Raw genomic sequence first — 288358 nt, 5'->3', positions numbered from 1 at the left:
CAATCGGCAGTTACGCACTAATATCTCAGAGCAACCAGGCTGGTGTCATCAGCCTGGGCTTCCTTTGGCAGGCCTGACTGGTGCTCCAACGCCCAGCATATTGCAGTCTCAGCTCTCAGCCCTGCACCCACGGCTGGTTTCTCCAGCTTCCTTCACTATGGGCCAGACAGTCTCCCTGGAATCAGCGCAGCTGCCTGCAAAAGGAGATGCCATAAACATATCACGACTAGCAACACTCTCCCAGGCTAGTTATCCTCGCTCTGCGAATTCCCAGCAAGGTTACGACCAGTCACTTGGAGAACACCTGACTCTTGAAAGCTGCCCCAGGGTCCCCCTCATTCCAGCTTCCTTCTCCCCTTTTAATTAAGCGCTTTGTGGGAACCCACCAGCTAATGAGTTTCCAAAGAAACGTATCCGGGTTCCTCTGAATGGCCAGGAGCTGTTCCATAACCCACTCCAGCCCTTTCTGTGACTGTCCTGGGAAGGTTGCGTTCCTTGGGGCTAGGAGGAAAGGCTGATGTGCAGCCATCTCAGTCATACCCTTATCGCTCCAGTGACGAGCCATGTTCTCTGTCACAGGGATCCAGTGTTTAGATGGAAAATCAGGTTTAAGCTGTCCAGTGAGGCTCACAATTCGGTTTGGCCCATTACAAGTGAGACGGCAGGCTGCTGCAGCCCAGGGAGTCAGAGAGGGATGCATCAGATGTCACTTGTAGCTCACCACAGCACACTCCCTGTGTACCCCAAGAGCCCACATCTCCCATGGGTGGTGTGACTGCCCAGGTCGTGCAGGATTAAGAATCCAATGAGCAACCAGAAATCCACATAGTCAGAGGAAGAAACTGAGACACTCAGACACTCAGCTCCTTTTCCGTGAATAACACCCTTCCCCCCACCCCAAGGACATGGGAGGACATGTCATTTGAATGATCCCAAGGATTAAAACATAACTGCAAGCTCTTTGTGGCAGAAACAATCTCTCTGTGCGTACAGCACCTAGCACAATGGGGCCTTGCATCTGCCTGCAGCCTCTAAGCACTACGGCAACTCAAATGAAAAATGGCAGACCACATCCTCTGCAGAGGAAACTGGGCCCTCCTTCTCCTGGTAAGAAATGCCACAAGCAGAGGGGGTCTCATGCTATCACCTGGCCAGGTGATCAGGGCGGCTGTACCTCCCAGCCAGGATTCTCCGTGATGTCCATGAGCCGTAGCTGTTTCTGTAGAGAGCTGGAGCTGCTGGGATTCACCTGCCTGTACACACGGCGGGGTGAAGCAAAGGGAAGAGACGCCTGGATTCTCGGAGTTCGGGTCATTGAGCAGGGGAACTCCATGCTCACGACTCACAGGCCAAGCAATGACACAGGCTGTTCCACGACTCAGGGTCCCAGGGCACTGAGGACAGCTGCTGGACGTGTCATCATGGCACAGACAGGGACAGGGGAGAACGGCAGCCCCAGCCCAGAGCGCCGCACATCACTGTCTAACCTTGGCACCAAGGTAGGGAAGACAACAAAGGGCAACCTGAGGCTGTGTCTGCAACTTGCTGGCTGAGTGCTGCAGCACTGAACGCTCAGTCTCCGGGGACGTGTTTGTCAAGTGCTCAGCAGCCTGATTTTTAGAAGAGCTCAGCTCCCACGGTGCCTGGGCTGCCTCAGCGCCCACATACACCCAGCATACAGAGCTGCTGTGGAAATCAGGCCCCTCGTGGCCAGGCTGTGGCAGCATGTGTCTTGCACCTGACCAGAGCTCAGACCAGCCACTGGGAAACTGATTTGTCAGCAGCAGCTCTGCTAACTCCCCGTCTCAGCTGGACGTGGCTTTCTACCTCTTGTAAGTACCTCTCAGGTCACCAGTGCTGGAGTATCTGAGCACCCCACAACCTGTAATGTATTTATCCTCACACACCCCTGTGAGGAAGGGTAGTGCGGTTATTTCCACTGTACATAAGGGGAAACTGAGACACAGAAAGGCTAAGTGACTTACCCAGGGTCACACAGAAAGACTGTGGAGGAGAAGGGCATTGATTGAACCTAGGTAGCCCAAATCTCAGTTGAGCACGCGAACTCCTGGACCAGCCTTCCTCTCTCATGTGCCAAAGGCTGATCAGTGAGACCTGGGGCTGTGCAAACCAGTGGGAATGCAACATCACTAAAACTTAGCCCCAGGCAGACTCTCCTTACTGGTCTGAAACAGACTGGATCCTCTCTTTGTTCTCCTTTCCTGCCTCCCTGCACTTCCTGGATCCTACACAACTCGAGGGCTGACATTTATTCTCCCCAAATCCATGCAGCCCTCTTGCATAGCACAGCAATATGTCACTCTTGGCATCTGTTCAGACAATTCTCCAACAGGAACCAGAGTGAACTTCAGCAAGGAAATGTTTTGTTGCAAAGTGTTCAGACAGATGGATCGTGCGCCACAGTGTAGCTGTTTCTAATGATCCTTCAGCATTTGTGACAAGAAGAGACAGAGAAGAAAACAATTCACTATCCAACTTTCCTCCCACAACTGGGGGAGAAAGAGGGAGTTTCTCTGCATTGTTTGTTTCCTTTGAACCACCAGGGAAGCACTCTGATACCAAGATGCTGAGAGCCAACTCAGTAACTAGCCAGCGTTCGCTGCTCTTTGCTTGGTTAGGTCGGAGCAAGGATGATGGAAGCGTGGGCTGATTTCACGCAACACTCCCCAGGCCATAGCTCTGAGCATCTTTCCTAGAAAAAAGGGAGGAGAAGAGGGCACTGGCTCTGCTGAGAGTCAGTCCCTCCCACATGAACCCCCTCTGAAATCACAGCAGTTATAGTCATGCCAGGGAAAGCAGCTTACAGGCTCTTTGGGTTCACATTACTAGCACTTCTGCAACACGTCAACCCCAGCCTCAGCCGCTTGGCCAGGCTCAGATTCTTCCACGGATGAAGCAATTTCACTGTGAAATTGTGAGAAACTATGAAATTGACAAGCATGACAGCCAACAGCCCAGGTAAGAAATGCAGGGTCTATACTGAAACTGCGTCACCCTAACTACACCCACATAAACCCTGCACCTCTCGCTGAGGTGGTTTTATTATATCTGCAGAGCAGGGGAGTTACATCAGCTGGAGGAGCATTTCTTATGTACACCTCTACTACTCTGTAGCGTAGACCAGGCCCCTAGTGTCCCTTTGACAAACATCATTATGGTGGTGGCTTTAGGAAGAGAACCAGCCCCTTGCCCCTGCCTCCCCATCCTCGACTGCATATGCTTCCTCTGAATGAATTCCTTATGGTGACTCTGAGGGAAGGCGAAACATTGCCAAGGGGATTCAAAGCACCATGGTCCCCAGGCCAATGATTCTGCAGATGCAGAGGGGACCTCTTGTAATCCTCAGCCTCCCTGGGGAAGAGGAAACCCCATTGGAGCTGCAGAGGGGCTCCAGCTCTGCTGGACAGATGTGAGAGGGAAAGGCTGGAGACAGAAGGGCACTCACATTACAGAGCTGCTGCTGCTGCTGCCACCGCCAGGGAGGAGAATGGGCGAAAACGGGACACGGGCCCACAGACACCCCCCACCATGGAGCGCTGCCGACAGGGGGTGCCAATGTAAGTACGGCCCCCAGGCGCCGAAGACCCACAGTACACCACTGGTTTCTGGGGAGAGCAGCCTTATTTCTTCCACTGCGATAGGACACTTTCCCCCACCACTCTCTTATTAATTGTGCTGGCATCATCACAGAACACAGCATAGCAGCATAAGGGCCAGGCCTGTACCCAGATGCTTGCAGTAAATCCTCCCTTTCCGCCTCTGTTACCCTCAGGAGACTGATATCACTCATGGTCACCTAGAGAAGAAGGCATAAATTTGCAGTACCTGCTCCATACAACCATTTTTTTTTTTCCTCTGCCATGTGAGGTTTTTTGGGGTATGTAAACCACAAGTGCCATCTACCGCCCCCTTCCCCCCCACAGTTTGGGAACCCCATTGCAGCAAACCTGTCCACTATGTCCTCCACGTTTCCCAAAGTCACTACCCTTCTTAGCAGAAGTCTGTTAATGGCCCGGCACATTTGCATCACAGCTGCTCCCACGGTGGATTTACCAACTCCAAATTGATTCCCAACTGACCGGTAGCAGTCTGGCATTGCTAGCTTCCACAGAGAGATGGCCACTCGCTTCTCCACTGTCAAAGCTGGTCTCCAGTGAGTGTTCATGCGTTTCAGGGCTGGGGACAGCGCTGCGCAGAGTTCAATGAAAGTTGCCTTTCGCATACAAAATTCTGCAGCCACTGCTCATCATCCCACACCTTCATAACGATGCGGTCCCACCAGTCAGTGCTTGTTTCCCGGGACCAGAAGCAGCGCTCCACCAACTGCAGATGGTGCGTGACAGACTGCAGCAAACGGGAATTGCTTTGTTCTATGGCTTGTAGCAGGGTGTCTTAAGTAACATGACAAATTTCAGTGCTGCGACCCCTATCTTGCCCTTGAAAATACTGCAGGATAAGACGTGAAGTGTTTGTGATGCTCACAATGATGGTGCAGAGCTGAGTGGGCTTCATGTCTCTCTGGCAATGGCGTACGCGTGGCAGAGACTGAAGGATTTAGAAAAATGGCATGAAAAAGCCTTAGTCTGTTTGTTTGGGACAAGAAGGGAGGGGAAGGTAGGACATTGCATCATGGGAGGACAACAACCTTCCCAAAAGCCTCTGCTGCTAGTTGCTCTGTGGGATAGCTACCCACAGTGCACTGCTTTGATTGTCGACCCAAGAGCACTAGTAGGGACGCAATCCGCCGGTGCAATGAGCGTGGCGTGATCATGCTCCTGCGACTTCTAAAATTCGGCAGGTGAAGGTTGATTTAAAATAAATCGACTTCTTTCTGCAGTGCAGACATACCCTCAGTGGGTCAGCTTCAGAACTGAGTCTGAATCAACATAACATAACTTCTTCTGGCCTCCTCTGGGTGTATATTACACCATTTTAGACTCCCTGATAGTCTCACGGCACCAGTAAGCAAGTGTAAATAGGGCTAAAGCAGTGATTCTCAACCAGGATTACATGTACTGCTGGGAGTACGCAGAGGTCTTCCAGGGGGTACATCAATTCATCTAGATATTTGCCTAGTTTTACAACAGGCTATAGAAAAAGCACTAACAAAGTCAGCACACGCTAAAATTTCATACAGACAATGACTTGTTTATACTGCTCTGTATACTATACACTGAAATGTAAGTACAATATTTATATTCCATTTGATGTATTTTTTAATTATACGGTACAAAGGAGAAAGTAAACTATTTTCAGTAATAACGTGCTGTGACACTTTTGTATTTTTAGGTCTGGTTTTGTAAGCCAGTCGTTTTAAATGAGGTGCAACATGGGGTACGTAAGACAAATCAGGCTCCTGCAAGGGGCACAGAAGCTGGAAAGGTTGAGAGCCCCTGGCTAACGGGCTGTAACTGACATTACCCTGGGTTTGGCCCAGGTATCCTGCCTCAGAAGCACGAAGGGGTGAGCAGACCATGCCGGGATTTGTTATTTCCACAAAGTCCAGGTGCTTGTCATTAGTGCAGAAGGATGCAGAATGCAATGTATATGTTTAGATCAGGCCCTTTAAATAGCCTGTGATTTATGGGCGAAACGGAACTGTTTTGCCATCCCTGACAGGCAGGATGTCAGATCAATAAACTCCACTTTCTTCAACATTCTTTTCTCCTCCACAGTTAATGCCACAATATTGCCTTGTTTTAGTGAGTTTACAAAACTCTGGAATTCTTGGCTGGCTCCACTGTTACCCTAAATACACTTGCAAGCTGCAGAGCCGCTTAAACAGATGCTGAGCCAGATGTTCAGTTGAACATCTTGCCCTCCTTGAAGTTGCATTCCTGTTCTCCAACACCAGATCCTTCGGCCTGCTCTCTCGTTGTTATACCATTACAGACCCACTCCCAGCCACATGCCCACTGACATTAATGACAAAATTCCCATTGGCTCCCCTGGGACACAGGATTTGGGGCCTAGCGAGGATGTTCCTCTGGCTCAAAACCCTGCATCCAAACATGCCCAAGCTTGGGTCTTCAGATCTGGAGCCCATTGCTGTGCTTTGGGCTCAACTCTCCTTCAGATGCTCCCCTCCCCCCTACATAAATCACAGGATGTTTAAAGGGCCGGCCACAAATCTATACACTGCATTCTGGCTGTTTAAGACACAGATGAGCCAGCTTACTCGGGGCTGCTGTTTGCAGCTTATCAAGTCAGTAGTAATATTATGGACATGCCGGTCATGATTCCCTACATTCTTTGTAATTGAAAGTTTCTCCTTCATCAGAAGCCTTAACTCTGCCATGTAGTGGCACCTTGCACGAGTTTCTGATTCAGGTATTTTACTGTTTGTGATACCAGATTAGATTATACTGATTTCTAAAGGCATATTTGATTTTTCTTTTCTTTTTTCCTTTTGTGATGTAACTACAGGGCAGAGTTAAGGTCGTTTGGGTGCCCTACCTGTGCATTTAACGAGTTTGGATTTCTTCTAAATGTAACCTTAACTGGGTATTTCCTGGATTTATAACACCTGGTTTGGGGATAACTATAATTTAATTACCTCACCTGTCTGTCTATCATCATCTAGTCATAGCTCTCGCAATTTTATCATATGTCCCTCAACATCTGGTGTTTTTCTTAAAGCCCTAACATCTGGAGTAGAGAGATGGCATGAGACTCTCAGTTTTCAATTGGAAAAGAGTAAGATTCTAGCTCACATGGTTACCAAGAAAATCTTGAAAACATAAAATGAATGCACCATAAAGGCTCAGATACCAAAAGGCAAGTAAAAAGACTGCCAGTTTTATTATCTTCAAACAAAATCTCTTGATTTTTAAGCAAAATGATTTTGGAGCCTGACTCATGATTTCTGAGTGTTTGAGGCTGGCAATTCCATAATCACCTTTCCTATCTGTCAGTCACCTACTCACACTATCTATATAGGGACAGGAAGAGCGGAAGGGGAGGGAAAAGTGAAAGGCAGGGAAAGGGCAGAGGGGTGGGAGGGGGAAAGAAGGGAAGCATGCAAATATGCCCAGTGATACAAGCAACATGCAAACCAAGAATTAGCTCCAGAAAAGATTTGGTCAGTAGTTTTGAATATTGAATAAATTTTAGAAAAGTCACAATCTGTTTGTGGACAGAACATGGTGAAATGACTGGTTACAGAAGTTTTGCTCAGATGGAGATCTAATTTAAATCTTAGCTTTTTTTAAAGACCTGTTGATCCACTCCGAAATCATCCTTCTTCACTCGTCACCCCAGAATGCATCCATCTGGGTCAGCACTGGCGTAGTCAATCCCAGCCTGTCCCAAAGGCCTGGATCCTCAAAGGGATTTAGGCACCTCACCTATAGAAATCAATGGGAGTAGGTGCATGAAAACCTTTGAGGATTTGGGCCTAGAAAACTACAAAAACTACACATTGTGGGATTGATACTCCACCCTGTCACCCCAATTTTATACCAATGCAATTCCATTGACTGCAATGGAGTTACAGTGGTGTAATGGCATGGAGGATTCGGCCCTGACTGGTCTCTCTGTTAGTAAATTACTATTTATTGGCCTCTCGGAGTAACTAGTATTGTTATTCTTCTTCTATGTTCAATTAAGTTGTTGTTTCATTGCAAAATCTTTGGAGTTCTACATTGAACATAGTGTTGGAAGTAAAACAGGTTTTACTAGAGTTAGCTAAATAGTTGGGGGAAGCCAATTAGCCAATGTTAACTTCATCCATGGCTTCATATCATTGGGATAACAATGGAGTATTCATGACTGTTTCTTATATTTTAGCACCTTTACAGGGTGAAAATTCTGCACCCAAACTACAAAATGAAAACTACAAATAAATGCGTGCACCTACAAAAATTCAGGATCCACCCACCAATTGAAAAAGGGCAAAATTCACAAAAAGCATTATTTGCAGTGCATGTATCATATTAAAAAGCTAGTCTGGCCAGCTCATTGTGGCCCAGTGTAATCATTCAGGCCTAGACTCCAGACCCCTGCTCAAAGTGAACAGCATCTTACCTTACACATAGACCCACTGGAAGTCAGCGGCACTCTCACGGGGCATCGTTCCACTCCCTGTTGTAGTGCAAATGAATGGAGACATCTGTGAAAACTGGAGCTGCATGGACAAATTATGAAGTGGCTCAAAGACTGGATGAAGCAAGCACACAGTTTAGGGCAGCCACACTGAGTGTAGCAGAGGATAAGGGTCATTTCTAGGGCTTTGGGAACACACAGATTCTGTACTGCAATAATTATTTCAGACAGGAGTTCAACTGTTACCAGTACGCTTATACTGGTACAACCCTGGAGTGGATGCAGTTGAACTGGTATAGCTTATTCCCATTCCCCTACAGGAATAGGCTATACCAGCATACCTGCAACTGCACTCGAGGTGTTGTATATCAGGGGAGTTAAAGCCATACAACTTTCTAATTAGCCAAAGCCTTCATTGCCAGCAGTTACAGCTAACAGATGAAGGAGACTGCAGTGCAAATCTTAGACACTCTAGGATAACACTACTACCTGCTCAGTGTGAAATATGAGCGAGAATCCAACGCACCTGGTGAAAATAACATTGAAATCCCAAAGTATTTGCTGTACAATGGGGCTATGCCAGTGTGTAGGACGACGCGGTGGCAGTGGCCTTCCTCGGAGCCTGGGCCCGAGGACGGGTCACGACGCCCCTGGTGGGCTGAATCGGGCCCAGCAGGCCAAACTGCCCGGCAACATGGGGGCGGAGCTACCACAGGACGGGGAAGTACAAAAGGCCGGCCTAGCAGCTCAGTAGGGGGGAAGCTGCCGCCAGAGGCAGATGTGGCCTTCCGCCTGACCCCGACCAAGCAGCTGATCAGAGCAACCGCGCCTTGGAGTGGAGCCTCCAAAACCTGCCCGGCTTACCAGGCCCCGGTGACTGGACCGGGCCACCAAGCCCTGGCAGCTGGACCGAGCCACCCGAGCCCTGGGTGGGAAATACCCCCCGAGGCCGGCGCTGACCTGGAGGAGCTGCCTGACGCTGGGGAACCCCAGGAGCTGAGTGAGCCCTGCGAACCGGGGGAACCACGGGAACCCTGCAACCTGGAGGAGCTGCCCTCCGCCGAGGAGTTCCCGGACCTGCCGCCGATCGACGAGGAGGGACTGGTGGGCCTGCCACTTGCCCAGTACCCCAGCAACCCTGCGGAAATGGGGAGCACTCAGGTACCCGGGGACCAGGGGGAGGAAGTGGCCCAGGGACACCAGCTCGATAGTGGCTGAGCCAGGGATAACCCCAATCAGCGTGCTGCGGCTGGAGCCCCGCTGATTCAGTGGCAACGGCTGTGCCGTGAGAGGGCCCTGGGCAGGACGCAGTGGAGACGGGTGGGCCTGCGTCCCCCTCCCCTCTTCCCTACCCACCCCGGGAAGAAGCGCTATCCTGGAGGCAACAGACTGCTTACCTGCCTCGCCCTGCCTGAGGGCCGGGGGCCATAGACCGCTTGTCAGCCTGCCCGGCCAGGGGCCGGGGCTAAAGACGGGTGAACCGGCACTGATTGTTCCCCCTTTAAGGAGGCGCTGGGGCCTTCCTCGGAGCCTGGGCCTGAGGAAGGGTCGCGACGCCCCGGCCGGACCGTGCCACCGGCCTACACGGTGGCATTCTGTGAATCTGGGCAGGTCGGGTCTCTCTGCACTGTAATCGGGCGTGTGACGGCAGCTCAGGTAGACATGGTCTCGAAAACACGGCTGAAATAGCAGTGAAGACACAGCGCATGGAAGCCGGCCTGGTCTAGCAGCACAAGTACATAGCCAGGGCTCTGACTCCCTGCAGTCACCGCTCGGACTGAAATGCAGACATACCCTTACAGGTGAATGGAGAGTTTGGGTGAGCACAGGTGAGTGTAGTTTGGATGCAGTGTCAGTCAGATCTGGAACTCCCTCATACTGTTTGATCCCAGACTCCCGTAGCAGAGAACAAGCAACCAACTAACAGCTAGACACTAAAACCAATCAGAACCCGTCATACCAGGACACTCCTTGCCCTACAACACTACTGTCTGTGGCCTCTTTTTACAATCTTTTTCCTCCTCTCCAGCTCCAGTCGCCTTGAACTCACCTGTCACCTTCTTTTCTACTTCCCCTTACACCTGAAACACTGGCTCACAGCCTGTTTATCCAGCCACCTCCCTCTCTTCATTCAATTACTTACTGAAAACCTACCTGGATCCTACAGGCGCCGAGACAGGCACTCATTTAACTATAAGTGGTTCAAAAAAAAAAAAAAAAGTACATTTATTTTGGGGAACACTTACAAAGCAATGGGGTTTTTCTTTTGTTCAAAATGTTCCATGAAATGTTTTCCTTTTTTTAATGAAAATTTCAACAACAACAAAAAAAGTTGGATATTTTTTAGTTTTTTCAAAAAAAAAAAAAGATCAAACATTTGTTTCAGTGGTAAATTAAAAAACAAAAAACCCCATAGGGCCCTCTTTTTAAATGTTTTTTCCATGGGGGAGGCAAAGCAAAAGTGACATTTTCCCAAAACATTACAAAATACTTAAATATTTTCAATGGAAAACAGAAAAATCAGACAGAAAGGCAAAAAGTTTGCCCCAAAAAAATCATTTTGGTGAAGAGACATTTTCTGTTTTTTAAAAAAAAAGAAAGAAAAGGCTTAGAGAGACGAGTTCGCTGAGGTAATATCTTTTATTGGACCAACTTAGGTGGAACAGATGGTTTAGTATAAGTAGTTAGCACACGTTCTAAGGGCCCATTCAAGGTTAAGGGGCCCCTTCACACCCCTGGAATCGTAGGACTAAGGGGAGGTTGGTGGGTTACAGATTGTTGTAATGTTCCATTACTGAAGAGCTCTGTGTGGCTGGAAAGCATCTCTCACACCAACAGAAGTTGGTCCAATAAAAGCTATTTCAGGGGTGGCCAAACTGTGGCTCCGGAGCCGCATGTGGCTCTTTTACAGTTAAAGTGCGGCTCGCGGCGCCCCGTACACCCCTGCCCCATACTCCGCCTACCACTGGGGTGAGGAGTTCGGGGCTTCTGCCCTGCAGTGGGGAGTAAGGCTAGAGGCTTCTGCCGGGGCTCAGGGCTTTTGCCGCATGGGGCGCATTTGCTGTGGCTTCCTCCCTGTGGGAGGCGCCTGCTGGGGCTTGGGGCTTCAGCAGGCATTCCTCGTGGGGCAGAAGCCCCGAGCCCTGCCACAAGGCTGAAGCCCCGAGGCCCTGCAGGCGCACCTCGGCTCTCGAACTTCTGAAGATGGTTGTATGTGGCTCAGAGAATCACTGTTTGGCCACCCCTGAGCTATTACCTCTCCCACCTTGTCTCTCTAACACCCTGGGGCTTTCACACCTACCACCACACTGACTACATAAAAACAAAGTTGAGACAGAAAATGTTTGATCATCTGTGGATGTAGCTAAGATTTTAAAAGAACGTTACACACCAAGACATGTCTGTGAACTGAGTCACCGCACCGTACTTGTTCTCCAACCCTGTCCTCCTTCCTCAGGAGATGTCTACACTGCAGTTAAAAACCTGGGGCTGGCCTGTGCTAGCTGACTCAGGCAGTTTAATTATGGTGCAGACGTATGGGCTTGGGCTGGAGGTCCGGGCTCTAGGACCCTGCAATGTCAGGGGGTACCAGAGACAAAATGATGTTCCTCAAAGACTCTACAGGCAACAGGAATACTGTAAGTAAAGCAATTGGGTATACTCCACCTTTGTAGATTGAGCTCTTCAGCTTTTGTAAAGATTTGTAGATTTTCATGCAAGAACAGGCCATTAGAATTAGATGATGCAGTCTGACCTCCTGTATAACACAAGCTAGTACATTTCACCCAGTTCCCCCTGCATAAAGCCCAATAATATGTGTCTTTTAAAGCACACATTCCAAAAAGGCACCCAGCCTTGGGAGCGTGTTGCAATGGTTCATCTCCTCCCCATCAGTAATGTGTACCTTATTTCTAATTGGAATTTGCCTGGCTTGTGCTTTGCTCCATGGACACTCGGTACGCCTTACTCTGCAAACTCTAAATTAGTCTCATTATTCTTCAGCGGCGATTAAGGAACGCTTACCTGACTCTCAAACACAGAGCGTCTAAGGCTGGTGCTCACACTCTAGGATGTCTGTCTAACCTAGTGGATTCGATGCTTAACTACTCTGCATGAGCCCAGGGGTCTGGTGCTAGCACTGACCTGCTGTGTGACCTTTGGCAAGTTGCTTTATCTAGTTCCACTGTAAACTCATTGGTTCAGGGACTCTTTTTCACTCCGTGTTTGTGCAGCACCTGCTGTAATGGGGTCCTGACATCCCACGGGCCTCTGTGCTACTGTAACAAAAACTCTCCATGATAATCCCAGAGCTGGTTTCAGGCAGGTAAAACATATTAAGGAAAATGGTCGTTTCATGATTTCTTGTGGGTGCCTTTTGTGAGTAAATTTACTCATGTGCTTAAGCAAGCTCAGACTGCTAGATGGCTGAGTGCCATTTAACGTACATATAGCTGGAGATGGGAGTATACCACAGACACTGGGAGGGATGGTTTCGAGCACAGACTCTGGAGTCTATTCCCTGCTCTGCCACAGGCTGCCTGTGTGACCTTGGGCAAATCACTTAGCCTGTCTGTGCCTCAGTTTCTCTATCAGTGCAATGAGGTTAACTGCACTGGCCTGCTTCACACAGTGATGAAGTGAGGATAAATCCATTGTCTGAGAAAGGCTAGGCAGACAGACCCACATGACATGCTAGACAGACTCCCATGGGCGGATAGCTCAGCTTCTGGAATTGCAGAATACAGCCCTAGTACAAGGGGACTGGATTTCAGCCGAGCAGATTTGGGAAATTCAAGGGCCAGATTCTCTAGGGCACCGAGGCTGTTTGTCTCACACCATCAGCATAACTCAGATTCATAGACTTTAAGGTCAGAAGGGTCTGACCTCCTGCACCTCGCAGGCCACAGAACCTCACCCACTCCTGTAACAGACCTGTAATCTGTGGCTGATGGTTTAAAGACTTCAAGTTAGAAATCCACCATTTACACTAGTTTAAACCTGCAAGTGACCCATGCTGCAGAGGAAGACAAAATACCCCAGGGTTTCTGCCAATCTGACCTGGGGGGAAATTCCTTTCCGACCCCAAATCTGGCAATCAATTAGACCCTGAGCATGTGGGCAAGACCCACTGGCCAGACACCTGGGAAAGAATTCACTGTAGTAAGGCAGAGCCCTCCCTGTCTAGTGTCCCATCACCAGCTGTTGGATTTGCTGCTAGCAGTCGCCGATTGGCCACATGTCATTGTAGGCAGTCTCATCGTACCATCCCCTCCATAAACTTACCAAGGACAGTCTTGAAGCCAGTTAGGTTTTTTGCCCCCACTGCTCCCCATAGAACTGGCTTAGCAAGCCCATGGAGGATCTTCCAGAGCAACAGAGCCACTCACCCACACCATTGCCCTTGCAGCAGGGGGAAGGGGGCAGGGCTAGAGAAAAGGGGCGGGACCAACTCCACCTCACTGATAAAACATCTCTAGAGGAGCCATTTCCTTTTGAAGGACCAAGTACTAGGGCGAGAACGCCATGCCCTGGAGCAACAGACCTTCTGCAATATTCCTGGCTGGGTTAATTATAGGATTGAATCCAGGCCCTGGGCATAAACACACAAGCCTCTATGGCACGACCTGGTCTCCAATGTCACAGGCAGTATCAGAATCAAACTTCCATACATGGCGTAGCCATTAGTGAGCAGCAGAGAGCCACACTGTCAGCCTGGGCTTACATCCTTGACTGTCTTGGGATACCACGGTGCCTCAGACCAGCCCGGGTGGATGAGAGCAGACCACACCAAGGTGGGGCATGGACCCAGACGTGTTCCTGACCCATCAACTCCTGCTCTTGACACCAGACAGGGTTACAGCAAACCATTCCCCCGCCCCATTGTCTCACTGGCTCATCCGATGGAGCAAGGAGACTTGCATCCCTTGCAACCTAGACAGGAGGGGAGGGTTCTCCTCAGAGATGAGCAGCCAGTCGTTAACCCTCTGTCACAGCGAGGGCTTCAGCGTGCGGCTTCTGCCATCTCCTTCCCTTTGCCCACCTGAACCTAGGAACTGCACCTGCCTCTCTCTGGTGGTGGTACCGCTCCTGGCTCCAGTCATACCAAAGCCATCAGAAGGGGCAGCATCAGGACCACCTACCCCTTGGCTTGCTCTTATAGCATGCCTCTCTTGATGGCAGAAGCATGCCAGTTACTGGTAATAGGGTTATTAACAGGGACTTCTCCCTACTCCCAAAGTCACCCCGCTGATCTGGTCTGCTCATGCAGAGGGCTTGTATTTGGTGGATTGACACAAATCGTGAACGCCACAGTAAGGATGACCAGCACTCATTGAAAGCTGATGGGAACCAATGGGATCCGCCTGGGAATTCACATTCCAGCTGCCACTTTATCTAATGGAAACACAGAGGAAAACCTGAGCCATCGCTATTTTATTTTCAGCCGAGTAAAATCATGTTGGTTATATATATCTATATTAGCCCAGGAGCCCAAGGGAAATTAATTCATCCAACAACAGAAATTCTGTCATCATATGCATAAGACAGTCTGGATAATGCGGCACTCCAGGTTACTGCAAAGAACTGGGCGGGACTGGCCTAAAATAATGAGCAAGGGAGTCAGAAATTTTCTTCCCAACTGCAAATTTGTGTAAGTGCATTTAATAAAATCACAGCAGAGACGCAGGGCAGTTTTCCTCACACTCCTCCAGCCCAAGACAAGAATACTGTCAGTCACAGAATGGAGTTTGCACAAAACAGCATGATTGCGAGCCTGGGGCCGATCTTGTAAAATGCTGAGTACTTCATCCCTGGAGTGACAGGAGGGTGCTCAGCACTTTACAGGATTGACTCCCTGGTGCACCAGGTGCATGTTGTCCAATTGTTACGTTTCATCCATTCGGTGGAGTTGGCCACACCCCATTTCTCTAGCCCTGCCCCCTTTTCTCTGCTACAGCAATAGCGGGAGGAATGGCATAGCAACCCCTATGTCAGCTCCTTTGCTCTGGAAGATCATCCATCCATTGGAGTGATCCTCCCCAGATGGGCTAAACCAGTTGTATGAGCATATTATGCTTCCCCTCCCGGGGTCTCGGAATCCCTTCCCCCACTTGCCTATGTTGCCTGTTTGGACAGTAAGCTCATTTGGCCAAGGGCTGTCTCTGGGAATGTGTCTGTGCAGCACCAGGCAGTGTGTGTGGGTGCCACTGGAATATACAGAATCATCATCTGCTCAGTTCTGCTGCCCTCCATGGACGGAGCAGCCCTGCCTCCAGCTGGCAGCCTCCCCTGGGAGCAGGCGCAGACCGCTCTTCTCTTGGCCCACCTTGTCTGCTGAAGCCAAATGCCAAGACTGGCCCCCAAGAGCTGGAAGGTGGCAGCAAAGCACGTTGGCAGCATCCCCCATTGTCCTCCCATTAATGCAGCTCTAGGGCCTTTAATGATTGGTGCTGATGTGATCCACTGGCCAGTGTCTGTTCCGGGTCCAGAGAGGCTGAGTCTATTACGGCCCTTTCGTTCGAGTGTAGCTGCACCTGCTATTAGCTCTGGAGAGCCCCGGTGCACTCCCATGTGTTGGCTAAGACGCGGCTGGCATGGCCTCCTTTTGCTGTCCATCTGGTCCCGGGGCACGAGGGGGTTTCCTTGGCCTGCGGACTGACCGCAGAAGTCAGGTCCTGTTGAGCCAGCAGCTCCTTTGGGTGTGATTCACAAAGGTAACACCACCTCCAGCAAGCAGTGACCCCGAGTCGCAGCCTGCAATGCTCAGCACGCCCTCCAGCCAGGACATGCAGCAGCTAGCTCTCCGCCAGGCTGAAATGCCTTTGGAAGCCTCGAGAGCCCAATCCTGCAAGGTGCTGATTGCCCTCAATGCCCATGGAAGTCAGTAGGAGCGGTTGGTGCTCAGCACCACACAGGCTTGGGCCCTGGGATAATGTTGCATTAGATACACCCCACTGGGGCTGTGTTCCTCTAATGTCGTGCAGCAATCCGTGCCACACGCAGCTCTGCCCAGGCACCGCAAACCTGACCTGTAACACTCCGCGCTATTCCAGTCCACCCCGCCCGGCGGCTCTGCTAACAGCTCTCAGTCCTGACCTGCAGCACCCCACTTTGCTCAATGGCAGAGTGTGACAGGCTGAGGCATGCCAGATCACCCAGCACGCGCACCACCGGCCAAGGTTTCCTAGCAACCAGCATGAGACTTTGAAAAAGTCATGTGCCCTTTTGTGGTCTGGACCCTCACCTACCCAGGCCCCTGGCCAGAGCCCCACCTTGCTCCCGAGGCGTCCCGCGTTGTCCTGCGCTGCTGGAACGGAGCCTTTGGAAACGTGGCCCTCGCAGCTACAGCTCCGTTCCGCAGCTGTGTGTCTGCAGCTAGCTCACCTTCAGAGACGAGCGCACAGGAAATCGTCCACCCCCCCGATTTCATACCTAGCTAGGTGTCTCTGGTGAGACACAACATTTCCTTACTGTGCCTGTTTGTTGCGAAGCTCCTGGAGCAATGGAGGGTTCCCGTTCCCACCTGAGACAGGATGCTGGAGCCGGGGGAGCGGTGGGAAAGGTCACTGCAGACACGCTCACTGCAGCTAACTCACCATTCAGGTCAGCCAGGCACGTGTCGGTAAAAGGGGTGACATCACAGGTGTCCTTGTGACTGGGCGTGGCCCGGCGGCTCTTTCCTCCTCTAGCGCCCCCTGCTGAGCGCTGCAGTGGTCTGTCCTCTCGGCACGCGGCCCTCCAGCCAGGTCACTTGGATGTCTCTCCTCCTCTGGGGTGTCAGAGAGTCCAGCAGACATTTCCCAGTCCGTGTGTCAGGTCCCCAGGCCCTGAATGGGCCCAGCGATCCTTACGCCCTTCTCTCCAGGCTCTGAACTGTCCTTACCCCCTTACACCAGGGGCTTCACCCCACCTTCCCAGTGGCTGGCAGGGGAACCCAGGCCCTCCTGTTAGGGAAAATGTGTTTTTAAATGTTTTTAAGGTACCCTCCTTCGCATGTAAATAGTTGGTAACCAGGCCAAAAACTCCATTTTGGATTCTAGGATCCATGTTGGTGAAAGCAGGATGCTGATGCTGGCAAAGTGCCAAGAGCCGAAATCTGCCTAGTGACGGCAGGGAACAGGGTGGGAAGCCTGACGGACTAGTGCCGAGTGCACAGATTGGTGCTGTGTGCACAGGCAGGAGTGCCGAGTGCACAACCAAGCAGAGCGGGAGGAATCCTGGCCGTGGACTGGCTGGGGGCAGAGCAGACACGGTTATATTAGGCAGTAGGTGCCAAAGCACGCGGCTGCCCATCGGAGTGACAGTGTGGAGGGTGTGAGGGTGTCGGCGTATCTGCGCGGGCTTCAGGGCCAGGCCGAGAAGCAGACGGTGATATCGGAACAGCTCGCCCAACCCGTTGGGAATCGTGACCAACACTCCCTTGGCAGGGAGCGAAGAACAATTGTAAATATTATTGCGGATTGTGGGAAGCCAAGGGTTGTGTTCGTGGTAAGGGACCTGGGGTTCATCCCCATCGTTTATTCTCAATACCAGTGTTTTGTGGTAATATTTGATTGTTCCCCCAATAAACCTTAGTTGTGTTTCACTACTTATCAGTGGTCTGCTTTCAGTCAATCCCCCGGTGATAGATCCGGCAATCAGGGTAGACGAATCCTGGAGAATAATTTCTTAACACTCCCGCTGCTCTGGGTTCCAGTCCAGGGACCCTAGCACAAGCAGCCGAGATCTGCTCCATCGGACACCTTGCCACTGACTGCCTCGACTCTTTCCTACCATCTCCTCAGGCCCTTTCCCAGGCCCCTTCCTGGGCTCTTTGTAACAAGCAAGGCCTCCCAGGGCTTCTCCCCACAGGCCTGGTTCCTGCCCTTGTGTCCGGGTCAGCCAAGAAGCTTGCCCCACTCTCATGTCTTCCAGGTCTCTTCACTCTCTAGTGCCCAGGGAGTGACTGCAGAGTTCTTCCCTCTGCCTGCAGCCCCTCCAGCTCCTGTCCAAACATCCCTCAGGCTTTACCCTCCCCGCCTGCTGGGTTCACCGCCTCCGGCTCCTCCTGGCTCAGAGCAACCTGCCTCGGGTCCCAGGCCTCACTGACCCCAGCTTCTGGGGTGTCCTCCTGCCACAGCCCCTCTGCTTCCAGCTCCAGGCTTCTCTCTGCCTTTAGCCCATGAGAAGAAACTCCCAGCTCCCTCTCTCCTGGGTCTGCTCCCTGGCCTTTCCCCACTGCCCTGCGCACCTACTGCTGTGAAGACCCAGCTGCTCCCACACTGGGTGTGATCACCACTGTGCCTAACTCCCCTCCAGGTGCCACCCACAGGCCTAACTGGGCTCAGACTCTTGTTAACTCCTGGTTCACCAGTGTGGGGTTTATACACCCCCATCACAGTGTCTCTTCTGACTCACTTTTCATTTAGATGTAGATGAACTGACAAACATCTAGATGAAGCAAGAATCTTGGGGGAGGGTCTGTTATTCCAGTGGCTGCCTGGGATCCACATGCAAATGTATGTATTCATGAGACATTGTGCGTGTTCGAGTCCCTACAGTGCTGCATCGACAGAGAGGTGAGTCTGTTACAGCCCCAGGTGATGGGGCCTGACTCTTTAGCTCTGGAGGTCTCTGGAAGAGAGGAGGGGGACCAAGTGGGGGAAGGACCCTGGGATGGAGCAGGGGCGTGGCCTAGGACGGACTGGGGGTGGACGCTGGGCGGGGCCCTGGGCGGAAGGGCCGGGACGGGACTGTTCGGTGGGCCTGTCTCCAGGCAGGTTTCTTGGTAGTTCCTCCAAGTGGGCAACAGAAACACGATCATGTGACTTGACCAATCAAACAGACTGAAGCTTCATCTGCAAATTTTGCAGTGGGGCTCTCTGTGACAGGTCGCAGCTTCCGGCAATGTCCTGGACAAACCTTATCGCGTTACATTTAAGCATGGTAGGAGTTCACTGTATTAAAAATGCAAACGTTTCTGTATTATCGTGGGATTGTGTGGGACTTTCCCAGGAGAAAGACGGGATTAATGCAACCTCTGGAAAGCTTTGCACACTTCAGAAGACTGGGTTCAACAATGTAGCCGACAGGGCTGATGTTTTGGGACAATCCACATGAAGTGGGATGCCTAGGAAGTGCTCAGGAGGGGGGGTATTGCAAACTCCACCTATGCACTTAGCCTTGGAAGCGTTACCCAGAGGAAGGGACCTTTTGTCTCCCTTTACATGAGGACACTGCAAAGACAAACTGTATAAAGAAGCAAGTGACTGACTCAGGAAAGGAATGTTCACCAGCGAGAGCCTTCGCTGGAGCTGGGGTGGTCTCTGGTAAACTTACTAGTATGCACGTAGGTTCTTTTATTGTTTTCATATGTTTTCCCTGTCATGCTTTTACTGTCGAAATAAATGTGCTTGCTCAGAAAGGGCTGCGTGGGAACTCGTAACCGTGGCAATTGCTCCATGTCTGGGGGAAAAGCAGAACAGGCCAGTTTAGGTGCTGCAAGGTCCAATGCAACCTGCCTTGCAATAAACAGCTGGGCTAGGTCAACGTGACACACAGCTATGGATGCTGTCCCAGTCCAATCACTGCACACTGCCGGAGGGTATATTTGCTACCTTCAGACAGAGCCAGCATTCTCCTGTAGCTGCACAGCAGGATCATTCCTGCCCAGCCGGGCGAGAGTGAAGTTTGGGGCTGATTATAGGGACAGTCCTGGTTTTAACTGTGTGACAGACTGTGTTTTTACAGAGTCTTCCTCCCCAGAGAGCCTGGGGAGTATCCCTCCCCCGCCCAGCGAGGACCCTGTGCACGTGGCTCAGACATGCAAGCTCTTGTCTGGCAGCCCCTGCCTCTCGCCAGTAACAAGGATCAACAACTGCCCTCAGCCCAGCTCCCCATCAGAGGGGCTTTGAGAGGCACACGCAAGCTGAGTCCCGATCCTGCACGGGCACTCAGATACCGTGGTGATAGGTGTGGTAGGGAAACCTAGAGAACAAGCCCAGATGTTCAGATCCTACAGTTGTGGGTGGGACGTAAGAACCAAATACAAGAAATCTGCACAACTCCCGTCGGCTTCAGTGGGGCCAGCACTTCACCCCTGGACTTTGCTCGCCGACAAAGGCCAGCTGAAGCCAACGGTACTTGGCCCTGGAGAAATGGTCCAGATGTTCCCCTTTGATTCAGTGGCTCGATTTAGCAAGGAAAAAGGAGGAAGTTTCTGCAATCCTGGTGGAGTTCCTGATAGGACAGACCTGGGCACAGATTGGAGCGTTATTGCCCTGGCTCTTGAGCCGGCAGCTGCTGCTGCGTCAGTGCTTATTGCAGGCAACAGCTGAGCAACCCCAACAGGGAAATGCTTTAAAACACCATTATCAGAGAGTCAAAGGACCCACGGGGGGAGTGACCAGCAGATGGACCAAGCAGCTCCAGCTCTCGGCATTTCCAGCCATGTCATCAGCTTGGTCTGGCTCCCATTCCTGTCTCCTGTCTCACCGATGTTTGACATTCATGGAATATTTAGCCAAGCGGCTTCCCGTCTCCCACGGAGACCCGGTGGGTTTCCCTAGCAATGAGAATCCCAGCTCTGCAGTTGCCTAGCAATATCGGAGTGTTGCAGGAGGGGACACGCTGCTCTCCCGGTGAGCAGTGACCTTGACGAGGTGCTGCAGGGCTCTCCCCAGCTTCTGGAAATCATTACAGAAAGGTTTCACACTCCACTGCCCGGCGCTGCAGCTCAGTGGCTCTCTCGAGATGTATGTTCCCATGGAATCTCCGTCCCAGACTGTGCTCGCCCGCCAGGGGAAAAGACGGTTTCTTATCTGGTAACTGCTGTTCTTCAAGATGTGTTGCTCATGTCCATTCCATTGTAGGTGCATACATGCCTCATGCATGGTTACCGGAAAATTTTTCCCCTTAGCAGATCCCGTAGGGCCGGCTTCGGCAGCCCCTGGAGTCCCACACGCACGGCCGGCCCTGCGCCCCCTCGGTTCCTTCTTGCCCTCAACTCCGACAGCAAGGATGCGGGGCGGGTCATGGAATGGACATGAGCAACACATCTCAAAGAACAGCAGTTACAAGGTAAGTAACTGTCTTTTCTTCTTCGTGTGCTTGCTCATGTCCGTTCCACTGTAGGTGACGTGCAAGCAGTACCTGGGAGGCAGGCTCAGAGTTCATAGGTTGGTTGACTGCAACACCGCCCTACCCAGTCTGGCGTCATCCCTAGCCTGTTGCACAATCAGGCAGGCGTGGCGGAGCACATAGGTGCACGCTGCCATATAGCCCAGTAGCTGCAGGCAGACTCACGCCATTGCAAGGGGAAGGCCTGGAGGTTCCCGATCAGGCCAGACATGGCCTTGAACCGGGCCTGAGGCAGGACTGCCCCGATAAACTCTATCTTTTGTACCGGCACCAGAGTAGACTTTTGCTCGTTTACTAGCAGGCCCAGCCTGTGACAGGTGGCTCACACAAGGTCCAGACTGGCTTGGGCCTGAGACACGGGTAGATCTGTAGCCCTCGACGCCTGAGATATGCAGCCACCACTGCCATGCACTTTGTGAACACCCTCGGGGCTGATGATAGGCCGAACGGGAGGGTTGTAAACTGGTAGTGGGAACCCCCCACCACAATCCTGAGAAACCTGTGACCCGGAAAGATCAATATGTGAAAATATGCGTCCTTCAAATCAAGGGCAGCATACCAGTCTCCTGGATCCAGGGAAGGGAGAATAGAGGCCAGGAAAACCATGCAGAATTTTTGCTTTCTGATGTACCTGTTTAGGCCCCGCAGGTCCAGGATGGGTCTGAGGCCCACTTTGGCCTTCGGGATGAGGAAACATCGAGAGTAGAAACCTCGTCCTCTCATATCCAGCGGGACCTCCTCTACGGCTCCCAGTATGAGAAGATTGCGTACCTCTTGTAGGAGGAGTTGCTCGTGAGGGGGTCCTTGAAGAGGGATGGGGAGGGAAGGTGCAGGGAGGAGAAGAGGAAAATTGGAGGGTATAGCCCGTCCCAATGGTGCCCAGGACCCAGTGGTCCAATGTTATATGGGTCCAGGCCGGGAGGAAAGGAGCGAGACGGTTCAGGAAAGGTGGGGACGCAGGATCCAGGTGCGAGGCTGGAATGCTGTCCTCGTGCACACCATCAAAATGCGTGCCGCTGCCCGACTGAGTGTCTGGAGGTAGGTGGCTGCATGGTTGAGGAAGAAGGCAGGCCCTGCCTGCACTGCCTAATGTTCCTCTCTCTGCCTCTCCCCCTGTAGTTCCCGAAGCGCTGCGCCGGGAACCTGGGCTGCTGCTGCCGCCAGCTCTGCTGGGGCTGAAACTGCCTCCTGAAAGCTTGCAGCATGTACAGACCCAACGAGCGCAGAGCTGCCCATGAGTCCTTAAGCCCATGGATCTTCGCATCTGTCTGCTCCGAGAAGAGCGCAGCGCTGTCGAACGGTAGGTCCTGTATGGCCTGCTGCACCTCCTGGGAGAGCCCGGACGACTGGAGCCACAAGCAACAGCACATGGAGATCCCCGAGGCCATTGCCCTTGCAGCCAAGTTGGCCACGTCTGAAGCAGCCTGTAAGGCTGCTGTGGCCACTATTCTGCCCTCTTCCAAAACCGTGGAGAAGTCTTGGGCCTGATCTGGAGGTATGGCTTCCCCAAACCACTTGAGGGAGTCCCACAAGTTATAATTATACCCCCCTAACAATGCCTCTTGGTTGGCGACGCAGAACTGGAGACTGGCAGTAGAATACATTTTTTTCCCAAACAAGTCCAGTTTCTTGCTGTCCTTGTTTTTGGGGGTTGAGCCAGGTTGTCCCTGCCTGTCCCTCTCATTTGCCACCTCCATCACTAGGGAGCTCGGCGCAGGGTGGGTGAACAAGCATTCAAACCCTTCCGCGGGAATGAATACTTTTTCTCCGCCCTCTTTGAGGTCGGGGGCAGGGAGGATGGAGTTTGCCAGACACCAGTTTGCCAGCTGCGAGGACCATGTTTCCAAAGGCTCCGTTCCAGCAGCGCAGGACAATGTGGGACACCTTGGGAGCCAGGTGTGGCTCCAGCTAGTGGCCTGGGTAGGTGAGTGGCCTGGCTTCAAGACTGTCCTTGACAAGTTTATGGAGGGGATGGTACGATGAGACTGCCTGCAATGGCATGTGGCCAATCGGTGAATGTTAGCAGCAAATCCAATGGCTGGTGATGGGACACTAGACCCACCCTGCGCCAGTTCTGCGTCGCCAACCAAGAGGCGTTGTTAGGGGGGTATAATTATAACTTGTCATGTGGGTCTGTCTGCCTAGCCTTTCCCAGACAATTCCTCAAGGAATCCATTTTAAGGCACTTGGAAGAGAGGAAGGTGATCAGGAAAAGTCAACATGGATTCACCAAGGGAAAGTCATGCCTGACCAACCTGATTGCTTTCTGTGAAGAAGTGTCTGGCTCTGTGGATGTGGGGAAAGCGGTGGACGTGATATACCTTGACTTTAGCAAAGCTTTTGATACGGTCTCTCACAGTATTCTTATCAGCAAGTTAAAGAAGTATGGGTTGGATGAATGGACTATAAAATGAATAGAGAACTGGCTAGAGCATAGGGCTCAACGAGTAGTGATCAATGGCTCCATGTCTAACTGGCAGCCAGTCACAAGCAGAGTGCCCCAGGGGTCAGTCCTGGGGCTGGTTTTGTTCAACATCTTCATTAATGATCTGGAGGATGGGGTAGATTGCACCCTCAGCAAGTTTGCAGATGACACTAAGCTGGGGGGAGTGGTAGATACCCTGGAAGGCAGGGGTAGGATACAGAAGGACCTAAACAAACTGGAGGATTGGGCCAAAAGAAATCTGATGAGGTTCAACAAGGACAAGTGCAGAGTCCTGCACTTTGGACGGAAGAATCCCATACACACCTACACACTGGGGACCGATGAGCTAGGCAGCAGCTCTGCAGAAAAGGACCTGGGGATTACAGTGGATGAGAAGCTGGATATGAGTCAGCAGTGTGCTGGTTGCCAAGAAGGCTAATAGCATATTGGACTGCATTAGTAGGCGCGTTGCCAGCAGATCGAGGCAAGTGATCATTCCCCTCTATTCGACATTGGTGAGGCCACATTTGGAGTATTGTGTCCAGTTTTGGGCCCCCCACTACAAAAAGGATGTAGACAAGTTGGAGAGAGTCCAGTGGATGGCAACAAAAATGATGAGGGGACTGGAGCACAGGACTTATGAGGAGAGGCTGAGGGAACTAGTCTTGTTTAGTCTGCAGAAGAGAAGAATGAGGGAGGATTTGATAGCAGCCTTTAACTACCTGAAAGGGGTTCCAGGGAGGATGGAGCTAGGCTGTTCTCAGTGGTGGCAGATGACAGAACAAGGAGCAACGGTCTCAAGTTGCAGGGGGGGAGGTCTAGGTTGGACATTAGGAGAAAGTTTTTCACTAGGAGGGTGGTGAAGCACTGGAATGGGTTACCTAGGGAGGTGGTGGAATCTCCATCTTTAGAGGTTTTTAAGCTGTGGCTTGACAAAACCCTGGCTGGGATTATTTAGCTGAGGTTAGTCCTGTTCTGAGCAGGGCGTTGGACTAGATACCTCCTGAGATCCCTTCCAACTCTATGATTCTATGATTCTATGCACAGTAAGTAACAGCTACTTAAACAATTACTTCACGATTACTCATAAAAACACAGGCTACAGTTAAGAAGCACTCCCCGAAGCAAGCAAGAACGCAGTTCCAGTAACAGTCAGTGGCAGAGAGAAGGAACTGAGGGGGCGTAGGGCCGGCAGCGCCTCATATACCGCGCCATGCGCGCGGGACTCCAGAGGGTGCCGAAGCTGGCCCTCCACAATCTGCTAAGGGAAAAAAATTTCCGGTAATCATGCACGGGGCGCGCGTGCCCCTACGATGGAATGGACATGAGCAAGCACTTGAAGAAGAAATGAGACAGATCACATCAGCAGGCTCCCCGGAATAGAGAAGACATGAGGCAAATTATGAAAAGCGCCTAAGTCCTGTTGAAAGTCAAGGAGACTTAGGACCCTTAGTGGCTAAGGCCCAGATGCTCACAGGTATTTAGGCATCTAAATCCTATTGATTTCATTAGAAGCTAGGAGCCTAAACACCTTTGAGCATCTGAGATGATGTGGGGACCTCCATGCTGCCTTTCCATCCTTTCCACCTTTCTAGATGTTTTACTTTTACTTTACACTTGCCTGGCTTTGCAATGGTCCTCCTTTTTTAACCCTTGAGATGCTTTGAAGGGTTTTGCTTTGCTCTGGACCTAACAGATGTTTACAACCGTAACTTTGGCTTAATGGAGTTCTTGGTCTGGGATGATGCAGTTTTATCTGTCCAGTTCATAAGGTGATTCAATCCCCCGCAGATTTCATGAATAAAGTGCTGGTGGTTTCCCAGTGAGACACACCGTCCACCGAAAGGGGCTGAACGGGGCCGGCAGCGCAGCGTGTTTTATGGCTGAAGACCCCTAACCACGCAAGCCTTGTAGGGCAAAAACACTTCCCCACTCTGCACTGATAGCGACCTGCACCAAGGGAGGCTGAAGCTGGCAGATGCTGCAGCACAGAACAGGCCTTGGTTGGAAACAGAAATTAAAGCTTCACACAGCCAGTAAATAGAGAATCCAGGAGACCGAGGCCTGAACCGAGCTGCAGTGAGCTCCTGATCATCTCCAACAGATGATGTAATATGGGCTAGGATCTGGCTGGCCTGCCACATACCTAATTTTCCCATATAAGGCCAACAAGAGCAATGGGGTCTGGCAAGCAAATCAATAAAAACAGATGGTGGGTTCATAATCAGAGATTAGGCGCATACCGATCCAGGACAAATAGACCATAAATCAGACGGGAAGGGGGTATTTATAGTTGATATCATATTCCTTAATTAATTCAAAGTGGGCCAGAAAACAAAGTACAAAATTGCTCTTTTTCTGCTTTGCTCTGGCTTTGATTTAGCAAAGCTGCATTCTTTCTCTGGGGGAAGGGGATGGGGTAGCCACAGGAAATATGCTGGTGAGCCGATCCACATCTCACAGCTAGGAGAAGAAAGGGAGAGCTGGTCAGAGGAAAAAGAGGCATAAAGAAAATCATTCACATTCCAATGATGCAAAATTCATTGGATTCCAAAGTGCGTGTGTGGTGGAGTCATCTGTATCCCAGATGGTCCCCTCCCCCCCTCCACAACATCACCTTCCTTAAACCTTCTCACACACCATTACTGTTAGTGATCGTGTTTATTATGGCAATGCCGAAGGGCCATCCAAGAACTGGACCCCATTGTGCTGGGTGCAGCACAAACACAGAAGGGGGGGAGGGGTTGTCCCTGCCCTGAACAGTTTACAACCCACCTCTCAGGCCGTGCATCCAATAACAGGGGATGATGGGATGAAATCGATCAAAGAAAACTCAGGCTGAATATCGAGGGCCTGGGGGCATCTCCAAGAGGGGAGATCCATTCACTGGGGACATTTCACACAGCCTTGAACACTCTTCTGGAGAAAACATGGGCCATGATCCTTGCTGCTCTCTGCGGGGTGGGCTACTTATGGCCAAAGAGATCCGTCCCTGCATTCATTTCTATCATGCTTCTCTGGGGAAGTGGACAGCAGCCCCTCAACAAAGCGCCTATGGAATGCTTCACAACACCTGCAACACGCTGCACAAATGCCAGGGTAACCCGCCATGCCTCTGTGAGGCTGGGGAGCCAGGAGTCCCTGTATACAGGCTTGGAGTGCTTAAGTGAGGCCAGAGTCTCCCTGTGAGTCAGTGTCAGAGCAGATCTCAGGTGTTCCTCGCACTCGGGCTCAGGCCACCTCTTTAGCTATTGAGGACGTTTGCCCCCAGATAATAATTCCCGGACCTTCTATAGTGTGGTTCCAGAAGGTTCCAGAAGAGGTCTCTTTACCAAGGAGATCAGTACTGATTTTACAGACAGGGAAACTGAGGTACAGAGCTGTGAAGTGACTTTTCCAAGGGCATCAAGAGGTCAGGGGTGGAACCAGGAATGGAAGCCAGTTGCCTGAGGCCCAGTCTAGTGCTTTATCCCCTAGGCTGCACTGCAGAGGGGCCAGGTGCCCAGTGGCCCAGGACCGCTTACACGGTGGACATTTGGCCTTTCCTCCTAAACCAGGACAGGTAATCCTTCCGTATGACTGCATGCTTACACTGAATGCAGACCGATGGGGCTACGAGCCATGTGACTATGTGTGATGCAGTGAGAGCCCTGCGTATCTGATGGGGACTCTGCATAGATGGGACTTTTAAAACTAACCATCATCCTGACCCTGACCCGACAATCCCTTCATCCCATGAACAGTCCTTACTGCCCCGTTGAGCGCCAGCAGAGCTGTGGGTCTCAGTTCCTTTGACAATCAGGCCCAAAGGATCTCACGTTGGAAGCCCAAAAGCAGATGCCCGAGTTGGGAAATATGGGCCTGAACCTCTCTGTGCCTCATTTTACCGATCAATCAAAAGGGGATAACGATGCTCACAGGACACCTGACCCAAAATCCACAGAGCTCAATGGAAAGATTCCTGCTGATTTCAAGACTCTCGGAATCAGGAACCTGGCACAGGCGGTGGTGTGTGTTGTGTGACCTTCAGGGGAGCCACGTTGAGATAGTTTAAACAGGGCAAATATGCAAAGAATGGGGCAGGCAGACCCCTAAATACTGGTGGTTTTCAGAAGCAACAAGCAGCTTCTGATCCCCCCTCACTGGTTATTCAGAAGATAAAAACACTGTTCCCTTAAAGCCATCCAGCACTCTGGCTTCTACCCAGACAGCCAAATCAAATATGCTGGGGATTACTGAAAATCTTTATCCATCATGTGTAAAAAAGTTCTACCAATCCCAAAGGACCGGACACATTACCAAACAGGTCAACGAATAGTTCAGATCTTATCCACATACATGCTTAAAGCCAATGCTTATTAACTAAACTAATATTTATTAAAAAAAGAAAGAAAAGAGAATACTGGTTAAAAGATCATTGTGCATACAGAGGAGAATAAAATTCATAAGTCAGTTTCAGAGTAGAGATGATAACTGAGTGGCAAAGTACTCAATTTGCAAAGTCTCTGGAAATTACCCAAACAGTTTGGGGGTCATCAATCCTTGTTTAGGGCTTCCTTGTTAGAAGGGCAGTCCAGAGAAATGGAGCAGAAAATGAAGACTAAATAATCCATGTACAAAGTCTGTATAATTTCTTCCAGGAGAAATAGCAGGGTGGACCGGAACAAGTTAGGATCCCAATCTTGCCATCCAAACTTACCCTGTCAAAGCTTGGACAGGTGAGATAAAAAGGATTGGGTCCAAGGCTTCTTTTACAGTCTTTAGCAGGCTATGACAGTCACTTGACAGCAGACATCACAGCCAGTCATCCTTGGGTGCGCAATAGGCAATTACTTGGGGCTTTGAAGTAACATCTCCTGTTTTTTACACACACCGGTAACTAGTTACACTAGTACTCGGTAACTGGCAATTTACAACCATTCACAGGTAGGTTACTACTTAACTTCGCAAAGAAATAAAAACAACAGTGTTATTCCATTCAAGTTTCATTGAAATGTTAATGTCTTCTTTTGATTTCTGCTAGCAGGATGTAGTGACAGACAGGAACTATTTACTTACCTCGCTAATTGCTAACAAGATTACAGATCTACATAGCCGTTATTTACTTCCCAACTCTTGACAGTGCCAAGTCTGAGCTATTCACAATGCATGGCCGTAGGTACCATTTGTATTCCCTTTCAGTGTGTTCTCAGAGGTGTAGCTGGGTTGTTCAGCCTGCTAGCTTCACCCCAGTGTCACAAGGCCTGCCTGGTTAGGTAGCACGCACGCCGTGCCAGGTGCACAGAGGCATTATTGCCGTTTGGGAGAGGCTGAGGACACTTGACCTCAGGCTTCCTGCTGCCCTGAGGCCTGGGGCTTTGGCACATGGCACAGCTTGTCACGCTTTCCTGCTTACCTGCCAGGGCACAGACCCGCTCGCAAGGGGTGCAAGACAGACCCCACCGTTACCTCAGGGATTATAGCAAAGCATGTGAAGTTCAAGTGAATGACTGAGCACGGTTTTCAGATGGAAGTTACCCCATTAACATGAACCAGCCCTATCAAAATATAATAGGCTTGTCTCTCGAGGGGACCATTTGCAGAAGGGAAGTGCAGTGCGACAGAGAACAAGACCCAGGCAGGCTGATTAGACCTTAAGGTCTGAGATGAAGAAGTGGATGGACGCAGCCCACCCGCCGGTAACCTCAAGCCGGTGAAACCAGGGCACGACTTGCCTCGTTGAGCTGCATTGATGGCCCGGTGCCCACTGGCATTACAACGGGGTATTGTACTACGGGAAGGGCGAGCCCTGTCAATGACACAGTAAACACCAACAGTGCTTGGAATGTGGCTGGCTTTTCAAAGGGCCTAAGGGAGTTAGGTGCTGAAGAATATCAGTGGGAGTTGGGTGCCTAACTCTCATAGGTTCTGTTGAAATCCCAGCCTTTGTGCAGAAGACTAAACAGATGTGGGATACATTTTTCAAAAGCATCTAAGTGACAGAGAAGCCTGAGCCCCACTAAAAGTCACGCTGAGGAATGTCAGTGAGATTTAGGCTCCTGCGTCACTTAGGTGCTTCTGAGAATGTTTTCTCTCTGTCAGCATCAAACTCAGATTCAGGGGGAAGTGTCACTAAGTATCGCCGAGATCCTCAGACAAGGACGCGTTTTAACAGCACAGGGCTCATTTCCCCAGCTGTGCTGCATGTTTGCTGCACTTCGCTCACATTCCGGACCAGTTTTACCTCTCCCTCACACCAGTGTAAATCTGGGGTAACCCCATCAAGTTCAACAGATTTACCCGTGTCCCCCAGCCCAGAATTTGGCCCTGGTTCTCATGCATTATCAGAAGTCCTTCTGCTGTTCTAGAGAGCTTGTGCTAGCACTGCCCGTCATCAGTCAGCAAACCGAGGCCTCAGGGCCCCAGGTGGATAATACCAGCCGTGAGCAGCCAGCCCCTAGCAGGTTTGGGCCCTTAGGATATGTCTACACTGCACCAACACACCATGGCTGGCCTGGGCTGCGGGGCTCTTTAACTGTGGACGGTCAGGATGGGCTCTAGGACCCTGTGAACGGGGGAAGGTCCCAGAGCCCAGACTCCAGCTCGAGTCTGAACATCACTACAATACAATTTTACAGCCCCGTGAGCCCCAGTCAGCTGACTAGGGCCAGCACAGGTGTTTACCACAGTGTAGACATATCTTTAGAGAACAAGGGAGAAACAAGCATAACCCATCTCCCCCGTGTGGCACTGTCCCTCTCTAGTGGTGGTTTGGCTGCAAAGCCGCTACCTCACCAAACGTACCCGTTCCCTCATTGGCCATGCGTCAGTTCTGTACAATTATTTCACAGGGGCACCCAGACCAACCTCAGCACTGAACCCCTGAGGCTTTGTGGTGCCTGGATTCCATCCCAGCGCCAGATCCAGATCTCGCAGGTGACTCTGTCCACCCTAATGCAACACCAGCTTTCGCACTTGGCCATTCCCATTGCGTCTGGCGTGTCACCCCCAGGCTTAGCCTCGTGGAAGCAGCATGGTTCCGTTGAAAGGGTGCTGGACAGGGAAGTACAAGGCTCTGGTTCTGCACCTGGCTCTGCTACTGCCCAGCTGTGTGATGCTGGGCAAGTCTCTGTGCCTCTGTTTCCCCCCACGCACACTTTGTCTTGTCTGTTTTGTAAGCTCTTAGGGGCAGGGACTGTCGCTCACTATGCGTATGCCCCAATAGGGCTCTGATCTCAGCTGGGCTCTCTCGGTGCTAGCACAATGCAGACAATGCAATCAGAGTATCCCATCCCAGGATATCACAGCCATGTATTTGGAGCGGCCACAGCTGTCCTACAGAGAGTCCATCAACCTTTCAGTTTGACAGGAGCAAATGGGTCACATTTTCAAACGTGCCAGTGACAGAGGAGCCTAAGTTCCATTTTCAAAAGTGACTTAGCCCTTGTCCACACTGCAGAGTTTTGGCGACACAAGTCATGCCGGCGTGCAGCCACCGCTGTCATTGAACCGCTGCCGCACGTCCTCCCTACGCTCCTTGTGTCAGTGCCGTGCAGTCACACTACCAGCTCGTGCAGCGACACAGGGAGCAGTGCACTGTGGTAGCTATCCCACTGCACAGCTGCAGGCAGGGTGCGTTGGGAAGGGTTTGCAGTGCCTCGTGGGGCAGGCGCAGCGTCCCAGGATGCAGGTTCCCGAGTCCCACCAGTCCATGGGCATCGACTAGGCTGAGAGCCACGTTCCAACGGCCCTGCCAGCCACACTGGCCGTGCTGAACACACCCACAAGAAGCCCACAGACGTGGAGGGAGGGGGCAGGTGAGAGTGTGTGACAGGCAGTGAGTGTACGTGTGTGTGTGTCTGTGTGAGACAGTGTGTGTGTGTCTGTGTGTGAGAGAGAGAGAGACAGCGTGTGTGTTGGGGACAGTGAGTGTGTCCGCACGCTGTCTCTTTCAGTTCAGACAGCAGCCAGAAGCCACCAATCCTGAGGCAGAAGCTGGTGCACAGACAGCTGGTGTCCGCCTGTCCCCCCACCCCAGCTCAGGGGAGACCTGTACACCGGCGGGGGAGGGGACACCCCAACATCAGCCCCCACCTCCCTCCCCAGCTCCGCACAGCACATCAGGAGTCTCTCCCGCTCCGCCCCCAGCAGCAGCCGGCGCTGCCTGCAGGCCTGCCAGGGGAGAGCAGGATTGATTCCCTCCGAGCTCTGCCACAGCCTCGGCTCCCCGCACACCCAGGAGAATGATCCACTCCCGCCCCTGCAGGAGCCCATTTGCTGCCGGAGCCGGCATGCTCGGCTGGGCAGTGACTGTGTGAGCCCCGTCTCCAGGCAGAGCAATTTCAAAACTTCCTGGGGCTTTGAACGGGGAGGGGCACATGCCTGTGTAGCTGGTGTGCAGGGCAATGCAGCAGAGTTCAAACCAGTGAGCAGAGCGGTCAGGCCGGGCATTGTGGGATAGCGCCTGGAGCCCAGTTACAGCGCACAGCGTCTACACTGACACTTTGTCGCTCTAACTTTGCTGCAAAAAGCTCCACGCCTCTCGCCGAGGTGGTTTTATTGTGTCACCAAAGCAGGGGAGTTGTGTCGCCGGGGGAGCATTGCAGTGTGCGCACCACCACCGTTGTGTCGCCAAACGCTGACTGTGGTCAACAAAACCCTGTAGCATAGCCCAGCCCTAACTCTGTAGCATAGCCCAGCCCTAACTCTGTAGCATAGCCCAGGCCGTGGACACTTAGGAGCCTGAGTCTCATTGAAAGTCATTTTTGACTCCTAAGTCTCTTAGAGTCTGTCTACACTGCAGCTGACAGAGCCTCCCAGCCCAGGGAGACAGACTCTGAGGAGTGTGGCTTGGACTATGTGACTTAAAGAAGTATGGGTTGGATGAATGGACTATAAAATGGATAGGGAACTGGCTAGAGCATAGGGCTCAAAGAGCAGTGATCAGTGGCTCCATGTCTAGCTGGCAACCGGTCACAAGCGGAGTGCCCCAGGGGTCGGTCCTGAGGCCGGTTTTGTTCAACATCTTTATTAATGATCTGGAGGATGGGGTACATTGCACCCTCAGCACGTTTGCGGACGACACTAAGCTGTGGGGAGTGGTAGATACCCTGCAAGGTAGGGATAGGATACAGAGTGACCTAAACAAACTGGAGGATTGGGCCAAAAGAAATCTAATGAGGTTCAACAAAGAAAAGTGCAGAGTCCTCCACTTAGGAAGGAAGAAAGAATCCCATGCACAGCTATAGACTTTTCTGCAGAAAAGGACCTGGGGGTAACAGTGGATAGGAAGCTGGATACGAGTCAGCAGTGTGCCCTGGTTGCCAAGAAGGCTAATAGCATATTGGGCTGCATTAGGAGGGGCATTGACAGCAGGTCACGGGAAGTGATCATTCCCCTCTATTCGGCATTGGTGAAGCCGCATTTAGAATATTGTGTCCAGTTTTTGGCCCCCCACTACAAAAAGGATGTGGACAAGTTGGAGAGAGTCCAGCGGAGGGCAACAAAAATTATTAGGGGGCTGGAGCACAAAACTTATGAGGAGAGGCTGAGGGAACTGGGCTTGTTTAATCTGCAAAAGAGAAGAGTGAGGAGGGATTTGATAGCAGCCTTTAACTACCTGAAAGGGGGTTCCAGGGAGGATGGGGCTAGGCTGTTCTCGGTGGTGGCAGATGACAGAACAAGGAGCAATGGTCTCAAATTGCAGTGGGGGAGATCTAGGTTGGACATTAGGAAAAAGTTTTTCACTAGGAGGGTGGTGAAGCACTGGAATGGGTTACCTAGGGAGGTGGTGGAATCTCCATCTTTAGAGGTTTTTAAGCTGAGGCTTGACAAAGCCCTGGCTGGGATTATTTAGCTGAGGTTAGTCCTGCTTTGAGCAGGGGGTTGGACTAGATACCTCCTGAGATCCCTTCCAACTCTATGATTCTATGACTATTGACAGACAGGGTAATTATTCATGTATTAAACATGAAAATGTTTCTGTATTCTGGTGGAGTGGTATGTAACTTCTTTAAGCAAAAGGCACGGTTAATGTAAACCCTGGGGGTATGAACTTCAAAGGACTCTATGAAATATATACCCTTTGGCATTTTGGAAAGTTTTACCCCGATCTACAGCATAATGCTTGGATCTTAAAATGCTCCAGGAATAGATGAATTAGAAATTGCCTAAAACAGATCCTCCCAAGCATAATTTTTTCAGGCCCAGTACAAATTTGTAACACGCCTCTCCCTCTCCCCACCCCACATACCACAATCCCTCATCCCATACATACAATCTTATGAGCCATGAATTTTTTTCCTCATGGGAATGGGGGTTGCAGTCTGGGCCGGGCCCCCCAGGGCCTCAGGGCCCTGGTAAAGTGTACCCTGTCCTCCCCACCCCCCGGCCCCGGCCATGTGGGAGCCCTGCAGATCCTCGGCTTGGACCCGAGAACTAACAAGTGAGTTATGTGTCCCCAAGGCAACCTGTAGCTTAAGCACTAATTACCTTTATTAAAATAGTTCAAGGTATCTTTTGCTGTGTCTTTAAGTTCTATGGAAGCTGAGGGCAGCAGAATTAGACCCCTTGGAAAGAAGCATGTGCCAATAGTGATCAACATACAGGATTGGAATCAGGCCACTTGGTTCTATCCCTGACTCTGCCATAGATTCAGTGTGTGTAACTCCCTTGGGCAAGGCATGTCACTGCTCCGTGCCTCAGTTTCCTCATCTGCAAAAGGAAACTAATATCTAAGACAGAGTTTGGAGGATGATTCTGAGTCCCCATTTGTACACTTCTCTCTCCTGTATTGACCAATAAGAGACTCTGGAATGAAATACTCAGGGTAGATTTTATAGCGGTCTAGGGGTCACATCCTGAAATCTTTACTCATTTTTTACCCAGTCAAAAATCCTTCTGCCCTCAATCAGAGTTTGACTGAGTGAGGACTGGCTGTGATCTGGGTAAAGACCTTGGTTTTTCCTTACTGTGAATAAAAGTAAGGCCCAATTCTGCAAGGGGCCGAGCACCATCGATTCCCCATGCACACTGAGCCAAGGGCAGATGAGAGCATGCAACCCATTCCAGGCATGGAAACATAGCTAATAATCATATCTGGTGGGTCCCTAGAGATCAGCTCAAGGAAGGGAGGTCTCCTCCGAAGCCCCACCCCGCTGTGTCCCAGCCAGGAGAACAGAAAGGCAGGAGGGTCATAACTAAAAGAAAAGCCCTTTGAAGGTCCCGTTTGGCCTGCCTTTTGTGTTACCTGGAACACAGTCAATGAATGGGCTGTGGGAGAGATTCCTGGATTGAGTAGTTGCCAGTGTCTCTCTGCAAAGCGTAGGTTAGGAGACAGCCAACCAGAACCAGCCAGCCAACGGCACCATGGCTCTGACCCAGAGCCCCTTGAATGCCTTGTGTGCTGTGGATCAGACCCGGTGAGCAAGAAATCCTCCTCCTCCTCGCTCGCTGTCCTCAAGGCTGGGAATAGGCACACATCTGTCGTGGGAGTGGGAGTGGGGGAAGAAAGTGTGTGTGAGCCACCAAGGGCCCCTGCCCATTGGTTCCTCATCTTTCCACTTCTCCATGGAAAGCCCTGCCTATGTTCTTTAAGTGCATGAGCATTGCACCATCCTGCTGCTAGGAGCTGTTGGGGAGGAGCTGCCCCCACTAGCACGGTACCCCCACACTACTCATAGACCACTGATGATGAGGTGACTAGCTGCAGGGGGGACTGCCTACTGGCACCAGTCTAGTGAAGTGGAATCAGGTGCCTGGGGGGGGCTAGTGTGAGCAGGCTGTTACCCATACACTAGGGCAACCCACCTTTACCCCAATCCATTGGGCTCAAGGCATAACCCAGTTAAGGCACCCCCACCTTTCCTAATCCGTAGGGCTCCGGGCGACAGGCACCTACCCTTACCCAATTCACACTCTGGGGCTCAGGGTCACCCATTCCCAGTCCGCAGGGCTTCAACCGTAATCTGGTTAATTGAAGTACCCGCATCCTTTCCCAGTTTGTAGGGCTCTGGGAGTAGTTTTCTGTGGGCTTGCGGAGTCTTTTACCAGTGAAGGAGCCTTACACAGGAACATCCTTACTCCCTATTTATTAACAATTACCGCTAAGCATACAATGCTCAGCATCCCAATAAGGCAGACAAACTTCTTCTGGTGGCCATTCAGCATTAGATCATCTGCATGATCTCTCCAGCTGCACGGTATGGTTGGCAGGGTGTGGAGGTCTGGCAGCTCTGACTGTGTCCTGGAGTTAGGATCCAAAGAACTTCCTTTTGGACATCAGTTTATATAATTAAAACTTGGGTCCTGCTTAGCTGTACCTTAACCAATCAATTTAAACAAAAGAACTACAAAACACCAATCCTAGCCCATTACGAAAAAGTTCTTTAACCCATCATACCCGACCACCTTCATTGATTTAAATAGTGCACTCCTAGTAATGCAACAGACAGAAACAACCAAAGAACCAGACAGAAATCTTTCAGATAAACAATAGAGAATTGGGTACCATAAAGACAAACAATAAGAAGTGTAGATTTTACAACCACCACTGTTGATAAGTGATTCCTGGCCAGACAGAATGCTATCAAACAAAGTTTTCTTTAACCATCACTAATTTTGTACTGTGATGGGTCGGAAATGAATAACTGTATCCGATTCCATTTCAGAACATAAAGGGTTGGGTTTTTAAAAAGTTTTTAAAAGACAAAAACAGGGAAAGGGAATGATATTTACCTGGATATTTACCCAGAAAACTACAGTTACTTTTTTCACCGATTTTCACCTTTTTTTTTTTCAGTTTTGTAATAAAGGCTGATAAATCCCCAGGAAATTTTAAACACAATAAAAACTGCAAATGAAGGGCTTAGTTATGCTGTACCAGAGGTGGGATGGGACAAGGATGGGGGAAAACGAAAGCTCAGATCATTCTCCAGGAGATGGTAATTGCCTTGGCTCTGCTCTTCCTTCTCACTTAAGCGAGATTCACAGTTCACTGTACTCTATGGCCCTGATTCTCCGTGGAGCTCAGTGCAGTGAGGGGTGGGTCAGGGAGGACCAAGTTGCTTTGCACTGACTTTGTGGCTCACTAGATTCTGGAAACAACCAAGGACGATTTCGGACCTGAGCAGCCCCTTGTGCCCCCTGGCAGCAGCCCAGAATAGCTAGAACATAGCACCCATGGAGCGCACCTCCTCCCCCGGCCCCAGCCACAACACCAGCATGTGCACACTCCTATGTGGAAGCTGGCAAGGGACTCTCCAATGTATTTGCTGGAGCAACTGACTAAGAACACAAAATACACAAAATGTCCCTGCTGGACACAGCTAGGTGAAATTCTCCCTCAAAATGCTTTGTTGCTGGCAAATGGCTTTTGCTGAAAAAACCCTGGTTTTTATCAAAAGTTTTAGGGCTTTTGTCAACCCGCCCCCACCCAATTTCTTTTCATCTTTCAGCAGCTGAATTTTTTCAGTCCAAAACAGCACCACGTTCACTCTTTTAAAGAAAAAGATGATGAAAACGTAAAGTTTCTGTTGAAAATTTTCACTGGAGAAAAACCAAATCATGACCCGAGCAGCGCTGCAGCTAGCTTTGAACACGAAATCTGCATGAGTCTCACCAGGTGGGAGGGGACAGGGACGCTCAGGTGATTGCTGCTGGGACGCAGGGTCCTTCAGCTCACGGTCAGCAGTGATCAAAAGCCCTTTTCACCGTTATTATTGAGGCCTATTGTGCTAGGCGCTGTACGTACACATAGCAAGAAGACAGTCCCTGCCCTAAAGAGTCCTTGGTCCGTGCCCATTTTGCAATGAGGAGACCGAAGCATGGAGAGATTTGCACAGCATTACAGAGGGAAGCTGTGGTAGAACTGAGCACCGAACCAAGAGCTCCTGAGTCCCAGTGCAGAGTCTTACGCATATGGCAACCCTTCTCTCCAGCAGCTGTGCCGCGGCCAGTGTGAAATGACTGGATGATGGCCGGCCAGCCCTCAGCAGGCAGGTCCCTTCAATGGGCAAGAAACATAGCTCACAATCAGGGCTAACCGGCTCCTCCTTGGCACTCAGGCCATGGCCTGACCAGAGAGGAGGAATAAGCGACACCATCCCCCGAGAGGCAGTCACTCCAGGCCAGCGTGGGGGCACCGCATGGTGACGGGGGAAGCTAACACCTGCTGGGCCTGTGCTCTGCCAAGGAGTTCACTGCGCACTTTAAGGTGAAGAATCCTCTGCAGCTCTCTGAACTCCACACGTCACCTGCATACGGGACACAGCCGACAAATACAGAGTTAGCCTCTCCTGTGTGTCGGGGGACCCCAACCCCGTCAGTCTGGCTGTGGCCTCCCCCGATACATCACATCAGTCCCGCTTCGAGGCTGAAGTATTTGCTGCAGCCCCTGGGTGCTGTCTCTCGGTGCGGAGGGGGGAAATTTGCCTCCCTTGAAAGGTCTCCTGAGCAGGTTTTCATTCAGCAGGAATTTCTGCTCTCCAGTCTCAGCTCTTAGCAGCTGCCTCAGCTGCATGCTTCCCTCTGGGCCTGTCTGTCAAGGGAAGGTGAATGCAGGTCTCTGCCGTGATGATTTTTTGTAGGAGAGGGATGGCAGTTGCTGGGAATCTCAGACTGTGATGGGGCCCAGGAGTTCCACTGTCAGTGGCGAGAGAGACCGTCTGTGGGAGGAGTTCTGGGGTTGTAGAGAACCTGGGAGGGTACAAAGATGCCGACAGGCAGGCAGCTTCCCTTGAGGCTCAGTCAAGGTAAATGGCCATGGCTCCGTACAGCAGCATTCACACCCACACAACTCTCGCCCTCCTTCCTTTCCTTGCCAAGGACTGGGCTTATTTTAGCCCGTGGAACTTGCTCCACCAGAGCACAGCTGTGTCAACCTGAGCACACTGCGAAGCCTCGCTTTTATCCCTCCCTGCCCAGATAACCCAGCCCAGCCTCCTCTACCATCCACTCAGAAAGCCTCTGACTGGCTTTGGAGGTGCACTCAGGCTGAGTTCGCTGGCCTGGCTGCAGCGGGTGGGTTAGAGCCAACGTGACACTTTCACTTGGGCTGGACCCCAGGAACTTTGCAGTGAGGGCGCAGGCTGAATCACTCAAGTGCTGACCAGCCACTGATGCTTTCCCATAAGTCCCCCCAAAGGGCAGACAAGTTCTCATCCAAACCTGACTGGGAAAGAACCCTAGAGTGTCTCAGCACACACCAGCGTGAGATATGCCCCTGACACACACAGGCATGTGCAGAAGCGGTGAGGACACCGTAATTCAGGTAGAGCTTTGCTGGGGGATGCTCACACCCCGCGTAGGCTAACTCCAGTGCCTGGCCCAAGCACCAGTCACCCAGGCTAACTCTGCAGTGAGGACATGCCCTTGGCTAAGGCTGTAGAGGAGATAATTCGGGGCAGTGCTTATTTGCCAGCCCCCATGTTGGCCAACACCCGGGGGACTGACCGAGAGACCTCAAGAGCCAAAAGCATGAGCAATTTCAGCTTGAGCTAACACTCCCAGGCTGTGGCTCTAAGAGACTCAGAGCCTCTGCAGATGAGGCGTAGAGGAGGGCCTGTAACACACACACGCTTGATCTACACGTGTTATAATTTCACATCCGCGGGACAGATGCCCGGAGCACCAGTGCCTTGCTGTGTATTTGAAAAAATAAATGGTACTCCCACAGTTACCTACATGCCGCCTAGATCTGGTGCCCCGACTCTCACTAGTTATTCCATCAGAACATGGCATACTGTTCCTGGGGTCACAGACAGGTATTTCTGTGAAGGGAAGGAATCCCACAGCACTGGGAGTTTCCTGCATGAATAATTCACATTTGTCCCTTGTTCCAGGCCTTTGTCAAACCTTGTGCCTGTCTCTGGGCCCTGAGAGGTATGTTCAGAGCTGACCTACTGTAGCCATCCAGCGGCAGGAGGACTTGTGGGCTCTGAAGTTCCTCTCCTGCTGTTCTGAAGCTGAACAGGGAGGCTCCCATAACTCAATCCATCAGCGTCCACAGCTACAATCTGGCCACTTTCATCTGACATTAAATTACCCTAGGAACCCTCCTTTAGAAGCTTCCTGGGGTCCCAATAAAAAAGCTGTTTTCTCAGTAAACATGATAAACATCTTCCCTTCATCTGGATCCAAGGAGAAGCCAGTCAAAATATGTGCACAGGCCTCCTGAAACTCAGCTTACTGGTGCTTTTCTACCCATCCCAAAAGCAGTAATAAGCACAACTCCACACCCAGAAATATGAAACCACAGAGCCCCCTCGGGGCTGGGGAATGTCCACATTCCACACTCTGGCCACATTCTACGTTTGCATTGCATGTTACTGACCTGCTCTGCAAGGAATCACATTCGTTAAATGGCTGACAGCCTTTTGTAGCAGTGTGAGCCAGAGGGACGGGGAGATTTGTTTGTTTGATTGGGGTGTGAGCAAAGCACCCTAAAATCTTGTAGGTGACTTGAGCGTAGGAGCCGACCCCATTCATCTCCTTTATTCCTGACCTCGTTGCACAGCTCTGTACAGCACCTTGCACCAGGTAGCGTACTAGACAAATACCGAACAGGCAAGATTCCTCACAGCCTGAGTGTTAGATTGCAGCTTGTCCTGTAGGGGGAACAGAGCCCTTTCTCCAGCCCTGCAAGATCCAGGCAGAGCACTGACTCACGCAAGCACTATGGTGCATGAGGGGGTGATGTGGTAAGGCTCCCAGTGGCATATGAAACCCTCAAATGGGTGTGGCCAATCAGGATGTGGGTGTTGCCAAAGCACCACCCCACTGCTTCTCTAGCCTCTGGCAGAGGTGCTGGGGAGGAACAGCAGTCCCCACACCTGCAGGTGTAAGGAGAGCTACAAAACATGTGCTGTCTGCTGCAGCGCTTCCATGGCTCTCCTCACCACCACATGTGAACACAGCGTGCTCCCTAGTGGATGGTATCCTCACAACACTCCTGCGAGGAAGGAAGAATTAGCCCCATTTCTTAGCTAAGGAACAAGGTGAATTAAGTGACTTGCCCGAGGTCATATAGGAAGTCAGTGGCAGAGGCAAGTATTGCTCACAGGGCTCCTGAGTGCCTGCCCAGTGCCCAGACTTCCTATACTCAAGCTACTCCCTACGCCAGTGCTCCCTGTGTAGACAGAAGACTTCCGAGCGCCGCAGCAAGGAGCAAGAGCATAAGTAGGCCCATACTCTAGGCTGAGCCAAACACTCTTCAGAGCACTTTGCGAATGTCCGTCTGATCAGAGGGGCCCTCCTGCTCCCAAGCACCATTTCTTTCCCCTTCGACTGACGTTCACCCTAGGGACTATAAAACACTAGGCACACGGGCTTCACATTCCCATGCCCAGAGCTCCCAGAGACAGTCGAGCCTGAGGACCTGGCTGGGCAGCAGCCAGGATTCCTAGACAAAACACTTCCCTCTCCTTCCCAGTCCCGATGAAATCACCAAGCAAAGTGCTCTGGAAAGGCAGACAGCAGCACGCCCCATCACAAGCCAGACATCTGCTAGGAGGATGCATTAGCTGTTAAATCGAATACACATTAATGACCCAGCTGCGAGCGAGTCCCAGACCATCAAGTAAACATGTGTCCCCAGTTACTAGATGATAGATTTACCACCTGGGCAGAGAGCCGGGGGGGGGGGGGGGGGGAGTCTTGCTCTGCCTAGTTTTGAAGCCACTTGAAGTGGAATCTTAGCGGGGTCTGAAGGAGCCGAGCAGGGCGGGCAGGGAGAAATCCAACCGGAAACCAGGGTGCAAACGGAAGAAAGAGGGGCAGGGAGAAGAGCAGAGAAAAAGAAGCAGACGGAGGAGCATTAGTGCCAGTGGGCTGTGGTGGCGTGTGCCCTGCCTGTGATGGCCCCTGGGGGCTGGGACTGGGGTGGGTGTGGCTAGGGCATGCGCCTCTGGCAGGGATCCTATGAAGCCCCAAGTGGAACTTACAGCAGATCTTGCCCTTCCCCAGCGAACCTCCAAGGGGAGAGCTCGCTCAGATACAGTGCTCCCCCGCTGCCGACACCCCCCCCCCACCCGCCAACGCTGCAGGGACAAATCGGGGGCTGCAGTGGGGTATTGGCTGCACAAGGCGCTGTGCAGGGGAGGGCTGGGCCTCACGTGTCCTGACTCCCGCTGCTGCTACCACTGCAGGACACCATGTTCCCCCCACCCTCCGGGTCTCCCACACCCATCTCCTGCTCTGTGCTCGCGGCTGCTATCAGTGCTCCTACGGAAACAGAACAGACCCTAACGCTGACCCCCAGACATGGAGAGAGAACAGCAAGGTAGAGGAGAAAGCCGGGGTCCCCCCTTTCCGGAGTGCCTGGAGTTTCCCCCAGCGCGCCTGCCAGCCTTCTCACGCTAATGTCACTCATCAGCAGGGGGAGGCTCGAGCCCCAAGCCCCACCCTGCAAGGTGTGGTGCACACCCAAGGTTTCAGGTCAGGCCCATCACCACCTGTTATATAAAGTCCCTCTGTTTAAGGCAGGGTTTGAGCTACTGAAAGATGTTTGTCTGCTCCTTCTTCATAGCCACACAACTTAACAAGTTTGGACAATGCAGCTTCAAGTTTCCCCTCCAGGGGATTGAGGGGAAGCTGTGATTGGGCACATTCTGCGCGTGGCATCTCCAGAGGCCTAGCTAAGATCTTGGGCCGAGCGCCGGCCCCAAGAAGCATTACAAACTTACTTTCCCCTGTGGTTGTTTCGCTGAGCAGAATGTTGCTGTTTCCCCGCGGGGAAAAAGCCGTAACGCTAGGCTAGTATTTTGCCCTTTCATCCAAGAATCCCAAAGTTCTTTGTAGACATTCCTCACCCCTCAGAGGCTCAGAAATATTATAGCCATTTTATAGAGGGGGAAACCGAGTCACGGAGAAATGAAGGGACGTGTCCAAACGCACACCAGAATACAGTCTCAAGCACACAGTGCACCAAGAGCCATACTATGCAGGAATGGCTATGCAGGAGTGAACTCCCAGCCCAGGCAGACAGATTTGTGTTACCTGGGCTTGTACCAGCATGCTAAAAATAGCTGTGTGGATGTTGACGCACTAGCAGACACTTGGGCTAGCCCCTGACCCAAGTCCACCCCACCCCCTGGCTCTGCGCTCGCATGGCTAGCTCGAATCTCTGCCAGGTGTAGCAGAAAGTGAGACCCTAAGACACCAGGCCTGAACCTGAGGCCTGAGCTAAGGCAGCGGTTAAGCCCTGTTACTATGAAGCAAAGTGAGCAGAAATTAGAAATCACAGGAACTGGCAGGAACAGAGCTGGGATTGCAGAAATCCCCGTTCCTACAGAAATGCTAGGCACAACACACAAGCACATTTCAGAACATCCTAAAACCAGGAATGGTGCAAGGTCATTCCTTAAAAGTCAGAGGGACACATTGCCCCCCAAATGTTTTAATTAAACCCCTCTATGTGAAGAAGAGGATGGGATCTTGCCACGTCAGAGGGTGGCAACTACACACGTCAAAAAGGCAATATAAAACTTGCTTTTATCAGTGTATAAAAAAGGGTCTCAAAGGGAGTGTCTTTGTCTGGCCAAGTGAGGCCCAGAAAGTCCTGCTGTTTATTGAGCCAGTCCATTGTCAGAGGCATACATGTATTAAGTGGACTTGTAGCACGCATAGGGCGCTTTTTACCATGCCTCATTGGCAGTAAACCTGGCCTGGTGCTTTCTTTACTAAAACGGATCTCTGGTCTTATTAAGTAATTCAGTGGTAATTTGCTGTAACAGCTATATGCAGAAAGCTAAAACACACTGGGAGAACACACACACAGCCAACAACTGACAACACCAGGCTTTAAGATGTCTCAAATAGTGCACTCAAAAGCCACTTCTGAAGGGCTTGGTCACTGACTAACAGGGAACATCCTCATCTAACGTTGGGATTCAGACATTGGTGGCCTGCAACAGGAGCATCTGAAGCAATGCAAATCTCTAGGGACGACAAGGGAAGCTGAGACTTGCAGTGATTGAGTTTGCCACCGCATGAAACTGGAGTCAGTTTGGGATTGTTGATCCAAAGGACATGGATCATATAGTCCTTCATTACAAGGTGTGTCGCCCACAGGGCTGTTGTCTGACAGACACATAGGACGTGTCTAAGGGTCACGGCCAAGCACTGAGATGATGGAACAACCGTGGTATAACTGTACTGGGGGACGACTGTATTGTCCTTGGGTCCTTCAGTGTGATGTTTGCTGCAGGGCTGACAGACCCTAAGTGGGTCTCTGAGAAGAGATTGGAAGGACTGGAAAAAATGCCTTTTTGAGGCTCAAGGAGCTCGATCTATTTAGCTTAACCAAGAGAAGGGGTGACTCGATCACAGTCAATGTGTACCCACCTGGGGAGCAAAGATGTGATAATGAACTCGCCGTGTAGCAGACAGAGGTAGAACAAAGTCCAATTGCTGGAAGCTGAAGCTAGACAAATTCAGACTAGAAATAATGTGTAAATTTGTAACAGTGAGGGTAATGAACCACTGGAACAATTTGCCAAGGATTGTGGTGGATTCTCTATCACTGGCCAGGTTTAAATCAGGACTGGGTGCTTTTCTAACAGATATGCTCTTGTTCAAACAGGAATTATTTGGGGGAAGTTTTATGGCCTGTGTTATACAGAAGGAGAGACTCGATGATCACAGCGGTCCCTTCTGGCCTTAGAAGCTATGAAGAAAAGAGATCAAATGTCCGGCTAGTGTATGAACTCAAACCTTTAATCCCTAATTTCTTGGGCTAGGTTCCTGGTATGTGCCCATGCTTAGCAGAAAACTTCCATGACAAACATTCTTTTCCTTTTCCTCTTTTAATTATTGTAGATGCTCCTTGAGAATATCTAATGCAATATATTATACTACAAGAATATACATCTGGACATCATTAGCCATGGAGCATCTGGCTGACATGGCAAGAACAAAGCCTCCAGTGTGAGGAAACAACATTTACCAATCTCTTTGTGTTCTCAGCAAAGGAGCAGTGCTGAGTCCTGCCCATTGCAAACACATGAACGAGTGCATGATCTGGCCCAGCAGAGCAGCTCCAGGGGCAATTCTCAAGCACTGAGGTCTTTGAGAATGCCATGCTAGTACTGATGGAGTCTGTCTGGTGGATGAGGAAAAGTCATTTTTGTCCCTAACGCTTCCTAGTGCTGAAATATGAAGCCACTCTTCAAGTCCACTGTGCAAGATGGAAGACATAAATCCGCCGTACACAGAATCATAGAATCAGAGCTGGAAGGGACCTCAGGAGGTATCTAGTCCAACCCCCTGCTCAAAGCAGGACTAACCTCAGCTAAATAATCCTAGCGAGGGTTTTGTCAAGCTGGGCCTTAAAAACCTCTAAAGATGGAGATTCCACCACCTCCCTAGGTAACCCATTTCAGTGCTTCACCACCCTCCTAGTGACAAACTTTTTCCTAATGTCCAACCTAGACTTCCCCACCTGCAACTTTAGACCGTTGCTCCTTGTTTTGTCATCTGCCACCACTGAGAACAGCCTAGCTCCATCCTCCCTGGAACCCCCTTTCAGGTAGTTAAAGGCTGCTATCAAATCCCCCCTCATTCTTCTCTTCTGCAGGCTAAGCAAGCCTAGTTCCCTCAGCCTCTCCTCATAAGTCTTGTGCTCCAGCCCCCTAATCATTTTTGTTGCCCTCCGTTGGACTCTCTCCAACTTCTCCATATCCTTGTTGTAGTGGGGGGCCCAAAACTGGACATAATATTCTAAATGCAGCCTCACCAATGCCGAATAGAGGGGAATGATCACTTTCCGCGACCTGCTGGCAATGCTCCTACTAATGCAGCCCAATATGCCGTTAGCCTTTTTGGAAACCAGGGCACACTGCTGACTCATATCCAGCTTCTTATCCACTGTTACCCCCAGGTCCTTTTCTGCATGATGGGAGGGCCTAGGAAACAACCACTGGTTAGCAAAGCTGGTTGGGAAATGACCTTTTTCCTGGCGAATCATTTCGGATTTTCAGCAAAAATCCAAGAACCTGAATATTTTCATCCAAAACTAAATTTGCTTGTGAAAAATTTTGATTGTTGACAAAAAAAAAAATCTTTTAATGGAAAACATTTCTTCCAGCACTAGCTGTGCAGAGCTTGGAGACATTGTGCAATGCAAGGAGCATGCCTGACTCAGCAAATCCCAGCAACAGCTGTGTCATAGAGCAAGCTGAAATGAAGTAGGACTGGTATGCCCCACGCTTACACAACATGGGCCTCTGTCACCCTCTCGTGACTAGTCCATGTCTAGCAGTTTATGGATCTGCTACAACCCAGCTGCAAGTGCCCGGGTTCCTTAACTCAAGCAGTGAAGACGTATGCTTTTAAATCCAGAGGTTTGGGCTTCCTGCCAGAGTCGTCATACAAGCAACCAATTTCCAACAGACATGAGAGCAAGGGCTGGAGTTAGCCCTACACCTCACTGTGACAGGTCTTGAAGCCTGAAAGGGAAATCAGCAAAGTCACCTGGGGTTTACCTTCAGCATGGACCAAACTGTGGTTGGTGGATAGTCCTATGGCCGTAGAGGAGGCAGCACTGGGAAGGGAATGCTGTGTCTGCCCAGCACCCAGTGAGAACAAAGAATAAGAATGGGAGAGAGGGAGGCATTGGCAGACTGGAGCAGAGATGATCTGACCACTCATTGTGAAATGAGAACCAGCTGAAGTGCTGGGCCCTGCTGGATGGAATCTGCCTAGAGGGAGTTTAAAGCCAGGGGTCTGCACTAACCAGGATACCTCTATAGGGTGCTCATCTGAGAATCTGACCAACAGCTGAGGCATCTAGCCAGGTTGCTCCTAAACATGTGTGAGTGCCCAATGGAAGGGAAGGAGTCCCCACCCCAGGCTGGCCCCTGCTCAGGAGCCCAGCACAACCTTACACCTCACAGTCTGGAAAGCAAGGAAATGCGTGTGTGGTTAGTGCGAAAGATGGGGGCAACGCTGGGCATGGGGTGACGTACAGAGCCTCCAGGAGATGCCGTGGGTAGTTGGGTATTGCCAACTTCAAGCATTCAAAACTCCTGAGTCAGGCCCCCAAAAATCATGAGATGGTTAAAAATCATGAGTTTTTAATTAAAAAAATGAATGAATTGTGGGATCTATTTATTTGCCTTCTAGTTTCTGAGCATTTAGGTAGCACTCGGGTCTCTCTTCTCCACAACCAAGAAGACTAAGAACTTTACTTTGTGTAATAAAAGTTGAGAGTCTCCTGCATTTTCCTGTTTCCAGGAGCTGGGGCTTTTAGAAATACACCCCCAAAACTCACAAGCCAGAGATGCCAGCAATGACTAGCTGCTTATCCCTGCAGCACAGGCTCTAGTCACTGTACTGGTGCCGGAATAGCTTCATGGAAAGCTCTGCACACTCTATTGCGATGGGCCAGGTTTCTCCCTTGTGCGTAATGTCGCCTCCCAAAAGTGCACAGTGATGGGTTTTTTCCCTAATTTTAGGAAATTCTGCATCTAAATTTTCTTTGAGAAAATATTCTTCTGTGTCTGATTTGTAGAAAACAGCCACAGTTCTTTCCCTTCGTCTGAGAATGCTGGTCCCATTCTCATGGGGTGAGTCCTGCTCTAGTCATCTGCAGGGATTGAACCAGGCTCCTCCAGATCCAAAATGCACAAGCCTCTGTTGCTTGAGCAAAAAGACCAACCTTGCTAGTTCAGAGCCAGGACACTCATCAGCTGCTGGACACGTATTATTTACTAGCATGGAATAATGTGGGTTGCACATATATATGCTAAGTACAGGAAACCAGACGCTACCTGTGGCTGGATTCTGGTTTAGTAGCACTTAGGGCCCCACTGAACCTCAAGAAAGAACAGCATAGCCAATAACCCTATTGTAACCAGGCACCCCAGAGGTGGCTATATTTATACTAAAGATGTATGGGTTGGATGGATGGACTATAAGATGGATAGAAAGCTGACTAGAGCATCGGGCTCAACAGGTAGTGATCAATGGCTCGATGTCTAGTTGGCAGCCGGTAACAAGCAGAGTGCCCCAGAGGTCAGTGCTGGGGCTGGTTTTGTTCAACATCTTCATTAATGATCTAGAAGATGAGGTAGATTGCACCCTCAGCAAGTTTACAGATGACACTAAGCTGGGGGGAGTGATAGATAGGCTGGAGTGCAGGGATAGGATTCAGAGTGACCTAGACAAACTGAAGGATTGGGTCAAAAGAAATCTGATGAGGTTCAACAAGGACAAGTGCAGAGTCCTCCACTTAGGATGGAAGAATTCCATGGACTGCTGGGGACCGACGAGCTGGGCAGCAGTTCTGCAGAAAAGGACCTGGGGGTAACAGTGGATAAAAAGCTGGATATGAGTTAGCAGTATGCCCTGGTTGCCAAGAAGGCTAATGGCATATTGGGCTGCATTAGTAGGAGCATTGCTGGCAGATCGCGGGAAGTGATCATTCCCCTCTATTCGGCACTGGTGAGGCCGCATTTGGAGTATTGTGTGCAGTTTTGGGCCCCCCACTACAAAAAGGATGTGGACAAATTGGAAAGAGTCCAGCAAACGGCAACAAAAATTATTAAGGGGCTGGAGCACAAGACTTATGAGGAAAGGCTGGGCTTGTTTAGTCTGCAGAAGAGAAAAATGAGGGGGGATTTGATAGCAGCCTTTAACTACCTGAAAGGGGGTTCCAGGGAGGATGGAGCTAGGCTGTTCTCATTGATAGTAGATGACATAACTAGGAGCAACAGTCTCAAGTTGCAGTGGGGGAGGTCTAGGTTGGATATTAGGAAAAACGTTTTCACTAGGAGGGTGATGAAGCACTGGAATGGGTTACCTAGGGAGATGGTGGAATCTTCATCTTTAGAAGTTTTTAAGGCCCGGCTTGACAAAGCCCTGGCTGGGATGGTTTAGTTGGGGTTGGTCCTGCTTTGAACAGGGGGTTGGACTAGATACCCCCTGAGGTCCCTTCCAGCCCTAATCTTCTATGATTCTCTGATTTCTAGACAGGTGCTAAGTCACTCTGGGGCTCCAGTCCTGGTTTCCAGCACCAGGGCACACATTATTCTCTCTCTCTGCCCATTCTCCATCCCTTTCTGCCCAAAGGTGCTGCCAGTTGCCCAAAGCGGCTTTTCCCCTCATGTAGCTATTTATTGATTCTCTTTGCTGAAAGCAAGGCTGGGAAAGGCTTCCAAGAGTGTGTGCTGCTGAAGTGTGGGTCAATATTTGTCATTTCACATCACTTTGTAAGGGCAGCGATCAAGGATCCCTGTGAATGTGCAATGATCCCAGATCCCCATTCTGAGTAACCCCTGCCCTGGCCTCTAAAAGCTGGCCCCTTAACCCTTTCGGTGCTGCCTGGCGCTAGCTGAATGCTAGCGTCAGGCAGAAGGCAGGCAAGCGCTGACAGGGTTAACACTAGTGCACAAAGCAGACTGTCGCTGAGAATAAATGGTTAGTCAGTCACCATGCACAATGCACTGAAGCCAGCTTCCACACACGTCCAGGGCGTGTGTGTGTCAGGCAAGCAGCGATGCGTCAACTGGAAGACAGGGACGGTCCTTGGGCGAGGCCCCTCAGTACGAATCTCCCGTGGGTTCCCAGCGAGTGCGTGTAGGCTGCTGGGCTGTGTGCCCAGCCCAGCTAGGGTTGATACTGTGCCCAGAGCCTGTTTATTTAAACAGTTCAGCATAAACCCAACAGCTAAAGCAGGTCCTTCCCCCCAGCGCAGGGGCAGTTGTCCTGGCTGGAAGGCCCTCGCTGAAGGCAAGAAGCTGCTGTTTTGAAGCCCAGGGTTTGATTCTACACAACATCAGATCGCTCTTCCCGCAGCCGAGCGGGGCTTGGGCTGGGGCTTCGCAGCGGGTGAGGTTCTCTTCTTAGAGGCATAGACTCATAGCCTGTAAGGGACCATGATCATCGGGTCTGGCCTCTCTCACATGGCAGGCCACAGAACCTTACCATCCCCTCACGTACTAGACCCTGACCTTCCTGGGCCTGTCAGGCTTGAAGCAAACCAACCGGTGCTTGATTTTGTCATCATAAGTTGAGGCCATCAGTGCCCTTGGGCAGCTGCCCCAATGGTCCCCAGACTTGAGCAGCTCCTCGTAGTCAGAGCCGTGTCTTTATTTACACTGGGCACAGGAGCCCCGTTGACCTTAAACAGGGTGGTTCAAACCACACACAGTCACCTCCGGAGACCCCAGCTCAGTCCAGCCCCCTCTGGGTGAAGCGCTGGACATAGCAACTTCCTGGGTCAGACAGAGCCTATGGACGGTGCTGTGTATTCCCGAGCACCACCTACTGGCACCTTCTCCATCAACGGTTTATACGTGCCCCGGCCGGTCCTTTGTGGGGCACCTGGGACAGTCACAACTGCGCTGACTCCAAGGCACAGCTCCCGCCCAGCACATCAAGGCTACCCTGGTCCCTGGGCCCACCATGACACGGGCCCTACGCGGCCCCACCCGTGGGCTGTGATGCTGCTCCCACCTGGAGTGACAGCGGTAGATTCCCTGCCAGCAGAGGGGCAAGGGCAGTGGCACAAGACTCCCTTAAGCAGCAAGGGGGACCTCTCCAGTCTTTACCCCAGCAGCCAGGGTGTATCTGCCTGGGTGGGTATCTGGGCCCACTGCTCCTCCCCCTACCACACACGGAGTCCTCTGCTGGGCCCTGGGCTTGGAGTTGACATGCCATTCAGATGCATGGGGCGGTTGCCCCGCTCAGAGCTCTCTGCAGACTCAGGCAAATGTCGCTATGTCAGTCATATTTTCAACCTTTTATTCACAAGCACAAAAGTTAGAAATGCACTTTTTTTTTTTACTCCAGGAGCTGGGGTCCCAAGCATGGACTTGTAGTACCTATAAACTCTGCTCCTTCTGCCACTGTATGGTGGTCTCCAGCTACCTCTGCAGCTCTGTCCTCCCTTGAACATTAGCATCTTTAGAACATTCTGTTACAAGTGTTAGAAACCCAGGACATTTACAGTTAATGTTCAGCTTGAATGAAATCCAGACGTTAGGTATGGAGTTGGACATGTGCAGTCAGGGCATCCAAACAACCTTATCTCTGCCCTGTCACAGACTCTTCAAACTTCCCATAAAACTCACTGACATCTTGTGCAGAGGCTGCATTTGAATACATTGGTTTTCAAACTAAGGGTCATTTTTTCCCTGTTATTCTTCATAGCTGAAAGTTTCTCCTTCAACAGAAACCTGATCTCTGCCCTATAGAGACATCATGCGCTAACCCTTCAGTTATGATTCGGGCACTGTGGTGTTTGGGGAACCAGATCAGATTAAACCACTTTTTAAAGACACATTTGATTGTTTTCATTTGTCATCCCTCATGGTGTCACTACAGGGCAGAGGTGAGGTTGTTTACGTGCCCTAACTCTGCATTCTTAACATACTTGGATTTCTGTTAAGTTTAACTGTAACTCTGAGTTTCTTGGATTTATAACACTTGGTTTTAGCTTCATTTCAACATCGCTGAGTTACTCATACGTACTTTAAACCATAATGCCATCTTAGTGTAGTTATTGTGTATGTGCTTTACTGCTACCTTATGATTTTCAAAGCTGCCTAAAGAATTTGAACATCCAATTTCCCTTAAAATTAATTTCATGTCCCCATCCAAGGGAGCTTTGAAAATATCACCCTTAACCAGAATGCTTCCTCTCTCTGTCACACACGCACACAACAGCACTGCAGAATTCAGACTTGAAATGTGTCTAAGCAATCATCCATTCGCCCTCCAGGACTTCGAGTCTCACACATAGCTATCATCCTAGCAGCCGTTAGGATGCTGGCATGCTACACAGAAGAAACCTGAGCCTGCTGAGAATTTGTCATCAGATGAGCAATTATGCATTATTTACACATGTCTCGAGATGCCCACTGGGCTCCATTCCCCACACACTCCTGCAGGTTTCACACTGGGGAAACTTCGTTAACTTTGCTGGAGTAACTCCAATGGAGGCGCGAGAGGAGAATTTGGCTCAATTTGTCATGTGCTGTAGTGCAGCAGCACCAAAGTGCTTGTCATTAGCTTTTTGATGAGATTTGTTCAGCAAGTAGGAAGGGGATGATTGTTACAACTGTGGAGATCATATATGGATGGCGGATGAGAATAGGAAAGGGACATTTTTTCATTCATTAACATTGCCCTGTGGCCATGTGTGTATAGTTTGGAGTAAAGACTCTAACTGCACAGTGTTATCATTCAGTTGAAGGAAGATTAGAAATGTAACCAGGTTTTTTCATTATTCTTTCTGAATTCTCCCATTCCATGTGGAAAGCCCATTTTCTGTCAATAGTACCGGCAAGAAATCTCCTAAGTATTTTTAAACTGCTTAGCAGTACCACAACACTCTTCCTTTCTCAAAGAATAATAGTGGCCAGATTCTCAGCTGTGTAAATCAGCATAGCTCTCCCTTCTTCCATGGAACGACATTGATTCACAGCAAATAAGGATTGGGCATCATCTGTCACTTGAATTAATTCTGCTTTTTCTGGGTTATCATTAAATCAACATGCATGTGGGGGAAGGGAGGTAAAGCCAATCCGTGTGCATAAGAGTTCTCAGAATGCGAGTTCTTCTCTGGGTCTTTCACCACACAGTCCAGTGTCAGTCACAGGAAAGGCTCATCCGAAACCTTCAGAGCTATGTACAGTCTGGCCGCACAAATATGCTGGCAGCACAGAGGACATGGAGCCTCTGCCCCTGTGGTCATGAACTGGAAGACAAAACGCAGTCAGAAACAGCCATAATTCAATGGTTTCAATCTACTCCCACCACAAGCGGAAAGGGGGAGAGTCCTGCTCTGTTTGCTTTCGCTAAAGCCAAATGGTTCTTTATCGCTATTCGAGCACAAGAGGCCAAATCCTGGGTCTTGCTCACATCAGTGTAAACCAGAAGTAACTCTATTAATGTCAATGGAGTTCAATGACAAACCAGTGAAAGTGAGATGAGAATCACGCCCCAGATTTGCATTACTTGTTCCTGCTCCTCCTCCCTCCCTGTTTTAGCACGCTAAAGAGTTTTCCAGGCAGCGTCTGCAACAAAAGTACTTTGCCTTTAAGAGAACTACTGCAGCCAAACACCACATAGCAAGTTTGAAACAGCTGCTCCACTGGGTTGTAGCCCATTGTGTCTCTCTTGTTTTCAGCTCATTTTCTCCTTCCTGATGGTTCCAAACAGTTGTGCTTTAATTAACTGACACACAGTTAGATCAACAAAACCTATACTGTTTGCATTTGATTAGATAACAGTAGACTCCTCTCCTTTGGTACATCCTGATCTAAATTGAAACATGTCAAATAACTGATAATCCTAAGGATGACAGGCTCGTAGGAATATCTGGCAATGCTGGATATTCACGACAGGGTGTGCTCCCTCATGTAGAGACATTGTCCAATAGCATACAGCTGGTATAGCTCCTACTCCATCATTCCCGTCTGCCATAACAGGGCCTTGATTGGGACTGGTAGTCCCCAGCTGTCATTTCAGATCTTTGGCGCGGTTCATAGCAGATGTAATTTACAGCAGCCTCACATTGCATTGAGCACTGAGCTGTAGTTGAGGATCTGGGCCAAAGGTTGTAGCAGGTTTCAGGGTCAAAGGTAAACCATGACTGGGTCTTGTCAACACTACAAGGTGGAACAGTTTTTTTAATCATATTGAGGGATCAATGTGATTTAACTGGGTCCCCTGACGTGGTTGTTTTTGTAGGGCTTGCTTCTGGCTAACCATTAGGTTTTTTCCAGACTGGAAGGAATACCGTGACGGACCCAGCTAGAACTGGGTGAAGTTTTTCAGACACATAGTTTATTCGCTGAAAAATGCTTTTCTGGTTGAACTGTAACTATTTGTAAAAGTCACATGAATCGTTTCAGCCATTCACAATATGGCCAGAGGAAGTGGGAGGAGGAAGTGGGGCTAGTGGTGCCGCCATAACCTTTGGACCAGGGGTTAGGAAACTTACTTGAGATGTAGAAGACGCTAAATTCAAACCCTGGCTCTGAAACAGGTTAAAAATGGGCACTTTCAAGTCACCAAAAATTCTGAAACTCTTCAGATTTGGTTTGACTTGACCTGAAATTTCCTCTGATTTTTTCAGGACTGCCCCTGAACTGAAAAATCAGTTATTTGCCCAGCTCTAGACCCAATCTAATTACACATGGTTGTTGCTTGCAGAGTTCTGCTGGATTCCTTGACCATTCTGGGCTTGGAGTTGTCTGCCTGAGAACTATATTATAAACCCACCCTATAGACTTCCCAGGAAGAGCCAGAAGAGAATGACCTTGTTCAGAGAAATCATCTTAGAAACAGGCTAGCATCAGCAATAAGGTTGTAGCTAGCTCAGATTTGTTCCTAGTGCTATTATTATTTATTATTTCTATTATACTCTTGCCTACAGGCCCCGATCAGGGATCAGAGGCCCAATATTCTAGACACTGAACACATGATGAAAAAACCAGCCCCTGCCCCAAGGAGCTTACAGTCTATACACGTGAGGAGACGTAAGCAGTAAATGAGGGAGTGCAAGGTAAAGAGTGAAATGGTGTTGCCAACTCTAGCAATTTTACTGTGAGTCTCATGATGGCTGATGTGTTTGTAAAGCCCCGGCTCCTGGAGTGACATGATGACAAGAGATTCTCAGACCTCATTTTAAGAAAGGGTTTGTTTCTAGTCCTCGTGGCTGCAGAGAAAAGCTTGAAAACATGACCCCAGCGCACCCTAAAGATTAAAAAATCAGAAGGTAAATGCAAAGCATCCCCTCCCCCCCTTTTTTTTTTTTCTTTTTTGCTCTCATGACTTTTCCTCCTGATTCACGGTTTTTGACTATTTGGGGCTGGCAGGGCTGTGATTAGCATAGTAACTTGCAGGCTCAGCACACCAGCTGCCTAGCCCCTGGGCTACTGCCCTCGCTCAGAGAGAGGCTCAGAAATGAACCCGTGCCAAATCTAAGTGGCCAACTCTCAGCCTCTGCTGAGACTGACAGAAAGAGGAGAGCAGAGGCCAAATGGGATCATGTGACCTCCCTGCAGACCCCGGAGTAGCTGCTCTGTAGTTATCAAGGACATGGCTAGGAAACACCCACTCTGTGGGAAGCACCATTCCCCAGCAAGTCCTTGGGAGAACACCTGGAGGGGTTAATGCAGGCCTCTCTCTGCACTAGCGCACACCCCCTTGGGCTAAGGCCCAGACAGGAGAAGCAGAGAGCCAGCGGCAGCACAACTCACTGTGGGCCATGGTGGCTGCTCCATCACTGGCAGTTTTTAAATCAAGAATGGATGTTTTTCTTAAAGATCTGCTCTAGTTCAATCAGGAATTCATTCAGGAAATGCCGTGTACACAGGAGGTCAGACGCGATGATCACAATGGTCCCTGCTAGCCTAATAATCCATGAAGTCATTAGTCTTCCAAATCCATGAGTAAGCATCTCAGGTATTTTCCAAGGCACCCTATGTGAGTTAGGAGCACAAGTCCTGCTGAATGTTAATGTGCTCCTAAATCACTGGGGTGATCGTGAAAATTCCAACCCTATGGGAACTATGTTTAGCCTCCTGCTTTTGAAAATCTTTGTTCGAGTTCGGATTTGTAAATCCATTGTCTCCTGGCCGTTGGTGGAGGAAAACAGGACTTGTCAGTCTGTAACTGCAACCCGTTTCCATAAACACCCTTTCCAATGCACAACACTTTTCCTTTTTTCATTTTCATACTCTGGAGAAAAACCTTGTTTAAAGAGGGAGGGAGAGAGAGCCGTGAACGTGACTGATTTATCCCCTTGTAAGATGACTTAGAGTTGAGGCATTTTAACTATTGAAGCAAATAAATCAAGATATGCCTCCTGGGGTTTTAAATAGTGTCTTTGGCTAAAACAGACATCTAGGTAATTGCTCATCAGCCTCTTGCTATTTATAGATTACCTTGCTACTGTGGATTGCAATATTATTCTGAGCTTGTGTGTCTCACAGACATCCTGCAGTATCTTAACTTCTGTCAAGAGCTGCATTTTTGTAGCACACTGGGTCTGGCCAGCGGCCAGCGTCATTTTTAAACGTTACCAGAAGGGCTGGCAAAGATTCAGCACTAACTCATTATAAGTCCTGCATACATTCAGCTGGGGAAGGCAGTTGGCCTCGACTGAGATCCCGACAGAGAAAATAAATTAAAAGGAGGGGGAAAAACTCTGGAAAAATAAAATTCCTGACATGTATGTGTATATTAAAAAATGTCAGCCGTGTCTCCCAATACCGATCAATAGTGGTGCACTCTGCTGCACGGACCGCAGTGACTGAAAACATGTCTGGTGCCCGAAGGAGTCAGAGTGCTGCCACGTTGATGACATGTTTATCCTACACGTGTGCTCAAGTCCGAGATTTCACTGTGCGTGAAATTCCTCTCTCAGGCAATGCTGTTGGTCCCCGAGGCTAACACATTGAGCAACAGTAATAAGAATAATGCTATATCTTACAATATGTAATCTGATATAGCGCTTTTCTTCTGTAGCGCTCAAAGCGGTGAGGCGGCCCGTGTGCTCTCAGAACACAACAACTTGCAATGTGTGAAATTCAGATGCAACGACTGGGAGTCCCTTTCGGTGGTGAGTCTTCCTCTTTGCTTTCATGTGCATTAGGCCTTGAACCAAGTTGGGGAATCTCTTTAGACCCTGTTTAAACAAGGTCCCAACTAAATCAGTTTCTCACATGGCTGCGTATGCAAGGCCTGATACCAGTTTCACACCGGTTTTGCCCTGAAGTAATTCCATTGACCTCAGTGGAGTTGCTCCTGATTTACATGAATGTAAGTGACAGCAGAACCAAGTCCTCAGCTGCCATGTGTACGTGTCCTTAAGACAATGCTTCTCAGATGCGGCCACCAGTGGGGGTTTTTTTTTGCCATCACGACGGTCTCCAAAGCATAGGTGGAGATTGAGGGGGCAAAACAGTGGCCCTTCCTTGCAGCGCCGCCTTGGTGTTTGCGCTGGCACCACCAGCAGGGATCGGCACTCTGCACCGTGCAGACCCCTTGGGGCTCTGGGCAGCGCCTCTGGAGACACATGGGTTGGTGTGCACGGCGCCAGAGGCAGCTCTTGTCCGTGGGTGCCGGGTAATGTAGGCTGGGGAAGGCTTAGTCTTCCCAAAGAGCCAGGAGTGGCCCCACCCCCGCCTGCTGCCTCTGCAGCAGAAGCTTCCCGGGCGCTGTTGGGGCCGCGTGGGCGCCACTCCGGGTCGGCTGGGGCCACGTGCAGCTCAGGCCGCCTGGCTGGTGCTGGGGCTGCTGGCCAGGACTCTTGGGCCGCTGGGTGTGCCGGGGTGTCTCTGTTGGGACTCAGGACAGCCAGGCTCTGAGGTAGGGTGGGGTGGGGCTCCTCCGGCTGCAGTGGGGTAGGGGGATCCATGGTGATGAAGGAGGAGGCGGGAGGGGCGTGGCCTCAGGCGGAAGGGGAGGAGCCATAGGCTAGCCTCCCCAATGAGGGGTTCACCCGGCACCCATGCTCTTGTCAATGGAGGCAGTTGTGGCGTTCAGTCACCTGGGCGCTCCCCTGGGCAGCTCTCCCGCTCCCACATGGGCAGGGCATGAGGAGCCTGGCCACAGGTGGCTGATGTGTTCCCGACCCACCTTCACCGGGGCAGCTCTTGTTGAAGGGCCACAGGAGGCAGGGACAGTGAGACGGGTTTGCCAGAGCAGCCACCACCAAGAGTTGTGTTGGTGGCCGAGCTCTGAGGCCCCCCAAAAAATGTGTTGTGAGAACCCCTGCCCTAAGACATGTTGTCAGGGTTGCCAGTTTTGGCTGGACGTATTCCTGGAGGTTTCATCACATGACCTACTCTTTAATTAACGGTTGATCTTTAATTCCAAGAGACTCCAGGACAAGCCTGGAGGGTTGGCAGCCCTATTTTAATCATACTTCTAACACAGTTGGGCCCCATCCGCACTAGTTGGCTGAAAAAGTGTGAGAAACTGGTTTTGACAGAATTGGGTTATAGGGTCAGGCCATATGGGGCTTTTCTTGTTCCATTCCCTCTCTCCCCACTGCAGTGTAGCACTCTGGGCAGGGGCCGCAGCGTGACCCTTCAGGGTGACTTGCAAAAATCAGAATTTGGCCTTCTCCCTTTTCTGTTTCGGCGTATGGGACAGGGAAACGCTAATGTTTTTCATTTTCTGGGGGGGTTCCATCCCCCGCAGGCTGGAAGGGCTGGGAGCAAGCAGAAGTCAATCAGGGCCCAGCAACAGGATAAAAAGGGCAAGCTGCTTCATCCGGGGGCCAGTTTGGAGTGAAGCTGGGATGGGGAGAAAGTATCCCCCCATCTTAACCCAGTAGGCCACGCCTAGCCTGGCGTAGGTCTAATGCTAACTGCACCTTTTTGTCTGAGTCAATGAAAGGCTCTTTTGTGTCCTTTGTGGGATGCAAGGCGTAGGTGGGCCATCCTGAGTTGAATATTAATTTGCTGTAAGAGTAGGCGAGCTTCCTTTGCGAGATGCTCCACTGATGCAGGAGAGCCCATGTCATGGAGAAATAGTGAAGTGATCACTTGACAAGAAATGAAAACTTGTCAACTGGAAGAGAATAGGATTTTTAGTTGCTTTAAAATTCTGGTATGGTAACACACATTTAATTCCAATGCCTAATGAACATTTTGGAGAAATAAAGTCTTTATTAAATAGCCACCTCAATTCTTTCAATGAAGGGGTTAAACTTCACAGTATACATGTTACAAAGGGTAGTCTATACACAGAAATTGCATCAGTTTAACTAAATTGTTAAGTTTCCAAATTTTGTTGCAACAACCTTGTGTGGACACTGTAAAATAGGTTACGAAGCAGCTAAGCTAAATTGGATTTAGCTACTCTTAAACTGATTGAAGTTTCCACACAAGGAAGATGCCCTGATTTAACTAACAGTGAAGAAAAAACAACAAGAGTCCTGTAGCACCTTAAAGACTAACAAATTTCTGCAGGCAGAAGCTTTCGTGGGCTGCAACCCACTTCGTCAGATGCAGTTTGTTAGTCTTTAAGGTGCTACAGCACTCTCGTTGTTTTTGCTGTATCCAGACTAACACGGTTACCCCTCTGGAACTTTTCACCATAGTGAAGAAAATGACTTCACGTTAGTAAACCAGCCATCAGACTCTCAACATTTCCAGTAAAACCAAGGAAGATCAGAGTTGACAGTTATGATAATTCTTAGGTTAAAAAAAAGGCAAGCAAAATAAATAAATAAAACTCCTGCAGGGCTTCTTTATCCATCTTAAAGAAGCCAGAAAGGGCACAAGCCCAATGTTTTAAAAAATCCTTTGCCAGTCTCCTTTACCTTTCTAGGGCTGTAAGTAAAGGTCACAATTATAACACTTAGCACTTATATGGTGAGGCTCACTCCAGTAAGCGTGCTCAGAGCTTGCCCAATGCCACCCAGGGCAGGGGTCTGTACCCACCCACTCCCGTTACCATTGTTACACTTATCAAGCCTGTTTTAAATCATGACTGTGGGAGCTGCAAGTACACAGATACCTACTGTAGAGACAGCCTGACTGGGGGCTGAACTCACCTCCCATGCCGAGCAGCGGTGGTCCTCCATAGTCAAGGCTGAGGCAACTGGCAGGTCACTGCCGGGAAGTTTGTCCTATTCCACGTCACTTTGATGTGTAAACAGAGGCCTGTCAGTTGTAAATACTGGTACCTACCAAGATATTCTGATTTCACATGATCCTGAAGTTTTCTCCACAGAGGGAATCCATCTACGCAAAAAGCAGTGACTCTCAGCTGTTCCAGGCTGCTGGGCCTTTCAGGAGGCTAATTTCTCCTGCCTATCCCCAAATTTCACCTGATTAAGAACAACTTGCTTACACAAAAATACAAGTGTCACAGCACACTGTTCCTGAAAAATTGCTGATTTTCTCATTACCATATAATTATAAAATAAATCGATTGAAATATAAATGTTGTACTTCCATTTCAGTGTGTAGCATATAGAGCAGTATAAACAAGTCATTGTCTGTATGAAATTGTAGTTTGTACTGACTTCACTGGTGCTTTTTATGTAGCCTGTTGTAAACCTAGGCAAATGTTTAGATGAGTTGATGTACCCCTGGAAGACCTCTGTGTAACCCCAGGGATATGTGTACCCCCAGCTGAGAACCACTGATCTAAATTACTTATACAGACCCCATCACCACTGTATTTGAGCACCTCCTGTGAGGTAGGGAAGTGCTGTTCTCCCCACTTTACACATGGAGAGCTGAGACACCGAGAGAGGTGCTAAGTGATTTGACCCAGATCACACAGCAAGTCTGGGGCAGAGCAGGGAATGAAAGCTGGCTCCTCAGAGAACCAGGATAGCACCGTTAACACTGGCCCATTCTTCCTCCGGGCATGAAAGGTTCCCATTGACCAGCTATCTCCTCTCAGAGGGAGTCAGTGATATGTCGACTAGAGTCTTCCAGAGGCTGTTTCCAGTCAGCAGATTTGAATAATAACATTTTCCAATTCAATTTCATAACACAGATGTTTCATTTCATGGTCAGTCAGTGACAATGCCTGGGCCTGGTTTCAGTGCTGAGAGAGCTCAGTTGTGCAGTTCCCACTGACTACAGCAGGACCCTAGGACTACAGCTCACTTTCTCTGCCGTGGTTCAGACTGGCTGAGAACAGTCGGTTGCATGGAAGAAGAATTCTCTGTCCGGTTCTGGCAGGCTGCTCTAGCCCAGCCAAGCTGGGGTTAGCCAACGCACAGGACGCTCTGGCCACATCTCCTGCCTGCCCAACTCCATGCCCTGTGCGGAGGGCTGTGGGGCAGGGTGACAAAGAGACCAGCATGCCAGCTCACCATCCACTGGGGACTTGCCCATGGTGGGGGATCTTCAGGAGGAGAGAGAGGGCCAGTCTCAGGTGAAGGGGACAATGCAGGAGAAAAGGAGCTAGCCTGGAATATTTGCTTATATTTTAAACACCTGTTCTTCTAGTCACTCGCGGGGTCTGCTCCATGGAGAAAGCTGACGCAGTGCATTCTAAGCAGGGTACGGGGCTGACTATTTGCAGGACAATCTTTCCCAATTGGCTGGCCGCGGAAATAATGTGTCATTTGGCAGCTTTCCTCCTGTTGGGAAGCAAGGTTCATGGTGAAGAAAAATCAATGCACTGTCAGGCCAAACAAGGGCCAGATCCTGCTCTCATTGAGATCAGTGGGAATTCTGCCATCGGCTTTCACTGAAGAAGGACTAGGCCTCAAATGAATAAATACAGCCTGGCTGAGACATGAGGGAATCCCAAGCTCAACATCTAGCACCAGTCCAATGAAGGAGCCATTTTCCTGCCCCATTAATGAGGCTGCTTGGTCTCAGCTGCCTTTGAAGTCAGTAGGAGGCCCCAGTGGTGCCCAGCACCCTTGTGGAGTTGGCCCCCGTCTCTCTAAGGAACAGAGCCATGGCGACAGTCTGTGCAGAGATTACAATTCTTAAGCCTCGTTTTATTCATTCCTCAGGGCAGTAGGAGAAGTTGGATTCTAGCCAGGAGCCTGCCGTTCTCCTCTCTTTGACCCTGCGGAGCTGCTAGCACTTGATTTGAACCATTATGAAGTCAATGAAATGACTAATTGATAGTTGAATATTGGCTTTTTCATTATACTGGTAAGGTTCAATCCATAACTAAACTGAATTAAATTGTGGCTGCCAGCTAACATCCCTGACTGAAGGCAGCTCTCCCGCTGCCAGAATCTCGATCAACAACCTCTGAGCAGCATCGAAGGGATGAACCTCTGAGAGAATTCAGTGTGATGTCCTGGCTAACCAGGGAGCATCTTAAATGGAGGCACTGAGACTGGCAATGAGACGGACGACCGTCAGCCGTGCTGACCACTTCTGCATTGTATGAACATCCACTCAGCACTGACCCTTCGCCCAAAGTCCCGTCCCAGCATGCACTCAGTGCCCAACCTGGGATGGATTCTCAGGGCGGGGTAGGACGGGTGCTGGCTTCTCTTTCGGCTGTTCCAATGTCCTGCCAGGCGTCTGGAGGGCAGGCTCCCATGACATTACATATATGATACCTGACACTACTTATTGCCAACAGAAGATTAAATAATAATATAAAAGCAGTGCAGTGATGGAATTGAGGCTCTGAATATACTGAGGTAACCCATTCTCCCCGTCTTATGCTCCATAGTTCAAATATGCCTCATTTCAAGGGATGTCATTCATAATAGTCCCAAAGTTACATCTGTTCCACACAAATATGGTATCTTCTCATTCGTACTGTTAAACCTCTTTGACTGTAAAGAATCGTGAAATTGAGATAAGCTCTTTGAGGCAAGACCTGTCTTTTATTTCTGTGTTTGTGTAGTGCCTAGCACTGTGAAGCCCTGGTCCATACAATGGACTTCTAGGCACTACAGTAATACAAACAAATAACAGAAAGCACTAGTTACACTAGAGAAATGAACCCCACAGTCTTGTAAATTTCCTGCTTGATTAATATTTTGTATTCCCCCTCACAGAATCATAGAAATGTAGGGCTGGAAGGGACCTCAAGAGATCACCTTTTCCAACCCCCACGCTGAGGCAGGACCTCATAAACCTAGACCATCCTTGACAGGTGTTTGTCCAACCTAGTCTTTAAAATCTCCAGTGATGGAGAGTCCACAACCTCCCTTGGACATCTACTCCAGAACTTGAAGTTGGAAAGTTTTCCGAATATCATTCTAACCTATATGTCCCTTGCTGCCAATTAATCCCATTACTTCTTGTCTTATCTTCAGTGGACACGGAAAACAATTGATCTCTGTCTGCTTTATAACAGCTCGTAACATGTTTGAAGACTGTTATCAGTTCTCCCCTCAGTCTTCTTTTCTCATGTTGGGTCAGTCACACTCTGTGTCCCATACTTGGGCCTTGATTGGTTGATACATATGCTCTGCTCAGATATTCCCCTATAGACTGTGTTGACCCTCTGACAGAGTGGGATACATCTGAGTCAGATTGTAAACTGTGTTTTGTTTTGTGACCTCTATTTTGTAGGTACTCCATAGTACAGTTTATGGGGAACTCATGTTTAACACTGCCCAAGGCAAAGTTATGATGATGTGTTCCAGACAGTTACCCTGCCCAGGAAAAGTGCTTGAAGCCTAATTGAAGGACTATGACTGAAAAGCCAGCACAGAGCAATTTGGGACCATCATTTTGGATTGTCTCCTAACAGTTGGCCCAAAGCTAGGAAACAATGGCTTTTTCCATACAGGGGCCTCAGCATGGCTGGAGGATCTGCAGCTTCTCACCTGGCCAAAGGGAGAGAGACTGTTTAGCAGAAGGTGCTTCTCTGAGGAGGAAGGCTGTGTGTCACCACAGGCAACAACTGACTGGAGAGAGAGGAGTCAGGAGGGACTCAGCCAGGCCTGAAATGTTGACAAGGCCTCGGAGTCACAGAAGGTCTGAGATCACACATGGGAGGGGGGCATGTCAGGGTCTTGTTATTTTGCAAAGGTCTGTAACTCTCTTGCGCTTTTTAGGAGTAAAATGTCTGTGCTGAACAAATTCCTTTGCTAAGCTTGTGTTCCTTGTTCTTTTGACACGTTGTCCCCGAAGGAGTTAACTAGAAGCCAGCTACAGCCTAGGTGGGGCTGAGGGAGTGTGTGAAAGGGACTAGGGCTCGTGAGGCCTGAGACTTGGGTTTCTGGGGCTAAGGCAGCTGGACTGTGGAATCCCACGTCTCAAGGAAGGGCTCAGACAAGAGTTCTGAGCTGGAAGTGAGCCCTAAAATCCCAGAGATAGAAACAGTGACTACTTAGACCCAGTTGGCTTGGAAACATGTGGGACCCAGCATTTGGATCCACTCACAAGAGGCTGGTGCCTGTCCAGAATGGAACCAGATCGGTTGTAACAGACACAGATGGCAGAAATTATTTATCCCAACACTGAAGTTAAAATACTGTGCATGTTGGGCATCTATAGCATGTCACCTGGCAACAACTTATCTATAAAAAGTCTCTCAATTGACTTCCAAACTGGAGATTCAGTCACAAAAGCAATACTACAACTACCTGTTGTGCCAACTGCACTTTGCCTACAGCAATAAAAAGTAATAAATTAATTCCAATTAAAGACTCTGCAGAGATTCTAATAGGCGATACTAGCTAACACAGGGAAATTTCCCCTCTGCCTAATTCTGCACCAGGACAATCCCTGCAAACTGATACGTTTTCACGCATGCGAAAAATCCCAGTATTGCCAACCTCAAATGTGCAAAAATCATGAGATTGGCTTTAAAATCATGAGATTATGTACAAATAATAGATTTTTATTTGTCTTCTGCGTTTCTTTTTGAGCCTTTAGCGTGCGTTGGGGTCACATTTTGATGCTTTTTCCACAGCCACAAGGGCTAGAAACTTACTTTTTCTTTAAGAATGAAGGCTGAAATCATCACATATCCATTTGACTCCAGGAGCTGGGACTTTAAGGAAAACAATAATTATCATGAGACTCATGACAAAATCATAAGAGTTGGCAAGATTGTCACATAAAATTTATGTGACTAAACTTTGACAGACTGGGTCTTTAGCAACTCAACTTGCCTCTTAACTGTCCTGGGGTTTTATGTTTATGGCATATACCAAGAGAAGTTAGATAAAAACTAATGATACTTGCTGGAAGGTTGCAATGTGACACAACTTTATTTCTTAGAGTTCACAGTGATAACACACAAGAACCCAAAAACAGAGAGACAAAACAGGCTGCTCCCTAATACCCATGGCAAGAAAAATTCAAAGAAACAAGCATGATTTGTCTAAAAAAGCCACCCAAAGCAACGGGGAGTGGGTTAGAGAGCAACGTGGGGGCATAGGGCAGGATTTGGAACATCACGTTGTGTGTGGGGCTGGGGTTTACATCTTTGCGTTATGGGTATGGGGGCGGGGTTTGCGTCTTTGTGTCATCATGCTGGGCGTGGGGTCAGGGCATAGGCCAAGGGGGAATAAAAGGCTCAGAAAAAAAGAGGCCCCAGAGTTAAATGGAAAAACCCTGCAGGCCGAAAGCAGGTAAAAAACCTCACTCTGTCCTTAAAAGGTGAGCCCAAAAGTCATTTATGTTAAGCCACGTGGCAACCTAATCATCAAACACTGCCCTACAATGCTCCTTAGCCTGCAAGCTGGCCCAGGAAACCCCCTAGAAGTGTGAAGTGATAGTTCACAATTGTAGAGATGAGGTGGAGGCGGTAATATCTTTTATTGGACCAGCTGCTGCTGTTGGCGAAAGAGACAAACTTTTCAGCAAGAAGAGCTCTGTGTGGCTCGAAAAATCCACACACGCCCCCAAGCACAGTAGCCATGCTGACCTAACCACTGGTATAGACACAACTAGATCGAGAGAAGAATTTCTTCTGCCCACCACCTGGCTACAGTTTCTCAGTGAGGTGGTGTTCCTAAATCGACAGAGAAACCCTTTCTGTCGCTGCAGGCTGTGTCTACATTACAGGGTTATGCTGGCATAGCTACAGCACCTTAGCAATGCTGCTGTAGTCCCCGTAGTGTGGACATAGCCCTAGTCTCATTGAAAGACAATGGGACTTAGGTTCCTAAATGCCGAAGGCCTGGTCTACACCTAAAACGTAGGTGGACCTAGCTACGTCACCCAGGCGTGTGAAAAATTCACACCCCATGAGAGATGTAGTTAAGCCAATCCAAGCCCCGGCAGAGACAGAAGTATTCATCCCTCAGCCTAGCTACCACCTCTCGAAGGTTGGAAAAACCCCTTCTGTCGATGTAGCAGCTGTCGACGGTGCTGCTGCAGCACTTGTAGTGTAGTGTAGACACACGCTGAGTCTCTTTTGACAATGGGACTTAGGCACTTTTGAAAACTTCACCCTGGGCTGTAACTCTCACTTCCTCTTGTGGCCAGTTGGAGCCCATGTTGGCTGGGCTCCAGGGTGCTGGGCCTGGCTCTTTCTGGTGAACCTTTTGCGTGACTTCGGGCTAAGAGGCAGGAGTATTTTCATGTCTTAGGCACTAATGGGCGAGAGAGGAAGGATGGTCCAGTTTGTACAGTACTAACATGGGATGTGGGAGAACATTCCCTGCTCTGCCACAGCCTCTCTGTGTGACCGTGGCCAAGTCACTTAGCATCTCTGGGCCTCAGTTCCCCAGCCAAACAATGGAGATTGTAGCCCAGCCTTGCTTCAGAGGGATGTTGTGGGGCACACAGATGCTACGGTAAGGGGGGGCCAGATACATACCTCAGAAAGAAGGGTTAGGGGATGAGTATTATTTCCACCCAAAGTGGATGAAGCTAATTGTTTTGGTCCCCCTGCATGTGACATGTCCATAAGAACAGCTATACTTGGTCACAACAGTGGTCCATCTAACCCAGTATCCTGTCTTCCACCAGTGGCCGGTACCAGATGAACAGAACAGGGCATTTACTGAGTGATCCACCCCGTAATCCAGTCCCAGCTTCTGGCAGCCAGATGTTTAGGAATACCCGGAGCATGGAGTTCTGTCCCTAACCATCTTGGTTAATAGCCCTTGAGGGACCTGTCCTCCATGAACTTATCTCGTTCTCTTTTGAACCCTGTTATACTTTAGGTCTTCACAACATAGTTGGCAACAAGTTCTACGGGTTAACTGTGCAACTGTGCGTTGTGGGAAGACATACTTCCTTATGTTTGTTTTAAACCAGCTGCCTATTAATTTCATTGGGTGACCCGCAGTCTTGTGTTATGTGAAGGGATAAATAACAGTTTACAGTTATAATATGCAGTTTACAGGCATTTCACTCTTGTGACTGTTCCTTTTAATTTCCATTTAACCAGCCTCCTCATTTTTGTATAGTTCCTGTTTTTGAAGTTAAATACTACTGTGGTGGGTTTCTTTGGTATTTTCCTCCCATAAGGATATTCAATTTAATTAAATTATGGTCACTATTACCGAGCGGTTCTGTTAAATTCACCTCCTGGACCAAAGCCTGTGCGCCATTTAAGATTAAATCAAGAATTGCCTCTCCCCTTCTGGGTTCCAGGACTAGCTGCTCCAAGAAGCAGTCATTAGAAATTTTATCTCTGCATCCTGTCCTGAGTTGACATGTTCCCAGTCAATATGGGGCTAGTTGAAATCCCCCGTTATTATTGAGTTTTCTGGTTTTGTAGCCTCTAATTTTCCTGAGCATTTCACAATCACTGTCACCATCCTGATCAGGTGGTGGGTAGTATATTCCTGCTGCCTTACTCATATTATTCAAGCATGAAATTTCTGTCCATAAAGATTCTATGGGACAGTTTGATTCACTTAAGATTTTTACTATATTTGATTCTGTGCTTTCTTTCACATATGGTGCCACTCCCAGACCAGCATGACCTACTCTGTCATTCCTATATATTTTGAACCCTGGTTTTATCATGTCCCATTGATTATCATCATTTCACCAAGTTTCTGTGATGCCTGCTATATCAATATCCTCATTAAATACCAGGCACTCAAATTCACCCATCTGAGTATTTAGAATTCTTGCATATAGGCCACAGAGATGGGGCATGATATATTATTCTACAAATAAATCCTACATCTGAAATACACAGATGGGAATCTATCTAATCTATCTAGGTATTTATGATGTGCTCATAACCATGGCATCCAAGCACCTAATCTCACAGTTATGCTGAGTAAACTCAGATACTGGAAGAGGTACAGAAGGCATGGATTCACATTTAAACATTACCATTTTCCTTGGACCTAGAGACTTTCAAGGTACGTACTCCAGAAATAAGTTATTATGGCTCTTATACTAGCTAGTTAATGGGCTAAACTCTACTCTCCTTTATTAAGCCCAGTGTAAATCAGGATAAACTCTGTGGATTTCAGTGTAGTTACTCCAGATTTACGTTGGTGTAACTGTAATAAGAATCAGGTCCAATGAACTGCAACCTCTCAAACTGACGGAAATATAAGGACTGAGCCATTCACCTTGGCAAGTGGCGTTTCCTGAAATGATTTCCCATTTCTGGGGTGCAGTGGGTTAGGAAAGAGAGGAATGATTCTAGAGACTAGTTCCTTACTCTGAGTAGAAAGCGAGGTTCAGCCCTCTGGCCATCTCGAAGGGAAACATGTGAATCCTCCTCCTGTTTCCTTAAGGGAACTAAAACACATGCTAACTTCTTGGGCTGAGGGTACAAGGTATACTTCTGAAAACCCTGTGCCTTCCTGCTTCTGCTTCTTCCAAGGGTGAGCATCATATGCAAGAAAGGCGGAAGGGAAGAGAGACTGAGAAAACAATAGCCCCCTGAAGGAACAGATTAACTTGTTCCATGTATGGTTACCAAAATTATCTGACCTGCTTATTTCTCAGGTGCTCCGATTTCTGGACATTCATGTTCGAATCTGACAGCTGACACTCTGCAATGAGTAACTGCTTTCAGCACAACTGCTAGCAAATACTCACACCACTGTCAGATACGGACTCCAACGGAGTTCAAATCTCTAGCTCTGCTGCTCTGATCTGAACTCATTGGTTGAAGAGGTGGCTATTTTTGCTAATCTGACCTCAGTTTTACAGCAGCCTGTCCAATGAACTATTGTGTAATCCCCCTTTGTGAGTAAGAAGCTAACTTTCCATGCCTGATTTAGCTAACTTTTAAAGTATCCAGGACTAAAACATATGATTGGTGAGACAATATGGCCCCTTTTTGGTACTGATCCTTAAAAGGTACACTGGAGAACACTTCATATTTCAGACCTTTTCCTATTGACACATCAGATAATTAAATGGAACAGGACTGGAGGGCAGGATGATTCGGGAAATAAATTTAACCTCATCTTACTGCAATTTGTTACCTCTCTGAGGGCAATGAAATTAATTTATTAATCATGAAGCTTAAATAGGTCCATTTCTTTCAAGCCTTTTCCCTAGAAATGTTTACTATTAAGTCATTTTTAATTGATGAATATTTTCATTTTCTTCATTACCAATCCCTGATTTCAGATCCCAAAGCTTTTCGAACAAAACAAAGAAGCAAACAAAAAGCCCTGGTTTTTTCTGACATTAATAGTTCTTTGAATTTTTCCAGCACCTTCCCTCTGTGGTTCCCAAAGCAATTTGTACACATTCATGAACAGTGCCATTGAGAGAAATTCGGGGACCAGGTACCCCATGTTCGCTAGGTCCTCATCCCCTTCCATTTCGCCACCATTTCACCCCAGTTACAGATGTGTTGGGGCCCCCACTACAGTTGTCTCCCCTTTCATTCCCTCTCATCATCCCTGTTCATGAATCAAGCCTCATATCACCCCAGAGATGCAGTGTCGGTATAATACACATGTTTTTTGAGAGGGGTAAACTAAGGCACAGACAGAGAAATGAAGCAACTTGCCCAAGGTCACACAGTGAGTCACCGGTAGAGCCAGAAATTGAACCTAGAAGTTTTGACTCCACGTGTCCCCTTGTAACTATTAGACAAATCTGACCCATTCCTTTTTGAGTTAATAGAAATTCTTGCCCATTCACACATTTGGTTTTAAATTAAAGCACTAGGATGTTTCTTTTCACTCAGGGCTTGTCTACACTACAGGTTGTGTGAGTGTGAATAAGCCACTGCTCTGAGCAACGTAAGTTACACCAACCTAAGACCCAGTGTGGACAGCTTTCCTGCCCGCACAGCTACCATCTCTCGGGGAGGTGGTTTTATTATGGCAACGGGAGAGCTCTCTCCCACAGGCATAGTGTCTTCACCCAACACGGCTGTACCACTGTCATGCTTCTAGTGTAGACTAGCCCTCAGACTCGCTATTTCTCACAGGCAGGCAGGGGCTAGCTAAAGTTCTGGAGGACGGCTGGATCTGGAGCTCCGATGTGCTGCTGAGTGGAGTTTCTCAGATGAGTATGCAGAGTGCGTGAGAAGATGGGAGGGGATTGTCTGAAGCCCATGGTGGAGTAATCAGGGGTGAGGAGTTTTTGGCTTATAGGTGGAAGCTGGGTAGGGATATGGGACAAAATAAAGGAAGTTTGTGGGACCTTAATTACGAATTTTCTCACTTTTGGCTGTTTGTTTTTTACAGAGTTGCCCCGAGCTCTGCAGGGCTATTCAGCCACACATCTTCCATTACAGGAAATTAGACATTCATTGAAAATAAAAGCCTTCTAAATTAAAAATGAATGTAATATTTGTGCCTAAGTGCCCTACCCGGCTTTGGGAATGTCAAGTGCTGGTTTGAGATTCATTAATATTTATTTACAAACCTAGGTCCTGATTTTGCAAACACGTAAGCACATGAGTAGTCCTAATAATGACAGTCAGACTACTCAGAAACTCAAATGCATTAGTGTTCGCAGCGCCAGGCCTCGCTGCATATTCATGTCAAGTCAAAAATCTTTATCAAACACATTTATTTCTGTTCTTTCAATACTCCAGGGAAAGGTGAAAAATCAGATCTGCCTGTTCTACTTGGAGAGAGCCAGCAGTTCTGGAAAATTCCTTCTTGACTCCAATTTGGATTAAAATAATTGCATAACGAAATGAACAATTGTAATGAAAGCTCTTATAGCATGTGATTTGCAACGTGGGCCCTATCAGGTAAGGTGCAGAGCATTAAGTTCAAAGGGAACTAATGATGCTCATTACTTCTCAGCACCTTGTAGCAAGCGGAAGCTCATCTAGTTAACTCCTGGCTCACTGGGGACCAGGGAGTCCTTGCACCATGTCATATCTAGAGACATTACAACTAGGGCTGGTCGAAATGTTTCCGCTGAATCTCTTTTTTGACAAAAAATTGGGGTTTTGATCAAATTAAATTTTTCATGGAAAGTGTGCTTGCTGCATAAAATTCTGATTTCTCGTAAAAAGACTGTATGCCCCAAAACCGAAATAGTTCAATTTGTAAATGCTTCTGCAGTGCCTCATGGGAACCATAGATAGGTTACACACACCTGCCAACATTTCACATGGCTAACATGGGACTCAGCACTACTTAGGTTTGACTCATCTGCCTCTCTGTAGATAGAGACAGAGGGGCAGATGGGTCAGATTTGATGGATGTTGTGACCCCATGCGCTAGGTGACAATGCCACTTGATTTGGGGGTCAGGGGCCCAGGGTAAACCACCCCTTTTGTTTCCCTCATCCAGGGTGGCCATGAATGTGGGAAATGTTCCACTTCCGGAGTTTTGGGTGTCAAAGCAAAACTGTCCTGTGAAACCGGGACTGTTGGGAGGTCTGGTTGCCTCACGTCCCAGTGCTTTATGAGCTGGGTTCCTCTGATGTTTTACATTCCCATGATGCACCATGCCCAGGGGCACCCATGATGCACCATGTCTCCTCTCCAAAAGTGGGGAGCTTGGGGAGCTGCTGTCTGCTCAGCTGCAGTGCTGACGCCTGAAGGAGAGCAGTGGCTGGCTTCTGGACCTGGCTCCAGCAAGTAAGTATTGGCACCACCATCCGGGAGGGAGGGGAAGAGATCCTGTCCGCCCCCCCGGCTCTGCCCTGCTGAGCCCTGATTGCCACGGCCCTGGCCCCTTGCTCTGGGGACTGCCCCCCCACCCCCGCACCTCTGTGCCGCGATGGTCCCAGCCCCTCGCTCCGGGGACGAACCCCCCATCCCGCTATGCCCAGATTGTCCCCACCCTAGCCCCTGACACTGGGGACTGATCCCCCCTTGCCCCACCATGCTCTGATTGTCCCCACCTCTTGCTCCAGGGGCCACCCCCGGCCTCCTGCATTACCCTGATTGGGCAGGCAGGGCAGGCTCTGCATCAGCTCCTCCCAGACCAGCTCTGCAGGTGAACCCCAGGGGAGGGGAAAGGGAGAGTGAGCAATGGGCGGGGGGTGGAAAGCAAGCGATAGAGGAAGGGGGGAGAGGAGTGAGCAGGGGCAGGGCCTGGGGGGAGAGGCAGGGTGGAGGGGCGCAGGGATGTTCAGTTTTCAGCAATTAGAAAGTTGGACACCCTCTCACCACATTCAGTTTAACAAAACGCCTCCGCCGGCAGGCAGCTACCTCTGAATAGCTCCTGTTCCTTCCCAGCTGCAGCCATTCAACTGCTCCCCCGCTGGTTGCCTGCGGCATTGCATGGGAGGCAGGAGAGTAGCTCTGGCTACTCTGTTACTTGCTGCCCCACAGAGAGCAGGACAGGAGCATGGCTGGCTCTGCCAGAACCCAGAGAAGCACCTAGCACAGGACGGCTCCCACAGCCACCTCAGGCAGTCGAGGAGAGAGGAAAGGAGGGGGAAGTGTAAACCAATAAACAACTAGTTATGGCTCCCTGATTCCCTGCCCCAGCCCAGGTTACAGCAGCCTGGAGGCTGCTCTAATTTGTTCTAACTGGTTATTGCTCCACAGAGACTACACACCAGGGACAGCCAGAGCACACCAGCACTCCCTCTGCCTTCTCCCAGCACACTATGACACAGCCCCTGTGGGGCTCCTGTTGGGGCTGTGGGGAGGGATGTGTAGCAGTCAATTCTGGACCTGCAGATGATCCTCTTTATGGGGAGAATCCGCAGCAGTGGTTTCCACTGTCTTTGCAGCTGCTGAGTGGAGCAGAGTGGGCCAGAGCATCTGCCCCAAAGTATTGATTCTGGACCCTTGACTATTTTGAAATAATACATTTGGGCCCTGGATGAAAATGTTGGCCGTCACTGCCACAGTATGCAATGGACACAGGTACGAGAAACATTGTTCGAAAATAAAATGGCATAACCAGGTGCAATTGATTCCAGGCGGTGTGTCTCCTCTTTACTTCAGGAAACCCTGTTATCCCATAGAGTAGAGGCGCTTCCACTCTCACTGGAGTTATCCACTGACTTCTCTTAATGCAGAGAGTGATGGAAGCAGGCTCACAAGTCGGGAGTCCTCTAAAAACCTTCCCCAAACCAGAGCACAAGAAAGTGGAAAAAGAAGCCCCCTGCTTATTATATAAGTATTTTTCCTTTTAACAACTGTTTCTTTTCTGTCTCTTTCCTTTTTTAAAAAAAGCTTGAATTTCCCATCTGTCCTTCCTTTCAATTTTTTCATGTCCCAGGCCCCGATCCTTAACGTTAACAGGATGACTCAAAGGCTTAAAGTAAAGTACGCAAGTAACTGTTTGCAGGATCGGAGACTAAACATTAACAGCTCTATCCTGGGGCCATCATCAGGCAAATCTCTAAAAGATTTTGATGGGAGACGGAGTTTTGGTTGAGCAGAGTTGCAGTGCTGGCACCTTATGTTTCCTTCTGCTTTCCCTATTGTTCAGTATTTCCCCCTTTCTGTTTAAAAATAATTGCCTTGGTTTTAATTTCAGATTTGATCCTGTTCTTTTAAAAAGATTGAAAAATAAAAAGGCTGTTTATGTATCAGCTTTTCTCTTTCAGTCCCCCCCCCTTTCTTTTTTACACATCTCTCCTCTTCACATTTTTATTTCATGTAATTATTTATTTTCTAATACATGTACACACGCTTCTTTTATGTATTTCCCAACACTGGCTGGTATTGTATCCACTCAGCTGCAGAGATGAAGTAGCAGCAACTCTAGGTCAGTCATTGTTTTTTTACCTTTTAAAAATATATTAGGATGTTAAGTATATTAGAAACAACAAGAATCCTAAATATGGTATTGGTACATTGCTAGATGGAAATGGAAGAATTATCAATAATAATGCAGAAAAGGCAGAAATATTCAATAAATATTTCTGTTCTTTATTTGGGAATAAAACAGATGATGGACTTATCATATGATGGTGATAATGACACTCTTTGCATTCCACTAGTATCTCAGGAAGATGTTAAAGCTATTACTAAAGTTAGACATTTTTAAATTGGCAGGTCTGAATAACTTGCATTCAAGAGTTTTAAAAGAATTAGCTGTGGAACTCACTAATGTCAATTTTCAACAAGTCTCAGAACACTGGGGAAGTTCTAGAAGTCTGAAAGAAATCCAATACCGTGCCAGTATTTAAAAAGGGTAAACGGGATGACCAGGGTAATTATACATCTGTGAGTCGGACATCAATCATTGGCAAGATAATGGAGCAGCTGATATGGGACTCAATTAATAAAATATTAAAGGAGGGTAATATAATTAATGTCAATCAACATGGCTTTATGGAAAATAGATCTTGTCAAACTAATGATTTTTTTTATGATATTACAAGCTTAGTTGATAAAGGTTAGTATTGATGTAATATAATTAGACATCTGTAAGGCTTGGTACCACACAATATTTTAATTAAAAAACTAGAATGATACAAAATGAATATGACACACATTAAATGGATTAAAAGATGACTAACTGAAAGATCTCAAAATGTAATTTCAAACCAGGTATCTTCATCGAGCTGGTGTGTTTCTAGTGGGATCCTGCAGGGTTTGTGTTTTGGCCATGTGCTATTTAACATTTTTGTCAGTGACAATCACCACAGATAAAGTTTGCAGATGACACAAAAACTGGGGGGAGTAGTAAACCATGAAGAGGACTGGTCACTGATACAGAGTGATCTTGATCATTTGGTAAGCTTTGTGCAAGCAAGCAATATGTGTTTTAACTTTTAATACAGCTAGACGTATACATCCATGAACAAAAAAAGTAGGCCATACTTACGGGGTGGTGGGACTCTGTCTTGGGAAGCATTCACTGAAAAAGATTTTGGGGTTGTGGGGATAATTAGCTAAACATGAGCTCCAAGTGCAATGTTCTGGCTAAAAGAGCTAAAGCAATTCTTGGATACATAAACATGGGAATTTTGAATAGAAATAGATTATTATTTTATTGGTTATTGGTTTATTGATTATTTTATTCTGTGTTTGGTACCAGCGACAACTGCTGCTGCAGTACTGTGTCCGGTTCTGGTGTCCATAATTCAAGAAGGAAGTTATTGAAATGGAGACGATTCAGAGAAGAGCTGCAAGGATGAGTAAAGGATTAGAAAACATGCCTTACCGTGAGACTGAAGGAGCCTCATCTATTTCACTTAACTAAAAGAAGGTTAAGGGGTGACTTGATTACAGTCTATAAGCACCTCTATGTGGAACAAACATTTCAGAATGGGCTCTTCAGTCCAACAAAGTTATGACAGTCCAATGGCTGGACGATGATGCTAGACAAATTCAGATTGGAAATAAGGCATAAGTTGTTAACAGTGAGGGTAATTAACCATTGGAACAATTTACCAAGGGTCACGATGGATTCTCCATCACTGGCAATTTAAAGTCAATTATGGATCTTTTTTGAACTTTTTTGATCTTTTTTGTTGTAATTCAAAAGGAATTCCTTTGGGGGAAGTTCTCTGGCCTGTGTTATGCAGGAGGCCAGACTAGATGGTCACAACAGTGCTTTCTGGTCTTAGAATCTATTAATCTACTGCAATCTATTATTGAAGAAAAAAGGTGATATCACTCTGTAAAATAAATCTTTCCTCCCCAACCCAGATCTCCACTGCAGGAGGCCAAATGTACTCAGGCATAATATCTGACCAGCCACAGTGGAGGATGTGTGTTGAGTTGAAGAGTGTTGGAGAGGTACAAACATATACATGCACTGAGGTGGTGGAGGTTGCATACACCTTAATGGGGGAAGATGTCATGTTCTGAGATGCAATCGAGGCCAGCGAAGGGTTTTGCCACTGCCTGCCCTGGCACAGTGAGTGCCTCAAAATGCTCTGCTACTGCACATGTCCAGCCAGTGGACAAGCATACATGGAGTGTCTGTGTGTTAAGCAGATCTGACTCAGCAATTCTAATTCCAGCAACTTGCATGTCACACCTCTTCCACACTCTGGCCTCCACCAACCTTGATTACAGCTGGCAAGATGGCCCCATGTCCCCCAGTCCTGAATTTTCCCTTAAGCATCTGCTCTGCAATGTCCAGGCCTCTCCTGGACTATTCAGAGACATTAAATGGTTTGTTTGTTCTGTGACAGATATAGTATCCAGAATCTTGCCACATTAACTGAAGGTCACATTCACTTTAAATCAAACATAGCACTGGGCTGGTTTAGATTAAAAGTTAAATAAGTTTATTGGCAAAAGGAGATAGGCTTTTAAATGAGTTCAAGTATAAAAGATAGAGTTAAAACGAGTTGCAAGCAAATAAAAGCAAAAAAAAAAAAACTTTCTAGAGGCTGACTTAACAAAACAAGCTATAGCCTTTATTCAGGGTAGTTTCCTCATCAATTTACCTTCCATCAAGATAGTTGACCACCCTTCTGGTCCAGATCTCCCTCAAAGTCTAAAGTGCTGGGTTCCTTTGTCATCTTACGTGAAAAGCAACTTGGGGTTATTCACCCATCTCTTCTATAGTCCAGTGAACCTGTTAAATGAATTTTGTTGAAGGTTACCCCCCCTGAAGCAGAGTTCATTCAAGCTGTGAGGAAGGTGACTTGGTGTCTGGTGGTGAAGTAAGTTCCACGCTGGTTTCTTTCCTCACTGGCATTTGCTAAAATGCAAATTGATCTGTTTCCTGAAATCTGCACCCTGCCAAGGTACTCAGTGGTTACCTGCTCCCCTCTTACAAAGCTACAAGAGGGAGCCAGGAGCAGCAGGCCAGAGACCTCTTTCCTGGGCAGAGCATCGGCCACCATATTTTCTTTCCCCCTTACATAGAAGAAACTTCTTTTGTCTGTTTATAGTCTCCAGGACTATAATGTAAGAGTATTCTTAATTTTATCTACGGAGTTCTTACAAACATTTCACAGTGACAGTAATGACCAGTCTGTTATTAGATTCCAAATGATATATTACAAGTTGCCTTTTAAATAAATATCATGATACCAGTGTGTGAGCTGCAGTGAGTCTCTCAGACCTGACAAGAGTTTCTGACAGAGTTGTTAACCACAAATGGTCCTCAGTGGATTAAGTTGAATATATTTACATGAGAAGTCAGGGACATTGTGCTCACTTACCATGCTGGATGTGCATGTGAATGTATTAGTGCTGGTTGCATGTATGCAGTTCTATGCAGTGTGGGGGTGGGAGAATACAAGAAGGCGCTGCATTCAGTTTCCTGCAGGGGGTGTGGCTGGACGAGGGTGTTGCATGCAGTTCTCTGCAGGAGGGGGGAGATGGGGAGGAGCAGCATTCAGGTAGCTGAAGGGGGAGGGCATATGGGGTGTTGCATGTGGTTCCCTGCAGTGGGTGTTCCATGTAGTTCCCTGCAGGGGGCGGGGACGGGGGCGTTGCATGCCGTACCCTGCAGGGGGCGGGGATATGGGGCGTGGCATGCAATTCCCCGCAGTGAGTGACCGGCGGGGATGGGGATGGGGATAGAGAACATTGTTGAATGCAGTTTCCTGCAGTGGATGGGGGTGGGAGCGTTGCATGCAGCGCCAATTCACTGCAGGGGGCAGCGCCATGTCCCCAGGCAGACAGACAGACAGACACTGCTCAGCCCCTAGCCGCAGCCCCAGCCAGCAGGAGCAACCCCAGCCCCAGGCATTGCAGCTCCTCTCACGTGCCACCCCACGCTGCTCTCAAGCTTTAACCTGGGGACCACCAGGCGCCAGCGCATGAGCGCACACTACCCTGCTGGCGCGGCCTGGGCGGGATCTCTCCGCGGCCAGCGCGTGACAACAGCGAAGCCCTCCAAATCCAAGGTGTGTATAGTTTTGCTTTGATAGGCAGGTAGACGTAGCCAACGAGAACTGTTGGGCGGGGCAAGGGAGGAGGCGGGCTCTGGATGGTAGCTTGTGGAGGTTGCTATGGCCCTGGCAGGAGATGGGTTGCGAGGCGAGCCATTGGCCGTGCGCGATGGGTTTGATGGACATGAGCATCAGCCAATGGGTGATGCTGTAAAGCGGGTGGGCGGGAGCTGTTGGGGGCGGGGGCCTCGCGGGAGGGGGGTCGCGCGGTGGCGCTAAAGGAGCCCAGAGGAGGGGGCGGCGCGGAGCGAGTGCTCTCCTCTGCTCTGCTGCCGAGGAGCCGAGGCGGGCGGGATTGGACTGGACTCTGGAGGCGCCAGCTCCGTCCGGGGCACGGGGCGCTCGTAGGTGAGGGTCTCTGCCTCGCGGGGTCCGTCCGTCCGCGGGATCGCCTCAGCGGCGGGGCTTGGCGGGAGCGGCCCCGGGGGGTGTCGCTGGGTCCCCCCGTGTGGGAGGCGGGGTGCAGCCCCCGAGCTACGCGCGGTCTGGGGGCGTGCGGTGCAGCGCAGCCCCTGGCTCCGTGGGGCCCCCGAGCTGCGGGTCCCGCAGCGCGTTCCCGCCGGCGGGGTGGGCGTGTGACTGACTGACGGACTGACTGAGCCCGGGCGGGCCGGGCTCGCTGCGCTGCGAGGAGGGGGCGGCGGCGGGGCGAGGGACGCGGAGGGGCGGCGGCCCACGAGACAAAGACCCACCCTGCCCACTCGTCTCTGGCCGGGGGGCGCTGCCGCGGTTACAGCCTGCGCCTTCCGCAGCCCCGCTCCAGGGCCGGCCCCCGGTGCGTGTCTGTTCGCCCCCTCCGGAGCCCCCTCCGCCCGGGCTCCTGTCTATCGATCACACAAAGGTGGCCATTTTCTCCATCGCCCGTCTGCAGCCTCGACTGAGGGGCTTGCTGCCTGCCAGGGGCACGGGGGGGGGGGCCGCTGTGCACGGCGGGCTGGGCCCCCGTGTGTCGCTGAGGGGTGGGGGAGCCGGCCTGCGGGTGGGGGAGATGCGAGCTTTGTGATGCACCAGTGAGTCTGAGCGTGTCTTAGCTCCTGTTCCTCCCTCCTTTGGGGGAATGTGAATGGGGAGGGGAAGCGGCCAGTGTGCCTCAGTGCTCTTAAATGGGATCCCAGCACCGGGGATTGGCAAGATGCAGTGTAGGGTGGGTGGAGTGTTTTGTCCGCAACCCCAAAGAAAATGGGACACGTCTAGAGCTTGATCTTTTGTCCTTCAGTGTCAGGGCTAGTTTAAAAACGGCAGTCTGCAGCCCAATCACTTCGTCCTGCAGCCATTGTTTTATTAAGCTTACATCAGAAAAGTCGCTTGGACAGTGAAATTGACTCTTGCTGGCTTTAGCCATTATATTTATGAAAAATAATGTACCTGTCTGTAATGTACCTCTCAGTGGTGAATGATGGGTTTCTTACCCGCTCCTGCCTTTGGAAATGCCAAGGTTGCACTGCATGATGCCACTCCCCACCTCTTTTTGAAAAGCTCTCTTATTTTATTAACTTTTTGCTTAGAACTGTAATGTGTGGAGTTTTATACTAGTATCTTCACTGTGAGAGCTGGAGTTCTACATGGTGAAATGGTATAATTATGAATGTGGATTTTAATGTATCTTCCCCCTAAATAATACTGTCTTGTGAAAAGCCTTCATTAAGGCAAAGCACCATACATTTGGCTTTTGTAGGGGTGTCCTTGTTGTGACAACCTGGCATTGTCCTGAATAACTGGGTCACTTCTGTGCATTGAGGACAGAAAATGAAAAGTTCATTAATGTACTCCCTTAATATTAATATTAGATTAATAAAATTAATCTTGATATGAACTAGTTCATGTACTCTTTGGGAGTAAATCTAATGTTTCAATTTCTAGCCCTTAATTTTACTAATGAACAGTCTTTGTTATTTAGATTAATTTGATTAGGTAATAGAGTACCAAAACCACTTAAATTTTCACTAAAAACAAACATGGGAAACTGGGACTAGTTCAGATGATAAATGATAAATTTTTATGGAAGGCAATTTGCAAGTCAGACTTCTAGTTAAAACTTCTTGACCATGAGAGCGATTGCCTCACACTGGAGGGAAGCTAGGCTTTGTAGTATGAAGATATCTGCAGCATCAAGTCATAATCTAGAATTTCAAAGATGACTAGCTTTTTGGATTTGGGCAGAAGGTTCTGCCTAGCAGTCTGACTGGTTTAGTAACTTGTTATTCCTAGTTGAGGTAAAAAATCAGATGGAGCTCCTGCAGTCATTTGGGGTCACCTCTAACTCTTTATTCCTTTTCCATGGATTTTTCTCCCAGAAGAAGCTTCTTCCAATAAATTTAGCTGTTATTGCTGTAGTCCATTCTTGATCTGATGATGCAGAATTAAGCCATTCTGTAGTAAATGAAGCAGACTGCTTCACAGCCCTCTGGTGGATTGAATGACCTCATGCTTGCTTTGCATTAGTTATGTTGAGCAATTTATCAAACTGACATGCTGTAGATGTAGACATTAGTATTGTACTTAAATACTTAATTGAATTCCCACTTGAGGGTGTCTGAGTTGCAAGACTTCCCTCTCAAAGCATATTGTAGTATCAAAAATTGTGAATGCGTAGTTAGCCTCAAACACATGATTTTGCAAACTTTTAGATTGCCAAACTACAGATTTCTCAATGGATGCTTGAATAGAGTTCTAAATTTACTATAAAACCACTCTGATGAATAAAACAAGTTATATACTGACCCGAATTCTTAATATGTAGTGAGAATTTAGATTTCTCTTCTTTTTTAAAAGGATAGGGAAAAGCCCTTAGGTCCAACTTCCCTGGTCTCGAGTAGTTACAGATAACGAACTGTACATTTTGGGAGTTCTTAATCAAATAGATGCAACTCTCCTTGTGGCATGTTTACTCATCTAATTGATGAAAGGTGGGTACAAGTGAAATATTTGAGACCTTTTGGTATCTTGTCATCTCTCAGTTGTATGAGAATTAAGTATAAAATGTAATAAGATTGGAATCAATTTCTTAAGCACCTTGTTTCGTAAAACTGGTGTATGGGAAACATATAAAACATTACACTTACAACTAGAATTGATGGAAAGTAAAACCATAATAAACCTGATCTTCTTTCAGAAAGAAAAGAAGCAGTGATTATATGATGTGTAAAAACCCAAAACACAAAAAGTTCTTATCTCTCAAGGACAATCCTCTTTGTAATCAGTGTTTTTAGTCTGACTTATCTGATCTCACTGCTTTGCAGTTTTGTTTGGATTATTTAATGAGAACCAGCTATGTGCTGCACAGAACAAATAAAGTGGTGCTTACCTTTGACTACTATTTCAGGACTCATTACAGTACTTCCCGGCAAACCTGTATTAAATCTGGTGTTTTCTTTATACTCTTATTTTTGCATAACCATCTACATTATAGAGGTGTTGTGAAGACAAATACACTAAAGAATGTAAAGTGTTTTCAGATCTACTGATGAAAAGCATTATACAAGAGCTAGGTATTAATATTATCATCTTTGCTTTTCAGTCTTGGTATGTACAGTAGAAAGAGATCTCAGCACTATTCCCATCCTAAATAAATGAGTGTCCCCTACTACTTTATAGTTGTATGGGTTTTAACTTGTATACAGCAGTACCTTTTAGATGGGATGATCTTCTTTAAACTACCTACTTGATAAGAGGCACCTGGATTCTTTCTAGAGGTAGTATCTCTAGTAGGTATCCAACTTAATATAAAATGCTGATTGGCCATTTTTTATATCCACTTTTTATATGTTAAATGGTTTAACTGTGAAATGATCACAAACTGTTTACTAGTGACTGACATACCTTTTCTGCATCTAACAAGGTGGACGCTAGTGGACGCCTCTATTTACAATGGCGCAGAGGTCTGGACAGGAAGATCCAGAGAGGTATCTCTTTGTGGATAGGGCTGTAATCTACAACCCTGCCACCCAGGCTGACTGGACTGCTAAAAAACTGGTGTGGATTCCTTCAGAGCGCCATGGTTTTGAGGCAGCCAGCATCAAGGAGGAAAAAGGAGATGAAGTGTTGGTTGAACTGGCAGAGAATGGAAAGAAAGCGATGGTCAACAAAGATGATATTCAGAAGATGAATCCTCCCAAATTCTCTAAAGTGGAAGACATGGCGGAATTAACTTGCTTAAATGAAGCCTCTGTATTGCATAATTTGAAGGATCGATACTACTCTGGACTCATCTATGTAAGTATTGGCCATTAAGTTCTCCTGTATGGGAAATTAATATGATTGCTGATTTAGACAGATTTAATCGCTGACTACATTTGTTTAAAAAATGAAGAGGAAGTGGGTGTAACCTTTTGGATTGGGTTTGGACAACCTAAGCACAAATTTTTTCCTGTTGGAGTACGGAATGTTTGGGCCAGGGACTCTTAACTACATTGTATATCAAGTAGCATCCATTAAGTGCTACCATAGTATAAAGAAAAATCATTTTGTAGTAAAATACTGCTGCAAGCATTAACTAGCTCTTAGGGTCACTTAAAGCTAGAATGTCAAATGGCAGTCTCGGGTGTTTAGCTAATGCTATCTAGTTAAAGCCTTGCCTTGGACATCCTTAATTGACAGTGGACAGAAGCAACTGGCTAATTTTGAACTGACTAGAAAGATTATAAAATGAAACTTCAGCAAATTATTTAATACAGTGCGTGAATGAGCAGATACCTTTGCTTTAACTTGGCTAACTGTACATTAAAGAAGGTAATGAGAGGTTATCGTATCTTTAAATAATATAATTGGAAAGGAGTGAGAATGCATAACTTTTTTGGAATCTTGTATCAACTTAGTGTGCCAGGAAAGTATGTATTCTGTGTTTTAAATAAACAAATAAGATAAAGTTCTCTTCTCAATGGGTTGGAAATAGAAAATGAAACATCTAGCTTATCACCATCTTCCTCTGGAATTAGAAATTGCAAAGCTATTGACGCCTCTTGATGAACTAAAACAGCGTTGATGTTGAATGAAGGTATGTGGCAGTACAGTAAGAGTGGCTTCTTGCCATATTTCTTCTCTTGGCAAATCAATTGCATAGTCGCTTGCTGAGTCATAGTATCATCAACCTCTACAACTAGGTTCTTTGTCTTAAAAGAAATGGTAACATCTGCCTGAATATTTGACTCAGTATGGTAAACATTTGTTCTGAAGAATTAAACTCAATCTCTTCCATTTCTCTAGTGAACATTGAGTAGCCTAGCTGGGAGACAGAGGTTTACCCACTTAATGTGAATGCTTAAAGAGGAGGTTTTGTTTTCAGGCTAGCCATTGCTAATATTTCGATTTTATTGGCTCATTCACACTATTTACTTGTATTCGTTCCTAAACTATCTATACTGAAGACAAATGTTGTTTTAATGGAAGTTTTTCATGAAAGGAAGACCCTTAAGAAAAATAAGAGTTCAGTGAAACTTACTCTTGGAATGCCTCACCTTTAGTTTATAACTAAAATTAATTGGATTCTTAGGATTAGGATGAAATAATAACTGATTGTAGACAAGTTTGTGAGAACTGAATGATTAGTTTGTACATGGTCTGTCCCCAGTACCATTTAAATGTGAAAGCAAACTCCAGTGTGAGTAGTCAGACAGCATATATAGATATGAGCTGCTTATGAGGATAAAGCTCAGAACCCATCACTTTCCTGTTTAAGTAGATGTTGCAGTGATGTGAAACAGTGTAATTGTGCACTAAATTAAAAATAACACTTCCCTATGTAAGCCCAACTATTAAATGAAATCATATGTAACTTGTATGTAGTTGCTATATCTGTGCTTCATCTACATCCAAAAAAAGTGCTTTTTTGTCTTCGTTCTGTAATCTAATTTAACTATTAACTCTAATACTGATGTGACATTCCCCAGGATATAGTGTGGACTGTTGAACAATGGTGTCCACTTAACTTTAACCTGGGATGATTTTATTTTATTTTTTATTTTATTTTTTTACACTATTTTGCTATGAATAGCGACCACTCCTGGTCCTGCTCATTCACAGCCACTAACATGTAAAATCACTCCCAGCTGAATACATGAATTCTTGCTCAGTCACTCATGAATTACATACAGGGCAATACCTGCAAATTCTTAATCCCAGCCTTGACCCCAGAAATGTGCGTCATAGTAATTTGTCATTTCAACAAAAGAAAATGATTATGCACCAGCCTTCTTGTCTCAAGTGGAGTTTTCCTAAACTTCAGAACAAACGCACTGGATTAGATAAAACAATAAATTAAATTTATTAAATACAGAAAGATAGATTTTAAGCGAATACAGGTGATAAGGCATAAAAGTCAGAATTGGCTACAAAAGAAAGAAAAGGATAAAATCTTAAGCCAATTCCTAAATTTTAACAAACTAATAGGATTTAAAGCAAGTATCTTTCTCTCAACACAAGTTGTAATAGTTCTCAGGCTGGATTGCCTTTCAGCCAGGGACTCCTCCCCTAGTTTAGAGTTTTTCAGGTGTGCGTTGATGTCCTGAGCAGAGAGATGTGGGGAGGAGGAGAGATGAAGTCAAGTGTTTTCCTCCTCCCTTTGTAACTCAGTTTCTTGTGCTAAAACCATCCTTGCTGAGTCATGGTGACGTGTATTCCATTGTGGATCTGAGGTTTGAAATTTTCATGAGATGCAATGTAAATTTCTTGTTTACACCTTCCTGTTGCTAAAGAATGGCTGCTTAAGCAGGGTATCACACTGTTACCTGTTTGGGGTTCCTAGTGTGTCTTTGTCTCCAAAACTGGTTTAGACCTGCTTGTCTTAACTTTAGAACATGTATAACAATGATACATAGTAGAATCTAATAACTTCTCATACAGTGGTGATGCACACATTTTACCTGGACACCAATATTCATCAGATTAAATTTTCAAATGATATCTTGCAAGGAATACATTTTGTACAAAGTATGACCATCATAGTATGGACAGTCACAACTGGACTCTGCTATGAAGACCTTAGGTGCCCCATAATAATTCTAGAAAGATAGTTATACAATTACTTTTTTAATGTGGAGAGAGGAGTTTGGATCAAGATGCTACTGCAGTTTCATAGGGGTGGACTAAAGGTCTGAGTTAAGAAGGGAGCCTTGCTTGAGGGATGCTCTGCTTACACAAGAATAGTATTTCTGTATTAATCTGTTAGCCAAAATGGGTTGAGTCAAAAAACACAAGCAGTGAGTATTTACTAGAATATTGCCAGAAACAGTAGCAAATGCTAATGGTGGAGAGGAAAGGCTCAAGAATTGGACCCTGTAGAATGTATGGGGTACAGTTCTGGTGTAGAGGAAGAGCCAAAACCTGGTTGGTCAGATCAGCTGGATATCAAAGGTCAGAGGCATGCCAAGAAGACACAAGATACATTCATAGTTATGGAGAGAAGGGGCTACACTGTGAGCTCAAGATGAATGTTCTTTTTGTGGTGAAATTGACCAGTTTCAAAAACCAGACTTCCTGTCATACATTCAGATGAAGTATATGAGAAGTTGGTCATTTTAAACAAACTCCTTAGTGTGTATTGTAACAGGAAGTAAGGGATAAAGATATGTCAGTTGGAGTAGTACATATAATCATCTGTCCTCAGTTTATTTTGCTTCTTTCTAGGAAGTTGTACAAAGGATCTGGTCCTTTGCTAATAAGTAATAGTTTGACACTAGAAACTGCTTGGCGGAGCAGACATGCGTGATGAAAACTGGTAACACCAGCCAAGGTGGTGTGTGAAAGGCTGTGTCTAAGTTAGGTTAAGACTTTGAAAAGGGGCCACTAACCATTGTGAAAGGTTTTTCTGTTCCTTGGTGGGCCATCTCTTGGAAAATGGAGAACACAGTATGGGTTAATAGAGAGAGAAGCTATTTGTATCTTCTAAAAACTGATGTAAAAAGCATGCCTAGGAAGGGGGGATAGTGGTTGATCTCAAGAGAGCAAGAAATTCTAACAGTTTCACTTGGAGAGAGGATTGCTTTTAAGGATGTAAGCTGTGCTGCTTTTGTTCTCGAACTAAGGCCTGGCCTATGTTACAGAGTTATGCTAGCATAACTAAGTATGCTAGGAGTGTGGACAAAATTTGGGAGGCAGACCCCCCTCCCCCAAGCTAAGAATGGAACACCCAGATCAGAAGAAAGGAGCAGCGGGAGTTGGGGGTCTCTGGAACTGATTTGTTGACTGGCAGGCTCCTGCACTCTTCCCCCTCACCCTTGCTTTTAAAGAAATTGCTTGACTACAGATCTTCCCTTGGTATTCCATGCTTCCGCTTCAGAGGATAAACAAATTTGTCTTCTCCTCCCAGCCTTGATACCAGCTGCACAGCCTCTTCTGTGGCATTTGGTGAAAATGTGGGTGTAGCTGAAATGCTAACATAGCCCAGCAGTTGCTTTGAGGGCTAGATATGTTAACTATCTCCAACTCCTCAAGTGCTGGATTTCTATACTCAGACTTCCCTGTTCGTGAAAGTATCACTACTAGATCCTAGGAGTCAAATCCTCTTCTTTCACCTTATCCTATCTGGCAGTGAGTGCGGCCTTCTTGGAATCTGGGCAGCTGGTGTATCTCAGCTTTATCCTTGGGTAAGAACAGACTTTGGGCTCCCGCTCCATCCAATGTAAGCGCTTGGCCTTGGAAGACCAGGCCTCCCATTTTATAGTAACTTTTTTTTTCTATTTGATGGTATTAACGTTTTCCTCACCTGTACTTTGGTTTTGGATTTTTCCCACTTTCTCTGCTCTTCTAGGGTCTCTGCTGTATTTCCTCACCCCCAGAAGTGCTCTCATTTGTCTACCTCATTTGTCTGATGCTTAAGTGTGGTCTGCTATGTCACAGCATCATGGAGACCTCTCAAAGGCCCGTAGTCCCCTTTCAGTGCTTGCTAGCTACCTGGTTCTGTGGCTTTGTATCAAATGGGTTGCCAGTCACTCTTGCATCTCCCTTCTCTTTGGTGTAAATAGTTGATCTTGTGTGTATGCCTGTCCTACTTCTCAGTGGTTCTCTTGGACCTGTCCCAGTGGTTACCAGAAAGAGTATCCTTGGTGGCTACTGTACAGACAGGCTGAGGATAACTCTTCCAAAAGGATTTCTGATTTGAACAAGTTTCTTGTTTAGAACTCCTCCAGTCTCCAGAATATTGTCCTACCCTTAGGGTATGTCTTCCACACACACAAACTGAGGTGATTATTCTTTAGTCCTTAAACAGTGGTATGCCTCTCCGTTCCTGCATATCTCTTCAGGATATTGCCCTAAGAATGAAGCCTGCTTATCAGATATCTGATTGTCCTTCAGTCATAGCCTTTGGTAATCTGTAGCTTCTGACAAGAATTATGTTGAAGGTCTTCAAAATAGTGTTTCTCATGAATTTTGTGACTGTTCTGTGGTGGTGTGCTGTGTGCATTTTGTTTTGTTGTTTTTTAGTTATGTGAATATTTTCTTTGGGCCCAGGGTGGAGTTTGACATCTGAATTATAAAGTGAATGGTTACTCTTCAGAACATGTTTCTTACCATCCCTATGAAGTTAGACCTTGCCCTTATCTCAGAATGTTATGTAGTATCTTGGGTCATAAGTTGTTAGAATGAAAGTTATATTGAAAGTAGTGGAAATGTGAAAAGGATCTGACCAGTGTTTTGGAAGGATGGAGGAGAGGGAGGCAAAGGTGGCAGGTAACTTTAAGGATCTGAGTTGTATCAGAATCATCGGGGTAGATGAGGAAGGAGGAATCATCAGTGTTATGAAGCAGGGGAAGACATTTTGAATGAGCATGATTCTGATGTGGGAGGCAAAGCAGGTAATTCCTTCTAACAAGGAAAATACTGGAAAAGGGGCATTTAAATTTAATAACATGGCAGTGGGACTCATTCACTACTGGTAGTTTCTATCAAAGAAGAAACTAGGATCAGTAAACTGGAGTGGAATCCTCTGTAGTCTGATTCTTCCTGATGTTGGAGCGGATGTAGAGTGCGTAGTCGTACCTTTTTAGACATGTCCAGATATGTATGGAGTTGCGCAAGTGGCCTTTATACAGAGTGGGGGCTAACTGCAAGCCATATAGATATTGGTGCCCCATTCTGGTTAAAGGCAAAGAAACCCTCTGCACGTCACACAGAATATGTTTATGCAGAGATGGTCTCAAGTGAAGGAAGGATTGAGAGCAACTTGGGAGAGTTCAGTGCATCAAGCACTTCAGCAATAAGATGAGTTAAAACAGATCTTCAGACTGTGGGTTGTGCCCCTTTAGGAACAATGTTGGAGATGAAGGGTGCAGCAGGGCCCAGCCCTGCCCCGCCCCTATGGGGGGTGCGGAGGGAGCGCCACTCCACCCCACTCTGCCCTGAGCTCGCTTCCAGCCCCACCCCCAACCTGTGGCTTCATGCCACTGTGATTTCAGCTGTGAGCCCCACTCCAGGCCTCCATCGCCCTGCTTACAGTCCTTGCTGCTGTGGCCCTGGCCCCCGGCCGCTGTTCCTGACTCGATCCCCAGCTGCCACAGCCTCTGGCCCTGACTCTAGCCCCACTGGGGGAAATGGGGGGAGAAGAGGGGAGCATGGAACGGGATAAGCGGGGGTGTGAGCTAATAGTTTGGGGACCACTGGGTTAAAACAATAGTGTTCAGACACCCATAAGAAGTACCTAATGTTGCTGAGATGAGGACAGGCGAGGCTGTTTGTTCTTGATTAAACCAAGGGTTAGGACAATGGATGACATCAGACTGGAGAAGCTAGGCTTCAAAAATATCTACTAGACCCTGGCTTGTCTACATGAGAAAGTAATGCTCTTATAATGAGGCGTGAATTTAAACAGCTATAGTTAAATGAGTGTAAAAGGTTGTGTTGACATGTTAGTTTCAGTTTATCTTCAGGCAGTTAAGAACAGGATTAACTAAAATAACACAGCCACTTACTTTAGTTAACAATAAAAATAGAGTATCCACATACATAATTTCATTTTTAAACTGACAGTCTCTTGTGCTGGTTTAAGTTACACCAGTGTAATTTTCTAGTATTGACAAGCTCTTATTTTGTCTCTGGCGCTTGGTGTAGGTCTGTTTTGTAGATCACACTTGAAATGTACAAGATGTTGTAGTTTTTTTCCCTCCCCTTAACCTTTTGGCACAGAAGCTTGAAACTGGACATAGAGATGAAGACTTGTGATGCAAGAAATTAATTAACTTTTTTTAGAATCTTACTACTGTATCTGGTTTCAGTGGGTGCATTCATTTACTATATTTAACATCCCTGTCAGTGACCTTGCTTTAAATGGAAATATAGAAAATGTTATGTTGTAGCTATAATAAAAAGGACTTCTGTCAAGTGCTTTTTATAAATGATGCATGTAATATCCTAAGAACGGCCATACTGGGTCAGACCAGTGGTCCATCTAGCTCAGAATCCTGTCTTCCAACAATGGCCAGTGCCAAACGCTTCGGAGGGAGTGAACAGAACAGGGCAATTACTGAGTTCTCCGTCCCCTGTCCTCCACTCCCAGCTTCTGGCAGTCAGATGTTTAGGGACACTTGGAGTGTGGGTCACTGCGCATCTTAGCTAATAAATTAATGGAGGCTAGGTCCATCAATGCTTATCTAATTCTTTTTTTGAACCCTCTTACACTTTTGGCCTTCACAGTATCCCTTGGCAACGAGTTCCACTGATTGATTGCTTTGTGGGAAATAGTACTTCCTTGTGTATGCTTTTAAACTTGCTGACTCTCCATTTTATTGGGTGACCCCTGGTTTGTGTGTTATGTGAAGGGGTAAATAACACTCACTTTCTCCACACCATTTATGATTTTATAGACCTCTATCATAGCCCTCCTTAGTTGATTCTTTTCTGAGATGAATAGTCTGTCTTTTTAATCTCTCCACATATGGAAGCTGTTCTAAATCCATAATAACTTTTGTTGCCCTTCTCTGCACTTTTTCCTGTTCTAATGTATCTTTTTTTGAGATGGGGCGACCAGGAGTGCACACAGTATTCAAGGTGCAGGCATACCATGGATTTATATAGTGGCATTATGATGATATTGTTTTATTATCTCTCCCTTTCCTAATGGTACCTAACATTCTGTTCCCTTTTTTGGCTGCTTTTGCACATTGAGCAGGTGTTTTCAGAGAACTGTCCATGATGACTCCAAGATCATCTTGAGTGGTAATAGCTAATTTAGAGCCCATCATTTTGTGTGTGTATATATAGTTGGGATTATTGTTCTCCAATGTGCATTACTCTGCATTTATCAACATTTAATTTAAGCTGCCATTTTGTTACCCAGTTTTATGAGATCTTTTTGTAACTCTTCACAGTCAGCTTTAGACTTAACCGTCTTGAGTAATTTTGTATCCTCGGCAAATTTTGCCACCTCACTGTTCACCCCTCATTCCAGATCATTTATGAATATGTTGAACAGTCTGGATCCTAGTATAGATCCTTAGGGACCCTGCTATTTGCTTCTTTCTGCAGTGAAAACTGATTATATCCTTAATTTCCTGGCAACCACACACTTGCATCATCCTCATTTGGGTCTTTCCAACTTTGAAATAAACTGGTATGAAACTGCCTGCCATGGGAAATCCTGTTAAGTTAGGACAATTAGTACTTGAGCAGGCTGCTGTAAAATTCTATCTTAAGCTCCTCTGTTTTTGTTTGGTTGAAGCTAGAGTATAACATAGTCAATATACACCTTCTTTTTGCTTATTTAATTACCTCTATAGACTTTGATCATCCTGTTTGGGATATATATGATATAACTTCATTTATTTTGGTATAATTTGTAAATCATTACACACCAACAAAATATGACACACCCAGATGTACACAACTGATTTTGCTTGTCCAAAGGAATAGCTGAAAATACACTTTAAGATATGAACTAGTCCTATGTTTAGTACATAATGCTTTACTGAGGGAGAGCTTGACTGGTAAAATAGTCCTTGCACATCAGTCTTAAAATCTTCTATTGTTAGCTTCAGAAAAGCTTCATGGAGCCGGAAGTATAGTTGTAAATATCAGTGACTTCAGCGAAGACCTCCAACTTGGTTTTCCTAAAAATGTCAGGAAATTCCTGTTCAAGGCTATAGTAGAAAAACAATAAATTGGGGGTGGGGTGGAGGGGAAGAATAAATCATTCTTCCTTTTTCCTTTCACTAATTGGCAAAAATGTTTGAGAGGAGGATAGTTGGAGCTGGTCCTGTCAGGTGTCCTCCCTGCTTTTCTTGAAAATGGCAAATCAGCTTCCAGAAAGGATGGAAATGCTTGGAATTGGCTGTTCCCATTGGAATGGTCAGTTTCTGGGGGGTTCTGTACTAGCAGCACAGATAACTCTCACATGCTTAGAGCACAAGTAGGCTTGGTGGGGGCAAGACTGTACATGAGTCTTCTGGCACTTTCAGGCTTTTTGGCAATCCTACTCCAAGGCAGAATTTTTGAAGTGCTAGTGTAGTCTACTGATGTGGTGGTTTAAGGCAGGGGTGGCCAACTAGTCAGAGATGGAGTCAAAAAATAGATATAGAGGCCGCAAAGAGCCACATTTACTCTCCCCTGAAAATAAATTCGGGCTGATCCCTCAATTTCGGGGGCACCTGGTCAGTTTCACTTTTCTTATCCTCCCTGGCTGGTCAATTTCACTTCTCTTATCCTCTGCCTCTGCAAAGAGCCGCATGCGGCTCAGGAACCGTGGGGTTGGCCACCCCTGGTTTAAGGGGACTAGAAAAAAAAAATCTTTACAATAGTTATTGGGCTGAGGATCCCACTTGCTGGTGCAGAGAACTTGAACAATGTCTGAAAGTGAACATAAATATCTCTTGAAATTGAGCAGTTGGAAAACCTGTATGAAGTCTTCTAAAGTTCCTTCAGGCTGGAGCTCGTAAGATCAGCGAAAATCATGCCAATTCTCAAGGAAGAGCTTCTATAACCAAATGTGTATGATGGGAACCTGAAAGATAGCTATATAGTTATATTAACCATTGAAACTAGTGTAAGATGGGTGAAGAAGGGAAAACATAGGGGATAAGTTACAGTATTACTTCGAGAGGTGGCCTACCACTGCGTAGCAGTACATGGATCAACAGGCTATTTTCCTTTAACCACAGGAAAGCGTTTTATGCTTAAAAGGCAATTGCCAGGGCAATGTAAATGGCAGGGTGTGCTTCTGGACCAGATAAATTTACTTTACTTACTTGTTTGTATAGTAACTAGCAGAATAGAACTCCAGGCGCTACATCAATATAAAAAAGACAAATCAGAAACATCTCACACTTTGTCAAAGGGCACCCACTTCTGATCAGCATGGCTCTGCTGAGGCCTGCTCAGGTTTCCCCTTCCCTTAGGGTCCTTTAGAGCCCACACAGTCCTGATATTCAAAACATTCCCCTTCTGGGGTCCAATTAATCCTCTAGAGTCTCTCAAAACAGAACTCAAACCAGCAGTCTTCCTCTCAGTTTCAGCAGGGTCCAGCTTTCCTCCTGTCTTTCCTGGAGTTTAGCTATCTCCATAGGCTTTCCCTCTGCTGATTCAGGGCCTTGCAGGATCCTCCTTAATCCCTGCAGTGTCTGCAGACATCTGCCAACCCCTGCCTGTACCTCTCCCACTTCATAAGGTCCAGGTGCTTTCCCTTAAGTCCAGTTGGACTCCACTGGATCTCACTTTCTCTTAAAGGGGCCAGTCATTTGTGACACCCCTTATTGAAGAGTTGGCAGTGAAAACTTTCTGATTACCCAAGCCAGTTTGTTTAGCATACTATGAATATCCAAATTCAGCTAAGGCTCTTTCTAGCACTTTTTATAAAATGTCATTTAAAGTGTAAACTGGCTTGTGCATTGCAGCAAGAGGCAGCAGCCTGATTTCTGCCCTTTGTGTTAGAATGTACAAACCAGTTGACACTTTTTTAAGGAGTTCGGTTACTAATAATACATGCTAAAATCTTAAATCGTTTCTTGGTCTCTGGCTACATCTATGGTAGGGAATCTTACAAAAATATTTGCACTAGCTCACAGGACTGGGTTCTAGCATTTTTACAGCCATATTAATTAAACCTGTTGAATGTGAATTCTGATGTGGCTTTTGATAAAAGCTTGGCCACAGAAGCCTGCATTTGGGCTCCCACCAGAACCAGTGGAAATTTGTAAGAGTCTGCAGTTTAGATATTGCCAAAAGGGTAAAAAGTTGCACAGTCTCAGCTTTATATACTTGAGGACTACAGACAGTGAAGAGGAGGATTCTGTAAACTTCATATTTTGGGTTTTTTTTTTTTCCTTAACCCTATGGTATTAAATTAGTATTTTCTGTCACTGACAAGAAGTGCACTGTCAGAATATAAACTCTCCCACCATGGGATAATGATATAATGAACTCTGAATGTATTTGGTTGCAGATTGTTTGGATAGTACCTCTTTATTGGCAACCTTATTATTTGAAACGTAATGCAGTTTCCAACTAATTCTATGCCAGGAACCTGAGTGCTATAGTATTGGGTAGTTTATCATTTAGTAATTTGGATTTTGGAATACTGCTGGCTAGAGCCTTGTAAGCATCTGGAAGCATTCAGGCTCCACAATTAGTGTCCTGAAGGAGACTTTTGTATAACAAACCTCTGTCACAGCTCTGCTTTAATGTTTGTCTCTGAAGTATTGCCAAGAGAGTACATTCCAGCGTTCCTGATCTCCTTTGACTGATAGTGCCCACCATCCTTTTTTTTTTTTTTTTACCCCAGCAAACAATTTTGTACAACCCAAACAGCCGTGTTTTGAAATTGAAAATTTAATGTTTGTGAAAAGGTGAAAGATTTTTACTTTTTCAATATAACAGAATACATGCACATACTTCAAACTTATTTTAGCAGGAGCTGCAGCTCCTGCTAAAACTTAAAGATTTCATAATGGTTTTCATTATAACTTCTGTTCTCAATTGACTATAACTGGTTGAAATTTTCCATGCATGCTCTTTGTGCTACTGTGAGACTTCTGAAAGCTTGAACAGAAATGGTTTGTCTGTGGAGAACAAGAAGGGATAAAATGCTTCCCATTACAGAGGTGGAGAAGGCCCTGGGCTTAACAGTTTGTAGTCCATGAGTCTCCACAGATGAAACACCGTAACCCCAAGCTCTTGCTTGCCCATTCATTTTAGTGAGGTGTTCCTGTTGCAATCTAGTACAAAATGTTGATGTCAACATTAACACTGTCATGCCGATCACTTTTTTTTTTAAAACTCCATTTCATGTTTGGGTTTGCAATAAACTGCTTTTCACTTCTTCAATTTGGGTGCCATGACCTATTGCTGAAACCTCTTGCTTCTTCACACCCCCTTCCCCACAAGTTCTATAATGTAATTATTAGGGCTGTCAATTAATTGCAGTTAATGCCTGCAATTCACTGAACAAGATTAACATGTTAGTTTTTTAATGGCGTTATTTGCATACCTCTGGGCAGGGAGGGAGGAGGCAGGGGCTGTGGAGGGACCTTACTGCGCCTGGTCAGGTGCAGTAACCCAATCTGCCAGTGGAAGGCAGGGAGAAGAGGAAGTGGAAGGGGCTCCCATCCTGGTCCTGGCAGAAATGTAGGGATCCTGGCACTGCCATACTTCATTGCCCCCGGCCAGCCCCTCATTCTGGGGACCAACCTCACCTCTGCACTGTGCCACATTGCTCCTGACCAATCCCTTCCTCCGGGGACTGTCCTTCTCCCCCAGGGTCTTGCCCTGGTCAGTCCCTTGCTTGGGGGTGGAAGGGAGGTATCCCATAGAGAATAGGGTCTGGCGAACTCAGCCTCCCTGCACCGGCCTCTCCTTCACTGCCGCATGCCAAATCCCTAAGGTAAAAGCCACCCGTCCTTGCAAACAAGGGCTTGCTCAGCTGAGTGGAGCCTACCTAGCTCAGTAAAAGGAGTTTAACAGGAGTTTAATCGCACTGTTTATCAGCACAGTTAAGAGTGATTAATTTTTTTCATTGCTTGACAGCCCTAGTAACTAAATTTTCACTGCAATATTCTGCAGTAGTCTAAAAATGAAGCAATATAAAATTGAACTTGTAGTACAGTATCCCTGTGTATCATATGATCTCCCTCAGTCATATTTGGTTCAGTAAGAGCTGCTTAGGGGGAAAATGTCTACAGATCCTGCATTCTGTTGCATGAGAGGCCAGGTTAGCTAGATAGGGAAAAGTGTATTGAAAATACATGTTTACAAAGGCTGCTGCACGCTGTGGTTTGCAAGAAGAGTCCTGCTGTAGTTCACCATGGAAGCTTGTAATGCATTTTACCTTCATTACTGATATATTGTGTGTTTTAACTCAGTTTTAAACTTTTGTCTGGGTATTTCCTCCTTCAGTGGAAATGAAGATTGAACAAAAACTTGAACATCAATAATACAAAATGTGCAAACCCCATAAATTCACTTCTAAAAGTTTGCTAACCCAGAGTACTGTTCTCCTGAACACACTAGCCTCTGGACTTAGTCTGAGCTCTCTTCCTCAGACTCCTGAATTCAGATTACCTTGCTCTCACTCTTGCTGGATTTGGTCACAATCTCTAATATAGTACTGACACCTCTCCCTCAGTTTGTCCAGCTGATTTCCCAAAATGGTTGCTTTGCTTTAGCTTTTTTTTCTGGCCCATCTTCTAACCATGGATTAGGCACCCTCCACAAAGTTCAGATCTCTGGATGTGTGATGGATGCGAGTTACATGATTCATTAATATTAAGGGGTTTGGTTATATAAACAAAGTTGAAGTTAAATATTGGTATGTTTTGCTATGTGTATTGGAGGAAGCCAACATAAGCTGCCTGCACAAGACAGAAAAAAGAACAAAGGCCTTATAGCAACTCCATGTTAGTCTTTAAAGTGCCACAGAACTCTTGTTGTTTTTGCTGTATACAGACTAACATGGCTACCCCTCTGGAACTGAACTCCATGACTGACGCTTAAGGGATGATGCTAGAAGCATTCATGTGGATAACCCATCTCCAACTCCTTATGGAGCTGGACAAACTGGTATATGTAGGGGGAAGGATCCCAGCTTATAAACACAAGAAAACCAAAAACAAAAATTGAGGAACCTGAGACAAAGATCTGGAGGAGGGGTGGTGAGGGAATAAGTGTCATTCTCAAGGGAGGGGACAATAATTGTTGAGAGGTCTGATGAGAAGCTGTTCTCACAAACCCTGACTCCAGAGGTCAGGGGTTTTGCGTAAAGAGGGAACTGCCTAGGGTCTCTGCTAAGGGATGACAAGCCTCTGAATACGATAGACTTTAAAATTCTCTCTCTTATTTTATGCTTTGTTCCAATCGTGGTAAATATTTGGAGAAGGCTGTCTGGTCTCTGTAATTACCCTGCTTACCTGCAATTCTTCGCTTCGGTTGCTATATCTAACCCTGTCTGACCTGCTTAGAAATCACTGTTGGTATACAGGGTGCCATAGTCCAGGATCTGGTCTAGAGTGAGAGAATCATGTGACTTCACCCCAGGGAGGTAGACACAAGGCCTGGTACCTTGGAGGGGTGTCACACAGAGAGGCAGAGAAGGGGTTGGAGGTGCAGCAAGCCCTGGAATTGACCAGATAATCGTGAAAGAACCCTTTCAAGAGTTACACTTGCACAGAGGCCTATTTTGTGTTGAACAAACAGGACTGCAATAGCCTGGTGGGAGTGGAGCTTCAACCACTTAACTTTTAGAGAATCTATCTAGGTGATGAGGTCAGTCTAGACTAGTCTTCAAGCAGGGCCAATGAAACCCTTCCAGTAGAAAGGACTCTGAAACAGAGGCCCTGTGTCAGACGAGGCTGGAGCAGTTTTCAATGTCCCTTTCTTCCTGTTTGTTCCCTTCCTATGAGCATGCAGAGCAGTTAAGGATTACTACAGGTCTTTAACATTTATGCATCTGTAGCACTAGCAAGTAACATCGCTACAGTTATCTGAGGCAGGCAGTGTTGATCAGACTTGCTGTCCAAGGTCCAGCTGGGAACAGAGATCCGGCTTCCTTCTAGTTAACAGCTGGGCTGCTAAACAGAGCAGCTTTTCAGGTAAGTTATTCAGGCAGGGTTCTAGCTGCATCCATACCATTCACAAAAGAGCCTACTAGCAAGAGGGTTTGGCTAGGTTTAAAGTACTAGAATGCATGTTGTATGGGAGCTATGAGCAAAGCCCAGATTTCAGATTCGGTTCTTGTAAGGAAATCTGGACCTCTGAGCTAACTTATTTATTTACTTAAGGCCGATATGTGCCTTTACTTAATTCATTGAGATGGTGGATTGCCTGCTTAAAAGGATTCCTTCCAGCCGCTGAAAGAACAGTGCTCCTTCCTTCCCCTGAGAAAATCAATGGTACAGACTTGGAATTCCAGCACCTGTTCTTCATTGTCTTCTGAAGCACTCACTGAATGGCTTTCTTTATTATTAATGACCTTCACACTTCACTCTGAAGGTTTTAGTGCTTGGGAATACTGTCCATTTGAGCATCAGTGCTGCATATTTTTTTTTTTTTTTTTTTTTTTTTTTTTTTTTTTTTGAGGACTGCAAGAAACTTTTCCCCCTTCATTTACTGAATGAGGGGGAAAAACAAGTATCCTGTGACTCATTCAACAGCTCTTTGTATATCTATATCTAAAGATGCACCTATGGAAAATTCAAGTCTTTGTGAAGAAAACTGTCTCTGGAATAAGAGAATTAAAGACAACTGATAGATAAAACAATGCATAGTGAAAACATAATATCACATGAATGCAGAGAGGGGTATGTGGGTATATTTGCGAACTCACTAGTTGAATTTGATAGCTACTACTTGATTTGAGATGGGGTCTGCAGAGAAAATCTGCCAGAAGACAGCACTAATAACCCTGTAATGCTCAAAAAGTAGTAGAAGTTTCTTTAGTAAAAGTTTCTTTGGTGAGGTTAACCTTTGGCTGTAGGGTGGCACTATGCTTTAGCCACCCCGTAATGGTTACTTGACCTCTCCTGATAGGCAAGGTCAGAGACTGATTTCCTGTTCCAATTTTTTCTCCTCTTTCCCATTTATGAATACTTTGTTACTAGTTAATCAAGGAATTCACTGTCGGATTTATTCTTGTAGGAGGGAGAAATTTGGCTTGCCTTTCAAATGTCTTGAGGACGGGTATCAAACATACGGCCTACTTGATGAATTTATGTGGCCTCCATGACACATTCATATACTCTAGAATATCAGCTTTCAATTAAATTTTTTTCCTATTCCCTCTTGGTTGCAATGTAAAACATGTGACCAAATGTGATCAGGGTCTGTTCACACCCTGATCTCCCTAAGTTTGCAGACAACGTGTTACGTTTGCTGTAATAGTTGTGAATGGCTCCTCCCTATTAATCTCTAAAATCTAATGGTGACAACACTTAACTGTCAAAATTAACTGCTGAATTGCTGATTATTCTTCTAGTGCATGGAGTAAGAAAGGGTATGAGAGTGAAGCCCCCAGGAAGATGAGAATTGAGAGTTGTTAGTGGGAAGGTAATGCAAAAGGAAGAACAGAGGAGACATGCGTCCACTCTCCTCCTTCCCAAGAATGTTGTTTCTTTCCGTATGATGCAAGTAGTAGTGGCTTGTTGGGAGCAGGTTTTTCTCACTGAGAATGATAGTAAGGGACTGAATAACAATACTTTTAGTTACTACATAAAGCCTGTTTTCTCTTTGCAATCCTCCCACCAAAATCAGCTGAGGAATTTCTTGTGGAGTCCTGAATTTATATCCTCTCCCACAGACCATAATGAAACATGAACTCTAGCTCTCTGCACCAAATGAGTTTGGAGCGTCTATTCTGGGACGTTTAGCAACTAGCTTCCCTATTTTCTTTTCTGGGGAAAGAGGTCCTATAACTGGCTCTCGCTGTTGTGGAACTATTAGATTAATTTTTACTTACCTGCTTTAAAAACTGCACCAAACTATCTAGAGAGATGGCCTGGAGGAAGGACTTCAAGTCCTTCTTGTATAGCAAGAGGAGCAATGCAGGTGTTCAGGATTACTAGATCATCTTGTAGAAATTAGCTACTAATTCCGAACTTCTTCCTAAACTGAATGAGTAGACTCAATGCACCTGAACAGCTAAATTTTCATAAGCTTTTCAAGCTTGATCCAGAAAATATACTGCCTTAGCTGTGTTATGAATAGCACCTTTTATTAGAGTAAAGTAACTTAGCATCAAAGGCAGAAAGTAGATTAGATCTATCTTTGTCCAAGTTTAGTGAAAATGGAAAGCTGTCACTTCGTGGTTTTCATGTGCTGCAGTTTTTGGTTTGCAAACAGAGGGAAAATTCAAACCTGCTTTTGGGGAATGGGGAGGAACCAAATGCTTAAGATTTCACCTCTATCATAACTCAACTTTTTTGGATATAAGTTATTACATGTCTCAGGAAGTACAAACAAATATTTCCAAGATAATAATTTGAGGTGGTGGTTTTATTTAAATCACTAATGTTCAAGATTAACACAGAAATGGCCCATAATTTGGGAAGAATGAAGATTTCTTGGCATCTGTGACTTTATTTTAATAGTGCACATATGAATGTAAGGTAAAATAGTGAAGGAAAATAGCTAACCAAAGTGCTATTGGTGTGGTTTTTTTTAGACTTATTCTGGGCTGTTCTGCGTAGTCATAAATCCCTACAAGAACCTCCCGATTTATTCGGAAAACATTATTGAGATGTACAGAGGGAAGAAACGCCATGAAATGCCACCACACATTTATGCAATATCAGAGTCCGCATATAGATGCATGTTGCAAGGTAAGAACTATTTAAATGTTACTTTTTGGTTATAAATATATGGAATTGCTTAATACTCTTAATTTTAAGCTCTATTGTCAGACTAAAGTTTGCCTTATAATTAATATAGAAATCTTTAAACCTTTAAAGAAAGTTTCTTTGGGATTTGGAACAGTAAGTGACTTTAAGAGTATGGCTTCACGGTGTGACTTGCTGCTGTGACTGAATGATAGGCATTGTAATTAGTGGCATAATAGTAAACTTAAAGAAGCGGCTTCCTTCAGAACTAAGTAGTAATGATATTTGGGACACACCAGAGGTGCTAATATGCTAAGGAACATGTATTTCTGGAGGCACCAGAATAAGAATTAAAAGGTGTGCAGGAAAACAAAACTAATTGGTCTCAGAAACAGTTGCCAAATGGATACTTTCAGACTGGTGTAACTGTGTTGGTCCCAGGATATTATGGCAGGTGAGGTAATATCTTTTTATTGGATCAACTTCCATTAGTGTGAGAGACAAGTTTTCAAACTTACAGAGCTCTTTTTCAGGTCTGGGAAAGCTGCTAAACTGTCAGTTCCACCTTGCATTTAGAAGTACTACTACTTATGCTAAACCATCTGTTCCACCTTGCATTTAGCACTGATACTTGGAGAACCTTTGCCAGACCAGAAGAAGAGCTCTGTGCGGTTTGACAGCTTCTTTCTCTCCAGCAGAAGTTGGTCCAAGAAAACTTATTACCTCACCCACCTTTTTTTACTTATGGCCATGGAAGGGATTCTAATGTTTGTGTAGGCACTCCACCTCTCCAAGAGGCAGTAGCACTGTCTACACTGGAGGTTAAGTTGGTTTAACTGCATCACTTGGGTGTAGATTTTTCCCACTCCTGAGTGACAGTTTATACTGACCTGATTTCCTATTGTAGACCAGGCCTAAGTATGGATGCAGGCCAAGCTATGCTGCAAAAAAGTGAGGGTTTTTTGTTTTTGTTTTACCAGTTAAAAATTCTAGCTTCATCGGACATTTAGTGGATTGAACACAGTCTTGCCCTCTCTGACCAGGAAAACATTGGTTTTGCTATCTGGTCAAATAGTTTTACTTGAGTAGAGATTCAACACTTCTACAACAATATGCTGGCAGTAACCATGTTTTGGGATGGGAGAAAGAGAAGAGAGATTGTGTATGTGTTTGCCACATCTCCTCATCCCAATCTTGGTTCCACATCTCTATGGCAACCATGATCTACATAAATGTTCTAGAATAAAAAGGCAAGATGAAGATAAATGTACATGAAATGAGTTTGGCGACTCATAACGAATATCCCTGTTTCCCTGCATCTTGTCTATTCTTCCTTCTCTTTGCATATAGGAATTTGTTTATTAGTACCACGCTATGACTTTCTGGTGTGCCATTCAGACTGAGGTGTTGTCACCCCGCCCTGCAACTTTGGGTGCCTTTCAATGCTTTGCTGCTGTAGCTTCCACCTGGACTCCTCACCAAACAGCCTATCTGCAAGCAGGTCACACCCTGAGTGTTTGTGTACTGCCATAGCCCTAGTCCATCAACTCTGACCCCAGCAGCCTGTCAACAAACACCAGCCACACTCTAAGGGCTTTCAACAGTCTTGATTACTACTTGCAGGGTGACCTCAACACTCTCCCAGTCCCAGATTCTCCCCAAAAATGTGTGCTGCACTGTCCAGCCCTCCCCTGGACAGTCCAGAGATAGTAGGTTTGTTGCCCTTCTAAGGGAACCAATACACCACAATCCGTTACCTTAAACGGAATTACCAAGAATTTTAACACTGGATTAGTTTTAATTAAAGAATAAAACATGTTTGTTTAAGTACAAGGAGCTATACTTGTATTCACTTAAAATCTAAGCCATTAAAGTCAGAAATGGTTACAAGAGAAATAAAGATTAAACACTTCCTAGTACTAAAATGAAACAAACTAGACTTGCTTCAAGGTGAAATTCTTACCACATGCTTCCAGCAACAGGGCTGATCAAATATCCGGGCAGGATTTGCTCCTGAAATCCAAATGCTATTTCTTTCCTCTTAAGTGATAGAGAAAGAGATGGATAGGGAGAGAGAACTTGTGGTGTTCTTTGCCCCTCACTTTCATAGTTCAGTCACCTTTTTTAGATGCATTTTCCTGAGGGTTACCCCTAGATAAAGTTCATGCCCACTAAGGGGACAGACAAGGAGTCTGGAGAAAGAGGTTCCATGTAGCTGTTTGCTGAGATGCAAATCTGTTTGTTCTTGCCCCGCTTCCTTGCCAAAGAATGGCCACTTGATAGGTGATGGCCTGTCAACTTTGACACCTGACTAGAGGCATCAGCTTGTGCTTTGTCTCTAAGAAAGTAACTTACCCAGGCTTGTCTAATAAATTCATACCTAATTTCAGCTTGTGTTTTTAACTTGACTTGTAATGTTACTACACACATTTCATCACGTTCTTGACCAGTGAGTTAGCAATTCTCAAATGATACCTCACAAAGCAGGTTTTGTACAACTATTATTGCAATAGTGTAGAGGGTGTGACTATAAGGGTGCATTTAGTCACACACACTTCTTATCTACAGCTCCCATCCTTCTTGACTTTAATATCTCTAGGTTACTCTAATGTTTGGTTCTGCCTTTCTCTGTTTGCTGCTTCTTCAATTTTGGTGTTTCCAAATTTGATCTATGGTTACAAGAACAAAAACCTTAAACTAAAAAATGCAATTGCTGAACAAGATGCAGAAATGTTGTCTTTGTGTTTAGCTGGCCAGAGCTGTTGGAAACCGAGTTCTGATTTGAGATTCAATGAGACAAGGTGGGTGAGGTAATATCTTCTATTGGACCAACTTCTTCGAGTTAAAGCTCATCTCTTTCACCAAGAGAACAGCTTGGTGTGTAAGCTTGAAAACTTATCTTTCACCAACAGATTGGTCCAATAGAAGATTTTACTTCACGCACCTGGTCTTTTAATATCCTGGGACCAACACGGCTGCAACAATACTAAAAACTGCTGGGATTTAATGAAGTATCACTGCTTCAAGACTGAATGATTCATCCTTCATAGAAGCAGTTCTCTGGACCACAGTTTGAGAACTACTACTTTAGATTGTTTGCTTTTTCCAAAGGTGGTGGTGGGGAAACTAAAGAAGACGGCATCTTTGTGAAGTTTCAAGAAAAACTATAGGTGTCTGTCTAGCTTGAAATTCCGTAGATTTGGGGGATCTTAGTACATTGTAATTACCCAAGTGCACAGATTTTTAGCATCCTCCACCTATATGGACCCACTACTTTTCTGCTTTCAGCAAGAGGTGGGAAGTGGTGTCAGCCAGTGGACTTTCTGCTGTCTTGTTTTCTTGATTTCATTGCCCAGGCAAAACAAGATTTGGGGAGTACAGACATCAGCAATTCAATTGACAAACTATACTTGGCTGCTTGTATTGGTTGAAAGGAAAGGCAGTACTTCCTTTGCATCTATAATGGGCTCCATTTAGTTATTCCTAGCCATTGCTTCAAGAGAGAGATGGCAGGCAGGCTGCTTCTGAAACGTGTATGTTAAATACTTATGACCCCCATTACTGTAGAATGCTGCCTCTGCACCCCTGGGGGCACTGGAGGCAGGGGGGAGTGAGGCTAATGGCTCCCTGCATCCAGGTCACTGTCCCCATGTGGGTTGTGTAAAGGGAGGGAGAGAGCAGCAGCACCTGATGGGGAAAGTGACCTGGATTCAGGGATCCCTGGCGTTGTTCCTTGCTCTCCCACTTGCAGCCTCTTTGTGGGGCATGGAGGAACAGTGGGAGATGGGGGGGAACAGTATCTGTGTGTCTGCTCTCCCCCTCCATATTCCTCTACCAGGGCTGGAGGAAACAGGGAGGCTCACAGCTCTGCAGCCTGGCTGGGATTGGGGCTCACAATTCCATGGGTGGCGGCATGCTGAGCTCACAGGCCCGTGTCTGACCAGGGTCAGGGTTCACAGCTCGTGGCCCCCCACATAACCATGTCATGAGTCCCTGAGGGGTTGTGACCCCTAGTTTGAACCAGTGGCCTAGAACAATGGGGTCCTGGTCCATGACTAGAGATCCTAGGAGGTATGGAAATTCAAACTAGTAACTGCTTTTCCTACTATAGCTTATTTTGTGCCGGGAACTGGCAAAAGCACATTTTTGGGCCTTTCTCTATGCTGGGCGGGTTTGCTGGTACTAGCAAACTTTTATTTTTCTATTGTAGATTGCTTCTTGTCCCCACTAAGGTCTAATGTCAAAAAGGTCTAAAATGCCTTTGTGTCATTGAGAATTGTTTTTTCTTTGATTGCAAATTGCAGTAATTGTCCTTGTTCTGACTCCTCAGTTTTAGGGTATCAACTGGAGGTGTAGTCTGTCCGGCAAACATTCCAGACTAAAGTCTTCCGTTTCAAAAGAGGAAAATTTGTCTCTCTCTTGTTAGAAGGAACAAATTTAGGAATTGCATCTGAACAATTGGATCTATTTTAGGAGATAAACTAATTCTTATTACACTTTTATATTTTCCTATTCAGGGCTTAGGAATTTATTTTAAATGAAATCTGTCTGGCTTCACTAATGTTGAGGTAGATGACCTCTGCAGTTAGGAACAGGGTTCCCTTTTCATATTGAAAATCAGAATCCTGCTATGTTAGCATTTCATCTGGTAGCGAACGAGTCTCAGTGACATGTTGCAAGAAGTCTGTCTTGGATATGGAGCCAGCTGTTTGTGGGGGGAGCAAATACTTTATAGCTGAGCTTTATGTGGGGTACTCAGCCTATGAATTTTAATACAAAGGCAATAGAAGCTTGGAGAACGTGTCTTAAAACAATGGAAAAGGCATTTCTCTTTTGGTAGAGAACTGCCTATGTGCCATGCCAAGCTAAAGAAAATAGTTTATAATAAACAAGGAAGGGCTTCTCTAGGCAAACTCTTGCTTGGTAGAGTCCCTGCTCTAAATATGTATTGGAAAACTTACTTGTTTAGTACAGATGTGTCCACCCTCAACCTAACTTTGTTTCCACGTGCTCCAGGTGAGTCAGAAGTCTTGCTAGGGAACCTAAGGAGAATCTAACAAGTGGTGAAGACACTGCCTTTGCTCCCTTTCAGCAAAGTGAACTGGTTCACTCACCATGCATGCACTTGCATCCAGTAGTGTCTGCTATTGGATTTCTAACTTGCTATATGCGCTTTAACGGCTGCCTACTTACGTAATTGTCTCTCATACTTGAATTGTTTAGTGGAGAGCAGCCTTCTTCCTTCATTTTGCTGTCAAGCTCTCTCAGGGTCTGAAATGGCTAAAATTGGTTGGTCTTGAGGGTATGATTCATTACTCTGCATGTGCGTGTACTGTATTTTGTTTTTTCAGGCATTTTTGGGAGTGGTGTAGAATACTTGAGGTCTAGAACAGGATTTTTACCTTTAGATCTGTTAGGGATGAGGCTGGAGTGTTGTACTATCAAATTGTTTATGAATTTTTCAAATAATGCAGGGACTCTATATTGGAAATAAAAATGGTTATAGAAATCAGCCTACTAATCCTGGGATTAGTGAAGTGGAGGAAACTATTTGGTTTTAGAACCAACCAAATGGAAATATGACATGAGCAATAAAACCAGGTTCAATGGTTGTTATGGGGATAAAATGCTTTCCTTCCTTCTGCCATATACAATTCAGCTCCAACTCTTTGGATAATTTAGCTAGTTGACATTTTCAGCTGAAGGCATTTGTGTAAATTTCATGTGCAAGGCCAAAGTGAGGGATTATACAGCTCTGAGCTGTAGCGTTAAGCAACTGTCTTTGTTTTAAGACCAGTCTTTCTATGGTGCAAATTGCACCTTCATTTCAAAATTAATGTGATGGGAGAACTGCTTGGAACATTCTGTTTCCATGTCCTAGAATCTGATCAAAGCTCACTAGAGATCAACTTTAAGTGGTAGGGCCCAAGAGTTTAAATAAACGAATGGGGCTTAAACTCCAAAATAACTCCGGTTCATATCATAAAAACGAAGGTTTTTACTTTTTTTTTTTTTTTCCTTTTCCATCTACCAGCAACAAAATTTAACACTACTTGCTTATCTGCATAATCATTGATTGTCTTCGCCAGTGCTGGAAAGACTCCATTTTGCTAAGCTTGTAATATAAACTGCACTGCACTACACTGCACAATGACAGCTCTGTTGCAGAGGGTCTGTATAGCTGGCAGTTAGTGTCAGTGTCAAACTGCTTCTGTATTCTTTTCCCATTCATTTATTTCCTGTTTAGAAGGACCTTAAGTACTGCAGTCTGCACAGGCCAACTCTTGTGATGCCTTGCTGAAAGAAGGAAACTGGTCTGAAATCTGTACACTTGAGTATCTTCCACCCCCCACTTTCCACTGCTTATAAAGCAAAAAGGCCAGTTCGAATCATAGAAATGTAGGACCAGAAGGTACCTCAGTAGGTCATCTCTTCTGGTCCCCCTGCACTGAGGTCAGGATTTCTCAGCCTTTTTTCTTTGAATTCCCCTCCAACATGCTCTTAAAAGCTCCAGGGCTCAGTGGAGGAGGGCTCAGGGCTTCGAGGTGGTGCTTGACACTTCAGCCCTGTGGGGGGCGGGTATTTGTGTAGGCTTCTGGCTTCATTTGTGGGGCACGGGGCTTCAGTCGTGGTACACTGGGCTTCTGCCCTGGGCCCTAGCCAGTCTAAATCTGGCCCTGCTTAATGAACCTCCTGAAACCAGCTGGGGGGCTGTGGATCCCTGGATGATAACTGCTGATCTAGATCATCCCTGACAGGTGTTATCTAATCTGTTCTTAAAAACCTCCAACGATGGAGATTCCACAAGCTCCCTAGGTAATCTGTTCTAGTACTTAGCTACGCTGACAGAAAGTTTTTCCTAATTTCTAACCTAGATCTCCCTTGCTGCTATTTAAGTTTATTACTTCTTGTCCTGTCTTCAGTGTTTATTTCTGGGTGGTTAAGGAGAATAATTTATCACCTACTCTGTATAACATCTTCAAGTGTGTAAAAGGCTGTTATGTGCCCCTTTGTCTTCTCATCTCTGGACTAAACCTTTTTTTCTTTGTAGGACATGTTTTCTAAACCTTGAATCATTTTTGTGGTTCTCCTCAGGACTTTCTCCAGTTTGTCCACATTTTTCCCCAAGTGTGCTGTCCAAAACTGGATGCAGAACTCCAGTTGAGACCTTATGAGTGCTGAGTAGATGGGAAGAATTACTACTTGTCTTGCTTAGAACACTCCTATTAATACATCTGAGAATGATGTTTGATTTTTTTGCAACAGTATTACAATGTTGACTCATCTAGTATGTGATGCAGGTTCTTTACCACAGTACTCCTTCCTAGGGAGTCACTTCCCAGGCATCTGATGAAGTGGGTTGCAGCCCATGGAAGCTTATGCCTGCAGAAATTAAGTTTGTTAGTCTTTAAAGTGCTACAGGACTCTGGTTTTAACTTCCCATTTTGTGCAATTGATTATTCCTTCCTAAGTGTAGTACTTTGCATTTGTCCTTTATTGAATTTCAACCTGTTTTTTATTTCAAACCATTTCTCCAGGTTTGTATAGATCCTTTTCAATTCTAATCCTGCCTTCCAAAGCACTTGCAACCCCGCCCAGCTGGTATTGGCTGCAGACTCTGTAAGTGTACTCTCTACTCCATTATCTAAATCATTTATGAGGGTGTTGAATAGAATCAGACCCAGGGCAGATGCCTGTGGAAGCCCACTCAATATGCCCTTCCAGTTTGACTGTGAACCATTGATAATTACAGAGTACAGTTCTCCAACCAGTTGTACACCATCTTATAGTAGATTAGTCTAGACCAGGGGCTCACAAACTTTTTTTTTTTCTGGGACCCCCTTTGAAAATGTTTCAGGCTGTAATGACCCCCCCAAAAGGTGATGACCCCCCCCATGCCATGCCACCCACATCCCTGTGCCCTAGTACCCTACTTCAGCACTGCTGCTGTGGGTGGAACTGTCTTTAGAGCACCTGGCCAGCAGCTGCTGCTCTCCAGTCGCCCATATCTGAAGGGCTGAAGCTGCCAACCGTGCATGGGGCTGACAGCTTGCGGACTTGCTCACCCCCCCCCCCCCCAGTTTGAGAACCTCTGGTCTAGACTATATTTTCCGAATTTGCTTATGAGAACATCATGTGAGATGGTATCAAAAGCCTTTAAGTCAAAGTATCTCATTCCCCTATCCACAAAGCCTGTTACCCTGTCAAAGGTTACCTTGGTCTTCCTCTTGCTTCTCATGTATTTGTAAAATGTTTTCTTGATACCCTTTATATCTCTAGCTAGTTTAATCTCATTTTGTACCTTGGCCTTTCTAATTTTGTCCTTACATGCTGGTTTAGTTTTTAAATTCATCCTTTGTAATTTGACTTTTTTTTTTTTTTTTTGGTAGTATGACTCTTCTTTGAGTTTCAGGTTCATAAGGATCTGGAAAAGCCAGGCTCATCTCTTATTGTCCTTCCTATCTTTTCTGCACATTGGGATAGTTTGCTCTTGTGCCTTTATGGCAGTTTTCTTTTTTTTTAAAGAAACAACTGTCCTGAACTCTCTTCCCTTAGGCTTGCTTCTTATGAGATCTTTTCTACCAATTCTGAGTTTGCTGAAATCTGTCTTCTTGAAGTCCATTGTCTTTTTTTTCTGCCTTTTCCCTCCTGCTAGTCCTTTGAATGATGAGTTCATGATCACTTTCACCCAGCTGCCTTCCATCTTCACATTTTCAACCAGTTCCTCCCTATTTGTAAGAATCAAATCTAGAGCAGCATCTCCCCAGTTGCTTTCTCCATCTTCTGTAAAAGGTGACTGTCTCCAGTGTATTTCAGTAACTTGTTGATTAATCTGTGCCTTGCTGTATTTTTCCAACAGATGTCTGGGTGGTGATGGGGGATATCAGCTACCAAGTCATGTGTTTTGGATGATTTTTTTTAAAAAAAAGCCTCATCCACCTCTTCTCCCTGGTTAGGTGGTCTATAATAGATCTCTACTAAGACATCTGCCTTGTTTTTACCCCTTTTATTCTTATCCAGAGACTTTCAACAGGTTACCTCCTACTTATTTCTCAACCTCAGTGCAAGTATATACATCTTTGATGTACAAAGCAACGCCTCCTCCTTTTTCCCTGCCTGTCTTTCCTGAACAAGCTGTACCCTTCTATATCAATATTCCAGTTATATGAATTATCTCATCCTCTGTGATGCCAATTATGTTGTAATTGTGATTATCCACTGGTATTTGTAGCTTTCTTGCTTATTCTCCATACGTGTTGCATTAGTATAAGGCATCTAATTATGTTGAACCATGTGTCCTCTTGATGAAGAAAATAGTAGGCAAAGTAGCGTTATCTGCTTTAGCCAATAAAGTGTATAAAATTTGCTTCATTGGCCAATAAGTTATGTTGCTATTTTGGTTTTATTTCTTTTATAAAGATTAAAGATATTTTTAAACTGACAAACACTAGTGCAAAAAAATGTTGCTAAGCCACACATGTTGCTGTTGAAATATTTTAAGCATATACCAGAAAAACGTGTGGGTGTTTTTGTATATGAGTGCCAGAATTCCTCCCAGAGAAGGCTTATCCCACAGTGCCCTGGACTGAGACACGACAAGGTTAACACATGCAGCTTAATCTTATGTCACCAAGTAATTCTTTTTTAAAAGTGTAGCCTGCAAGACAATTTTTTTCTAACTAATAGATGTTTCCATTTCCCTTCTTCCATTTCCTGTCTATTACTTTAATTTCCTCACTTGCTGGCATTATGCAGGAACAGTCAGAAGAGCTGCAGAATATATGCTGAGCTGTGCACTAAACTTTAAACTTCCATATAATTAAACTATTTACATAAATGAAATCACATAGATAAGTGTGGTGAAGGAACTAGTCTGTCTGACTAAGCAGTTTATAGCTAATAATCTAGGCTGAGATTTTTTCAAAGCTCCTGGAGGAGTTTAAATGCCCAGGTCAGTGGGAATAGGGCATCCAAATTCCTTTGGCAATTTTGAAATTTTCAGACTCAGTTTTTATATAACATGCAGAGCTAGCTAGAGCTGTTTTGGTGCTGCTGAGAAATAATGGAAAGTGAGGAAATTGACATAGGGACTCAAGTTCTCATTTAAGGCACTAGTAAAACTTACAGAACACATCTAATTGCTGACTCTTTCATTCCTTTGGAAATGGAGGACTGTCCTAATCTTGAGATGGTAGCGCCAACTCGGGGATGTTCCCTAGCACTTGTGTTCATCTAGAACTCAATTTCCTTCTATTCCTGTCCCCAAAATGCACTGTTGGTTTACACTAGCTATATGTTATTTCTAGTCACTGCATGGGTTTTTTTCCTATGGCAGTTATTTCAGTGGGTTAAAACTAAATTTTCAAAGAGGTATCTCAGAAGTTGCTCAGGAGAGTAAGTGGCTTGGTCCTTTGGGGTTGTGTAGAGGGTGAAGTGGGGGTTGTGGTTGTGAGGATTTTTGGGTATATTTACATGTTCTGGTTTTCATCTTGTTTTCTTGACCTTTTGTTGAGTATTAAATTAGCATTAATGCTGTAGGACTGACTTTAATCCAACTGGGGAGAATTTTCATCTGCGAACAGTAAGTATAACTACCACTAAGTACTTTAGATTAATCAAGGGCTACTATTGCCTAAAGATTTAAGACCTACTGTTGCTGAGTAATTAGAAACATAGAGTAAAGTTCAGTGCCTGTTGTAAGTCTGTCCTTGGGCAGAAATCACTTTTCTAGAATTTGGAAGGCTAGAACTAAAATTAAGGCACTCTTTTTTTGCAAAAGAGACGATCAAGTAGCTCGAGCAATCTCTCGTTTGAGTAGCCTTACTTTCTCAAATGGAAACCCCAATACTGTGTGTAGCAAAGAGCGTAACATGCTGTCAGGCTGAAAAGACTAAGGGAGCAGCACAGCACTCTCTCCATATTGTGTAAAGGATGTAGAGCACCTATTCTCAGACCTATTACATCTGTAATTAAAATCACAAATATTTTGCATGATCAACCCTGTGGTTTATTGGAAGATTCACACAATCTTTTGTACCCTGGTAGTCAGTTCTCACTTCTGTCTAAGCAGAACCAGCTGTGTGGTAAGCCTAACATGAGGAATTTGTAAGTTGTTGTTGTGTGTGTGTGTGTTGCATCATGTTGTCCAGCTGCCTGTTGGAAACTGAAGAGAGGCTGGTGCATGATGTGAGGAACGAATAAGTGAAGATAAAGCATTTGTTTTAGTGGGGGAAGGTAGACCACATTCAGTAGCATTGCCAAAAAATCTGCTGCAGAAAGGAACTGAGTAATATAAAATCTGTTCTTCTGAAAAAAAAACCTTCCATTTCACTTTAAATCCATTTATAAAGCTAATGGAAAACACTTGGTAGTTAGCTAAGCCTATTTAACTACTTTTTTTTGTTTTTTTTAAACCGTTTTACCAGGTCTTCTCTGTGGTGTGTGCAGTTTTTGATTATCTTGCTTTCTTGAGGGCTAACAAGAATCAGTCATTACTTCAGTACTAGTTATATTTCCTAATCCTTGGCTTTTATTAGCCACCCTTCTCCAAAGGGTTTATTGCTTGTGCAAGAGAAACTAAGATGGATTCTTGTCTTGTCAGCATATTGCATTTTAGCAGAGCTGCTCAGTGTTACACATCTTGCATAGTAGTCTCACATTTTGCAGCCCTTTGTGCATTCCCACAGACCCTCTGAGATATTAAACGTTTAGCTGTGCTGAGATTTTCTGGCCACCAGGGGTTGCTGTGGTACCTCATCTTCTAGCTGCCATACAGCCTCTTTCACTTGCATGCTCCCCTGTTGCTGCTTTTTGCAGGAAAGGGGTGGGCAGCTGAAAGGAGGTGAAAGTGGTGGCTCAGTGATGTTTAGGCATGTAAAGATGTGAGGGGCCCAGCACACCCCTTTCAAGCCTCCTAACACCATCATTTTGCCTCTAGTTTTCTTCCAGCGTCTCCCACCCTGCTACATCCAGCATCATCCAGAACCCCTCATCAGTCCATATTCCCGTAAACACGCAGACACCATAGCACCATCCAGCAAATACTAGACACCTTGTGGTACTCACTCACACACTTAAGTAACCCTAGTAGGTTTCATAAACATTCCTGTCTATCTCAGCCAGAGCTGCCAAGTTTTTGTGCAGCTTCATATCCTGCCATGGCATAGGGCAGGATGTATTGAACATAACCTGAAGTTTATGGTCATCCTGCAAACACTCAAATAGCTCACTTTACAAGCTTGCAATAAACGTCACACACAGCTTGGCATCTACAGGTTTTAATTATGTCATACTCATTATTGCTTGCAAAGTGTCAAGTTAGTTGTTCTAAAGTATTATAAATCTAGTTGATGACTGACCATATAGTCATATTGGAAAAGGGTTGGCAATTTCCTGGGGAAAACTAGTTTAGGACAGGACATTGGTAAATACTGGCTTAAACCAGGAAATTAGGAAAAGTAAAATTAGAGTATACCAACAAAAATTATTTAGCAGTTTGGTGATAGTTTTGCAGTAATATGATCCCTTTAATATTAATTGAGGCATATAAATAAAACAAAGAGCCTCAACTTAAAGTGGTTGGTTATTGTTTAGCTACCTCAAATAGAAACTGAAACATCTGACTCTCTAGGAATTCCCCTTCTTTGTTAGCAATGAAAATTAGCTAACAAAATACTAATTTTTATTGCTAAACAAAAAAGGGAAATTCCCAGATTCACATGTTTCAGTTTCCGTTTGAGATAAACTGTCAAACTATCCAGTGCAGTACTGTCCTTTGATCTGGCTGGCTGAAGTACAACTGCTGCAGCTGAACTCCGGGAGTACAGTGACTCACATCAGAATATTTCAGTGTGAGCAAAGGTGGAAGATGACTTGACTCAATTCATGGCTATTTTGAGAAAATTCTTGAAGATGGCAAAAAGTCTTAAATGCAGAAAATGCAAAGAAAAAGTGAGTGGGAATGCAGACCATTGAAGAAACATTTTACAGAATGCAGTGGGGAGAACAGACACTAGAACCACTGACTTTGGCTAAACATAGGCAAGTATTGAAATTGGACTCTGGGGATGAAGGTACTAGTAATACTACATTGCCATTGTCAAGCACATCAATGAGGAGGAAGTATCAGTTTTTCAATCACAAATGGACATGTTTGTAACAAACAATGCCAAAATTGAAACTAAAAAGACTTGAAAATTGCAGATTTTTTTTTTTTAATGGCTGTAATATTCCCTTTTTGGTGGTTGATTATTGCTTGGAAAGCTGTATGCTCAGCTGCTTAAGGCCAGGCTACAAAACACCTCGTTTGAAAGCAGGTAGTGGGGAACTGTTAGATGCAGCTACTGATGTCTTGAGGGTGGAAGCACACAAAGAATTACATGGAAAAGCAGTTATTACAATACAAGATGGCTGAAGTAATGTGCACAATGAGCCAGTGATGTTGTAGCAGAGAAGGAAAACTGGTGTATGTATCAGCGGTTGATGCTGGAGGCAAACTGAAGACTGGAAAGTACTGTGCTACACTGGCAAGGGAAGCCAAGACATTAGCAAATGAACTGTGTGGTTGTGTTGAGCTATTGGACAGACAATAACAAAAAGATGCAAAATATAAAGTGATTTGGAACAAGATGACGACACTTTGGTTACATGTGTATGTTCATCACATTGGCTAAGTCTACTTAGAAAAGAGCCTATACCAAGTGCTTTGGTGAAATGTGTTGTAGATTTACAAAAGCATTTTTGTAATTGCCATGACTCTGGAGCCTGGTAAAAAGAATGCCAAGGATCTGAAAACTCCCAAACCCTGGTAATGGAACAGTCAACTTGCCTGGAAACATATGCTAAAAATCATATCTCAGGATTGAGTGTGTTCATAATGCAGAACATCAGTGTAATTAATAATCAAGGGGTTGCTGAGAAGAAAGGAAGTTGATCAGTCAGTTAAAACCAGTTGCTGTGGCATCTGACACCTCCAAAGGGATACATCAGCAGTTGCTGTTTGCATGTGAAGTATGATTGGATCTACTAATAAATAAAGATCTTGCACCACACAAAGCAAAAGTACAGAAGATTTAATGAGGCAGTTATTCCTGTACACATGTTTGTCAACCTCCTTCATCCAAAATATTCAGGGAAGAAATTGTCAGTTGAATAAGAAGAAATTACAAGACTGGTTGCTCAGCAAAAATTCTGACTTTGCTGTATTTACTTGCATTTAAAGTAGAAGCTTCATATCCAAAATATTTTAATCCAGTATGAAAGAGCATTTCTGTAACATGGTGGGGAAAAATCTGAAAAATGTTGATATTACATCTGACTTCATAGAACTCGTGGTACAATTTGCATTATTGTCCAGCATGTTCAGCAAGCCTAAAACAAATCTTTTCAAACTTTGGATATGTCCATTCAAAACTGAGGTATAGGCTTGGTCTATCCACTATGTCAAAGTTGGTCTTCTGCTACAGAATGCGTGTGGCCAAATGGACCTGGATTGGTAGTTGGCAACTCTGCATGCTTCTGAGTGCTTAATACTTCAAACCTATAGTTTGTGTGCTCTATTTTCATATAATTTGACTTGTGTATCTAATATTGACAACTGAAATATGAGAGTAACACTTCCTGAGAAAATATTGAACAAAATGTATAGACACTCTGGTGGTCAGTATAATTACATATTAGTATTATACCACTGTGGTTTTATGTTTAATTCAAGGTTGTACAAATAAATCTCCACATTTATGTAACTAAAACTAAGTGGAATGTGATATGCATTAATAAAAATAGGAAAATTCAGTAAACTGGGACTAAACTAGTTCTTTCCCCAGGCATGCTTTAAAAAAAAAAAAAAAAAAAAAAAAAAAAGGGGGGTAAAAAACCACCTTTGGTAAATACCATTCCATCCTGAACAGCATGTTGATCCATCTACAGAATACTTTTCTAAAATGCCAGTCATACCACTAGAAACTATAGTACTTGGTTTCACATGACTGCTATGCTGCTGAATCAGGCATTTCTGTGGTCATAGCTCTTAAATAAACATTTCTCCCAATACGAAGAGGAACTAACTGAAAGCATGAAACTGGCAGATACAAAATTTTTCAAGAAATGCAATAAGATTTTATTGAACAGTTGCTAGTAAAAGTAGATGTTCAAAGTCTCATAGGGGACTGTTTGAATACAAAACTGGAGGAGGGAAAACTGTGTCCTGGAATAAACAGGGGAGTGTAATACAAATAGACTCCTTAACTGGGTAAACTTTCTTAGCATGTTACAGGAGGATTCCTTCCTCACTGTGAGGAAAAGGAGTTGGGCTCAGCTGGCTACTCCTGATGTGCCAGCAGTTGAATCACCTCCATTCAATATCAGTCTTGTCTCTGTCCAGCCTCGCTTTTCTTTTTGCTTCACCCTGCTGTTGAAGACTTGCCTGGAGGTGGGAGGGTTACAGGTTAAGCAGTGAAGTCATCAGGTGAGGGAGGAGTCCAAGTTGTTGGGTTCTCCCCTGGCCCAACAGAAGGCCTCTGGTGTTGGTGAAGCAGCCAGGCCAGAATACACTAGGGGCTCTTTTCTTTTTATTCTCTGGGTGCCCTAACCAAAAGTCAGGAAGGGGGAAAGTCACACTGTACTTTACAAACAACTAAACATCAAACCCTGTATAATCTCAGTAACAAAATAATGCACAGTTCAGACTTCCTATACAGTGAAAACTCAGTGAAGCTGTATTTGTAGGCTACAACTGAAGAAACATTTTTAGGACTAATGGTTGCGTAACAAAGCTGAAGACTATTTTGTCCCTGGGCACACCACAAAGAATTGCCATTTCAAAATGGCTTTCATCTGCATGGGATTGAAGGCAGAAGCTGCCTCTAGCAGAAATAGCCAGTATCTCCTGGCTGCATAGTGGGCCACTATCTTCTTTGAAAGCAGCTTAGTTTTCCTCTTGTTGTGGATCATGAGAAGTGATGGCCTCTTTAAAAGAGAGAGTCTGATTTGAGAACAATGGGAGATGGTAGCCATTTTGAAAGATTTAATCCTTCGTGACTCTCTGAAACTTTGCTTATCCGTAAGAGGCTGAAAAATAGTTATGAAAAAGTGATTAAAATAACTATTAATCCTAAATATCTTTAGAAACTATTTATTGCACCCTGTATATTCTATGGGGGGAAGGGAAGGAATCCCCAGACTGAATATTTTACAGTCAGACTGTCTTCCTTCAAACTGAAGAATTTGACATGAATTCTCCAATTTTCTCCTAAGCTACCTTAGCCAACAACAAGAAACTAACTGCATTGGAATGTCATTTGAATCTTTCTCAACATTCGAACAGATTGTGAAAAGCTACAAGCAGGATCGTGAAATTTTACCATTCTGTCTGAAGTTGACAGCAGTGTAGCTCTTCAGGTTGCCTGGAGGGAGGTATTTGTAGTAACTCCTTGCCTAAAAAAGACACTCAGATCTGTAGTGCTGTTGTCCAGCTATCATTGCTTTTAACATGCAGTAGGAATCTATCACGACTTACCCAAATTAAATTTTGAAATTGTCAATTTGTCTCATTCTAAGGGAGAAATGTATCTGTAGGAGCATTTATTTGATTTCAGAGTTCTAGTTTACAGTGAAAGTTCATGAACAATATAGTACTTGGTGATGTAGGTTTAACAGAGGGTTTAAGAATGGTTATGATGGTAAAAGTTAATGAAAAGACAAATGGAAATGCTCGCAACTTTTTATAATCTTGAAATTCTTTCTATATTTAGTGTGCCCTTTAACAGTGATCTGAATCTGTCTTTGCAATGAAAAGCAGTCTCATTTTCTTCATGGAGAAAATGAATTAAAAGCTGCATAGATAGTGCAGGAAATACCAGAAACGGTAAACAAATAAACTTCCTGAGACTGTTTAGAAAATGATTAACAATTGTAGATTTTAAATATGTCATCTAACCTTCAGTTTTCAAAATGCTTTTTTCTTTGTGGAAGAAAAATTTTATCTATCTGAGAGTTTCATTGCGATTCATTTAGTCTGAAACACTGACCACTCAAACAATCCAAGTCTTTACCTTTGTTCTGTTAGGTTTTGATGATGTATTACATCTTCTCACGTGGGATATGTCTACACAAGGGGTCGGCAACCTTTGGTTAGTGGCATGTCAACTTTTCATTACCCCTCCTGGCCCTGTTCCCTCTCGCCTTCTTGCCTCTCAGCTCCCTCCTCTTTCCCACATGAAGTTGGCCCAGCATGAGTGTGAATGCCGCTCAAAATCATCTCGCGTGCCATGTTTGGCATACGTACCACAGATTGCCAACCCCTAGTCTACACTATAGTCTCTGGTTATACTGTAAATTGAGCTAATTGGTTGGGCTAATTGAGTTAATTAACATGATCATAAAATCTAGTATAGACATTCACAAATATTTGTGTTCCCTTTCAGGGCATAGCCTAGTGTGAGCCGCAGTGTGAACTGTGAATGAGATTTGTGAATGGCTGTGTTCACTTCATGATGCTAATTAACTCCAAATTAGTTGGCAATTCAGTCAGCAAATAGAGTTGAGGTATGGAAACCGTGGTTTGTCCAGGTCTCACCTGTATTATGGATAAGGCTCTGCCAAATTCACGGTCCATTTTTGTGAATTTCATGGTCATAGCATTTTTAAAATCTTGAAATTTCATGGTTTTAGGTATTTAAATCTTAAATGTCAGTGTTGTTACAACAAAGCATGAATATGTATTTTAAAACAGCAAAACAAATATATAAAGCCCATGACTTCTTCCCATCCCCAATATCATGCCATCCTTATGTCTGCTCTGCTGCTGGTGATGCTGCCACCTTCGGAGCTGGGTGCCTGGCCAACAGCTGTCACTCTCCGACTGCCCAGCTCTGAAGGCAGCACAGTTGTAAGGGGAGGCAATACAGCACTTCCCTATAATAGCCTTGTGACCTTTGGCTTGGGACCCCTAGTTTTGAGAGAGGTTGCTATAGGGTAAAAGTACACAAGACCAAATTTCAAGGGGGGAGACCAGATTTCACAGTCTGTGACTCATTTTTCACAGCTGTAACTTTGGTAGGGCCCTAAGTATGGAAGAGTGAAGGACTGGCCTCGAAACATTCTTGTTAGCTTTTTTCCTGCTTATTCATGCCTTAGAAATATCAGGAATGTCTTGTGGTCTATCTTTCGATTCCTTTAACTTCATTGTAGTCTAAGAGCTTTCTCAGCTCGAAATTGAAGGACTTGATTGTGTCCTTTTATCAGAGAGTATCTGCCTCAAGTACTTATAAAGAAATATCAACAAAATTAAGTATTAAAGAGTTAGAACAAAAGCTTCTCATCTCAGTGTATCCAAGTTAAAGTCCTTGATGTATCTGGATGACTAAAGTAGTAGGAGGTTTATGGAGGTCTTATCTACTGTGAAAGTGTCATTCTGTAAGTGAAAAGAACTTGCACATGTGCACCCCACCTGTATACCCCAGGGTATCTGGATTGAGGGACAGCTATATGCCCTCAATTATCCAACCTGGGATGTCTTTTAACTGCTTTGCTGTGTGAGGAATCACTCCTGGTCTGCTCTTACTCAGCCTCAGCATGTAAATCACTCCTAGCTATGTTGTACGAATGCTATAGCCATCCACTCTTGAATTACATTGCAGGGAACACCAGCAAACTCCCAGTCCCAGACTTTCCCCTGGAAATGTGATCTTGTACTACCCAGCTCTCTCCTTCTGGACAATACAAGCTGATAGGAAGTCCATTGTTTTATTAATAGAAAATGACATGCACAAAATCCTTTTATCTCAAATGATTCCCAAACACTTCAATCTAAACCCACTGGTTTAGATAAAACAATAAAACAAATTTATTAACTGTAAAAAGATAGATTTTAAGTCATTACAAGTAATGAGGCATGAAAGTCAGAATTCGTTACAAAGAAATGAAAGGTAAAACACAACTAATACCTGACTTTACAAGCTAAGTAAATTCAAAGCAAAGCTCTCACTACAAGTTCCAACAGTCTTATTGGCTGAATCCTTCAGTCAGGTTCTTCACGCAGTCCAGTGTTGCTTCCTTTCTTCTTCAGGTGTTTGTTGATGCCATTGGTGGAGAGAAAGGGAGAGATTATTTGGGGGCATTTGTTCTCTCCTCTTATAGCCTTTATTCTTGCCTAAGAATCATCACCGCTGAAGTTCAGGAGACAGTCTGTATGGACAGGACCCTTAAGCTGCTGATTTGTCAAAATGTAGATTTGTTTGTCCACACCCTCTCCCCCGCTGAAGAGTAATCACTTAATTAAGTGATAGTCCATTTGATTTCTTTGACCCTGGCTGAGGCGTTGGCTAGCCTTTTGTCTCTGGGGAACTGGTTTGTGGCTGTCCTCCAGAACATGTTGGAACATGGTCTGTTTAGGTCATACAATAGAATCTTTTTTTATATATAATGTTGCCCCACGCATTTTACCAGGACAATAATATCAGCAAATCATGAGTTTTCAAATGATACCTCACAAGGAATACTCCCTACAAAATGTATCATAACTTTATGAAAGGGGTGAACATAGGAGTACAATCTGTCACACCACCTTTCCCCAAGAACGCTTTTGGGCTCTTTTATACACTCTAAGGAATCAAAAGAGTGCCTCCATTTTTTTCCCTTCTAAAACTTAAAAAATTTTAAAGATTAAGTACACATTTGAAAAACTTCTGAATTAGATACCCACACTACAAGGTCCTATGTTTCATGGCCTTCAAAGGCTAGAAGATCTCTATCAAGCCAGTAGATATTTTCAGTGATCAGAATTCTTTGATCTTTGCAGTGGCCTGGAATAACAATGACCAGTGCTATTCTTTCATTCAATTGGGACATAATCCTAAAAACATTCATAACTTTCTGCACGGTGGTGATGCTCTTAAAGTGTCTGGGAATTACTTGAACATGACAGGCTACCTTGCTGTTCAAAATCTTACATTACTGACACTTTAAAAAATTGGCACCTGACTAATTGAATATAGTACTGGAGTAGAGCAATGTCATAGTGTTTGAAAATTACTTAATTAGTGTGTTAGGAAATACCTATGGCTTCTTAGCTTACTGGTTAGTGGATTTTTTCCCTTCAGATGCTGAAGAAGTCTTGAGCTCACCAGTATTTTTTCTGTACTAAAGAATATGGAGCCTTAATCTCCTACCATCTTTCTTAAACATTATAGAAAGGCTTACTTACAGTTAAACAACTAAATAACTTCAAGTCTTGCTCCATCTCACAGCTCTTTATCACATTACTAGTGCTGAAGGGCTTACAACATCGAAGTCCCTCACACCTTAAGTGGGGGATGATGGTCTAGGAGGTTGGTTAGTTGTCTTTGCCACAGCAGACTCTGTACAGCCACAGGGGTTGGCTGACCTCTTCTTCATTCAGGGAGTGAGGGCAAAAACAGTAAAATAAAAATCAGTAAAGCAACTTGAACATGGGTTAACCTGGCTTTTCTTTTTAAACCCACATAAAGTCCTGTTTCAGGGCCAGTGGTGTCCGATAGTTTAGGGCTGAGTCTAGAACAGGAACTCCCCCTCTCCACCTACCACCCATCAAGCTAGCTCAACTTGGGGTGGGGAGGAGCAACTTTTTTCCTAGTCTAGCCCAGGCACAGGAGTGCAGAGCAGTACTGCAGACTCTGGTGGGTTGGTTGATTGGATTGGTGGCTTCTGAACTCTGTTTTGAAGTGTGTTGAGTTAATATAGTTATTGATAAAAACTTACATGGTTTAAACTGTGGTCGCTTGGTCCTGAGAGAGCACTGTGGTGTTGGAGGCTCTTTGCTGTTTACTACAAGTCTTGGAATGTTTTTATTTGGGGGGGCAGAAAGAGCATTCCATTCTAGCTACTTAACTGCAGTAGCTGAGAGGTGCAGCCTTTTGCTAAGTTAAGTCTGCAATGAGTGTCCCATTTTGTAACCCTGTGCTCTCACGTAAAAAAGTCACCCTTTAAAGTAAATAAGAATCCTGCTACCCATGTTTCTAGGGCTCAGTCAAGTAAAAAATAGCCCAGGAATGGATGAGATGTAAGAACTGGAATAGAAACATTCAGGGGAAGTAGTCTGAGAATTAAGTTTAAAAATAACATGGCTTGTTGGTCTATGATTATGATTCTCATTTAGGGTGCAAGATATCCTCGACAAGTCCTTGCAAAGGCTGCATTTGCTGTATTAACAGGAGTGTCATGTGTAAGAGAGAGGCTCTACTTGGCCTGGCTGACTAACTTTGCTTGTAAAAGAGGCTCTAAAATGTGAAAATAACTTAGGTAAAACTGCCTGGGTGCTAGTGGCGTTAATAGTAGCTTGAACTCTTTATTAACTAAGCAAATCTGATATCTAGCTCTAAAACTGGTGCCATATTTATCAATCTGAAAAATTGCCTACCTAATAAAGTAGAGTAGATCTCCACCTGAAAAGCCAGATTACCTAATTAAGCAATTATGCACAACCAAGTATGTTTCAGGGAGACTATAGACAAAGAAAAAGTAGTATTTTAAAAGGGGCTGAAGGCAAAGTTAACTTAAATCACCAGAAAGGCAATGACTGTAAGCCTGGAATATCTTAAAGTCAGAAACTTCTAGTTAATTATATAAACATCTTCCATCAATAGATAAACACCAATAAATAAGCATCACAAGACTGTAATAGGTAGGTGTCATCACTTTACAGGGTGGAAAGTTAGGGTAGTGTGTACATGACAAACTTTAGTTGATGCAAGTTACATGGTATAAAGCTGCCACAGTTAGAATACAAGTAATGCGCGTGCGTACTTGGGTTCTGTATGTTGGTGTTGCATGTACTCATCCGGAGTGCATGTGTCAATGTGAAGTGCATTATGGGTAGGCATCCCAGTGTGCGCAACTCACTATCGCCTGGTGCACTGTCTTTTGGGAAATTTTGACAATTCATAGTAGGGTGGAAAACAAGTCCTGCAGGGTGACTGGAAGCAAAGGGTCAAGTTTCCAACATGCGGCTTTCTCCATCCCATAATGCCATCCATATCCCATAATTTTTACACCTTTCTTTAAAAAGCCCACAAAGCAGCATGGCACCTCTTGCTATCCATCTTCTCTGACAGAAGCGTGGAGCCTGCACAACTCTGCATTATTGGGCAGAGTGACAGAATGGGTGTTATCACAGTGTCATGGACTAAGCACACTAATGGAGGTTGAAGTTGATGCACACTTGTGTTGATCGGGAGAGACACCTGTTCAGGTAGTGTGTTGCTGGAGGCTAATGGAGAGGGTTGTTCCACTGCTTGGGTGTTTCTTCAGCTATCAAGATTTGTTTTGAAAGGACTACAAATTGTAGATCAGAAAGGTGTCTGATCCTTTGGAAAGGTTGTAGAAAAGGGCAAGCATCTTTCAAATCAAAATTATAAATTGGATAAAGCAATTTAGTAAGTTTTTCTTGTTATAGAAGAAGTGCTTTACTGCCAGAATCTCTCAAAGCCCACACAAGGAGATCAGGAACCTCCTTTTGAACAGAAGTACCTTACTTTTCTCAATGTGTGAGGCACTAGCTTGAGCTTCAAGCTATACTTTCCTCAATCACTATACACTTGACTAAGTGTTGATGTTGGTCATTAATGGGTGAGAATTTCGGAAAGCGTGGTCTATAGTCCACATTTGGATGCTAATCTTTTATTTGGTTTAAATATTACTTTAGCAGGGTCCAAGAGTCTTGATTAACACAACTGAAATGAGAACTGTAAATAGAGTATCTAATAAAGTTGTGCCAGTCCACACTCCTGGATATCAAATAATATCAAAGGTTTTCTGACCTCTACAACTGTGGAGCAAAAATGTCTGTTTATACTGTATCGTGCTTTATGTTTTTACTGAAAAATTATCTATACATTTAGTTTAGGTTGTAAAATCAAAATAGTAAACCACAACTTTGATTTTTACCATTTGGATTTGAGTTGTGTGTGCTTCAGAAAGTTATAAGTAAAGTTCAATAGCTTGTCTGGCAGAAATGTTTCACTTAAATATATTTGACAGTAGCAAATTTTAATAGATCAATATCTTGCTGCTCTCTCTGCTTTTTATATCCTTTGCTATTGAAACACTAAAAACTAGTATACAACTGAGTAGTTTTCAATGAATTACTTTCTGTAGGGAAAAAGTCAAACTAGAAAGTGCTTCACTTATTCTAGAACTGAAAGATTCTTACCATTTGCTCACTGGTAAATGAGTAACAGAACTGGCATACATTCACCTTTTTCTTCTAAAAGGACTAGAATTCAAATTTTAATGGTGTCTCTTCTTTGGTAGTCCTGTTTTTACACATGGAACTAGCTACTGAAGTCACAGGAAATACACGTCTTTCTCTAGCCATTGTGTGGAAGCCTGCAAATTTCAGAAATTTCCGATCTTTTAGTTGTTACTTTAGAATTTCACTAGTTTACGTTATCGCTGACGGTGGGTGTGCACAAGTTTGTACTATTTCTTGTGGAATATGAAGCTCTGTTTCTTGGTAGCACAACTGCCTTTTTCCAGTTCTGTGTCAAAATGGCTACAACACAAATTCAGCTTTTGGTCTCTTTCCCTAAAGTTAATACTTTTGTTGGTGACAGCAGCATGAGTGACTATTAGTTTTCACTACAAAAAGAGGAAGATCTTTAGCTACAAGCATTCTATTCTTATGAGGAATGGTTAGGAGAAGGGCCTTGCTAAATTGTGTGTGTGTGTGTGTGTGTGTGTGTGTGTGTGTGTGTGTTATGTTGCTTCTAGTACTGAATTTTCTGCCCTCACTTTGTTTGCTGCTGGTACACTGAACATGGCTAAAATTCGAGACAAATATTTTCTCCCATCCCAGCCTCCCACAAAAAAATACATCAGAATTCCTCTTGCAAATGAGCAGTTGGCACTGTTCGATCCCGTTCTACTGGAATTGTTCAATAGGGGTAGCAAAGAATCAAATACAAGGAGGCACTAAAGACTATATTTAGCACCGCAAGAGCTCTTTACATCTTATGTATTTCAACCAGGAGTCTTGTCAAGATTTTAAACTGAAGCTGTGTCTTTATAACCATATTTGTAATTGGTGTGTGGGGTTTCTGCTTTAAGGAGTCTTTATATTTTCTACAGGCTTCTACTTTTGTTGTGAGGAGTGAAGCAAAGAATAGGTCTTGATGCATAGAATGGAAGACAGAAGAGAACTGCTTTAGGAAATCCAACAGCTGTAGAGCTGTACATTGTGGTACCAGGGTAGCAAATTTAGCAGATTCATTTTCAGACCACTTTCCTCCACCCCTTGACAAAAAAAATAAAAATCTTCCTGTAGCATGAAATTTTGCTATACGCAAATTTTTTGGGAAGTATGAGGTAAATCAGGTATATATTTCCAAGTAGTGTTTTCATCTCTTCATAGTTATTCTAAGATGTTTTCTGTCTTTTCTTCTCAAAACTCAGACTTCAGAGCTTGAAGACTTAAATTCTTTCACAGTTATGCCCAGTGAAAACGGTTTGTTTTATTTTGTGTGATCATTTAATGATTTACTGCATTTCTAACCCAACACACACACTGGAAAATCCACATCCTGATTTTTGGATTTGAACATTTTTTCCTGTATTCAGAGATACGTTCATACCCACATGCTGTAACTTTTCATATGCCAAGAAAAGCCGCATGCCTGTACAATTGCAGGTGATAACCTAATGTACAAACCACCCTCAGTATATAGCAGACAAGCAGTCAAGTTAAATCAAATTAGACTGGTGCTTGTTTATAATTTAAACCTTAAGAAAAGGGGGAACTTGATTTAAAGCTGAGGGCAAGTTTCCTTGGTTAACTTGTTGCTTTTTGTTTGAGTTTCTTTAGGTAGGGGACAGCAATTTACAGAGCCTGTCGGCATGTATACTAGCCTCCCAATCGAGCAAACCTTGATTTGAGGTATGCCAGTAGGTCTGCTTCTGCTAAAACTGCTGTTTAATCCAGGTACCTATTCAGACACTTTACAAAAACCATTAGGGGTGTCGAACCATCTTTTGTCCCACAGACAATAAATATGATAGATAAGCAGTAGCTTTTTGGATTGCCTTTTAGCAATCTTTTGTTGTTAGCCCTGGGTATTACTGATCCTCTAATTACAGTTTTGAGATAGGTCTCTTCCCCTTAGAGCAGTGTTTCTCAACCTTTTAAAGTAGCAAGTACCCTCTAACTTCTGAGAATTTTAATAAGTACCCCAACACTCAATTTTCCACTCTGAGAAATACAATAGTTTCCCCCTTTACCACTGGACGACTGTATTTCTCATAAAGCAAGAGAGTTCCGAGTTCTCCAATGCTGTGTGGTTGTGGCAGATCACAACCCCCCCCTGCTGTTTCTCCCCTCTTTCCTCCTTCTCTCTTTCCATATAGGAGCAATGGTAAAAGCCAGCCAATCACTATGGCCTGATGGCGGGGTCACGTGGTGTTCTCCTCACACAGGCAGGAACTTATGAGGTATAAGCAGGCACTAGCAGCCCACCAGAATGGATAGCAGTGCTCCCCATGGTCCTTCCTTAGGGGGGTGCAGGCCTGGAACAAATCACACCATGTGGGCCCCTCTTAAGATTTTTATACTAGTAAAATCTGGGGCTGACATAGTTGTCAATTGACTGACTTGTAAGCCTGTGGATAGAGCCCAGCTCCCGGACTGGGCAAGCTGCTGGGCTCTCCATGTATCTTTCTGGGCACTGGGCTTTGAACCGGGGAGGGGAGCTGCCACCTGGGCAAGTTGCAGGTAGCTGCCACCTGGCTGCCAGCCCCGGAGGTAAGCAACTGCCATCTTCTCTGAGCTGGGACGGAAGAGGCTTCTGTGCAGGCTGGGACCCGGGGATGTGGGCAGGCTGGGGCAGTCACCCAGCTGTGAGACCAGCTTATAGGGTTCAGGAGGCTGCCACTGGGCTCCCACCTAGGAGCTGGACCGGGCAAGACGTGGGTGGCTGCTGCCCGGCATCCCAAAAAACCAGCGGCTGCCGTCCGCCTCCCAGCTAGGAGGTGGGACCGGGCAGGAAGCCGGCGGCTGCTACCTGCCTCCCCCAGAAGCGGTCGGCTGCCGCTCACCTCCTTTCACTGGGTTTTTTGCCGCGTACCCCCTGCCTGTCTCTCTCGTACCCCTGGGGTACTTGTACCACAGATTGAGAAACTATGCCCTAGAGACTTGCAATATACATCTGGGCTTCCTAAATCTTTGAGTAGCATAAATTTTATTGCAGGAAGGGTCTGAAGACAATAAATGTGTAACTCAAATATCCAGATAAAGTGGTAATTTTTTCATTGCTTTTGGGGGTGAAGTGAGGTGGGCAAGCTGTTATGGAAGTGTTACAAGGACCCTTTGTGGATTCCTGTGTTGTAAATGTCCTAGGTGAGTAACAGAGAAACCAGGCCAACAACTCCTTCGCACCCACACTCTTCCTCCTCTCTAGAGGTGACAGCTGGCTATTCTGATACAATGCTCATAACTGCTAGCTAGTACATGAAAGTTTTATAAAATTACTATATATGATGTGGGTAGGATGACTAGGGTTTTTTTTCATATTCCTCTATACTGAGTAGTATTTGAGTCCAGCTCCTAAAAATCCTTTGGCAAAACTATACAAATCCAACAAATTTTTACTCTGCTTCCTACAGCAGATAAGACGTAGTTGAGTTTATGCTGTGATAATCTGACTTTTTTATTTTAATGGAATGTGTAGACTTCAAATCCACCGCGTTAAATCAATGCGCTGCAGGAGTGTTGGGGGGAAGAGGAATGGCAGGAAGGGAGGAATCAAATGCTTCACAGTAACATAATTATCCTCCTGTAGTGTTACAAATCTAGAACTGCTCTCCTGGAGAGAGCAGCAATTATCAATTGCTATTTGATGCTTTTTTCTGGGTCCTCCTAGTTAGTGTCAGCATGGCCAGCATTTCATAAAGATCTCAAAGGTCTAAAGAATGTCACTTATTTTTGAAGGACAGAAAAGGGGCCATGCAGTGAGGATCCTTGAAGCATGGTATTGGCCTTATCTGGAAGGATCAGGAGTATAACCCTTAGTCTTGAGTCTGACATTCAAAATAAGGTTGACTTGTTTGCTGTAAAATTCACTATTACCCATAAAAATAACGTAAACCTACCAGAATTCCCTTGTGAGTTTGCAGTAGATGACTATCGTTATTCAGTGAACATTATGCAGATGGCTCTAGAACCAGTTAGAGAGAAGGCTCCGTGCAGGGCAGTTTCCTGTGAATGAGGAGATGCTGAGCTTACTGAAGAAGTTGGCTGAGGAGGGGTTCTCTACCTGAGACGTGAGAAAAAACTTTACACATGGGAAGTATACTTTAACAGCTCTTCTGAAAAATAAGGACCATATACGGTATACAGATTTACAAGACTTAAAAGAACCTTTCACAGTTTATATAGTTGTAGAGTGCCGAGCTGCATCACATTTCAGAGTTCGGTTCTGTTCTGTATCTTTCTGGGCGTCCTGCTGGCAACTCTCTCCTGAATAAACTGAATTATGTCAGCATTTATGAACTTACATGCTCACAAGAGAAAGCTGTGGATGGGAATTATCATGTTGGCTGGAGACATTCTTGCTGTTTCCAAGTACTTAGAGTCATTAATATTTGTGGTTTTTTTCATAGAAACTCACTGTTTTCTCCTTGTTTAAATGTTTTATGTAGCTCTTAAAATCTTGTTTCTAGTCAGTGAATCTGGCAGACTGTATACAGGGAACATAAACTGCTAAAAGTATCAACTAGTCTCATTTTCTGTCTGAAGATATTTTTAACCATATTAGTTTATAATTATGTGATTACTAAAATGAAAATAATGTTGTATATAATATTTATTTTGGCTTAGTCTGCACTGGCCAGCATTTTCTGTATAGACAATTTTTAATTATTTCCCTGAATAGATGGTCTCCTTTTGCTGAAAAGACACTTTTATAAACATACAGGGAGCAGAAAAACATATTTATTTTTTTCAGAATTAAATAACTTCAGGACATTACTTAAAGACCACTCCATTAAACTTGATTTTTTTTTAAATTGCTGAGTTACAAAAAGTTAGTTTTTTTGAATGTCCTTTTAATGTAACTTTGTAGCTTGCAATTACAAGAAAATATCAGAGCAAAATCACAACCTGTATGCGTTTTTCTTTGTTTTGCAGATCGTGAGGACCAATCAATTCTTTGCACGTAAGTAAACAAAATACTTGCTTTTTATCATAATATAATGACAGTAGAAGGAACATGGCTACTGTTGCCCAGATAGATTAATCTTAGTGTTATCTCTTAGCAGCACTACTTGTAACAATTAGGAACACACAATATAAAATCTAACCTAGTCTGGGATAGGTATGTTGGCTCATTCATAAAATAGTATAGTTGAGTTTTGTCCCACTGTCAACTTACAGAAAGTTAAATAGCATTTGCCACTTGATAAGCATAATATATCTAAAAAACCAATAATAATCCATCTACATAAAAGTGAATCTCTCTAATGTATAGATAATTAATATTCCATTAATGTTAAACCATACTGCAATTATTCAAAGTGTAGAGGCTAGCTGAATAACTACGGAATAGGACTACTTGCCTATATGGTAGGTTCAACTGCAGAATACACTCAAACTAAGACTCTATAAAAACCAATTATCCTACATTTTTGGTGGCATATAGTGCAAAGAATATCATTGGTTGTTTAAAAAGAAAAAAGTGAACCCCTTCTTCCCTCTTCTCCCCCCAAATGCAAATGAGTTTCTGAAGAAACTGTCTGGTTCCCTGCTTTCTGATCTCCTTCTGGCTGGCTAATAGTTTAGGTTGGACTTCCTTTCTGGCCTCCCCTATCTGAGTGAGTTAGCTTGGAGGCCCTTCAAATGTTAACTTGAAATCTTCCCTGTCAGTTACAGCTCCAAGTTGGCTAACCTTCTAGTCAGCTGATTTTTACTTGATTTCAAACATTTCTCCTAAGGGCTTGCTTGTTAGCTGGTAATCAAATGGAGGTAAGAAGTCTAATTCACTGTAGGTAACATGTCTGGACACTCCCAGAAATGTTTTGTTCCAAGACACCCATGCTTGTGGGTTAAGCTTCTGTTGCCCTAGGGTAACAGAATGGATCCCAACCTATCATACCAGAAGCAAAAAGTCTAATATTTTCTAGCCTGTAAAGTAATACCTGGGAAGCTGGAGAAGGACTGGGGTTTTCCCAGGGTAGGAGATGGTACAGTCCAAATGCAGGTCTGCCCTTCACCCTCTCATTGAAAAGTGGGTTAGGGTCAGTAGTGTTCAAATGGCTATTCTATGAAACAGAAAAACACCCTCTATGAGGAAAATGTCTCCTTCTCCTCCTCTCCCTGCTCTTCTTCCCCCCCCCCCCCCCCCCAGCAAGAATAACCCTTTTGCCTTGCTTTTGATAACTGGAGGCTCCCAAGGCTTGCTCCCTAGCAGGAGCAGACAACCCTGCAGCTGCCACTGTCATTCACTGGGAGCCTCTCTAGCATACCCAGAATCAGCAGAGCTTATATTCTATTAAATGGATTAAAAGCTGGTTAACTAGTAAATTGCAAGAAGTAACTGTAAATAGAATCATCATTCAATGGGACTATTCCTAGTGGAGTCCTTCAGATTCTTAGTTCATTGCCATTCATTATCTTTATCAACAATCTGGAAGAAAATATAAAATCATTACTACTAATCTTGCAGAGGACACAAGTGGGTGCAGTATTAATAATGAGGCAGGTTGGTTCTCAGGCTGACTTGAATTGCTTGTAAAATGGGCTGATTTGAACAAGGAGTGTGTTAATACAATCAGTGCAGGATCATGCATCTGGGAATAAAGAATATAGGTAACATTTGCAAGGTGGACTATATCCTGGAATTGCAGTCGCACTGAACAGGACTTGGGGTCTTAGTAGATAACCATTTGAACATGCACTGCCAATGCAATGCTGTAGTTAGGAAGGCAAATATGACCCTTGAATATAAAGTAGAAGTAGTGAGGTGGTATTAACTGTGTATATGGCTCTGTATAGTTATTTAATTACTGGAATAGTCTAGTTCTGGTCCACATATCAGAAAGATGTCCCAAAAAAAAATTAGAAAGTGTTCAGGACAGCTACAAGAATGACCTGAGATCTGGAAAACATATCTTTATATAATGAGACTTTACAAGCTCAAACTCTAACTTATCCAAGAGAAGGTTAAGACATGATGATAGTCTATGTGGAGAGGAGATCTCTCAGCTCTTTGATTTAGTATAACAAGATCCGGTGGTTGGAAGCTGAAGCTAGACAAGATCAACCTAGAAATAAGGTACAGATTTTTACGGTAAGGTTCATTAACCATTGGAAGAACTTACCTGTCATTCTGAAGTTCCTTCTTATTGCTCATGGCAGAGACAAACTGTCAAATGTCTGACCTGGTAGGTCTTAGCACCAGCTAAACACCTTAAAATGCCTCAATCTTCTCTGCTCTGCTGATGCAATACCTGTCTGACCTGAACATTGGCTGTTAGACTCCCTTGTACACTTTCTGTACGGGGCTTCTCAGCATGATGGATTTGAAACCAAATCCCTCAAAAGATGGGTACCGCTTTTGTTTAGGACAGTCCCATAGGCATGATGAACATCTATCTACTCATGCTATCGTTCTCTTTGGGTATGCACAAAGTCTGCCCCAAGAGAAGGAAGTTTTAGCTGCAATCTGTTAGTCGCTTCAGTTCTTGAGGAGACTCTGCTGTCGAGTGGCAGGTGTCAAAAACCAACTTCATCCAGCGCTCAACCTAGCGGACAAGTGACCCCAAAGAACCGATTACAGCAGAGAAGACAGTGCCAGGGAAAGACCTGGCACCAGCATATATGTCCTTTAGTGCCAAAGCAGACCACATGGTTTCACAGACGTTGGCACCAAAGAGGACATAGATAACTCTAGCACCAAAATCTGGGACTTAGAGGGGCCACTCCAAACAGGCTGAGACTTAAAATGGAACTCGATATCTCCACACAAAGTTTGATCATGAAAAGCTGCTGGATACAAATCCACCCAGCCGCACATGGCACATGCCTGGTGAAGAGAGGCAGCCTACAACACTGATGAAAACTTCTTCGGCACCAGACCCAGAGCTGGGGTTGCACTGCTCTGCATTGAGACCTGTAGCAGACAGTGTGCCTCTGAATGAACCGGGACAGTCACTGGCACAGAGGTTTATTGGTATTGAGCATGCCCTGTTTAGCACTGCCCAGAGAGGAAGTCTGTGTCCCAGTCACTGGGGCATGTTTCTCATGATCCTTGAGTTGAGAACTCTCTCTTCTCTATGATGTCACATAAGCCTGCTGGCTTTCCCTACAGGATTGAAAAACCATCCCGACAGGAATGCCATTGTACTGGCCAATATCAAGCTATTGAATCATATCCCTCCTTTATGCTGCTGTGGTCCAACTGAGCTTTAGGGGGTCTGCCATCTCAATCCATTAAGATTCAATCTCTATGCTCGAGAGGTCACTTTATCCAGTATCTTCTCTGACCAGACCACTTATGTCAGATAGGGAGAACCACCAGGGAGAACCAGATCTGGGGGCCAAGCAATACTGCTGTCCTGCCTTGCCACCAAAGGACCTCTTATCACCTGACAAAGTGGTGTCTTTGGCACCAACTGACATCATGTCATTCCAAGAGCCCCTTATGAGATTCTAGTGAGAGAAACATCCAATCAGAGAAATATCAAAAGTTGTTGGATGTTCTTGAGAACTGTCAGTGGCTTTTCCCAAGGTGGACAAATTTCAACCTTCCCCTTGTCCTAAAAATGGCCCTTAAAGCTAGTTTTCTGGCACTGGTGCAAATGCACTGTTACTGCCAACATTAAATACTAATGTAGCCATGGTAGAAAATGAGTCTTGTCTTTGGTAGCTATAAATGGTGTAAACACAATGCCTCAACATCAGCATCACTGTTGCTGAGAAATGGTAGTAATTATACTAATGTAGCAGCACTCTAAAATGGAGACACACGTTGAAACAGGAAATGTGGGCCTCAGATGAGGACTGTAAAGTTTTTCCACTTGTGAGGAAATGCCAGATGCTTGAGTTTAAGGAAGGTGACAACTTTGTGTACTGTTGCCGCGGCTCGTTATGATTAAATGGGAGAAAGTGCCAGTTGACTCTGAGATGAAGAAATTCCTGGTATGGGATACTAGGATTCTGTGAGAAATGATCAAGCCTCTCCTAGACTTGTTGTTTTTAGTGGTAGGACTTTGTTGATGTTAAAATATGAAAACATTAGTTGCACTTTTTTGCTGGCATTCTAAATTTGAGAACCTTACACAAGCTTATGGTATTTCCTTCAAAATGGCAACTAGATTTGATAAATGGTCATTTTACAGATGCATGAAGCCATATAAGGGTATATAATCTAAATTGGCTTCAGATGGGAGTGGTGGGGTGTGGAAGAAATGGAGTTTGCTTTTAAAATGACAACAGCAGCAAATACCAGGCATTACCGTACACAACCTCTGGCTGGGTTCCAGCTGCCTAACATTCCCCAAACAGATGGTTCACATCTTTTCACACCAGTTAAGAGAAGATGAAATGAAGAGCTATAAATAGTAAAACCAATACTTAAATTTTCTGAACCAGTCCAGGTACTCGGGTGTAGCTCTCACCTTCCAGCCCATGTAGGCAGGTAGTTATGATGATCCTTTATCTATAGGACTTGCTTTCTGAATTCTTCAATTGCTTCTAGTAGGTGAAGGATCCATCCAGTTATTTCTCTGGTAGGAGCTAGTAAAGAAACTTATTCTGCACAACCACCACTAAGGAAGAAGCTAAAGAAGCACCTGTGGCTGCAGTTGTTTCTGCAACTACTTACTGGTACCATCAGACTTAGGATATGCTTCCATGTGTTTGATGCCTAATATAAGGTATCTGAGGTAAGGTGCTTCCTATCCTCAGTGTTTGAGTGGTGAAAAGGTATTCCTATATTTTGTGGGGAACCTAGTGACTGAGAAGAAACCTGCAAAAAAGCAGGTAGCAAGCTGCACTGGTCATCCTTCCTTTTCAGTGGGTCTTGCTGCTAGAAGAGCCTCTTGCCTCCAGGCAAGCTTGTTCTTGTCCCAATTTTGTTGAGAAGTGTCTTACAATAGGAAGTGTTGGGCAACCATAACATGGCTGTGACCCCCTTCCCCCCCAAAAACAACCCCAAAACAAACCCACACATTCAGCAGCCCATCTTAACTCAGTGGTACTTTATTACTTTGCAGCAGAGACTGGTGAGGGGGAAAGCCCGCACTGGAGCACTAAGGCTGTTTTGGTGTGTGTCTGTTCCAAAGTTCACTGCAGTCTTACCTAAAAGCTGCACTTAATGCAGCACTGTAGCGCAACACACATGTGGTCAAGCAGTGTAGTCAGCATGGTTCCTCCTGCATTAGCATGACATTAATGAATAACTGGGACAGCTGTAAGGCCACATCCCTGGGAATGGGTCTTCAGTGGGTGATTGGGTGATATGCGTATTTGAAATTCTCTCAGGTCTGTGGTTTTTGGTAGCCTCTGTAGATTTTTAATCAAGTTTTGTTTTTTGCTGTTGAGCTAGCTTTCATTGCATGTAGGGAAGTCTGTCTAACATCTGTGGGTGAGCATTCCACAGTTACCCCTCAGAATCTCTGCTAATGGTCTTCCTTTCTTTCAAAAAGCTTTTTCTCTTGGGGCCCCTGCTTATTCTGTGGTTCCAACTTTCCACAGAATTGTGCTCCAAAAGCAAAGCATTTTTTTATTTTTAATTTAGTACCTAAAAGATTTCTAAAGGAACCTGGAAAATAAGAACACTGTAGACTTAAATAGTGTTGCTTCCACAGGTTTCAGATGGGCCATCTTCCAGTTTCAGTCTAAGACTTGAACACAGTTCCTGGTGGTTCCTATTCCTAATAAAGGGAACCTAGTTGTTTGTGGAAATTTACCGCATAATTTTGTTGTTGATACACCCTAGCACAATATTACTGCCCATCATTCTGAAGAGAATTTCAGAGAGAGAGAGAACTTTCTGCTTGAAGAACAAACTGGATTTAGACCCCAAAATGGTATAGTGGAGGAAATATTCAGTCTTCCTGTGATGTACAAGAAAGTGCTGGAGAATGGTGATAGGTGGTCCTTGTCTGTGAATTTGCTAAGGCGTTTGACAGTATATGGGCCAAACATCTTCAGGCAATCTTGCAGTGGGTTGGAGTTGGTGAAAATGTAGTAAGGCTGACACAAAATCTCTATGGAAGCATCACAACTTTGGTGTCTTTTTTTGGGCATGGGCAAAGTAGTTGGTTTGACTTGAGGATAAATGTCAAGGCTGCATATTATCACTATTCCTCTTCAACTGTTTTCTTGGAGAATTCTTAAGAAGAGCCACTGATGGAAACCTAGAAGAGGGAGGTTACCTTATGGTGGATGGAAAAATTAGTCACCTGTGCTTTGCCAGTGATATTGACCTATTGGATTTTTGCAAAATGAGGTGCAAAAAATTCTAGAAAGAGTAGTGGTGGAAGCAATGAAGTTAGGTTTAAAGATATCACACACAGACCGTGGTGACATCGATGTCTGAGGCCTATCCAAATGTGAGGAGGCAGTGGAGTGTATTGAGCACTTCAGATACCTGGATAGATAGCATGACTACAAGGGACACCAAACTTCACTTAGAAATCTGACGTAGAATTGGACTTGTGACTGCTGCTTTAGTGACACAGGCATGTTTGAAGAAGAAAAGTATTACCATGAAACTGCTGCAGACTCTTGTCTTCAGCATCTTCCTATATGCATGTGTGAGACAGATGTTAAGGAAACAGGACATTAAGAAGCTTTCTGCCTTTGAATTGAAATGCTACAGGTAATTGCTGAGAGTTAGTTATACCTTGCACACGACTAAGGAGGCGGTAATCACCTGAATTTACAGCATAACCCGAGTGATGCCTAATATCAAGACAATCGGATGAAGAAAACTTCAGTTTGTGAGACACGTGGGTTCATTGAGCTTAGGAAGAATGCCAAAGCAAATTTTGCAAGGACTCATGTGATCCAACAACGTGGCTGGCAGGACAGGATGCAGTCTGGTGCTCTTCTCAAGGCCATCGGAAGACCATGATACATGGAGTAAGGTTGTTGGCCAATGATTCCTGTGTGTTTTTGTGTTTACTGTTCAGTGTGATGAGACCCTGTGGTGCTTTGCACTATGAAATAATTGCATGATTCACTTAATTTACCTTTAAAGGAAGATTCATAGTTTTTAATTAAATATCTTAAAATTGAGTCTGAAATATTGGGAAAATTTTTAAAAATTGCCATAGAAGGCAGCATAGTCTAGTGTATATGGCACCAGACTGGGAGTCCACAGTCCTTAGTTCTTTAGTTCTGTTATCTGTTATGTTACCTTGGGCAAGTAATTATCTGCCTTGTCTGTCTTGCTTTCTCTAGAATGTAAACTCTTCAGTGAAGGGACTACTATTTACTACGTATATGTACAGTGCCTTGAGTAATGAGACCAGGATCTTGGTTGGGCCTTCTTGGGTGCTACTGTAACACATAACACAGAATTTAAATCAAGCCAGTTGCGTATTACACTGGGATTTGTATAGCATGAAGGAAAAATGTATTCTTCACAGTAATGTCTTGTATTGTGCCCCAACAACACAAATTGGCTGTAATTCAAGTCTGTTGGTTTCTGTTTGCCTTCAAAGATCAGACTAGGGAGCTTGATGTTTGCTAGGTAAAGAAATCAAGTTCTGGAGTGCCAAGTAACAATTCCTAACATTCACTATCTGAATCAGCGCTTGAGTAGAACAAATAACCTCTGATCATAATAAACTGTTACGAGCATGAGTTGATGGGTTAAAGAAGCAAGTCTGAAGTGCTTTGATGTAAATTGTTTAGGGAGTCACAGCAACAACTTCAAAATAGGAAGAATGTGTTTAGAGAGATTTTTGTCTTTTGAAGGACAGAGCCACTATTTTGAATGAGCTGAATTATAGATGTTCTATGCCTTTATCGGTAAATAAATCTGTTTGACCAATGATCTTGGCCCAGCCATGTAACATAGATTTTAAGAGGATAGTGGAAAAGAGACATCCACTCCTCAGTTGGAGGATTTGACTGTCTATTAAAGTAACAAAGATACATTCAGAGTTGTCAAAGTAAGTGCATTGCCCAGCAATCACTTGGAGCCAATAATCAGAGTAGCTATTTGTTTGGATATACTTTCATAAAGCTGTGGGGGAGAGCGAGTCCCATTTCTAATACAATGAATGAATTTAAGGACAAGGGGTGAAATCTTGGACTTATTGAGCTCAGTGGCTCTTGTTGCTGACTTCAGTAGACCCAGGATTTTCCTTCAGGGTTTTAAATTAACACTTCTATGGTAACCTAATAATTGAGGTATATTTTAAACCAGGTATTTTTAAAAAGGCTAAACTCTAAATTCATTATGTACTATGCTTCCATTTCAGAAATACTGTATGTAAGAATTTCTAAAAGTTTACCTTGTTTGGGCAGTTTATGGTTCCTGCACTTGCATTCTTGGGGGGGGGGGCGGGGAGGGAGCTGAAGGATGCAGATGTTCTTATTTCTATAAATGAAAAGGATTTCATCTCATAATTCTTATTTTGGTAGAGTATATGGCAACAGAACTGTCTAAAAGTCCTTTTCCAACAGGAAATACTCAGCATATTTGTAAGGCATAAAGCCAGAAGAACTATATAAGATACTGACACCGCTTTTGAATGTGAAGTTGTATGAAGACATTCTATAAAAGTATAATTTCAGATTTAAATTTTAGCCAAAGGAATACATCATAAACTCCAAGCTTCTGGCCTCATGTGATTTATGAGATGCACAGGCTTTTATATGAACTTGTTGATTTGTGGACTGTGTTTATTAAAAAAGGCCATGTATAACTCTCCTTTAGAACTGGATTTATGGAATATAATTGTTCTCCCTCCCTCCCTCCCTCCCTCTCTCCCCACACTGCCTCCCCCAACTCCCTAATCTGCTCACAGATCACCAGAGTGGATTCTTTATAAAGTTTAAATTGGTTTTCTTTTAACCACTTTTAATCTTTTCTGCCAATTTAACTTCCATTCAGAGACTAGAAGTACCCTATGTACCCTTCAGTGAAATTTGTTTTTAAAAATAAACTCTTAGCCTCTTTTCTGAGGTAACGAGCAAATTCTAATTTTGATTCAGAATATAAACTCTCTAGTGTAGACCAGGCCTTAGAAATCTTTGCCCCTCAGAGTTCAAGCAGCATAGAGAACAATTTCTCTTTGATAAGGATTTTTATTCCTTTCCCCCAGAGTTCAAACTGATGGGCTTAGAATGCTCATGGATGTCTGATAGGTGTGAGGGAGCAATCAACAATCTTTTTGTCCACTGATGTTCCTCAGTGGTTCGTCTGGTGTCTATGGGCCTTCTTTTATTGGGCAGGAGATGACGCCTCTTGTGGTAAACTAGTATTTCACACTTGGTAATGCTTCTCTCCTGATAGTTTTAGAGCAAACACTTTTATAGTTGCAGATCAAACATTTAAATATTGCCTTAAAACATGGGATACAGATAGTGTAAGATTAATGCATGCAACAACTTACAAACATTTCATAAAGTCTAAACACGCATTTTTATAAATCTAATACCTATTTTATAATACTGATGCACAGGTGAGCCAGACGAGTTTCCCACTATGCATTTGCCACTGTTCAGTGAGGCTCAGGGCCGTGGAAAGAGCTGGCACCTGGTCTGTTAGCATCACAATCCTCCTTATAAAGTTGAATCAGTATTAAAATACTACACTTAGTATTGGCAAAAATAGACAGTTAATTGAAATGTGAGAACAGGAAAGCTCTAGCTGTCTGAATTTCACAAAATATAGCATTGCAGAAGTATTAGATGTCAAGAAAGCAAATTTTGGGCAATTACCAAATCTAGTACATATAGTGCAATGGAGGAAAGTGTTACCTTGGAAACTTCAACTGGCAAAAGTTGTTAATCCACATTTCACTCACAAGTTTCAGTTATACTGTTTGTAACAGAAATGACAACTTACTAAATTGACATCTGAGCAGGCTTGAAATGGTTCCATGCTTAACTATGTCAAGATGAATTTCTAAAATGAATATTTAACAATGGGAGAGAACTTGCACTGTTTCAGTGCAGTTTCAACCTTCCTAATTTTATATACCTCATCAACTCAAACAGCAATCTTTCCCCACTTCTGACCTGTGGTTTGGTAGCAGAGAGAAGTTTGTAGTGAGGCCTCATTAGTAAAATATGCGCCGGTAGATCTATAGTGTAGAATTATCTGATTATGGCTATGAAATAAACTTGTGGTTCCTGTTTCATGTGAAGAGAACATACTTTTAGGATCTGCCTTGGAAAATCAGTTTATAACTTTGTGTCCTACAGATACATCTTGAAATAAGTCAAATGTATTGAGACATATCCTACTTTAAACTTAGCTGAGCATTCATTAAAATGTATGATCTTTATGAATATGTGCACTTTATGAATACTGTTTACAGCAATAAAAATGTGTAATGTGTGTAGTCCCTGCAGTCTAAGATATGCTTCAACCAAACCAAGAATCTGATTATGCTATAAGATGATGATTCTTCAATATATTAAGATGTATTTCACTACTAATGCTCCTAGGCCCTGATTTTGCAAGTGCTCAGCACTTCTGAGTCCCATCAGCTTCAGTGGGATTTTCGGGAGCTCAGCGTTTCTGAAAACCAGGCCCGCCGCGGCCCTCCCCGCCCCCCCAAAAGCATGAAGTACCATTATGGCATTATGTTTATATTTCCATTATTCTGAAAAATTCAGTCCATGGCCTTGGTCAAGTCAATCTCTCTGCTTCAGTTTCCTGTCCTTTAAAGAAGAGGTAAGAATATTTTGCTCCCACAAGAATTAAAAATTAGGTTTTGTTGTTTGCTGCTGTTAAAGCACTAAGATAAAACGTATTCTTAATACCTAATAAGGATACTTGGCATTGTACCAATAATTAAATTATATGGTGGGGAGACATTTTGGATAAGGGAAGTATTTTAAACAGACAAACTCCTGATCCGTTTCCTTAACAGAGAGGCAAGGTGGGTGAGGTAATATCTCTTATTGGACCAACTTCCGTAAATGAGAGACAAGCTTTTGTGTCGCACAGAGCTCTTCCTTAGGTTTGGGAAAGGAAAAGGCATTTTGCTGTGAAGCTGTAGTTCTTTACGCAGACTCGAAGAAGAGCTCTGTGTGGCTCAAAAGTTTGGTTCTCTTATCAACAGAAATTGGTCCAATAAAAGATACTACCTCACCCATCTGGTCTCTAATATCCTGGAACTGACACGTCTACCACTACACTACATACATCCTTAAACATTAGCACTTTTTCTTTCAAACAGTTAATAAAATACTATTGTGCAGTCTAAGCCTGAGACTTAAATGAAATTAGCTAGTTACCATAAAAGTTTGACTATGCTTGTTAAAACGGAATTTTGTCAGAAAAATGTGTGAATGTCTTGCAGAGGTGAATCTGGTGCTGGGAAGACCGAAAACACCAAGAAAGTTATTCAGTACCTTGCTCATGTTGCTTCCTCCCATAAAGGAAGAAAGGACCACAATATTCCAGTAAGTTTTTCTTTATTTTCAATTGTTTCTCTTTTCCAAGACCAAGCTTGGTATCTAAATACACTAAAGTGCTGCCACTGCTAAAAAGATTTGTTGATTTAAAAATTAATGTTTAGAGATGAAAAATAAATATCAATTGATATGGCTGTTAGCTAAGATATTAAAGTGTGTTTTATCTAGCAACAGAAATGAATAATTTGGAAAATAAAGCAAGAGTGCTAATTTCTTAGAATTAAAAACAAATATTAACTGTTAAACTCTGACAGAATATGTGGAAAATTGCAATATGTAATAAAAAACCATGCTTTTGCGGTGGTGAGACCTAGAATTAGGGAAAGGTAATAAACAACTGAGCCCTTGCTATGAGATCTTTCTCTTTTTATATGACATAGTAGTGGAAAAACTTAACTCACTGGTTTATAACTTGGAATCCTGCAGCTTTCCCCCCCCCCCCCCCCCCAAATTTACTGCTGGACTTCAGTAAAATCTGACATGCAGACTGGTGGATTTAAGGGTTTTATGTCATGCAGAGTCAAAAGTGTATAAATGGATTTCAGGTCGTCCGTTGAACCCACATAGTGAATCCATTATTCAGCTTGACTCTAAGCAAGTGGTTCACTACAAAAAGCATTGCAGTTTGCATGCTTGATATTTTACAGTAGTACTACAGGTTTTATGGCTCTTAAGACCTAAAGCAGTCTCTGCCTTGAACCATTTGTCATAAAGGGAAACAGTAGCAACCCCTTTGGTTTAGTTTACATTATATTTCCCATTACAAGTTGTCCAATAGATCCCTTCCTGCCCCTTGACTTGAATCCTGAGCATATGGAGGTTCAGAATCACAGGAAAGCAGGAGCCAGAACTACCTGACTCACGATTTATACACGAGTTGGCAATGCTGAAGAGATGGATAGCAGCAGAAGAGGGTTAAGAAGGAGAACCTGGAGGAGAGTTGTGGGGAATGGGAGGGCAGAGGGGAGGCTGCACTGTGTTAACATGGACTCTGGGGGGAGTCTTTAAGTCCTATGTGTGGAAAACCTGAATTACGACCTCAACATCAACAAATATTCCATTGATTTTTGTGCACAGGTAATTATACGAGTTCATTAGAATATTAGGGTTGAAAGGGACCTCAAGGGGTCATCTAGTCCAACCCCCTGTTCAAAGCAGGACCAACCCCAACTAAATCATCCCAGCCAGAGCTTTGTGAGGCTGGGCCTTAAAAACCTCGAAGGATGGAGATTCCACCACCACATCCACAGAGCCAATCAGGGTGGTCACGCATGACTTGCTCTTGGTGCATCCATGCTGACTGTTCCTGATCACCTTCCTCTCCTCCAAGTGCTTCAAAATGGATTCCTGGAGGGCCTGCTCCATGATATTTCCGGTAACTGAGGTGTGGCTGACCGGCCTGCCGTTCCTGGATCCTCCTCCTTCCCATTTTTAAGCATGGGCACTATAATTGCCTTTTTCCAATCGTCCAATCTACCTCCCCTGATCGCCATGAGTTTTCAAAGATCTTGGCCAATAGCTCTGCAATCACATCAGCCAACTCTCTCAGTACCCTCGGATGCATTGCCCCATGGACTTGTGCATGTCCGGTTTTTCTAAATAGTCCTAAATCTGCTCTGTCACCACTGAGGGCTGCTCACCTCCTCCCCACACTATGGTCTCCAGTTCTGGGAGCTGACCTTGTCTGTGAACACTGAGTCAAATAAAAGCATTGAGTACTTTAGTTTTTACCATATCATCTGTCATTAGGTTGCCTCCCCCATTCAGTAAGGGGCCCGCACTTTCCCTGACCACCACCTTGTTGCTGACATACCTGTAGAAACCCTTCTTGTTACCCTTCACGTCCCTTGCGAGCTGCAACTCCAGTTGTGCTTTGGCCTTCTTGATTTCTCCACTGCATGGTCCAGCAATATTTTTATACTCCCTAATCGTCTGTGTAAGCTTCCTTTTTGGGTTTAAGTTCACTGACAATTTCTCTGTTACGCCAAGCTGGTTGCCTGCCATATTTGCTATTTTTTCTGCACATCAGGATGCTCTGTTCCTGCGTCCCCAATAAGATTTCTTTAAAATACATCCAGCTCTCCTGGACTCCTTTCCCCCTCATATGAGCCTCCCAGGGAATCCTGCCCATCAGTTCCCTGAGGGAGTCAGTCTGCTTTTCTGAAGACCAGGGTCCGTATTCTGCTGCTCTCCTTTCTTCCTTTTGTTAGGATCCTGAACTTTATCATCTCACGGTCACTGCTGTCCAGGTTACCACCCGCTTCTACTTCCCCCACCAATTCTTCCCTGTTTGTGAGCAGTAGGTCAAGAGGAGCACAGTCCCTAGTTGGTTCCTCCTAGTTGTCCCCAATACGCTTTAAATACTTCCTGGATTGTCTGTGCCCTGCTCTCCTAGCAGATGTTGGGGTGATTGAAGTCCTCCATGAGAATCAGGGCCTGTTGTTTGGAATCTTCCATTAGTTGTCTCAAGAAAGCCTTGTCTACCTCATCCTCTTGGTCTGTTGCTCTATTGCAGACACTCACCACAACATCACCCTTGTTGCTCTCACCACTAAACATAATCGAGAGACTCTCAACAAGCTTTTCTCCAGTTTCATACTGGAGCTCTGAGCAATCATGTTGCTCTCTTACATACAGTGCAACTCCTCTACTTTTTATCCTCTGCCTGTCCTTCCCGAACAATTTTACCAATGGTTCCCAACCTGTGGTCCGTGGACCCCGGTGGCCTGCGAAGTTACTACAGGGCGACTGCAGTGGGGGAGGAAAAATGTCCTCACCAAGAAAATGTACAATTTCAAGTAAAAAAAATAATTTCATATAGTTTCTAAAAACCTTCTACTGTAATTTATTTTACAAAGAGTAGCATGTGGTGGTCCACAAAATGTTTGGAGTTTTGAAAAGGGGTCTGCACGTTGGAAAAGGTTGGAACCCCTGGTTTATACCCATCCATGACAGTGCTCCAGTCATGTGAGTTACCCCACCAAATCTCTTATTCCAATTACATCATCATTCCTCTTATGTGCTCTTGCGCTCTTATGATGCAAGCATGAAGTTGTATTAAGGCTTTTGCATTAACACAGGAAGAATAATGTGCTATGTTTAATGTCTTTGTCAGTTACAAGCTGTGGTGATTTGAGGCTTGTCACACCATGGGGGCATTAGGGAATGATTAAAACAGAGAATGATTTATTTCCTTGTTTTTAGGGTTTGCTTGGGAAAATGTCACACTTGTCCAAACTTACTTACTTGATTTAAAAGTTTTTGATTATGGACAATCTGGCTCTGCCACTGATGTACACTGTGGCTTTAGGCAAGTCGCATCTCCTTTCTCAGTTTCCCTCTCTGTGAAATTGACCACATCGCAGGGATGTTGTGAAGATTAATTAGTTAATGCCTGTAAAGTGCTTTGAACATATGAAGTGCTGTGAAGATGTTAAGTACTATGGGGGGAAAAACCATACTGTTGGTGTCAAGTTGGATTCCCAATCACTGAAAAATGAGTGGACACTTCTGTAAATTTTGGTCTTAATCTCTTTTTGCCTGAATTCCCATGAGTGTGTGTAGTAAAAGGGCATGGAGTTATACGCACTGAAGGATGAGGATTAAAAGAGAGTTTAAAAATCTACCTCATTCACCAGGTACTGTCTGTTGTGAGCAGTGAATGAGGCAGGGGTCCTGTGAAAAAATGTAGGAAGATGCAACAATATGTAATCCGTATCCTAATACATATAAGGGAGGGGAGCAGAATCAAAGTTACATAAAGCAACATAACTTGAAAAAAAAAGTCTAAAGGAGTTATATTAAGTTTGCAAAGCCAAGCACTCAGTCAATTTAGCTGAAGTAAAGAAAAAAGGATTAAAATGCATTCAAAATACTGGGACTCCTACTTTACTAGAGTCTGACTTTTACTGTACATGGTAATCCACTCATATCTTTGATGCTTTATCACTTGACTGTCCCCCTCTTGTTCTCTATTGGTTTATGCTGAGCTGGAAGGGGGATGTCAGGAGTGAAGCTGAATTACACTACACAGATGTGGAATAAAGGTGAAGGAAGGGAGTTCACCGGTTTCTGTATATTTTACTTGTGTGCGTGCACACAAATTACATAAAAAAATATTTAAGGTCACAAAGGCTAGCACTCCATGGTTCAGGATATGCCAGTATTAAGGTTGCCTATGCAACCGTAATTTGCCTGCCTTGTGTGTATGCATTAGGAGGAGTTTAAATTACATGACTGCATGCTATTTTTCCACAAGATCCCTGCCTCGTTCGGTGTACAGGGTGGACCTACAGTGAGGGGAATCAGTGTTATGCAGTGAAGGAGGCTGTTTGTAGGACTTGTTTGAGGAATCAGGGAGGGTAGTGAATGTGTCAGGGCATTTTAGGAAGAGATGGTACTGTCTCATGGCTAAGGTAGTTCAGTGCAGAATTAGAGAATGGTGTTTTAGCCCTGTCCCTGCCACAGAGTTCCTGTGTGATGCTAGTCAAATGACATAAACCAGACACTTCACAGGTGGTCATTGATTAAATGTTCTTCATTTTCCAGATACCTAACTTGAGAACTTGGGTCTGCTTTGCAAAAATGCTGAGCATTCCGCTGTAAAGTGAAGTCAGTGGGAACTGTGCCCTGAATATAAAAAGTGCTATATAATGCTAGATACTCTGGACGAAAATCAGGTCCTATGTATGTCAGATTAGGAACCCAAACCCTGTGACACTTCGTACCCTTAATCTCTCTGTGCCTCAGCTCCCTTTCTGTAAAATGGGGATAATGGCCCCCTTGCTTCACGGAGGTGTTGTGAAGATAAATTAGTTCACTTCTGAAATGCTCAGATAATATGTACAGTGATTTGCACCATAGAAAAGTGCCTGAGGAAGTCAATAATTCTATAGCGAAAGCTGGGTTTGAAACAGTGTGCAGTAAATAAAGTATGAACAGGAAGGATGCAACAGAATATTGAATAGCTGCTTGTTCAGGGGGCACTATCCATCCTATGCTCTGAATGAGGCAGTGGGGTTCTGTGGAAAAATTAGTTTGTGATAGTGTAATTAAAGACTGTATCAAATGCATATGCACAAGGAGCCTGAATTAAAGTTGCTCAGTCAACCTTAACTCTGGCATTTCCTAGAGATCAATTACCTAGGATTTTAAAAAAGCAAACTGAAGAAACAAATTCCATAATGTCATCAGATTCAAACCCATATGGTTCATCACTAGAGTTGGAACCTTAAGTCCATCACACATACCCTGCCACCTGCGCAAAGGGGGTAACTAAAAATAGCAATGTCATCCACTGTGTAGACCAGCACCAAAAGGGGATGAAATGTATACTTCGCTGTTAGGTTTTGCAAGTATTTGCTGACAGCAGAAAAACCAGTGAGATTCTGATATCTTGGGTTCCATTCAAGGCTCTGAAGGAGAGTGTGCTATTTTGAACACAGACCCTTCTGCCCATTCCCACTCCAACCTGTGCTTGTCCTGCCTTCTCCCTAGCCCTGCCTTTTTGCAGTCCCAATCTCGCTGGATCCTTCATCTGATCTCTTTTTTTCCTCTCTTCTATCACCCACCCCAGGCTCACAGTCCCTTGCCCAACTAGTCTTCATCTCCTTAGTTTCTTGTCTCAGTCTATTCTTCCATCCCCCTTCTCTCATTCCATCCAGCTCTTGTTCCCTCTGCCTTTAAGTGTCACCTTCTTCCTCTGTGCCGCCTTAGCACCAGCAGAACAGGCCATAGAGAGCACAGAAGAGACACTCCCTGCACTCTGTTTGGTACTCAACTCTACTCGGGCCCACAGCAGCCAGGAACTGCAGTTGTAGGGAAACTCTTGACCTGCAGCATGCTCAGTTGCTCTGTAGAGATGGCACATGTTCAGTCTGGTAGCATGTGGGAGCTGAGAGGCTGGAGCATGCTCATTGTGGATAGACTTTTCAGATATTTTAGCGGCGAAGCTCTAACAAGCTCCTACCCAGCATTTGGAAACAGATTTTGTTTTCAAAGAGTTTGAGACTTCCAGTTCAGCAGCTAAAACCTCTCAATATTTAATCTGCATGGAGGACACACCAGCCCCTCACAGCTCCTAGTGGTAACCAGAACGCACATGCACTATCCCCACAGAGCAGCTGAGCACGCTGGGAGGGATTGCAAGCACTGTGGAGGATTGGAATTCAAAATGACCTTGACAATCTGGAGAATTTGTCTTAACTGAATTTCATTTTATTGATTGCAGACAAGTACTGCACTTAAGAAAAAATCAAATGCACCAATACAAAATGGAAAGTAGCTGGCTAGGCAGTAGATTGCAGAAAAGGGGCTAGAGGTACATAGTGGGCCACAAATTGAGTGAGTGAATAGTGTGGTGCTGTTGTGATGAAAGCAGATGTCATTCTGGGATGTAGTCACATGAGTGTCATATGTGACGTGTTGAATTAAGATGGGAAGCTGCTTGGCTCTGGAGTACTGTGTCCCTTTCTGGATCCTACACTTAGAGGAGCCACAGGAGAGCAACACAAATGATGATGAAAGCCAAAAACCTGACCTTTGAAGAAAGGTCGAAAGAATTTTGTGTGGAGAAGAAAAGGCCAAGGGAGAACATAAATCTTTAAATATGTAAAAAGTGATTAGTGATCAGTTGTTTTAAGTGTCCCAAGGATAGGACAAGAAAGAAATCTGATTAGTTTGCAGTATGGGAGAGTTAGAAGAAAACTTTCTAACTATATGTAACCTAATAAGAATAGTTAAGCACTGGAACAGGTTACATAGGGAGGCCATGGAATCCTTTTCATTGATGGCATTTAAGAACAAGTTAGATGCCTGTCAGGGTGGTTCTTGATATATATAATCCTGTTTCAGCACAGGGTGGTTCTGGACTGGTCCTTTCTTAAGACCTCTCTTAAGGTCCTTTCCAGCCCTACATTTCTATGATTCTGTTCTCTAGCCTAGAGCTTCAGGGGCAAAGGTAATTCTCTGTAAATGGTATCCAGGCCAGGCACCAGAACTCAGCACAGGGAGCCTGTCTCTCTTGTGCTGTCCATAACTCCAAATCAGGCACTCCATATTGAGTGGCTGCCAGCAGCAAATGCAGAGGGGACCAGGGGACTAGAATTGGCAGAGGGAATAACTGGAGGCTAGGAGAGGGGGCAGAACAGATGGATGAGGAGCTGTTGAAAGGGAATGGGGGGATCTGGGACTAGCTGGGCAGAAGATGCACAGGTCCATCCTGTGCACTGAATAACTCTATGATCTTGTGGGAAAAGTGATGATATAATTAAAGATTGCACAGATAGGATATGCCAGAATTCAAGTTAACTTTTTTAGAAGGCTTAATTTTGCAACATTAACATTCTCTTAATGTAGCTTTTTGTTTGTAATTCCAAAAAAAAAAAATGAAGAGAACCAAATATTTATAGAATGTGTGTGTGCTGCTACTATGTGCAGAAGTGTTCTAAAAAGCCAGTGCTGCGGTTAACTTGAGATGCCACAAACAGTAAATTTGTGGTGCAGGTGGGTGACCCGACAGGTTAATGATCCCCGAGAGACAATAATGAGTCGGTTGGAAATTAAGGGTTTATTAAAACAACAGGAATATAAAAACTAGATTACTTTTTTCTTATACAGTTGGAGGAGGGGGGGGAGGGGACTGTTGCTTACAGAGCAAGTTTTAAACGAAAGCTAAAAGGGAGAGAGGAGAGAAAGGGTTAACGTCTTACCAGCATCAGAAAGAGCTGCAGCATGACGCCCAGAAGCTTGCTGAACAGCAGCCACACAGAAAGACGGCTTGTAGGATTCCATAGGCGCTCGGAGTCAGTCGGGAGCGGGAGAGAGAGGGACAGGCCAGATGATCAGTCTGGCGGACGGTGAGCTCTCTCAACCGGAGCCTGGGGCGTGCCCCGGTTTTATACTAGGGGCTTCAGGTAGCCAAGGTTGCTCCGGATTGGAGGGGAGATATTTGAACCAGGACAAACCTTTGTCTGGGTGATGAGGCAGCTGCTCTCGGTCACCTGGTCAGTTTTAGTAGGGGCAAGGAAATGGCCTAATAAGGTCAGGTCGAGGTTTTGCTGATGCACCAGGTGGTTAGGTGGGGGCGAGAGGTGGACATATCAGGTACTGTGTTGCAACAGTGGGGAAATGGAGCAGAATTAGAGGCATGGCTCTACATAACTTTGCAACAATTAATCAAACCAGGGAGTCGTCTGGGGACCAAGGGTGCAGAAGCTCTCTTCAGGTCCATGAATATCATATTTAAAAATACAGTATCTCTCAGAAAATCTAATTCAAGTAGGAAGCATTAATGAGAAGAAATTAGCAAAAATTTGTTTTTTCCAAATGCAAAATGAATTGGCTTTTTAAAAAGGGGTCTGAAGCCTTTAACTTAGGCTGGTCCGCACACAACTTTAAGTGGTTTAATTAAATTGCTTTTGCTGATACCGTGTTGTGATTCAGATCAGTGGACACTTTGGAATAAAGGTGGCTAAAATCAATTTAGCTGAAGTCGGTGTGTTGCCAATTTAAGAATAAATGTTTGTAAAGCTGGTAATAGACTTTAGCCACCTTTACTCTAAAATAATTGTCCACTTACTTAAATTTGTAGCTAAATAACTAAAATGGTTTAATTTAATTCCTTTGAGATTTATTGATTAAGAACTATGTAAGTGTGAAGTGGTATTACTGTATTTCAGTTCAAGATTTTATTTAGACCAGCCTATGGTATCACTGTTGCACCATGATGCAACAGTTAATAGGAATTGCTGATTGTTTTCAGTTGAACAAAACCTCAAATGAACAACTTGATTGCTGAAGAACATCTTTAAAGAGACACTTTTCCTATGCTATAAAATAACTTTAATGCTTGTTTGGACATAATGTCATAACATGCATTTGGCTTGGTGTGTTTTTTTTTTTTTTTGGGGGGGGGCGGGGGGGTTTAAATTCTGGTGTAATCTTACTGTAAAACAGAATTTGATTTAAAATGGTCTTTTTAGATCTTGTACGTTAGACTTAAGGGCCTAAACTTGCAGCCTTTTGCATCCTCTATGTAAGTAAAGGTTTTTTTAGGATCAGGCCTTACATTGTACTAGAGTTGGCTGAAAAAATGAGATTTGATTTGATTTGATTTTTTTGCAAAAAGTTCTCTAAGAATTAATCTTGTTTTCTCTCAAAATAAAAATTTGTAAAATTTCTGCTATCTCTACACCGACCTTTTCTTGAACTCTGAATTAAAAGTTTTCCAAAATTCACTTTCTCCTAGGGAGAAAAATCACTCTTGAGACCCCTGCTCTTGTACTGTCAGTTCAAGATAGGAGGTTGCACATTTAATTCCAAAAAGGGTTCAGATGTATACAGGAAAAACATCCTTTTGGGCAGAGGAAGCAAGTGCTCAGACCATCTTCCTCTTGGTATCTCTTAGGTCCAGGCTAGTTTCTTTTGAAGAATGCTGAGTGCCGTACTCCTAAACAAATACAATATCCAGTGACTCAGCCGTCAGAGAAAGAACTGTTTTATTTGAGATATTTTTAGAAGGCATTACTGAGAAAGTATATGCATACAGCAACTTGTTAAACTCTTGCCTCTGCAGTAGCCTGTTGTTCCATAAATGCCAGTATGTGTGAAGGAAGACTCACTCTGACAAGTGTACTTCTTGTGGTGTTAATTCTTTGAACATGCATATGAAATGACAAATGTAATATAGCTCTGCTTCTAGCTACAGTGACTAGGTAAATCCATTTGCATAAACTGAGTGCTTGGTTAAACTAATACTTATAATTAATACGGGGTGTAGCTTGCAGCTGGAAAAAACTCAGACTTGCTAACATTTGCATTTGTTTGTTTGCAATAAACAGCCCGAATCACCTAAACCCGTGAAACATCAGGCAAGTGGTTTTCTTTATGCTTCTAACTTTATATGGGTTAATTCATACTTTTCCAGCTATTTGTATGACGAGATGAGCAATCAATTTAAATATGTCTGTATGCTACTAATGTGGTGGCCTATTTACCATGAAGTGGTGACAAACTGGTACAGGTATGCAGCTAAGTAATCTTAGCAAAAGGTATTATTCGTTTTGGACTTGAACTAATAACAGACTTTGAATTAAACTAGCTTGTAATGCTCTAGAATAAAATCTGGTGTTTATCTGTCCTGAAGCAAAAGCTCCATCTTTGCCACCAATTTAAATCCTCCACCTTACTGTGTGTAATGCACTGTTGAGATTTTAATGCAGAGTACTTTGGCATTATTCAGTAACATGCTAAAGAAATTATTTAAATTAAACTAATGGAAGCTTAAATGCACATTAATCCTAACAGCTTGAGTGCTTGAATGTTTTATAGCTGCTCAGGTTGCACGTTGACATGATATTCTTCAAACAGTGCAGGGCTTGAGAAAACCAAGACTTCCTCTAAAGTGCAAAATCTTCAATGACTTGCTAGGATGATATAACCTGACCCGACAGTTTAGTGGTGGCTCAGGCCTGTGTGCTTTGAAATCTTCAGAGTGCTTGAGCTACTTTTGTTTCTCAGATTTGACATGGCTGGAGTTGTCATGAAGATGATACTCTCTGCTTCATGACAGAGGAGGAGGGGATAGGGATGCAATAATTATTCGGTTTCAACCATTCCCTGTTCTTATGACATCATGGAGCACAACTAAGCTGTCATTGGGGTTGTCTGGACTCCCATCAACAGAATGTGTTGTGATCTCTACTGCTATAATTAGCAGATATAGGGAGTTGAGGGTAGAGTTAGGACTCCCTAATGCGGAAGGAAAAGCACACCAGACAAAGTATACCTTCTAATCACTGCCTTTAGGAGGTAAGTGTCTCTATCATGGTCATCAGTTAGATAAGGGTATCATTTTCAAAAGTGCTTTTGTCCCATTTTCAAAATACACAGGTATTTAAGTGCCTAAATCTAATTGGAAATCAACAGTTCATGATCAGTTCTGAATCTTTTACTTGAAGTCTTGTACTCAAGTACTTCTTTGTCATAAACCAGAAACTAATGAATAATGTTTAGATGGATTGCTTTATTTTGCCAATGGACCTGTGCACATCAGGATTAAAAAATGTTGTCCAATGATGTTCTTATTTTAAATTCTAATCCAAAAGTGTTGGCGTATTGCATAAGTCATAACCATTAACGTTTTGTTTCAATGTCATTTTGAACTACAGAGTGGATCCCTGTTGTATGTGAGTAGCATGTAGCTCCCTGTCTCTCACCCAGATTTCACAATGAAGCAAATCATTGGGATGCTGGTTTTCTAAGACCGAGATAACAGTATCTCTTTCCCCTGCTCTAACATTGCTCAATTGATCTGCATGAATTATTGCATGCCTTCATTTTTCACAATATCTTGTTGCTGCTTTTTCCAAGATCTATTTGATTATGTAAGTAGGGGAATCTAGCCCAATCTTACCTTCATTCTAAAATTTCTGTGGAATGTTTCAGAATAAGATACTTGCTTTCAATTTTGATTTTATAAAATTAAGTTTAGTCTACAATTTAAAACTACTAAAACCATTTTAAAACTTACTGAAGAAAATATTTAAGTACGAGTTGTTTAGTAATCTGTGGCCAGTTCTGTCATACCTAGTTATGAGTACCAAAAACCTTAACTAAGAAAAAAATTATAGCTTGTTAGGCTGTAATTAAGCTTCTCATCCTTCCCCTTCCTCACCATTCCCATCCTGATTCTTAGAGAACAGTGACAAATAAGTTCTAATTCTGCTTTTCAGACAAGTTTTCCTAGCGTGTTTACTTCTAATATTCAAAATCCCCTATACAGAGACAAAATTCTCCATAAATAAATGTCAGTTCAGTCCCTCCAAATCAAATTGGAGACTATTACATTTCTCATCATTCTGAAATTGTATATAATGTGCTGCTAATGTTTCCCCTTGTTAGATCAAACGATTTCTTTGTTTCCTATATTTTTACTTTGGTTTCCTCTTAGGTAGACTTTGAAGTAGTGGCTGGCTCTTTAGTGGTAACACGGTGTCTGCTATTAGGCAAAATTTTGAAACCAATTTCTGTTTCCAGACTGAGATAAGTAGAACTTGAAATATCAGTGAGCTTCAATGAACAACAGCTTGTTTGCATCCTTTTGTGAAAGGTGTTGGCTTACTTTATTTCACACACTTAATTTAGTCTGTTTCATGCTGAATACAGAATAGTGAGCAGATTTCTCTATTTCACAGTCCCTGTCAGCTGCCAAGGATGAATGTGCAAAAACATGAACAAGATGTTGTACACTACCTTGTATGAATCAGAAATTCTGAACAAGCTATTTAGACAGTTTAAAAAAAAAAGTGTAAAGTGGTTGTAATACTCGTGTATCTGAGTAGGTGCTAAAAATGTCTCCAAGTTTGGTTTCTGTTGTGTTGGTATGGTGTTCAGGAACACTTTTTTTTTTTTCTTTTTAAAACACTAGCAGGAGCAGTGTACAGTATTGTGTGGGTCCTCTGTAAATGTTGAGTGGTTAGTCTGTCTTTGGGAGACTACTCTGAATTTTTTCAGGAACTCTAGAATTCAGAGGATATACAGTTTGACAGGAAATCTGTTTTTGAAGTGGATCAAACTTTGAGCAGACTATCTTGAGGTCAAGTAACAGATCGAGAGCAGGAATCCGTTTTCAGCAAACCTGGTATATGTTACAACTTAAAAATAAAAGCATCACACAGGAATTAATCAGAGTGAGTTTTAAAAAATAAATTGTATAATAATTGACCTATGTAAGGACTAACGGGGGTGTGTGATGTCTCCCATTCTCATTTATTCAGTCCAGGAGTTTTATTACTCCATGTGCTATAAATGGTAAATGATTGGAAAAAGCAGATTTATAAACACTAATTTTGTGATTACATTCCAGAGACACAGTTCCACTTTTTGTTACCATCCTTCAGGGAAAGGAAATAGTATCACATCGTCTCACGCACTTACTACTTTTATGGGCTCATGGATGCAGCACAGACCTTGTTATGCTAGCCAGATGTTTAATAGGCAGCAATTGTAAAAGGTCATATGCAGTTCCTTAAGGTACTTGCTCCACATGAATTCTAAGTTCACTATCTTAAACTTCAGGAAGCTTCAAAAAATTGGGTGTCATAAATAATAGTACAGTGTATGTTGACTGGCTGTGTGTGTGTGAAAATAATTAATCTTGCTGTTTGGCATTAGCCCACTTCATTTAAGCCATTGTGGCATGCTTCTTAGTGTGTTCACTCCAGCTCAAAATATATTGAAATGTCACAAATTCTGTCCAAAATCTCCAGTTAACTAAGAGAATCAACAGCTTGCTGACTGATGCTGTATGCTATATGATCCTGGTTTAAATATTGATAGTTAATAGTTCTAATTTGCAGAATAATCTTACACAGAAATCCAAAGATTATTCATTACTTTGTCCAATTGTTTTTTCCCCTGCAGAAGTAGCATGTGGGCTTTACTCTGAAGTCTGTGCTTAATTCATTAGCCCTGAACTTGAATTTACCTTTATGTTCAGTGTTTTAACATCAGCACACCCAAGCTCAGTCACTTTTGTGTACAATAGATGCCATTTTCTCTATTCCAGTGAAGAGTGTGAACAGAGCAAGGAATCAAACAAATAAGAGACCAACATGTTTTGAAGATATTGTCAGGCAGCTGGGGGTAAAATGATCAGAAAGGAAACAATCTGGGACAGTCTGACACACACACATGGGTTTCACAGAAGTTTGCTTTTGTTTGTGTGGTTTTTTTTTTTAGGGGGAGCTGGAACGTCAGCTTCTACAGGCGAACCCCATTCTGGAATCCTTCGGGAATGCAAAGACTGTGAAAAATGACAACTCTTCCCGTTTCGTAAGTTTAAATACAAAATCAAAACCTGGATCATTAATCACTGGAATAAATTGCCTAAGGAGGTTGTGGGATCTCCATCATTGGAGATTTTTAAGAGCGGGTTAGACAAACACCTGTCAGGGATGGTCTAGATATTACTTAGTCCTGCCATGAGTGCAGGGGACTGGACTAGATGACCTTTTGAGGTCCCTTCCAGCCCTATGATTCTATGGTTGCTCACAAAAGTACACATTTTACCTCCTCATAAGCTATTTCTCCATTTGTGAGAACCTGCCTTATTGGTATGGGAAGTTTCCTTTATACTCTACCTTCTTGAATTCAACTGAAGTTTGTACATTGAAACTTTGAAGTCTTATTCCAATGCTGGATCCAGCATATTTAATTTGCTGGAGACACTCTGGACACGATATAGTGTTAGGGAAACACTCACGGATAGATGACCCTAGGAGTTTGGTGTTAAAGCAATTGTGCGGTTTAAATGAGTTGCATAGTGGTAAATTTTCCCCAGATGGCTGTGTGCACTATGACCCATGACAAAGTTAGTAATTACACAATAGACCTGAGCTGCAACTTGTGTACACAGTAGTTACTGAATTATCTAACTTCATACCATTTGAGAGCCCATAGCAACTAATTAAAGTTGTGAGGAAAGGGGAGAAACAGCTATAAGACACCAATTAGTTTAGACTGAATGTCCAGCCTTGCGATCAACTTGGTTTAGAATTTCGTGGGTTTGTGTCAGTCTTAAAGAGCTATCCACGTATAAAAATCACACTTGTGTGGATTTTTCACCTACTGTTGTGTAAAATCTAAGATTATGACTGAAAGATTGCAGAACTGTCTTGTTAAATGCACAAAGCACTCGTATAATCAGTTTAAAACGTTTCCAATATCGCCTTCTGTTTGTATAGGTCTTTCAAATACTAAAAGGCGCAAGGAGAAAAATATTTTCTGTGGTTTTACACTTTTACTTTAAAAACTGTTAGGGTAGCTCAAGGCCTGGATACTAACTATTCTTAACTCTCACATTTTAAATTGACTAGATTTCAAGATGACATCCCTCTTTAATATTACTCAAAATTGGATTGGATAAATGAAAGTAGCTGTGCTCTTGCTAACGATTTAAACTAAATTTTACAGAGCAAATAGAACTTTTATAGCTGTCTTACAAAATCAGACTGAATTCTTACTCAACGAACTTCACCCCCTGAACAGCTTTATGGCTTTTACTGTTTGGCTAGGTCCTTTAAATAATTCCCATCAATCAAAAGCTAGGGAGGGCACCACAAAAATGCAAGTTTGAGAATTCTTAAAGCCACATTATTTACAATAATAGTTGGTATTCAGATGTGAATAGTTGTTGTTCAAATGTGTTGGATATAAACTTTATAATCTCAACAGGTTTCAGCTGCCTAATAATTTCATTTTATTCCATTTCTTGAATTCCTTGACAACTGTACTAATTTAACAAAAATACTTTTTTGTATGAAAGATGTAAGCATCTGTTTTGCATTGTTTTTTTTCCTTTAAGCCTGCATTGCCATTGAGAATGTAGCCACTCGTGTGGCTCTGGCACTATTTTTATAGAGGAGTAAGTATAATGTGCTCCAGATGGTGCCTTATTTTTATATAGAAACAGTCTTCAGTAATAAGGATTTAAAAATCTGAATTTATGAAAGGAAATAGAAATTCTCTCACAAAGGGAACAGTGCAGTAGAATTCTATTATCTCTAAACTTGAAGTGCAATACGTTAATAATTAGTGCAAAAAACAGCAGCCTCTCCCCATTTTCTGTACTTTTCTATTAAATATAGCAGATAGTACGGCAATGAGGTTTTAGTGTCAGACTTCTACAAAATACACAGTACTTGTGTTGTATAGTATGCCAGGAAGTAAAATCCCGACTTTGCTATCTTTTTACCCATTATAGTCTTTTTGTTATAGTTTTAATCTAATTTTGGATTAGACACCACAGAACAGGTCTCTTGCCATTTTTTTTTCTTGTATGTTGTAAACATTGTGATCCAATAGCCCTTATTTGTTCACTTAATTGGTGGTTTGATAAATTCATTAATGCACAGCAGATCATCCAGTCACTAGTTTGAAGGGTCTGCTTTTCAATTATTGCTTAAATATCAGTGATTTGAGTCTGCTCATAGTATTTCTGTGTTATCAAATTTAAATTAAGTGACATGTCTGGAATATTCTGTTCTTACAGCAGATGGCGTGGAATCTACTGATAAGTTTCAAAAAGCTGTCACATACTAGTGTTGGCACAGACTATCTAATCTGTTTTGACATGAATTAAACAAGAAGTCAGTTCATTCATCTTTTTATTAACATTTCCCGAAAGCGATATATTTTCCTAATGAAAGAAATACAGATATGTTCACCATCCATCATGCCGGTTATCTGTCTCAAAGTGAGTTTATGGAGTAGTCTGATCTTCTGTGCAGTGATATCTGGCACAAGTCTGATTTTAAAATATTAAAATAAGCTTCAGTGCTAGATTCACAGTTGTGGAGGCCAAAGTTCTTCAAATTTAACCACAAAACAGGTAATTCTGGGCAGTAGCAAGTCAGGCTTACATTCACTGCCACACCTGCTTTTTTCAGATAGACTTAAAGGGGCCACCTCTAGGAGTGAGAAAGTATTAACAGCTCCATGTTTGTTAACCTTCTTTCCAGGCCTTGTGGTGCTGGAAGTCTGTCACGTGGGTACCTAACTATTTGCAATAGTGTTGAGAGTAATAACTACCACCAACAGCTGTTGGAGGATAACAGCTTTGGTTATTGCCAAACTTGGTCTGGATCTAAACTGGTAGTTTAGAAATGAGAGGATTCTGTATTTCCATTATCGCTCGTCTGAGCTATCCAGCCTTTTCATCCCAAATGTCCCGTTTTCAGACACCAGGGTTTTTTGTGTGTCTAATACATTTGCTGGCATGATGGCTATGTCATTAAGGATTAATTTTTAATATAGGAGAATTGAGTTTCATTAACCAATTGGGTTCTGCGGTATTGTAGTACCATTTATGTCAAATACTTAAATGTTTTGCTACCTATTATTCGTTTGTACTTAAGGGGCTATGTACTAAACCAAATGATATGAAAGCTTGTGACTTCTACTACAGCATGAGACTTAACGGTTTAGTAGCAAGCTGGAGGCTTCCTCCCTGCAGGATGGTGGACGTTCACACCATGATGATAATGTGATTGGCTTCTGGGAGAATATGGCTTACTGTAGCTATAAAACACCCTCTTAAAAAAAAAAAAAAAAAAAAAAAAAAGTATTCTGGTCTGAAAAGTGACAGATAAATGGCACCACGTGATGCAGAAGCTCATTACGTTGTATGTATTTGAATCTTAACTGTTGCATGACTGGAAAAAAAAAGTCCTGTAGCGCTTCAAAGACTAACCAATTTAATTTCTGCAGGCATAAGCTTTCGTGGGCTGTAACCCACTTGGTCAGATGTAAGGAATAGAAATCACATAGGAGGTATATATAGACATATCCAAGGGCAAGTAACAACAATGGGGAAGGTAGGTAAAAGCAAAGTCCATTCAGTTAGAGTAGTTGAGACCTATTCACAACCATTGATTAGGAGGTGAGAATGTTTGAACAGTGACAATTACTTCTTGTAATGAGAGAACCATTTCAAGTCCCGATTCAGACCCAGTTTGATTGATTGTGTCAAGTTTGCAGATGATTTCTAGCTCAGCAGTCTTGGAATGGTTCTCTCATCACAAGAAATAATTGTCACTGTTCACACATTCTCACCTCCTAATCAATGGTTGTGAATAGGCCTCAACTACTCTAACTGAATGGACTTTGCTTTTACCTACCTTCCCCATTGTTGTTACTTACCCTTGGATATGTCTATATATACCTCCTATGTGATTTCTATTCCTGACATCTGACCAAGTGGGTTTTACAGCCCATGAAAGTTTATGCCTGTAGAAATTAAATGTGTTGGTCTTTAAAGAGCTACAGGACTCTAGTTAGTTGTGTTTGCTATATACAGACTACACGGCTACCCCTCGGGGGCGGGGGGGAAAGTTTCACTAAGTTTTACTCCTATTAGTCTAGCAGAGCTACGGCAGCTTGGAGTAAATGAGGTTCTGTTTGCTCTTGTTCAGCAGAATTATCTACTAAGCGTCTGTCCCGTGATATGTTCTGCATGCCAAGATACAGTTACACCTCTGCAGACATTCCTTAGTAGTGCTCATTTAAAAAGGAAAAGTCCCACTTGATTGAGCCCAGGTTTAGTTTGTGGAGCTGGCAGCTCCCTGCCCTGTTGATCCAACTCTTTAAGTTTATATAGATTCAGGCACACTCAGAAGTTCCTGTTTTTGCATCTTTCAGCCAGTCAGTGTGGGCCTTTTTCTCCAGTCTTCCTCCTTTCTCTCCAAAGAACCATCAACACAAGAAGCCTCTGCTGCCTTAGCTGTTTATAGGCTCCTGCCAATTAACATCTTCCGGTTTTGTTTGTTCTATGCATCAGCAACAAGAACAAGAAGAGGAAAGGCCTAAAGGTCGATTAGTTCTAAAAGTCTTGCTTACAGATCTCTTCTAAACATCAAGCAAACGTGCTCTGAGTTTGTCCTGAAGGGGATAGATTCCTCCTTTCACTCTCATTGGAGCTCTGTCAAATCATATGGCTAAAGACGCAGGTAGTTGTGTCCATAAATAGTTGAACTGTGGCTTTGGAAGACATGACATAATAATGAAAGAGGAGGAGGGCTGGAACTTGGATGGCAAAAGGTCACCAAAACCAGAACTTGATTTGGTTGTCATCTGCCTGGAGTCTGCATAAAGAAAAGCTACATAGTGTTCTGCACTGGTGGAAATGGAGTACAGAAATCTGTTCAGAGTTAAGACACTTCTTTCCTGTAACAGCTTTTCAACCAGCTGCTACTGATTTTAACTTGTAAATACAGATTCCACAGTAATGTGATCCAGTGGTTTTTGTTCAAAAGAAAAATGAACAGATTGAAGCTCAAAAGGTAGCTTCTGGTCTAAATTTTGGATCCAGTTTTCTCAATTAGTTCTGTGGAGTAGATAGGTCAGATCTTTTTACAAGCATGTCTTAATCTTTGACAACAGTGTTCAAAATGTTATTTGTTGGCAACATTTTTGCTGCCTTGTTTTTTAAAATTGCTTGTATAGTTTTACTACTCAATTATTCATGCCATATAAACAATAATGTACTTTGTATTAGTATTTTCTCATAGAACGTATTGTCATTAGAGCTGTTTTTAATGTCTGGGCTATATTCTAAATATATATAATCAGGGTAATGTACAACTACTTCTAAACTTACCACTTGGCCCTGTCCTCTCTTTTGGCTGGGCACCAGTATGTTGCAAATGGACCCAAATCCTAGGCCCATATGCTTCTAAACCCTGTTAAGTCTGACTCTTTCAGGCACACCCCAAGCTGCAGACCCTATGTTAGACACTCTTCTTGGTAGTGGGACCCTGCAATTTGTCTAATTTAGACCCTGGAGCTAATGCCATGGCCCTCCTGTTGCTTAGACACATTTCCCCAGAGTCCACCTAGATGAGGAAGTTCTGGTTTCTCGATTAACCCGTTTGGGGAGAACGTGGCAGGATAACAAGGAACACAGGCATAGCAAAGGAATTTCATAACCAGAGATGCTTTTATTCTTGAAAGCACTAGAGCGTTACAGACCTTTTGAAAGAACAATTCTGAGTGCACTTCTCCGAAGTGTGATCTCACATGAATTCTGAGTTTGGCCAGCCGCCCATCCTTTTTTCCAGCTCTTTCTTCTGGCATGTTTATGGAGTAGCCCCTTTGCTCAGAAATGTACCCCACTTTTACAACCGTTTCTGACCCCCACCTTTCCCATGTGCTTCAGCTGGGGGAAATTGTAAGCTCCAGCCCATTCTACCCTCCTTGGCTTCTGTAGAGTAATTCAGAATCAATCGCACTAACAGTAGAAAACCCATTACAAAATGGATACTGTGATCCACAAAGGAGATGTAATGTGACATGAGCACATCCCAGAATGAAGGTTCCCATACAAAGGAAAACCCCTAAACAAAATGACATTCGCAAACCAAAGTGGAACTCCGTTTAACACAGACTTATATATCCCCTGTCTCTCACACACCATGACAGCTATAAGGATTTGGAGGTGTATCATAACATCTTTGGGTGTCCTGCAACCAGTCAGGGTCTCAGCAGGTTACTGGATGCAGAGAACCCTGCAAGAAATGGGATCCCTGATTGCCTTATTGGTTGGTGGGATGGACAGATGGTATAATATGTCTTTTGGGAAATAACTGCTAAACTTCCAAGCCCAACAGTCAGTTTATATTTTGAATGCTGCCTTGGACAAGAAGGGCTACAAACTATAAAAATGACAGCAGAGACCAGCATAGATACTTAATGTCCTAAAAATCAGAGCAGCCAATGGTAAGCCTTCATTATTTAGGGGTGCAAAGAGGCTATGGAGGACCCATATGCTTTCCTTTTGTATACTTCTATATTAAATCTTTGTCACATACCAAAGGTAAACTTTCATATGGGGATCCCTTGTTTAGATCTCCATCTTGGGGAGATGGTGATAGGGCTATTGGTTTCTCAGATCCCTGTAAGAGGATCTTACCCCTACAGAGCAAAATTTTAAAATTTTTATATGAGTAACAGAACACACTGATATATTTTTGGGACCTTTGAAGTAAACTAAACTTAAATATGAACAGGACATTGTTTGTAGTACTTCTAGGCCCAATTTTCTTACATGTGTGTCCAAGAGTTAGACATCTAAATCCAGATTTAGTCATTATTTGAAGAAGCCAACTTGATGATCAGGTCACTAACTGGAGTTGCATTGTTTACTTTCAGTGCAATATTCTTTCTGTAACCACTTTAATTGTACAGTAGAGCAATACAATAACGATACACATAAGCATGTCAGCCTATGCATACTTTGGGCTTTTCTAAGTAATCCGTAATGTTAGGAGTACTGGGTGGCTCAGGTGACACATTGAGGTTTTTATCTCTAAACGAGTGATTCAAGTGTGGCATGTGCTATATGAATGACCGAGAGCAGATGCGATATCAAAGGCCTTGGTCATTTCAACTGAGTTCCTATGTGACACTTCTCTACATCACACTTGTCTACAATATGTCAGTGGAGGGTACCATGTCCTGATGCTAGGAAAGTGAGTTTTATTGCCAACAAGATCGTACATCTCATTGTAAAACTAGTGTAGACAAAGCAAATGATGGCTTCATCTTGAAGGGCTGCATAGAGGTCAGACTATCACTTATCTTGTCTGAACTAGGGATTTATGAAAAACCATCTCATTTTAAAACCTTATCTTTTTCACTAGTGTAGACAAGACCTTGTCAGAGTGATTTGAATGGGTGCAGAGAATGAATTCACTCCACTAGAGGTGTGCCTTCAAGTCAGAATGGAGACACATTCAGGAGAAAGTTTATAGTGCTGTTTCCAGCCTGTCAACTCAGCACCTTTCAATAGCTTTAAAATTAAATGACCTTTTAGGAAAAGCTTTCTTTCATAAAAATATAAAAGATGGCTATCTGGGTTACACATGGACCTTATTTTGAGCCTCTAAAAACTGTGGTGTTTCTTTTTACAGTACATCTTCCCTTATAATAGTTTAACATTTTAATGGAATACAACTGAATGTGTATGAATGGTGTGAATGAATGATGTTTTGTCACTATAATTTGTATCTATGGGTATGTCTTTACTGACGGTGGCAAAGTAGTCGCCACCAGATCGATCTTTCTGGATCATTTGAGCGGGTCTACACTGACCGCTCAATTGATTAGGAAGTTGACTGAGTAAAACCACCCCCTCAAGTAGTGTAGCTCTGCGTCAACGGGAATGCAGTTCCTGTCAGCGCAGTGCAGTGAAGACGGCGTGCAGAATGGAAGCACAGCAGTCGCCGGGAGTTACGCAAGCTACTCATGCAAACTACGCAAACTCCCGTCGACCGCCACCGAATCTCCAAGTAAGTATAGACCAGGGCTAATACTTATCACCTCTTAAGACTGATGCAAATGTAACCTAATATGCCTTTTTATATGGGGAAGATGTTTTAATATGGACAATTTAGTTTTAGCAATTGCAAAAATAGTTTTTTGTCTTTATTTTTTTCCCCTCCCCCCAGGGCAAGTTCATTCGAATTAACTTTGATGTTACGGGTTATATTGTTGGGGCCAACATTGAGACCTGTATCCTACTTCAGCAGTGCAATGTCAGTTAAAATATGAAGTGACTCACTCATTCTTTTGTGTCTCCAACTTGTGTATTGCTTAGAATTCATTGTGATACAGCATATAATGAACACATTTGCAGGAAATTACATTGGTGAACCTAGTGACATGAAAGATATCATAGTGTGAATGCTTTCTTTGATTCTCAATCTCCCTTTGTTTCAAAACAGTTTATCACACTATGAAGAAGTCTAAAAACCTCCTCTACTCTGAAATAATAGTTTTTACAAAATATAATACTTTGTTTGTTTGAAATCTGCTAGACTTTGACTGTTCTGAAGGTATGACTGTATGCTGTTTGTTGGAAAAACCCTTAAGGTAAGATGGTACTCTAAAGTGACGCAGTAGAAATGGCATCACCTTAATCAAATAATCTCTGCCCTGTGTGTACTCATTGTCCATTGTAACAACCATGAATTTAGTCTCATTTGGGTTGCATAGGCAGCACATTCCTGGGGGAGAGAGCTGCATTTTACTCCTCCGAACAGACCGACAGAATTGTTAGTTCCAGCTGCGGAAGGCCAACTTTTCTCCCATTTTGTTAATTACATCTGTGTAATGCTTTTTGTTATGTGAAGTCTGATTCAGTTTTTGCTGGAAGGTCTTGATTCCTATTTCTTCCGTACTTCCAGATGAACACTTGCCTGTAGTATTCTGTTTTTGTTGAAAGTGCAACAAGAGGAACTGTAATAGGAAATGTGTTAGTTTCAAAGTTGAATATGCTCTGTAGAGGAATGGGATTAAGTCTCAAGTGCCTAAATCAGTATGGCTCCTAAATACATTAGGCATTACGACAATGCCTAAATACCTGTAAAAATCCGGTCTTTATTGTCTAAGTAGATCAGAGGAATTATTTTGTTTAGCTTCATGAAAATTCAATGATTTAGCGTCCAGTAGAGAAAGTACATTACTGAGTTGCTTTGATAATTACCTTCCATAAAACAGAACTGTATTGCACTTCATTTCAGTGTAGAAAAATGAAAGGAATTAATCTGATAAGACGTTGCACTTAACAGCGCTCTGTATGAAGCAACCTTTCCACTTGCACAAAACTTTGAAGTTTAGAAACAATTTAAATACTATTAAATTAATTAAAATGAGAGAATGTATAGAACTAACTTTTTAAAAACATTTTTGAAATGACAACTGTACATTACATACAGAATGTTCAAGCCAAAATACTCAGACTGCATTTTTTTCATGTGTGGGAGGCATTTGAGGATTCAGCTGTGCCCTATTTTTGAAAGACTGGTTGAAGTCCTAATTTACTTACTGTAGGATCCCAACTTGTCCATCGCAGATTGTGGTGGTTTTCACATTAGGGAAAGCTAATCAGCACCAAAGAAGTTAAATTGCTGGAATTACAAGCCCAAGCTTTTAATTTGACTGTGTTTTGAAACCTGTTATGTAAAATTGCTGAGATTATAAAATGGAGCCCAAAATTATTTTAACTGTGTGGGTTTAAACTAAAGCTTAATCAGAAATTTAAGAGACTTTAAAAGGTTTGGGGTAAATTTACAAAATTGTTGACACCAGAATTTTCTTAAAATGAGAATATCCACGCATATATAAACTATCACATTTATTTTGTTGAGCACTTCTGACGGTCTTCTCCCTGTCCCTTTCCGTCATCTTGGACACTTCTGAGGAACAGTTGGTAATTTATTTAGATAATTAGTTTTGGGGTCTTCATTGTCTCAACCTGTATCACCCTCATGGTGATCATTACCATGAGCTAGTACCTGTGGACTTATCCTCAAATGGCCTTTATCCTCAGATATGTTCTTACAGATCAGATAAGGAGGGGCAACCACATTATGCCACCATCTCCATGGGTGTGTCCTGAGTACTCCAAAGAGGTGAATTAAAGGTTCCCTTTAAATACTTTTCCTTGCTGCTATATCAGTGTCTCCCTGCCTTATTCCTCCTACTGTTTTCCCATCTCTTTTCCTTTTATCTAATAAGAGTCTGTCTTAGGCAGATGGACAAACTTAGCCCTAACACACTTCCAAGCTGCTCATAGCAAACTAGAAATAGTTTCCAAGTAGATGGATCTAAGTAAAAATCTTTCCTTCAACAAACTGGCCAGAGGAAATCAGAGGAATCTAGTCAGACCGTCCAGATTAAAGGGGATTAAAGCCTGGTTCCAGGAGTGACTAACAGGGTTATGTGCTGTGCCTATGATCTTCCAGCAACTAACTGAATCGCCATAGAAAGAAGCTGCATTTTTCCTTTCTTTTTTTAGCTTTTTCCCCCTTTCATGTGCTTCTTTTGTTTTAGTAGACAACAGTGTTAGACTGTATCAGAATCTGAGAGCTACCACATACATTGACTCCCAATGAGGGTGTTTGATGCCATTTAAGAGACTTTGAAGAAAGGATTTTTCTCTCTTGAAAAGACAGTACAACAAATATAGAGGGGAGGGAGAAAGGGAAATTGTTGTTATAATGAAAATTAATTCTAGTATCTTAGTGTTCCTTTTATGTATGTGTGAGTAATGTGACAAACATTTCTTTTTTGGTGTGCAACAAGCAAAGCAAAATATCTGACAGGGAGCCTCAAACCCCAATTAACTACTGAATTAACACATGGGGTAATTTAAAATAGCTTTCTAAAATCCCTATCTGATCCTTGCAATAGGCTTTCAAATGTCTCCTGCAAAAAATGAACAGCAAGAGAGGAATCTAATGTTACAAATGTTAAAACAATTGTAATTGTTTGTCACTTCTCGAGGGTGTAGATCCAACACAACAAGCACCAAACTGATCTCTATGATTTTGCTGTTAGCTAATGCAGCCTACTTTGGTGTGCAATTTTCTGTTTGACTTTTTCATGAAAAGATGCACAATATAAGTTTAGATCCTTGACTGTTCATGATCAGATCTGTTGGAAAAGTCTCGCGCTGTTCGTCAGGCCAAAGATGAACGAACATTTCATATCTTCTATCAACTGCTCTCTGGGGCAGGAGAACACCTGAAGTGTAAGTTACAAACCTAATCTTGCCACCCTATTCAGTTCTTATGTATTCTGAATTTGCCAGTTTTAGTGCTTTGATCAGTGAAGTTCCACTACTTCTTGGGCTTGAAAGAGTAATTAATTTTCCAAGTTCAGATGTATGGAAAGAAAAGAGCTGGCTTTATTCTGAATCACTCTTCATACTGTAGCAGATTTGTTGGTCCAGCAACTGTTGAATAACCACAGTATTTTAAGAGAATGACTTCCAGATCGCAAACTCTGGACCAGTGTAGATCAAGGGTTTTGTAGCCCCTTAATTGAGTCCCTGGCTGGCAGTCAGTAGATAGACTGGCAGTACTTTAGTTTCAGCAAGTCACAGAGCATTTGGCAGCATCTGCCACATCCATACCAGACCATGCACTCAGACTAGGCAGAATGCCAAAGCATTGGCCAAATGAATACATGATAAAAGCCTGAAGAAACTAGCTTTGATGTAATGTTTACACTTCCATGGTGAATATTGATCACTTCCAAGAGTGGAGCCCTGCCGCCTCTCTATATAGTTTGATGTAACTTGCATATATTTACTCAAATTTACTATAGGAGTGTGATTATACTGGATAGCTCCATCCTTAGTCAGGTTCTTTGAAATGAAGAACTGCTAGTATCTAGTGTAATTACTACTTGAATCTTACACCTTTAACAATGGCTAACTGTGGTCATTCCAAAACAGGCAGTTGGCTTCTTGTCAAGATTAATATATGTGATGGGCCAAGTTTTCAGTCCCATGTGCATGCAGTTTAGCATACTCACTTTAAGTGCACAAATACTCCAGGGAGCACAGTTGGATATGCATAACTGTGTGTGAATATACACTTAAACGTTAAAGAGGAATCTGTGTGGTTAGGACTCCAGGGCTGTCTCAACACTTCAAATGTATATAAAAATCTACTTGGACAGCCCTCAGATATGGGTAGAAGAAGGAATGTCTGTGTCAATACCTCATCTAGAGGATCTTAACAGTAATGCTGTACCCTATGCAGAACAGTGTCCAGTTCATACCCAGTGCAAGAAACTAATCCAGCTTTTTATAAAGCCAGCTTGAAGCGGTTGGTAACTGGACCTTTTTATATTAAAGATTGTGGGAAACTGGCTTCCACACTTTCTCTCTAGAAATATGATATTTATAGAAAAATGAACTCTTCACCTGGGGTAACTGTTTGTAATCAAGTTTATTTAAATGCTGATATAACTGGGAGTCCACTTATTGTTAAAGCTTTTAAAATATTAGACTTGTGCATAAAGCTTTTTCTTATTTTTTTTTTCCCCCTCCACTACAGCTGATTTGCTGCTTGAAGGATTTAACAATTACAGATTTTTGTCTAATGGCTATATCCCCATTCCTGGGCAGCAAGACAAGGATAATTTTCAGGAGACTATGGAAGCCATGCACATCATGGGATTTTCTCATGAGGAAATTTTGTGTAAGTTGTCTTTTTGATTTCTGCAGTGTACTTGATTTTTTGCTTTTTGTGTAAAATTACAAAGACTAAATGAAACAAATGTTGACAACCAAACTTAAATCTAATGTTTTGATGCTTTGAAACCTGTGGCAAACATTGCACTACTTCAAGAAATGAAAGCAGTCTTCTGTTTAATTTAATAAAATTGACCAAGAAGCAAGAAAGACTGCTACATAGCATAGCGCAATAATAACTCTCACCTTTTTGAACTGGGCTTGAATGTGTGCCTAAACTTGGGGAGGGGCTGGATTTTAAGACACACATTTGAGAAGAAAATGTTTGTCTTTCTGTTAACACAGCAATGCTGAAAGTGGTGTCCTCCGTACTACAATTTGGTAACATTTCTTTCAAGAAGGAAAGAAACACTGATCAGGCCTCCATGCCAGAAAATACAGGTAAATTGGTCACACCGTGTGGCCTTTAGTGACATTAGTTGTGCTTTTCTGATTTATAACTTGTTCTACATATATCCTGTAAAGTCCAAAAGTCTCTCTTTTTTCTGAGCTTCCTCTATAAAGTTCTCTGCCAGAGAGAGGTCATAATTTGTAATAGTAACAGCCAGCATGCAACTATTAAAACACCCCCATCTTTTTATACTCTCTTCCCCACAGACATTAAAACTGCTGTCTACAGAATTCCATAAATTATTGAAGCTGTTCATACTGCTCCTAAACTTTGAATAAGCATCTCAGTTGTAGCCTCATTAATTGCTTCTCAGTAAAGACTTAAACACCAGAAAAAAAATGCTTAAATCTGTTCCTTTTCTTTGGTTCTTGACAGTAGTTACATTGCCAATGAAAAGAATCCTGGAGCCAAGCACAACTTCCTTAGTGAAATGGCTGAGTTTAAGAAAAACTGTGTTTAGACAGTCCTATTTCTGAAATGACAGGAAGATGTGACTGATTTATTTTTTCATTTTAATACTTCAGAGTGCAGTCAGCATTTGGTAGACTTGCTTTAAAGAAGGACACAGTCCCTTAGGCACTGATAAGGATTTTCAGACCTCATTTGTTACCAGTGTTCTGTCATTCTAAGCCATCTCTTGGAAAGTAACCTCTTTAAAGTAGTTTAAAACTGACTTTGGTGAACTGCAAAGTGTTTGGCTGTTTTCGTAGCCAAAAATTAGTTTTGATTTCTCTATAAACCATTTAGCAAGACACAAAGGAACTACTATTCCTTGTATAAGTCATGTTGTGATGGGATTTGTGGCTATATTCATATTAGCAGTATCTTCATTTTAAATGTATAACCTCTCCACTTTCTGGATAGCAAAAGTGTTGAATGATCAAACAAATGTTGCAGAAAGGCTGACTCGGATTTAAAATTTGTTTCATGGCTTGAGCATCTTGCGATTTTTTTCTCGTATTCCCTGCATTTTTATCAGTTTTTATATTTAGTGCCCTAACATTCTTTCAGGGGGAAAGTGGAAATGGGAGAGCTCTGACATTTGCTGAAAACTTCATAGGCGCTGAAGAACAAATGAAGCTTTTTATGAAGCGTATTAATGATTGACTACTTATGCGATGACATAAGCAATAAAATCCTATCCAGAAACTTCAAGATGCCTCTTAGGGCTTTTCTACACTTAAAACGCTGCAGCTGCATAGCCCAAGCGCTTCAGTGAAGACACTTCCTACCCTGACTAGAGGAGTTCTACTGCCATTGGCATAGGTACCTCCCCTCCCCTAGAGGCAGTAATTTGGTCAATGGGAACATTCTCCTGTTCCTAGTGCTGCTTACACTGGGGGGTAGGTTGTTTTAACTGTGTTGCTCAGAGGTATGGATTTTTCACATCCCTGACCAACATAGTTACGTTGAACTAATTTCCTAGTGTAGAACAGGCCTCAGTCACTGAAAATTAACAGGTTGTTTGGTTCAGGAAGTCTAATAACCTCTGAGTTGTTATAACTGTAGTGAGATGTACTGAGACAGCTAACAACCATGTCCTCAGAACTTGAGGATGAGGATTAAAACAATGCTATGTAGGTTTGATGACTATTTGAAAGTTAGAAGTGTTACGATTTTAATTTGGGCATTAAGGTAAGACAATTACAGTAAGAGGAAGCAAGGTAACTATTTCTAGTGTACACTAATCGTGTTTCCACTGTAGAACAAAGTTGTTCTTGTCTCTATATTTAAGTTACGTACAACCGAAATGTGGCAGTTCTACATTAATAATCACAAATAGATTATAAAAATGCAAACTAAATACAATTAAACACCCAAAGACAACCAATCATTAGCAGATGCAATACATAAGACCATCATAAATTACCTCTAGTGAGACACTTGCCTTTCTCCCCAGCATCTCAAACAGAATCGCAACATGCCTAGCTCCATCAGAGCAACACTTCAAGGTTAAGATTCCAAACTAAAAAGGCCAGGTTTTGCTCTTGAACAGAACGGGAAGTTTTCAAGTGGGAGGATGGTGGGCAAGACCAAGCTCCACATTTGTGCTCTCCAATCCAGTGTAATTTTTTGTAAGTGGCACAAGCCCAATTATTTTGCAGTTTCCAGAGATTGGAAAAAAGTCCTGTGTACTGTCCCTCTTTAATGAATAGGTCTCCTAGCTTGGTGATCCGATGGCTAGTGCTAGGCACTGCTGCGTGGATGACCCAAACTTTAACTGGATCCCACCCTTTTGCTGTGTGGGCTAGCAGAGGCTTGAAGTCCTGAAAAGCTTCAGTTCCTGTAGCTGAAAAAATTGATTGCTTCGGTTGACAGACTCCTCTAGCCAATTGAGAATGCAGGTCTGTCCTGAACAGTGACTGTGTCCTGTAAAACTTGTCATAGCTGTTCGTTTTAGGGACAAATAACTGTACGGCTCTGGCTCAGTAAAGCTAAGAGAGATTCTGTTCCTTCATGTGAATCTTCCAGCAGAACCTTTTATTTAGCTACAATCAGTTACACCTGTGCAACACAGTGAAGGCAAGCTGTGACTAAGGGACTACTTTGGTAGGTACTTTGGTGATGAAGCAGGAGATGGGGGAAAAAAAAACAAACTGAGTTTGCAGCAGTCTCAGTTGGAAAAAAAAATTGTAACTATACAGAACAAATTTGATTAGGATGTGCGGCGGATCACTGAACAAGAACGCACAATTCAATTTGAGACACTTCCTTCTGAAAGATGAACAGTCCTTATTGGCTTCAGAGGGAAGGAGTTGTCCCATCCAAACCTGTTCAGTTGAAAAGGATGGGTCCTTGAGGGTGCTGTGGATTTATAAAAGAACAAACAAAACTAAAAACAGAAACCAGCAACCACACCACCTTAGAGGAATCTTACGGGATTAAGAGAATTCTTGAAAGAGGAAAACGAACAAATCTTAATTATCTACAGGAAGGCAGATTGTTCATGACAAGTATAGTGGGTATGTTTTAACATCCTCACCCCATACCCCCTCCCAAATCCCTTAACAAGGGATACAGTTCCTTTAGCAAATGAGATGGCTGCATTTCCTTTTCTCCCAGGGTGAATCCGGCTGAAAATATAGTGAACGGTCCTGTCAATTGACAAAAATCTATTCATCAAGCTTACATCTACAGTTGTTTCTTTGCATGCTACTAGAAGTGTCAGTATGTACATCATCTCAGAAATGTGTCCCAAATCCTACAAAACATTGAGATTAACCTCCCTTCAGAATCCAAACTGTTCATGTGATTCTAGTGTTAGCTCATTGTTTGTTACTCATCACATTGTCTAGCTTGTAATAAAATACTATAAAAAAGCAAGTTTTAGGGGGAGGAATGGAACATATGGGAAGGGGAAAAACCGCCAGATACACTTCTGAAAAGTGAACAGTACATTTAGACTTCTGGAGATGGATGTTGCCACTGCTAACTTTTGGTATCTGAATAATGACAAAGAAGAAATAAGGGGGGGAGGGGTGGAAGAATAACTTTTTGTATAAGACACCCTTTCCATACACTTCAGATGAAAATACTGTAAGATACAAGTTACTGGGGCCTGTAGCTGTTCCTTTGCTTAGGGAAATCAGGGGATACATGAGAGAGAAGAGTGAGATACTGGCAGGAAAGATGTTGAAAAATATCAAGCCAAAGGGAGTTGTGGCTACTCAGTCTTTTAAAGAGCAGGACTCGTCCTTCAAATGTCTAAATATGGACTCTTTGTGTCAAATTTGTGTTTTCTAATTGTTGAATACGTTGTACTCAAAGTACATTTCCTCCTTTGTAACAGTGGAGTGAAATTGTAATGCTGAATTTTTTATGTTACCATTGTTTCACTGATTGCATACTTTGATGACTTGTAAACTCATGGAGGAGTACATGACCAAGCACAGAATCCATGGCTTTTGGGGGCTGGGAAACAATATTGTCAATACTAGCAAAGGAAATGGAAGCAAAGAGTGTATGCATTGGTATTGATACTAATGTTCCCATTCCAAAATTGCTCCAGAAAGAGGGTTTCCCCTTTTTTTAAGAGTAAATCGGGGGGGGGGGATGCCAAATCCTCATATTGGAATGATGAGGACTAAATTATTCACTTGCTGCATGTCCTGGGAAAGTTTAGAAGCTGACACACTTGAGAAAAACACTTCGCTCTGGAGCTAAGAAAATCTGTGTGTCAGATTCATTTTTAGAAAGCTTAAGTGACCAAAAAAACCACCCAACCTATTAATAGAAAATATGTATAGGAAAGAGGATTGGTACTGAAAGAAAATAAATAGAAATAATGTAGATATTTCCAAACCAGGAAAGGTCAGTTGTCCATTCAGTATGATTATTTTGCCTCCAGCATTTTTATACCAGTTGCTTTAGGTGAAAACACTCTGAAATTGTTTCAGTGCCTGCTGTGATGCAGCCGAGGACCAAAATCCCATAGCAATGTGTTGCTGTACATGTCTCCACTGAAGCACAGGAGTTTCTCTAAGCAGCCGTATGTCTACACTACAGCATGGAGTGTGCTCCCAGTTTGTGTAGGCAGATACGTGCTAGTTTTGCTCGAGCTAGTGCACTGAAAACAGCAGGGTAGCCAAGGGTAGCATGGGTGGCAGCTTGTGCCAGCCATCAGAGTGTTTACACAGGGGATGTGGGCAGGTATGTATCAAGCATGTGTCTGTCTACTCAGACTGGGATGCACATTCCTAGCTGTAGTATAGACGTACTCTTTGTGGCATCTGGCATACTGTATCAAAAGAATGAATGAGCTTTCATTGAAAACCAACAATATTCAGCTCCAGTGCTGTGACACGCTGTACCCCATGTACGCCCTTATGGTATGATTTGTGTATGTCCTGTAAGGTGTTTTTTGGAATGCTCATGCCATACTGAATATTATTCGTATCTGCACATATGTATGACATTGTAGGAAACATGCCACCATAACAATAATGTTCAGTATGGCATGAGCATTCCAAAAACACCTTACACGGCATACTTTGCATCAGACAATACACAGATACACGGTCAGGGTGAATGTGAGAGATATACAAACCACACCATAAGGGTGTACTTGGGGTACAGTGTGTCACAAATGCTTCTTAGCAATTTCCTGAACCAATCTGGTGTGTGTTTGCACTAAATGAACAGGGATTCAATAATGTGTTTGTATAAGTGTTGCTGCATGTTCAGGGATTCCTCACTGACACTTCTTGTTGATGATGATGATTTATTTTATTTTTCACAAGATTGAGTGCTGCTTCTGATTTCTGTATTGAGTAGTTGCTAAAAATCATTGAACCAGCTATTGACAAAGTTTTCAAGAACTTGTTTCCTTAATGTTCTGGCTAGTTGCTGTGAGGAGTTTTGGCATTTAAGTGAATAACTTTATTACTTTCAACCTCAGTTGCACAGAAACTCTGCCATCTACTGGGAATGAATGTAATGGAATTTACTCGAGCTATACTTACACCACGCATTAAAGTTGGCAGAGACTACGTTCAGAAAGCCCAGACCAAAGAACAAGTAAGTTCTGATGTATAAAATAAATAACTTTTCAGCTGCTTTCAGTAAATCTGTCTGTTCTTTGTTACATCTCACTCGGTTGTGTTTTGAATTTTCTTGCAAGGCAAAATACAAGAATGTATAGTGAGTAGAACTTTTTCCCCTTTCCTTGACCTTCAGCAGAACTTGATTCTAATGTTGTTGTACATATCAAATGTACAAAAGCAATTTAATTTTGTTGACAACAGGTTAAATTTTGTTATAACTTTTAATCAAACCATGTAGTATTTCTGCTGCCTATTTTCTTTCCTAAGTGGTATTAGCTGCATTAAACCTCCTCAGTTCCCTTTGCAGTTATTTGTGATAAGATCCAGTTCCTTGTTCTTTTGATCACTTCTCCAGAATAAATAAATGTTTACTATGTTTTGATTTTCAGGCAGACTTTGCAGTGGAAGCGTTGGCAAAAGCCACCTATGAACGCCTCTTCCGCTGGCTTGTTCATCGCATTAATAAAGCTCTGGATAGGACCAAACGACAGGGAGCTTCCTTCATTGGCATTCTAGATATCGCTGGATTTGAAATCTTTGAGGTATGCTAAAGAGTCGATTATGGGAAACTAATATATAGCTTTAAATTCTGATTTCCATCAATCACTGTGTACATAGCCCTTAGTGCTGACAATCCCTAATTGTAAAGTACTGTAAAGCAATTAATTTCAAGAATGCAATAAAGATTATATGAAGCACTTGATTAATTTTGCAATGTATAAAGGTTCTGGCTATCCTAAATTACAATTCCAAATATTTACAGCCCTAGTCCCTCTTCTAGTATGAGTTATGCACCCATGCATGACCACTTATTCTGCAGTTGTGGATTTCTCCTGTAACATAGCAGTCGAGTAAACTGCAGATAAGATAATCTTGAACTATGTTTTACACACAATTTCAGACAAAACATATCTTTCATTTATTGGATGTTAGCAAATTATCCCTTAATAAAATCAGATTTTCGCCCTTCAAAATAATTCTTGCAAATGTTAACAGATGACATTTTATAAGAGTATAAATTCTGCCATAGTTATTCTTCTAACTCACTAAATATTTTGCAGCTGAACTCTTTTGAGCAACTTTGTATTAACTACACCAATGAGAAGTTGCAGCAATTGTTCAACCATACCATGTTTATCCTGGAACAAGAAGAGTACCAGCGGGAGGGCATAGAATGGAACTTCATTGATTTTGGACTGGATCTGCAGCCCTGCATTGATTTAATAGAAAGGCCTGTAAGTTTCTTTCATTTCTTGTGGATTTCTGGACCAGATACAGGCCCTCTTGGGGAATAGTCCCAGGAATTGGATTAACTTGAATATGTGACCACCCAGGACTGCATCCCATTATTTTTATATTAATTTTAGTCTAAGTATTTTGTGTCCACTGTAAAGTAATCCTGTGTCCATTTGTGTGTGAGGATATTAGTGCATTGTTTTAGTCATATTGGACTAAATACTTGGACTTACTATTTATATTGTTTCTTATACTAACCAAGTCCTCACTGCTCTCATCTTCAAGCCTGACCAAGTGGATGGTATTATGGGTGCTTAATGTGGTGGCTCAACCAGAACTCCCTTGAAGAGTTAAGGTGAAATCCTGGCCCCTTTTGAAGTCAATGGCAAAATTTCCATCAATTTCAATAGGATCAGGATTTCACCTTAAATCAGCCTTGTGTGTGGGTCTTCTAAAACGGCAGCCTTTGAGAAACTGTTTTCTCATTGCACTTGGCTAAAGAGTCCTGACTGTTGCCCAGTCTCTGAGAACAGTAGACCACTCCAATCAGCACAAGGAGCAGCTTAAGAGTCCAGAAAAAGAGCCCCAATCTTGAGTGGTTATTCCCATTTTCCCCACCCAACCCCCCAGATTTGGGCTGAAGCTTATCCTGAGTCCTCTATAGGACAAATAATTAAGATGTCACAACATATACTTGCTTTGCGTTACAGTATCATGTAACATCTGTATATCCTCATCCTTACAGGAAATGCAAAACAGAGTTAAGGGGTTCCTCCCCTCAGTTTAAGAAAATATTTTTCTTGCTCTAGAACCCAGTTTTCCGGCTATGAGAGATGCACAAAACCCAGAATTGGAAGCATAATAATGGTTATGACCAGCATTTTCATCTGAGTCAGTTTTCCTATATTTTTCCAGATTTGAGCTATAATTGTTGTGCAGTTAGTCTTTGACACATTTAATACACCTTTATTATTGCATATAATGCTATACTTGCATCCAGAGCAGCAAACATTCAGCAAACCAGTTCTTTCTTTACAACTTAGTTTGCAGGGAGAGAAATGTTAGCAAAGATCTGTACTTTGAATATGCAGATCCAGAAAGAAGACCCATATTCTGTCTCCTTGGAATAAATAGCTTTGCCTGCTGAAAAGCCTGTGGGAAGGAATGTGCATGTTTTCACTATACAGAATACTTAGTGTAAAATATTCTAAAACTTGAGTGGGTTTTAAGAGCCAAACATTGGTACCTACTCATAGAATATTAGAGTTGGAAGGCACTTCAGGAGGTATCTAGTCCAACCCCCTGCTCAAAGCAGGACTACCTCAGCTATATCATCCCAGCCAGGGCTTTGTCAAGCCGCAGCTTAAAAACCTCTGAAGATGGAGATTCCACCACCTCCCTAGGTAACCCATTCCAGTGCTTCACCACCATCCTAGTGAAAAACTTTTTCCTAATGTCCAACCTAGACCTCCCCCTGTAACTTGAGACAGTTGCTCCTTGTTCTGTCATCTGCCACCACCAAGAACAGCCTATCCCCATCCTCCCTGGAACCCCCTTTCAGGTAGTTAAAGGCTGCTATCAAATCCCTCCTCACTCTTCTCTTTTGCAGACTAAACAAGCCCAGTTTCCTCAGCTTCTCCTCATAAGTCTTGTGCTCCAGCCCCCTAATCCATTTTTGTTGCCCTCCGCTGGACTCTCTCCAACTTGTCCACATCCTTTTTGTAGTGGGGGGCCAAAAACTGGACACAATATTCTAAATGCGGCCTCACCAATGCCGAATAGAGGGGAATGATCACTTCCCGTGACCTGCTGGCAATGCTCCTCCTAATGCAGCCCAATATGCTATTAGCCTTCTTGACAACCAGGGCACACTGCTGACTCATATCCAGCTTTTTATCCACTGTTACCCCCAGGTCCTTTTCTGCAGAACTGCTGCCTAGCTCGTCGGTCCCCAGTCTATAGCTGTGCATGGGATTCTTCCTTCCTAAGTGGAGGACTCTGCACTTTTCTTTGTTGAACCTCATTAGATTTCTTTTGGCCCAATCCTCCAGTTTGTTTAGGTCCTTCTGTATCCTATCCCTACCTTTCAGGGTATCTACCACTCCCCCCATCTTAGTGTCATCCGCAAACTTGCTGAGGGTGCTATCTACCCCATCTTCCAGATCATTAATGAAGATGTTGAACAAAACCAGCTTCCTGTAAATTGTTACATGGGCACATGTCATGGAATGGCCTCATATAGCCATATCCTGTAAAATGTGGAGACTTGCAAATTCACGTTTTGCTTTTTTTAAGACTTGCATGTAGAAATCTGTTTCCCTGGGAAAAGAGGCCACCCTCATACAGATCCCCACCTGTAAAATGAGTATAATAGTTGTTCCTTGCCTCCTCATATGGATGTTGAGGATAAACATGCTAATATTGTGAGATATTCAGATAATGTGTTAAGGGGGACATATAAAACCCTTAGATAGCTAAATAAAACTTTGCAGTTCGCTTAAAGCTTTTACTGAAAAGCATTTGAGTTCTGTAACTCTACTATTCAGTTGTAAACAAAAATATGAGATTACTGTAGAACTGAGGATGTTTTTCAGGATTTACGGTACATATATGTAGTCTAAAATGGAATGAGCTTCCTCGAACTCACTACCGTCCATGTCTTACATTTGTCATTGGTGAAGTCTATTCACCACATTTCTCTATTTAAATAAAATGGGACTTGAGAAAATGAAATCTCAAAACTATACGCTTTCTCTCCAGAAACTTTTTTCTGGAGTGTGATGGGTTGGTATATATGATTTTTTTAAAGGGCTTTATCTCAATATCTGGTTTCATATTTTCAATTAAGTCTTGTTTAAATCCACCAACTGTTTGTTTTATTAGGCAAACCCCCCTGGTGTACTGGCTTTGCTAGATGAAGAATGTTGGTTCCCTAAAGCTACTGACAAGACATTTGTGGAAAAATTGGTCCAAGAACAAGGAACTCACTCCAAATTCCAAAAACCAAGGCAGCTAAAGGATAAGGCTGACTTCTGCATTATTCATTATGCAGGGAAGGTATGTGTTGTACAACTTGTTAAAAAAAAATTACGATTGTGTTGTAAATAGACTAGTTTTAGGAAAATTTGCTAAAGCTTTAGTGGTATTCAACTATGTGTATGCGAACTGTAACATAGGAAAAATTTAGTGATTTTTTTTTTTTTTGTTTAAAAGATATTTGAGAATGCTTTATTGAAATCTTTATTGCTGGATCAGAATCTACAATTGCAGAGCAGTCAAACTATTAAACACCCTTAGTTGAAGAGATTTAAGTTTTCCAAATAATAGAATAAAAAGGTTTTTGGTTCAGCAACGACTTATGATTGCTTCATTTCCATAAAGCTGATTACATAGTAGGTGGATTTTTTTTAGGGTTTCCAATGAAAATATTTTAATTTTTAAAATTGGCAGTCTTAAAAGGTTCCAGATTTGACAGTTCTTGAAATCAATCCTTTATTTTAGAATAGGCTCAGCAGGGCAGTGACAATACTAGCTTCCTCCACCTTGTTCCACCGATACTCCTTTTTTTTTCTTTTTTTTTTTCTTTTTTTTTTTTTTTTAAGAAGAATCCTTTTAGGGCTAAGAATGTATTTCAGTTGTCATTACTCATTCCATCTTTGCTTCCCCTACTAAGACTAACTGGTCCGGTTGTGATGTGGACAGTTGTCCATCAGGAAGTCATTCTTTTCATCAGTATGTATTACTTACTACCTTCTGTGGTCCAGGCTTGAACCAGTGCCCTTGAATTTTTCTGTTTATACTTAACTGTTCTGGATTCTTGCTTCTCCTGGATTTGGGCACCTAGGGGGCTACATGAAAGCATTCGTTTTCTGTAATTGATGCTCTCATGACTGATTTTTCATTACCATGACCCATGATTCAGCTGTTTTTTTATAGTTATTCTGATATGCATGTCACACACAGTGACTATGATCAACCTCTGGTTGGATTTTACATTCATATATGCCCAGGAAAGTCCCAGCTCATGTTGACAAGAAAGTTTAAATAACATACTCTGTTTTAAAATCATGGACTAGTAAATGTCCCAGGAAGTGGGTCTGAGTTTGACAAAGGATCAGATATCCTGTCCTTCCACTCTGCTTCACTTCAAAAATTCCCTTCTAATACAGTTGTGTTCCAAAACTAAGTTGTAAAAAATCAATGCATTTCCATATGCAAAAATACTTACTTGCCTAAAGGAAAACTGCAATACTTAGCTGTTACCTGGTGTAGATGAACAAACATTTTATCATATTAGAATATAAAGTGAAATTTCAAATTGGTAACTTAGAAATACTAACACCTATCACTGTTTCACAGTCTCCACAACTGAATGGTGCTGGTGTGTCTGAGCATTGACATTTTATTGATGCTTCCCACCGGGAGGACCGGTATCATAAAGGGCGGGGGGGACAACCAAAAAATCTTGCTGTTAATTTGAAACATAAATAGAGAAATCTGAATAATTTCATGTCTGCCTTTGTGATAGGAGGCAGTCCAATATTTCTTGTTGTGAGGAGTTGTCTGCCTTGTCAAGAAGAACAATCCAAATTAGACTGGTTTGGCCACTTCTGTGATGTGCAATGTTGTGCAAATTTTTCTGGCAGGTGGAGCGGCTCAGAAGAACTCAGGAAAGGTTGTTTGTTTTTTGTCTTACAGTTCCATCAAAATTGAAACATTTTGGAAATCATGTCTATTTCCTCAATTTTTTTTTGGAGGGCAAAAGTCAGATATTGACCATGTCCTCTTTCAGCACTGTCTGTGTGAATTTTTTTTTCCTTTTGAAATGACTTTTCATTTTGAAACGGTTTTGTTTTATATTATATTATATATATATATATATATATATATATATATATATAGTTGAAACCTTTCTAATTTTTGTCAAAACATTTTGATTGATCTAATTTTTTTCTATTTTCGGATAACCTCAAAATTTTAGGTTCCATTCCAAATCAAAAGAACAAACCTCAAAATCCTTCACAAAATGGTATTTCTGTTCTGAGCACAGTCCTACTGATAGGGTTTCTGTTAACTTGACTTGCTGTCTAACTGTGAGTTAGGCCAGAGGTTTCCAACCTGTGTTGTGTACTCTTCTGAGAGCTGGTTGCTTACATGGGTGCTGGCTGTTCCTTTTTTCTAGATGTAAAGCTGTATTAGAATACCCAAAGTACTTTTCAGTATCAACGGTTTTTGACGTTTGCCCACCGTGATATTAAATGATCATGAATGGGATGGAGTGGATCACTAAACAATCTCTCTTTTAAAACCTGGTGTGCACCCTATGAAAAACTTGAGATTTTTGAATGTATACTTATGATCCCCATGACTATCAAAATCTGAGAAGTATTAAGTCCTTTATTGCAGACTGCTGTCTCCCTATGAACTGATGCCCAAATTTTTAAAGGTGTCTAGGATCTACCTCCCATAATAAAATAAATACTTTTAAAATTCTGGACTTCAAAGGTTAACTTTGGAAAACTTTGGTATTCAACTGTTGAGCTGTACTTCTAATATCAACCCACGGTATAATGTAAGACTATCAAGATGGAAGCTTTTGTTTATTTTCAGTATTGTTAAATAAGTTTGTTGTCTAATTGCAATAGTCATCCAAATCTAAAAGTATCAATTATTTGCAACAGACCCTTAATTTGCTCGTTTTTGTAATTTAACTGCAGTAATTAGACCCGTCTCATTTTACATGAGTTGTTTTGTCGTTTCTACAGTAAAACATCTGCTTGAAAATAACTTGTCTGAAAATGTTTTTCCTACCATTGTTACAAGCAGCAAAGCTTGTCTCTCTCACCAACAGAAGTTGGTCCAGTGAGAGAGATTACTGTGCCCACCTTGTGTCTCTAGCTGGCAAATAAGATTAATAAAATGGGAAAACAGCCAAACTTTCTTTTTTGTTAAATTAAAGTTTAAAACTGCATTTCATAGCACTTTGTGTTAACAAAGGAGAAACAGATTAACTCCCAACCACATAAACATCAATAGGAGAAAACCAAGGCTTTAACACTTTCTTGAAAGAATTGAATAGGAAAATTCAGGAAAAACTGTTTAAAGGATGTTTTCTTGGGAAATAGCTTTTTGAAAACACTAGTTTAAAACAAACCCAAACCAAACCGAGGTTAGCAATGTTATCAACGTCACCACGTGTAACCTTGCTTGCTTCTTTACAGGTAGACTACAAGGCAGATGAATGGCTGATGAAGAACATGGATCCTCTGAATGACAATGTGGCTACCCTTTTGCACCAATCTTCTGACAAATTTGTTGCAGAGCTCTGGAAGGATGGTAAGAGAATACAGTGTCTGTAAGTGCAGATTTCATCATCATGTGAGATGTTATCTTATTTCGATGAGTTTTTGTTTTACTCTTTCCTGGTCTACAGTTGAAAATATTAGCAGCTTAATCCCTAAAGGCTAGCCAAATGTTGACAGTCAAAACTACAAGCAGAGAGAGGTGATTTGTTCCTTAGACCCTGAATTCAGTCCTTTGCGCATGTACCATCTCTGATTCGCTGCTTTTTGTGTCCATTCCTTGAACGGTGATGTTCATTTACAGCTCGTACAACTCATTGCCATGTGTTGACTTACTTCCAGAGTCTTATCTGAAAATAGTCTTTGGAGATAGTTAGTTTCAGACTTGGTATAAACAGCAGCAGTGGTGGTGGTGCTGCTGCTTAACAATGCCGTTTTCATGAAGAAAAATCTTATTTGGCTTCATGTATGTAACGGTGTGTGATATGTCTATCTCTTTTAAATAAATTATAATTAATTAGCATATTAAAACACTTTAAGCATTATTATTCACATGGATTTGACATTGCAATTAGCTGATGGTGCAGGTAATTAGCGAAAAGTATCATCTTTCACACAACTCCCACTAAAATAATTAAAGAAGCACAGTTAACATACAAAACACTTAGCAAGAACTGTGATTTTGATTTTGATTTTTTTTAAACACTTTGTGTATTGTGCTACACTTTCATATTTGGTAGCAAACCAGGGTCTCTTTTATGATACAAAAGACTCATCTAAGCAATAAGCTCAGTATCGATTTTTCCCATTTACTTATAGGCTGAAGAACACTTAATGACTTGTTGCTCAGCTACAAAGAGCAGTTTATGAAGTATATATTATTCATCTGATATCTGTCATCTTAAAAATAACTTTTTCCTTTCAAGTAAATCCACTTTCCCCTACAAACACGTCAGTCCAAATACTCAAAACTTGAATCTAAAGATTACTGAAATGTGCATGGAATATGTGTGGTCTAATTGCTTTTGTAGCACAATTTAAAGTTTGCTTGCGATTGTTAAAACGTGTTCTTTATACTAACTGAAGTGTCTTGTGTATCTGCTCTTCTGTCTTTCTATTTTTGCTGTTTCTCTGCCTTAGAGATTCAGAATATTCAGAGAGCCTCTTTCTATGACAATATTACTGGTCTTCATGATGCACCAGGTGAATGTATATAAAATCCTAGGTCTCCTAAAGGCAGGATTGTACCTACAGGAAAATCATTTTTGCTTATAGGCTTGCACGAACTGTTCATTTCATGCTAAATTTAGATATCTCCACAAGGCAAGTGACTTTGAGTGCATACCTATTCAATAGCTACTGCATACACATAGCATCTTATATTTTATGCACTGCACTTAAAGCATTACAGATTAAAAGATTTATTACTGCCTCCAACTTCTATTTTGATATGCCAAATTGCTCTCCAGTAGAAACAATACTCTGATAGCTAGAAGTATTTGAAATCACTTGTAGGCTTTTCAATATTCTTATCTTCTGTTCACAGCCCAACTTTAAGAAAAACACTGAAACAATTTAAGAACACTTATGTGCTTTTTAGAAAGCAATTACTTTGACTTGTGAACATTGAAGTGGTAGAAGTGCTGTTGGACCATGATTGAAAATGGCTCATTTCAAACTCCTGTGAACTGTCCTTTTACTTAAGAGCTCTTTGATGTAGTTTTTTCTCTTTCTACAAATTCTCCCTTTAAGGTTTTTTTGTTTTTTGTTTTTTGTTTTTTTTGGGGGGGGGGGGAGGGGGCTTATTAAATGAATATTTGCAATTGATCCTTATTTGGAAGTTTGTCCAGAACACTTAAATACTACTTCCCACCCCCAAGAATTGGTGAAAGTTAAAAAAACAAACAAACAAACTTATTATGGGCACCCTTAAACTTAAGTTTTGCTTTGTTACCTCTCATTTTTTTCAGTATTCCCTATGCTGCTATAAACTAGCATTATTCCTCTTAATTTCCTAAAAGAAGTACTGAAGTTTTCTTGTACAGTTATCCAAGGCAGCTGAAAATTTAAGTATCCACTGTATTTGATTGGCCAATTTTCAGGAAAAGCTTACATTGTTATTTACCTTAGTGTTTAAAAAAAAAAAAAAAAAAAGTTCAAACAGGTTTTTCTATTCTTGTAGTTTTCAGATATAACTATGTAAAAGTAACTTGGGTATGCCCACTTAGGTTAACCTTTCAGTTATCATAGAGATGCAGAGTGTGTGTGTGGGTGTGTGTGTGTGGTTGCTGTTGTCTGTTTGCACACAGTATCTTTCTAATATTACTAAAGTTGCCGGTTTCTTTCATACTCTGTAGCATGGCTAAAGATACCTTTGAATAGCACTTCTGGTTTAGAATTGCATTCTGCTTTCAGTTAAATGTTTAGGACATGACCCTATAAACACTTCAGTGCGTGTGTAGGAATTAACTGTAGTGGAATTACTCAGCTGCTTAAAATTAAGCATGTGGTTTAGTATCTGTAGGATTTGGGCTCTAATTTCCACTTATTTTGTTCACTTGTCACTGAGCAACACTTACTAAAGGTTGATGATACGGTCCAAACTTATTACGCCATATACATTCAGATTCTAATCTCCGCTTCAACAATAGAATTATGTAAAACATATTTGTAGGATGGGGGACTCTAGCCACTGCGACCCTCTTTTTCAGAATCACTGCTTCCCAGGATAATCAGCTGAACATGAGCTTGCAGTGTGACACTGCCTGAAATGGCTAATGCAATCTTGGGATGCATAAATAGGAGCAGAGAGGTTACTTTACCTTTGTATTTTGCACTGGTGTGACTGCTGCTGAAATAGTGTCCAGTTCTGGTGTCCACAGTTTAAGAAGGATGTTGTTGATAAATTTGGAGAGGGTTTAGAGAAGAACCTCAAGAATGTCTACAGAATTAGAAAACCTGCCCTATAGAGAGATCGATGTTCTTGAGTCTATCACTATAGTTAGTGTAACAAAGAGAAGGTTTTGGGGGGTGACTTGATCTAGAAGGCTACAAGTACCTGCATGGGGAATAAATATTTGATATTGGGCTCTTCCGTATAGCAGACAAAGGTATAACAAGGCCCAATGGCTGGAAGTTAAAGCTAGGCAAATGCAGATTGGAAAGAAGCCATACGTTTTTAATAGACGGTAATTAACTTTTGGAACAATTTACCAGGGGCCATGATGGCAATTTTTTAAAATCAGGATTGGATGCTTTTTAAAAAGATTTGCTGTACAAATTACTTTGGGAAGTTCTAGAGCCTGTGATGTACCTGAAGTCAGACTAGATGATCACAGTGGTCCCCTTCTGACGTTGGAATCTAATCTATGAATTATGAAAATAGGAGAAACTGGTTCCAATTTGAAAAATAAAACATTGACATTTATGAAATATTGTATATGAAATAAGTACACAGAACCAATTCTGAAAGCATTGTTTTGAGTGAATGAATTTCTTCAAGAATAGATTTGTAGGCTTTAACCCCAGTATAACTATTGTTTCTAGCTGGTTAACTTGGACTCGATGAATTATCAGTGCATACTGTATAAGAGTTACACTAAGAAATGCCAGATCGCAGCATCAATCTGCCTTTTTGGATGAGAAATGAAAGATTAGAAAGGATTTCTAGAGTTAGTTCACTTTGGAAATGTGGCTTTTGAGTTACATTCAGACTCTTAACTTTCTACTAGGTGTCTCTTCATCTTCTCCTTCATGAAGCTTAAGTTACTGAGCATTTTTTTTGTTTGTTTGTTTTCCTCTTCAAGTCTCTCTTCTGATGCTTTATTGCAGCTTTGGAACTCTTGAAATTTTGTTGTGCAGTTTTTATACTTTAAACCTATTGCACTTTTGGCTGAGGAAGTCTGTACAGTTTGACATAAACTATTAAAATAACATAGGCCTTGCAAAACTCTGGCACATTCACATCTCCCCTTTCTTTCACTGAAAGTATAACCATCAATAGAAGAGCTAAAAGGAAATGTCTTTTCAACCAGTCTCCAATATGCATCAGGGCTTTTATCTATTAATCTGCATAGAATATATATGTGATTATTCTCATTTAAGAAGATGTGCAGAATTTGTGCAGTTCAAAGTTTCAAATTTTCAGCCTCGAATTATTTTGCCTTACTTATAAGCTTTTTTCACATCATTCATATCCTGCATTTTCCAAGTAATTCTCTGTTGCTCATCAGTCAAGAGTTCACTTAAAATAAAGACAATGGCTTTGTTGGTGCATTTAGAACTTTAAAATAAAGAGCTGGATGTTTTCGTACATAGTTGTCAAAGCTACAGTATTCTGCCATATAAGTTTGTGGCTTTCAATTCCACTGCTTCTGCACAGTGTCCCTAACACATGCTGTGATTGCCTTGTCTACAGATGGCATCTTTTTACCATTTGTTCCACAAAGCTTTTGCTACTGCACTGTCACTCCTGTGTACTGCTTATCTTTATATCTGACTAATGTTAAGGTCTGCTTAATTTTTATTTTCTTGTCATTCCCAGTGGACCGTATTGTGGGCCTGGATCAAGTCACTGGTATGACAGAGACTGCGTTTGGCTCTGCATACAAGACCAAGAAGGGCATGTTTCGTACTGTTGGGCAGCTGTACAAGGAATCTCTCACCAAACTGATGGCAACTCTCCGAAACACTAATCCCAACTTCGTTCGCTGCATCATTCCAAATCACGAGAAGAGGGTATGTGCCGAGCACCAATGTTGTACTCTGTACTGTTTTTGCATGGAAAATCACTACCTGTGTTCTGAATGGAGACCTCATAAATGATGCCTCCTTTCAAAATAGAGAGAGTATTTAAGATATTCATACAGACAGAAAATACCTTCTGTGTTCATATGTACATGTAATATAGATGAAGTCGTGAAAAATTATAACTGTCTTTCCTTGATATGAGTTCAGAGTATAAAGGTATTCTTTTGTCTACTTGTCCAGGCTGGGAAACTGGATCCACACTTGGTTTTAGATCAGCTTCGCTGTAATGGTGTCCTGGAAGGAATAAGGATTTGTCGACAAGGATTTCCAAACAGGATAGTGTTCCAGGAATTCAGACAGAGGTACTAGTATGAACAGTTTGGGGTTTTACAATTTTTTTTCATTTAAAACATTTTTAACTAATTAAAAAAAAACCCTTGTGTAAGAGATCTGAAAGTGATTTGAGGCTGAAGAGTTGAGGGGGTGGTGTTTGTGATACTTCCTATTTCCCCTTCCCCACACCAGTCCTCTTTCTTTTGCCATCGCAGGCCTCTTCCCACATGGTTCCTAGCCATTCCCCACACAGGTTCCCAGATTCCAGACTTTGAAAAATAAGAGTAAATACACTGTTTTTCCTGAAATTTCTTTAGATGTTGATTACATTTAAAGTAAGCCAGAGTAGTGTCATTCAGGTCTCATTGGGAAAAACATTTTCTTTCTTTTTCTTGATTTTAGAATAGGAAGGTGAACAAGGGTTGGTCACTTTTTTGTGACTTTGCCTAATGCTGTTAATCACTGTCTGAGTGCAAAGGCTCTTCACTTTAGTTAGGTGTTATATATAATCCATATATTCAGTAGGCTTTTCTGAATTTTAGGAACAGAGTAACTAGAATGCTAGCAAGAGCACCTCTTGTCCTTTTTTGTAGCAAAATTGTAAAACATGCCAGAGTCCCATTTTTCAAAAGTGACTTGGGCATTTTGGTGCCTAAGTTACTTTTGAAAATGGAACTTAAAAGTTTGGGGTTTTTTCACATTTTTTAAAATCTTGCCTTTGGTGTAGCTTCATTTTTCAGTGGTGCAAAAAAATATTTCCTAAATGCACCATTTGAAACACTTTTTAGAGAAACTCAGTCATTGAACTCCTTTAAAATTCATTCCACTCCCATGCCCCAGTGGGTTTGAATATTCAGAGCTACCCAGGATAAACAGCCTATTTTGAGCTTTCTTCCAAAAAGTAGTACTTTAAACACACTTTTTTTGGGGGGAGGGGGGAGGGAGAGACTCCCCACCTTTGTGTATTTGCATGTCAGTTCTGAAACGCTTACTGTGTATTCATAGGTATAGGAATAAAGTACCTAAATGTCTAAAATGCCAAATTTCCTTGAGTTGGTTTCTGAACAGTAACCTTTCCTTCTCCAAACAATATCTTATCTCAAGCATGTGTGCATGGTGTTGATGGTTCACTTCTTTTCACACACTGCTCGTGAAAAAGTTAAGACTGCCAGTTCATTCTTCTGCCTTTTTTGGGAGGAAAGTCTCAGGGTTAGTTTAAAAATAGAGAAAATCAGTGCCAGTTTGCTAGTATGGTTGTGTTGGTGATGATTCATTACTGGGTCTAATGGTTTATTCTTTACTTGACTTACAGGTATGAGATCCTTACTCCTAATGCAATCCCGAAGGGTTTTATGGATGGCAAGCAGGCTTGTGAACGAATGGTAAGCATTTAGTAAGATGTAGATGTAAATCATTTAACATTTGCGGCCAAGAATCATAGAATCATAGAATATTAGAGTTGGAAGGGACCTCAGAGGTCATCTAGTCCAACCCCCTGCTCAAAGCAGGACTAACCTCAGCTATATCATCCCAGCCAGGACTTTGTCAAGCCTCAGCTTAAAAACCTCTAAAGATGGAGATTCCACCACCTCCCTAGGTAACCCATTCCATTGCTTCACCACCCTTATAGTGAAAAACTTTTTCCTAATGTCCAACCTAGACCTCCCGCCCTGCAACTTGAGACCGTTGCTCCTTGTTCTGTCATCTGCCACCACCGACATCCTAGCCCCAGAACATCCTATCAAATCCCCCTCACTCTTCTCTTTTGCCCCATCCTCCTTGGAACCCCCTTTCAGGTCTCTCCAGTTAAAGGCCCAAAACTGCTATCAAATCCCCCCAATCACTCTTCTCTTTTGCAGACTAAACAAGCCCAGTTCCCTCAGCCTCTCCTCATAAGTCCTGCACTGCTCCAGCCCCAATCCTCCAGTTTGTTTAGGTCCTTCTGTATCCTCATCATTTTTGTTGCCCTCCGGAGCTGCACTCTCTCCAACTTGTCCATTCATCCAACCGATACTACTTTAACTTTGTAGTGGGGACAGGCCCAAAAAGGTATATAACATGGACACAATATTCTAAATGTGGTCCTCACCAATGCTGTTCGAATAAGTGTCTACATCCTTTTTGTAGGGGGGGGAATAATCACTCACCAATCCCACACTTCCCACGACCTGCTGGGAGTATGCTGTTTGTGCTCATTATGTAAATAACTGATTTGCCCTCCTACTTAGATCAGAGCGTTGGAGTTGGACCCCAACTTGTACAGAATTGGACAGAGCAAGATCTTTTTTCGAGCTGGCGTCTTGGCACATTTAGAAGAAGAACGGGATCTGAAGATCACAGACATCATTATTTTCTTCCAGGCAGTCTGCAGAGGGTACTTGGCCAGAAAGTGAGTGAGTGGCTCCTTAGTTGGCCATCTTGTAACTTTTTTTTAACGTCTAAACCTAGCCCTTTTAATGTTCTCATGCATGCTTTCTTATCAGAAGAATTGGCTTAATCCAAAGCAGTGTGTTCATGGTAATTTGCATGATCCTCAGTAATAGTTGATTTAAGTGTGACAAGCTGGTCAATTAACAGGTTAAATAATGTCTATAGACAAGCTTGCAAGCCTACACTGACTATTACTGAAGATCATGCAATTTACCACAGTCAGATATTCCAGTAAGAATGTCCGGACAAAGAGGATGGTCTACCTTTTTGACTGCATCGTAGTGTCATTCTTTTTTTTTTTTTAAACTTCATTTTATTGTTTCTCATTTTTCTGAGTTCAGATAACTCAGGTGAGTTGTGGATTTTTTGTAATTAGGCATAAGTATCTAGCTACGGCTAAGCCCATTGGAGACCCTAAAGTCTTGCTCCTTTTTGTTACTGTTACTGTTCTAATAAATTAGTGCTTTAAAATATTGGATCAATATTTGGCCAGTCAGTTGACCACTTATTTTTGGACCAGTCAAGTGCCCAACTTTAAGTTGGTTGTACGATTTGTAAGAAATACGCAATTTTATTTTCAGTACCATTGAATGTCTTGATGTATTGATGGCTTAGAAAGATGCAGTTATTTTTATTAACAGCATGGGTAGGGGAAGTGAAAGCTCTGCTTTTGCCCCACCAGTATGTCTCAAACCTAACATGGAGGGCCACGTCTAAGAGTCAAGGGAGAGTTCAGTCTTTAATGCCATTTGTGGGACTCTTAGCACAGAGGGTCAGCTATCCTAAAGTCTCATTGTAATGTGAATGCTGAATTCAGGTCTTAGCTGGATCTCTAGAGGAGGAATGATCACTCCAGAATTCTGTTGCCCGTAAATCAAGCTAGTCACTGGCACTTAAACATGGCCTTGTTATAATTTAAAAGTGTTCTGGAATGGATCACCTAACTACTACAAATGCAAATATACTTTATGCTTGGCCTCACTGACTGGACAATTTTCTGTGTTTCTGCCATCAGGGCCTTTGCAAAGAAACAGCAGCAGTTAAGTGCATTAAAAGTCCTGCAAAGGAATTGTGCGGCATATCTAAAATTAAGGCACTGGCAGTGGTGGAGAGTCTTCACAAAGGTTAGCTGTTTTCTGTCACTTCCTTTAACATGTGGTGTTAGGTGGCATACAATGCTACACATTTTCATCCATACACACAACTCATTTTCTAATTGTACTGTAGGTGAAGCCTCTTCTGCAGGTTACTCGACAAGAAGAAGAACTTCAGGCCAAGGATGAGGAGCTGCTGAAGGTGAAAGAAAAACAGACAAAAGTGGAGGCAGAACTTGAGGAGATGGAGAGGAAACATCAACAGGTTTGTTGTGCTAAAGATAAGTCTTTAATGGCCATGGACTGACCTAGATCCTTGTGTGAAGAACTCGTCATGACATCACTGAGAGTTCTGTGGATAGAGGGTATTATACAACAAGTGATTAACTCTGTGAGACAAGACCACATGTTGATTTCCACTGATTTACTTAGGGGTGCAAACCTGACACACCATCTCATTTCAGAACAGAGGGACAGGTATTTTGACAGTCTTTTCTGATTTAAAAAAAAAAAATGAATTTGCGGTAACATTTTAAGTGTAATTTTCAGGCAAGGATACTTTCTGCAGCACTTCTATGTTGTAAATAACTAGTGTGGGGAAACAGAAACAAAAAATAGTAGTCTTCACACAAACCTAACTGAAACTGGGTCAGAGTAACGATGAATGTAAGTGTGTCATATCGAGCAGAAATGTTGTATGATGTCATAATGATTGGTATTGTGTCCAGTCATTTAAAGTCTTAATTGGTTATCGATCTGTGAAGACGAGTTTTTATTGCAGAATCTAAAGAGCAGGAAATAAAACTAATTGAAGTCTAGAGAAAATAATCCAAAACCAGATAAGAGCAGTAATTCCAAGAGATCCAGAGGGAAATAGTGGACATCAAATTAGACTTGAGCTTGCTCTTTGATTAGGCAGCAAAAAATGCAAAAGAGTTTGGGTGACCTAAGTAAAGGAATCGTATCCTAGAAGAGGAAGATGATGATTCCTTTTCATATGGGCCTGAGACATCATCTATGGTGTTGAAGTGCCTAAAATAAGGAATGCAGTATAAAACGAGCAGAAAAGAACTGCACAGTGTTTTACATAAATGAGAGGAAATGCAGAGAGGAGCAGCAAATGCCAAGGGGCTGGACAGACTGATTGCAGAAACTATCAAAAGGACTAAATATGATTAATTTTGCTAAACAGTGAGTTCAGCCAAACTGTCTACAAGTATTGAAAGGATGTAAATGCCAAGAAAGGAGAGCAATTATTTAAGTTTGATGTAGGAGGGAATAACTAGAAATAATGAGTTGAAACTCAGAGTAGAGTAAAATAATCTGACTAATTGATCTTAGTTAGACAATTTCTTCCTGGTAGACCTCCAGGAAAGTGTAGTGGGAAGCCCCATTACATGAATAACTTAAAACGGAACTGAAGTCGACCCCATAGGAGACAGTCTAGGGGTGTGAGGCAGAGGGTGGTCCAGCTAAAGAACAGGTCTTATGCTTTTAACTTCTGTGACTTATAGGAAAAGAGTAGATGTTACAATAATTACAAAAGTTTAAAACTGTCTGTGCTCTCATATGTGAGGTGTTTTGGCAATGTAGCAGTAGAGAAACTTGAGGGTTCGTTCATCTGTAACATTCACAGATTATAGAAGAAAAGAACATTCTCGCGGAGCAGCTGCAGGCAGAGACAGAGCTGTTTGCTGAAGCTGAGGAGATGAGAGCCCGACTGGCCGCCAAGAAACAAGAGTTAGAAGAAATTCTGCATGATCTGGAATCCAGGGTTGAGGAGGAAGAGGAAAGGAACCAAGTCTTGCAGAATGAAAAGAAAAAGATGCAGGCACATATTCAGGTATTCCTCTCTACACTGTAATTGGAAGGACGTGTGATTAGAACTCCAAAATAATGAGGGCGATATTGTCACCTCCAATAACTTCTTCTGGAGGGAATGAAAGGAGTGGAGACAATCGCTCCTTTAGGACAAAGGTAAGGGGAATGAAAAGAGGTATCCAGCGTCATGGTTTTATCTTGTACGTGGTTTTATCTATGGTCTTCATGGGTATGAATACTCAGTGAAAAGATGGAGAAAGGGGTAGCTAATGTTTGCAACATCACCCTTCTTGAAACAAGCATGTATGCAGATTCATTAGAGTAAAAAAACTCCCTTGAGAGTCATGCCATGTGTAGGTTGAGAGTTGATGACTGCATGGCTCTTTAGGGAGTTTTAATACCATTTCAAGTACGGTGGGGCCTGGGAATACATTATACAGGCCTACATGCTTCCTAGTGGAAACTAAGATGCATGTGATTTCCTCGTAGATAGACGTGAAATGTTTCATGCTTGTTTGTGACCAGAGAAGCATGCAAAGACTGTTTTGTCCACTCCAAGTTGCTCAGATTTCCTTTGCACTCTCATGGCTGCACCTCATGTGGTTTAGATCTTCTATTTCGGACTTGATTTGGGGGAGACTTTCAAAAAGCCTAAGAAGTAAAGGAACATGCAGCTGTCTGCAAGTCAGGAAGTGCTCTTGAAAATCTCTCACGTTCTTCCTTAAGAACTCAGGATGTTTTCTAAGTTTTGTGGGTGAAACTGGTCGGGGAAACAACTGTAAATGAATGGAAAATAGCAATGCAGTGTTACCATGGCTGCAACAGAAGTGTCCAAAAGTGCTGTTAATATCAGCTACTTACATGTATGTCGAGAGATCTATACCAATTTCAGAAACCCTCTGAGGGATCTGGACCCTTTGTGAAGTCCAGCAAGCTCCTTTCACTGCATCCCTCCTCCTCCTCCTATCTTTTTACCCATCCCCAATCACACCCACACCTACATTTAAATGTCTGTGAAATGGCCTTTCTGCTGTGCCTTCTGGGGAAGCTTTGATGTAAAGCACAGCCTCATATAATGGGGGCTATAAAAGGAAATGTGGGGGGGGGGGGGGAGTGCAATGTTATAGCTGCCATTTCACAGTGGAAGTGGCTTGCATTCCTTCTGGGAGCCATATACTCTGCCACATTGAGTGTTCACCTGTTAAAGATAATACACTATACAGCAGTACAAAATGTGCGCGCAATATGGCTGTGTTAGCTGCTTTGGAAAGCATACACTTGAACATTCTGACTTACACTATAAATGAGATTTATAAACACAGTTTTGCACTTATGTAGTGTATCAGATCATGACTGTCTAGTATAAGGTTGCATTATACTAGGGTAAGGCTCCTACAGTTGAAGCCACTTTTCAGTGGGTTTTTTTTTTTTTTTTTTAATGCTTTACTCTGGAAAGTGAGGGGCGGGCTGTTCAGAAATAAAGTGAAGAGTGTTGTCTTTCTGTTGACTTGGAGCAGATGGGAAATATGGAAAACATGGTGCAATTGTGCTTTCTTTCTTAGGACCTAGAAGAGCAACTTGATGAGGAAGAAGGAGCTCGACAGAAGTTGCAGCTTGAGAAGGTAACCGCTGAAGCTAAAATAAAAAAGATGGAGGAAGAAATCCTACTCTTGGAGGACCAAAATTCCAAATTTTTGAAGGTGAGAAACCCATATGTGATGTAAGTAAAACCTCTCATGTTAGAAGAAAATGTGTGAGATTTCAGTGGACACTTCAGGCTTTCTTATAATGTCAGCATGTTTTTCAGTATAGTCTCAATCTTTCAAAAACTACCTGTGCACTAAGTGATCTTACTGGGGGGCAGGCCTGAGCTACTTCTGGCTTCCTACAGGCTAAATATAAAATGGAGAGTTTTTGGTAAGACTCTTGGGGAGTATTTATCACACTTACTCTCATGCAGTGCTCAATTTCAAATACAGTATATAAGTTTTAGGCCTAAATTGTCAAAAGTGGCTAATTTGGAGTGCCCCAATTTTTGAGTGTCCAACTTAAGGCACCTTATGGGGGCTTCACTTTCAGATAGTTTGTTCTCTGAACTTTTGGAAAAGTGCTGAGCATGCACCATCTAAAAATTGAGCCTCTTTATGGTATCTCAGGGTTGACATCCCAAATCACCAATCACTGTTAAAAACAAGGACTTTCATTATTTGATAATTAGTCAAACTGGTCAGTAATGCTAACTTGCAGCCAGTTGAAATAAAGCTTGTACTAAGGTATAAGGTTTCTATATAGATTTCCTATATTCGTTCTTTATTTGTGCCTCAGGACATTTTATATACTTTAACAGTCAATCTTTTTATCAACTAGGAAAAGAAACTAATGGAGGATAGAATTGCTGAGTGCACCTCTGAGCTGGCTGAAGAAGAAGAAAAGGCCAAAAACTTGGCGAAACTTAAGAACAAGCAGGAAATGATGATCACAGATTTGGAAGGTTAGAGATCTTTTTGTATATGCCTTCTAACAACATGGCATTTGTGATACAAAGTAAGAGGTCACCTAAGTAAATGTGAGTACAGTAAAATCATGGTTTTATGAACTAATTAGGGAGTGAGGAGTTCATAAAATAAAAATTCATAAAATTGAACATCTCAAAATTAGTGGGTACAGTGAATAAGTCTCAGTATGGCATACTTGATCTTTTTCTTCATGTCTTTCACACCGCTGCAAATTTCCAGTGTATTGAAGGCATTGAAATGTGAACATCAACTTGTTCTTCCATCAACATCACTTTCTTAATTTTTTTTTCCATTGGTGAAAAATAGTTTGTATGATTTGGTTATTCATAAGATTAATGTTTGTAAAATTAAGATGCCATGTTTACTAGTCTCAAGTATGTCCAATACGTCAGAAATGTCCCAAAATGTGCCTCTTTTTTGTGAATGCTTGGATACCTCAGTAGCTGCTATTTACTATCCACCCAGCCCTTCATTAGCTACATGTTCTATTTGCTTCAGACTTTTGCTATTTTGGCATAGCACTTGACCACACTAACCTGTAGCTGGTCTTTGCTGTTAGTTCCTCACTTTTGGAAATATTTAATTTACAAACACTTCTTTAAAAATTGAAGGCACTAGATGCATCCTTTAATAATAAAGCAAAAGCTGGTTGCCTTTTCCAGAGGGTAATTGCAGTTTTATATGATAAGGACATTAAAATGACATTTTTCTAAAATAATATTATAGGTTAACTATATTTGGTTTTTTTTCTACCAGAAATCATTGATGAATAACCAATCTAAATAGCTTTGCTTGTCTCGATGCTCTGTTTATCTAAAATGGTTCCATTTCTGCTCTTGACACTTGTTTCATATCATATGTTTTTATAAGAAGTACCATAAAAATGTTTTCTAAGCAGCCACTTGCTAAGTCAACTCCCTGTGTAATCTCCTCTTAGATTTGTTTATACAAAATGGCTTCTGGCTGTAAAATGTCTGGTTGTTGTGCAACTGACTTGGCAGTTAATGTGCAAAATTTAAAGTCTGTGTTGGTCCCTGTACTCTAATTTGGAAATAATTTCTCCTCTTCTGTACTATGGACAGTTCTTTGATTCATAATTTACAACTGACTTGATTATGGAAGAATTGCAACGTTTGACTCTTCTCCAGTTGGGCACAAATTGAACTAATAAGGGTAGCAGCTGACTTTTGTACCGGTTTTGAGATATTCAGAGGCCTTAGGATGGATATAAGTGGACTTAGTTACTCACTGGAAAAGAATGCTTGTTTAAACGTAGGACTAAATCAGCTTTAGCATTGCTGATTTGCCTCAACAAACTGATGGATCTTACGGAGCACTGCCAGGACCATTTGTAAAGTGGAAAGCTAAATTTTATGTGCAGTATACACTCTTGCCCACTTTGCCCGAGCAAAGTATAACTATTTCATCTCAGATAGATAGCTTCAGTAAATGACCTATCGTCTGTATTTATTAGAGCAATACTGCAGGTGATTTAAGAAGTCTAATATAATACAGAAGATTCATTTGGGTTCCCTAATCACAAAATGGGTGCCACTTAAACACTTGGGTCCGAGTCCATTTCCCCAATTTTTAATAGAACAATTGACTCTGCTGTAGCACAGACCTTGTTGTTCTCCTTCCCATTTGAACTACTAAACCAATGAACAATTTTGTTTAAGGACTTTGGTGTCCTCCAGGGATGATTCCTTAGTCTGAGTTCTGCTTCTCAAGAAGTCAACAGCAGGAAAGGAACTGTAGGACACCCAAGACTTTATCTTGAATGCAGTATAGCATGAAATCTGAGCCTGGCAGCTTTTTCTAAGTAGAAAATCCCTAGTCACTATGCTTCTTTCTGCAGAGGTTTGTAAGCTGCTGCGGTCAGTGCATTCTGCTCATGCTGTGACCTCTTCCTGCCTCTATCATTGGGCCAAATGATGGAGTGGAGGGGGTCTGATGTAGACTAAGACCAGATAGGGTGATGCAGCACATGGAGCCAGCCCACTCAGCTGGCAGCAGTATAAGGAAACGGCTGTCATCCAGAGAAGGATGGCAAAGAATGAGAGGATAAGGACTGTGAGCTTCATAAAGGAAGAGATTTTTCAGTCTCTCTCTAGACCCTGTTCCATCTTCTGAGATACTCAAGTAAATTCAACAAATCTTTCTGGAAGCCCAAGCAAAAAGAATTCAAGACCCCTCCTAAGATCTTTCGGAAGCTGTCTCCAGAGGCTTCATCTTACTCTGCGTCTGTCACTTCATGGTAACTGGCCACAGCAATCAGATCTATCCCCAAGAAATAAAACTGAGGTTCAGGTAATTGCCAGACTCCCCATGGCTTCACTGCCTTCTTTTGTTGATCTATAGGCTTGTCTGGAAGTGAAATATTTTCTCTTACTTGTAACCAAAATGTTGTCCCTTGGACAGAGCTACATCGATGTTCCAGGGGGATTGGGATTCTTATCAGAAATGCCTTCACAGCAATGAGGTTCAAATTTCCATAGGAAATAGTGGACTCCAATGATCTCCCTTTATTCCTGGGAGAGGTATCTCCTTGTTTCCCCCTTCAGTGGAGAAAGATCATAGAGACAGCTTGCTCATCTGCTGATAGTAAAGCTGGCTTCTCAAGGCAGCCCAGAAAGTTAAACTATCAAATGGCTTTACTGATAAGGGCCATCTGTCTCATCATATGGGTTCAGTCATGCCCTGCCCAAGAAAAGCCAGTCTCTAGGATCCTGTGTGTCCCCAGGGGGATCTCCTTTATGGGCAAAAAGTGAAGCATTTATAAGAAAAAAGATTACCTCAGTGTAGTTCATCTTTTTGCAGCAGGATGAAATAATAAAATGGCTTGGTAATGACTTGGAGGCAGCATCTGAGACTGAGGCCTGGTGGTCAGTCATTAGAAAGAGAGCCTTTGACCAGTGCAGGCACTAACTCATCTGGGTACGTAGGCTGATGCTAAGCGAGGCAGAGTCATCTTGGTTAGAAAACCTTCATATGCTCAATCTGACCTTACAGCTTCACCTAGCATCTCTGAAAGCAGTCTTATTACTCCTGGCTCAACATTATCCTGCTACCGTCTGCTTCGGTGAGCGGAATGGTACTCTGGGGCAGGGAGGCATGGAAGGGGAGACATTTTTATTTGTGTCTTTTTTTGAAAGGCTCTCTTTGAGACCCTCAGGGAGAGAACCTGTATTCCATTGTGAGAGTTCCACACAAGGTGTAATCCTTCTTGCAGTGCTGAAGAACTAGTGCAACCTGCAGAAAGCCATTGTGCCACAATTCAGAGTAGGCTGCAGATCATGATCAATGCCACCAGCCACATAGTGTGGAGAACACACTCAGATTCCAGTTAGCTAAGGGAGTGTCCAAGGAAAGGCTCTTCTCACAAATGCAGTCAAAATAGCCTTCTGCAAGGTAATGACAAGCCATCCCGCAGCAGTTATCAAGACATTTGAGTTCATGCATTGAAACCAACCAGGAGGCACCCAAGATCCAAGGCTCCTAAACTCTCTGCCCTTCTGAACAGGAGGACTTTGTCTTGAGAGCCCTCCACATCAGACAGGTCTGAACCTGCAAGTTGGTGGCTCAGCAGATCCAGATGTCACTGGAAAAATAATTCCTGACGGGGAGAGGAGTCTTTCTACCTGATACTAGTTTGTGTGGCATACCAACTGTGGAACTGTTCATGCCACAGAAAAGCAGCATTACCAGTTCTACAGCAAGTACCCGAAGCAGGAAGCATCCCCATGTAGTGGGAGTCCCACCTTACTTACAAACTCCCCATAGAACCCCTAGCTTCAGAGGGTGTGGTGTGCAGATATCTTATGATTCAGCCTGCCTGTATCTTCTCGAACAAGGTTCCGTAGTACACCCATGCCCAACACATCCAAACTCTCTGCCTGGTTTGTGACAGAACACTATACGAGTTGGGTATCTCCTTTAAGGTAGCATAGACTACTTTAAACTCCTGCAAAAGCACACTCTTTGCCTACTGCTGGGTTTGTTCAGTTTTTCACAGCATGGTTCAGGTGAGAAGATATCAATGAGAAGAGCAAATATAGTTAACCCCTCTTGGAGAAAATCTAGGTTGGCTTGCAGTTCATTAAAGGTCCAAACCTCATTGCTCACTGCTTTAAGGGTGTTTGTAGATGGGCGGATCATGGGATCAGCTCTGCTAGTTTCTGGGGTAAAATTTTCAAAAGTGACCAAGTCTCAAGTTGGGCTCTGAAGCGATGTAGGTGCTTGTGGTGAAAACTACCTCAGATTTCTTAAAGCAGTGTCGTTCTCCAGTGGAGCTTTGGCCTAGTCTTCTAAAAGCAACACCAGCCATCTTTTGACAATCCTTTCTCTCCCCCGCTTCCCTCCCCTCCCCTGGTCATCAGTAGACCTTCATTTCCTGAATCTTAGATGTATTTTGTTGGTCCCCTTTTTCAGCAGGGTTAGGGAAATTGCAGTCTTCTTGCATCTGATCCTATTCCTGATTTTCCATCAGGGTAGCTTTGTCTTTTTGTTATGACTTTGAGAAAGAAACGAAGTCCTTTTGCCCTTCCATTTAAACCATAGCTCTTCTTTGCTTCTGTCCCCCACCTGCAAGCTGGGAAAGAAAAGATGTGGCGTAAGTTAGAATTCAGAAGGGCTTTGAAACACTACCTATGAAAACCAAAGCCAGTTGGCATGTACACCCTGTTCATTGTGTTCAAATGACCTTAACTTCTGGATATGCCATTGGAAAATGGACCAAAGCTTGCATTCAGGAAGCACATAGAATAGTAGAGATCCCTTGCCCAGTTAGAATCAAAGCCCATGACGATCTCCATATTGTCAGTAGAGAGGGAAGAAGCATCAGCAACGGATAAGCCCTGTGTACATAGCACTCACCATATATTCACTTAAGTAAATTTAGGCTAACCACACAGGGCAGGCTTTGGCTGATGCAGCCTTTGGCTTCTGTCTTTGGAGCAGTACTTCCATCAGGGAACTTTCACAGCCAACACGTGACTGATTACTAGGGCCCTGAGGTACATGTCCTCCTTTGTCCCTTAAAGTGTTTCCTGGAGTACTGCCATTAGAGACCAGACAATCTGTTGTTGTAGACCTCACAAAAGGACAAATTCTAATCGTACTTACCTCAAAACTTGCTTTCTACAAATAGATTAAAATAAGGCAGACACTGCTAACAGAGAAGAACTTAAGAACTGGATTGAAAAGATGTGTTTTTCTTCCAAAGTAAGGAGATGAACTAGGCTGTCTGGCTATATTTCTAATTGGAAGGAATGAAATTGGGAAGTGGAGAAGCACCAAAATGCTTCCATCTGTTTGTTCCAGAGGAACAGGAGAAACCCAGGTGCTCTATCTTGACCTAGTTATGCAAAGCAGACTTCCAGGAAAAGAGGATTAAATGATCCCTGGCTGATATTAAAAAGAATTGGTAGTTTATCATTCAGTTGTCCACAACCAATAAAATTGCTAGCTGCAGGATTTTTGCCATCCTTTTGTACAAGGTACTAAAAAAGTTGTATTGAATATCTTCTCATCCTTCTAAAGAGCGTTTGAAAAAGGAAGAGAAGACCCGTCAAGAACTGGAAAAAGCTAAAAGAAAACTTGATGGAGAAACAACAGACCTACAGGACCAAATAGCTGAGCTGCAAGCCCAGATTGAAGAGCTAAAGATCCAACTAGCCAAGAAAGAGGAGGAGCTCCAGGCTGCTCTTGCCAGGTCCGAGACTGGTGGGGTTTGTGGTTAGATAAACGCAGTGAGATTTTATTTCGGATTTAACTTTAATACATTTGCAAGATTATAGTGATTAGAGTTGGAAGTAGGGGAAGCTAGTATAGCACCAATTGCTGCTTTTTATTTTGGGAGTGCTGAGGTCTCCTGTCTGAGTAAGTTTCTCCTTTATGGCAGGCTAACTGCAAAGCCAAGCCAGTAGTGTATTAAAGGCTATGAGACTGGTTCTTATTTACACCCAGGGTATGTCTACACAGCCTGCAGCAGTGAGCCCTCCAGCCCCGTTTGACAGACTTGGCTCACACTAGCGCTAGCGTTCCAAAAATAGCTGTGTAGAAAGCTCTTTGAGGTTGCTGCTCAGGGGTGAGCCTCAGAACCCCAGATCTGGTCCAAGCCATACCTTCAAAGAGCTGTCTACACAGCTATTTTTAGAGCGCTAGTGTGAGCTCCGCAATCCCCAGTCTGTCAGTCTGGACTGACCGCTCAGTGCCATGGGCTGTGTAGACGTACCCCAAGGCACTACTAGACTACCAGAGTGGAATAAAAGAGCCTTGGCATAAATGAGAATCTGGCTGTATCAGTGTGCTTGTTTTTACTACAAAGCTGCTAAAAGGAAGAGGGTTCCCATTTGTATGATAGCATTACTCTGCAAAAGAGCCTTTAACTTATCACCCACTTCATCTTTTTCAATTCTGTAAAGCGATTGCTGTTGGCATATCACAATTCAGCATTGAGACAGCGAGACGTCTTAATCGTAAGTCAGTCAGTGGCTTTGCCGTTCCTTAGGAAATGTTCAAGAATTTGCATTTTGTCTCCGATGCCAACCACATAAAATTCTGCACAGTAAGAAATTGGACTGGGTGTGTGAGTATTATGTTAAACAGCCTTGGTTTGGGAATGGCTGACTATATTTAAACTCAGTCTCTGGTTGTTGGTATGGCTTTGGCAGCACCGAAATGTATTACGCTTACTTTGTTTTAACTGATGTAAAACCATTTCTTTTTAAAACAATTGGTCTACTTGGGCAACTCAGCCAATTTTCCATTCAGTTGCCTATCCTATTAAACATGGCAGAAGAGCTGGCAATCAGACTGCTCTCATCTTCATGGTTGTTGGGCCTTTAAAATCAGCTCTTCGCTGGCTCTCCTCACTGTCTTACCTTTTAAAAATGAGGTCACTATTTAGAATAATCTTGCTGCTAGGTTTCTTGCAAAAAATCTGCAACTTAGTCACACTATTAAAAATACAATGTGCAATATAGATAGAATTGCAAAAGATGTCCGTTTTAGTGACTCATGATTTAGAAGTCTTAGTCTACAGATTAGATATGAATTTTGGGCAAATTTAATATAGGAGTTTGAGAATTGGAAGACAGGAGGTAAAGACCACTTTAATGCCAATATCCCTAACCTGTGTCTCTCTTAATAACTGAGGAACTAGTCTCATACACTAAAAATATACATGTTTGTTTAAAGGTTTTGTTTGTTGATGTTTTAAGTAAAATCTGTTTCTGTTCTCAAATTAATTCAGATTCCGTTATGAGAACCGGTAATGAATAAGTCTTATTCCCTCTTCTTTAATATAAGCTCTTATTCTTGCCTATTCCTTGTTCTGTGTCCATGTTTAACAGAGGTGATGAAGAAGCAGTTCAGAAGAACAACGCACTTAAACTAATACGAGAGTTGCAAGCTCAGATTGCAGAACTCCAGGAGGACCTTGAATCTGAGAAGGCATCACGCAACAAGGCTGAAAAGCAGAAGAGAGACCTAAGTGAGGAGCTGGAGGCACTGAAGACTGAGCTGGAAGACACCTTGGATACCACTGCAGCACAGCAAGAATTGAGGTGGGGTGACTTGTGCATTTAAGAAAACACAATTTAAAATCTAGGTTTAATGTAAGGAGAAAAAAGTTACTTTGTAAAGATGTTTCATGTAATCTTAGCTTGAAACTATTTTCAGTAAAGATTTTTTTGTTTTAAGAATATTTTTAAGAAGTGATTTGCTAAGGTCCTACACCGAGCCTGGTAGAGCTGGGAATAAAATCCAGGTCTATCAATTCCAGATCATTAATTGTGAAACCATTCTTAATCTCCCCCTGTCCCCCTCAAAACCCATGCCTGGGGTGGGGATGGAAGTAGTGGGGAGAGAACACTGCTGTATTACGCTAGTGTGGAAACAATAACACTTCACGTAAACAGCAAGAGACTACAGTTCAAAAAGAAAATGGGCTGAAATGAGGAGTAAACTAGACTATAAAATGTTGAGCTTTAATAATCTATTGTGGTGATTTCTCAAGGACAAAACGTGAGCAGGAAGTGGCTGAACTGAAGAAAGCTATTGAAGAAGAAACCAAGAACCATGAAGCTCAAATACAGGAAATAAGACAAAGGCATGCCACTGCCCTGGAGGAGCTCTCTGAACAACTTGAACAGGCCAAAAGGGTGAGTGGAAATTACAAGTGACTTCATGTGAAATTTCCTTGCTTTGGGATTTTATACACTTCTGCCAAATAACACGACTAGTCTTGTTCTTTTGTCTCATACTTGCTCCTGGGACTAATAGATCTTCTCTGATTGTATATATCTGCTACAAAGTGATCACGAAGCTAGAATTCTTAGCTCAAATACCAACTGTTACTACTGGACATTCCCAGGATCCATCTGAAATCTCCCTGATAGATTTGGAAATGATGCATCTAGAGACAAAGTATTGTACCAGGTATTGATAGCTGCTTACTTGGTACAGTAGTCTGCACGCTCACTTGGTGAGAAGCACTTCTCAGAATGTTTTCAAATAAAGTGGTGGTAATTTGGGGCTTACTTTTAAAAAAAAAAAAAAAAAAAAAAAAAAAAAAAAAATGGCTAAATCAAAGTACTGTAGATGCTTTACCAAACAGTTCTGACAATGTATTTAAGTTGTAACTCAACGTTATTGAATTGGGTAAGTATTTTATGAGTTCATTGTATTAAAAACAAATATTTTATATGGGATTGTATATAACCTCTTTTAAGGAGAAGGCATGGCTAATGTAAACCTAGGACATGTTATGTGCTTCAGATGACTGTTTGAAACAATGGGCTAAACAAAGAAGGTAGGAGTTTCCTAGGAAATACTTGAAAGAAGGGGAATGCAAATGACCTATCTCCACATCCATCCTTTTGAAGCCGTGCCTTGAGTAGAAACACAATGTCTGGCTGATTACCTATCCCTGGCAGCTTCAAATACACAAACAGGTTAAAGAAGTGACTCTCAGAGCCATGATAGCTGAAGCTCTGATGAACTTGTGACCACAGGAAAAACCCTGTTTAGGATTTGAAGGACAGAACAACCACCAGAGCCCTTGTTGGAGTGAAGAGATGATATCTGATGCTCTTATTAGCAAGCATGTAGGTTCTTTTATTGGTTTAGTATGTTTTCTCTGTAATGCTTTCTCATTAAGAATAATGAGCTTGCTTAGAAACAGTTATGTGCTTATTTAACTGGCAATTACACTGTGTCCCATCTCTGAGAAGAGAAGTGAAGCAGGCCTGCTAAGGTAGTCTCTTTGCTGGAGGAGGTCACAGTATAGTCAGAACTGTTCAGCCTGGAAACCTCCTGGTCAGAAGGAAGAAGGACTTAGGTCTCCATCCAAGAGAGGTAACAACTGGGAGCCAGAAGCCTGGAATGGGTGTCATTGCTGGACCATGCACTGGGAATGCAGCTATACGGTTACCAGTTTTATGATAGCTATCACCCTAGCAGCCAGGATGAGGACTGACTCTTGTTAATTATATTTGCATAACAGTGTCTTCTAGTAGCAGCCACAGTATCTTGTTCAAAAGTGGAATTGTTCCAAATACTGCTAAGTGTAATATGCTAAAGTCTCTTTAACTACAGTTGTCATGATTCACTAATGCCTTTGCAAATAATTAACGTTACTTTGTTTTTCTTTGTTGAACAAGGGAATACTGTGGCGATGCCTCTTTGGAAAGGCAAAATTCTTGCTAACGAGAACTATAGCATTGAGTAAGGCTGGTGGAAGGGTAGTTTATCCACCTGAACAACTTTAATGCTTAATACTTTGTTAGTTTAAAACTCTTTGGATAAGCAAACGTAACGCAGTCTTACACAAGGGTGTAAATAGCCTGTAGTCTTACACAAGAGTCCTGCGCTGATGTGAGACGTTGCTATCTCTCCATGCATGGCTAATACTCACATTGGGCTCAGTTACCGCTTGTGATTTTAAAAATATATTTTGAGGTGAAATATCTTGTAGGAAAGTTCCTCATGGAGACTAATGTGAAGGACTGTAATTAGTGATGCAGTTTTATTTTATGCTTTCCTAGTTCAAAGCAAATCTTGAGAAGAATAAGCAAGGCCTCGAGACTGACAACAAAGAGCTAGCCTGTGAGGTGAAGGTATTGCAGCAGGTCAAAGCAGAGTCTGAGCACAAGAGGAAGAAGCTAGATGTTCAGGTACAGGAACTACATGCTAAAGTTACAGAAGGAGAGAGGATGAGGATAGAACTTGCAGAAAAGGCTAACAAACTGCAGGTAAGATTGAAATTGAACTCTTCTCTGGCATGCTCTTACAACAACAAAATCCTAGCCTCTTAATTGGAAAATTAACAAGGAATTAAAAACATCAAGCATCTGGAGAAGTGACTGGGGTGCATAAATAAACTTTCAAAACACCCCATTACATTTTAGCTTTGCATCATCTACTAAAATCAAAGGACTCTGCAAAAACATACCTTGCAATGGCTGAGATGAGTCTGCATGGTATATGGTCCGGTTGAGACCTGAATCTACAAATAAACTCTGAAAACAATCCTATTTAGTCACAGATGCTATTGACACAGCCAATATAGTCTACAAAATTTTGAAATTGGACTTTTTTTCATTTTCTTTTTCTATCCAGACATGAAATTTCTCCTAATAAAACTCTGTTGACTTCAGTAAAATGGAAATGTATGAAACGTGTAAAACTTTTGTGCAGATTACAAGAGAAGTTTACATAAAAATAGGGGAAACAACCCAAGACAGTTATAAAGATTGTTACACTTCCTAAATGTTAAAAATATGGAACATTTTACCAATATAAAACTTTAACTTTATTCAGTTAGTTATGGTTATGAATTTTATTGTTTTATTCCTATTGCTGCTATCTGGGGTTGGTTGCAAAATTCACAATATCATTAGCAGCTGCCCACTAAACCACTTACCATCCTTTGCATAGTGACTGTAAACACAAACTGAACTGTTGATCCAAATTTACAAAAATCTCCATCAAAGAGTTGTTTTGTGCTGTATCTTAAAGGCCTTAGTCTTGGGCTTTGCTGGACAGCAAAAGAGTGAATTCCAAAGCAGAAATGTCTGTAGTGAGATCCAGTTGCCTGATTTTAAATTCTGGCTTATCACAACTATCAAATAGGCAAAGGGAAGAGATGATCTTTGAGAGAGAAGCTTCCAAGCAATTTAGGGCTTTATATACAAAAACGGTGCCCTGAATTGCATTAGAAAGTGTTTCAGAACCAGTTCAATGCATTATCTTTTATTCAGGGCTGGTTCACACTTACCGCACAATTCGGTGGCAGTCAATGGGAGTTACACAAACTACATAGAGTTTGTAGTAGTAGAGTAGAGTAGAGTAGTAGTTTGTAGTAGTAGAGTAGTTTGCGTAACTGACGTTGACTGCTCTGCTTCCCTTCTGCGCACTGTTCACACTACGCTGAGCTGACGGGAACAGCATTCCCGTCGGCTCGGCGCTACGCTACTTGAGGGGGTGGGACTTACTCAGTCGACTTCCTGATCAATTGAGCAGGTCTCACTGACCGCTCAATCGATCAAGAAAGATCGATTTGTCGGTGGCGATTTTGCCACCGTGAGTCTGAACATCGCCTTAGTTAAAACAACCTACATTTTCTCAAAGGTGGGTGGCTCCATTTCATACTAGCTGGAACTCCCAAGCAATCCTTGAGTAGCCCCAAGCAGTGTGCATCACAGTAGCGCATCCTAGAAAATACAATAGTTGGCAGGGATCACATCCGACCAGAAAGGCTACAGCCGCTGGAGCCTGCTGCCATTTGGGAATCCATGGGCAGTGGTGGATCCCATAAATGCAGTACTGTAATGAAAATATCATTTTTAAAATACTAACCACAATATTATCAAAAGTCAAATGAGTACAAATATTGGTCATGGGATTGTTCTCTCAACAGCAGTTGGGAGATAAGCATGCATTTGAAAGAGAATTTACTGTTTAAAGTCATAATTGACATTCAACTTAAAAATGTAAAACTTAGTTAAAATTATTACTTGGGTGCATTTTTGTACCTGGAGGTCTCATTCCCTTAGCTTTCCTGCTTGGTATATTTTGAGTGTTGTGGTCTTTTGCATCCACAGTTCCCAACGGGGTACAGCTTGCACAGCAAACCAGTTGCTTGGGGTTACCTTTCGATTGCTTGCTTTGCAGAATGAGCTGGACAATGTCTCAAGCCTCCTAGAGGAAGCAGAGAAGAAGGGCATTAAGTTTGCCAAAGATGCGGCAGGTCTGGAGTCTCAACTTCAAGATACACAGGTGTGTTTTCAGTTATTGTAAGAACCCAGTTTTTAGCACTGAACTTGTGTTCATCAATAAAAATGTTCACTTGTGGAACTGAAAATGCTCAGGGTTTCAAAGTCTCCTCTTCCAACAATACTCAGACCACCTCCCCACCCCCTGCTAGAAGGCTTTGTGAGGAACCTAAGTATTCACATTTGCTTAGCTTTTTCAATTGGGAATGGCACGGTTATCACGCTTCCTTTGTCTCCCCTCCCATCAGTAACTGTTTCTCTGTGGGGCCAGAAATCCTTGGCCTAATCAAAGAATCGCTGCACTGCTCAGGTGAGCCGCTCGAGGCACATTGACCTGTGCACTGTGTTGCAGATGTTCAGGTGCATTGGGAGCTCTAGCCAAGGGGATTCTCCCCATCAAAAGGAATTATTGTGGGGCAGGTCAATGGCCTGTGTTATGCCAGAGGTCAGAGTGGATGATCTCTGAGGTCCCCTTCTGGCCTTGCAATCCAGGAAAAATCTGATCATGGCAGACAAGAGTCGTTGCTTACTGAGAGGGTAAAGTCTAGTAAGGTTCACTTAGTGTTTCTTATGGCGCACTAAGGATGATTCCACAGGCTTTGCTGAGCCAGTATGTGAAATGTTCATGTAAAACCAGGCTCTTGGGCACCTGTAAGGCCTAAAGGAGAGTGTCTCTCTTGTCCTCCTGCCCTGCCCCAGTAACTTGAGATCTTAAAATTACCCAGTGTTTGTTTTTGGTTAGTGTACGAATAAACCATAAAGGTTATGTACATTCTTGACGGCCATTGTCAATAAAGAGTATGTGTGCATTTAATTTTCTCTTGAATGAAGGAAAACAGGAAAAATATACTTACAAACATTAGCATTTAAATTATTGCAGTTCGACTTGAAATTTTGAAGTTAATGGGGTGAGGGAGGGGTGTAGTCAGCCCCTGACAACTTTGAACTTTAAATTTGTGGAATATAACAAAAATTTGACACATGCTAAAATCACAGGACTTTGTTGCCTTCTTTCCTGCCTCCCCCATCTCGTTCCTCCCTTACACCCCATTACTCTTGTCCTCCAGACAGACAAATTATTGGTGCAAATCCTCAGCTGGTGAAAATAGTCATCACTCCATGAACTCAAGAGACAAAACAGCATGGCCTCTGTAATGGAAAATTGCGCTGCTCTTCTAGAATTCTGAACTCCTCCCCAAAGTAAACGATTAAGGAAAACCTCTTTAGAACTTGAACTTTCAAAAAACCTTTGTCAAAAGTTCCTCATGAAAGGCTGTGAAGGAAAGGAAGTCGTGGGCCTTGAAGACCAGGTGTGATGTAAAGTACTGTCCTAGCTTACAAACTGGTTGAGACAGAAAATAGAAATGGTCAGTTTTAATTGCAGTAAATCTTAATGAGGAACTCGACTGAGTGATCTGGAAAAGGTCAGAAATGAAGTGACTGAATTTGCCAATGACACAATTTGTTAGCCAAGACCAGAGACAGAGGAAATTCAGAGGGATGTAACCAGATAAGGCACCATCATACAGATTAGCTTCAGCAGGATTTAAACCAAAAGTGAGCATTTACAGAAATGAGCACATTCACAGTTATATTTTTCACCCCATAATGTTAGTGATGTAAGTTCTCAGGCTTCCACTGTTCAGTGGGGGTTAGGAAGAAACTTTTTGTGTGGGTAGGCTGGTCTAGAATTCTCTCCTGTGCAGTTCCTTGCACCTTCCTCTGAAGTATCTGGGACTGACAGATGCAGGACTAGAAAGACCAGTAGTCTGACCCAGTAGCGCCTTGCCTATGGCTAAGGCCATCTGAGGTTAGAAAGTTTTCCTACCCCAGCCGCTTACTGGCCTCCCCATGGGGCTTGTGAAGGTCAGGTTGTGATTTGTGAGAGGGAAGGTGGCTTCACTAGACTGTTACAATCTTAGACGATGTCTGTGGCGCATGCATACATTTTTCATCACTTTGTGGAGTTGAATCCCACCCCTCTCAACCAAGCAATTTCTCTGTTTTCCAGGTTCGTGTCCTTTCAGGTGCCACTCTCTAGTCAGTTTTGCTGTAAGCCTGTTTAGACACACACAGTTTTTATTTGGAAGAGAAGTAAAGGAGCAAAAGAGAGCACACCACCAATAAACTCCCCCCCTCCTTCCCCCCCAGGGAAAGCAGTGGGTTCTGATGGAAATATTTTACAGATGTAATGATATTCTAGCAGGTGCTGCATAGTGACAGCTAAGCAGCATAACCAGATCTGGCAATTTAAAAACAATTCTCCTTTTATCTCATATGTGGGTTTTTTTTCTGTTGGAAAGATGGCTTAGTTCTGCATACCACTATGCATTATTAAGCAGTACCAATTTAAGATGACCTTTTGGCCATGAGATTAGCTTTTAATTAACTTCTTGAGAATTTGAGTGATGCACCTGATATTAGCAAATTATAGAGATATTGAATACCTTCAGATCAAACAGCATTCAGTATTTTAAATCAGCTTTATTTTCCTATTTCCCTTCAAGCCTCACCCCTGCCCCTACCCCTACCACCTCCCAGGTAACAAAGGAATTGTTAAATCAGATACTGGAGGGCAACTCAGCGTAAGACCAAATTTAAATACTAGCATCAAAAAGTGAAATTCAAGATTTAATTATTTTCATGTCACAGGAGCTTCTTCAGGAGGAAACCCGGCAGAAATTGCACTTGAGCGGTAGGATTAGGCAGCTGGAGGAAGAGAAGAACAACCTACAAGAGCAGCAGGAAGAGGAGGAGGAGGCCAGGAAGAACTTGGAGAAGCAGATCATGGCCCTGCAATCACAGGTATGAAGCTATTGGAAACGGTAGGGTTTGAGTGTGGCCCACAAATTCAGTGTGATCACTGTGAAATGTATTACAACTTCTCAGCTGGGACAAAAATTAGGCTGAGTTGTGTGGAATAACTCTTCACTGATCTTTCTCTACTGAAATGCTACAAACATTTTGTAATAACGGTAAGATTTCAGTACCTGATTTAGTTTGGGCAGATTTAATTTGTCCTCATATAAGGCTTCGTACCTTTTTAATACATTGTTGGATCATCATTTTGTTTATACCTTGCTTAATCAGTAATAGTTGTCTTTGTTCTTGTGGGTTCCTCCAATGTAATATTTAAACATTACTTTCTTTGCATCATGTAGGTGTAACTGCATTTTTATTGTATCCTGTTAATAGCTTTTGCACAGTAAGAAGTTATAAGAAACCACTTTGTTTTCTGTAAAACTTTAGTTGGCTGATTCCAAGAAGAAGGTAGATGATGACTTGGGAACTATTGAAGTTTTGGAGGAAAATAAGAAGAAATTGCTGAAGGATATGGAGTCTCTGAGCCAACGTCTAGAGGAGAAGGCAATGGCTTATGACAAACTGGAAAAGACCAAGAATCGTCTGCAGCAGGAGCTGGATGACTTGATGGTGGACTTGGATCATCAGCGCCAAATTGTCTCCAATTTGGAGAAAAAACAGAAGAAGTTTGATCAGGTACTCTAATTCCTGTCTCCTCACTTCTGCTTGTGGCACTGGGCCCATGTCTACATGACAAAATTAGGTCGAACTAAATTACATCAGCACACAGCTGCAGCAGTAATTACATCGCTTGTGTGTGTCTCCTTGTTTTGGCAGTGAATGTCCTCACTGGGCATATTTGCACAGATTGAATGGTTAGTGTGGGGCATTGTAGGATGGCTTCTGAAAGCCAGCAACAGTTGATGTAAGCAATGCAGTGTCAACCCTGACATTGTGTCGATCTAACTACACTGACATTACGCCTCTTGTGTGGGTAAAGTTATTAAGTCAGTGTAGTGGGCAAGTTATGTCGGTAGGAGTGAAATTTTAGATTAGACACTTAAGTTAGGTCGACGTAAGCTGCCCTGCGTTGACCTAGCTCTGTAATGTAGCTCAGGCCAAAGAAATGGTAGTGTGTAAAGCCTCAATCATGTGTTAACCACTTCTAGAGACTTTCTAATTAGAAGTCTCCCTTAAAAACACAATATTTTGTGTGGACTCAATTGACTGTTGCAATGTTGGTTTTTCACAAGAGACAACTTTTGTAATAGCTTCAGTGAGCCAAGCGCCTACCTTAATGTTTCACATCCTCGTTGGATAGGACTCTGAAGAAGTGAAATGTCTTTTAATTAGAAGCTTATAGACAAGGTAGACTTTGACTTGAATTTAACTGTCTTGGGGGATCCTGATGGATTCTTGAGAAGGGACATGGAGACAGGAGGAGGAATGTAAAACTGAGGCTCTGAGATAATACCTAGAGCTTGGATAGAAGCTTCCTTTATTTTCAGACTGTTAGGTTTTGGGTGATAGTCCCTCTTTTATCTCCTGTCAAAGGCCCTTGACTAAGAGTTGACATGGTAGGCAGAATAAAAAGGTGCCAGGTAACCTGAGAGCATTAAACCTGTTCATTGAAATTTCAATGAGTAAGTGTCCTGACAGATTCTGTCTGAGATTTATATATTAAACTTGTATTGACGTTTTCAGATGCTGGCTGAAGAAAAGAACATTTCTGCCCGCTACGCAGAGGAACGGGACCGGGCAGAGGCAGAGGCTAGAGAGAAGGAGACTAAGGCACTGTCTCTCGCTCGAGCTTTAGAAGAAGCCCTGGAAGCTAAAGAAGAATTTGAAAGGCAGAACAAGCAGTTGCGTGCAGAGATGGAGGATTTAATGAGCTCCAAAGATGATGTGGGCAAAAATGTAAGTATTTTTCCACCTCCCTGCATTGCATGAGGGAGATAATATAGTAAAGCCTATTTGTATAAGGAGACTACTACTAGATAGTAAAACTTGCAAGTCTGAAACCTTGATATTGAAGAGCTGTACCATAAAGTACCTGAAAAACCCAATACTCTGGGGGCTAATTGGTATTCACTAATGCCAGGCATCTCTGCAGCATTCACAAAGAATTGGTGAGTAGGAGATACCAACCAAATGATTGACTGTTATCTTTATGCTAGATTAAAAACTTGTTACCTTACTTGCACTAGTGTTTTTCTGTTTGTTTTTTTTTTTTTTTTTTGGGGGGCGGGGGAGGGGGGATACTCTAAATCTCTGACTATGCAGCTACTTGTTTCCTTCTGTTTATCAGACAGTTAAAACTTCACCTGCATATGTTTCTGGTCTAGGTTGTTCTTAATACAGATTTAGGAATGAATGTCTTAGTTATTCTGGTTTAGTGTAGGACAGTCAGAGTTAAATCAGTTCTAACACTCAAAGGACTCAATATCTTACTGATTGTTCTTATCTAATCCCCTATTTTGCAGTCATATCATTACCATTGTCAGAATAACAGAGATGGTGTCTGCTTGATACTTGTCGTTTAGGTCCATGAACTGGAAAAATCCAAGCGAACCTTAGAGCAGCAGGTTGAAGAGATGAGGACTCAGCTAGAAGAACTGGAAGATGAGCTTCAGGCCACAGAAGATGCCAAGCTTCGCCTGGAAGTGAACATGCAAGCTATGAAGGCCCAGTTTGAGAGAGACCTACAGGCCAGAGATGAGCAGAATGAGGAGAAGAAGAGGATGCTGGTTAAACAGGTATCCCTTACTAAGATGCTTTTGAGAGCAACTGTAGCAAACAGAGAGAACATGGCTAATTGATTTCTTATTACCCGAAGTTAGGATGTCCTTTAAGGTTTGTGTGAAGTTCCTGGCTTGCAGAGCTTCTAAGCACTGATCTTTACACAGTCTGCACGATAGATTAGCACAAAACCTTCAGTACCTGTAACGTATAGTGTTGATTTGAATTTCATAAGGAGATGCTTTCTACTTGGCTGTTTCCATTTGAACTACCTTTTTAAATGGGAATAACTGCAAGTGTTTTTATAAACCCATCACTACTAAGTAGTGCTTAGTGCTAAGTACTTAGCCACTTACAAAAATGCAATTTTTGGTGTGATCCTACTAAAATGTGCTGTTCTTGTGCTCCTCCTGCTGTTCTGTAGCAGCAGTTGCTGCCTGGATTTATTCCAAGTACAATGTATAGTGTAGTTCTTGGATGTTCAGATACGGACCCATTCCTGCTGACAGATATAGTATATAGTTGTTGAGATGGGTGCAAAAAATCAGCAAAATAAATGATTTCCCTAATGAAAATTGGAAAAGGGATGGTTCCAGCTTCCCTGGGAATGTATAAACTATGGACAGGTAAGGTAACTTTTTTAAGGCTCTGTACTTATTGTGCTGAGAGAGTGCAAATTCCTGTATCACCACTGGACAGGAGCGCTTGACATTCTAATGCAAAGTGGTAAATTCAATTCAATACAACAAAGTTGGTTTTGTGTGTTTCCTATCAGTATACTCTGTTTGGGTAACAGACCCAAGTTTTTCTGGCTCAATTTTAACGTTATTTCATAACTTGTTAATCTGTCTTGGCTTCGTGTTGGCTGGTTGCTCAGATATCTGATACTACATAAATTGCTCTTCATTTTTGCTTTGAAGAACTATGGTTGGGATACAATGTCTTACTGTATGTGTTGGTGACATAGATGTGCCTGAAGTAACCATTTAATTATAATTCTGTATTAAAAATGAGTAGTTACTCTTTTTTTGTCTAAGAGCAGTTTAATAAGCTGAAATATTAGCTTCTGCACTGGAACTATGACTGAAGGTAGAAAGAAGCACTTAACAGAAAGTTGATCAAAAAACAGTTTAAGTAAAACTGTCCATAAAATGTTTAGCATGTGAATTTTCAGAAGTACTTCAGAAAATCCCTGGGTGTCACATTTGCTTGTAGATATTGCTTTGCTTCTCATAGCCAAAGCTGTTGCAGAAGCTGCCAAGATTTCCGTAAGCTGTGTATGGTTTTCTCTCTCAAACTTACACATTGTAGTACTGTCAACTGGATAATAATCAAGAGTTGAGCTTTGACCATGTCACTCTCTTGTGTTATGAAGGCCTTTCTTGGTTCTTACCCTTTTAGATTCATTCTGAGATCTCATTGAGTTTTCCTATTTCATCCATTTCTGTAATAGAGCCTCTCAAACTGTAACTTCACAGGTGCGGGAGCTTGAAGCAGAACTGGAGGATGAGCGCAAACAGAAGGCTCTTGCTGTGGCTTCCAAGAAAAAAATGGAGATGGATTTGAAAGACCTTGAAGCTCAGATAGAAGCTGCGAACAAGGCTCGAGATGAAGCAATCAAACAGTTGCGCAAACTTCAGGTGTGTGAAGCCAGTCCATGAATGAATTTGCAGTTCTCTCACCTCAGTGCTTCTTTTGATCAAGTGTCCTTGCAGTCTGAGGGTGAGAACAGCTCTGTTCAGCTGACACTGCATAGTGCCCTGACCCAAGCTTCACTCCTGGTCCTGAGTGGCTGCTTCCTGCTGCATATTGCAACAGTTTCTGTAATTTCAGTTCATCAGTGTGTTTGTCAACGAGATGGTTAAAATTGCCTTATTTCAGCAGTTTATGTAAAGGATCAGGTGAATATTTGGTGAAAGCTCAATTTTTTTTTTTCAGTGATTCACCTAAAGATCTCATAAAGCAGCCGGGTCAAAATAACTAATTAATAGCTGAGCAATGGCTTGAGAACGTGTGTTCAAATGTTCTCGGTGGGGCTTGTCACATTGCCTAGTAAGGTTGCCCAACATTTCTCATTATATGATCCGGTTTTGAGTTGTCCTTTTGACAAACGGTAACTGTTTGGGCTGAAATTTTCCAGGCAGGGCGTCTGCCTTCAGCTGAATCATTTTTGGAAAATTTCAGATGAAACTCTTGAGCCATTTTCAAAAATGAGACTAGGAGAAAATACATAGTTTTGCCCATGTTAAAAAATTAAAATAAAAAAAAAAATCTGGTGACCTTCTCTTTAAGAAGCTCCAGTACCCTCATGCTTTGGAACAGGCACTGAAATTGGGAGGGGGGAGGGTGGAAAGGGCCTTTTTGTCAGGGATGTGCTTTTTCCATCCCTGCGAAAATCCGCCCAGATTTGGCCAAATAATAAACCTTTGAAACATGATTATCACATGCTCAGTAGAAACTGGCTAGAAGAGCTTCTCAGCTCAATACCTGGAAAAGTCTGTCTATATTGAGCATGCTTCAGTCTGGGGCTGGAGAGGCATGAACAAGACTTCCTCTGCAGCTCCCAGCTGCTTCATGCTGTGCTGGGTCTGGGTCCGGGTCCAGGCACCGGAACTGAGAGCAGGTAGCCTGTGGGGGCAGGGAATGTGGGTGTGAGGATGCTTGGAGGCTCTGAGGGAGACCGATTGGATGAGGAACTGAGAAGAGAAACTGAGACTGGATGGGCAAGGAAAGAGGGGGGCAAAGAGCTTAGTTTTCAGTTACACACTATCATAATGCATGTGCATAAAGGCACGGGCAGCCTCAATTCTGAGTGATTGACTTGCAACCTTAATGCTCTTTAATGCATTTTTATTTGTAATATAGCTATAGACTTCGAATGTCTGAGCATTTGTGCATAGTTCCAGTATATGGAGGAAGCATGAAGTTCACCTTAAGTTTTGCTCTGAGGCACAGCTTTTCTTACATGGGTGTTTTAAGGATTAGGTACCTAATTTCAGACCTCCAAGTCTGTAAAGATTGACATCTCTATATCACTTAAAAATCTAACATGCACATGATAGCATCAAAGTTAGGCTAGTTTTAGTAGGGCAAGCCAAATATGCTGTTCCATATCCTAAGTGGTCCCATGGCTTGTAGATTTTGGCTTGCATCCATCACTTTAAAACAACTTAGTGCAGTTTTTCTTAAAGAAAAATTGAAGTTTGACTTGATTTTTGGGGTCTAATGATATTCACAGTCAAGACGAGTTTGTGGAAAATATGATCAGTAGCTGTAATGTTAAGAACATTAAATATATCAAAATGTGTACTTAACTTGACACATTCAGATTAATGGATCTTTGTGTGCATCTATCTATACACTTAAGAAAATGTTCTGTTGGACATGTTCATTACAAAATTCAGTCAATTTAGATAAATCAACCTTTTTTACCCCAGTCCATTTAAAAACTTGCAATCTCAATAAGATTCATGCCAATTTTTATCCTTCAAGCTAAAGTAGGTTTTTTTTTCTGAAGCCTTGTCTCTCTATTAAAAATAAACATGGAAGTTAGATAGAATCCAGTAGACGAGTGTGGGACCAAAATGTGCATGTTTTGGGGTTACAATGAAAATTGATCTGCATCTCAAACAATAAGAAAAACTCAGCCCCATCTGTGTGTCCATCCTCTCATTTACTGAATACTGAACTCTCATAAGGATTGTAACAGATCCCTGCTGTAGCGGTTTGTGCCTGGCCCCCTTGCTGTCCAGGTCCTCGGCCTCCACAAACCACTTCTAGACGATGGCTTCTTACTCCACCAGTGCGCTTTATTTACAATGGGTTTCTCACCACCTTCTATATAGCCAGTTCTTACCAGTCGTAGGGGTCTTACAGATTAAGCCTCTAGTCAAAGGGTGCTCAGCCTTCTCTTGCTGTAGCTTCTCCCTCTCTGGCTGTTTACCCTTCCCTTCCTTCCAGCGGCCTCTTCCTGGAAGCTTTTATAGCCCTCCCAGGTTCTACAGCTGTTCCTTATTCCTTTCTTCAAGGCCAGCTTGCTCAGCTGGCTCTCATATACCCTTAATGAGAGCTCAGTAGTAGGGCTAGCCTGGCCTGGCCTGGCCGGTAGCACCCTGCTACACCTGCACTTGTCCTCTAATGGGATGTTTTTTCTTCTCTGAAATTCCAGGCTCAGATGAAAGACTACCAGCGGGAACTGGAAGAGGCCCGTGCATCCAGAGATGAGATCTTTGCTCAGTCCAAGGAGAATGAAAAGAAACTGAAAGGCCTTGAAGCAGAAATACTCCAGCTCCAAGAGGTATGAATTAGTTCTGAGTTGCCTTTGTAAGTGGCATGTACGTTAGTGTTCTTTGTGGGTTGGGAACCAGGAGATATGGGTTCTCTTCCAGCTCTCTTGTGAGCATCCTGCGTGACCTTAGCTGAGTCATTTCCTCTTCTGTGCCTCAGTTTCCCCACATGTACAATGGGGATACTTTCCTACCTCCTGAAGTGTCATGAGGCTGTATTGATTTCAAAGTGCTCTGACGTTCTCTGATGGAAGGTGCTTGAAGTGCAGAGTGTCAGTATTTGTGTGAGATAGAAAATTGGAAAGATAAATGCATAGGAATCTTTTAATGCCCCTTAAATTGGAAACAGAAAGTACACTAATGCAGCATTGTAGAATATATTTTGAAGTTTTCCTGACACTGTGCTAAATACTAAGGTGGTGGGCACAACAGAGAGCACCTGAGAAGCTTGTGCATTTAGCTTTAGTTTTGCCATGAATACATAGGCTTAGTGTAACATCTTTGTTTGCCAGATGCTTTTGTAGCTTTATAAATGACTGCATACGGGTGTTTGTTATCAGTGAGCTTCAAAAATTAGGACTTTTTCCATGAAGAGAACCAATAATGCAGTATAAATAATAAAAAACCTGATTCTAGACATAAATGTAACGAGATTGGAAAGCAATTGACAAAGTTAAAGATCAATCTACAATACTTCCAGTATTTTCCATTTTTGGGTTAAGGAAGGTAAATCCACTGCAGTCATGAAAAGTTCCAGAGGGGTAGCTGTGTTAGTCTGTATACAGCAAAAACAATGAGAGTCCTGTAGCACTTTAAAGACTAACAAATTTCTGCAGTCATGAAGTAGCCAGTAGGGACAGGCTGGGAGTGTGAGCTAGTGGTTAGAACCTGGCTTGAGTTCTGTTCCTGGTTCTTTTGCTTATTGATTGTCTGACCACATGCAAGTCAGACGTATTAGCACTTCGCTGTCTGCTAGTGGCCTTGGGGGCTGCACTGATGTTTGCAAAGCTCTGAGCTCACCAGTGCTATTTAAGTGCTGCGTATTAATAAGCAAACGAATCTTCTTGTGCCCCCTTGCAGGAACTTGCTGCCTCCGAAAGAGCTCGTCGCCATGCTGAGCAAGAGCGGGATGAGCTGGCCGATGAGATTGCAAATAGTGCTTCTGGAAAGTGAGTCATCCCATGGACTGGCATGTCAGATGCTGTTTATAAGCAGCAGTGACTGTCTGCTACCAGTACACTTGCATGCCCTACACTGACCTCTTGGTTCATTGTTTTCCTGATGAAGGGAATTACTGGCATAGGCACTGCAGCATCGTGCGAGAGTTTGCTGGCAAGTGGAGGTAATTGCTGTGGTACCTGGGTGCCCTGTGTAATGTCCCGTACATTTTCTTTGATCCTCCAGATCAGCTTTGCTGGATGAGAAGCGCCGTCTGGAAGCCCGAATTGCACAGCTGGAGGAAGAGCTGGAAGAGGAACAGAGCAATATGGAACTCCTCAACGACCGGTTTCGGAAGACCACACTGCAGGTGCAGTACTTTTGGCATGTGCTACTTTGGGCACTTTTAGCTCCCTTTAAGTGGACTGTACAGTTTAAAAAAAGAAAAGGTGAATGAATGCTTTGAATGTTGCTAGATGACTGACTCTTCTTGCCCTCCCAAAGGTTGATACGCTCAACTCGGAGCTGGCTGGGGAACGGAGTGCTGCCCAGAAGAGTGAAAATGCACGCCAGCAGCTGGAGAGACAGAACAAAGAACTGAAAGCCAAGTTGCAGGAGATGGAGGGATCTGTGAAGTCTAAATTCAAGGCAACCATTTCTACTCTGGAAGCTAAGATTGGGCAGCTAGAGGAACAGCTTGAGCAGGAAGCAAAGTAAGAAGATATGGTTGTTTGGTGTTCAAAATAAATACAGATAGCACTGATTCTTTGACACTTCTATGGCCTTAGCAAGACTTCTCATAGGTACTAAATGTTCACATCTCAGCCCTAGCAATTGGATTTTCTTAGCCAGAAATCAGTTGCTGAATGGATGCTCTTGAACTGAACAGCTTAAAAAGATTGAGGCTTAATATTATGTTCACCTTATCTGGGTTTCAAGGTCCATTCACTGAACGGAAGAACTGCTGAATTGGTTCTTGCCGCCAACGAAATGGGCATGGAGCCTCTCTGTGCCGCTCTTTACCACAAAGAGTGGAGCCCACAGCGTGGGGCAGCAGTTCCGTGGCATGACTGCTAAGCACCTTGCATAGCCAGGCATGCAGATGCCTGCAGTTGGAGAGCACCCGCCCCCACAGCCTCCTCACCCTGAATTGGGATGTGTGTGCAGTGGACAGCCCATGAACGTCTCGTTGCTTTTGGTGTTGTGGTTATTTTTCTGAGTTAATGTCCTGCCCCCGGACAAGGTAGCCAGGCTCCAGAAAAAAGCAGCCTTCTTTGTAGGACCATAATTCCTTCCTGTGGTAAAACTGCCCTGTCTAAATCTCCAGTCCATTTCCCTCCATCCCCTATTGGGCTTTAGCTGTGGGAGCAGACCATAAACCATCTCTTCTGCCTCAAAATGGTTACCAGATGCCCTTGTTAAAGCACTGCAACTAAGCCCCCCCACAATGAACAAGCACCCCTGGTTTTAGTATGGGACAGCCAAGCTCATTCTGCTCCCGTGCTGACAGATGAGACCCTTCAGTTATAACCAATGCAATTTTAGAAAGTACCTTAGAACTCAAACCCATTTGTGCTTCTGAGTGTGACTCAGATCTGGACTCTCTAACCCCGAACTTCACATGTGATACTAGCTCTCTGGAATGAGGGTGATGCTACAAATGAACCAGTGTGTAAAATTCCCAGGCTGATTGATGATGGGGTAAATGTTGCTGTCTTCTCAGGGAAAGAGCAGCTGCTAACAAATTGGTGCGTCGTACAGAGAAGAAACTGAAGGAAGTCTTCATGCAGGTGGAAGATGAGCGTCGGCACGCAGACCAGTACAAAGAACAGGTAAGCAAAGGTGCATGACTGTGCTCCAAACCCAAACTCCTGTAGACATGGGCCGTGAAGAGCCTTGGGTGCAAGGGCTGCCCTGCTAAACAGACTTTACAGCCACCTGGAGGAAAGAGTAGTACCCAGAAAATCCCACTGGAGAAGCCCTGCACCAAACCTAAAACAAACCCTGTTAAAGTGCTTACTAATAACAGAGAGTCCCAATGAGATCATAGCCCACAGTCAAAGTTCCCGCAGAGTGGCCCTCACCCAGTCCAGGTGGAGTTGCTGGGTAGTTCCATGCTCCTGTCTCCAGCTGCACAGCTTCTGCGCTGTCTCTGCTTCTGCTGGAAACTTGTGGGCCGTCTCTCTCCTTTCTCCATCCCCCGGACGGTGTTTTCTGTGATCTTCCCAGCCACCTGAGGGGGGGTTTCACAGTGGCCCTGACTCCCACCCCATCCCAAAACACCTACAACCTACCAAAACAAGCTACAGTGGCGGGAGCAGTTTCGCCACTTCCCTAGAGCGGTGACTGAGTGCTTGGAAGTGCAGGTTCACCAGGGCAGCTGTTGGCAAGCTGCCAGCAAATAGAGCCTTCGTGCATGGGCTACACAGTGTAGCCTGGCCTGTTTCAGCCTCGTGGTGCCAACTGCTTGAGCTGGTCTCTTGAACCCTGCTAGGATTTCCAATTGCAATCAGTACAGCACTGCTGGTCTGCCAGGACTGGAGGCAGAGGAGTAGGACTGTGCACCTGGCAGGTGTGGATGATCTCTCCCCCTGCGGGCTGCATGCAAGCAGCCTGCTGTCCCTCCCTTGCATCCTGCAAGCCCCATGACTAGGTAGGACACAGCTGGTCTCTCTACAAGAATGAACTGCAGCTCTTCAGCTGGAGATTTGCATACCAAGATAGTCTGGTCACTCAAACTCTGTGCTCCAGGAACTGAATCTTAAGGAACTTCACTCAGTCAGGGGACATGTGGCTAGGATGAGGGTCCTGCTTTTACACGCGAGCCTGTTCCGTGCTGTTCAGATCAAAATCCCCGGTGAGGCTGAATGGGATAGACAAGTATTCAGCTCTTTCCTTTCTCCCGTCCCCCAAAACATCACTCCGTTGCAGCGGCTCAGCGCTCTGCTGACTCGAGCTTAGTGCTGACAACCTGGCTCTCTCCCCTAGATGGAGAAGGCTAATGCCAGGATGAAGCAGCTCAAACGCCAGCTGGAGGAAGCTGAAGAGGAAGCGACACGTGTGAATGCCTCACGTCGTAAACTGCAGCGTGAACTAGACGATGCCACAGAGGCCAATGAGGGCCTGAGCCGGGAGGTCAGCACTCTGAAAAACAGGCTGAGGTAAGCAGTGCTGAGCTCTGGGCCTGGGCCTGGGCCTGGGCCTGGAAGGAGCTCTGAGACAGGCAGCGTCCTACCCAGCGCTTCACAAGCCCCAGGGAAGTTTTAAAGCAGCTACAGCAAATCCCTCTCAGGGTGGGAGGCTTCTGTGATGCCAGGGTCTGTTAGAAGCGGTATGGGAGTGCCAGAGCAGAGCCAGTAATGTTACAGGAACTTAAAATGGAGTACTAGGATCTACGCTGGGAAATATCCGTGTAAGGGGTCACCGCCACAGCCCCTCTGCTTCGGCCACCCTCCAGCTCACAAACGACTCGAAGACCCTCTGGTTTAGCAGTCACCAGTGCAGTTTGTTTACAGCACCTTTAAGCATCCACCACCATCATGCCCTGCCTGGCTAGGGCTAGCAGCCTCTGGGACTTCTCTCCTCCCTATGCTACAGGTAGAGACTCTTCACTCCCCTGGGCCTCTCCCTTTCTTTCCTCTGGCCAGCATACAAGCTCTGCTTAATCAGCCTGGCAGCTGCCTCCTGTCCGCTAATCAGGGACCAACAACCTCTCAGCTCAGTTAGGCAGACAGCTGTCTTCCATTCCCTAATCAAATACAGGTCCTCCTAACCAGCTCTAATGCATCTTCATTAGCTGGGGCTGCTAGGGGGTTACCACCCAGCTCTCCGTCACAATCAGCAAATCCTCATGAAGATCCTTGTATTCTGTCAGCTTCAAATCTTTGGGGACCCCACAGCTGGGTTGGTTTTAGTCCGTGTGCTTGATTCCCACCTCTGTGGATATGCTGTAAGGGTCAGGGAGGGGGCTCAGCTCCTTAGTAATGTTAGTGACTTACAGTAATTGATTTCTGCTGGCTCTGGCACTGCGAGAGAGACATGTTGCCTGAAGTACAGCAGGGAGTGGGCTAGGCACAGAGCAGAGCATGAGAGAGGCAGAGAGCAGCTGAAGGGGCCAGCTGTAAGACGCTGGCAGTGCTGAGGAAAAGTCGCTTGTCATGCTGAAGTGCATGTAGCTTAGTTCTTGTGTTAATGTGCAGCATTTAGAGGTCTGCTTGGGTTTAATTTTTGAAGCCTGTCCTTCCCCCGAACCAACTCACGCTGTCCCCTCCTGTCCATGGGGTCGGCATGGTGGTCGGGACGTGCCCTGCTTTTGCCGCCTACCTCCCCCTTGCGGGCTGTGTGTGCTGCAGCTCCTCACCACACGCTGCACAGTGCACGCAGTGCATTGAGGTGGTGATGGCTGGCTAGTGTGAGGTGCACAGCCACTGCCGTGCCGAGCTCATGGGCGGGAGAGCAGAGCCGAGCCAACCTGAGCCCAACAGGGTGGGGTTGTTTTCTGACACAACCCAAGCCTGACGCTTCGTTGGATCTGGCCTGACGGCCTGGCGCTACAGCGTTTGTGGTCCACACGTCAAACGTCAGCTCGGAGCTGGTTTCTCACTATTAATGTGCTGTAGCACTGAGGGCCCATTTCCTCTTGGTGTTAGATGCTCCTGGATCTGATGCCATTCAATGCCCTACTCGTGGCGTACATGATGGTTGGGAACGTGGTGTGTGTTGAAATAAAGCCTTTCTTTACAAAGTGTCTTTGAAGGATATAACTCTACTGGCGCCAGTGAAGGTTTCAAGACTCCTCCTTAGTGTAGGATGCCCAGGCATTTAGTGACACGGGTGGGTGACCTGGTGGGGCTCCTGGTTTCCACCCTACACCTGTTGGTGGCTTTCTGGGGGGCCCATTCACCACACAGGCTAGCCAGTGAACACAGGCCTGCAGTTCAGCAGTTGCTTGGTGTTTTTTTTCCAGGCGGGGTGGCCCTCTCACCTTCTCATCAAGTCGATCTGGTAGACGCCAGCTGCATATTGAAGGTGCCTCTCTGGAACTGTCTGACGATGATGCGGAAAGCAAAGGCAGTGACATCAATGAAATGCAACCCGCCCAAGCCGAGTAGAGCCGTGTTACCCCATTAGCATGCAGAGACCTTGCACACAGAGTCTGTGAGATGCAAAGGACTTATCTGACCAGCAAACTGCCCTGTGGCCGTAAATCTGCCTTATGTACAATTGGCATGCTGCAAGGCTACTTATCGCAGGTCACCTATGGCTCAAGGCTCTGTAGCCTCACCATACTGTACCCTGCTTCAATATCGGTACACCTGCTTTTTATATCTAGTAACTGTCTCTGTTCAGTGCATCTCTTCCAGATATTCATTGTAAAGCCATTTTATAAAGCATCATGTGAAGGATACAACTTTTTTATCAATTCAGAAACTTCATTCCCAGGCGGTAGTTGGTTGGGGCAGACCCATTGTTGTTACTATGCATGCTTTGTTGTACAGATAACACCCTTCCATTTCTTTTGTGCTCACATGGCCCTCAGCTGTAACAAGTCTGTTGGTGCACTGTGGAGGCCAAACTGCTCCCGTATCTTGTATTTTTCTCATAATTATTGTGATCTACACACAATCAGCAAGTAAACTGTGAAATGGTCTTGGAAGTGTTCAGAGGGAAATCTAGGGATAAATGAATAGTATCCATTTTTAACCTGGCATATCATTTTGAAGTGTTCCTGGCATCTGCTTCATCAAGTAGTGCTTGTGCACTGTTGGCAAATTGAAATACCATCAACGTTCTTAATTTGTACAATACCTCGCATCTGTACAGACCTGCTCTAGCAGTCCGAAGGCTGTACATATTAAGACTAGTAAAACATGAACACCAGTAACGTGGAAAAAATAAACATGGAACAGAGGCTCAGGATGGAAATTAACTTAACTGCTGGCTGATTAGTCTTCAGAACGTGGAGCTGAATAGCTGCTGCTCCTCTTTGCATGAGGAAGTTTCACAGCCATGAGATGAAGGCTTAATAAATACTTAGCCAGCCCAGTGTCTCTACCGCAGACCTGGCACTCTTACCAGCTGGTGAGCCCAACCAGCAGGACCACCTGTGTTGTACTGTGTTTTGACTTGTTTGGAGTCTGTGTGGTTTAAAGGTTAAAAGATGGATATTGCCTGCCTGAGAGTTGACACGTCAGTGGGTGTGAAGCCTTTCTTTGGTTTTTATTTTGAACAGTTACATCAAGTAGTTACATTCTTTTTGTTTAAATAGCTGAAAAACTGACATTACAGAAAGTGCCTTAGACACTAAGTACTAAGACAATGTTACATATATAATTTGCCTATATAACAATGATTTACTGTGTTAATTTTTGACTGTGCTTCATATCATGTACCTCTCTAGTCAAAGTGGTATTATTGATATTCAGTGATAATGAATCAGTGTTAACTATGAAATTTCATCCCTCTGCAATGTGCTTGAAAACATGATTTGTTTTGGGTTAAAAGCTTTAACATCTGTTGCAAGGGTTTTGTTGTGCGTTTGGATATTTTTTAATTGAACTGGCTGTTGACCACCAGGCATCTGACTGCAAATATCTTGTTTTCTTGTATACCCATATTTCTAGACAATGATTTTTGTAAGACAATAAATTTATTCATTATAGATACTGACGCCTGCTCTATTTACTTGCAATAAAATTATCTCCTCAGATTTATAGACTTAATGGATTGACAGCTGGCCAGAGCATAGGGCTCAACGAGTAGTGATCAATGGCTCCATGTCTAACTGGCAGCCGGTCACAAGCGGAGTGCTACAGGGGTCGGTCCTGGGGCTGGTTTTGTTCGACATCTTCATTAATGATCTGGAGGATGGGGTAGATTGCACCCTCAGCAAGTTTGCGGATGACACTAAGCTGGGGGAGTGGTAGATACCCTGCAAGGTAGGGATAGGATACAGAAGGACCTAAAACTGGAGGATTGGGCCAAAAGAAATCTGATGAGGTTCAAGTGCAGAGTCCTCCACTTAGGAAGGAAGAATCCCATGCACAGCTATAGACTGGGGATCGACGAGCTAGGCAGCAGTTCTGCAGAAAAGGACCTGGGGGTAACGGGCTAAGAAGCTGGATATGAGTCAGCAGTGTGCCCTGGTTGCCAAGAAGGCTAATAGCACATTGGGCTGCAGTAGGAGGGGCATTGCTGAGCCTCTGATCCCCTGCAGGCTCCTTGCGGGTGGCTTGCTGCTGCCCGGCGCAGGCTGCTGTGGCAGAGTGACGGGCGAGCACCAGCTTGCTGCAGCTGGAGGACCCGGCGAGGCGCGGGGCAGGGACCTGGGAACTGCTGCTCAGGCAAGTCCCCCCGGGGCTGGCTGTGCTCCTCGCAGATGAAGAGCATTGGCTGCTGCCCTCCCCCCGCTGCCGGCTGGCTATGGCAGAGCAGAGCCTGTTTGCCAACAGCCCAGGGCCAGCTGGCTCGTCCCCCTTTGTGCTGCCGCAGCCTTTTCAGGGGCTCAGGCCCCGGCCGCCCCAGCCCAGCCCAAGGCAAAGCTGCGACCAGCTTTTCTCCCCCTCCGCACTAGGGGCTGTTTTTTCATCCCTTCCCCTCTCCCTCCCTCTGGCTCAGCTCCCTGTGCACAGGCCCTCCGCCAGGTTCGCGTTTTAAACCTCTCCTGAAACGTGTGGCAGCCAGCGGAAGCAACAGGAGCGTGAGATTTGCTACCGGCACATACCAGAGCTATGGCCTTTCAGCAGCAGGGGCTAGTGGGGTGAGGGCAGGTTCAAGAGCCAGGAGTGGGTGACGCTGGGTCAGTCTGTCTGTCTGTAAATGGGGATCAGACCCTCCCGTTACCCACCCCAGCCTAGAAGGGCCACCCAGTGTCAGGCCGGTTTCTAAAACACTTCTTGCTTTACTTGTTTACAGCCCCGGTCCTGGGGGTGCAGCGGAGCACAGAGGTCAGTGCAGTGAGACGCTGAGCCGAGGCAGAGAGCAGGGAGCCGGATCTACCTGGTAACACGTACAGCCGTGCCCCTCCTCCACGAGATCATTGGTACTGGCCCCCGTCCTAGCCCGAGCCGAGCTCCCCCTCCCCCCTAGGCTCAGTCCCCGCTGCCGTTCATAACAGGCCACCTGGGTTAGGCAGCACGGCCACCCTGTGAGTGGTCGCTTCAGGCAGGGTGTGCAGTCCAGTCCTCGCCCAGCAAAGCGTTCACAAGCACGCCCTTCCTACGGTCAGAGGGACCAGCTCACCAAGGGTAGCCGGGAACAGGTCGCTCAGACACGGCAACTGTGGTGAGAAGCGTCTCCAAGAAAGTGAGTGAATCTAGTTAGTTCGGGCACAAACAAAACCCCACCTGAAATGGCAGCCCAGATTGTCCATCTTCACTTCCCCTGGCTGGCAAGAAAGCGGGGTGTCAGTGAGGAATGTGCCTGCCCTGAAATCACCCACACAACCACCTCCAGCTTCTTTTCTGCAAAGTCACTGGCTCCACATTAAAAGAGCTTTATTTTTTGGAAGGTCTCTTTTTTATTTTAAACCACATGATCGTTATCACCACTGTCTTATGATACACTGTCCTATTTAAACATGCCATATAGATTCTGAATAAATAAAGCTACAAAGCCCAAGTTATGTACAAATATCTTAGGCAAAGATATTATGTTTACAAACCTATATACAATAAAACAAATGTAAACAGTCAAATGCAGCGAAGGACACACAGGAAAAAGGGACGTACAAAACCCTAATATTAAGTGGTGATTCTCCTCCACCCCTTCCCTTTGATTTGGGTAACTGGTTTTACTTGGCATTTGTAAATAAAGCAATTGGCTTCTACAAATAAAATCCGCAAAGCCAAGCGAGGTGGGATGAACTAGACTGGAGAGGAAGATTTTTAAACCCCCCAGACCAAACCACGGGCAAGTTCCCTTGTCCTTTTGAAAAGCCAACAACTTTGAGGCAGAGAAAGAGCAAAAATCGCACAAACATCGCTTTGCAGACCCACAAGGTACACAGTGGCCCAAACTGTCACAGAAGCCCATAGGTGACACTGTAAAGTCTAGTCATACGTTACACTGGTGAAATGCTCACACGTTTTTTTAGGGGTGGCCTATGTCACTGGCAGCACTGCCAATACCATTAGTGGCTTTTCAGAGCAGCAAATCGAAGACGCTTTAGGTGCATGAATGTTTCACTAACGTTCAAGGAGGGTTAAAATCGTTTGAGGCCAGGAGTCGCCTTCCCATGGGGCCTTTGTCCAATAGGATTAACACATCTAAACCAGCCCTGGCATCCCTCTAAAATGATTCCCTCTGGACTGAAAACATGGTGGCTGTGTGTGCTTAAGTACCAGGCTGCTGGGGAAAGGGGGGTTGTAAATACAGTCGGCCAAAGTTTGCGTCGTACGAAACCTAAGTTTGGGAAGGTACAAAGTGAAGGGCTGAGGATCAGTTGGTTAGTGAGACTCCTGAATCCCGGGAGACAGAACAACACACGTATCAGCTTGTGTGACCCACAACAGAGTAGAGCATGTCCACTACAGCAACCGGCGAAAATAAACTGTATTGATGTTGTGTGGAGGCGTGTGCGTGTGCCGGGCTCTCCTCCGGGGAGCGGGCTGCACCAGTGTGCTCTATGCCGCCGTGCAGGCTGGGGGGCTAACGGGAAGGACAACAGCAGTTTTCTGGGGAGCTCCTTTTTGAGAAAAGGGTTCAAAGTCCAAACACAGCGTCCCGGCCGTTCATACGCTCAGCGGAAGCATGCCTGGCGCTGACGAGGGTCTGGAGGATCCTATGCCCGGAGGGGGGCCTTGGTCGAAGCCGTTTACTGTCCTGAAGAAGAAGAAAACAAGAGCGGCTGGTGAACACGGCGCAACGGCTGGTGTCCCGCACTCCGCGCAGCGGCTGAAAGGTGGGATCCCTGCTCCTTCCAGCTGCCACGCCCGCCGTGCTAAGAGGCACAGGGACCACAAGCGGCAGGCCTGGTTGCTGCTGGCTAAGGCCGGAGGGCAGAGCCAGGCCCCAGCACATGCTCACCAGCTACAAGCACGAGGCAACCCGTGAGGTCAGTGGGTTACAGTTACGCACATGCAGGAGCCCTGAGCAGCCAGCAGGGTCCAGCCGCCAGCCAACTGGACTCCTCCTGCCCAGGACGTTTCCATCCCTCTCCCTGCCACTGGGGATCCACGGGGCCGTTGTGCCGGGCACCAGGAGCGTGCACCGTTGTTCACAGGCTTCCAGCAACGGGCATTGTGTTACCCTGCTACTGGCCACGTCCTCATGGCCAAGGGATCTGCCCATCAGCCAAGCAGTCAAAGCCCCACACCTCCCTCTGTGCTCACTGGAGCCAGCAGGCCAGGCCAGCTAACGCCTCCACGCAGAGCTGTCCCTCAGTTGAGCTCTTGCTGCCAGACTGTTTCCCTAGCAGCCCGCGGCAACAACTGGATGTTTTCTATGCAGCATTTATGTTTCAAGGGTCCCTGTAACAAATCCGCTGCGCCAAGAGCTGCACGGTGCTCACCGCTGCCTGCCATAGCCACCCTCAACTGCACACAGCAGAGGGGACAGAAGTCAGAGGTCCCTGCCTCCACAGGAGAATCTCTCTCACCTGTCAGCAGTACAGGGTATGTGACACACAGCAGGCCAGCCGGTATGCATTATTAAAAGGATGGCACGTTTTAGCTACTGCCTGCCATATTGAGCATTTTACTTGGCCAGGGGCTCTGGCCCCAGGAGCTCTTAGGTCTTGCTCCATGGGCTTCCCACAGGGCGTGCTCTGCTTTGGAGAGAGGGCAGGATGGAAAAGGACTCGTCTACGTAAATGTTTCACTCATCACCAGCCAGGTGTAAATCTACCCCACCCCAGCCTGCCACACACTAGCCGTCCCCGGGCACTGTGTTGCCACATAGTGCGTGTTACTGCCCTCCTGCGTCACAGCGGGGCAGACCAGGCGTGCTAGGGACCGCTAGCAAGCAGCAGCAGGGGCCACACGGACAGTCAGTGTGCAGCCTGCGAGCTTGCAGGCCAGCCCGAAGGCAGCATCCAGTAACACCTGACACTCATTTGCTTGTGAGTCGTAAGATGCTTTGGGGGCTACCTGCTGCAGAGACTGACGTCAGCGGGGAAAGTGGGGAGAAGCCTATTTCGCTAGTGTCAGGAAAACAAGTGTAGGTGTGGCCCCAGGGAGCTGCTCCAAGCTGATGCTTCCCCCCCATGCCCCAGACAGGGCTTTGGTTTGTTCAGGCTCAGCTGCTCTCTCCCAGTTTGGATCTTCGTCACCGTATGGCTTCTGAGGGAGCTGTACACGGAGCTCCATGTTCAGTTTACACGTCCTCCAGAAAGAGGCAAATATTTCCTTGTGGCTACCACAGCACCAGCTCTAGTGAATACATTATACCAGCACCATCGGATCTGCGCAGCTCGCAGTCCTTACTGGATTTATCCTCAACCCCCCAGGGAGGCAGGGCAGCGTTGTAGAAAGGGGGAATAAAGTCTCAATGACTTGCCAAGGTCCCACAGGAAGGCTGGGGCATGTCTGCACCTAAAGCGCTACAACGGCACTGCTGCAGCGCTTCTGTGAGGACGCTCCCTACGCCAGCAGGAGAGGTTCTCTGCTCAAGGTAGGTATTCTCTCTCCCCAAGAGATGGTAGCTAGGGCAATGGGAGAATTCCTAGCGCTGTCTACACCAGGTTAGGTTGGTTTAACTGTGTTGCTCAAGGGTCTGGATTGTTCACAGCCGAGTGACGTAGTTATACCAATCTCATTTCCTAGTGTAGACCAGGCCTGTAGTGGAGCAGGGCACCGAAGCTGGGACTCCCGCCGGCCAGCCTAGAGAGCTAACTGCTGGCTGGCTTTCACCTCAGAAAGCCACTCAGAGCTTCAATGCTCCCCCCGGCAGGGCTCCAGGATGGGCTAACACTTGGAGTCAGAAGGTTCTGCTTTTACTGGAGATCCTGGGGATTCAGTGGCAATAGGTTTCTCATCCAGCTTTCCTTAGCCTTGGCAGTTTTCCCAAAGCTGCTGACCCAGGGGAAGAGCCATTAGGAACCCACTGCATAGCTATCGGGATGGGGGGGAGGCGCTTCCTGGGTTTGGAGAGCTCTATTATTTTAAAAGACCGACAGGGTCTTGATCTGCTCCAGTGACTGTGTCTCCACCTGAAGTCAATTCTCTGTATCAGTCACCATGGGTTGATGTCACTGCAAATAACAGTATCGTTATAACATCCATTTTCCTGCAGCTCCCACCCACTCACAAATGACTCTACATTAGCACGGAGGGTGTTCACACAAGCATACCCTCCCTCAGGAACAGGCCCTGTCATTATTTTCAGGAGTAAAAACACAGGTTAGTGGACATCGAGCGGTAATCTTTATTCCTTTGGGCATTACACTGTTTGCTAGCTGCCACACCAAGTCAGTTAAATAGTGCTCATCTGTCTGGAAAACTTGCAATACCCCCAGATCCCCGTGCACAGGTAGCAGCACAGAAAGAGTCTTTCTGAGGCACTAACAGCTTTCTAAATTGTGCTGCAAGGAGCCAGGGCTGTTCCTGTTTACACTGCCAGAGCTTGGAAACTTCACTGACCTAATGAGTTCTTACTTCAGGTGTTTGCAAACGGCACAGCCGGGAGCCATGATCTTCTGTCTTTGTAAAAAATACAGCCAGGGAAATGAAAATATGAAGTTCAAGTTACCAATTTAAATACTCAAAAGTCAAGAAAAAGCTAAAGTTTAGTCCCATTCACCCTGCTACAACACCTATAGCAGGTGTTTTCTGTCCAGTGGGTGGGTATTGATAGTAACATACACCAGGCTGCAACATGAAATGTGCAAGGCAGCCAGGGGTGATGTTACCATGAGAACCTGAGTTTTGAGTTCCTGATCTTTGAGCTGTAAATTCCCAGTGCTACAATAATGTCTTTTCGAAAAGTGAATACACAACACGGCTGCGTGAAACACGACCTCCCATGGCGGGGGTCTCACGAGCAGTTACATCTTCACAGCAAGCTCCAATCTGCAGGGCCATAAAACCAGCTTGGTTCCAAACAGAGGTTGGACGGGAAGCAGCTCCTGCAACTTGCTGAGTTAGAGCAGGAGGTGGAGGGACAAAGGCTTTAGCACACGGGGGCTTTGCTCTCTCCCGACTGAGGTAAAAATAGCCGAAGTGTGGCTGGAACAAGCCTGCAGAGAATCATAGCAGGGAACGAGGCCACTCCTGGAGAAAAATGCTGGTGATACAGCCAGGATCAAAACCTTTCAAAAGTCCTCTGCTCAGATCAAGGAGCTGCTCTTCAAGACTCCTAGGATGTTCCTTTCTGGGGTGGTCACTCTCAGCGGTATCTTCACCTACAGCACGACAGAGATTGGCCTCTATCACATGCAGCCTGCAGCGTGGGCACAACCAATGCTCTGAACTGGGTTGGCAAATTTTATGATCATGGGTTCGTCCGAACCATCCTGAGCGCCCTGCTGAGGTTCTAACAGCTCTGCAAGTCACAGCAGAGGGACTGAGTTTTTTTTCCCCAGAGCAAGCAAATTGCTGGCTGGGATACTGTGGGAATCCCAGGCTGGGAAGATTAACTGCTCACTTTTAAACTCAGAGAGAGTGTTATTCAGTGTCCAGCCGAGACCGGCATACAAATTAAAATGGCAAAGGGTCCCTTGCCGCCCTGTCAGCTCAACTGCACCAGCAGCACCGCACTAGCAAAGCAAGGAGTTGGGGTTAGCAATGAAACAAGAGGAGTGTGGGAACAAACCAGTGGGTAACGCTCCACCCGAGAGGCCCGGCTGGATTCCACAGGCCTGTCAGTTACACAGCTGTGGCATTTCAGCCTCCCCCACCTGCAGTTTAACTATTTAACCCAAAAAATCAAGTCCATGCTATTCTGCACGTAACAGAGCACCTGGCACAGGAGCATCCTCAAGCATTTTCGAGACAGGACAGTTTGCCCCATTTCACAGATGGAAAGCTAAAGTATGGAGTGAGAAAGTGACTGGACCAAGGTCACACTGAGTCAGCAGCAGAGTTAGGGATGGACGTCAGTTCTCGTCACTCCCAGTCTTGTGCTCCAACCACTCGACCATGCTGTCTCTGTACATTGTCTCATACATAGGCATGGGAATCTGGTACGGCACATTGGTTATGGATGGCCAGTTACGCCAGGCCCATAACTACAGCCTCCCAATGCCCCCATCCAGGGAAGAACGAGTGGCTCTCGCTGCGTGTGAAGATGCTCTAGAGTCAGTCTGCCATCCAGCAGTCATGAGATAGCCCCCTGGAAAAAACGCTGGCATGTTAAGGGGGTGAAACATCAGCGAGTTCCCACTCGATCTGCGCGCCCGGCAGGCGGGCTGAGTAATTAAGCTCTGCAGGCTTGGGAAATGCAAGCTTCTCAAATGTTGCTTCTTCCAGTGAATTACTGCTCAGTGCAGTATGTGCTGAGTTAGTCCTGCTTTGAGCAGGGGGTTGGACTAGATACCTCCTGAGGTCCCTTCCAACTCCAATATTCTATGATTCTATGTGTTGCCAGCGTGTGAGAGGTCAGCTCCCTGCAGCACTCAGGGCCCTCCCCAAAGCACTCCTTCCCCAGCAGATTTCTGCCCCCTTTTAAAGTACAGAAACCACCTGATGCTCCTTGGTTGTTGTGCACAGGTGCCCTGTGCTGCCCTGCCATTTCCTGGGGTGGCAGCATCCACAGGGAACTTCGGCGATCTCCCTGAAGTAGCCGAGCAAGGCACAGAAGCCCTATGATGGTGCATTGAGCTAGGCAGAGAATGTATTGATGTGACAGGGCCCAAACGAATTACTGGTGCCAGAAATGAGCCAAACCATCCCTGGCTTTGCAGGATGTTAAGCGGGAAGGCGGCTTCCAGGCGGGAGTTAGGACACCTGAGGGGGGAGTCTTGCCCACATAAGGAAGGTATCAGACTCCTTTCGCTATCTGCCAGCAGCCACATCAAGAGGCAGCAAGCCATGCTGGAACTTCCTGGGACCCCCACTCCTCCTCCGGCCTTCCTTGAATGAAGGGGGCACTGATGCACGGGGCTAACTGAGTGAAGGCTGAATAGTAGGTTAGCTCCAGATCAAACTGCTCCTGGCGCCAATGGAACCAGGCTGGCTTGGCCTTCACATCTCAGAGCAGGACATGGAGGAAGGCTAGGATACAACAAACACATTTCAAGAGAGCGCAGCAAGTGGCAGGCAGTTTGTGTCACCTACTTCACAGGGGTGGGGTGTGAGGAAAAAGACACCTTCACCAAACTCGCCTGGACAGGGGGCAGCTCCCCATCATGACAGGGTTGTGAAAGTCACAACATCAACATACATTTCAGGGATGCCCCAGCTACCCTTCCTTTGGTACCAGCTTTTATTAGTTGCATCTGGGCTTGCTGGCTGGCAGACACTTCCACGCTACACAGGGGCTTAGTTCATGTTCCTAGGAAAACAATTAACGCCCAAAAGTTTATTCTGCATGAGGACAGCTAAACTCAGGTCTCCGTACCAATGTTTGATGGGCCAGTTTCCCTGCCTGCCGGCCAAAATGTCTCTGGACAATAGCTCAACCTCTGCCTTCGCAGATCTGATGTCTAACTGGACACCTTTCTGCGAGTGCTGCAAAAGACAATGACTCTGAGCCCAGCTGGACTGACAAATGTGTTTATTGATAACTCTGTCCTGGATATGGAAATCTGCCAAGTCTTTATTTGCCTTTCTACACACTCTTCAGCTGCACTCTGGAGCCTGGGAGCCTAGTCCTTTGCCTTCTGGTATTCTTTGTGCCTGGTCTCTTCTGGAATCTGTAAAAACTGAATTAGACACAGTCTCCATTGATTGTTCCAGGTCACACGACGGCACTGGTGAGAATTGAGAAGGAACAAACGCTCACATCTTTACATACAATCTTGACAATGGTTAACAAGTGCCAATCTGATTAACTGGCTAGCGCAGGAGTAAGAGTGGCATGTCAAAGAGCACAAGTATCTGATAAGGCACCAATATGCAATACTGAGCAAGACGGATTCTTTACATAGCGCCAAAGGTGTGTCCTGTACGTATAATCTATGCTTTCTGCTTAAAAGGCAAAAGAGATCCAACTCTTGGTTAGAAGCTTTTCAAGGTTTCAGATCTTTTGAGAACTAAAGTATTTGTATGGCTGCATACCAGCATTCACATCTGGAGCAGCTCTCCAAGGATTAGCAAAGAATTGGTTCTCATAGCATTGTTCATATCCTGCTTCCCATAACTTGATCTCATTATAGAAATAAAGGTAAAGCTGGTGCTCCGATTTGCAGAGAGCTGGTAGAAAACAAGACTGCCACAAAGAATAGCTCCAAAAACTAGCAGCCACTGTGAAGATATCAGGGGTTGATATTTAAGCTAAGAGCACCGAGACCATATCCATCTTTCTTGTCTTGAACACATTCCCCCTTCATATTAATTTTAAGTTAAAATATTATGCTGATCACAAACAACTGAACTAATAAAAGTGAAGCTGAGCGGATCGGTGCTTGCATCCTGTGCCTGACCCTATAAGCCATCCTCTCTTACTGAAAAGAGCTCCTATCATAGGTCACCTTCCGTATTTTCGCACTAGCTTCTGAGATGCTCCCAGAGCAGTTTGCACTCAATACAGACCCGGGTGTGCATGCAGGTCAGTGAAACCTCTAGCTACTCAGCGCAGGACACATGTGAGCAAGCGCTGTCCACAGAAACCTTCCAGGAGCCATGCTGCATTGCCAGTTTTTCCCTGACCCGCCCACAGGCCCCAGCGTGAGACATCAGAGGAGCTTGAGTTTCAGGGTCTGTCTTGCTGAAGCTGGGAGTGACTATCCCAGCCTGGGGAGACACTTGTGTTGGCAAGGCTCGCGCTAACACATTAAAAATAATCACTTGGATGTTGCAGCCCCCGCGGAGGCTTAGGTGGCCAGCGAACCCCTGGGTCCAAGCTCGGGTGGCTAGCCTGAGCCTCCGCCAGGGCCTCAACACCCCACTGCGATTTTTAGCACACAAGTGCCCTGCCTGCCAGCACAAGTCTATCTTCCCGGTCTGGGAGCTTTGCTTGACCCTCAGAGGACGATGGCTCAGCACATGCTGAAAGTCAGGCTCCGTTCAGGTCGCTTTGGTTGGGCACCCAAAACCCCTAATCCCGTTAGGTTGTGGTGGTCTCTGAAGCAGATCTCTGACAGACTGAGCTAACGGACAGATTCAGCATCTTGTGCTATTAATTTCTTGGCAACTTGGAAACATCTAAGCTATCCCATATGTTCTCACTGGTTAATCTGCATTTTAAGCAGAGTTTTTGCATTTACACAGCATCTTAATTCAGAGTATTGATCTCTCAGTGCTCTACAAATATAACCAATTAATCCTCAACACCCTTGTGAGCTAGACCAGCAGCTCCATCCCACAGAAGGGCAAAAAGGCATAAGGGGCAAAGTGACTTGACCAAGGACACAAATGAGTCTGTGGCCCAGCCAGGAATAGAGCCCAGTTCTTCAAGCTCCTGAACCACATCTTGACCCTATAGCCCGGCCATGCAGCTGGTTTAGGGTTCTGATGTTGCACCAGATTAAGACTCAATCAAAAGGAAAGATGATGGCTCATCTTCGTTCAGGAAGCCACTTTCCCTGACATGCTTTCCAAGGGGATGCTCAACAGCCTTCAAAAACAGACAGCATGACTGAAGCCAGATGGCCAGGCAAGCCTCTGTAGACATGCTAGCCCTGCTGAGAGTGATCGGGTGTGCCGGGGATCGACACTATTCCCAGGACTTCCTGATCCCGTCTCAGGAGCCTACGAGTGCAATAGCCCTATACTCCCAGATACTCCCAGGTCATTACCCAGTGGCTTTTGCTGACCCAGGAACACTCCATGTCATAATGCCCCTTTGCTCAGATGACCCCAACGGCCAAGACTTTGCTCCAGATATTTCTCCAAAAAGTGCAGGTTCCGTGTCTGCTGTACAGCAAATGTTGACTGTGTAACACTGGCAGACATTAGGGAGAGCAGTGACAGGGACTAGCAACAACAAATGTGGACAAGGTCCCTTTAGCCCTGTGATCATTTGCGATTTTTCAGGAATCCTTTGAGAATTTCTTCAGAACTGTACTTTTTACAGGAGAAGGGTGTAAACCTTGTCCCACGTCACAACCTGGAGGACCAGTGGATTTCTCCTTAGTTTAATCTGTCTGGTTTGGGAGATCCTATCGGTAAGCAAAGCTTCTGCCAGCCTAGCAGTCAGAGTCATGGGAAGACAAGTCCTCCACCCCACCAAGGCCAGGCACACCTAGGACAGATCTTTATGGTTTACAGAGCCAGGGAGCTGGCAGTGTTCTATTCTTGGCTCTGTCACTTACTCATGACCTTGGGCAAGTCACTGCACCTCTGTGCCTCAGTTTCCCCATCCACAAAACAGGGATAATACTTATCTGCATCACAGGGTGTCATAAAGTTTAATGAACTGACATTTGAGAAAGTGCTTGGAGATCCTCAGATGAAGGACTCCAGAGGAGCGTGAAGTTTTATCTGCAGTGATACAAGGCAGGCCAGCATGAAGCAAAACCAGTGTGTGAGATTCAGTCAAAGGCATGCATCTGTAAGTGCGCGGAGAGCACACGCTGCATTCAATTCCCAATTTCCCATTCTTGAGGCTGAAAAATGTCACGTGATACCAGGACACGTTGGCTGATGTAACAATGAGCAAGAGATTGGGATCAGACAAAGACCGTGGCCTTAAGGTTTCACTAATGGACTATCAGATCACAAATCTAAGAAGAGCCCCGTGCAGTGAGTATAACCAATTACCGGTTATTCTCCGCCTCCAAGCATGCAATGCGAGCAGCTCAGCACTTCAAATGAATCCAATTACCCATGAACAATGTGGGGAATACGACCTTTTCACGCCTAATGGAGAAAAAGTGAAAGAGTTGATGTGAACAGTACAAGGGAAATTCTCCACAGCACCTGGATGGCAGAAACATGGGAAACGCAACAGAATTAAACCCAACCAGAACTCAGCTAAGCATCTGCGACCGAAGACTGCCAACCTGCTCTGCAAGGACAGTTTAATGGACCTATTTCAAAGACAACCAACGTCTCAAATTCCACCTGATCCCCTCACTAAATGGCAGAGTAACCTGAACACAAACAAATCTGTGCGTTACACCACTCACCTGCCACTGGAGTTCCCTGGAATGAAGCAGATTTCAGAGATTTGGACATTCAGAGATTTGGGGGGGACATTCTGAGAAAGATGAACTATGTAGCATTCATGAACACCAACATTTTTCTCATCTCCATACACTTCCACCACCAGGGGACAGTATCTCTGTAGACTGCGGTGGGCATGTGTGTATAAGCAGATTCTTTGCCACCATCAGTGCTGTGATCTAGTTCAGGTTGCGCTGGGAGGACTTTCCAAATTTAAATCCCAGTTTATGGTTAAAGAGATTTTTTCCCATTGTTTTGGGCTAATGCAGTGAGTTTAGCATTCAAGGAAGGGGGCTTAACAATGAGTTAGTGCCAGGTGCATCCCAGACAGACATAGGGAAAAGCTTTGCCCACACAATTCTGCCAGTCCACCTCAGTCCTGCTATTCCAGTCTCCGATCTCTCTGGCACAGCTGATCACTGGCATGGCCATTTGTTTCCCAAACGGATTTGAAACAAGGTCTCTAGAAGTAGCAGGACTCCCAGCTATAATCCTGGGTTAAGAGGCTTTAAAGAGAAGAAAAGAGAAGCATGCAGCTGGAGTTACACAGGCCGTTCTGCTACCCTCTGGGGGCTGGACAGGAACGCTGCATTTTGTGAGGGAACAACATTCTGCAGGGAACTACTCTTACATTGGCCAACGCTCTTCCGGAGCTTTTAAACTCCTGATGCAGCTCTCCTGAGTCTGCAGTGTGGCTAGAACATGAGCCCAGCTGCTCCTGCATGATAGCACTCTGTACCGTTCCTAAAACTCGCAGCTGGCCAGGCCCGGGGTCCCTCCCATCCCGTTCTGTAGATGCCTGCACAGCTCCGCTGGCCAAGGAGAGATGGAGGGCTTGTCAAACATTGTAACCAACAGAACAGCAGTTTGCAAAGGAGGCAAAGGAAACGGTACTGTAATGATTGGCTGAGTTACCTCTGTCACAATCCCACCACCCAACAATAGGTTGTTCATAAGGCAGCAGCAGCAGATTGGATCGGGTCTACGGGCACACGAGGCTGTTTCAGGCTCCAACGACAATTGGGGGCAGGGAGAAGAGTACAGGGGCTGGAGAGAAAGGAGGAGAAGAGGGGACAAGAGAGGGCATGCCTCAGCTCAGCCCTTTGTGCCTAGCTACCACAGCAAGCCGTGGCTCAAACCTTAGTAGGTGCTGCACACCTCAGCGTCACCAGGGACGTGGCTAGAGGCTAACCGTGTGCTGCAGGGGGTAGGCACAACAGGGCTGACCTCATTCATTTAACAGTACTTTGCAGCTTAAATGCGTAGACAAAATACACAGATCGACATAGCTAGAGCTGAGATGGGGACGCAGCAGACACAGCACCCAAGCTTCCAATGCACCCATTTCAAGGGAGGCGGAATGCATGGCAGGCATGCAGGGAGGGAAGAACAGGTCTGAAGAGTGGGATGCCAGGGAAGGAAGTTCATGGGAAGCAAGACGTGGTGCAGAGGGGAGGGAATGGGTGTGAAGGGGGAGGATGTCAGGGCTATGTAGAAACCCCTAACGTTTTGCATGCAAATTCATCTGTCAATCACATTCTCTCTGTGATGCTTCTAACATCTGTCTAACCTCCTTAGGTGTTGATTGTTTAAACCTTCTTCAGAGACAACCTGCTCCTAACTAAAGGCAACCAGCCTAGTCAGGCAGTTAATTAATAGTGACACCCCTCCCCACCCAACAATCAGCTTAGTTGTCACATCACAACACCATATAGCAATGCTGGGATCCTAAGCATAATCCTTCCCTACCAGCTTTCTTAACAGCTTGCAGCTGGAATCTAGGCTATGAATTGCAAGCGGGAGTATCGCTGCTAATCAGTAGGCCGGAATGTACAAACCAAGTGAACGGCTCTTTGATTTGCAATGATCTTTTTTTATTTTTTGTGCAACCAGTTTCTGCTAAAGATTTCGCATGCTGGTTTCTAGGACGTGACCTATTCTGCCGGCCATACAGCAATACCATTCAGCTGAGCACAGAGACCGCAAACACTGAAACGTCAGTGTTTACCATGGCAGTCTAAGAGGAATGTACTATTGCAAGTTAAAGTGGAACACAGAACACTTGGTCTGTAATATTAGCATTGCAGAGCATTTGCCATAGGTTTATGGAAAACTAGAGTACTGAAGAAAGTATTAACGTGCGAGGGTGCTTTGATCGGTGACGATCATTCCAGCACCGTTGGCGTGCCCAGCACTTTATAAACACAGAAGAAATGCTCTCTGTCTCACAGCTGCTCTCACTTCTGCCTTGCACCCAAGTGCAAGGGTCAGTGGTACATGAGAATTGTAGGGAAAACCTTGCTGGTGCCCCTCCAGCGTTTGCTTTGTTCACAAAGCGGAAGCTCTGACTTCAGGCCTGACTGCACGAAGGCCAAAGTGACTTTGCGTGAACAAGGAGTAGAAGGATTAGGGCCCTAGGGGCTGATGGGCAAAACAGCAGCAATCTGATGGCGGGAGCCCAGAATCGGCTGGCACTAAGGAGCTAATGTCATTTTCATTTTCCCCTATGGAGAGGAAATCAAAGCAAGCTGTGCCCCGTTCCAGGGGCGTGTCTGCTGCCTGCACTAGGCAATTCTTACTAAGGAAAACCTCCAGGTTTGCAGTGAACGCATTCCGCCCAAAGGAGCAGAGTGGTAATTATGGCAATTCCAACACTAGTTACTTAAGATTCTTTTTAAGCTCACGCTCCAATTCACTAGTATTGTTGTTCTGCTGCCTGGGTTTGGAATTACCATAGGATGCAGCAGTCCAGGAAACCAGGCAGTGGGAGAAAGAGCAGCAGAGGTAACATCCACCAGCTGCGAGAAGGGTTTTAAGCAGCAGATCTGGTTTTTCTCCTTGCTTACCAGAGGTCAGCAGTATAACCTTAGCTGCCACTGTCCCTGCGGGGCTCTGACTACATTATATTGATCTATAAGACAAAAGCTCTACTAAAAGTGAGTGGAGACAACATCTATCTGTCTAAACAGGGACCCTGAAGCCATCTCCTTTTAAGCCAAAACCAAATCAATCCCAACTCACCCTTTGTCAAAGAAAGACGTATGCCCTGAATGAGAGAACTTTGTGCCGTTGCTGCTGATCATGCCGCTGTTAACGTTTCCTGAAATGTAGGATTTCCGTGAAGTCTGGTCCTTTGCAAAATTTCTGCAAGCAGCTAATTTGGATTCTAAGGCCTGTGAAAGGAACAGAGCTGTTAGGACAAAGAGCGCTTCTCCACTACGTGCCTCGAGGGCCACTGGCCACTAGTAAGCAGGGGCCAGCGCAATCAACTTCAGCACAACCTAAGCTTCACTGCAACAGAGTTAATGCTTTCAGCAGTTGGGGCTGCCAAGAAAATCTTCAGAATGGGAGCACCGTGTCAAGTTCTCCCATGTGCTCAGCATCCATATTTGAAGGGAAGCTTTTCAGACGAGATCTCCTCCCATTAGGCACCTCAATAAAACGGGGGCTAGTCTCACCAGGAGCTGCTGGGTGCTCAGCTCTTTTGAAAATCTGTCCTCAAATGTAAATCGCTGCAACAGCATCTTCCTGAACCTGCAGGCAGCCTCCTGCCTCTGAGGCTGTTCCCAGCTTTCCCAAACCACAGCCAAGTGACAGCTGAGCAGGCTCCCCTAACTTTCACCACTGCCCTTCAGAACCTGGCAGGCAGCTGAAAGTGAAAAGAACCAAACAAATTTCACTTTGCTGCTTGGAAGAACAGAAAAACAGTGGAGGCAGGTACTGGAGCTATACACTGTAGTGGCAACTCAGAATGGAGAGGACAAGCTGGGGGAATACAGAGAAAATGCATCCCCTGTCCTGCAGCTTGAGTGGGCCTGGGGTGTGGTACAAGCCACAGCTGATAGGACAGAGGGTTCTCCTAAGCAGGAATCAAGAGCAGCTCCCTGTTAGAAATCCCAGCATCAACCCCCTCTCCAGGACGTGGGAAGATAAGCTGGCTTCTCAGCAGCACACTGCCTGAGGACAGCGCCTTCTGGGCCTGCTCTTCCCTAGCATCCTGTGGCTAATGGGTCTGGTCAGATTTTCAAGTCCTGCTTATGGAGCTCAAAGGCAGCAATGGCAAGAGCTACAGGAGCAGCTGATACGGATACAGTGACATTGTGGCAACCCAGACCAGCACTGGACAGCAGCCAGCCGCGCCAGAGTGTCATACTGGGGGAAGTTGGGCTTTCAACCAGAGCCAACAAACAGACGGGAGTAGTGACAAAAGAGTGAAGGTGCTGAAAGCCCCAACTAACCTCACTTCGGGGTGCATGCAGCACGGCACAAGCCCCTACTTCAAACTGTGCTGGAGGTTTAAGGGTTAAGTGGTCTCTGCTGCTTCACTGAGGCAAGTGACCCGTTACCCACCCAGATAGAAGGGAGGTGAGAGGGGCTCTCAGTGGGAGAGAGGGGATCTAGAGAGTGGGCTGAGCAGTCCCGAAGGAGGAACCCTAGGAGCAGCCAAGCCCAAGAAGTTCTGAGCTAATCTTTATCTTACTGTTCACAAAGACAGGGTGATTTGGGACTTTACACAGTGGGTGGGCTGGGAAAGATGCCTGCTTACTCTTGGACTCCAGCCCTCGCAGAGTAATCAGGAAGCTCCTCTACAACCCACACTCTGATTCTTATTCATAATCCTCCACATTTCAGGCATGACTCTCTGAAGGCCTGAGTGCTCCTGCCTGCCCTCTCTAACCAGTCAGAAGCTCACAGGCTTCAACCGTGAGTAACAATCAGATTTGTAACTTTACCTTTGCTAAAATGATGTCCATGGTGTGGCTAATGCTATGCACAGCAGATTAGGGTCTAAGCACAAGAGATGGATGAAAATCAGCCATCACTGTACCTTGAAACATTGATACTGTGCATTGAGGCACAAGCACATGAACAAGTTTTTCATGACTCAAAGCAAGTTCAGCCATGTCCTCATTACACTGGTGAGCTCAGCGCTCCAAGCAGCAGATGTTTAAAGCATTTCTCCCCCACTTATAGCTGTAATCCATTTAAAAGCTCACACATTTCACTTCCCTACCAACTGCACGGTGGGGAATATTTGGTTCTTTCTTAGCTTATTCTATTGCCTGTTCATCAGCCTCACATTTCCAGTGACCTCAGAGAAATCACTGTGCGCTTTGTCACATTCTTATCAAAGGGCTCCCTAGTTATTTTGGGTTTTTTTTTAAAACAGCTGCACAGCGTGTGGGGGAGAGAGGGGAAGAGGCTCAGACAGCTAGAGTCCCCACCAAGGAAAGTCAATCTGCCCTGTGCTGGTCTCGGAGCTACAGCCTAGGCATGAAACCTGCAGCCCCTTGAGAAACAGCTGATGTGATCCTGTGGGCTCAATGATCAAACATAAGCAATTTGTTTAGGTTGCCCAGTCACAGAATCATAGATTTGGAAGGGACCTCAGGAGGTCATCTAGTCCAACCCCCTGCTCAAAGCAGGACTAACCTCAGCTAAATAATCCTAGTGATGGTTTTGTCAAGCCGCAGCTTAGAAACCTCTAAAGATGGAGATTCCACCACCTCCCTAGGTAACCCATTCCAGTGCTTCACCACCCTCCTAGTGAAAAACTTTTTCCTAATGTCCAACCTAGACCTCCCCACCTGCAACTTTAGACCGTTGCTCCTTGTTCTGTCGTCTGCCACCACTGAGAACAGCCTAGCCCCATCCTCCCCGGAACCCCCTTTCAGGTAGTTAAAGGCTGCTATAAAATCCCCCCATATTCTTCTCTTCTGTAGGCTAAACAAGCCTAGTTCCCTCAGCCTCTCCGCACACGTCTTCTGTTCCAGCCCCCTCATCATTTTTGTTGCCCTCCGCTGGACTCTCTCCAACCTCTCCACATCCTTTTTGTAGTGGGGGGCCCAAAACTGGACACAATATTCCAAATGCGGCCTCACCAATGCCAAATAGAGGGGAATAATCACTTCCCGTGACCTGCTGGCAATGCCCCTCCTAATGCAGCCCAATATGCTATTAGCCTTCTTGACAACCAGGGCACACTGCTGACTCATATCCAGCTTTTTATCCACTGTTACCCCCAGGTCCTTTTCTGCAGAGCTGCTGCCTAGCTCGTCGGTCCCCAGTCTGTAGCAGTGCATGGGATTCTTCCATCCTAAGTGCAGGACTCTGCACTTGTCCTTGTTGAACCACATCAGATTTCTTTTGGCCCAATCCTCCAGTTTGTTTAGGTCCTTCTGTATCCTATTCCTACCTTCCAGGGTATCTACCACTCCCACCAGCTTAGTGTCATCTGCAAACTTGCTGAGGGTTCAATCTACCCCATCTTCCAGATCATTAATGAAGATGTTGAACAAAACCGGTGCCAGGACCGACCCCTGGGGCACTCCGCTTGTGACCGGCTGCCAGCTAGACATGGAGCCATTGATCACTACTCGTTGAGCCCTATGCTCTAGCCAGTTCTCTATCCATTTTATAGTCCATTCATCCAACTCATACTTCTTTAACTTGCTGATAAGAATACTGTGAGAGACCGTATCAAAAGCTTTGCAGAAGTCAAGGTATATCACGTCCACCGCTTTCCCCATATCCACAGAGCCAGTCACCTTTTCATAGAAAGCAATCAGGTTGGTCAGGCATGACTTTCCCTTGGTGAATCCATGTTGACTGTTCCTGATCACCTTCCTCTCTTCCAAGTGCCTTAAAATGGATCCCTTGAGGACCTGCTCCATGATTTTTCCAGGGATTGAGGTGAGGCTGACCGGTCTGTAGTTCCCCGGCTCCTCTTTCCTCCCTTTCTTAAAGATGGGCACTAGATTTGCTTTTTTCCAGTCATCAGGGACCTCCCCCAATTGCCACGAGCTTTCAAAGATAATAGCCAATGGCTCTGAAATCACCTCAGCCAACTCCCTCAGCACCCTCGGGTGCATTGCATCCAGCCCCATGGACTTGTGCATGTCCAATCTTTCTAAATAGTCTTGGACCTGTTCCTTCAGCACAGTCCCACAGTTAGATGCCCACACTGCATCTTCTTGCCCAAATGCCAGCTTCTGGTGTCAGCTCCAGCACCCAGTTGTAGCCCTGTGTTTCCAAATGGGGACTGTCTGTGACGTTACTGTGTCACACGTGCAGCATTCCCAGCGCAGCATGTGACGGAGCCCTCCAACACTGAAGCAGGGGTGCGCAGAAGCCTGACTCTGAGATCCCTTTTAGGCATATTTGATACGACTGCAAGTGGCAGTAAACGGTCCTAAAGCTCAGGTCTGTCCCAGCAAAGACATGAGTCCTGTGAGACAAGGCACTTACCCCGACTTTCCGTAAGAGGTCCCCCACAATGTTCAGTGCAGATATTCTAGCAGAAGGAGTTAGGGGGCTGGTACCGAACCCATTTGGTATAGCTGCGAACACAAATACACTTTGTTACAAGGTCTGCTTATCAGAAGTTGAAATCCATAAACTAACTTCTGCACAAAAGGGGAAATCTAGTGTCCCAGCCCAACAAGCTCTCCACATGCTGCTAGCCCCCCATACCACACACACTGAAGGATACCCAGCTTAATTTACACCAGCTGTCTGCATTAGCCACACTCTGCCTACACAAGGGTCCGTGCATTCGCCAGCTGCGGAGCTGGCTGCACAGTCCATCCCTTACCACAGAGCTGTTTATGGTTTTTAATTATGTTATTAGCCCTTACCACTGCGGACAGCCTCCCACATGTGAAATGAGTGTAAACCAACGCAGTGCTGTTTCCCAGAATCTGCACTGGAAACAGGAGCTCGGATTGTGTGGACTGAGCACAGCACTTCTACAGCACAGTCACTCAGACCCAGTGTAAATGACCAGCATTGCTACCTATTTCTCTGGTGATTGTGTTTATCCTACAATCTCACGCCGTCTCCCCACGGTGTCCTCTTTCGCATCATCAGTACAAAAATCTGCAGCATGCTGATACTCAGAGGCAGGGTAAACTATATATGCAACATCAAATGAAAGCCAAAGGCTGGGCTGACTCCCTTCCATATTAATTCAACAGAAAACTCTATTCCTGAATGTAGCTAAAGCTGCCACAGAATTTCTAGCGTGCTGCAGGAGATGCAGCATTTAGACACATCTTGCTGCAGAGTTCTTGCCGCCTACATGTTCCTAGGTTTACCCAAGAGTGCCACAGTGGAACTGAACTGGTGAGAGTGCTGTTTGTCAGCAAACAGTGTTGTGTTCCCCCCTGCTGCACTGCATACCCTTTGGGGAAGGAAAGCTATTCTCTGATCCTTTTCCAACAGGCGTGGCTGGCAAAGAGAGAGATGCCTGAACAGCCGAATCCATCTTTTCACAGTCTAGAGTTGGAGAACTAGGAGCAGATTTCCGGGTGACCTCCTGTTGCCTCTCTCGGACAGCTAACTCCTGCCGCAAGTCTGGTGGTTGGGAAAAGAAAAAACAAACTTTTCATATTTATGGCTCGATTGTTAAAAATGCACCACTGTGCCCATCGACAGGGGCATGAACGTGGCATTCTTAAACCCATCCAATATGAGCTCCCCAAGGCCAAGCTCAACAGAGACTCAACCCTCAACCAACAGCCATACTTCACCCTCAGCTTCTCACTTCGCCTGAGCAAACAGCTGGGCTTTGCACTATGCCATGAAGGTCAACAGACCCTGGCCCTTCAGACAAGGCAGTGAGGGGATGCCGATTCCTCAGCCCTAGGGCCTCCACTGAAAACGCCCTGCGACCATTCAACTCATACTAAGCAAGAGCAAAGCAGCTGATCAACTGCTGTGCTAGTGCAGGGGAGAGGTGGCCTCTCCCGCAGCGAGGGCCCAAACTGCAGAGGGTGTTCTAGCTCAAAATCAACCCCTTCCACTGCAACTGGCAGTGAACTGGTAGCCAGCAGAGTCTTCACAGCACCAGTGGAATATGCTTCTCAGGACCAACAAGCTGATAAATGGGCTCCTGTGTCCTGCCCAGCTGCAGCTTGTGTGCGAGCCCATGCAGGGTGCACTACAGAGACCCCTTGGGAGACTACAAAGGCATGGATAACTGTGTCAGAGTTGGAGAGAGAGACTGTTCCAAACACAAGGGTGCCTCTGGCCACTAGTGACCCTAGCAGTGACAGGGAAGATCAATGCAAGGCAGGAAACTCACACAGGCCATTCTTTACTGGACCGCCAGAAACTCCCATGCAGAAAATGCAGGGCCACCTAAGTGGCCTCCAGTGCAGCCTAGATATTGCATGACAAACAGCAAGCTTGTCTCACCCGTTAGGTGACTTGTCTTGCAACATTAATGTTCTTTTAACAACCAGGGCTGAATTTCCCTGGATGTGTTTCTAAGCCCCACACTCCCATATCAGGCTAAAAAAGTATAATAGGTGTTAATTTAAAGGGAGGCGGGCTTCCTGCATGATCTAACCCCAAGACACCAAGCAAAAGGGTTGGTGAGTAACAGACTTCCTGGGCATAAATTGATAGTGGATTGGAGAGGCAGTGTAATTCAGCGGACTGGAAGTCGGGAGACCTGGGTTCCATTCCCTGCTCTTTGAGTGAGCTGCCGTGTGACACCCCCCCTTTCCATGCATCTGTTTCCTCTCCCACCCCTTGTTGATCATTCAGACGCTCCTGAAGATTTGCCCCGAGTTTCATTATTACAGCTCTTATTGTAAGTTATGATTTGTAAGTTTCTTTACACAACATTTGCTCTTCCTTTTTGTCGTCTTTGTTGTCAGAGACAACTCCATGTTTGTATCAATAAGACTTCAGTGAAGTTGAGCACAGATTTATCAACTGAGTGACCCTACTAACCAGGCTATGGGTTGCCATTTATCAGAGATATTAATTTCAACAAGCCTTTAGAAATTCTTCACTCACTTCCTCCCTGTGAAATCCTTTTGGGAATTCCTGGTTTACTGAAGATGTCCCAGAATGCATCATTCTGTAACATCACTAATCCCACAAGTCTTACTGCAGTCTTTTCTGGGATATCTTCCACAAACCAGGCAATTTCCAAGAGGATTACAGAGGACAGAGGAGAATTGCACAAGGTTAGTTAACATTTATTTCCATATCTAATCCCATCCCCAAATCTCCCCAACAACCTGCAGAGAGCCTGGTTAACGGAAGCATTTAACACACACATCTGTGCTAACTCAGTTTTCATTTGGGATTTGCAATTCACCTGCAGCATATTTAAAAAATATTAACACATTTTAAAAATTCTGAATGGATTTTATGTTATTTTTCCCACTCACCGGATGAGATTTCTTTATTCCCCTTTACCGTGTAGAAACTATTATTATTTAAGATTTACATCGCACAAGCAGCTTGGGCCCCATTGTGCAAGATGCTGTACAAACATGAGCTTTAGTTGTTAGATTACATCTCTATTAATAGTCAACAATGTACTAGACCCGAGAATCAATCAAGCTGTACCTCTCGCTTCATCCTTTAACCGCTGTACAGAAACTAGCAACGATTCCTTGTCATCCAGCTCACTTTCTAAAAATGCATTTCTCTCAATAGCCTGGTTCAGCCTTTGTTCAAAGTCTTCCAATGAAACTATTGTTGCCCTAGAAACAAAATCCAGAATATTAGATCAGCTGACAAAGCACACTCAGAATCATAACAGAAGGAAAAGGTAAGCAGTGTCTCTGTTCAAGTCCAAAGCTTTACAGCTCTGCAGGTGCTTCCTGGAAAGGACCATTAAGAGCCACAGAAGTGAGATGTCTGGGCTGGACAGGACAGAACTCTAGCAGCTGGACTTCGAGCCATGTAAAACACAGCTGTGCAAGAGCTCATCAAGCAGTGATATCCACTCTCTCTCCCTTCTCTTCAGCAAGAGATTGACAGATGCTCCCTCTCCAGAGCCAGTCAATGCAGCGCTCTGCATCAACCCAGAGGACTTGCAAGGTTCCACCTCCTCCAATCTCCAAGCAAGTGACAGCTCAGACAGCCAAGACAAGCGTGGGACTGGGATATTAACTTGAGCCCCAAGTCAATGAAGTACTTAAGCACATGGCTAACACAGCATGCAAGCCATACCACTGATTTCAATGGGACAACTCACATGTTTAACAAATTAGGCATGTGTTCAAGGATCTTGCTAAATCCAGGCCTCAGCCCTCGGTCTGCCATGCCAGACAGCCAGAGACTCAATCCGGCTGTGCTGAACTCAACAGCAACATTCCCATTCAGTTAAACAGAGGCTGGATCTCTTTGTTACTTTCCAAAGAGGGCGTTTCTAACAGACTCTTGCTATCTCAATGCGCTTACTATCAAGACGCAATCATTCCCTGCAGCCAGCCACGCTGCTTCTTGTGTAAGGGAAGAAGAGACTCATTAGACTTGTTTGAGTTCCTGGGACTGCATAAGATATTAGCTTCATTCCAGGACAAAGCCTCTCTGGAAAAAAAAAATCACACGTATGCTGTACGAGTCACCTGGCTGCTGATATCAAATCTGGCATGCTGGTTGGGCTTGCTTTTGTGCTCTGCTCTCATTTTTTAGGAATCCATAAAGCAGAGTGAAAATTACTGCTCCTGTTTCTCACTTGATTTCTACAGGAAGTAGGGAACACTACAGAATCCTCCAACAATCCAGGTGATTGGGCACAACACGGGGGTAACTAGGTGGGGCTTAGGAGCCTGTGATATGCAGGACATCAGACTAGGTTATCTGGCGATCCCTTCTGGCCTTAAACAATAGGATTTTAGGATTTCTTGCTGTACTGTAGGGCTAATGAGTGAGTGAGGGTAAATGCCTTGGACATCTGACTGGGCTGTAGCTTCAGGGAGGTTTGAACTGCATGAGTGCAGCAATATCCAGTCTCTCTCTTTATGGCAAGTGACATCCACTAGAGGCAGCAAAAGCTGTGAAGCTAAATGACATGGGGAAGATCTATCAAGACAATTAGTCTGACAACCTCTTGGCGCGCTCCAAGTCGTCGTTGGCCTGTTCCAGCTCCCTCACGTATTTGTGCAGCTGGTCTTTAATGGCCCGTGTCCGACTCAGGTCATCTTCCAGTACCGACACTTGCTTGTAACTTTGTGCGTATTGGTGTTCGAGTTTCTCCTGGAAATAAGAGGGGAACAAGATTAATGTCACTAATATACAGCCTTCTGAGGCAAGCCAGCAGTCAAACAAGAGGGAACAAAGTAACACACCAGCATCAGTCAAATCACATGCGTTTGCTATTAGCAAATAGAAATGCCAGTATTAACAGGGATATTTGCTAAGCATCAGAACTGGGCACCCTGAAATAAAGAAAGCCAACACTGTGCACAGCAGGGATCCAGTCGCCAAATACCTAGTTGTTCTCCCAAAGACACCCATCAACTTCCCCTCTCAATAGTATGTAATGGCAGGTTCAGGAGGCTTTTCAGTGTCATCATCAAAACCATAAACTTGGCACAGCAGATCTACATGTGGCCAGAAAACAATACAATTGCTAGAGACGATTCTAGGTGCACTTCTCTCACACTCCAGATAACAATCCTGCTATGACAAGAACAGGCCTGAAATCACACCGGTGAGTGAAAACAAGAGCCACTGCTTCTTAACTGCACAGGGAAGTTCATATGGTCTTGTAACTCCAAGACCTTCACCTTGAAAAAGTGTGGAAGGTGGCTGTTGACAGTCTAGTTGGTTAAGATTGTCTGCAATGCTGAGGAGGCAGCTAGAGACTTTCCTGAAGAAGCTACTGGCCTCTTCAAGTATATGCAGATTTCACAGCTGTAGCACATTTGCCCTGTTCAGAACATAATGGTTGCCAGCTATGTTCACATTTCCCATCCTGGATCAAGTTTCCAAGAACAGGACCAAACCATGGTGCTCTCCAAGATCAAGGCAGGGTGAGAACAGAGTGGCCCAGGTGCATTAATAAGAACAGTCTGTTATCTATCTTGATGTTTATATGGCCCCATCTCCAGAGAATCTGACCACCCTCCAGAATGCTATCAGAATCCCTGCTGGCGGATATGCATAAATCAGAGTTCTTCAATTGCCTTACAAGTCTCACAAAAACAGACATTCTGGGCAAAAAATATTGATTCACAGGAATTAGATGCACAATCTGAATGCTGAAATGATAAACAAGATGGTTCAGTGGCTTAACAAAGCAAATTTGTAGTATTTCCATCGCATGGCTACGTTAACTTCTTGTAGTAATAACAAATCGACCAACTGGCAAAGTCTCCAAAAACCCAAATCTGCAGCCCTTACTCAGGCAAAACCCAAGATCAAGCTCAGAAAGGATCTGAGTCATGTCCGTCTTATGACATGGCCAAGAAATACAGAAAATTCCTCCATGAATTTACCTGACATATAAGGCGGCTGGTAAATACCAGGTCTTACCCAGAGGGCATTGCTACACTCAAGACTGGATCTCAAACATATGACTGCTCCCTTTCCTTTATATTCTGGATACAGATACTGAATTATCAAAAAACCTGTACAGACCAGAGAGTCAAAGGTGTCCTAAATAATCATTCAAAACGTACCTGCAAGAACAGGCTGTTCCATTATAGACACTGCCATACCTTTAATGTTTCCACTTCATATTTCAGTCTTTGGTTGTCTGCTTGCAAGTCTCTATTCCTCTGTTCAGCCTGCACTAGCTGGGCCTCCAACTCAGCTTCCAATTCTCTGCTTCCCTCCTGGAATTCAGCCAGCTCTTCTCGTGCTTCCTGAAAACTGTAAGCAGAGGATTCATAACGGTCATGGATTGAGCTTGTCAAGTTGCAACAAAAATCCATGGATTTTGTCTAAAGATAAACCCCGTAAGAATCTCCAGCATATTATAGGACTCTTTTAAACAGTCTCTCTTTAAAGGGAAGAAGAAAACTGTAGTAAGGTAGGAATTACTTGAAGTTCACCTATCAAAGGAAATTAATTTCTGTGCAACACACAAACTGCTGTATTAAACACGTTTAAATACAATTCCATGAGCTGAGGTCATTAATGGGCAGTCTAGAAGTCTGACAAAAATTCTGTATTCCTCGTTAACTTTCAAGCTAGCATTTGTTAAATGGTTTCATGAACAAGTGTGGTATTAGCCAGTGAATTTTTAACCTGGTTTTGGTTGAAAAAATATACGAGTGAACGCAGTCTAACAATAGAGAACTATATTGCTTATACCATTGACACACCAAAGTAACATTAAGCCTCAACCCCTCTCTAGAACATAAGGTCATTAACCACTTAGGCAAGGAGCCAGCACATACTTACCTTACACCACTGCAAAGTATTAAATTACTAAAAGTAGCCACTGCACACACGTCACTGACTAGGTTTGTACCTGCCCTGTGCTTAACAGCTCAGATCTCAGCAACCAGCAAAGTTTACGGGAAAGTGAATCATAAGAGTACAGAAGTCAAAGCTTTCATTAACCCTTCAAGGGCCTGAATTTTTTCTGACACTCAAGAACGGCTCAGAAGACCAGGGTCCCTTCAGATGCTCCCTTTGAAATACACCAGTTCTGTGTTCCTCTTACCAGCCTGACACATTCTGTGTTCAGGAAGCAACATGAATTCATTAACATACTGGGCTCTGATGTCCATATTGGGACTGGGGGAAGTTTTATTTACTGCACTTGTCCAACTCACAAGAGTAACGCAGAACAGAAGGAAACACTCCAGAGGAAAGCAGGCGGAGGTCCCTGCAACACAGATCCAAGCAGAACATTGCTCCAGGGATTTAGATACAATCCACGAAGCTACCCCTGCTAACGCCGATGGCAGCCAAAAGAAACTCTCACAATCTGCCCTGGCAGGCTGCAGACCACAACCTGGAGCTCTCAGACGGTAATGCCATGCAGAAGATGCTCTGCTGCCAGCGGTTGGCTCTTGTGCATTGAGCTGGCATTTTTAAAGATGAAAATGAAGAAATTCATTTGGACACATCTGACACTTATCAAAGCAAAACCCTGAGAGACAGACAGCTTGATTAGCCACATTTTGGTCATTTAGAACTAACGGTAAGCACTGATCTATGAATCCAGAATGATACCTTTGTTTATACTTCAAGGAAAGCTCTTTCCAATAAGCAGTTTCTTCCTTCGGACTCGAAAAATCTGGGATTTCTTCACTGTCCATGATCAATGAAACCTGCAAAATGCAAACACAGGAATAAGCTAAGGACAAAGACAAACAGGACATCCCTGGGATTGCCGCTAAACAGTGGACACACCCCATCATTGTGGTTTTCTTGAGTTTATATGCCTTGTCGAGAACTGCAGCGTTAATTCCTGACAATAGACAGGCACAGTGCAGACAGACCAGCACCAGGCAGCAACCTGCTCGGAATTTCAGCTCACAGGAAAGCTTTGAGGTGGTTTGTGATCTGATCGTGTGGAGACCAGAAATTGAAAAAAAAAACAAAAAAACTACTCGTATTTTGAACCTAGCTCTGAAGGATTAGTCGCTTTACACACTTATCTAGGACCTCTTTCCACAAGGCCTGGTTTTAAAATTAGCAGTCATCAAATTTTAATTTTAATCCACTTAAAGTAAGTGTTTTTGAAAGGACAGGTCCTGTGTCTAGAGTTGGTAACACTCTCCTTGCTGCAGAGTACAATTCCCAATAGGGTTAATGAGAGTCACGCACTTAGCAAAGAGACTTGCACCCTTCGAGGATCAACAGCCAACCATGTCCTATACAGGAAGGAAAATCACTTTCTTTTTCTTTCAATAATTTGAGCTCTACTTGGTTTTTGCTCTAGTTAAAATTTTTCAGGTAACAGAGGAAGTTACCGAATTAATTTCAGTCACTCAGTCCTCCAGAGTCAAGTAAGACACAGGTAGAAAGGGTGCAGAGTCTGTCCTATGATTAAACTACCCATTCTGGAACAGTGGTTTTAGTCTAAAGACATTCAGATGGCAAATGGAGGGAAGGTAGCTCTTTAAGGTTATGCTGGAAATTGATTCAACGCGGCATAAAAATGCACTTCTTAGTGGAAACTATTTGACAGTAGCAGAGCGAAATTTAGCAAACTCTTCAGTTTTACTGAAGTCTGGTTCTGAGCACCTGCGTGTGTCTCCCTATCACTTGGCCCTAGTTACTGTCATATCTGTGCACCTCATGCCTCAGAAAGCTCAAGAGCACAAAGACTTAGGGCTAGTCTGCACTTAAAACTTACAGAAATACAACTGTGCCACTGTCAGAGCGCTTGTGTAGCCGCGTTATGTCAAGGGGAGAGAGCCGACCTAATAACATCACCTAAACGAGCGGTGATAGCTACGTGGGCGGGGGAGCATCTCTCACCAATATAGCACTGTCCGGACTAGTGCTTATGCCGGCTAACGTATGTCACTCCAGAGGCGAGGGGGGGGGGGGGGGGGGGGGGGGGGGGGGGGGGGGGGGGGGGGGGGGGCGGCAGAAGAGGGAAGGAGTGTTTGTTTGTTTTCACACCCCTGAGCAACAAAAGTTTTGCCAGCATAAGTGCTACTGTAGACAAAGCCTTAGACAATCCGTCTCCCCCCATATCACTTCAACAGTGCGGATGAGTACTTTTCTGAGCAGCTCGCAGTATGTCTATATTACAAGTGCTGCAGCTATGCCTCTCTAATACTTGTAGTGCAGACATACAGCGATGGAAGGGGTTCTTCCATTAGTGTAGTAGATCCATCCCCTAGAGAGGGGAGAGGTAGGTTGATAAAAGAATTCTTCCATCAGCCTAGTGGTGTCCAAACTGGGGCTGAGGTCGGCTTAATTGTCTCCCAGGGCTGTGAATTTTTCACACCTGAGACACAGTTAGGTGGACATAAGTTTTAGGTGTAGACCAGGCCTTAGTGATTAGATTCTGGTCAGTTTCACAGTTGTTCAGCTAATAGCAGAAGCAGTGAAAGTAACCTATCTTGTAATTTTTATTCTGCTGCTGAGGGAAGCTGTGAGCACCAGAGGGATGTTTGTTTCACAGGAGTCGGGGAGACTTGGGCTCGCACTTATCAGATCCCGCTGAACTCAGCTGATATGAAAGATGTAGTGGAAGAACCCGCACTGCAGGCTCCAGTGGAAACCGTTCCCCAATCCCTTAACTAGCATCAGGACAGGTGCTGCACTGGGCTTCTTACCAAGATGCTGTGTCTGAACCCCTCTGAGGAAGGCCCCCATCTTTTATACTGGCATCTGGTCAATTTCTCAGGCCCCGTGACCCAGATTTCATTGTTAAATCCCATGAATGAGGGTAGGAACGGGCTGTCTTCTACCACACCTTCAGGGCAGACACTTCAAACAATCCTCATCGCACGCTGCTCCCATCAGCTCAGTCAGCCATACACAACTTGTCATTTGGGGCTCTAACAAGCATCAATACCCATTTCCATCCCTCCAGGCCTAGACTCGCCTGGCTCCTTACGTCTTCTTGACCCACATTTTAGAGACATGGCCATGCTTAGTAAATGTGGGTCAACACAACGGCACTGCATTCAATAAAGAGAAAAAACAGGAACCTTTTTGACGGCAGTACTTAATCCATAAATAATGCAAAGAAAAGCTGGCACTGTATCTTTTCAGCTCAGCCTGCAGCTGCTACAATTCATGTCAGGAAACCAAATTCATCCAAAGGGCATTAGGCACCTCAAAACCTCCTTTCACCCATACAGTAACTTCAGATGCACCTTGTCTTAGAATCATGAGTTTATTGCTATTAATCTGTTTTGCGGTAGCACTTAGGAGCCCCTGCCATGGACCAGGGCCCCACTGTGTTAGATGCTGTACAGACACAGAACAAAAAACACAGCCTGAGCCCAAAGAGCTTCCAGTCAAAGCAGAGTGTTGTCGTCCACATCTCAATGTACTGAGGAGGAGCTTATGGGGGATCCCCTAGAGCTTCACTATAATTCCTCTCAGCACACAGTCCTGTCGGCACTGTAGCAGCAGCATGTTTTTGCCCGTTAGATAAAGCTGGCTGTATATTCATTTATTTTTGTGGGGGAGGGGGCAGTAGTAGTTCCCGTCGCTAGGCAGAGCTGTGTGAAAACACTCCAGAAGGACTAGACAGCTCTGGAGCTGCAACCTGTTCCCAGGCAGCAGCACAGGAGTTCTCAGCAGAAAACACTTGCTGTAAATTTATTTTCACAGCTCTTTTTAAACCTGCAAAAATAAATTTACATTGAATATTTCCCAGCTCTATAGTACATTTCCTTGCTTAAGACAGGATAAAAGTTGCTTAGGGCTGGTTATACCTGTTCTCTCTCTTACCAAGGCAATTGATCACTGTGAAGGTACAGAAGTTTCCATGCAACGGCCCTCACTTACACACCTCCAGTCCCCTTGACTCAACGTCAGCAAGGCCATATGAATGCAACCTCAGGGAATTCAGTCCGACTGCTTAAATCCTAACTGTATCAGTGAACCACATTTAACAACAGAACAAATCACATGTTCTGATCTGGATCTCCAGGGAGCCCATCCCGGCAGCTTGGCACATGTGATATGCTTGAGATCAGGAGCAAACAGTTCCCCCTTCTTGCCCTGCCCCCCAGACACAGGATGCACAATGCTCAACCTCCGCAGCTCCCAAGTAGTTAACGTTAAAGGATAAATAGGCAGCAAGTGACAGGCCAGGAGTTCCAGTCCGCACACAGAGGAGAGCTTAACAACAATGCTTCTTGCATCGTCTTCTGGAAGTACGTCCAGTCACAATCTCCTCCCTGCCCACTCAAGTGAGCTAACCCTTGGGAGCAAACACCTGAGTCATCCCCCACTGCAGGGGTCCGGAGGGAGCACATGAAAGAGGCTGTTGGAGACCCTGCAGCTTCCATGGCTTTGTAGATTGCGCTATGGGTGGAGGGAGGGTGGATTCTTTCCCCCTCATGAAAAGGCTTCACAATTTTCCTGTATAACGTGTGTATTCACACACACACACACACACACACACACACACACACACACACACACACACAACCAACTTTCTTCCATCCCTGGATACGCCAGCCTTCAGAGGTATAAGTGGCACCTTACCATCTACAGAGACCACAGCAGCTGGGCTAACCTTGTTTCAAGGCATGGTGGGAGAGTGACTAAGCCTAAAATCCCCTGCAGGACCTTTGGACGGGAAGGCTCAGAGAAGAAACGAATCTCGAGCCATGACTTTTGTACAGGTCACGCTTCACCCCCAGACTGTATTGGGGCTCAGTAGTAGGCGGCTGTTCTGAGCCTACGGAAGAGTTTTTTCTTGGTTTCATTCTTGAATTTCACCCAAAGGTGAATTGCAGACCAGGGCCCCATTGCACTAGGCACTCTGTAGACAGAACTAAAAGACCCCCGCCCCATAGAGCTGACAATCTACGCAGGGACACAGTGGTAATATGGCCTCACCCATCCACCTTGCACAGACAGGCAGCTGGGCTTGTTCTGTGCTTTCTGAAGCTTCTGGGTGACCTCCCAGGTCCAGGGTGGCATAGGAGGCTAGGCAAGGGCTAGATGTGAAGGGAAAGGACACCACCTCACAGCCAGCCAGAGATGAAGGTGATATTTCTGGTCACTATTGCTACCTGGGAATGCAGGAGCAGATAGGGGTGTAAGACCCTAGCATTGTGAACCACTTTGCAATACCTGAGCAGATGCCCTCAGTGGAGAGAAGCAATGGACCCTAGCAGCTAACACCGCTGCTCCCATCGACTAGGAGAAGTTGGGTTTTTACCTGCCTGGAGCTGAGAACAGCAGCTGGTTGACATCCCATTGCCTCTCCCTGCCAGACAGACTGAGGGTGCGTCTACACTGCCCATGGAAGCCAGCCTCCCAGCTCAGGTCGACAGACTCGGCTAGCAGGACTTGCGCTAGCACTCTAAGAACAGCTGTGTGGACGGTCTGGCTTACCAACTCCGAAGCCTAGGGAGGGGTTGGGCGTCAGAGCCTGAGCCGCAACTTCCAAGCGCTGGCTACAGAACTATTTTGAGAGCGCTAGTGTGAGCACTGCTAGCCCAAGTCTCTCGACCCCAGCTGGGAGGCTCGCTGCTGGGGACAACGTAGACATGCCACGGGAGAGCAAAGCAACGGTTGTGCCCAGGTCTACCAGGAAAGAGAACTGACTTGCAGCTTACTGATGCCAACTCAGCATCTGGTGCTTCCAGATGCCTTCCCCCCCAAAGCTTCACAAGTGATGAACAGGGGCGGGATGAGGCTGAACCCTGAGGTACTGCAAACGCAGCAGCCCTTGGCAACAGCTCCTCCTCCCCAACTCCACCCACTGGGATCTCTCTGCAAGCAATGCCTTCCTAGCAAGTACATCCACCCTAGCCAGGTCCTACTGCTGAGTCAGCAGCATCTCATGAGGTCACCATCAGACCTACCATTATCAGCATGGATGTCTGATCTGCCCAGTGCCTTGGGGAGATGACTGACCTCAGATACAAATATTTCCATGTCACATCCAGCACTGAGGCCTGACAGAGGCCAAAACAACCAGAGGAATTCACAGGCTGCTGTGACCCACCAGCATCTCAGCAACTTCCCTACATCTGGGAGGTTACCGAGTGATAGTTAGGGAAAGGTTTAAAAAGCTCTGCATTTTTAGGGTTGCTTATAAGGTTTTTGAAATGCCTAAGAACCGTCATTTGTAAACTATCCATTTTTCAACTCCAGGTGACACCAAAATAATCCCATTTTGATGCTTTCGGAGATGTCTCCAATCTTGTTACCTAAAGGCTCAACAAGATCTCCATTATTAAATACACAGCACAGAATCTAGAATAACACACACTCACCTACTCTGAAGTCCTACTACAAGGAAACAGCAGCAAGTTACAGAGCTTTCGAGATACTTCATGTGTAAACCACACAAAACATTAACAACCATCACCACCTGTTCTTTCATTCCAAATACTCAGGGTCCTTCTAAGAAATCTTATACCATGCACCTGTTTATTCAACTTTTCACCCAAAAGCATCACTTATATCCTAACAAGATACATCTGGTTCAGCACTAACAGAAACCTAACTACAATTTATAACTCTTGGGGTTGGTTTATATATGGCTTTTATTGATTTTACATTTAAATGGAGAATCTGTTTTCATAATTAAGGCATAACTTTTGCCTTCCTTTGACATTTGACTATTAGAGATCTTAAAAAAAAAACAAACCAAAAAAAACCCCACCACCTACAAATAGCAAGATAATTCCACAGAGAGGGCACCGGACTGAAAGTTCAGAGACTTGGTTTCTGTTCCCAGCTGTCAGTGACCTGCTGTGTGACTTTGGGTAAGTCCCTTCACCTCTCCTGCCCTTTTTCTTGTCTATTTATACTGCGTACACTTGTCAAAGCAGGGACACACTTACTATGTACAGCGTCTTATACAACACAGCCCCTAGGCGCTACCATGATAAATAATCAGAAGAGGCTTCTTTGTTATAAGCCATATGCCAGTGCAATCATGATAACTTAAGTTAACAAACAAACGGTGCTCTGCTCTATCTATGGTTAATTCCTGGCCTGGCATTTACATATGGAGTTCAGAGCCCAGTATGGCAAGCCCGTACCCACAGACTTCAATGGAAATTGTGTACATGGAGCGTTTGACGTATTAAGCTATTAACGCATAACACTGAGGTTTTCCGAGTACAACTGAGACAATGTGCTGGCTTCTCCCGGGTCTTTTCCCCACAGAGGATAATTTTGAGCTGAGACATCAAAGCTGAATTCACTGTATGAATACACAGGGCAGCACCACAGTGAATCAGCATTCGTTGGCTGCCCCTGGGAGAACACAAATAACTGGTCAAAACTCCAGAATCCAAAGTATTTCTAAAACAAGAACCAACCGGAAAATGTGCTAGTTCCTTCCAAGCCCTTATTACGCAGGCGAACAGGACTGAACAGCTAGTAGGAGGGAATCTCAGACTGAGATAACTGCAAGTTTTAACAGTTGTGACCATTTGAAAACCTATCAGCTCATGGTCTAGGAGTAGCAGTTATGTGAAGACACTTTTCTTGTAGGGGACCAACTAGTCCCTCCACCTCGGAGTGCTTTAGAAATAGAATATACAACTTAAAATATTTCTGATACTACAATTCAGTGTCAAATCCAGTGCACAGCTTGAGTGAACAGATTTGGTGCTGGGAATAGCCCTGGAATACTCTCTCCTAATGGTAGGCGTGTGACAGTTTTTCAAGCACTAACAGAATGAATCCCTGTGAAGCTGCTCTTCAACTAAGCCATTAAAACACAGCACAGCTCGCTGCATAGTATAGTACCTTAAAAATGCTTCCCTAGCCCTCTGTGACGTGACCGTGTGCTGCTATTAATTTCAGGGTGATATTCAGTCCGAGCACAATACTGAGCATGGAACAGAACACAGGATTTCGAATGCAATGCCAGCTATCTGTGAGCACAGAATTCACCCTCACATTTCAACTCAATTCAGTGATAATTCCCTGGCAGGATACAAGTGTGGCTAAGTGTCTGAGAAAGTCAGACCCCGCAAGTACCTGTCAGAGGCAGGCATGACTCAGCCAAGGTGAGGGTCCATGCAACATTTGTCATTCCTGTAGCCTCCCTGATTTGAACCACTCCTTATCCTCCCATCTAAAACTAGTTTATCATTTCACCTGGAAAATAAAACTAACTAGTATATTTAATACCCATGAAACATATATTTCTGTATATGTTAAACGCTTCTCCTAGGTCATCTCCATACTAGAATCTCACGGGCTTCCCACCACTTCTATCCCCAAATTATCTCAAGAACCCGAGAATGGAACACAGAGGAGAGGCAAAGTAAGGGTACATCTACACTATGCACTAAGAGCGTGATTTCCACCTCGTGTATACATACTCGCAGTGGTTCTCACTGAGCTTGTGTGAGTATAAATAGCAGTGTAGCTGCAGTTGTACGGGTAGCAGTGGTGGAGGCATGGCTTAGCCATGCCACGTACAAACCCACCTGAATCCCCTGGGTACACACACAGCATAGCTAAACTGTGCCACTGCTGTCTATGCTACTGTGACCATACTGGTATTCAGACTTGCTCTCTCATCGAGCTAGCACAAGTACATATACGTGAGCTGGGAATCACACCCCTAGCTCACAGTGCAGAAGTAGCCTAAGAGACGTGTCCTTCTGTTATCCAGGTCTCCCTAGACGTGCTGGAGAGCAGCCTGACTAATTAACATGATGCTATCATTCAGGGCAATAACAGACTTGCCTACAATCTTCCAAAGGAAGGTTGGCTTGCTCCCCCACTCTTTAAGGTGTCCTTATTGTCAGCTGATAACCTGGTGGACTGGATGTAATACTTGACCAAGGTAACACGTGGCAAGGAGCAAATCCAAGGCCTTTGGGATAAATACCATGTCATCACCCATTCTGGTGCCAGATTCCTGATCTTCCTGAAACTTAGACTTCCCAGAGATCCCAGGGTGTTGCGGGAGAGTCGTTCCCTTCCTGCACTAAAGAAGCTCTCCTGTCCAGAAAGCTGGCAGTACTAATAATTCTAATCAACTTTTATCATGGGGGGGCAGACGGGTTATCATGAATCAGGTCACCTGCCACTTCCATTCAGACACTGCTAAAAAGGTAAGAAAGCATACAGGGCTCCCATCCCTCTCATTGTCAACCTTCTTGTCCTGGCAGTATCTGCTGGGGCCACAGGCAGGAATACTACCTGTGCAATAATTAACTCTGGACTGTTGGATTCTTGATTGCTTCCCTATCATACTTCTCATGACATGACCAGGGAGCTGAACAGTTGTGGCAAGAGCCACATTAACTAAAAAAAAAAAAAATCAGCTAGTTATTAAAATGTTTGAGATACAGAATACATTTCTTTGGTCGATTTATTATTGTTTTTCTTGTCTTGAAATGGGAGCTGGAAGCATTTCCATACACAGATTGGAAGCTGCCCACTTCCACTGTCACTTTAGTAAGTGCATCTCTATCCTTTACTGAAATACTATTTTTGCACTTAATATTCTCCGGTGAACCACAAAAGATGTTTTATGCCTCTTACAGCACCAGCATGTGGGCTCTAGCAGAACGAACATCACTGTCTCAAAACTGCTGTGTCAGCATAAGGTCCTTTTCTCCTCCAACGCTGACAAATCCTGCTTTTTAAATCTGGGCCGGGCAGTCTGCAGAACCTAACTCAACCCAGCCTGTGGAAAAGACTGCACCAGACCCAATATAAAAGCTTGTAAGCTAGCCAAATGAAGCACAGTGGAAGCAATGGTCTTTTAGCCTGATGCATCTCCCTGGAGCCTCCCATTGATGGAGGTGCTGGTTTATGACAAACCTAACAATTGTCAAATCTGATACTTCGCTGTGGCACACGTAACTTGCAGCCTTAGTCAGCACGGGAACATAAACCCAGACATTACATGGCTGAAATCAGCTAGGAGCAAGCTGATGCAAGAACTCTCTTATCACAGATCAAGCTACAATTGCCAATGCATGCTCCACTGGCAACTGTAACTTGATGTGTGATAAGAGACTTAACGATTCATCCTTTCCAGGCATTCACATTTCACCACACCAGAGTCTCAAACTAAGTGAGGCACAGCATAGAATCTACCTCCGCCGATTCCCAAATGGCACGTGCCAAAGCACCTTCAAAGAGAAAGATAAAAGGCTCACCCAGCAATCAAACCTGCAGGCATAGAAAATAAACACCCCACAGAAGTATAGACCTTCAAGAACAAACTAGTAACTGGCATTCTACGGATCCACACCCCTGGAATCCCTGAGCCAGGATCCGGATCCACTGAAAGCAGCCACGTGGGTGTGTGGGGGAGCAGACGTCCAAGTCTTAGGACCCTCCCAGTCCTTTTAGTTCTTAGTTCACTGACAGAAGCAGAAGTCCAGAGTCCAGCAGAGGTAATTCGACAGGTTTATTGGGATCTTTTCAAGCAAGCATCCATTAGCACCCCAGTCCTTTAAAACCAATAAACCTTCCCCTACTTCCTGTTTTACCTCAGTTTTTATAATGTATCTTAACCAATCATTAACAATATTACCCGATGATTCTTTAACCAATCCTAACATAGTGTAACATAATTCTTTAACCAATCATATCCACCACCTTAACTGATCACACTTAGTTATGCAACAGATAGAAACAATCAAAGAAGCAGACAGAAATCATTCAAATAGATGATAGAGAACTGGGTACCATAAAGACAAAACAATAAGGAGCGTAGATTTTACAACCACAACTGTTGACAAGTAATTTTTTTGCCAGACAGAATGCTATCAAACCAGGTTTCCTTTAAACATTCTAGGATCTTTTCTTTATATGGAGGTGTTAGAGTGGATCACCGTCTTAACAGCCTGGTATTAGATGTTATGTTGGAATGTGCGTATGTGACTGCACGCTTCCCAGCTTATGGCCGCCACTCCTGCATCTGAGCCAAAGTACAAGGCCTCAGACTGTCACAGTGAGAGAAGGCCTGTGGTTTTGATTCTTTGTTTTATACTCCTATAACCAGCTAAATGATAAGGATATACTTATAAAACATGGGCCTTTACAGGCAGGCCTGAATATCTATATTTTATATACTAACACCACGTGCAGAAACAGAGGCTATAAAAAGATATGTTCCTCCCTGCCAGTTTCTGTCCATCTCTCTGGAAAACAATGTCTCTGAAAAAACCAAAGGGGTTAGCGTTGATCTGTTGAGACAACTCACAGCTCAAGTTGGTGGTAAGTAATCTATTTGTTTTTTTCCCCTCAGGATACTGCCTCTGCACATCACAACACCAGGAGCTAAATGCTCTCACCACTGCACAGTCTAAGCAAGCATTTCTAGCTCCAATACGGAAGCTGAGGCTGATAGAGGTATGCAACCATGCATATCCTCTGCAGCATTACTGCCAGCAGTGCCTCTGAACAAGCTGCAGATTCAGAACTTTCTTACATTGCTCGCCAAGCTCATGTCTTCCTGAACTTCAGCTCTAACAGCTGATCTGGTTGCCTCTGGAAGCTGAAAAATGACTTCTTAACCAAGAGCTCATTCCATGTATGGTCAGTGCAGCAAGGACAGTTTCTGTGACAACAGGACCAGAGCACCTGGGATCAGATGGATAAATAAAAATTCCAAAAGCTGCTAGAGAATCTTGTAAAGTGTATCAGGCCCTGAGTAATTGCTGGGGCTGATGCTCAAGAGCCCACAAATCCATGCTTGGATCCCTCTAACCTCCACTGGGCTCTCTCAACAACCAATACTATTACAGTGATGTCACTGCATTTGGAGAGGTACATGCCCCGACCACTGACACCTTCCTGGACAAGGAAAACTGAGGAATTACAAAGCAAATCCATCAGACACTAAAGAGAGAAGCATGTACTGCATCTGATTCTGCTCTTCCTAGAACAGATTAATTCCCTGGATTCCCATTATGAAGCCCCGGTGAGAAAATCCTATTGTCAGCACTAGCAGAGAAACTTCTCTGAATGGCACTGCAAGATGCCAGTCATAGGCCAGCTTTCAACCTGAAAGCGCCATGGGTCTTCTCCACAAACGTTGAGGATAAGATGTATGGATGGAAAAGGCATAGATCAGCTTTCCTTCTGCAGACCACAATCTAGAAAGAAAACGGCACCAAACAATGCATGCTCTCCCTCTACTTCCCTAATAAGAAGTAGTTTGTTTCCACTTACTGGCTCAGCAGCAATTAATCCTGCACTTTGAGCTTGGTAAAAGGGATGCTGCAAAACGACCAGAGAGACGAGAACGCAGTTTGCCATGCAGCCAGTATTGAACTGTTTACTGTGGAGTCACAGAGATTAAATAGTACTGGCAATTGTTTCCAACATCTAAGCAGACAAAAGACTTCCTATACAAGCAAATGGACTTCAGCGATGCTGGGGAATGGAAGTAGAGCAAGTCTATGCACTGCCCTCCCAGAACCTCTGGTACAGTAAATGTCACTGATCTTCATGTTTCAGATAGGTCTTGTTAAAACTAAACCGATGCCAGGTATACACTACACACTTCTGTTGGCATATTGGTCAGGGATGTGAAAGAGGTGAAATCCCAGCTGTACCCCGAGTGTAGATGCAAACCTATCCTTTTGCCAGTACTGTATAGTTTATTTCACTCAGGGGTGGTAGAATAACCTACGCCAGCAAAAGTGCAGTTTTGCCGGTGTCAGCTGCATTCACAGTAGGAGGGCTCTGCCAGGGTAGTATGCTAGTACAGCTCTATCGGCACAGCAATCCTAATGTAGCTCCCACCAGGGAAACTCACCAAGGTCAACCCCAGGTGGAGATATTGTGCAAGACTTCAGCAAGTTTACCTCACAGTAAAACTAAATCTTCCCTGTGCTTTTATCTCAGGAAAGCTCTTGTATGTGTCAGCCCAAGGTAAAAAACACAGCTTTCTTAGCAGCAAAGAAAAGGCCTTTGTTATAGCCAAGCCTGGAACCATGGCAAAGGTTTATATGGATGGCAGACCTGATACATGTTAGCTCCAGGAATATACTGCTTAATTATGACTGAGCCAATGCTATGATGGATGTGGTTAATTAGTACTACTGTATCAGTTCAGAACGTCTGTGTACATACCACAGTATATCATTAGTGCACCAAACACTGAAAACAACCCTGCCTTTATGGCTCTTTTCTGCCCCAGTACAATTCCTGCTTACCACAATTACACCTCAAGCCACCAAACCACTCTCCCTGGCAGCAATCCACTCCTGGGCTAAGACTCCTCCTACAGTGTCCCACAACCCCATTCCTCAGTCCAAATGCAGGCAACTTCCCAACTAGCTCGCCAAGCTGCTGTTTTTCATCATTAAATCAGCTCCTTTCTGTGCTTAGCAATCACACTCTCAGCACAGCTTTCTCCACCTCACACAACCCAATTAGCTTGTCAATTTCATTTGGAATTAAAACTTCCCATCAACAGCCACTGAACAGTCCCAATGCAAAATGACAAAGGGCTGCCTCTTGGGGTACACGGGTGGGTGAGGATAGCTCGTCTAGCCACACCTCAGAAGGGAAAGAGACGCTTGAAAGTTGGGCTGTAGCCCTAGATTTCCTCCAGTGTTGCTCGATTACTCCTGAGCAGCACGCCTGACGCAACTTGTGACACCCACACATCACAACAGGAGCACTAAGCAGCGAATCACACTACCAGGCGTACCAGCTAAGTGAGAGGTAGATTTGATGGCCACCAGAAAAGATACAATATAAAGAAAAAAATAATTATTTAAAAGACATCTGAACTATCAACTAGTTTACATGAAATCTGTTTAGAGCAACCACTGAAACGGTGATTGCACTTGTGCAGAAATGTCCAGGGAGACGGCAGCCCATGCAGGAATGATGAAGAATCTGCTTCTTATAACTATTTTTGTTGTCAGCAGACACTAGTCAGCATTTCCTCGGAATTACTGCTTGTGCTGGTGTGCAGTGTTACCTCCAGGAGCCCATAGGCCAGAGTTTGGGAATGTCTACCCTGCAGCTGGAATCACGCCTTCCTGCCCAGGTAGACTCGCACTAGCGCCACTGAGCTAACTCTCTAAAGGTGGCTGTGTGGATTTGCAGCTCAGGCTAGCCTCTCTCCCACCCGCCCCAGTACAAGCCCACCCAACCCCGGGTCTGAACTCAGCTGCCTAGCCCATGCCGCTGCCTCAGCCACAAAGTTGACACTTCTACTTTTAGCACACTAGCTGGACTGGAACTAGAACATGCCTGTATATGCCGCCCAGCCACAGCGTAGACAAACCTTGGGAGCCTGCAGAGAGCTGAGGGATCACATGGTGCTGGCTTTCCCAACCACTTCTATGAGTATCCAGGCTTTTAAGTACAAGGAAGTGCCTAAAGGCAATTGGGATTGGGATCGTTAATCAGCCTAGCTGTCTCCCTTGGGGCCCACTGCTACATACATAGGTGGATGAGGAGAAGAAAGAGCCACGGACAAGGACTGGAGCCATAAGTGAAACTGCAGCTGCTAGGGACCAGCAGGAGATAGGAACAAGGGCGGTATGCCCAGGGGAGAACAGAACCCAGCATCAGGGAAAGTTACCAGACAGCAGAAAAGCATGGGCAAGAGAGAGGAAAAGATGAGCCAAAGTAACCAATCTGATTGATTTTAACAATAGGGCAAAATACTTATCACACGAATGACGCCAAAAATACATTGAACACTTCCCTAATGTCACTTCACTGTGTAGCAATTGCCATAGGCACGTTAAGTGATGAGGCACAGGAGAAGAGGTGGTCCCCTCAATTGTGACTGGAAAGAAGGGTGTCCAAGAGACACTCTCTCTACTGAGACGCGCCCCAGCCTACCAAGTAAGTTTGAGAACCCTTGGCTAACCAATTGTAAAACCAAATCCTGAAATCTTTACTTAGGCATTTACCTGAGTAAAGACTGCAGATTGTGGCCTTAGAGAACAGTCTCTGTAATCAGTGATCTCACTTGCTAATGAAAGGTTTCTTCCTCTACGACCAACCACCACATGTCTGAATTGAATATGTTGTGGTACAGAATTAAGGTAAGGAATAAAAACGAGAGTCCTGTAGCACTTTAAAGACTAACAAATTTAATTTCTGCAGGCATAAGCTTTCGTGGGCTGAAACCCACTTTGTCAGATGCAAGAAAAAGAAATCAGACAGGGGTATATATGTACATCCAAGGGTAAGGAACAACGAGGAGGGTAGATGTTAGCAAAGTCCATTCAGCTAGAGTAGATGAGGCCTATTCATAACCACTGATTAGAAGGTGAGAATGTGTGAACAGTGACAATTACTTCTTGTAATGAGAGAACCATTCCAAGTCCCTATTCAGACCCAGTCTGATTGTGTCAAGTTTGCATATGACTTCCAGCTCTGCAGTTTCTCGCTGAAGTCTGTTTTTGAAGATTTTGTAGAAGTATGGCAACTTTCAAGTCAGCTACAGAGTGTCCTGGGAGACTGAAGTGCTCTCCGACTGGTTTATGGATGTTACCATTTATGATGTCTGATTTGTGTCCATTTATTCTTTGCATAGTGACAGTCCGGTTTGGTCAATGTACATGGCAGAGGGGCACTGCTGGCACATATTACATTAGTAGATGTGCAGGTGAATGAGCTCCTTATGGTGTGGCTGATGTGGTTAGGACCTGTGATGGTGTCACTAGAGTCGATGTGCGGGCAGAGCTGGCAACGGAGTTTATTGTTCCTGGGTTAGTGTTCTTGTTGTAGGGTGTACAGTTGCTGGTGAGTATTTGCTTCAGGTTGAGGATAAGGGATGTTTGCAGGATGATTCTTAAATACAATTTTAGAAAGTGGTGGCAAGAAGTAAAATGTAATGGGAGTAATAAGAAAAACCATCTCCTTTAAACTGGTGGAAAGATGCTGAGTGCACATAAGTTAGAAACTGTTTTCAGGGGATGAATGTTAAGTTCTGGAGAGGTTCCCATTTAGCTAATGGGCCAGGATACAAGTTTGGCAGTTTTAAATAAAAAAACCCACTGCACTTTGATAAAGAACCAGTGTGCCTATTTCTGTCAGACACCAGCGTCAAGGGAATGACTGTAATAAAGGGAAATTGCCTTTTACAAATATATATTTAATAGCTCCTAATGTTCAGCCCACACAGCCACCTCAATTTCTGAGAAAAGATTGCACAGTCGCAACAGTGAATTTGGTTCTGCTGAAAGTGTCATTTCAAAATAAGTTCCTTATATGTATTAAATCAGTGTCAGTCAATGCCACAGATGAAGTGTATGTTCATTCAGGAATTAATAGCTCAGCACATGTTTCATAAGTTATGCAAGTTAGGGCAGCCCTCTGGAGTTAATGTGTCCTCAGAGCTGCAGTTTCCTCTGATGTTTCCATAGGGAGCATGAAAATCAACCGAACTTCAGCATCAGCCCCCATCTACCCTCCATCAACTACATGATGCAACCCTGTTGTATTTATTAAAAAGCACGGCCTTTCTGAATCTTGGGTGCCTTAACTTAGGCCCCTAAACATCCATATTTCGTCACCATATTAAAGTGATCTGATTTTCACAGATCATTTGTTTTGGAACCTACCTTTAAGCATCCGAGTGTGAAACCTGACTTTTGAAGGTATGCACATCAACAGTGAACCATGTTCCAGTGACACTTCATGTCCAATTAGATTCAGTTCCCTGCACATAGAGACACGCGTAGGTAAGAGTGTCTACTCCAGCTCCTTAGCTTAAATCCAGCGTCCTCAAATGTGCTAGCCCAGCAGGCAGTGGGTTGCCCAGTGGGATCAGAGTTCAGGTTGAGGACACACTTTCTGTCTAACTGATGCCACACACCGCTCTCCATTGACTATGAGCAATGCAGCGATGAGGCATTCTCCAGCTGCAGGCAGGTAGCAGGAGTTCTCCAAACAGTAAGAGAGCTGTCCCTCAAACCCTTGTTGCAATGACGGAGAGAAAGCAGTCCAGTTTGGAGCCATCAGTTCAAGATATTTGGGCTGCGCCTCTCTCCTGGCAAATATCGGTGGCAGTTCAGACTTGTCAGTGGGGCTCCAAGGCATGGCCATACTCCTTCCCCACCCAAACACCAGATTTTCTGCCTCCAGTGGTGTAATCAGAGCAACACTCCAGGTCACCCACCTTGTCTATCCACTGACATTCCAATTTGCGAAGTTTCTTGGAGGCAGCAGTGAGACCCCTTCCTCTTTGGGGGACCAACATTCCCAAGGCTTTTCTCCCTAAACAAAACTACCTGCCACGCTCTTTCTCCACCCTGGTCAAGGTCAGAGGCTTCAGAACATCATCTCCCTAGAAACGAAAGAGGTCAGGCTGACCCCTCAAGATTTCCAGGACAACTGATGGAGGAGCACATCCTGATCCAATCACACATGACCATGGGATGTATAAACCAGTAAGAGGAAACAAAAAGCTCATTTCCAAAGTGATACAGATTGTCTCCTGATAGGAGATCACTTAGCCTCCAGCAGGGCAAACCATACAAAAGGAACGCTGAACACTAAAGCAGAGGGGCAAAACCACCAGCTGACAGATAACTCAGAATGGTTCCTGAACAAAGAAGTATTCCAGACTGCTCCCATGTGGACCCATCTCTATCCAATCAAAATGCAAAAACTAAGCTCATTCACCAGAGCAGACATCACTAGGAACAGATGCTCTGCTTCACAAATGCGCACATCTCCTATATGCCCTTTTCTTCCCCACCTCCTTCCACATTCCCTACAAGGGAAAGTAATTGACAAGAGGAAGGGATGCTCATTCTAGTCATGTTAAACCGGCCAAAGAAACTGCAGTTCTCATGCCTAGTGGGCTATCAATAAGATCGCCAATCCATTTTCCCAGAAGACAGGACCTCCTGTCCCTGAGTTGGCTTTTGTATCCCAAACCAGGTCACGCAAATCTGAGAACTGGCTAGTGAGCAGCAGCAGGTAGGATATTCTTCCAGAGTAACAGATACTCTCCAAACTCTCCACCCTCCTAAGATATGGACAAAACTCTCTTACTAGTGTCAAGACCCAGGAAACCAAACACTCAGTTCTGCTAGATTTCCTACAGAACAGCTGAGACCACCCCTCACTGCATCTCACACCTCAAAGCCAAACAGTGTCCTGAACACAGGCTGATCCAAGTCGGCAGCAGACCAATGGTATTAGGGTTCTCTAGGGGGGCAGCAGGATATCTGTCCAAACCAGCAGTCAGGCCTACCTGCCTGGCCTGGAACCTGCACCAGTGTAGCAAACTCTCACAAGCCATCCATCTGAACAATGGCATCTAGCTGCCTCTATTTCTGATCCATAAAGACATGTCTCCTGGCTGCAATGTCATCAGCAAGAAAAGTCTCTGAAATGCCTGCTGTTAAAACACAAGAACCTTACTGGGCATCCCATGAGCATAATACGCTTTCAGTACCTAGATAAATTCTTCTTTCCACACACACCAGGAGATCATTCTTCCTGAGTCTTCTCCAAAGCCTAACCACCCAGAAGAAAAACTATGAAATTGTGGCATGCTAAATGTGAGAAGAGCAGCTAGGGGTATCAAGTGCAGCATCACCAGAACATATGCAGCTCCAGACTGGTCCCAGAAAGGATAGCGTTTTCCAGCAGCCTTCTGGGCAGAAAGACTGATGGTCACCAGACGAATTCAGTAAAGGGGCAGCCAGGTCAATCATCAAACCCTTTATTAAAGCACTACAGGCTTGACTGCCTGTCCTCCACAGCAGCACCCTTCTGCAGGAAGATAATCCAAGTGTAATTCCAATCTTAGATTAATAATAATTAAATTAATTCTAGGGAAGAGAGAACCTTCTTCGGTCTTACTCATCGCTCACCCTAGGACTTGTTTTATAAAAAAACAAACAAACAAACAAAAACAACAACTGGTCACTACATGTCTTGGATTGGAAAAGAGGTCAGCATTCAGAAGGGAAAGTTTGTTACCTAACTACAATTTCCTTTCTGGGACTGATCTCTCCTCAGAGATCTGCACTTCCTAAGGTAAACTCTTGTGGTATGTCTCAAAGGACCTCTTCCTGAGCCCAAATATATAGCTATCCCAGCTGAACAAGCACTGCCTTAAAAAGTTAAAAGGTATGACTCAGAGTTTTTTGATACAGCTTTGGAAATACCCATCTGGCATATGGTCTTGGTGCTCTGTGGACAACCCAGAACTACCTCTGATCTCTCTCAAGTGTCACAAATGGGGAAAGTTGTCACTCTCAGAAAGTTATTCGGGGAGCAACTTTTCCAGAGTCATCCATACAGAAATTTGAGGCAATGGCTTGTTAGGCCAAACGTACCTGGGAATCTTCATTGTTTTCTAGCAAGAAAAATGAGACAGTTTTATTGGGGCTAGAGTTGCTGGACTCCTTCTCCACACTTTTAGTTTGCAGTGTTTATGCAGCTAACATTTACAAGAGAGAGACGTAACTGGGGGCGTAAGGTTGCCCATGAAGACCCCCTTTGTGCAACAACAAAGATTTTCTGCTAAAATTTTTCCAAAATACTCAGGACTTTGTTTGCCATCAACTTTCATCAAAGGTGGATAGAGTGAAAGTTGTACCTAAGTTGGACCATCCTACATTCATATTAATGATATAGTTAAAATGTTCAGGTCAGAAACTTCCTAGGTAACAAGTCTATTTTAGTTCTGTGAGTGCAACGTAAGTACATATCTATACAAATCAAAATGGGAATTTGTTTTATTTTGTTTTTCTGAACAATGACAAGTCATCCTAAATTAAAGGATAGTTTCTGATCTCCAATTTGTATCCTTAACTGATCACTTGAGAAACACAACTCTAACCACCACCACAGCAAGTGAATATTACAACATATAAAATATTCTGCCCAGATCTGGGCACAGATATCACTTTCATCCATCCACAACCACAAAGATGCCTTGGTGCCTTGGCTAGCAGAGTCCAATGTGCACTGCAGAGGCAGCATGCTCATGTGTGCAGAGGGGAGGAGGAGGAAGACAAGTGGCGATTTCACTCACTTGCAACCTCTAATTAAGGAACAACAATGACAGGCAGAGACTGCAAGAGCCCTATTTATGCAGAAGAATGGTGGCTGGAATATGGAGTGATGTGTGTGGGGGAGAAAGCTGTGAAGTTGGATCCTTCCTTAGGGTTTCAGCAAGGTGTTGCCTACTCCCACTGCCTTCGCCCCCCTCCCCCACAACAACAGATTAGTGATACTTAATTTAAGATTTTCAGAGCATCCCCATTCCAGTAAAATCTCTCTCTTGAAGAATGGACTGAGATAACTCCCAAACTTGCCCTTTTCTCTGCAGTAACAGAGAGTAACATTATTTTTAATGACTCACTGGAATTAAGTGCATTTGACATCATGAGTATATCTGTGTATCCTAGCAACCATTGACAGCAAACATTTTGCAGACCTTTCCCTTTCTCCAAACACAGCAGTGAGGATGGATTCCACGGCATTCTCAGTAAGACAGATAGTTTTGGCAACCAATATAAAAAAAGACAATTCAATCTCATTAGCCAACACCACCTCCGTAGGCCGAAAGTCTGCCTTCACCGCGAAATGAAATCAGGCTCAAGTGGGTTTTTGCCCATCGGTTTAGCGGACACCATGGTCACAGCCAGCAGAGACCAACCACGTGCGGCATCATAAAAGAGAACCACGGGGAAAAGCTACTCGGACCAGGTTTTCCTACAACTAGCTGACCAAAATGCGGAATGCAACATGTCTCTATCCGCACGGACTGCTCCCTTGTGGTCAGCACCATGTCAGCTGCGCAGACCGCTGAGATCGGGGCAAAGAGTCCATGGGATCCAGGGAACATGATCCTCCTGCTCCGCCCAGCTGCTGTGCCAGCCACGTGGACCCAGCACCCCCTTCAGCTACTGCGCCCCCCCACAGGGACCTCCCCCCCCCCACAGCCACTGCGCCCCCCCACAGGGACCTCCCCCCCCCCCACAGCCACTGCGCCCCCCCACAGGGACCTCCCCCCCCACAGCCACTGCGCCCCCCCCAGGGACTCCGCCCCCCACAGCCCAGGGACCCCAGGCCCTCCGCTCGGTCCCCGCCCTCCCACCGGCCTCTCAGCCTCCATGTCCCGCACCCCCTCACCAGCCATGACGCCCCCCATCCGCCGCCGGGCCCTACCTCCCCCAGCGGGCGGGGCTACCCGCGCCCGGGGTCCAAGCCCCGCCCATGGGGCCCATCTCGGCCCGGCCGGTGAGTGACGAGCCGCCCCCGGCAGTAGGCGCAGCCCAAGCGGCCCCGGGCTCCAGCCAATGGCAGAAGTGGGCGGGACCTGCCCCGTTGTCAATTTACAGCCAATCCGGGGAGGTTTGCGGAGCAGGAAACCGGGGCCCCGCCCGGCCTCCGTACGGCCCGAGCCAGCCAGCCCTGAGCCCTGCCCGCGCGGCCCGCGGCTCCTCTGCCTGCGGCCCCCTAAGGCGCCCCTTGCCCCGGCCTCCGTGTCCCCTGAGGAGCCCGTCCTGGCCCCTCCCGGCTTCCGTCCCCGTCACAGGGCGTCTCCCAGCCCCCACCGCAGCGCAGCGCCGCTCCCGGCTCCCGTCCCGCCGCTGCCCCTGCGCTCCCGGAGCCCCGCGGACACGCTCATCCCCCGAGCCAGCTCCGCGCGCCCCGCACTCGGGCGGGCCCTGCCCCGGAGCGGACACCGGGCCCGGCAGCCGGACTCACCCGGGTGTATCCCCTGTCACGGCGGCAGCATCTCCCTGGCCGCGTCCCCCGGCGCCGAAGCCTGCCTCATCCGGGCTCCGAGAGGGCGGGGCCGCCGCTGTGACGGCAGGCCCGCGGGGCGGGGCTTGGGCTGGACATCACAGCGGGGGCGGAGCCTCGGCCGAGAGCCGCCCGCGTGGAGGCGGGGCTATGGCTGCTGGCGAGGGGCGGGGCTAGGAGCCGGGTTGCGGCCCCCCTGAGTAGTGCCCGGGCTCTGTCCGTCCGTCCATCCGTGCAGGGCTGGCCCGGACCGCACCGCACCGCACCGCGCGGGGCCCAGGACCAACGTGTGACGCCCCTCCCCCCGTCTCACAGCTCGCCACGCTGCGGAGGCTAGACACGGGGCACAGGGCAGTGAGTGCCCAGCCGTGTCCGCAGGACGAGCCGCCGTGCAGCCTCCAGTCGGGGGTGCAGCCTGGACCGGCCCCCGGGGCCGCCGGGCCCCAGTACAGTGCACCCCTCCCCCCGCCCCCATGTGGCAGCTCTGGCCCCGCGTGGACTGCGGCCGTGGGGCCCGGCTGGAGGCTGCCGGGCTCCTGGGTTGTGCACCTGAATTTATAAGAGCAAAAATGTACAGTTTTGACCCTCATCCCCACCATCACCCCCCTCCTCGGCTGGGATCTCAGGAGAAGAAGGATTCCCTGCGTTTCTTGTCCTGTCTGTGCTCCCCCCCCCATGCACACACTGCCCAAAACGCGCACACTGCTGTGTTCTAACCTAAGGATGGGTCCCTCCATTGTCCCCCTCAAATTTTTTCTTCTGGTATCGGGTCCCTTTCTGTTCTGACCTCCTCCTAGTATTGTGTCCTCAGCTGCCATCCTACTGGTGGGTGAGTGAGATGCCCCAGCCAACCTGTGGAGGCAACAGCAGGCGTTGAGGAGGGCCATGTCTAGGGTAGAGGAAGATGGGTTGCCAGACTATAGAACTGGAGAGGAAATGAGATTCTAGCAAAGCTGCAAGGGAATGTGACAAGGGGTCCAAATGCTGTGGTGTTGTCCCCAGTGTATTGCCTGTGGCCAGTCTGGAATCCTATTGACTCCTCAGTAAATGTAACAGAAAAGGAACTGCTTTCTGGTGAGCTAAAGATTCAGCCACTCTGTGAAAGGGGAAGTAGGGGACAGGAAATGTGGTTAAAGTCAGGAAATGGAGCAGCTGACAGCCACCTACATGTTTCAGATTTTACCCATTGTTTTAGTTGAAATCCTGTGACAGTCACATTGTGCATCTTGAGTATCTGTCGCTAGCAAAGTTAGTGTCTGGTCAATATCTGAAAGTTCGGAGGCTTGGTCTGGGGAATACCAGTGAAGACGGGTAGGAGTGAGACACTCAGATACCTTGGTGATGAGATGGTGTAAGAACTTAGGTAGATTACAGAGACAAGTCAGATCCCAGGCTTGTTGGATTGTCCCAGCATCTCTGTTGACGCTGGAATTGCTGATTGGGACCTGTCTCAATAGTTCAGCTGCGCCTGGCCCTTGTGTGTTCTGGGATTCAGACTATGTTGTTGGACACAGCATAGAGAAGCACCAGGACCCCGAAAGAGATGGCTGGCCCAGTGGCGTACGATGGGTCTTTGGTGCCTGGGGCCAAGCCTGCATTTGTGCCTCCCCCCCGCCTCATGCACCTCCTCTCCTACGCAGGGCAGGAGAGGTCCCGGTGCTGCCCCCTGTTACCTGAACTCTAAGGCACCCAACCTTTACCCCAATCCATCGGGCTCAAGGCATAAGCTTGTTAATCACCCCCACCCTTTCCCAATCCATAGGGTTCCAGGGGAAAGATTCCTACCCTTACCCAGTTCACACTCTAGAGCTCAGGGTCACCCATTCCCAGACCGCAGGGCTCCGGATGTAACCTGGTTAATTGAAGTACCCACTCTTTCCCAATTCATAGGGCTCCGGGTGTAATTCTCTGAGGATTTGCAGGATCTTTTACCAGTGAAGGAGCCTTATACAGTAATCTCCTTATTCTCTATTTATTAACAATTACCAAAACAATACACACGCTGAGCACACACTGCTCACCACTCCCAATAAGGCAGACAAACCTCTCCTGGTGGCCAATCAGGATTAGATCATCTGGGGACTCCAGCTTCTGCACAGTGTGGTTGGCAGGGTGTGGAGGTCTGGCAGCTCTGATCTTCGGCTGTGTCCTGAAGTTAGTACTACAAAATATCAATCCTAGCCCATTACGAAACTGTTCTTTAACCAATCATATTCCACCACCTTAGCTGATTTTAATAGTGCACTCTTGGTTAGCAGATGTGACTACCGCTACTTAGCGTATGGCTGCTGTCTCTCCTGATATGGCTGCTACTGCTTCGCCCAAGAACAAGGCCTAAGCTTAGCCAAAAAACAAGGCCTCCCACCTTACACCCCCAGCTACCTCGGAGGGGGGTGTGCAAATGCAGGCTTTGCTCTGCCGCCTCCCCCCCGCACTTACCTGCTGCATGGCGCCCGCCTCTCCTGCTGTAGCCCAGCACCAGCTTGGTTGGGGGCAGCCTCACCCCCGGATGTGGAGGCGCTGGGCCAGCCCTTCATGACGCGTGCGGGGCGGAGGGGCGCAGGAGCAGGAGCAGCCGCCCCTCAGCTTCCTGCACCACCCGCCCGTCGTGAAGAGCCAGCCCGGTGCCTCTCTGCCCCCTGCACTTACCCCCCGCTCCAGCCCCGCAGCCCGGCCCTGGCTCCAACGGGGCAGTACGCCACTGGGCCGGCCCTAAGGTCGTGAGGGAATGAGCCCTGGGGATTGCTGTGGGGAAGAAGCATGGAAGCAAAGCAGAAAAATTCAGCTGACATCTTAACAAAAGGCATTTACTGCAAGTGGGGTGTTGGGATTTACTGGGACACGTGTGGAACTTCCTATACCTAGGTTAGCAAATCCAGCAAATCCGACAACAGATCAGCCTGCTCCAGCTGGGAAATGTGACTGTCTGTTAGTCATGCTTCCTGTTCTAGTAAGAGTGGGGTGACATCACCAGAAAGCCCAGTGTCACCCCCTCTCCCTGGTTTTCTCAGCTGGCCAAACCTGCCTGCGTTTCCCCCTAGTTGCCAGCTCTCTCCAAGGGCTTTTCTTTATGCAGATAGTTTGGAGCCAACAAATTGCACAACAGCTTATCTGTGTAACAGCCTGATCTTGTCATCACCCTCATTCTCCTTCCCCTTCCCACCTGTTGTCACACTCACTGGTGGGGTCTTGTTTCAAATTAGGCCCGTGTTTCCCAAACGGTGGGTCCCACACACCAGCTGGTCGCAGGAAGGTCCTAGATGGGTTCCACGTCCAGGGCCTGATTAACCCATCACTGGGCCCTGGCTTTGGCAAACATACACGTCTCCCAGCCCTGTAAGGTCTTGGGCTAAGCAGTAGCAGCCATGTCAGGAGAAGCAGCAGCTATCAGCTAAGTAGCAGGTAGGCACATCTTCACATTCCTGAAATTCCTTCAGGACAATGTAATAAACAGGCTGCTAAGAAGGTGCTACTGTCCTAATGGTACCTCCTACCACCAGATAAACAGCTGAGGCTGTGTGACAACTTGGCAGTGGCCCAAAAAGTCATTCTGAATTTGCAGAGAGTGAGCAAAGGAGAGCTGCCCTCCTCTTGATATGAAGGGTGGCCAGCAGAGACCGCAGGTCCTGCTCACAACGCTTTATGGATCCAAGGGGGCCAATGTTCTCCATATGTGTCACCTTAGGTCACACTATAGAATTGAATGAGCTGCACTTGATCCAAGGGCCACATTTTGTTTGCTCTTGTTCTGACTGGGATTAAAGAGACACAGAATCAGTCAGCCTGGAGCTCACCAGCAAGTGCTACACGTACAACGGCACCTCCAGAACCATGCCATAACTTGGCAAGGCTAAAGCACCAAATGGATATGAAAAGCGTACTTTTCTTTTCCCTACAGGTGATCTCTCCAGTTGGGGTGGGGCAGGAACTTGACACTATTCCCGCCGCGATGCTGTACCATTCCCAGGCTAGAGGGTCTCTAGGTCAAACCAACCTGATAGCTTTCCTTGACAGAGTAACCAGGCTTGTGGATGGGGGGAGGCGGTAGATGTGGTATATCTTGACTTTAGTAAGGCTTCTGATACTGTCCCGCATGACCTTCTCTTAAACAAACGAGGGAAATACAACCTAGATGGAGCTACTATAAGGTGGGTGGAAAACTGGTTGGAAAACCATTCCCAGAGAGTAGTTATCAGTGGTTCACAGTCGTGCTGGAAGGGCATATCAAGTGGGGTTCTGCAGGGATCAGTTCTGGGTCCGGTTCTGTTCAATATTTTCATCAGTGATTTACATAATGACATACAGAGTACACTTATTAAGTTTGTGGACGATACCAAGCTGGGAGGGGTTGTAAGTGCTTTGGAGGATAGGATTATAATTCAGAATGATCTGGACAAACTGGAGAATTGCTCTGAGGTAAATAGGATGACACTTCCTGGGATGCCATGTCAGGGCGACAGATGGGTGCCTCCATCCCCCTCAGAAGAGAGTCACCAACCACCACTACCCCATGTTTCCTCCTGGGAGTGGTGGCTGCGATTCTCCCAGCCTTGGGGGTACATGGCTTCTCCTCCTCTGCCTTTGGGGGTGATTCCTCGTCGCTCGTTGCCAGGGCAGCATAACGGTTCTCCATGGTGGGTGGGTTGGGAGTAGGGGTGGAGCGCAGCCTGCTGCCAGAAGTAACCAGCAGTCTGTCCTCCCTGTGACAGAGCTATATCCTCCTCCCCACGTGGTGTGACAGCAGTTCTCTGTAACTGGATAGCTTCCTCAGCCTTGCATGTCTCCGTATGAAGACTCTCAAGGAATTCCTGGTGGGCTCGGATGCTCCTCAACCTAGCCACCTTCTCCTGTAGCTCTCCCACCTGCTTCCTGAGAGATTTCACCAGCAGGCACCTTTCACACTGGATGGTCCCCCCAGCCTGGCTTTCTGTAAGTGGGAAATGCCGGCCACAGTCTCTGCAAATCCACCCCAGGATCTGGGTAGGCATCCATGGTCAGGTTCTGTCTGGGTACAGGCGCAGGTGAAGGAGACAGGAGCAGCGTTGGCACTGACGATGCAGGCCTTCCTAACCAGAGCAATTATATCACAACTCCCTCCTACAAACCGCCTCTCAAACTCCGCTGGTCACTTAGCCTTCTCTCTTAGGTAGCCCTACCTCCTTGTTAATCACACAGGGGGAGGGTGATCACAAGGCTGAATGAGGCTGACCAAAGATGATCAAGGATGATCAGGGAACAGCGGCTCAAACAGTCCCCAGACACATAATCCCAATTGACCCTGTCACTGAAATCACTGGAAAGAATAAGAAAATACAAACAGGCAAACGCACTCACGCCAAGATCAGGACTTGCACCTTGTTCGTTCAGCAGTGGGGATCTCCTCCCCGTCTCAAACTCCCCTCTTTGCAGTCCCCTGGTTGCTTAAAAACCAACATGCCTGCATCTCTGAGGTGAAAGTCCCAAATGTCCCTTATGTTAGACTGCACCTACAAAGTCTGGTCCATATAACAATCCCTGGAAACAGACAGAAGGTTAATGGCCGATGATCTGGATCATTATATAGTGCCACGGATATAAAGAATGCTTTACAGAAGTAAAATTCACCTCTAATAAGGTCCCAAAGTCCAGGTAATCTTAAACTAGATCACTGTATTTGAAAGCAATAAGGGAGTATTACAATAACCTAATTTGACCTTCTGCATAACACAGGCTAGAAAATGACAACCAATAACTTCTGCATTAGCTGAAGCACAGCAGATCTCTTAGAAAAATATCCAGTCTTGATTTAAAGATTTCAAGCAATGGAGATGCCACCACATTCCTTGGAAAGTTGTTCCAATGGTTAATTACCTTCACTGTGCGGTGGGCTTTTTGTTTGTTTGTTTTGGTCTAATTGTGCCTTATTTCCAGTTTGAATTTGACTACCTGGCTCCTGTTATGCCTCTGTCTGGTACATCAAAGAGGTCTCTGCTATCAGAAATCTTCACCCCAAGTAAGTACTTATAGACTGTGCCAAATCCATCTCCTAACCTTCTCTTTGGTATGTAAACGATATTGAGCTTCATGCAAAACTCGCAGTATAAAGTCTCCCAGTATAAAAGCTGCTTTGTAGTATAAGGCTGCTCCCAGTATAAAGGGACTTGCTTTGGTTGAAGGACTGCAGGATCTGGCCCTAGAATTCTGTCCAGCTTAGATCACAACATATTTCAATGCTAAGGCACTCTTGCACTGTATAAAATGAATGGGGAGCCTCAGAAGTTGAAATTTATTCTGACCACTGCAATCATGTGCAAAACTGTTCTAGAACCTATCCAGAGATCGCCACAGGGGGAGAGGCAAACTGGCACAGTTGCACTCAGCGGAAGTGCCCGAGCCCAGTGTCTTTGGAATTCGCTCCCTCCCTTGGTCTGTACTTACCTGAGGTTGCAAACCCTCAGGGTCTGTGCACTCCCTGAGTCATGCAGAAGAGGATATGTGAGCCTGGGCAGTGGAAGAGGGCTGGAGGGGTTCTTGGAGGGCTTGAATTGTTTAATAGCTTTGCTATGGCTGCAGTATTGTGAGCTGGAAGTAACTACGGGAGTCTGTTTATTTAAAATGTGCACAGTATATCCCCGAAGAATGTCAAGGGCACCTCTAGCTTAGCATTACAGAAATCGAAAGCAATAAGAGAAATAAATAATGCACCCAGTTCTCAGTGAGGTGCTGTGTGCTCTCTGGGCTCTGTGCGCATCCCAAGCACGCTTATTGCTGGATTTTTCTAATATGTTGATTACATGATCGCACTACAGACCCATGAGACAGCAAGGAGGAAGAGCATACTCAGAAGAAAATCACATTTGCCGGCTACTGTCATTGTACGGAAGGGCTGAATAGTACGTTCGTGTCAGCATAGTCGAGCATACGTGAATATTATTCCTATTGTGATGTATCCTGAACTGCACTCTGCAGTATCGGTCCCACTGAGGAGGGAAGCAAGGGTGGAGGAATTTAAATACAAAGCTCCTCAATCATGCCAATCTGCTTTTCTGGAGTTCTCTTGTAAAAGTGATGTCATATGGACAGAGCATCAGCCTGAGAGCTGGGCAATACTGCCCATTCTCAACTCTGCCAGCTTCCGGAGAGTTTGGATAAGTTGCATCCCTTCAGCGTGCCTCAGTTATCACATTTGCACCAGGGGCATATTAACATTTAGCCACCTTTGTAGAGTGCTTTGGGAGCTATGGGGGGAAAGGGCTAGAGAAGCACTGAATGTTCTTACTATAGACGTGCTGAGTAATAGTTATTAAATGGGCTCTGATCCTTTAAACTGTCTGCATGTAACTCCTATTGATTGCCAAGGGAGGGCTTGCAAGATTGAGTCTGTATATTTTTGTAACCCTCCGAATTTGATTTAACAGGGGAAGCTCAAAGCCTGAAACAGCTCGGAATATTTTTCTTTTCCAGTGTTTGGGTTTCTTTTAAGCTGAGTCCTAGCTCTGAGTTTCCCATGTTTCGAATGGATCCCTACAAGATTTTTGTTCTCGCTAGTTCCTGGTACATACTCCCGACCTGAACTCCAGCTTGACCAAGTTGTTTGGGAATGCAAGTCTGATAGAAAGGTGGTTTCAAAGGATGACTTTGACATAACATTAGGAGGACGAGAGTGACTGATTCTATGTCAGTCTCACTGATGCAGAAACCCTTCCAGCAACTGACGCATCAAAACATCTCAGCTTTCCTGACCCAACAGGGATTTGAGTCTGATAACAAAGAGGCAGTGTTGGGGTCCGTGTTTCCCAAGATGTCCGACTTGCCTGCCTGGTTAACATTGATTTTAAGTAAATGTTTGCTTTGAGGTTTGTTTTGCCTGCGCCCTGTTGTAATCTGGAGTCTTTCCCATGCATTCTGCACGGGGCCCTGAGAGCTCGGTGTCACAAAAGAGCAGTCACTTAGCATTAGCTCGTGCACAATGCAGCCTTGTCTGCCTCTCGGCCGAGGCAGATTTGTGTTTCCCCAGGAAAACTCATCCATTGAAAAACCAGAGAGAAAAGAGCTTAAATGTATTTTCCTGAAGAGAGGGTCTCACGCGGGGGAGGGAGCATTCAAAGGGGTGGGAACAAGATATGGAGGTGTCTCGGAAGAGATCCCATGGGGGGTGGGGTGGTGTCTCACAGGAGAGCATGCCTGGTGAGCTGGGAGTCTTACAGGGGGTGGTCCCAAAAGGAAGGCTCAGACAGATGTCTCACAGGGAGGGGAGCACATGTGATGGGGGGCTGGGTTTGTCTGGATGCGGGTGAGTGGAGGCGGATGCTGGGGGTGGAATCTGGAGGACTCAGGCGGGACAAGCTTCTCCCGGAGGGATGGTGGGGGTGGGGTATCCAGGTCACTGGAGTGGGGGTGGGTGGCAAACCTTGGTTAGTAATGGAGGGGACGGTTCTTGGGGGATTCATCTAAGGAGTTGCTGACCCCACCCCATGGCTAGCACTGGGCGCCAGAGAACGGGGCTGCGGGGCTGGGGTTTTGATGCCCAGTCTGTAAATAGTTAAATGGAACTGCAAACTCGAGTCTCCACTGAACTGCTGCCTCAGCTTCTGGTCTGGGCCTTCCTGTCTGCTGGAAGGGGGCAGAAGCTTTGACTGGGATTAGCACAGATTTGGGGACCAGAAAAGGGCAGAAGGAACCCCAGCCCCCGGGCCCTGCTCTCCATCTCAGGCGTGCGCGTACCTCAGTCACACACACAGCCCCTAAGAGAGGCAGGATGCCGGGGGCTTGTCCCCAGACCCTGAGAACATCAGGCAGGATAGCGTGAGTGGGGAGGGGGGAAGGGAGAAGAGGAAGAGCTAGGTGGGGGAGGGCTGTTGTTCTGCATAGGTGTCCCTGTACTGTGAGGGGCAGGGCAGCATTTCCTTGGCTCTGTGAGCTTGGGCGGCCCCAAACCGCTGCGCTGGCACTAACCTCGTCCTAACGGACAACAGAAGCAGTTTCCATTGCTTCTCTAGCCACACCCTGCACTGACTCCCCCAGCCGGGCACTGCCACTCGGAAGCAGATGGTCTGCTCCAGGGGCCACACACAGCTCAGTGGGATCGTGGTGCTGGGCAGACTGGGGAACTTAACCCAAAGCACAGACATTTTGGGAGGGGGAGGCAGTGATGCCAAGAGAGACCTTGGCAGAGGCGGTGAACTCAGGGCGCTTGCTTAGGGACATTGCACGACACAACATGAGCCTTAGTGTGCAAATCCCAGTGAGCTCAGCACCTCACAGGATCGGGGATCTGGTGCAGGGAACACTGGTCTTTCCATGTATGGCGCTGGTGCAGCCATATATAACCACCAGTTTTGGGAGAATCTGCTCTCTTTTTACAGCCTGCCCTGCCCTTGGCATTTTCAATGTGGGCTACCCTAGGCACCTCGGATCACAGCGCCCACCCCGCAATTGCTTTCATGTACTGTACATTAAAACAATACCCGGGGAAGGACCAGAGCGATGACAAAAATATTTGCAGAAACACCAAGTTTCCCCTGCTGAAGGGTAAGGTGCATTTGTTTAAAAAACAAGGGGATTTCCTCTTTTCGTACCAGAGAGATGTTATGGGGTTTCATGGAGTGAAAACTCGCTCATTGACATGGGTAACATGCTCTGTATCTCTCACTCACAGAATCTATCTATCTAGGGGAAGATTTTGAAAGTCAGTGGGACTTAGGTAACTAACTGCCATGTGTGCCTTTGAATGTCTGTCTGTCTGTCTGTCTATCTATCTGTCTATCCCATCTGTCACTCCAAGAGCTACCACTATCTCAGTTACAAAACAGGAGGCCGAATGCTTGCTTTAACCTCTGCAGGCAGATTTGATTGTAAACTTTGGGGCAGGGAGCGTCTTCTCTGGACCCTGCACTAACGCACATAATAATAGTAACGAGGACTGGATCTGGGGGGGCAGGGGCTGTGCTCTGCAGTGCATTGTTCTCTTTCCCACTGAGCTGCTAGGCACCCCTCTGTGGCTCTCTGTGGGGTTCAGTCCCCACAGTTTAGTGGGGCTGGGCTGGAGATGGAGGGATGTCCTCTCTCCACAGAAACATGCCCTCCACCCCAATGGAAAATCCCAGCGCAGTCCTGAGCCAGCACTGACTCATGTGGCATTCCCCCTCCCCCACCCCACACACACATGCACACAGAGTGGAAGATCCCCTGCCCTTAAAGGGTGAGGAGAACCTGCCAGTGGGGGAACCTAGGCATGACTGAGCAGATCCATGCTCCCACTACTCTTGAGTGGGGACCAGGCGACAATGCAGGGACGCCGGGCCTCTGCCGTTAGCCTTGGACACTACGGGTCTGCAGGTTCTTTGCACCGAACACCCTGCTACTTCAGGGATGTTTTAGGGAATGCCGCCCACACAACTTATGATCATATCCACCAGTCCAAAGGCTTCATGCTCCTATGTGGAAATTACCTGCACCAGGGGCCCTGTGACCCAGCGGTTCCCCGCACTGATCTGCTAGTGAAGAAGTTCCCAGCATCCCTCCCATACATGGGTTACTGAACTGACAGGATGTACAGTCATCAAAGAAACCACATGGCCCCGCCAGGCTGAGAACCAGAGAGAACGAGAGGAAATGGATGTGTAAATAGAATCAGCAAACACATCTGAATCCAAAGGAGGCAGCTCTGCACGTCTGAAATGAACATGCCAGCTTTAATGAGTATAGCATCTCCTGGCAATAATAATCCTATTTGCCCTCGTGCCTGGAAGAGCTGAAACTGCTCAGGAAACACCCAGCAGGGATCAACTCGATATTGCGTTAAGCAGGAATTAGCTCACCTTTCAGCAATCTCTGGTATATTATCAGTGGTAATGCTGCCTAAATCTTGGGGGGGAGAGGGAATTAGATTTAACGGAAATAGTACAGAAAAATCACACACACACGCAAACATACAGATTCATGTACGTGCACACGCAGGCGCATACACAAACACGTACACTGGGAGAATATAAGTCATTCCTAGGACTGTCAATTCTTTATGCCAATCTATTAACATTGTTGGCACCTTTCCAAAGAAACTGCTGACATGCGACTTGATTGTGAAAGCAAATTAACCTCCTAAACTGCTTTGTATGTCACTAGGAATTGCAGCCAGATGTGCCAGACTACAAACTGCTGTCCCAGCGAAGCTTTCCCAGATTTACAGTCTCGGAAAAGGAGGAAGGCAATGTTCTTTTGTTTATTTGGGAGAAATTATATTTACCCCTTAGGACAATGCTCTAGGCCTCTAAAGAGTGTTTTTTTCCCCTGATGGCTCAGAAACCTCAGCAGGAGTTCAAACACAGGCTTACCAGTGAGTTGAAAGACAATTGAAGTGGGGAAGGATTGCAGAGCCCAGGGCAGGGAGTAGCAGCAGTTCTGTGTTACAGTCACAGCTCTGCCCCGGCTTGCTCTCAGATCCTGGGCAAGTCACTCTGGCCCAGATCCTCAAAGGTATTTAGGTGCCTAACTCCCATAGATGCCTACTTCCCTTTGAGGATGTGGGCCTCACTTTCTCCATCTGTGAAAAGGGGCTAAGGATGGAGTAGAATGACTATCCACCGAACCCCACTCCTGGGTCTCCCCATTGACGGAACTCCCAGTGGGTCGCCCAGGACAGAAGGAGGGTCCCAAGTCAGTGCCGTGGGCCAGGCTGCAGCCCCACTGAGCTCCTAATCTCTGCCGAGCTCCACCACAGAAGCTTCTGCCCTGCAGAGTTTAGTCCTTCCACCTGGAAATCCCAGCTCCCAGGACTGAAGGCTGCGAGGCACCTGGCAGAGTCACCCTGGCACGCACCACCCTCTCTCCTCCTTCACACCTCTCCTTACAGCCCAGCTCTGCATGCAACACTTCCTCCTTGCTTCGCCTCCTGGAGAATGCCTGCAGCCTGCCTGTCTGCTTCCCTAGCTCTGGGCCTGGCCCCTGTGGACTGGAAGCTGTCTGGGGCACGCAAGGCCCCTTGTCACGCTCTGGCTGGCACTGTGTCCTGGCACCGTGTGAAATGGCCCAGATGTGGTCCTTTCACTGCATCTGACTGCAGAGCTTTAGAGGGGAAGCTCCGAAACAGCTAGACGCAGTGCCAGGGGTGAGTACAGGAGAGCAGCATTCGACCCCCGAGAGGCACAAGGAACCTCAGTGCATTTCTTCCCTCTTCCCATCTAATCCTAGGAGAGCAGGAGCCCTAAGAGCCGTTACGAACCCTCGTTCCGTGACGAGGCCTTGTCCACAGGTGCACAGGGACCTCTCCAGGCCTGCCAGCATCGGAGTCCAAGAGGAGGGTCGTCCCCTGGCACAGCGGGGCGAGTGGCGAGAGATAGGTGAGTACAAGCTAGCTGCGGTGAGTACGAGCTAGCTCCCTTGTGATCGGGTGACTAGCACAAGCTGTTAATACCCCCCAGGGAGCGAGCGCTTCCGAGAGCAAGCACAGGAGAGCTGGGTTATGGCCACACAGGCTTGTTACAGCTACCAGGCTCACAGGCCCACGTGCACCAGGGCTAAATGCTCTCCTGACTCACTTCCCCGCACCAGCCCCCAGGACAGGAATCCCAGGGCCTCGTTCTGTCCTTGCACACGGTGTAGGCATTTACACACGTGCCAGGAGCCGGGAAGTGCAGCATCAGCCCCTTGCTGCCCCTCTGGTAATGTTACAACGTTGTTTTTAAAATCTAAAGTCTGCCCTGGCCCTCTGTCCCCCTCTCCGGGATGTGACAGACGGCGCTTGGGACGAGATCACTGAACGCAAGAGAGCAAATGGAACCCCCCCAGTCCAGCCTGGGCGAGCTGCCCCCAGGTGCCATCCGGGGCATTGGAACTATTTTTATAGTGGGGGGCTGAAAGCCATTGAATAAAACTGTAAACCGTGCATATGATGGAAACCACTTCAAGCCAAGGGGTGCTGCTGCCCCCCCCCCCGGCAGCCCTAGTTCCAGCCCCCGGGTGCCATTGCAAGTCTCTGGCCAATATTGACTTCGCTGCACCCTTGAAGGGATTCCAGAGGATACATCTGCAGAATCCCCGGCTGGCAGCCGTGCAGCTCAAAAGGAGGAGGATTTGTCTGCCTGAGAGCGAAAGGGATTTACAGCCAAGACTTCCATAGACTCAGAGGGCCTAATTCTCCGCTCACACCTGGAGGTAACTGCACTGACTTCAGGGGAGTTAGGCCTCAGAACCAGGGCAGGAAATGAGAGCAGAATCAGCCCTGCAGACTGTATGGACAGTATCCATTAGGTCACCTTGCCCATCCCCCCCATCAGTGCACTGTTGTTCCCTCCTGTATATTTCCTAGGGCTTTATCCAGTCTGGTTTTAAATCACTAAAGCAACGGGACATCCCGGAGAAGAAATGTTTGCCTAAGAGACCTTAATGCGTCTAATTTTAAAGAGGAAGCAATCACTGATTCCTGGAGAGGGAGAATTTTTCCAATCTCTAATTATTATTTGTATTCACATAGCACCTGGAAGCCCCAATCCAGATCAGGGGCCAGTTGAGCTAGGTCTGTACGAACACATAGGAAGAGACAGTCCTTACCCAAAAGAGCTAACAGTTGAAACAGACATGGGGAGGGACTCCGCGAACTCATAGCCAAGAACTGAACCCATTTTTCTAGTCTGCAGTGCTAGGCCACACTGTTGCTAATATAGTGGCTTTCTGAATAATGGAAGGGAGAGAAATGATAGCACTCTGATACTCTGCTCGCCTTGGCTTTTACCTCCCGGGCCCGTCTCTGCATGTTGGTCGTCTAAGGACTGCATTTCTCACTTGTTTTTAAGCTTAATTCTCTTGGCTCCCAGATCTCTTTACTCTCTGAGGACTCCTGTTTATCCAGACGAGCTCTTCATTTCTCAAAGGAGAAGCAGAGACACCAAGTACTGGCCACTGGGAAGCCAGGGCAGTCTGAGTGCTAAGGTGGCAAACCCAGCCACCCCAGTGTCGGCAGGGAAGGTGGGAAGCACCTGGAGCTGGAGGCGAGCCGAGGAAGGTTCTCACCAGACCGTGCAGTGGGAAGGGGAGACGGCCAACCGCCTCCACCTTCGCTTGCTTTTTATGCAAACTCAGAGCATCAACTGCAGCTGTCGCAAGGGCTGGTCCCACTGGACACACTCTATCATATTCCCAGCCAGTGCAACCGAAGCACTTGACCCTGAGCTCTGGGAATGGGTCTGTGACTCTTAACCTTCACGACAGAGGTCAGCCCAAGACAGCTCAGCCTGTGGGCTGTTTGCGAACGGGTCGCTGTGACTGTTACTATTCCTCATCCGTGCGGTGTGATTGCGCAGGGCAGGCCCGTGGTTTCACTGCTGCTCCCTGCGGCAGGGACTGCAGCTTTTGGAGAAGTGACACCGTGAGTCTTGTTGATGCACAAGCCTCCTCATTGCTGAGTCTCCTGGGTGCTGGCCTCCCTCCTGGGAATCCCATTCCCAGCAGAGCTGGTACCAAATGGCGGCCGAGAAGGGGCAGCTGAGGAGTCTGCAGGCCCCGACCCTGCTGCACTGGTCCAGCTGTTCCTGTCACACAATGGACTCCAGGGGGGCTCTGGGAAATGGGCATGTGGCGCGGGTGCTCCAGGGGCCACACTACAGCTCTCAGGGCGGCTGAGCAGCTACCGCAGCCGGGAGGCATCATGCCAGTGTGAGGGGGACTGTCTCCCTGGGCCATCGGGGAGCGCTCCCCGTCCGCAGACACGAGGGGCGGTGTGAGCTGGTGTTCAGGGGGTAAGCAGGGCCATAGCCTCACCCCTCACCTCACACAGCCCAGCCAGACACACCCGCTTTGCCTCATGCCAGCCCTGTTGCCCAGGCCTTCTCTGACCGACAGGGTGGGCAGCTTGCCCCATTCTGGCAGCCCCTTGGTGTTGGTGGGCTGTGGGGAGAAGCTTCCTGAGCTCCTCACGCCCCCAGCATCTGCGCCTATAGGCTGGCTCCACAGTTTACAGTAGCTGTGAGTGAGGCTAGGATTTTGTCACGGTTATTTTTAGTAAAAGTCAGGGACGGGTCCCGGGCAATACACGCAAACTCAGGGAAGCCTGTGACCTGTCTGTGACTTTTACTAAAAATAACGGGGGGCAGGGAGGCTGAGGGCATTACTAAAGCCCGAGGAAGGGATGAGAACCTTGCCCCACTGTGGGAGACGCGGTGTCCAGCAATCGCCACCAGCCCCGTCTCCACGGAGCTGGGGCACCGAGCATCCCCAAGATGGCTCAGGGCTGTGGGGTCCACCCCTGCCCATGGCTGGAGGCTGCGGGCCCACCCACCGCGGTCCATGGCTGAAGGTGGTGGGGTCCCCCGCTGTCCGTGATGGGTCTGGGCAGGGGGTCCCCCCACAGGGGTTGGGCACTGCAGAGGCGGGCTGCCTGTGGTGGCTCAGAGCTGTGGGTCCCCAGCGTCCCAGCCGCCCGCAGTAGCTGGGAGCTGCGGGGGCCGGTCACCCACCGCAGCTCAGTGCTCTGGGGTTCCCTCACCGCCTGTGGCAGCTCAGAGCTGGGGGTCCCTGTGGCGGTGGTTTGGAGCCACCGGGTCCCTACCACCGGGTCCCTACCACCACTGGGTCCCTGCTGCCCTCGGTGGCTCAGAGCTGAGGGGCCCTTGCTGACAATGGCTTGGAGCTGCCCCGCCTGTGGCAGCTGAGAGCTCCCAGGTCCCTGCTGCCTCCAGAAGCTGACGGTCCCACTGCCCCAGGGCATGGGGCGGGAGCTGAAGATAATTTCAGGGAGGTCTCTGGAAGTGACGGGATCTGTGACACCTGCGATCTCCGTGACAGACTCTCAGCCTTAGCTCTGAGTAGTATTGTGTGCATCACAGCAGCACGCAGATAGCCCAGCTACGACTAGGGCCGCATCCTGCTGGGTGCTGTGCTACACAAGGTGAGAGACAAGTCTCTGCCCTAAAGCGCTTACAGATAAATAGACAAGTCAGAACAAGGGCGGGAGGGGAAACTGAGGCACAGAGAGGGGCAGTGACTTGCCTGAGGTCGCACAGCCGAGCAGGGCAGAGCCAAGAATAGAGTCCAGGTCTCTGTTCCTAGGTCAGTGCCTCACCCACTAGATCACACTGCCTCCCAATCTTTTACCCAGCGCAGCTGATGAAAGGTGCCATGTTGACGGCGCTGGAGGCTGACGCCTGCTCTTTATCCACAGAGCAGGTACACACAGCATACACAATGGCAGGGCGAGCTCCCACAACTCCCAGTCCTCCCCTGGGTCTGTGTGTGTGTGTAGGATGCAGGGAGGAAACCTGGAGAGGCCAGAGGGGAGTCCAGTCTCAGTGTCCCATTCAGCCCCTGCCTGGCCTGCCTGCTGAGTCTGCTAAGAAGGAGCCAGCTGTGGTCCTGGAACCAGCAACTCACTGCACCCATGTCTGAGGGAGCCCCCCCACCCCCAGCCTGGGAAATCTTTGTCTGGCTTGGCTGAGACTCACTTTAAAGGATCTCTGAGCTGGAGGGGCAGCCGGCTTCCTCTGCGCGCTCTGAGAGTCTCCGTCTCTCTTGAACCTTCAACATAACCCCGGGCGCCAGGAGTCCTGAGCTCCTGCCCAGTTCACACCAGATCCCAGCTCTTCCCGCCTTAGCACTGAGCGCTGCTGAAACCACTGCCAGGCTTCGGAGAGCTATTTAAAGCAGAGGTTTGTATCTAAACAGTCCCCAGCCCTCTCAGAGTCACATGCGGCGTCCCTGAAGGAAGCAAGCGTTCTCGACAGGAGTCGGCTGTCTGGAAATGAAGGTTTCTAAAAGGGGAAGCCGACGGGTGAGCGCTGAACCGCCCTGACGCTGTGCTGGGTTTATTTACTGTCTGCGCCGCCTCTGCTGGAGCAGCCCAACCTCCCAGCGGAGGCTCAGTTCCGTGTCTGAGGGAAGCTGGTATTTTGCGTGAGCTGTTGTCACAGCCCTGCTGGAATCCTCTGTGGCCAGGGGTCACCCGGAGTGAGTTTCACACGCAGCCAGGCTCGTGGCGTTCCTACTGAGTCACCCGCAAGCCATGCCGCAGGCCTGACTGTCCATCACTCTGAACAGGCAGGAGGCTGACTCCGAGTCATGGCACGTCTGGAGTTCACACAGCCACTGATGTCACTTGGGTGGGAGTGACGTATTCTGGGCTCCACCAAGTCTGGCAGGGAGACGTGGCTGAACATTTTCTACCAACATGTTTTGCTTGGGGGTTTTTTTTAAGATGGAAAATGGCTTTTTTTGGACGAGGTGGACGTTTTCGCAAAATATATCCATTTGTGCTGAAATTTGTCAGGATTTCTTCAAAAAACTGAAAACCTCGGGAAAGTGGGGGAAATTGTTTCTTTGGTTTTGACGAAAACCTGAACAATTTAAATGTTTGCCAAAAATTTTCACTGAAAAGCCCCTAATCGTGGCCCAAGCAGCTCTGCTTTCTGACATGGAGGCTGGCGTCAGCACGGGCATTGGGGCTGTCTTCTAAAATGCCCACTCAGGAAAGTTTTGCTGGAAACCAGAGAGCTCACACTGTACGTGCTGTGATGCCTGCGAAAACGCTGACGACACTGAGGCTGCTGGTGTGCTGAGACCGTGCCCCATTGTTTCCTTGTGCTCCCCCATCTGTCTGTCTGTCTGTATCCACAGGCTCTCACTGGTGTGTGGACCAGTGCTCTTATCCTGGTTTCCTCTCTCCAGACTCTGTCTCTCCAGGCTGGTCCCCGGGTCCATCCCCAAGCAGATCGTGTGAGAATGGGCCCAGAATGCCACTGACCCGTCCTGCAGGCTGGACTGATTCGGGGCACCAAGCTCTGTGGTCTGTTCCTAGCACTGCTAGCCCACCATGGTGTCATCTGCTGCAGCCCCCAGTCCCCTTCCTCTGGCCTCACAATAAGACCCTCCAGTTGCAGAGGACATTGTGAAAGATGCCGGGCTGCATGCTAGGGGCGATGCCACGCACCTTGTCAAGTTCCTCATAAGAGGGACGTGCGCTGGGTGCAATGCCAGAGCCGCTGTCCAGGTCCTTGGCCTTGCGGTATAGAGACAAGTCCGTGCGGTACAAGTCCTTGGCCTTGCGGTACAGATGTTTTATCTGCTCCCTGCACTGCACCATTGTCCGAAGGATGCCCTGCTCCACCAGCCTCTGTGAGACACTCCCCTGGGGGAGGGGTGTTCCTAGAGTGCCTACTGAGGCCATGGTTCTGAGTGTGATCCCTCCCCCCAGGCGGGTACGGTAACTCGACGCCTATACAGCCCTGCATGCAGGTCAACAGGTGTGCTGACTGACCATGGACGATAGGGGAGCAGGGGTAAGAACCCACGGCTCAAGCTGGCAGTGTAGACATACCCATCCTTAGAGTGGGGCAGGGACAGGCTTTTTGTTCTGTGTCTATACAGCACCTAGCACAATGGGGC

The 288358-nt window shown here is 45.0% G+C and overlaps 2 protein-coding genes across 14 annotated transcripts; one reads left to right on the top strand and one right to left on the bottom strand.

Moving 5' to 3' along the window:
- Nucleotides 1-77343: 77343 nt before the first annotated feature.
- Nucleotides 77344-221419, top strand: MYH10 (myosin heavy chain 10). 4 transcript variants are annotated; one of them, XM_067547759.1, is made up of 43 exons: nt 77344-77472; nt 80963-81336; nt 98693-98849; nt 126997-127024; nt 138360-138462; nt 148314-148343; nt 149643-149660; nt 152215-152307; nt 160479-160542; nt 163466-163564; nt 164880-165023; nt 165362-165457; nt 170866-170984; nt 171400-171552; nt 172072-172245; nt 175130-175303; nt 178468-178582; nt 183092-183285; nt 183538-183659; nt 184943-185012; nt 185859-186019; nt 187076-187184; nt 187288-187419; nt 188791-188997; nt 190538-190675; nt 191343-191466; nt 197033-197204; nt 198847-199059; nt 199512-199656; nt 201541-201747; nt 203669-203773; nt 206422-206574; nt 207019-207267; nt 208276-208488; nt 209115-209327; nt 210789-210950; nt 213479-213607; nt 214677-214765; nt 215001-215124; nt 215259-215467; nt 216478-216586; nt 217743-217915; nt 219721-221419. In XM_067547759.1, exons 2-43 carry the CDS (start codon nt 80992-80994, stop codon nt 219863-219865), a joined length of 5979 nt encoding a protein of 1992 aa, XP_067403860.1. In that variant the 5' UTR covers nt 77344-77472; nt 80963-80991; the 3' UTR covers nt 219866-221419. The 4 variants fall into 4 exon arrangements, with proteins under 4 accessions (XP_067403860.1, XP_067403861.1, XP_067403862.1 ...); XM_067547760.1 differs by lacking the exon at nt 149643-149660; XM_067547761.1 differs by lacking the exons at nt 148314-148343; nt 149643-149660.
- A 1790-nt stretch (nt 221420-223209) lies between these two features.
- Nucleotides 223210-270453, bottom strand: NDEL1 (nudE neurodevelopment protein 1 like 1). 10 transcript variants are annotated; one of them, XM_067547753.1, is made up of 10 exons: nt 269972-270451; nt 248897-248994; nt 247429-247582; nt 245814-245962; nt 244325-244461; nt 242138-242311; nt 241205-241296; nt 236978-237129; nt 234872-235003; nt 223210-224576 (listed from the first exon to the last, which is right to left on the bottom strand). In XM_067547753.1, exons 2-9 carry the CDS (start codon nt 248980-248982, stop codon nt 234907-234909), a joined length of 1041 nt encoding a protein of 346 aa, XP_067403854.1. In that variant the 5' UTR covers nt 248983-248994; nt 269972-270451; the 3' UTR covers nt 223210-224576; nt 234872-234906. The 10 variants fall into 10 exon arrangements, with proteins under 10 accessions (XP_067403854.1, XP_067403857.1, XP_067403858.1 ...); XM_067547757.1 differs by lacking the exons at nt 223210-224576; nt 234872-235003 and adding exons at nt 230389-230601; nt 233552-233650 and having other exon boundaries at nt 269972-270453; XM_067547752.1 differs by lacking the exon at nt 223210-224576 and adding an exon at nt 230389-230553.
- Nucleotides 270454-288358: the final 17905 nt, after the last annotated feature.

This window comes from Emydura macquarii, unplaced genomic scaffold (genome assembly GCF_026122565.2).
Source record: "Emydura macquarii macquarii isolate MOO-44397 ecotype Brisbane River unplaced genomic scaffold, CSIRO-AGI_Emac_v2 contig_1230, whole genome shotgun sequence".
Classification (NCBI taxonomy): Eukaryota; Metazoa; Chordata; order Testudines; family Chelidae; genus Emydura; species Emydura macquarii.
Note: the sequence above shows the minus strand (reverse complement) of the source record. Positions and strands in the feature narration are given on the sequence as shown.

Coding starts and splice junctions, on each gene's coding strand:
- NDEL1 (XM_067547753.1), bottom strand. CDS start 248,982: ATGGACAGTGAAGAAATCCCAGATTTTTCGAGTCCGAAGGAAGAAACT. Junction 245,963..247,428: donor ATGAAGTGGAAACATTAAAG/GTATGGCAGTGT, acceptor TCTTATTTCCAG/GAGAAACTCGAACACCAATA. Junction 237,130..241,204: donor ACCTCTTACGGAAAGTCGGG/GTAAGTGCCTTG, acceptor TTCCTTTCACAG/GCCTTAGAATCCAAATTAGC.
- MYH10 (XM_067547759.1), top strand. CDS start 80,992: ATGGCGCAGAGGTCTGGACAGGAAGATCCAGAGAGGTATCTCTTTGTG. Junction 138,463..148,313: donor GAAAGGACCACAATATTCCA/GTAAGTTTTTCT, acceptor TGCAATAAACAG/CCCGAATCACCTAAACCCGT. Junction 175,304..178,467: donor TTATTCATTATGCAGGGAAG/GTATGTGTTGTA, acceptor GCTTCTTTACAG/GTAGACTACAAGGCAGATGA.